This window comes from Vicugna pacos, chromosome 1 (genome assembly GCF_048564905.1).
Source record: "Vicugna pacos chromosome 1, VicPac4, whole genome shotgun sequence".
NCBI classification, from domain to species: domain Eukaryota; kingdom Metazoa; phylum Chordata; class Mammalia; order Artiodactyla; family Camelidae; genus Vicugna; species Vicugna pacos.
This window is the reverse complement of record NC_132987.1, coordinates 40,119,805-40,408,162: the sequence shown is the minus strand read 5'-3', so window position 1 is coordinate 40,408,162 and position 288,358 is coordinate 40,119,805. Positions and strand designations below refer to the sequence as shown.

The 288,358-nt window shown below is 38.6% G+C and overlaps 2 protein-coding genes, 3 long non-coding RNA genes and 1 other non-coding gene across 16 annotated transcripts; 4 read left to right on the top strand and 2 right to left on the bottom strand.

Moving 5' to 3' along the window:
* Positions 1-64,441: 64,441 nt before the first annotated feature.
* GOLIM4 (golgi integral membrane protein 4) lies at positions 64,442-135,122 on the top strand. Of its 4 annotated transcripts, none has more exons than XM_072960508.1 (16): positions 64,442-64,628; positions 103,763-103,837; positions 105,135-105,184; positions 106,760-106,813; positions 108,048-108,198; positions 111,954-112,036; positions 112,577-112,660; positions 115,844-116,002; positions 118,177-118,506; positions 120,388-120,683; positions 121,105-121,184; positions 123,004-123,113; positions 125,818-125,985; positions 126,306-126,374; positions 133,015-133,095; positions 133,417-135,122. In XM_072960508.1, exons 1-16 carry the CDS (start codon positions 64,442-64,444, stop codon positions 133,567-133,569), a joined length of 2,130 nt encoding a protein of 709 aa, XP_072816609.1. In that variant the 3' UTR covers positions 133,570-135,122. The 4 variants fall into 4 exon arrangements, with proteins under 4 accessions (XP_072816609.1, XP_072816602.1, XP_072816630.1 ...); XM_072960501.1 differs by having other exon boundaries at positions 121,105-121,187; XM_072960529.1 differs by lacking the exon at positions 112,577-112,660.
* LOC140696436 (uncharacterized) lies at positions 72,138-76,584 on the bottom strand. The gene is made up of 3 exons (XR_012072777.1): positions 76,470-76,584; positions 74,305-74,391; positions 72,138-72,381 (listed from the first exon to the last, which is right to left on the bottom strand). It is a non-coding gene; the product is annotated as an uncharacterized lncRNA (long non-coding RNA).
* Positions 116,617-118,130, top strand: LOC140696211 (uncharacterized). The gene is made up of 2 exons (XR_012072383.1): positions 116,617-116,707; positions 117,996-118,130. It is a non-coding gene; the product is annotated as an uncharacterized lncRNA (long non-coding RNA).
* Positions 135,123-144,833: 9,711 nt separating the features above from the next.
* LOC140696407 (uncharacterized) lies at positions 144,834-276,189 on the top strand. Of its 5 annotated transcripts, none has more exons than XR_012072756.1 (8): positions 234,426-234,603; positions 243,811-243,978; positions 247,077-247,265; positions 259,169-259,331; positions 260,721-260,859; positions 264,457-264,622; positions 266,171-266,307; positions 275,994-276,189. It is a non-coding gene; the product is annotated as an uncharacterized lncRNA (long non-coding RNA). The 5 variants fall into 5 exon arrangements; XR_012072704.1 differs by having other exon boundaries at positions 260,669-260,859; XR_012072741.1 differs by lacking the exons at positions 234,426-234,603; positions 243,811-243,978; positions 247,077-247,265 and adding exons at positions 144,834-145,257; positions 189,909-189,949 and having other exon boundaries at positions 260,669-260,859.
* Positions 169,714-169,789, top strand: LOC116281563 (small nucleolar RNA SNORD61). Its single transcript, XR_004191035.1, has one exon. It is a non-coding gene; the product is annotated as a small nucleolar RNA SNORD61 (small nucleolar RNA).
* On the bottom strand, positions 205,592-228,121 carry LOC102525008 (uncharacterized). Of its 4 annotated transcripts, none has more exons than XR_012072366.1 (8): positions 227,837-228,121; positions 221,578-221,722; positions 219,406-219,499; positions 214,200-214,318; positions 211,678-211,820; positions 208,810-209,007; positions 206,821-206,958; positions 205,592-205,774 (listed from the first exon to the last, which is right to left on the bottom strand). XR_012072366.1 is itself a non-coding variant. In XM_072960491.1 (8 exons), the coding sequence occupies exons 1-7, from the start codon at positions 227,845-227,847 to the stop codon at positions 206,913-206,915; spliced, it is 756 nt and encodes a 251-aa protein (XP_072816592.1). In that variant the 5' UTR covers positions 227,848-228,121; the 3' UTR covers positions 205,719-205,774; positions 206,886-206,912. The 4 variants fall into 4 exon arrangements, 3 of the variants coding, with proteins under 3 accessions (XP_072816581.1, XP_072816571.1, XP_072816592.1); XM_072960491.1 differs by having other exon boundaries at positions 205,719-205,774; positions 206,886-206,958; XM_072960480.1 differs by lacking the exon at positions 206,821-206,958 and having other exon boundaries at positions 211,678-211,799.
* Positions 276,190-288,358: the final 12,169 nt, after the last annotated feature.

Below are 288,358 nucleotides of genomic sequence, written 5' to 3'. Positions count from 1 at the left end.
ATAAACAGAAAATGATATTTCTCCAATATCCAGGAAGAAGATGAATAATGCAGAGAACCAGAAAACGTCAGTCCCACCTTGAAGACTTTGAGTTTTAGTGAGAAAGAGAGATGGTAAAAGTCAGCTGCCATAGCACAAGGCAGATACAGTTACCATGGCCGACACAGATACTCGTATCTACCACAGTGCTGTTTTGCTATTTGCTTGATAAATTTACACCTTATGAACTGAGGATTTTATCTATAGTAACACAGTCAATTCCCAGTTAAAAGCTATGTTTAATCTAATTCAGTTATATCAATCTAATTTCAAAAATGAATTCATGTGATGGTTTGAGATACTAACTATAGAACAGAATATCTTAAAGGCGGCTGAGAACACTGGCATAAAGGAAAAGATGACACGAACAGACCGTCGTGCAGCCTGCAGGCGGCACGGTCCATGCTGGAAGCAGACTGCAAAGTTGGGTCTGAGCTCCTAAAAGCCCAAACAAATACAACTGCATAAGTAGCTAAAACAGGGGTGGAAAACTATGGCCCTTGGGCCAAATCCCATCTGCCACCTGGTTTTGTAAATAAAACTTCACTGGAACACAGCCGTGCTCATTTGTTTCTATACTGTCTGTAGCTGTCGGTTGGTTACGATGGCAGAACCGAGGAGCTGAAACAGAGACAGTATGGCCTGCAAAGCTGAAAATATTTGCTGTCTGGTCTTTAAGAAAAAGCTTGCCAACTCTCAAATTACAACATTATAATATCTAAAAGACATCTTAAAATTCCCTGGCTCAGTGAATTCTTTTTTTAAAAAACCCAAATGGTTTTAAGTTATTAAAAGCCACTGATATTGGTTAAAATGTTTTTCAAAATTGATATATTATTGCCATGAAGTTTATATTCACTTTTCTATACTCATGGATTAGCAGTTAAGTTACATTGTAAATCTCAGTTACCCAAAGCTCATCTCTTGTATTAAAAAATACTGTGTATTCACTAGCTCTCTAAAACAGTCTAAAAAGGAACTGGGTCTGCAGACCCAGATCGAAAGCAGCTCCATTATCCAACAGTCACCCTTTGCACAGGGTTTTTAAATATAGTCCTCTACCCTTTAAGGTGCATCACATTAATCATCAATTTCAGAGGAAAGGCAATCTCTCAATAAAGGACGTTTCCTTCTGCTCAGTCTTAAGGACAGATCAACAGCAACCGTCATATAATGGATTTAGGCCAATACTCTGAAAGAAAAGGAAGTAAATGTCAATAAACTTCTAACATCTTTCTATCTGGACTTCAGAGAAGACAGAAAAAAGAAAGTGAAGGGAGGCTGTTCTAGTGGGAGTACATGAAGCGTCCATTCTTGGTTTTGACTTCTAGGAACCTAAGTTTGAGGCCCACTTCACTACCTGGCCATACATGCTTGACCCAGGAGTGGACCTGCTCCAGACTGGATGGTCAGATTCTCTCTCCCGAGAACTGGGAAGAGACTGGGATGCTGGCGCTGAGACACATCCCTGGCGGCGTCCAGAAAAAGGAGATTCAAGCTCTGTTACCGAGTGAAACACTGAAACTGCCCTGACTCTTGCCTCACTGATGCCTAACTGTTCAGGTTGTCCTTAGGTCCTGTGAAATTCTCCAGCTTTCCCTAACTTCTAGTACTTGTGCCCAAATGAACTTTATTTAATTTGCCCAGACCTTACATTTTGAAATACCTAAGGATGTGTATCCTATCCCTCTAAACTTCTCTTCTCCACATAAAACATAATAAATCCTTTCTTCAAAATTATTTTACTAGGGGAGAAAAATCCCAGCAATTTAAGCAAATACATTAAAAAGAAAATAGATGTTAATCCTAAACCCAGACCCCAGCCTCTTTAAAATCTTGTGTGGAGAACTGAACACACTGCTCGAGGCACAGTGTGATTAGCACAGAGTAGGACAAGACTATCACCTCCCTGATTCTAAACACTTTACATCTACTAATGCAGCCATAGGTCATATTGACTTTTTTTTTTGATAGACACATCATACTACTGCTGTTGCATTTAACTAAATCAATCATATTTTTATCATTAAAGCTGATACTCAATAATGTTGTCATTTTTGGATTCAGGTACATATATTTATATTTCTCCCTAGCATATTTGATCCTACTAATTAGACTCATTTTTCCAGTTTGCCAAGATGTCTTTGGATCAGTAATAATTAATTATATAGTTACTGTGTGATAGGAAGCATGTTAAGCATTTTATATATTTTATATTTTTCATTTTTCACAACAATGCTACAAGAAATGTCTTTATTTATTCCCAGTTTCCTCCACTCTCTAGTCCCTCACCTCTGGGAGGGAAAACATAAATCTTCTGATTGAAATTAACTGTCTTAGTGAAGGTGAATAGCAATCTCACCATGATCGAATTATACAAATAACTGTGCACTTAATTAATTAATTAATAATTAAAAATGCTTCATGAAAAATGTGTCCACACTCTGTAAGTAGGTAAGAACAAGAACAGGTAGGAGGGTCATAACTAAAAGGATAATGAGACACCAAAGGAAGAAGAAATAATTGATAAGTTGGACTTCATTAAAACTGCTAAAGACAGTGTCAAGAGAATTATAGACAATCCACAAACTGGGAGAAAATATTTGCAAAAGACACATCTGATAAAGGACTGTTTTCCAAAACATACAAAGAACTCTTAGAACTCAACCATAAGAAAACAAAAAACCTGATTTTAAAAATGGGCCAAAGACCATAACAGACACCTCCCCAAAGCTATACACGTGGAAAACAGGCACATAAAAAGATGCTCCACAACATATATCATCAGGGAAATGAAAATTAAAAAACAAGATACCACTGCACACCTATTAGAATGGCCAAAACTTGGAACAATGACACCACCAAATGCTGGTTATGATGTAGAGCAACAGGAACTCTCATTACATGCTGGTGGGAATGCAAAATGGTACAGCCACTTTGGAAGATAGTTTGTTGTTTTCTTACAAAACTAAACATACTCTTATCATAAGATCCAGCAACTGTGATCCTTGGTATTTACTTAAAGGAGCTGAAAACTTAAGTCCACACAAAAATCTGCACACGAATATTGACAGTAGCTTTATTCATAATTGCCTAAATGTGGAAGCAAGCAAGATGTCCACCAGCAGGTGAATGGATAAATTGTAGTATATCCATGCAATGGAATATTATTGAGCACTGAAAAGAAATAAGCTATCAAACCATGAAAAGTCATGGAGGGAACTTAAATTTATATTACTAAGTGAAAGAAGCCAATCTGAAAAGGCTATGTACTGTATGAGTCCAAGTATATGACGTTTTGAAAAAGGTAAAACTATGGAGACAGTGAAAAGATCAGTAGTTGCTAGGCGTTGGTAAGAGGGAGGGGTGAATAGGCAGAATACATGTCATTAGACATTTGTCCAAACTCATAGAATGTACAACACCAAGCGTGAACGTACAACACAGGGCAAACTGTAGGCTTTGGGTGATTATGATGAGTCAATGCAGGTACATCAGCTGTGAGAATGTTTGACTCTAGTGGGGAATGTTGGTAACGGGGAGGCTGTGCATGTGTGGGGACTGGGAGTAAATGAAAAATTATTATACCTTCCTCTCAATGTTGCCGTGACCTTAAAAATGCTCCAAAAATGAGGTCCTTTTTATTTAAAAAAAAAAAAAAGGATAACTAGCTTGAGAGGGGTTAGGTAACTTGACCAAAGTTACAAAGCCCACAAGTGGTGAAGCTGATTTAAAATCCAATTGGATTCCAAATCCCACGTAACTAACTACTATATTCTGGTGCCCCAAAGTTTAACCAAACAACTGCTTCCTAAATGCCAATTTTCTTGATCGTTAGGTTTTCTAAGCAGCTTTTCTACATAATCATTTACATCACTGATTTTAAAAGAAATACTGTATAGAAGAGAGCCCAGTGGCAAGTTACTAGAAACTCTTTCTAAAGCTGGTATCTTTATTTTAGTCAGCACCCATGGGTACATTAAATCCATTTTATTGAACTATTATCTACTCTGCATTTCTCAAACTTTTCCATAAGGATGAAATAAGTCTTTTCCAAATTCTTGTTTATGTCCAGTTACGTTACACCTACTATCTTCTCCCCACAGAGCAGTCAAGTCAGTCTGTCAAAGAGAAGCTGTGTAGCCTCTCTGGAAACCAAGTTTAAAAGTACACACCAAGGCCCACAGAAACGCTCTGATTCAACCATCTCACAAAATCTCCCTTCAGGAGTGTATACCAAGGAAGTAGTTCAACTTTTTGTACATAAATCTTTTCCTGGGTTTTGGATTCTTTTATTATTCTTCTATTTCTGGGGGGAGGGTACAGCTCAAGTGGCAGAACACGTGCTCAGCACCTAGGAGGTCCTGGGTTCAATCCCCAGCACGTCCTCCAAGTAGAAACCAGTGAAGAAGCCTAATTACCTCCCCCTCAGAAAACAGACAATATAATTCTTCTATTTCTGTGTCCTGTGTTATTTATAAAGATTTTAAAAGGCAAACATAGTAAAAACAAAATTACAAATTACATCACAGCACAAAATGAGCTACTACACAGACTTTTAAGTGATGATTTTGGAACATACAGATTGACATGGGCAGAATGCTCATGACAAGACAAATGAAAAGTAAGGATGCAAATGCATATAGTATGATCTAATTTTATAACCATATTTAACATGTATAAATAATGTATTATATGCATATATAATAAATAACTAGACTTTCCTACGCTTCAATAATTATATATATATGTTTTCCCAGTAAGTATTACATATCGCCCAGCCCCTTGCAAAACTGTCCCAAGTGTTTCTGGCAGTAATCTGGAAGCACGCGTGAAGATACTCACTTTAACCCCCACCACGCACCCCCTCAGCCCGTTCCCTTGGGAATGCCCTACTGAGCACTGCAGTCATCTGCCAGGAATTGCCACCATTACCTTTTATCAGACACTAGTCCCAAATGACTCAGTAATGCTCAGAAAAAGAAAAGCTACAAACTCTCAACAGCCCCACAGGATAATAAGTTCTGCCTTCCCTAAAATGTCCTAGATGCCTGTTTTCATTCATGTATTATATTCATGATGGTTTGTTGACTGTCTGGAACCTACAGTTCAGACTATCAAAAGGCTCAGCAAACCACTGAATCCCCAAAACTTTCTGAACTCTCAGATATTTGTTGCAGGGCATGCCAGCAAGATTATGACCTGTATTTTCTTAGGATTTATGCTTAGCACCTGTTTGGACACTGAACATCTCACATATTTCATGACATCAGTCAAGGAACAATATTGAGATTATATCACCAAGACATTTGTTCATATGCCTGCAAGATATTTCTAATGTAATTATATCATCTATTTAAGCTTGTTCGTCCCAATAATTCACATCACTAATCATTTTCTCCATGAACCACTGGAAAGTCACAGGAGTCATAAGATTCCTTAGAATTTTTAAAATTTTGGTAGGGCCCCAGAGGGGTGGTGAATACCATCTTGACCCCTTCTTTCTTAGCCATAAGGATATGAAATATTATTCCATTGTGTATATCTGTACAGTTTGTATACTGCTTGACAGAAGACAGCCCACTACCTAAAGGAGTGTCGTTTACATCTTAGTCACTATAGTTTTGCACAAAATGTTTCATTATAAATCATTACATGATGCAAGTTATTACACATTGTTTTAAGAAGTACGGTATCTCATGCATGAGAGTGACTTTGTTTAATTTGCAAAAAGGCATTGTGCGGACCTTTAACAGCCCTAGGACTGACTGCAGTCACTTTTAAGTCCAACTTTGAATGGCCCTAGCTAATGGTTAGGTAACTAAGAGAAACTGAGTTGATGTTCAGTGGAGTGGATGACTCCACGGAGACAGAGAAGGAAAGGCAGGGAAGGATAAACTATACTTCAGCACTGGAAACAAGAGACTGGAACTCAAGAGAAAAGTAAGGGGTACAAGTCTAGAGAGCTGAATTTGTGAGAGTGAATGAGACTGCTCCAATAGATGATGTCTATATTGGGCAAGAATATGCTTAGGGATAAAAAAAAAATCAATAACCTAGCCCTGAAGAGTCAGGGGAAAAGGTAGAAACACAAATAGAAAATGGTCAGAGTATTAAGAGGACGAGAAGAAAAAGTATCCTAGAAACAAAGAGAAATAGGCAACCAATACTATCAAGAGTAAAGATCAATCAAGGAGAATAAGGATTGAAAAGAGGTGGTCAGCTACAATAAATGTGACATCCTTGGTGCCTTCAGCAAGACTAGATTTTAGGAAGGAAATGGTGTGGAAATTAGATTGCAGTGAGTGAGCAGGGAATGAAAACCGAGGAACAAGTGGCAATAAATGTAGACTAGATTCTTAAGAAATCTGGTTTTGAATAAAGAGAGATTAGTATTTCAAATGCAATTTTTCATGAAAAAAAATGCTACATTAGAGGTTAATTTCCTCGGTCAGTCTACCACACTTATTTAGTCCATAATGAAATGCAGAAACTGCAGATTTATGATTGAAACTAGAGGAGAGAAATGCTATGGAACATTTGTAATAAAACAAAACCAGATTAATATATCTTAATAATAAATTGTTTTTATATGTCTTGAATGTTGGTAGCTGGGGAAGATAGGTTTATTTAAAGAATCATGACTTAGCAGATATTTTTTATGTAAGGATTCTGGTATGAGCTCCAAGAACATTTTAAGGTCTTAAATTTTTTGTGTGTATCTAGTTTCGCTTCTAAACAAATGATTGTGCTTTATTTTGATTCTTCTCTGTCACTGGCATTAGTCCCTGAGTTTCTAGCTCTATTTGGAGTTGTTTAGGTGTTTATAAATATAAGAGGGGAAGGTAAGAAAGAAGTGGTAGTGAAAAAGTATACTAAAAAGCCAGTCTCAAGGTTAGAGTGGAGAAAAGAAGTCTCTGATTCAAAGGCATTTTCTAAGTACATTCATATTCAAGGTGATCAGATCTTGAAATCATAATGTTTGCTTGGATAGATGGAAAAATCTTCAACAAAATATTAACAAATGGAATCCAGTAATATATAAAAAAGATTAATATAATATAGCTTGACAACTGGGGTCTTTCCCAGAAATATACAATATTGACAAATTAAAAAAGAAAAATTATATGATCATCTTAATAGATAAGAAAAAGCATTTTACAAAACTTAAGCCTATTTCCGATTTAAAATTCCTACGAAACTAAGAATCAAACAGAAGTTTTTTAATCTAACATAATATTCAATGGTAAGAGATTGAATATTTTTCCCTAAGGTTGAGAACAAGACAAGTATATTCACTTTCACCGCTATATTCAACATTGTACTCAAAGTCCTATGCCAAAAAAAAAAAAGAACTAAATGGCCTATAAATTGGATAACAAGAAGTAAAATTTTTATTATTCACAGGTACTATGATTGTCTATGTAGAAAATCTTAAGTCATTTACAAAAATGCTGCTAGAACTAATGGATGAATTTGGCAAGGTTGCAGGACACAAAGTCAATAAAGAAATCAGTTATAATCTACATACTATAAAAGAGCAACTGAAAATTTAAATTAAAAAATTTTCAATAGCATCAAAAACATGAAATACTTAGAGGTAAATTTATCAATAATGTGTAAAACACTTACACTGAAAATGACAAAACATTGCTAATAGAAATTAAAGAATCCTTAAGTAAATGGGAAGATACCAATTTTGTTAAGGTGTCAGTTTCTCTTAAATTGATCTGTAGATTCAACACAATCTTAAATAAAATTCTAGCAGGCTTTTGTTGTTGAAATTGACAAACTGATTTTATAACTAATATCTAAATACAATGAAAAGAAACTTTCACTGGCTTAAACATAGAACTACAGATCAAAGGAACAGATAAAATCCATAAATGGATCCACACACACATGGACAATTGACTTTTGACAAATATTTGAAGGCAACACAAAAGGTAAAGGATAAAATTTTCAACAAATGGTACTGGAACAACTAGGTAGCCATAAGCAAAAAATGAACTTTGACTGTTATTTCATAGCATATACAAAAATTATAATGAAATGTATCATAACCTAAACATAAGATCTAAAACTAGCAAACATTTAAAAGAAAACATAAGAGATAAATTTTATGGCACTGGTTCAGGCAAAGATTTCCTGATACTCAAGACTTAAAAAATCACAAAAGCCAAAATAATTTGATAATTTAAACTTCATCAAAGTTTTTAAACTGTTGCTTTTTATATTATTTTTATCCATTTTGAGATACAATTGACATACAGCACTGTATAAGTTTAATGTGTACAGCATAATGACTTTACTTACATACATCATGAATTGATCACCATGATATGTTTAGCAAATATCCATTATTTCCTATAGATACAAAATAAAATAGAAAGAAAAAATATTTTCCCTTGTGATGAGAGCTCTTAGGATTTACTCTGTTAACAACTTCTGTATATAACATATTGCAGTGTTAATTAAATTAATCACATTGTACACTACATCCCTAGTATTTATTTATCTTATAATTGAAGTTTGTACCTTATTGACTATATTTCCCACACTGTACATTTCATCCCCATAACTCATGTACTTTGTAACTGGAAGTTTGTTCCTCTTAATTTCCCTCACCTATTTTACTCATCCCCCTTCCTCCCCTCTGGTGACCAACTCTCTTTTTGCAGAATTAACATGATCGTCTAGAGCTAATAAATGAGTTTTTCAAGGTCATAGGATACAAAATAAACACACAACAAATCAATTACACATCTAACAAATAACATGCAAAAAACAAAATTAAAAACACAATACAATTTGTAACTTCTCCAAGGAAAATGAAATACGTAAGTATACACTTAAAACAAAAAAGATACTAATTATATTATAGAAAAATGAAATTGGAGTTCATGGACATCTAGGTCTGTGGACTTAAATGCAAATCATTAGCAAAAAATGCTTATAACTTATTAATGTGCCCAGAGCTTAGATAATCCTCAGTGAATGTTTACTGAAAGAGCGAATAAAACTCAAAATAATTGCTTTACGCCATATCCAAGTTCTGAAATCCTGTTGTGGTCTGTTTTCCCTGAATCCTCCAGTTTCCCACTAGGTGGCGCCCATTATCTGGAGTTCTTTACTCCCTGGGCTGCTGCAGGAGTTTTCTCCCCAGTGACCTATGGTTCCTTCCTTCCTTCCTTCCTTCCTTCCTTCCTTCCTTCCTTCCTTCCTTCCTTCCTTCCTTCCTTCCTTCCTTCCTTCCTTCCTTCCTTCCTTCCTTCCTTCCTTCCATCTTTCTCTCTCTCTCTCTCTCTCTTTCCTTTTCTTTTTTTTTTTTTAACTGAAGTATAGTCCGTTTACAATGCTGTGTCAATTTCTGGTGTATAGCACAATGTTTCAGTCATACATGAACATACATATATTTGTTTCATATTTTTTTTCACTGTAAGCTACTACAAGATACCAAATCCAGTTCCCTGTGCTGTACAGTATAAACTTGTTTATCTATTTTATATATACCAGTCAAAAGAGAAAGAAAAATACCATATGATATCACTCATATGTGGAATCTAAAAAAAAAAAGGCCTATGGTTTCTGGTTTGCAATTGGCAGAGGTCTTCTTTGACTACTTCACTTAGACTCTCTACACATTTTTTTGTATGAAAAACTGCTGGAGTTTTTCCCTCTAATCTTTCCTGGGCTGGCTCTGTGACTGCTGACGCAAAAGATAAGAACTGAGCTTCAGCTCATTTAAATGGCGAAACAGCTGCGGTAAACACATTTCACTTTCTTGAAAGTGTTCTTTGGACGTAGATTTTGTCGTGTTTTCCTCCCTTCTGCATAGATTTCTCAGGCCTGTCTCACTTTTATGTGCCTCATCCCTATTTCTCCATCAGAAGTTAATACTCTAACTTACGTTTTTAAAAATTTTCTATTTAGAATTGCTTGAATTTTAGACAAGAACATAAGAAAATAGCTATGAGAAATTCCAAAGAAGCTAGACAAACTTAATTGGAAAACCAGCTTCTCAAAATGTAATTTAAAATTTTTGAATATTATCATAGTTTTACCCTGAAAAAAAACAAAACTGAGAAAAAAAAATCTCAGTTACTTATCCAGTGAGGGACTAGAAAGATCAACGAAAAATCTTGGAAAGGGTAGAGTTAAAAAAAATAAAGCTTAAATATGTTTAATTCTTCCTGCCTGGACCCGGGTAGGACACACAGGTGACATCAATGAATCGTCAATGGGCTTTGTGGCATCTCATAGTTTTGAGGGCTCTTGTCCTCACTCTAACCGACACACTGTGCGGAAGCATCATCTCAGGCAGTTTTTGCCACCCACCGATTATAACACCAGAAGGCCATTCCCTGCTGACCCCCCGGCCATCTCTCCAGCCCAGAACTTACTCCCCAGGTACGGACAACCCATTGGGCATCTCCACCTGGATGTCTTCCGTGGAACTAAAACTCAGCAGGTGCAAAGCTTGACTCACCACCACCATCGCCCCAGGAGTCCTGTCTGGACGGTGACATCCTCATCCACTCAAGACAGAAACGGGGATTCCCCTCAAATCTTCCTTTTCCCCACCTCACACCTAATCAGTCACCCAGTCCTGTCACATGTACCTACCCTACATCTCTTCTTTCCACCCTTTCCACCCTGTTCCTAATCTCTCTCTCGGCTTCACATTCATCAACTCTCACTGGGAGTAACGCAGCAAGCTCTTAAATTTCTCTGCCTCATCACCCTTCAATTCTTTATCCGCTGTCCCCAGATTGGTCTTTCCAAAACAAAGTGTGATGAAAGCCCAAACTCTGCTGGAAGGCCCTGGGTCAGCCCTTGCCTCCTATAAGATCGTCTCCCCCTGCTCCTGACCCGAACCCTGCATTCCAGCCTTCAGAACCACTTACAGTCACAAAGGGGCCCTGCGCTTTCACGTCCTGTACTTTTATTCATGCTCGTTGTCCTTTCCCTGGAATGTCTGGTCTCCCGCTCTCCCGTGTGCATCCAGAAGACTCCTGGTCATTCTTCAAGACCCAGATCATCCCCTGAATTTATCATTTCTCCCTCTGTCCTATCCTGGCATCTGGTATATAAATCTACTTCAGTGTCAGTATATTATAATGCCAATACTGTGAACCCCCTGATAGCAGGGACGGCTCCTTATTTTTGTGTTCTTCAGTGACAAGTACTGTGCCTGGTCCTCCTCAGTACTCAGGACATCTCAAATAAAGACAGACTAAGGAGGCAGGATATTAATTATCAAAATTTACTGACTGCTTAACGAGGCAAACACTGTGCTAAAACTTTATAAACATTATCTCATTTAATTCAACAACCCAATGAGGTTAAAGTTCTGTAATTATTCTCTTTTGCAGATAATAAGTTTCAGGAAGTTAAGAAATATATGCAAAAATCAGTATATGCAAATGAAGAAATCAGAGTCTTTGCTTCATTTCCTGACCAGAGCTCAATCTCTTAACCTCTGCTTCCCCAGAGACTGAACACAAGGAAATACTATTTCGACTTTCAAAAAAGTTTTTTTAAAAGGAAGATCATGGATTCTGCAAGCTAGCCACTTGCGAGTTTGATACAGATTCCAGGAAAAAAAGCAAGAGTGACTCTGAAGCATGGCTTGTGAACACCTTGTGAGGGGAGTCTCACCGACGCCCTTGGGCACTACCAGGAAGCCAGGTGGTTTCTTAAGAACAAGGAATCCCATACCAACTTCCTTCCTTTCTAGGAGATAGGCTTACCTACCAGGAAAACCAGGGACTAGAGTAGGTGTGCAGGGGGTGGGGCTCCCCAGCATCCTCCCCAGCCCTGCCCCATTGCGTAGCAGCCATGCCATTCTGGGCGTTGACTCAAGCTTCAGGGGTGAGTACTATTAGGTCTAAATCAGTGTTTCTCTGAGCACCGGTGTGTAGGACCACCATGTTCAGTGCATAATCAAAATTCATTTCCCATTTCCATGCCTAGGGCTTCTGAATCAGTAGGTTTGGTGCCCAGGAATCTGCTTCCCCCACACCGGCCCCCATGGAATCTGATACAGGTCGGCCAAAGCCAATTTCAGAAACGCGTACGAACCTACCATGAGTGCCCATCCCTGTGCCAATGGGTTAAGCCAAGCAGAATCAGGTTTTATCCTCATGATGGTCACTAGTCTAGGTGTAGGCTCCAGATGGCCAACTGTCCTTGCCTGCCCAGGACTTTCCTGGTTTTAGCTCTGAAAGTCCTATATCCCAGGACACTTCTCACTTTCAAGCCCATTAGGACCGTTGGTCACTCTAAAGGTGACCTAGGAGTTTGTCCTAGTCAAACTGAAAGAACAGTCTTCTATGCACACTTTCTCCCCTTCCCACCCCGGCCTGGACACAAACCAGGAAGCACGCTATCTGCACCGCCGCTGGCGGCCAGCCTACAACCACAAGGGAAACTGGCCTGAGGACAACACCCAGGAGAAGGCAGAGCAAACCCCAAACAGCAAAACAGTCACTGCCCTGGCTGTGCTGTGCCTGGAGCCCTCCCTCCCTCTGTGCACTAATAAATGTCTTTATTGTTTATTCCAGGTTGATTCAGTTTCATTCCTGCAGCAAAAACATCCTAACCAATGCAGTCTGGCAAATCATGATGTTAGGAAGAAATACGACCAAGTCCCTTTTAGACAAAATGAAGATGTGGACTGAAAAGCAGGACATAGGGTAAATGTGCCACTTCCGAATGTGCAGAAGGAATTCCTCTGGGTTCTGTCTCACTGAAAGTGATGGGGGAAATGTGTGAAAATCTGAATCGATAGGAAAAATATTCTTGGAAAGTTGGCACAATGGCCTAAATCTAACAAGATGAAATTGAATAGCCATAAATGTAAAGCCCTACTTTTAGACCCAAAACAGTAATTAATTTCACAAGTGCAACATGGTGGAAACCCGGCTTAGGAACAGCACGTGTGAAAGATTTAGGGATTTTGGTTGATTGTAAGCTCAAAGGGGTGATGTGGTTGCCAAAAATGCTAATGCGATTGTAGGCGGCCTTACTAGGAGTGTAACAAAGATTTCCCCCAGGCCGCACCAGCCGCAGTAACCTTTTACAGAACAGGAGTTTTCTGCGCCTACAACCACCCGTGTTCTCCGGATCAGTGCTGGGAATTCCAGGCGCCCGCCCGCACCAGGCCTTGCTGGGCATCTTTTAGAGTCTTACTGCAAACTTGTCCTCTACTTTCTTTTCGGACATTATTTCAAGCCTGGATGAAGCTGGCTGTCGGCTTTTTACCTTCTCATGTTCAAGCTATTAAACACTAATGGAAATCAGGTGAGTGGTAGGGCCACAATCCCACATCACCGCCCAGCCAGGCCCTCCGCACTCTCCAGCCGTCTTTCATCAGCCCGAGGCAGAGCTGTGTCCTCTCCCCCGTTAACTTTCACTCCTCCCCTCAAGTCCCACAACTCATGTCTCCCTCAGGACGACCCAGCATTTCTCTTCACGAAAATGTACCTTGCACTAGCATAGCCCTTGCCTTCGTGTGCTCCCTTTGTCTGCTCCTTCGTCTGGTCCCTCAGGACCGCAGCCCCGTGATTTTCTGGACATCTCCATGGAGAGCCCACCCCAAACTGAGAGATACGGAGACCCGCCCCAGCCAATAAACATCTCAAACCCGGCGTCTTCTGAGCACCTCCCTGTGTTCCACGAATCCCTTTGGTCCCAAGGCCTCTGTCACGGTGGGGCCAGGAACCAAAGTGCAGGGTCATCCAAGTGCCGAGTGAGACTGTGTTCCAGCTCACAGGGTCACCTGGTGCCAGCCGGTGCCTCCGTGTCTCGAAAAAACAGCTGCTTCCGCTTAGGGCTGAAATACGGAGGAGCTGGCAGTCAATGTCTCTTCCCTTTTCCCCATTCCCACCTTCACTGCCGCCACCCCACGGCCACCCACAGCTTCTCCTCCATCGTTCCACCAGAGAAAAAGCTCTCCTGGAAACTGACTCATGTAACTGACTGCTCCGGGGGCTGTTCCCCAGCTCTCCCATCGGGCCTAGGCACTCTCGGCCATGCCAGGGACACAACCCAGGCCCCAGATGCGCCTCCTGCCCTGCACAGCTAGAGGCCAGGGCCTGCCTCTGCAGCCCTGAGCCCCTCCTGCCGGCCCTCCCGCCCCAGCGGGCGGCTCTCCCCATCTTCACCACTGCTCTGTGTCTGACACCTCTCACCTCTTCAGAGCTTGTTTCTCTCCAGAATCTTCCTCTTCTCTGTTTAGGTTTTTTCTTTGTTTATATCTAGACATCCTCATGTTTTTCCAACCCCTCCAGAAATAATAAAACAAGAAATTAAAAAAAAAATCTCTTGACCCAGTGGCATCAACTAATAAAAATGTGCCCCGGAGTTGAATCTAGTGTGAATGCTTCTCCATAAATGAGCTCACATCTTTCTTTCTGCTTCAAGTACTGCAAGTGGGGTGGGCTGAGCAAGGACAGTGTCTGGGGAGGTGGGGTGGGAAGGACAGTGACGTGAACAGAGAGAGAGGCCCGGAGTGTACTTCCTCCCTCTCCTGCTTCTGCAGTGTCGGAGCTGGGTTACAAAAGAGGAGAAGGTGGGCTCAGTGTCCTGAGGCCACGAGCTCCAGGACCGCAGCCTGGTGGGCGCCGTGCCAGCCGAGGTCGGCCAGCCCCTTCTGTCTGTCCCTGTGGTGGCTCAGCACTGACACACCTTTGTCCCCTTTAGTTCCAACTCCTGGGCTTCCACAGAAGGCCACCCTCACCCCAGCAAAACCCCTGATTCTCAGCCTCTCTGCCGTCTGCTAGTTTTGTCCAGTGTCACCATGTCGTCACCCTCACTAGCTCTTGTCTATCTTCCCAATGCCCCCATCCCTTCTCTCTGCAATTTCATGTTCCACGGCCTGCCCTGATCTATGGAAGCCTCTCACTGAGGTCCCCAGTGGCCACCTTGTGGCTAAATTCAATTAACATTCTCCAGGCCCTTTACGACTTGAATTCTCTACAATATTCAATGCTGGCTTTATTTTTTTCTTGAAACCTCTCTTCCTTGGCTCCCATGAAATCACTTGCTTTAGTCCCTCTTTCTACCCCCCAGGCTGTTTAATCTCAGTCTCCTTAGTTGCCATCTCTTATTTCCTTAAGTATTAGTGTTTCCCAGGATTCTGGTCTTTTCCCTCCACCCCACCGCTTCCCTCGCAACCTGCATCCCCAAGTGGCCGCACCCACCCCTGCAGTCTCAACTATCGCCTACAGAGCATCAAAGCTACATCTTTTATTGATCTCTCTTCTGAGTTCCTAATCCATTCCCTCTTAAATATAAATTGGATTTCCAGTAAGAGATTTCAAATTCAACATGCTCAAAATTGAATCTCAATTCATGCTCCCTCCACCCCAGCCCAAGGGCTTCTCCTCCCGTGACCTGTACCCGTGTCACTGATACTGTGTTCACAGCCCTGGGCGCCCTCTGGACGCCTCCCTCTGTGCCACCCACCCATGTGGCTTCTGTGGGCTCAGGCGTGCCATCTTCTCCCAGGTGTGGCTTCTGCTGACTGAGCTTAGGCCTTTATCACCATCCGGACAATGGCAGCACCTTCCTCAACAGTCTCGGTGCCTCTGTTCATGCCTCCCCCGCACCTGGCTGTTCCCCACTCTCACCAGGGGATTCTTTGTCTAATGATAAGCTCATCTCATTTCCTTGCTTCAAGTTCTTTAGCTGCAGCTTCTCAGACTTCAAGACAGAGGCCAAGTCCCTCATCATGAACCCTAAGGCCATTCTCACCTGCTCTTGCTTCCAGCCTGTTTATCAGCACTCAGTCCTCCTGCTATAGAACAGGGAGTTACAGTGCTCAGGACCATGAGAGTATCCTAGTGCCATGGAAGAATGAATATATCAATGGATAGGGGAGGACAAAGCCTTCTTTCCCTTAAAAAAGACCATCAGCTAAAGCCCAAACATCGCTGTTGACCACATACCTGTATGTTTCTCCCAACATTAGACTGTATGCTCCCTAAAGGCAGTCGCAGATTTTTTTTTTCATATTTTTATCTCTAATCTCTATCTTTAGCATGGTGCCTGACCTATTGTATTGTTTGATAAATGGATGGAAGCAAAAAGAAAAAAAAAGAAGAGAGAAAAGGAAAAATGAGAGAGAGGAAAGGAAAAGGTACAGTGCAAGGAAAGAAAGAAGAGAGAGTAAAGAGAGACTGAAAGAAGGAAAGAAAGAAAAGGGAGGGAAGGAGGGAGAGAGGAAAGAGAAGGAAGGAAGGATGGACAGAAGGACAGGCTGTCCTTAATGACACTGTTTTACAATTGCTTTCAAACCACATTCTGCTCTTGGCCTATCTCTGTCTTACAGACACACAAAACCCCTAAAGCTTACCACACAATTTTTTAAGTCAAGCAACCTAATAAAACAATTTTCATTTGAGAGGCAGAAAGAATAATTTGCCCTTAAGTATCTAAGAATCCTGTTGGAAAGCAAGCATCTAGGCATCTGCAGATGGCTGGGGATTTTTTTTTTGAAGAAAAGGAAAAAAGGAATTGAGCAGAATTATTAGCTTTGTGTCTCATTAATATTTAAACCAGGTATGTCTTGAGCAAACAGGAGAGAGAATATTAAAGTTGCCGTGTCTTCTAATGGAATATTCTAAGTACCTTAGACTCCCAATCCAGGCAGAATCAGAAGCCTGGAGTAATGACTGCTGCAAGATTCCTTTCTTCCAGGTTCCTTATCTACGACTCACTCCATGTGACTGCCCTCTCCCTTTGTCCCAGGTGCTTCAGCTTCCCTCCAGCTGATATGTGGGGCATCGGACATGCTGGATAATGGGGAAGGGATCTGAGTCCAGGAAAAGCTCCTATTGTCAAAAGGACTGTCATAAGATGCCATCAGCTCATATAATGATCAGAGGGACTTCCCAGGAGGGATTCCATGGACTAAGGTGAAAGTCCTTGGGATCAAGATGATGTGTTCTCTCTCCCACTAGCAGTCGTGTAATTTGGGTGCATATGAGCTGATGTTGGGAGGGAAAATACTACATTTTTTCCTTTAAAAGCCTTGGCCAGAATGTGTACTTTCAGGTTTGATTTGTTGCACTGCTTAGCTCTTGTTTATGAGGAAGGAACAGGGATGAAAGTTCACAAATGGCTCAGTGAACTACAATCGATGTGGTGAAACACAGCTGCAAAGTGCATATAAGAGGGTGAGTGACTCAAGTCAAGGAGGGGAATGGCTGGCAGGAGCCAGGGTGTCTTCACTGGCACCAGGAGGACTTTGGACTTGACTCTGTAGGCAATGAGAAACCATTCATTGTAAGATTTTAAGCTCAAACTAAAACAGATCTAATTTTAGAAAGAGGACTGTAGCAGCAGGTAGAAGGAAAAAAAAAAAAGGAAGGCCAGGAGATCAGTTAGGAGGTTTGGCAGTAATCCACAGTAGGTAGAACAGAGTCCAAATTTAGGCAGCAAAAATGAAGAGTAGTGGTGAACGGATGAATGAGAGAAAAGGAGACACTAAGCCAGAGAAACAGCAGTGGTAGCAGGAGACCTTCCCCCTAGTTCACCTGACTCCATCAAGCTGTCTGATTTCACAGCTGCTCCCCAACCTGACGAGCACACGGGGCAGCACTGCCTTTGCACATCTGAGCATTTAAAGCAGAACTTCTCACCAGCATCACCCATGAGCAGTGCCTTCGGAGCCCTTTAACATTAACGATTCCTGGGCACCTTGCCACTATCTCTCCTTGTTGCCAATTCTGTTGGGTGCTCTTGGTCAACAAAAGTCACTGCTTTAACATGAAATCACATCAACAAATCTGTGCTGCAGACATTAAAAAGACAGTCCTTCCTTAGCTCTTCAGTGACCTCACTACACCCTGCATTTTTAAATTATCCTGGTACAAAAATAAGCAACATATTTGCCTGTTCAAATATTTGAAATGCACTTCCTGTTTTACTGTTATTTATAGTGTTCTGTTAACTGCATATGACACATTTTCTTTCAGATATAATAAATTAAAATAAGAATCAGTGAAGCATAATGAAAAACAGATGTTCCAGATTACAAAAATTATTTCAGATAAAATAACACCCTTGTTCAATCATTCTCCCACCTGATGCCCATCAGAATTACATCTGGTGAGTGTTAAGACGTTAACCTTCTGAGGTCTGTCTCTAGAGATTCTTATTCAATAGGATTAGAGAAGGAGCCAGGAACTAAATTGTATTTAGCTTCCCCAGGTAATTCGGATGTGGGCAATGCTTTGGGAAATAGGCAATCTCTGCTTTGTACTTGGTTCATAGTGTCTCAGTAAAATGTGTCCACTTTTGCCTCATCTACAAAGATTTTCGACTCCTCTCTCACTGAATCCAGGTATTACAGTAAGTTTGGAAATCAGGCCATCAAAACTATAAAGAAACTGATGTCTGTCAGCGTCACGTGGAATGAAAAACTCCTTTTGTTTCTCCCCTTCAATCTACAATCAGTAGAAGATGCAGAACTCAACAGAGGTCCCTCTGCCCAGCACACCAGGATACCAGAGAAATCCACACATCTGCCTATGTGCAGGCAGGTGGACAGGAATGTACGCAGGAGGCAGAACCAGGGGGCCAGTGGAGGCAGTGCCCACGGTCGCAGCCCCCTGACCACAGTGGCTGAGCCTGCAGCCTCAGAGAACCTAGTAGCAGCTGGGAAGGATGCACACACTACTCCAGCCTCCAGGATGCATCCAAACCTGTGAGCACAGGGAGCTGGGCAGTGGAAACAGGAGGGCCCACGACCCAGTCCCTCCAGCTGCAGCAGCACTCACGACTCTGGTCGCCTCGCCACCTCCAGGAGCACCCCTGAGCCCAACAACTCCAGCCGTGGTGGAGATACCTGTGACTCTGACTCTTCCTCCCACCTCCTCCTCCCCTCATCATGGCTTCAGTGCCCATGACCTAGGTGACCCTGGATGTAGCAGAGGCACCTACCATCCCAGTTCCCCCAGTGGCAATGCCAGGGACAGCAGCAACAGCAATGACACTGGCAGCAGCAAGGCACCAGTGACACCAGAGGCACAGGCAGTGAGGACGAGGGCACCAGTGACACTTCTGGCAGGGAAAAGGGAAGGTGGAAAAGGCCAATTCTCTAATATAGCTGGAGGCAGCTCAGGCAAGAGAAACCAAAAACTTGTGCTTTATGCCACCCGTTCAAAAACAAATGAAAGGTCTTTAACTACCAATCTGTTGCGTTGTTAGAATCAAAGTTTAAAAAGCTTTACCTAAATAAAAAAGGTGTTCGCTGCTCCAAATGCACCAGCAGAGGGACAAGTCACCAAGCACTTTGAAAAAACCGTGGTAACATGGTATCACAAAAGGAAAATGACAATTCTCCAAAAATCAAACTTAAAGTCAGGTAACACTGTGATGTAACTGAAAGAAAATTCAAAATAGCTGTCATGAAGAAACTCAGTGAACTACAGGAAAACTAACAAAGGCAATTCAGTGAGCTCAGGAATAAAATTAATTAACAGAAAGAACATTTTACCAGAGTGAACTCTTAAAAAATAAGCAGAATTTCTGGAACTGACGAACCCAATAAATGAGATGAAGAATGCATCAGAAAGCATTGGAAATAGAGCAATCATATGGAAGAGAATTAGTGAGCTTGAAGATAGAAATACAGAAATGACTCATGTAGAAGAGAAGAGAGAACTAAGATTTTTTAAAAATGAAATTCTATGAGAACTATCTGACTCCATTAGGAAAGGCAGCTTAAAGATAACGGGAATCCCAGAAGGGGAAGAGAAGGGGAAAGGAGCAGAGTTTATTTAAAGAAATAACAGTTACCAACTTCCCAAACCTGGGGGATGAACCACATAGACAAGTCCATGAAGCTAAGAGACCACCTAATTTTCTGAATGCAAAAATACCTTCTCCAAGACATATTCTATTTAAGCTGTCAAAAGTCATTGATACAGACTTTCCAGCCGGGGGAGAAAAGGCACTAAGCTACAAAAGGAACCTGCATTAGGCTATTAGCATGTTTCTCAGCAGAAAGTCTACATGCCAGAAAAGAGTGGAACGACATATTCAAATATTAGAAGATAAAAACTATCAGCCAAGAATACTCTATTCCAGCAAAGTTGTCCTTCAGATATAAAGGAGAAATGAAGCCTTTCTCAGACAAACGAAAGCTAAGGGAGCTCATCACCACTAGACCTGCCTTACAAGAAAGGTTGAAAGGAGCTCTTCTACCTGAAATGAAAAGGCAAGAAGTACACAAAACGATGAGTAAGGTGATAAATAGATAGAATCAGGAAATTGTAACTTTATATCAGAAAAGATCATTAAACACATAATGATAGCATAAAAGTTAAAAGGAGAGAGGCAGTAAAAATAACATAGCTACTTTAATTTGGTAATGAACTTGCAATATAAAAAGGGATCATTTGAGACAACAAAAGCTGAAAAGGGGGAAAGTTAAAAGAGCCTATTTGCCAAATGACAATAAGATGTTACCTGCAGAAAAAGGACTATTTTATCTATGAAATGTTTTATACAAACCTTATGGTAACCACAAAACATGAATCTAGAGCAGAGGCACAAAATATAAAAAGAGTAAAGTGAGACAAAGATCATAGAAAAACACCAAACTAAAAATGGCAGAAACACAAGGAAAAAGAGACAACGGACATGTAGAATAACCAGAAAACAAAAGATAAAATGACACTAAGTCCTCATTTATCAATAATCACCCTACATGTAAATGGATTGAATTCACCATCAAAAGACACAGAGTGACTGGATGGATTAAACACGAGACCCAGTATATGTTGGCTCCAGGAGATGCATCTCAGCTTTAAACACAAACATAGCCTAAGATGTGAGGACGATACTCCAAGCAAACGGCAGCCAAAAGAAAGCACGTATAGTCATACTCACCACCAGACAAACTAAATGTCAAGCCAAAACAGGTAACAAGAGACAAATATGGACATTATTTTTTTTAATATCTTTATTTATTTATTTATTTATTTTAACATTTTTTATTGATTTATAATCATTTTACAGTGTTGTGTCAAATTCCAGTGTTCAGCACAATTTTTCAGTCATTCATGGACATATACACACTCATTGTCACATTTTTTTCTCTGTGATTTATCATAACATTTTGTGTATATTTCCCTGTACTATACAGTGTAATCTTGTTTATCTATTCTACTATTTTGAAATCCCAGTCTATCCCTTCCCACCCTCTACCCCCCTGGTAACCACAAGTCTGTATTCTCTGTCCATGAGTCTATTTCTGTCCTGTATTTATGCTTTGTTTTTGTTTGTTTGTTTTTGTTTTTTAGATTCCACATATGAGCGATCTCATATGGTATTTTTCTTTCTCTTTCTGGCTTACTTCACTTAGAATGACATTCTCCAGGAGCATCCATGTTGCTGCAAATGGCATTATGTTGTCGGTTTTTATGGCTGAGTAGTATTCCATTGTATAAATATACCACCTCTTCTTTATCCAGTCACCTGTTGATGGACATTTAGGCTGTTTCCATGTCTTGGCTATTGTAAATAGTGCTGCTATGAACATTGGAGGGCAGGTGTCATCCTGAAGTAGATTTCCTTCTGGGTACAAGCCCAGGAGTGGGATTCCTGGGTCATATGGTAAGTCTATTCCTAGTCTTTTGAGGAATCTCCACACTGTTTTCCATAGTGGCTGCACCAAACTGCATTCCCACCAGCAGTGTAGGAGGGTTCCCCTTTGTCCACAGCCTCTCCAGCATTTGTCATTTTTGGATTTTTGAATGACGGCCATTCTGACTGGTGTGAGGTGATACCTCATTGTAGTTTTGATTTGCATTTCTCTGATAATTAGTGATATTGAACATTTTTTCATGTGCTTTTTGATCATTTGTATGTCTTCCTTGGAGAATTGCTTGTTTAGATCTTCTGCCCATTTTTGGATTGGGTTGTTTATTTTTTTCTTATTGAGTCGTATGAGCTGCTTATATATTTTGGAGATCAAGCTTTGTCGGTTTCACTTGCAAAAATTTTCTCCCATTCCATAGGTTTTCTTCTTGTTTTATCTCTGGTTTCCTTTGCTCTGCAGAAGCTTGTAAGTTTCATTAGGTCCCATTTGTTTATTCTTGCTTTTATTTCTTGTAGGAGAAAATTTTTGAAATGTATGTCAGATAATGTTTTGCCTATGTTTTCCTCTAGGAGGTTTATTGTATCTTGTCTTATGTTTAAGTCTTTAATCCATTTTGAGTTGATTTTTGTATATGGTGTGAGGGAGTGTTCTAGCTTCATTGTTTTACATGCTGCTGTCCAGTTTTCCCAAAACCATTTGCTGAAGAGACCGTCTTTATTCCATTGTATATTCTTGCCTCCTTTGTCGAAGATGAGTTGACCAAAAGTTTGTGGGTTCATTTCTGGGCTCTCTATTCTGTTCCATTGGTCTATATGTCTGTTTTGGTACCAATACCATGCTGTCTTGATGACTGTAGCTCTATAGTATTGTCTGAAGTCTGGGAGAGTTATTCCTCCAGCCTCTTTTTTTCTCTTCAGTAATGCTTTAGCAATTCTAGGTCTTTGATGGTTCCATATAAATTTTATTATGATTTGTTCTAGTTCTGTGAAATATGTCCTGGGTAATTGGATAGAGATTGCATTAAATCTGTAGATTGCCTTGGGCAGTGTGACCATTTTAACAATATTGATTCTTCCAATCCAGGAGCATGGAATATCTTTCCATTTTTTAAAGTCTTCCTTAATTTCCTTCATCAATGGTTTATAGTTTTCTGTGTATAATTCTTTCACCTCCTTGGTTAGATTTATTCCCAGATATTTTATTACTTTGGGTGCTATTTTAAAGGGGATTGTTTCTTTACTTTCTTTTTCTGTTGATTTATCGTTAGTGTAAAGAAATGCAACTGATTTTTGAACGTTAATCTTATAACCTGCTACCTTGCTGAATTCTTCAATCAGCTCTAGTAGCTTTTGTGTGGACCTTTTAGGGTTTTCTATATATAGTAACATGTCATCAGCATATAATGACACTTTTACCTCTTCTTTTCCAATTTGCATCCCTTTTATTTCTTTCTCTTGCCTGACTGCTGTGGCTAGGACTTCCAGGACTATGTTGAATAGGAGGGGTGATAGTGGGCATCCTTGTCTTGTCCCAGATTTTAGTGGGAAGCTTTTGAGTTTTTCACCATTGAGTACTATGCTGGCTGTAGGTTTGTCATATATAGCTTTTATTATGTTGAGATATGTTCCCTCTATACCCACTTTGGCGAGAGTTTTTATCATAAATGGATGTTGAATTTTATCAAATGCTTTTTCTGCATCGATTGAGATGATCATGTGGTTTTTGTCCTTTCTCTTGTTGATGTGATGTATTGATTTGCATATGTTGAGCCAGCCTTGTGTCCCTGGGATGAACCCCACTTGGTCATGATGTATAATCTTTTTTATGTGTTGTTGGATTCTATTTGCTAAAATTTTGGTGAGGATTTTGGCGTCTATGTTCATCAGTGATATTGGCCTATAATTCTCTTTTTTTGTAGTGTCTTTTTCTGGTTTTGGTATCAGGGTGATGGTGGCTTCATAGAATGAGTTTGGGAGTATTCCCTCCTTTTCAATCGTCTGGAAGAGTTTGAGAAGGACTGGTATGAGTTCTTCTTTGTATGTTTGGTAGAATTCCCCGGTGAAGCCGTCCGGTCCTGGACTTTTATTTGTAGGGAGGTTTTTAATTGCTATTTCTATTTCCTTTCTAGTGATCGGATTGTTCAAGTGTTCAGTTTCTTCTTGATTCAGTTTTGCTGGACAGTATGTTTCCAGAAACTTGTCCATCTCCTTTAGGTTATCCAGTTTGGCTCCACATAGTTTTTCATAATATTCTCGTATGATATGCTGTATTTCTATTTTGTTTGTTGTAATTTCTCCATTTTCCTTTCTTATTTTGCTAATTTGTGCTCTCTCTTTTTTCTTCTTTGTGAGTTTGGCCAGAGGTTATTCGATTTTATTTACTTTTTCAAAAAACCAGCTTTTGGTTTGGTTGATTTTTTCTATGGTCTTGTTAATCTCTATTGTATTTAATTCCTCTCTGATCTTTATTATTTCCTTCCTTCTGCTGCTTTTTGGGGCTTTTTGTTCTTCTTTTTCTAATTGATTCAGGTGGTGGGTTAACTTGTTTATTTGAGATTGTTCTTCTTTTTTGAGGAAGGCCTGTATCGCTATAAACTTCCCTCTTAGCACTGCCTTTGCTGTGTCCCATAGGTTTTGAGTGGTTGTGCTTTCATTATCATTTGTCTCAAGGTATTTTTTAATTTCAGGTTTGATTTCCTCATTGATCCATTGTTTTTTCAATAACATATTGTTTAATCTCCATGCTTTCCTTTTTTTCTCCTTTGTTTCTCTGTTGTTGATTTCCAGTTTCATGGCATTGTGGTCAGTAAAGATACTTGAGATAATTTCTATCTTCTTAAATTTGTTGAGGTTTCTTTTGTGTCCAAGTACATGATCGATCCTGGAAAATGTTCCATGTGCACTTGAAAAGAATGTATATTCTATTTTTGGGGGGTGTAATGCTCTGAAAATATTCACCAAGTCCAGTTTTTCTATTGTAGTATTTAATTTCTCTGTTGCCTTGTTTATTTTCTGTCTGGAAGATCTGTGTAGTGATGTTAATGCAGTGTTAAAATCTCCAACTATGATTGTATTCCCATCAATATCCCCCTTTATCTCTGTTAGTAATTCTTGTATGTACTTAGGTGCTCCTATATTGGGTGCATATATATTAACAAGTGTAATATCTTCATCTTGTATCACTCCTTTAATCATTATAAAATGTCCTTCTTTATCTTTCTTTATGGCCTTTGTTTTAAAGTCTATTTTGTCTGAAATCAGTACTGCAACACCTGCTTTTTTGGCTTTTCCATTTGCATGGAATATCCTTTTCCATCCTTTCACTCTCAATCTATATGTGTCCTTCTCCCTAAAGTGGGTCTCTTGTATGCAGCATATTGAAGGTTCTTGCTTTGTTATCCAGTCTGCCACTCAATGTCTTTTGACTGGAGCATTTAGTCCATTAACATTTACAGTAGTTAATGATAGATGTGTGTTTATTGCCATTTTGAACTTATATTTGCAGTTGAATTGGTATATCCTCTTTGTTCCTTTCTTCTTCCTTTTGTGGTTTGGTAATTTTCCTTTGTATTATCATGGATTTTATTTAATTTTTGTGACTCCCTTGTAAATTTTTGACTTGTGGTTACCCTTTTTTGTAAATCTATTAACCTATACCCGTTTTTATTAAACTGATAATAACATGATCTCAAACCCATCCTATTGTTAAAAAAATTTAAAAAAGAAAGAAAAAAAATTCTATATTTCCCTGCCTCCCTCTCCCACTCTCAGTGACTTGTATGTCTTCTTTTATAATTTCATGTTTTCTTTATTTGTAATTCATGAGTTATCACCTTTCCAGTTGTAAGTTTCTCATTTCTGTAGCATCCTGCTGCTTTTCTATTTAGAATAGCCCTTTCAATATTTCTTTTAGCATGGGTTTAGTGTTGCTAAACTCCTGCAGCTTTTTTTTTTTTTGTCTGTGAAACTCTTTATTTCTCCTTCTATCCTAAAGGATAGCCTTGCTGGATAAAGTATCCTAGGCTGCATCTTTTTTTCATTCAGGGCTTTGAATGTATCTTGCCACTCCCTTCTGGCCTGTAGTGTTTGTGTAGAGAAATCAGCTGAGAGCCTTATGGGGGTTCCCTTGTAATTCACTCTTTGCTTTTCTCTTGCTGCCTTTAGAATCATTTCTTTATCCTTGACTCTGGCCATCTTGATTATGATATGTCTTGGTGTGGGTCTATTTGGGTTCTTCCTGTTTGGGACCCTCTGAGCTTCCTGTACTTGTATATCTGATTCCTTCTTTAAGTTTGGGGAGTTTTCAGTCATGATTTCTTCAAAAACCTTTTCAATCCCCTTTGATCCTTCTTCCCCTTCTGGGACCCCTATTATGCAAAGATTGGGATGCTTTATATTATCCCATAGGTCCCTTATGCTATTATCATTATTTTTTATTTGCTTATCTTGTAGTTCTTCTGAATGGGTGCTTTCTGTTGCCCTGTCTTCTAGATCACTAATTTGTTCCTCTGCATTAACTAGTCGGGTTTGCACAGCTGTTAGATCATTCCTCATCTCTGTCAATGAGTTTACCCATTCTGCTTGGCTCTTCTTTATAGCTTCAATTTCATTTTTGACATATTTTATTTCTCTAAGCACTATCTCTTTTAATTCCTTCAGCAATTTGATCACTCCTTTTTTGAAATCTTGATCTAGTAGGCTATCGATGTCTATTTCATTGATCTTTCTTTCAGGGGATTCCTCTTGTTCTTTTAATTGGGAAAGGTTTCTCTGCTTCTTCATCTTGCTCATACCTCTCTGGCACTGTGGTTTATGGAGTATCAGTTGTCTATTTTGGATCTTAAGGATTTTATCTATCTAATGCCTACTTATGAATAGAACTTAGGAAAAAAAGAAAAATAATGAGAGAGAGAGAAAGATTTTTAAAAGAAGGGAGAAAGAGGGTTTGAAAACAGTGTATAATGAATAATAGAAGAGCGGGTTGAAGCAGAGTATTAATTGGGTGGAGACGTCCTTTTAAAACCTTTAAAAAAAAGAAAAAAAAAGAAAGGAAAAAAAAAAGGGAGTGGGGAGATGAATATATGTGTTTGAAGCCTGTGTCTAATCAATAACCGGACATCAAAACTCAAGAGAAATAGAAATGAATTAAGAAGTAAAAATTGAGAGAGTAATTGAAAAATAGAACAGGTAAAAACAGATTTAAAAAAAAAAAAAAGGGGTTGTCGGTGTTCTCCTGGAGTCTGTGTGCTTTTAATGTGAAGTCCTTCTGTCTTCGTCCTGTTTTGGAAGCTAAGCTTGTTTTCATAGGCCCTCTGTTGGCGCCCTCTTCTGTGCTGCTCCCAGCACCTGTCGGCAAGCAAATCGCGCCTCCTCCTAACACGGGGTCAGATGCAGCTCTCCTCTGCTGCGGGCGGGCGGGTCACTGCCCCTCCGGATGCCGCAGTCAGATGTTGCAGACTGGCCAGGCAGGAGGGCGGGTCGTGCCCCCTCCCAGCACCTCGGTTAGGGGCTGTGTTCCTGCCCGACAGGTGGGGGGGCCGCTCTCCCTCTGCCTGCGCCGCCGGTAGCTCCGCTGCTCTGTGCCGCTGTGTGCTCCGCCCTGGTCTGCGCTCTGCCCTGATCGCGCTCCGCGGGTGGGCTCGGGGAAGACCAAGGGTCAGCCTCGTCCCTGCTCGGAGCCAAGACCCAGCTCCTTGTTTGTCTTTGTGGAGCAAGTTCTCTGAGGGACTAGGATGGAAGGATCCTATCTGTCCTGGGCTTTAGGCCCGTCTCAGTCTGGCCCTTGAGGCTGCTGAGCCCTTCAGTGCGGATGCAGGTTTCGCCCCCGCCCCCGCCTGGGTGCTCAGCGCCGGAGAATATGGCGGCTGTGCCTGAGCCCGGCCTCTCTTCCCCTGAAAAGTTTCCGCGGGTTTTCAGAGATGGGGGTATGCATCCTTCCCCCGAGAGCACATCAACCTTGCTGTTTTATGGAGGGCCCAGGTTGTTCTGTCCTGTACACCCACAGCCACGGCGCCCAGCCCCTTGCAGTCCCCCGGGGCTGCCTCTGTGCAGCCGCCCCCGTGCTCTGCCCAGCTTATGCTGCCTGGCCCTGCCCGCCGCTGCCGGCCCGCGTCTCAGGCTGGGTGTCGGGGGGACCCTCTGTGCCTGTTTAACTTAGTTCTGTCAGACAAGGGCTGCTCTGTACAGATCCGAGCCTTGGAGGCTCCCCCTCCGTCCCGCTGGCCTCTCAGCTGGAGAGAGGAGACCCAGCGAGCGAGCGCCAGTCCTCCTTTGCCGCTCCCTCCCCGCGGGACCCGTCCCGCGCTGCTTTGCCTTTTGTTCTTTCTTTTTTCCTTTTCTCCTACCAGATTTTTGGCGTCTTTATCTTTTGAAGAGGGCGATGATCTGTTGGAGTTCCGCAGGTGCTCTGGTTGGCTGAGTGGGTCTGTAGATGTGGGTCTTGGTGTATTTGTGGGAGAGGGTGACTTACGAGCGTCCTTCTACTCCACCATCTTGCCTCTTCTCCCCAAATATGGACATTATACAATGACAGAGGGGACAATCTGCCAAGAAAACATTAAATTTATTAATACATATATCCCTAACATGAGAGCACCAAAAATATATAAAGCGATTATTAACAGATAAACGGAGAAATTGACAGCAACACAGTAATAACAGAGGACTTTAACTCCTCACCTACATCAATGGATAGATCATCCAGACAGAAAGTCAACAAGAAAACAGTAGCCTTAAGTGAAACTTTATACCAGATGGCCTTAATAGATTTATACAGAATATCCCATCCAGATGCAGCAAAATACGCATACCTCTCATGGAACTTTCTCAAGAATAAACCATATGTTGGGACACAAAACAAGTCTGAAATTAAATGAGATTGAAATCATATCAAGCATTGTTTCCGATCTCAATGGTGTGAAACTAGAAATCAACTACAAGAAGAAAGCTGGAAAATACGTGGAGACTAAACAACATGCTACTGAACAGTTAGTGGGTCAATGAAGAAATCAAAAGAGAAATAAAGAAAAAATACCTGAAGACAAATGAAAATGAAAACACAATATACCAAAATCTATGGGATGCAGCAGAAGTTGTACTAACAGGTAAGTTTATATCAACAGGCCAAACTCAAGAAACAAGAAAAATCTCACATAAATAATCTAACCTTACAACTAGAGGAACCAGAAAAAGAACAACAAATGAAGCTCAGTGCCAGTAGAAGAAAGGAAATAATAAAAATCAGAATGGAAATAAATGAAATAGAGTATAAAAAGACAATAGAAAACAACAATGAAACTCAAAGCTGGTTCTCTGAAAAAAAAATTGTCAAAGCTTTAGCTAGACTCACTAAGTAAAAAAAGAGGCAAAGCTTAGGCAAATAAAATCAGAGTGGAAAAGGAAAAATTACAAAAGATTCCACAGAAACACAAAAGGCTATAAGAGAAATTCTATGAACAGCTATACGCCAACAAACTGGACAACCTAGAAGAAATGGATGAATTCTTACAATCAACCAACCTCTGAAGACTGACTCATGAAGAAACAGAAAATCTGAATAGTTCGATAATTAGTAAGGAGATTGAAAGAGTAATCTAAAAGGAGCCCTCATACACTGTTGGTGGGAATGTAAATTGGTCTAGCCACTATGGAAAATAGTGTGGAGATTTCTCAGAAAATTAAGAATACAACTTCCATATGATCCAGTTAGTCCACTTTGGGGTATTTATTCAAAGAATATGAAAACACTAGTTTGAAAAGATGTATGCATCTCTATGTTCATTGCAGCATTGTTTACAATGGCCAAGATATGGAAACAACAAAAGTGCCTATCAATGGTCGAATGGATAAAGAAGATGTGTGTGTGTGTGTGTGTGTGTGTGTGTATACACATGCACAATGGAATGCTACTCAGCCATTAAAAAAGATAAAATCTTGCCATTTGCAGCAACATGGTTGGACCTTGAGGGTATTATATTAAATGAAGTAAGTCAGATGGAGAAAGACAAATACAGAATGATTTCATTCATTTGTGGAATATAAAAATAAATAAATGAACAAGCAAAACAAAACAAAAAGCAAACACATAGATATGGAGAACAGACAGTGGTTACCAGAGGGGAAGGAGCATGGTAGGGGAGGGTGAAATGGGTAAAGGGATCTACTATATTGTGACAGATGGAAACAAAGCTTTTGGTGGTAAGCACAATGTAGTGCATACAGAAGTCTAAACATAATGTTGGAGGAGGGTACAGCTCAGTGGTAGAGCACATGTTTAGCATGCACGAGGTCCTGGGTTCAATCCTCAGTACCTCCTTTAAAAATAAATAAATGAACCTAATTACCTCCCCAAAATTAAAATAAAAATAATGTTGTACACATGAAACTTATGTAATGTTTAAACCAATGCTACCTCAATTTAAAAATCTGTAAAAGAAAATCCTTTGACATTTTATTTACTTTGAGGGAGAAAATGATGACCTCTTATCCTTGGGTAGGGCTATAGACTAGCTAGAGATCGAGAGGCTTTTCTCTCAAGCAGCTCTAATGCTAACTTCTCTAACTGTAAGCTGGCTCTGGCCCCAAAATGTAGGGATTTACGGACAGAGCACTCCATACTCACGGGGATTACATGAATAGGGCATTTACTGCCAGATTTAGTTTAGGATCCAAGAAGTATAAGCTGTGATTCCTCACAAGAATGGGTCTGAAGTCCAGGGCAGAAAGCTGGGTCAGGGACCAGATGAAGTGGTCAGAAGATACAAACAGTAAAGAGGAAAACCAGGCACAGAAGAGATGTAATAGCCTTGCGTGGACGCTGGAACCACTGGCAGAACACAAACAAACAAACAGAAATACTAACGTCCAGATTTCCTCTCAGATGAACCAAATCAGCTCTTGCTTTAGTGCTTATAGTGCAATTGTTATTCCAGTAAAACTATTTAAGATTAAAAACAAAACTCTGGAGGTGGACGCCAAATAGGCACTCTAAAATTCTCCAGGTGATTCCATGGGAAGTCAACTTTGAGATCCACTCCTCTGAATATCTCCTTTCTCGGAATAATTTGTGTCCCTGACTGATGACATTCATTGACCCAGCTGCAAATAAAAAGGCTCAAATTCCAGTACCTTTGGTCAATACTATTGATCTTTCAGCTTCAATACTATGTCTGTGATAATGTCTTTCCTGATTCCCATCCCAGTCTCTTTTTTCCCTCTGTGCTCTATCATACACAGTATATTTTTGGCTGTATCATGGCACCTATAAATTCTGTGCACTTGTCTGTCTCCTCCATTGGGCTCCCAGAGAGCATGCTTTATGTGTCTTTGCATTGCCATCCCACTTTGCAGAGTCTGGCAGGTGACAGACTCAATAAATATTTGTTGAATTCTTAAGAATTTATTTATTATTAAATACATATTTAACCACCATGTAACTCATTTTCAACATTTATAAAAGGAAGAGATCGAAATGCATTGTACTTAAATCTTAATCGCTTTGAGATCTAAAATCCTGATTTTTTTTTCTTAGAAACATTAGAGAGAAAATATTTTCCCTTAAATTCGGTTGAGAAAGCAAACAAATCCACACATTAAGAAAAGATCAGAAGAGAGAAGAAAACTTACCTTGTCAATTTCCAATACCATCATTCTCTACCGTATTACCTCACCACAGCCCCATTGCAACACTGAAAACATTGCAACATTTTACCATTTCAGAAAAGGTAAAATGCAGGGATTAAGATCCATGATAAAAAGAAACTCTGGCCAGAATATATGAATTGATGCTTAGTACAGCATAAATATCAGCACACACACACACAAACACTTTTCTTTTAATAATAAAATGAAAGCTCATTTCCTGATACTAAAATATAATTTAATAGCAAGCAAAGGGCTCAGTTTCAGAGAATGAGGAAAAAAAGAATCAAAGAGATGAAATTAAACAGCACCAAAGCAGAAAATCTGATATTAGTAGCCTTGTGCTACCTTAAGAAGAAGAAAGAAAAGGAAAATAGAGATTCAGAACAACCATTATTGAGTCCCTACTATGTGCCAAGTGCTTCAAGTACATTTGGGTTTTAAACATCCAGTAGCATTCTGCAGGGAAGGTGTTATGAATCTCACTTTACAGATGAGAAACATGGAATGGGACGGTTGCACTTGCCACACGTAGACTTGGCAGATCTGGGATCTGAACCTACCTCTAGTGAACGGCTATGACTCTAGGTACTCTCATCTCCTGAAACAAACTTTGAAAGGATCTCCAGATCTGAGCTTTCTCAAGTCTAGGGTCATATAATACATCACAAACAAGGACAAAATAAAAGTAGGAAGGAATACATAAAACAGCTGACATTGTGCCAAAGATACATTCCACCTTTTAATAGTTTTTTTTCACTGAAAGAGTAAATCCTGGGACCCAAACAAGTTAGTCAGGCTTGTTACCAGTCCTGTCAGCTTGGCTGGCATCTCCCCTGGATTCCAGCCAGGTGCAATATGGTATGTGACGTCCCTTCTTTTGTTTTAAGGTATATTTGGAGAAGGTCTGCCCTGCTGGGCGGCGCAAAGTGGTAACTCACTGGTAACTTGAAGTCCGCCCCTGACTTCTTCCTGTATTGAAACAGGCTGGTTTTATTTATTTTCAATTTTTTTATTTTTTGAGGGGGTAGGTTGCCAGCGCTGTTTTGATTAGTGTAAATTCCATTGGGCCTCTGAGCCCTGATTAAGTGAAGGAGGTTAACCCCGTGGGAAAAATGAATTCAGGGGCTTGAAAGTGGTTGATTTAACACCCAGAGTTTAGTTAACCTACAGTTGAACCTATTTACTTACTAATTTCTAAGCAAAACAGAATAGAGCACCTGGTCTATTGGTTTAATCTCTCTCTCATTATGGGACAAGATCCTTCTCATATTCTGATTTATATACATTCACTGATCACATTACTTACTGTTAATGCTGGACCTTACATGTTCCTCTTGCTTTTAACTATATGGAAAAACAAAATACCCTCAGCCCTAGTCAAGATTTTCAGAGAGTCTATTTTTCACACGTAGAAAAGTCCAATTATTTCTTATTCAATTATAAACTCCTATGGTAGAAGAAAGAAGGTTCCTAATAATGATACTCTTAAGGAAATCAAATAACTTGACAGTGTTTCACCATTTTGGGTTTTGAATAGAAAACTATTCAAACCTCTTCACTTTATGTTTTCCACAGGATATATGAATAAAAGGAAAATAAGTTAGTCACATTTTGTAACAATTAGTATGTCAGGAATTTCAACATGCTCTAAAGAAGTACTTAAAATGGAAAATGACTGCAATTCCAAGGGTTTTTTTTTCAACATAATCTAGGAATTAGATATTCTAATAAATAGAGGATTATTGTCTATATTATACATACAGTAAATATTTTCAAAGAATTAAAATTTTCTGAATACTGAAGCAACTTGGAAAATATAATTTAATCTTTCTTTGATAAGTCAGGGGTATTTTAAAATCTTATATATTTTCAGGGTCACAATAATAAACATCATTTAATAAAATTTAACTTGTTACTGCCAAAACACAAATGCCATTATTAAAAGAAATGCCAGGTTCACAGAGTGACTAATAAACCATACTTTACTGTAACACATAGTATTTTGGCAGGTATGCCCACTCTGTATTTCCATTTATAGTATTAAGAAATAACTATTTGTGGTCATGAACCTCCACACTCTAGAGCTAATCAAATATAACTGCATATGACTTCTTGCCCCTGCATGTTGTCATTACAGAAGTGGGATTTGGCATGACAACTCTATTCCTTACTAAAATCCCAGGTACATTAAGAGCCACGTTTCAAATACACAAAAGCAAATCTAACAGATTTAATGTTTTCTCAGAAATCAATTCTCAACCTAAGTAGAGGAAACTTCCCATTCAACTTACAAGTTATAAGGAATCAACCAATTTTTCTATATAAACTGGAAACAAAAAACAGATATACTTTTAAAATTATTTGAAGTCATTATGACTCTTGAGAGAAATGTTCTTTTGCAATGTTAAAAAGGGGACCTCAACTTTCTCATTTGGAGGATTTGGAGGATTTATCTGTTAACTAATATTGATACATTTATTATAATGTGCAGCAATTCTGTAAATGGACTACATTAACGCAGTCAGTGGCATCCACTGAATGCATTAAGCATCCACCAAATTTTAAAACAGAAATATTGACTAGAACATGCACAGCCATCATGTTCATACTGAAAACAGACATAGTCTTAACATTTCAATCATGGAGAGATTTCTCGAATGTTACATTTTTTTGTAATAAAAAAATAATTGGGTGGGAAGCTGTTTTGAGGGTGGAGAATATTAAGAACATTCTGCACATCAAATGGATCAAAGGGAAAAACTCTTGAAAAACCACACCTTCTTAACTGTGGAACAATGATGACAGAAACCCAGAATTGCCACAGAATCTTGGAAGAACTTCATGAAGCCAGTCATCTGGGAAGTAGTTATATAATTGTGCGCTCAGCAAGGTCTTCACGACTTACACAAATGTGGATGAGCTATGGTTCCATCATCCCCACTGTCATATAAGCTACTAATTTTTATTTTGATTTCTTGAAACCAATCTTCAAAATATGTATTTTAAAAAGTAGATTTATAATTTCAAAAAAATCTTCTAAGAACAGCGTTTACATAACCAACTGGAAAAGATGTATCAGTTAATCAAAAGTTAAAAATAAACCATACTAATATTACCATTTTTTTCCTTGTTCTTAATTTCATTTTTGAATAGGCAATTCATTCACATAGTACTAGATTGAGAAGTTAATAATATTTTACCAATTTCTTTATATTGTTGAGAGACATGACTGTGCCCCAAGCAAGTGCTAAAAATAGTAAACTTCCGTTAATATCATGTCTTGCTTCTCTTCCACATCCTGTTACAACATTTCAGCCCTCTAGTTTTAACTCTGTATCTTCAGTATTTTCAGGTACTGCTAAAACCAATATGAAGAATTTCCTTATGACATGCTTTATAAACTGTGTAGCATTTAAATTTATTTTTCTAGACTTTATGCTATTTCTTTATTCTAATGTGTCACCCCTTCTGGGCACTAAAATGATTATCAAAATAAGCTGCTTCTCCACCTCGTATGAAGAACAGAGATAAAGAGTGTAATACACATAGTTAGCTAGTGGTTTATTGAGAATGCTCTGATAATATTGAGAAACATGACCAATTTAAAAATTCTTCTAACAGAGAATGTTTGCCTTTAAAATTTTATAATCAAAAACTAAACTATGAAGAGACAAATTAAAGACAAATTTAGAAAATGCTAAATACAGCACATAGCTCAAACTCACCCTGTTATAAATGAGGAGATTTAGGCCCAGAGAAATTAAGCAGCTTACCCAAGATCACAGAGCTAATTAATGACAAATCTGAGACGAGAACCTAGTCTCCAGAGCTCCGATCCTGATCTCATTTGGTTGTCAAACTTATTTCCTTTAATGCATATTGTCTTCGAATGTCCTGCAAAGATGGTATATATTCAAGTCATGGAGAGGGGGTTCCCTCAGATCTTTGTGGGAAGAAATAATTAAGTCGGTCTATGAAGGAATTGGATAAATTCATGGATGTATTTACAATAATTTGAGAAAGAGAATTAGAGATGTCTGCAGGCTACCATTAAAATTTTCTGCCAGATATGCCCTCTGCACTCAATTGAAACTGAACTCCCCACAATGATGGGCACACGTCAGTGGCCATCTCAGGGCTGATTGTCCTTCAAGTCTGACCAGCTCCAGCCTCTGCTTTCTGTGGCACTGCCTTGTCTTGGCCATCTTTTTTTTTTTTTAATTGAAGTATAGTCGATTTACAATGTTGTGTTAGTCTCTGGTGTACAGCACTGTGATTCAGTTATACACACAACACACACACATCTATTTATATATAGATTCTTTTTCATTATAGGTTACTACAAGGTACTGAATATAGTTCCCTGCATTATGCAGTAGGGCCCTGTTGTCTCTCTGTTTTATATATAGCATGTGCATCTGCCAATCCCTTTTTTGAGTCCCTTCTTGGCCTCTCTCACTCTCTGCTTCCATAATTATAGCTTCTTCCTTCTTCTTCCTTCAGGCCCTCTGCTACTTCTCTTTCACTGTGATCCACCCATTCGCACTGTATTTTTCTGTGTCGATGCTTTCCAAATGTTCAGCTCCTGCTCTTCACCCTGGGCTATATTTCCAACTGTCCATGGCGTATCTCCACTTGAATGTCCTCCAAGTACCTCAAAATCAACTTGTTTAATAATGCTTTTCCATTTAAAAAATCTCCTGACTTCCATGTTTCTGTTGTTCTTCTAATAAATCAGGTGCAAGACCTTGGAACCTTCTTTGGGTCTTTAGTTCTGTTTCCAACACATATCCTCTCCCTACCCTTTGTAACCTTCTCTGTAATTGACCTCATAGTCCTCCTCTCTCCTACCCCAATTGCCCTGCTTGACTATTACATAAAACTTTGAAATCTTTGTTTTGTCTCCCACCCTCCAGCCCCTCCTTGATAGATCCATTCACGTTACCTCCAGATGAGTCTTTGTGAAAGGTTCTTTACATCACTTGACATTCTTCCAGCCAAACCCTTCAAATTCCCTCGTGTTATATCCAAAGCATGTAGTCTAGCATTGAAGGCCATACACAGTCCACTACTGTCACATATTCCATGCAACCTTTGAGCTTTAAGGTCTGGTCCACGCCACACATCTAATGCCAAATAGAAGGGAAGCTACAAGACACTGAGTCCTGAGCCACTTTCTCTGACCCACCTAAGTAGAGTCACTCTGACCAACTTGTGGTCCTTGCAGCATTTGCCCTTGCAATTCAACTTCTCTAGTCTTGCTACTCTTTGTCATTCCTCTGTCTTTCAATGCTTCAGTCACCTCTCTTTAAGCCTCTCACCTTGACTGCTACTTGTAGCCACTCAACATAAACATTCTTCTTTATTCTGGAACATTAAACCATGCCACAAGTCTTTCACATTCTTCCTTTCCTACGTACTCTAGGGTTTGCTGGGTTTACTCAAAAACTTTACAGAAAGCTACTTCTGGCTGAGAGCCCTCACTCCTGGACATATAGGCGATGCAATGTCTCCTATGAAGGCTCAAGCACTTATGACTTTGGATCTAGCCTTCCCCAACTCTTTCCATTGATCGCATTTTCCTCACTTTGAGCTCATCAGAATTACTGAGCATTACCGAGGAAGAATACTTCTCTGAAATTCTACAGCAGTTGTCAAATAGAAATATAGTGTATGCCACCAGTGTGAGACACATATCAAATTTTAAAACTTCAGAAGCCGTATTATAAAAGAAAAAAGAGTGTAGCTCTAGTGCTTGGCATGCACAAGGTCCTGGGTTCGATCCCAGTGCTTTGGTTAAGGGGGAAAAAAAACCATAAAAAGAGATAGATGAAATGGGTTTTAGATCTTATTTTATTGAATATAACCAAAATATTATTTAAACATTAAATTAATATTAGAATTATTAATGAGATGTTTTGCATTCTTTTTTTTTCATTTGAAGTCTTCAAAATCCAGGGTGTATTTCATAGTTACAGCACATCTCAAGGCAGAATAGCCACATTTCAGATGCTTGACAGCAGCACGTGGCTAGAGGCCACCAGAATGGACAGTACCGATCTGTCACACTGGCTGATTTGTTTGGCATTTGGCATGTGATGGCTTGAAAAGTTAACTACTTTTCATGAATAGATGACTAGAGTCTAGACTGTCAGCCCCTGGGGTATTGGAGTAGCCAATCCCAGGAGGGCTGGAGCAGGAGAACAAGTATTCAGGACTGGGACACTGGCAGTCTGACAGAAGCCAGCACCATGTACAGAGGTTATTACAATGCATCGTTATAAGAGTTAAAACAGAAAATGGAGCCCAACGCTGGGGTAGCTGCACAGCTCTTCATTCCTCTCCTGTATCCTCTCAGACCTCCTCCTATTTAGTTGCACCCAAGGAAGAATATAAGGTACTAGTCAAATAATTTAGAAATTATTAACAATTATAAATATGATAAGTAAGCTAGAAGTGTATTTGGGAGCTCATAACTGGGAAAAACTCACCTAGTATGCAGAGGAATTTAAAATGAAACCTGAAGGGAATGTAGACAAAAGGAAGTAGGGGAGAGAAGAATGTTCTAGGCAAAAAGAACAGCCTGTGCAAAGGTCCTCAGGCAGGAAGACATGAAGAAAGGGGCCTGAGAAGCTGTGTAGGAGCCTAAGCCCTGGCGTGTCCCCAGCACAATCCACAGGGCTTCCTGTAGAATCTGAAGGAAGTGAAACACAGTGAAAATGTACCATGTGTCTATCAGGGAATCTGGCCCAGAGTTAGGGGCTGAGATTGGACAAAGCTTCTGGGTCTGATCTTAACCAGTTTGGGGAGGGTGTTATACTCTTTCCAATCCCATAATTCTTGGGAGATGTGACGAAGCCAAAAGCACCCTCATTCTCTCCCTAGAAATAGGATTTCCTGAGCTGACATCTGAGGGAGAGTGAGGTCAGTCTCACTGGATTCATGTCTCAGAAGTCACAGGTGCTATCGCATCATGTTTAATAACGAGTGGTTCCTCGATTAATTGTCTTGATAGGAGTTCGAGATTTGCAGATATCAACTACTACATATAAAACAGATAAACAACAAGTTTCTACTGTATAGCCCAGGGAACTTTATTCAACATCTTGTAGTAACCTATAATGGAAAAGAATATGAAAATGAACATATGTACGTACATGTATGACTGAAACATTAGGCTGTAACCAGAAATTGACAAAACATTGTAACCCAGCTCAATTAAAAAAAGAATGGAAAAAAAAGAACTACCTTCTAAATAGGAACAGAAAGCCTAAGAATAGAATGAAAGACAAATAAAGCAGCTATATCGAGGTCCTAAGTTTCACAAACTTCCAATTAATTAAATTGACAGAGAAAGTCACGGCAATGCTGCTACAGTTATTTATCTTTAATCTGCGTGTCCTACACTCCCAAAATCAATGGGAAAATCTCTAACGACAGCAAGGGTGATCACAGCAGAAAGCATTTTCTATTTTTGAGTTCCTCCTTCCTATTATTCAGACAACACTTCGGGATTTTTTCTCCACAATTTAAATCTTGGTTGCTGGCCTGTTACTTAGCCAACAATGCAGGATTTTAATTGAGGATAGCTGTCTCTCAGAGGGAAACAGCACCAACTTGGTAAAGCAAACATCAGACCAGCATGGCCCAAGGATTGCTAGCTGTTTTCTGGCTGATATAAAATTCCTACATATGTTGGAAACTGAACCATGATGGAATCAAAGTCCCCATTAAAATGCTCTGTTTATTATGTTGGATCAATAGGATGCAGTAAGTTAATACTGGTTTCCCAATGCAGTGAATCAATGGGATATTTTGGGGTTATATATTTAATTCCTTGTTCAGTTGTATTGTGAGTTTATCCAATGATTGCATAAGCACTCAATTAGCCTACTATTCTGGGTCCAGAATTCCTGGGACACTCTCCAACACATTTTTTCCCTCATCAAGATAGTTTATTACTAGTTGGTTATATAACCTAACAGCTTAAGTAATTACTGAAACAAATGTCTTATTTATGGAATTTAAAATAGAAAAATATTTAAATTAAAGAAAAACTTTTTTTCTATAAATATGTCAGAAATAGCCACAACTCTACTACAGTTAACAATAACAATAGTGACAAAAAAAACCTATTGCACAGGATTTAAGACTCTGATACTCAAAAGCCTTTCTCTCATTCTTCTTTGCCAATGGGATCCCATTTTTGGCTTGACAATGAGCCTAAAAGAACACCTTCTTAGACACCCTTGCATTGAGGGGACTGTGTGACCTACTTCTGGACAACAAAATATAGGCTGAAATTCTTGGTGTGGTTTCTAGGAAAGCTATTATTTTCTTAAATGTTAAAAGGAGGGGGCTGTAAGAGGAGGTGGTGGAGGGAGAAAGTGGGGAAGGAGGGAAATAGAGCAAGAGCAAGAAGGAAGGAAGAGAGTAAGAAAGAATGGACTTTTCCCTTCCTGCCTGGAGCCCAGAAGTGATGGCTGGCTGTGAAGCAGCCATTCTGCAACACTGAGATGAAACCCTCCTATTACAGAAGTTGCAAACAAGATGATCTGTGTCCTCAATGATTTATTCTGAGCAGCTGTGCGTGGTTCTGGACTGCCCCCTCTCAAATTTCTTACTATCTAAGAAAAGGTAACCTCTTTACGGTCAAGGAAGAGAGGGCAGATTTGTGACATGGCTGAAAAAAATCTCAACTTATAATATACATATCCAGTGTGGTTGCGTTGCATGAGTCCAGGAAGCATCATTTGTTTGCATCCTGTACAACCACAGGGCTCCGTCGCTGCCAGATGCTAAGCGTGCTCTGAGGATTCAAAAATTAGTGAAATCTGGATTCTGCCTTTCAGAAGCTTACAATCTACTGAGACAAATTTGTAAGCAGATAGCTGCAATATGTTAACTGTGCAGGTAGGGTTTCATAAAGGGTGTTCCCTGGGACAGCACTCAAGTTAAAAAAATGATCTGTCATTGTATCAGTTTGGGAAACATACTCCATCTTTGTGATGCACACTGGTATATTAATGGCTCTGAGAAGTTCCCTAGCAAGAAGGCTACTTAACTTTCTTTGACCTACTGTTTCTTAAAACTATGTAATAATAAAACCCCTTTTCCCTCGAAGCAGTACCTCTTAATATCCTGCAGACAAGTGTTATAAAACACACTTGAGGAAATGCTGTACTGAGTGATTTAATAAAGTTACAACCTTAGTCCTATGGCAAGTGTTACTGTGGAAATAATTCAACTACATTTAAATTATTCACACCGTAGTCCCTTAAAGAAAAATCTTCTTTTGTGGTTTGAACTGTGTTCCCCCAGAAGGTATGCTGAAGTCCTAACCTCTGGTACCTGTATATGTGATCCAACTTGGAAATAGGGTCTTTGGAGATGTAATTAAGGTATGAGTTAAGATGAGGTCATACTGGATTAGAGTGGGCTCTAAATCCAACCACCTTTGCCCTTATGAAGAACAAAGGATACACAGACTCACAGAGTAGAAAGCCATGGAAAGACAGAGGCAGAGACTGGGGTGGGAGTGGGGGTACAGCCGCAAGCCAGGGGAATGCCTAGGGTTGCTGACAACCACCAGAATCCAGAAGAGAGCCAGACTGCAGATTCTCCCTCTGAGCCCCCAAGAAAGAACCAACCCTACTGACACCCTGATGTGGACTCATGACTTCCAGAACGGTGAGAGAGAATACATTTTGATTGTTTTAAGCCACCTAGTTTGTGGTATTTCATTTCCTCAGCCCTAGGAAACTAAAACACAATCACGCTTCCTATTTGGCTTCTACCAATTCTATTTGTTTGAGAAATTTGTCTCGGTGCTTTCTCTGCAGTCTAGCAGCTGGGTTGGAAAAAGGAAGGGCTTGAAGTCCAGAAGAGTATGAGCCCTGACTCAGCCTATTTATTAACTCTGAATTTAGGCAAGAGACTCAGATGTTCTGAGTCTCAAGTTTTCTCAGCTGTGAAACAGGGACAGAAATGTTCATTCATTCATCAAGTCATCCATTCCTTTGAACACTAACTGTATGCCAAGTACTGCGCAAGGCATATAGATCAATATTAAACAGGCTGACTATATATAAAAATAGATTTTAAAAAAGTTTCTTCTGTATAGCACAGGGAACTGTGTTCAGTATCTTGTAATAACCTTTAATGAAAAAGAATATGAAAACTAATATATGTATGTGTATGCATGACTGGAACATTGTGCTGTACACCAGAGACTGACACATTGTAACTGACTGTACTTTAATAAAATTAAAAAAAAATTAAACAGGCTATTAGAAAATCCTGCAAAGGTAAAGCAGGTGCTAAGGGAGGGCATGACCTGACCATATAAGCTACCCTTGGACGTGGTCGTGATGATTCAATGAGAAGTATGTGAATGTGCTTTATAACATGGACCTCAAAATATAAACAAAGATATTACTATAAACAGGATCAGATGGATTAAAGAGAATGGGTGTCCCTGTTTCTTATGGTCAAACTGGTAAATATTAGCTAAAAAAAAAATGTGTTGGTGGGGTTTCAGAAGACTGGCAGGAGAAACTGTTAGAGATCCTAAGAGGGGCTAGAAGCATATGAGGGATTTGTGAATTTATTAATCAGAAATTCAACAAAACAGACCTGGTCATGCTCTTCACAGAGTTTAGCCAGAGCCCGCCTATCACATATTGTAATTAGCTGAGATGCTGGATAATTGTTCCTCTTTACTTCCAAAAGGAGATAAAATGGACGTTCGTGTTGACACATGAAGTGGTACCTACAGGAAATATCAGCACATCAGTAACAGGAAGGTAAAGTGGCTATTGGTGTTACACTGGCCAAGTGTGTGCTAGAACAGAAGAGAATCTGTTGCCTTGTATCAAACATCTCTGAAGTCACGCAGCTGAATATTTTAAAGTTGAAGTCACTGGTACCTACACGACGAAGGTACAAAAAAAATCACCACAACAAACATGTCAGGGGTCATCAACTGATTTCTTTTGGAACCAGCCAGCCACTAGAAAGATTCCTTCCTTTCACATAGGGCCTCACCCTAATGATCGCATTTAACCTCGTCGCAGACCCTGTGTCCAAACATAGTCATAACAGGGGTTAGGGCTGCAATATATAAATTCAGGGGGGATGTATTCAGAACATAACATTCAGTTCTTGGTATGTAATCAAGGGGAGGAGAGGTGAAATTGCTTATTTAAGTGTGCAAGCCAAAACCCGAGGAGCCCGTGGTTAGGATGGGAGCCTGGCTGTGGGTGAGCCTAGAAAAGAGGGGCCTGACCTGGAAAGATCATGCTCCTGGAGAAAACCCTCCCCCTCCCTCTCCTTTCTTCCCTTCCTTGGTCCAGGTGCTCGTCTAAAACTACATCACTGGCCACTTGGTTTTATTCCATGGTGCTCTGACCAACAGTCCAAGGGTACATGTTGGTTTTTTTACTGGAAACCAGCACGTCAACTAATAGGAAATCTCAGCAACTCTTTACTCACCTGTGTATGTCTAACAATTATGAAGACATTCCCTTTATTTATTTGATTTTATGACGAAAATCCAGAGGTTTTTCATTTACTTGTTTTCCCCTCTCATGCATTAAAATTCTGCACACTTCAAGGGGCAATGCAACTGAAAATGTCTATGAGCAAACTAAAGTTTTGATTTAAGTGCCACCACTGAGGGTTTTTTTCTATCCACTATCCATAGCTGTTTTTTATGAAGTAATTTTTGAACTCAGTATCATCAATATAATAAAATAAAGGCATAGGGCTCATGTGTTCTGTGGCCCCTCAGCCTGAAAGGTGTCTTGTCTTATGTTTCCTCCTGAGGCTCAGGCTTTGAAGAGAACAAAGTCGTCCTGGAGTTTCTCTTCCTCCCCTAGAGTCATTATTATCTGAAGCACAAAGAAAACAAAGGAGAGTGTTGCTTCACCGGCGCACTTGTCACTCTTTCATGCTTGTCTCATCCTGTGGTAGTGGTGGCGCTGTTCCAGGCTATGGGGAAAATCGGCCCTTACATGAAGTGTTTAAGCAAAGAGTAATTTATTAATATTAACACAGGTGAGTGCATAGGAGCCAGAAGAAATAAACAAAAGGCAGAAGCCCCCTAGGCACGCTCACAACGGTAAAGCCACTATTCCCTCAAGGGCCACGGTAAGAAACAGCCGTCTCTCTCAGGCCCAGGTCTCTAAAATTTCACACCTTCTACTGCTTTTTCTCAGTGCCCCACTTTATTCCTAGGTGATCTTGCCCTTCTCTGTCTGGCCAGTCACAACAGCAGATCAGAATCAGAAGCGTATAAGATAGGTTATCTCCTGAACTCAAAGCAGACATAGTTGCTCCCTGAAGATGGTCAAACACGAACCTGGTTTAGCTTTTCAGCTTGCAATACAAATTCAACACAGAAATGCCTACCTGGGGATTTGTATTGGGTCGGTCACCAAGGAGAGAAAACCAGCCCAGCTATCTTTTCTCAGATATCAGACAACGACCTTTCCACACAAAATTTTCTATTTCAACACATTTCAAGTGGAAATCTTTCTAAAATGCTTAAGAAGTTTTTGTGACTCTACCAATAGGGTAACCACAACATAATTTGCTACTAATCTCGAGATTATCAGAGTGGGTCCTGGTCTTTCAGATTAAGGCGCTGCTTTGTCAAAGAGCAGTATGGCCTCTCCTAAGCAACCTGTGGCGAGCTAGGCAGCTGCCAGGTAGAAAGGACTCCTGTGAGTCTGGGCCAGTGGTCATCCGACACTTGGCATCAGGACCTTCCACGGACACAACTATTCTCGGAAGTTCTGGGAAAGAGTCCGATTTAGCTCCCCTAGAGCAAAGACTTGGCATGAGACCATAGCTACACCCAGAATTACAGATGGGGCCGTCTCGTGATTCTGTGGGAAGTTCGTGTCTTTACTTGGCTTGTGCTACACAGTATGTCATTTTCTGCCCACAATTTGGTGAAAGTGAACTTTTCTAAGCTCCTCTCTGAGCGTGTGCGTGCAATGCAAAAGCACGGCTTCTGAGTTCCAAGTATAGCCGAACAAAGGACAAAAGAATAAGATTATCTATTCTCTAAAAATACCTTGCATAACACAACCCAGAGAATGCACTCTACTTTCAAGCCTATGGCTAGTTCAAGTAAATGTAATCATCGTCAGCCTTGAATTGAATGGATAATTAAAGGTTTAAACATGCTGTAAAAATGCCAAAAAATAATTCAAACTCAGTCATACTAATGATTTTTCTGTGATTTGGGCAAAGGGTTAATCTCTGAAGAATACAGATAGTGTAAATGATTAACATATCTGTAAGATACCAATTCAAATCCCTTCACATACTTGAATACACTTTGCTAGAAATGTTTTGTTGACAGATGTTAATAGAGATATTTAAGAAAATATTATGAAAAGAAAGAGATTTACAAAAATTATAATTCAAGTGTAATTCCTACACTTCCCTTCCCAAGCTCCCGCGTTACAGACTAGCTTCAATGTTCTTTTTGTTAATAGTAGGTGTATTTCACAATCCTTTGATCCCCTTCAAAATCCTGGCATGGCTCCCTTTTTTCTAATGAAGCCCATATTTTAGCATTCTTAAGTTTATCCACTCTTTGGCCTCAATTTGTCTTTCCAATTTAGTTTCTAACCCTCACTATTCAAAACCTATACTCCCGTATTATTAGATATTTTATCATTCCTTGAGAAAGCCCTGCACTATCCTTGGACCATTTCTAATGCTGCCTTCTCCATGAAGCCTCTGTGATCCCTTTAAACAAAAGAGATGAGTCCTTTATCTGACTTCTGTAGTCCTTTGTGTTTCTAATGTGGCACCTATCATTGTACTGTGATGTATTATTATCTGTATACCTTTTTTCTCTTACTAGATTGTAAAGCGACTAAAGGACAGAATGAGTTAGCTGCCCAAGTGGATATCACTAACAAAACCTAACACAGTGCCTTGCATATACAAAATGCAAGATAGTAGAATGGTATTACATATGTATGAGTCAGTTGCAATACAACAGAAACCCAATTCAAAGCGCCTGAGTTCCTAAAAGGGGGCATTTATTGACTCATATAAATGGCCAATCCAGGGATGCAGCTGACCTCAAGTATAAAAGGATCCAGGCACTCACAGAAGGTCCTTACAGTTCCCCTTTATCTCTCTGCTCTTTCCACATTTCTTTGTCTTCATTTTTTAAGGAGATATTTTCCACCGGGTGGTCAAGAAAGACACCAGTGGTCTCGAGTCACATACTCCAGGGAAGACAATTATTGGCTCGCTTGAGTTTCATCAAGTCACACCAGATATAGAATAAATGCATAGTTTCCTAATGGAACTCAAAGACTAAAGAAGCTTCTGGACAGTAAAAAACAAAAAACAGACAAACCCCCCCCCCAAAACTCTGCAAAATTACACTACAAATTACAAATTAACTTTTTAAGAATGCTACAGACTGATATAAGAGTTTTATCTTTTTAAAATTTTAGTGAAAATATCAAATCAACAAGTATATACTATATGTATTATGCTCAAGGGATACAAATGTCATAAAAGCCAAAGTTTCAACCACTGAAAAATCATGGTCTGACTGATCGCTGACAAAATTAGATGCATGACAAATGAGCATAAGATGTGATATTAACCAAGTGTTAAATATTGCAGCACAGATTATAACCTCAATACTAAGTCAGGAAAGAAAGGATGATTGTGGGGCAGAATAAGCACTGGAGGATTTATGGAGATGGTGAAAACTGTCTAATTTAATGAAGGATGGATTGTTTTTGAATTGTTGGAAGAGGGTGGGAAGGAGTGAGGGTGAAAGGAAAGAGAATGAAATTGCTCAATGGTGGGCATTCAATCTAGAGAAATGATTATAGACAACAGCTCACTCATAATAGAGCATTCATGCTGAGGATAAAGTGAGATGCTCACAGGGAAGTTAGCTTAAGGAAGATTTTGAATACTGGGCTTATGAGTTTGAATTTGATCTAGTTACAATTTCTCTATATGTAGGTTTGAAGAAGAATTATGACAGGGAAATTCAGCTGGATCTGGAAATCCAGATCATGATGTAACTGAAGTTCAGAAGTTGGAGCAGTATTTTTGCTGTGAAACAGGGGCCGCCCCTACCATTTCTTCAGGTTGTATGCTGTACAATGCCAGGGGGCACCAGCCACAACGCAGTGTGAACAGTGCCTCTGAAAGCTGTGAAAGGCACAAGCTGTATAAAAAGATATGGTCCATCTAGATGACTTCAAGAAGCAAAACATATCAACTTGATGGGAGTGGAATGTAAGTAGGTATTAGACAGAAGTTAGTGAGAAGGCTGCAGAGAAAATTGGAGACCAGATTAGGGAGTGCCTTGAATCCCAGGGTAAGAAATGTGGACTTTTATTCTGTGTTTAATGCAGAGGAGAAGTTGGAGAAGCCATTGAAAGATTTTGACTAGAATAGTGAAGTTGCAATCAGTGTTCGAGAAAAATTAAATTTAGGCTTAGGATAGATTCATGGGGCAGAAATGAGCCAAATAGAGAACTCTGAAAAGATCATTAGAGCAGGGCAGAAAAACACTGGTCTATAAGATAGGAAGCAGAGGAGATATTTGGAAGGTATTTTGAAGAGAGAGAGAGAGAGAGAGAGAAAAAAGAAAGGCAAGAAACTAGGATTTTGTGAACCTCTTACAAAAGAAACACGTGCCCTGGGACAAATTATTATTACTTAGGTAGAGAATAAAGGACAGAAATTACATTTCTCTCAAATTGCTCCCAGTGACTTTACTCCTGGCAGTTATATAGTTCTTCAGAGTTTACACAGTAATTTCAAATATATTATTCCACTTGGACCTAAATGCTTTTTGAAATCATGAAATTAAGCAATTTCCTCAGCACATATACAAAGGTAACATCTAAAACATAAAAATGTTTATTTATCACCTATGATAGAATGCAATTTAATACTGAAGAATGGGCAGTAATACCAGCATGTCTAAAATCAAACTTTTCATATGCTCTGGGCCTAATTTTTTTCTGGAGCCCATTTTTCTCCACAGGGAGCTTGTTCCCTATCGATCCTCTTCCCACCCCTGATCTTCCCTTCAGCATTTTGGGAAAAAAAATTCTTAACCTGTTTGCATCCTGGGTCATCTCTTCACTTCCCATCAATCGAAGCTGCTGTCAGGGTAAGTGTATGTTTCATGTCTCTGTGTCCTTTGCAGGGTCACTTTTCAATCCATCCCACGTCTGCAGGCTTTTCTCCCTGAGACAGCACAGACCTCCTATTTGCTATTTCTGTTGGACCCTCTTCAGTATCTACCAGACTGGACCTCAGCAGTGGATGGTGCTCTTCCTTTCCTTTACTCCTGAAGCCCCTGCCTTGGGTTCCTGGCCTCATTCTGTTATCTTGCCTCTGAGCCCTTGGCTTTCTCCTGTCCTTTCATGTTTGTAATTTTCCAGGGTTCCATCCTTCACCCTGGACTCTTTCTTTCAATCCACACTTTCTCTGGCAAATTTCATCCACGCGTTCTAAAGCTTATATACTAGTAGTTGTCGACATTTTACCTCCAATCCAAATGCAAAGCCATATATTTACAACTGGATGTGCCACAGATGCTCCACATGTTCAGCACTGAATTTCTTACCAGTACCTCAAGTCTGTTCATCTTTCCATATTCTCTTCAGCAAGTATGGACCCATTGTTCAGGCAAGGATCTAAAGTAGAAAACAGAATTGTCTTTGAGTCCTTTCTTGTTCATCCTCCATGTGATGATTAATTTTATGCGTCAACACAATTGGACAACAGCAGGCACAGACATTTGATTAAACATTATTTCTGGCTGTGTTTGTGAGGATGTTTATGGATGAGATTAGCATTTAAATTTATAGACTGAATACAGCAGATTTCCCTCCCCAATGTGGTGGGCCTCATCCAATCCCTGGAAGGCCTGAATACAATAAACCTGCTCTCCTGCTCTCCCGGTTCTCAGGCCTTTGGGTGCAGACTAGAACTTGACCGTCTCCTCTTCTGGGTCTCCAGCTAGCCAACTGCACATCCTGGACTTCTCAGCCTCCTTAATTGTATGAGAAATTCCTTTCTTTCTATAGAAAAAAATATTTGTATATGTTCTATTGGTTTTGTTTCTCTGGAGAACACTGGCTAATACAGATTTTGGTGCTAAGAGTGGTTCTAGAGGAACAGAATTTTAAGGATGCTTTCTGAACTGGTTCTGTTTTTTTTTTAATTGGTTCTCTAATCAGATTAAATTGAAAGATGTTAATGACTCTATTCCTAGTAGTAACAAGAGCACTGACAGCCTATGGCATGATCTGGCAATACAGATATGCAGAATATCTTCATTATACTTCAAAGCAACCAACCACTTATAAGAAGCAAGGAGCTTAGTGACTGCATATACAATGCTGTCAAACATTTTGGGAAATCTAATGAATATAGTGAGGTTGGCTGGTTTCCCCTAACGTGGCTGGACAAAGTGGTGAAAGAAAAGGATGAGTTCAGGGATACTAATTCCCAGTTCAAGCATCACATAAATGAGCCAAACACTTATATGTGTGTCCTGAAGGTGATCTTTATCTCCTGTAGCTGCAGGGCTGAGATTGGTGAAAATCAAACACTAAATTTCATCCTGCAGTTGACTGAACTACAAGTTGAACTCCCAGCTTCACAGGGTGTCTACTATTAAAAGTGAGGGCACTGACTGGGAAAGGGAATCTTTTAACTGGAATGAGGAGTGTGTGGGAAGACCTTGAGGAAGCTGGGGAATCTGAGCCCCTAAATTCTGATGAGTCTTCTTTCTCAGTGGAAGCAGCCTCCCTATGCCCAGGGTACCAGCCTCTCCACCTCTCCCCACCCCTCCATCAGAGAAGATAAACTCTGCACTGCCTGAGGAAACTGACACTCTCCTGTACAGGATTGCCGTGCAACACAAAGCTGATTCTTTTCAGCACCTGTCTCCACTACCCCTCTTTGCTTGTAGACCTCTAAACTAGACTCAGGTCCCAGCAGGCTCCTAAGGTACAAAGGTACAAAGTATGACTGTGAGGAGATTAGAACTACGTGAGTTTTCTAATTTACACAGACAGAAATCTAGGGGACATGCATGGGAATGGACACTGAGAGTGTGGGATAATGGTGGAAGAAACAAAGATAGATCAGGCTGAAATTATCAATATGGGCTTACTAAGCAGAGACTCTGGATTTTATGTTACAGCTTGGGGAGTTGGCTAGAGTTCTAATTGTCTGCTTGGCTGATTGGATGAAACATGGACCAAAGGGTAGCCCACTGTGAGCAAACTAGAAATGCCAGACCTGCCTTGCTTTAATGTAGAGGAAAGGATTCAAAGACTTAAGGAGTTTGGAATGTAGATTTGTTAAATTAGTGGATTTGTCATTTAAGACCTACTCACTCACAACTGAGAGTCCAGGTGACATACCAGGAGACATACCAGGGAGTCCAGAAGACATACTTTTCACCACTCTGAGAAATAAATTTGTGCACAAAGCCCTAGCATCCTTGAAGAGCTCTGTGATCACTGCTCTCTATAGGCCAGACCTTGTAGTGAGGACTACAGTCATTGACTTGAGAAACCTAAATGCGATGGGAGTAATTGGATCCTGGGATGGCAAAGGCCAAGTGGTGGCACTCAACCAACAAAAGCAAGATGGGCATGGTTGCCATGATGGATGGCAGAGTCAAGCAGCAGTCTGAATAGCCTGACTCCACAGGCCTGTGGCACTGGTTGGTTGCTCCAAGAAGTGAGGCAGACAGGAAGCTTACTACATCTTACTTGATCTGTAGCAGCAGCAAATTCTAGGGCAAGTGGACAAAAGTCTAACCTGAATCATAAAAGAGTCATAACCTCTCAACTAATTCCCAGACTTGAATTAGTTTTCAGACCCAGAGCCCTCTGAATACAGACGAGGCTGGGTCCCCTTCAGGAAGGACCCTGGTATACTGCCAAAAATTTATACTGTTAGTCTTTCTCCAAGCTTTTGCCAAAAGGACCTTTAGCGTTTTACCAGGGTAACTGTACTTTGGGGAAAAGGAAATAATTAGACCTCTTGGAAACTACTAGACACTGGCTCTGAACTGACACTAATTCCAGGAGACCTGAAACATCACTGTGGTCCACCAGTCAGAGGAGGGGCTTACAGAGGGCAGGTGGTCTAAGAATTTTAGCTCAGATCCCTCTCACAGTGGGCCCAGTGGGTCCTTGAACCCATCCTGTGGTTACTTCCCCAGTTCTGGAATGCATAATTGGAATAGATCTAATCAGAAGCTGGCAGAACCCCAACATTGGCTCCTTGTCCAGGAGTGAGGGCTATTATGGTGGGAAAGGTCAAGTGGAAGCCATTGGAACTGCCTCTAACTAGGAAAATAGTAGCCAAAACATCCCCATTCAACTTGCTTATTTGGTCTGTGCAGAAGAGAGATGAACCTTAAAGAATGACAGTGGATTATTGGAAGCTTAACCAAGGAGTGATTCTAATTGCAGCTACTGTACCAGATACGGTTTCACTGCTTGAGAAAATTAACACATCTGCTATCTGTTATGCAGCTGTTGATCTGGCAAATGCTTTTTCTTGATACCTGTTAGTAAAGACCACCAGAAGGAGTTTGCTTTCAGCTGGCAAGGCCAGCAATCCACCTTCACTGTTCTACCTCAGGGATGCATCAACTCTCCAGCCCTAAGTCACAATTTAGTTCATAGGGATCTTGATCACTTTCCCTTCCACAGGATATCTCACTGGTCCATTACATTGATGACATTATGCTGATTGGAGCAAAAAGTACCAACTACTCTAGATCTATTGGCAAGACACTTGCATGTCAGAGGGTGGGAAATAAATCTGAGAAAAATGCAGAAGCCTTCTACCTCAGTGAAATTTCTAAAGGTTCAGCTGTGCAGGGCATGGAAAGATAACCCTTCTAAGGTGAAGGATAAGTTGTTGCATCTGGCCCCTTGTACAAACAGAAAAGAGGCACAATGCCAAGTGAGTCCATGAATTTGGGAGCAATTTAGTCCTCATTTGAGGGTGTTACTCTGGCCCATTAACTGAGTGTCCCTAAAACTTCTAGTTTTGATTGGGACCCCAAACAAGAAGGCTCTGCAACAGGTCAAGGCTGCCCCTTGGGCCCCATGACCCAGCAGATCCAATGGTACCCGAATCATCAGAGGCAGAGAGGGATGCTGATTGGAGCCTTCAGCAGTCCCTAGAGGTGGATCACAGTGCAGATCCTTAGGATTTTGGAGCAAAACCCCATCATCTTCTGTAAATAACTACTCTACTTTTGAGGAACAGCTCTTGGCCTGTTACTAGGCCTTAGAGACTGAATGCTTAACCATGGATGACCAAGTTACCATGAGACCTGAGCATGTTATCTGACCCACCAGGCCACAAAGGCATGCACAGCAGAACTCCACCATTGAACAGAAGTGGTGTTTACATGGTATGGCCTAAATTTAGTAAGACACTTACTCAGAACATGGTCCATCTTGGTAAATAGCTCATGTGCACTTAAAAAAACAAACAACATGATTCTGTTGTTGTTTGGGTGGAATGTTCTATAAACGTCAATTAGGTCATGTTGGTTGATAGTGTTCCTCGGGTCTTTTACATCCTTACAGATTTTCTAGCTATTTATTGTACCCAGTACTGAGAAAAGACTGTTGAAGGCTCTGACTAGAATTGCAGATTTGTCTATTTCTCCTTGTTCTATTAGTTTTTGCTTCATGTATTTAAAAGACCTGCTACTAGGTGCATAAATATTTGGGATTATGAAGTCCTCTTGACCCCTTTATCGTCATGAAATGACCACACCACCTTTATTCTTGATAATATTCTTTTCTCTAAAATCTACTATGACAACATAGCCACTCTGTCTTCCTTTTGATTAGTGTTGTCATGGTGTATTTTTCTCTTTTTTTTTTTTTTTTGATTTTTAAACCTTTCTATTTTGAAGTAATTCTAGATTCAGAGAAAAGTTGCAAAAATCGTTCTTGTATACCCTTCACCCAGCTTTCCCTAATGCAAAATACCTCTGCAGTCTCCCGGTTTTGTCTCCTGTTAGGGAGATGGCCACGCACCACCTGACTCCTCCTGCTCCAACCTGCTGCCTTCTCTCCAGGCAGTAGTTACAGCAATGATTAGGTTCAACTCTTTCGTTTTCTCACTCTGCGGTATTACTTCTGCCTGATGTCTTACCCCTAAACCATTGTTTCATATATTTTGTACAGGTTTCTAGTTATTTCAGCCTGTAGTATAAATCTGACCCCTTATAAAGTATTTTGAAACTAACTTTAAGTAGTTTTTTTTTTTCACTTAGACTCCATCATATCATGGAATGTTCTTTTCTATTGTTGTTGTTTAATCAAAGTAGAATTGATTTACAATATTGTGTTAGTTTCAGGTGTATAGCAAAGTGATTCAGTTACACATATACTTTTCAGATAATTTTTCATTATAGGTTATTATCAGATATTGAATATAGTTCCCTGCAAGATACAGTAAATCCTCGTTGCTTGTCTATTTTACGTATAGTAGCTTGTATCTGCTAATGCCATACTCCTAATTTATTCCTACATTTTCCCCAGCCACATGTTTGTTTTCCACATCTGTGAGTCTGTTTGTTTTGTATATAGATTCATTTGTATTATGTTTTAGATTCCACATAAAAGTGATATATTTGTCTTTCCCTGTATGTATACTTCACTTAGTATGATAATCCCTAGGTCCATCCACGTTGTTGCAAATGGCATTATTTAATTCTTACGGCTGAGTAACATTCCTTTGTATATATATACCGCATCTTCTTTATCCGTTCATCTGTTGATGGGCACTTAGGTTGTTTCCATGTCTTGGCCATTGCAAGTAGTGCTGCTATGAACAGTGGGGTGTGTGCATCTCTTCAAATTAGAGTTTTCATCTTTTCTGGATATATGCCCAGGAGCAGGATTGCTGGATTATATGAATGCTCTATTTTTGGTTTTCTAGGGAACTTCCATACTGTTTCCCATAGTGGCTACATCAACCTGCCTTCCCACCAACAGTGTAGGAGGCTTTCCTTTTCTCATGGAGTATACTTTGAAAACACCCGTAAAGCAGATCCATCAGTGCTCCATTCATATTTGCTTGGAGACCTTTACCACGTCCTGCACAGTGGCTTCCAGTGTGCTTTCATGCCCACAGCCAGCGCCTGTAACTCAGACTGTGGAGGCCACTTTGATGTCTGCACACAAAGGGCAGGGAAATTCCTGGGAATTTACTCCCCTCCACCTCACCCTTAATTAATAACCCCATGGAGCAGAAATATAAATATGCCAGCTCCCAGACTCCTGATGGGAACAACTCTGGGGTATGAGCTATACTTCCTCCAGAGCTCTTCTGAGAGACTGAGCAGAAGTTACTTTCTACGGGACTGCTTGTTGCCATCCTTTCTGCTACTGTATTGATTTTTCAGAGAAATGCTTCCTAATGGTTATTTCACATAATTTCTTTTTCCAGGGACCCTTTCTGAGGATTCCAAGGTAGAAAAACCAGTTTTAATGGCTGGTTAATATTTTAATATACCATTTATACCATAATTTATTTAACTATTTCCCAATAGTTCAGCATTTAGATTGTTCCTGTTTTTCTCTATAACTAGCTTCGAAATGATTATCTTTGCATGCAAAAATGTTTTCTCGTGTTCTAGATTACTTTCCATGGATAGGTTCCTGGAAGGGAAGTTACTAAATCAAAAGGCATGAATATTTTACAGCGCTTGATCTGTATCGTCAGTTTGCTTTCCAGAAAATGTGTAACAATTCCGAGTTATCCCTGCAGCATATCTTTTAAAAATATTTTTACCACATTAAGCTAATCTCAATATAAACTTTCTTTAAAGACTTGCTAATTTTATTAGTTATGAGATTGTTAGTGTTGTTTTCATTTGTTTTCCTTTGTGATTTCTTCTAAAGCTTCCCTGCCTAGAAAGTTGTAGCACATTTAAAATCAAATGAATTTGACTTAACATTTTCTCCGAGAACTTTTTTCACTCTTTTCTGTGCCTCTCTTTAACATTTCTCTTGTGAACCCCTCTGTTATTTACTTTGACATATGGTGGATACCAAAAATAGACTCCATCTTGTGTGCCAAGTTTACTCACTCATTCAATAAAGATATATTCAGTGTTTACTAGGTACCAGGCACAGTGCTAGACGTGATTGTTAGAGGCAAATGTTGAGAGGGATACTAGAGTCCCAAATGAAGTTATTCAGTGGGCGTGTGCACTTAACTGCCAATGGTGGGAGAGAGGAGGGAGGGGAAATGCATGGACTAGCAGCCTAGGGCTGGGGACTTGGCCCTCTTTTTGTATAGTGTGCTATCCACTCGATCCTTAGAGAAAAGCAAATCTTAAGATCAGGGTATATGCTCAATAATGTTAAAAGTTGTGAATGAGTAGAAAGCATCATTATCCTAAAGAGAATAAATAGATTTTCACGAGCAATCAAAAATATCTGCAAAAAAAAAATCTGCCTTTTTCCCTCTTCATTTAATTACTTAAAAGTAGTAAGTAGCATTCTTTTCTACTAGCTCCTTTTCAAAATGTTTAAGTGTATGCTAATCCAAAAACAGACTCCAAAACCAAACTTTTCCTCAACTTAGTTTCTTCCTCGAAATCCCCCCAATCTAATCTTCCTTCTCAGACAAACATACTGAAAGCGGAGCCCGCCCTTACTACTCCTTTTCCCTTACTTGTCTGCTACTCATTTACTCCCCAACTTATGGCAAGCTTCCACCCCAGTCGGTTAACTTTATGGCCTTGTTTAGGTTTTATCTTAACTTGTCCTCTCTGTAACTCTATTACACCCCCGTCTCTCTTCCTAAGACTTTTGCTTTCACTGTTCCTTCTCTCATATACCTTTGGTTGAATCACCAATTCCTCCTTTTATCTCACTAGCATTTGAGACGACAGTAGGAGCCCTTAACTCCAGGAAACGAACTCACTGGATTATGGGAGGCTCTCCCTCTCCCTGCAAATCAGTTCCGCCCCCACCACTCTTCAGGGCTGAAGACCCCCAGCACAACAACTAACCTCCAGCTGGCCTGTGCACGCCAACTGGGCTGGATGCTCAGTAGAGGCAAATAGTTTGTTCTAAAAAACCGTTTATGCAATCACACTTGCTACTTTTATTATGTAATTTAACCAAATATTATGTAAACTAATGAGATACGAGAGTGAAAAAAAAAGTTGTTTCTATGAAAATGAATATATGTGGTTTGGAAAAGCTCCATAATGGCTGGTAGCTTACAGAAAAATTGTAGTCAAATTAGGTGAAACACAAGGCCAAGAAAAAAGTGTTTTTCAGCTCTAGACATATGTTACATTGAGTGGCTTTACCATGCATGTGTCTTTAAGTTCCTGCACCACTCAGTGAAGCTGAAACTGGAATCTGAAAGATGCTCTGAGGCTTAAAAGATGAAGCTGAGCTCCAACCAACAGCAGATCCACACACAAAGCAAAGACCTTGGCCCCATATCAAGAGAGGATTAAAGGAAAGTAGATATTTATGTTTTAGGATGTTTATGCATCGTTCATGTTTCCCAGCTGTAAGTGACTTTACTGATTAACCTGTTCCAACTGCCTTGTCTAAAAGGCCTTCTTTAGAAATAGCCTGATTATATCATGAGGCCTCTCCTTTCCTTGCTCTGCTGTCCCCTTGAGAAATTTAATTTCCAACCAGAACTTCAGTTTAGCCTTTAAACAAATAAGCACCACATCTGCAGGCTCTTCACAGAGGGGTCCATGGTTCATTGATCAACAGATCCCCACCTTCTGCTGCCCTCCCAGCATTGTGCCTTGTGCACAGTAACTGCTTCAAAACTTGCTGAGATTTAAAGCGTAATAAAAATGCAAGTCCATATATCATAAGCTGAGAATTAGAAATCTGGCTGAAATAGGGGTGCTACAAGAAATTTCCTTTGTTTTGAATTCATAATTTTACCCCTTCTTGACAATTAAAGAAAAGAAGCTCCATGGATAATTATCATTGGAAAATTATCATTTTTAACTGGCAGCTGAAGCTAACTTTTTTAACAAATCAACTGCAGTTTCCCATAAATGCACCAACAAATTTAGGTGGACAATGACGAGTACCACTACAGCTTTCAATTTTATCTAAATGAAGTCTGAAGGTTTGCAAACCTCTTGAATCATGTGGGCTTATTCTTTCTGAAGCAACTTCCTCTGAACCAGGCGGGACAGATATGATTCTCTCTTCCACTTTACAGATGAGAGAATTAATGGTGCTGGACTTACTCTTGACCTTATAGTTTGTGACTTAAATGGGATTTGGACCCAGGCACTAGGCATCTTGAGTCACCCTTTATACGTTCCCAAGCCCCTTTACACCTGGGCAGGAGAATCAGGAACTAAATAGTAAAAAGTCAAACTATTTCGTCCACAGTTATCACGCCTCCTCTCATCAGGCTGTCTAGGATTCTGCCATTAGAGTTCAGCCCTTTAATTTAACACATCTTCCCACAAAATTCTTGGGAGGAATAATAAGTTAATAATTCATTCTTTAATATCCTTCTATTAATTAATAGACCCAATTTGCTTTCCTTTGATTAAGTAATTACTTGAGGAAAAGGAAAAGATAGTAATGGGCATTTTGAGAAAGAATTCTTTTTTTTTTTTGCATTTTAAAGCATAAATACAGGACAGAAATAGACTCATGGACAGAGAATACAGACTTGTGGTTACCGGAGGGGGGGGGTAGAGGGTGGGAAGGGATAGACTGGGATTTCGAAATTGTAGAATAGATAAACAAGATTACACTGTATAGCACAGGGAAATATACACAAAATGTTATGATAAATCACAGAGAAAAAAATGTGACAATGAGTGTGTATATGTCCATGAATGACTGAAAAATTGTGAACACTGGAATTTGACACAACACTGTAAAATGATTATGAATCAATAAAAAATGTAAACAAAGAAACAAAAAAACTGAAGTTTAATTAGGCTGAGCCCCACTGCTCTGTCTTCCAGGTTGCTGTCCCGTTCTTTGCTTCGTCTAGTCTGCTGTTGAAACCCTGCAGTGTATTTTTCAGTTGACTTACTGTGTTCTTCAGTTCTGTGACTTCTGTTTGGTACTTTCTTACATTTTCTATCTGTTTGTTGAAGTTCTCACTGTGTTTATCCATTCTTCCTTCCAGTTTGGTGAGCATTTTTATGACCAATACTTCGAACTCTTTATCTGGCAGGTTACTTATCTTCATTTCAGTCTTTTTTCTGAAGTTTTGTCTTGTTCTTTCAATTGGAACATAGTCCTCTGTTTCCTCATTTTGCTTGACTATCTGTGCTTATTTTTACATTGTGTTGCATTAGGTGCAACAACTCCCTCTCCCAGTCTTAAGGGCAGGCCTCGTGTAGGCGATGAACCTTATAGTTCAACCTTGTCCTACCTCTTGGCAATCTCTCAAATATTTTTTTGATTGTCTGAGCAGCCTGATTTATTCTTAATAGATCCCATTTGTTGATGGTGTGCGAAGACCTGTCAGTGTTCCAAAGGGAGGAACTTCAGTCAGGCTGATTGGAAGCCAGACCCTCAGGCAGAATTTTTTGAAGTACAGCAGATATATATGGTCCTATGGGACTTCATTCATAAACTCTGCTGGCCTTTAGACCAGTTGATCTGGAAGTCTCCCATGGGTGACAGGTGCAAAAACTGGGACTTCATGCAAGTGTATAAGCTCCTCTCTGGGAAGTACCAGTGAACTGTAGTGAGGCCAAGGAAGAACGCAAAGATGGTTCCTCCAGATTACATGCCCGAGAGCACCTCTGTAGCCTCTAGATGTGTGGCAAACCCACGTCTGCCCAGAGGCTGATGCTTTAGGATAAGTAAATAGGCCTTTTTACAGGCAGACTGGGGGGGTGTGTTTCAGTCTAACGTCTGTGCAGTGCCCTGGGGGTGGCAGCCAGCCAAGAACTGCCTCTCCAGTTGTTTTAGTCCTATGGGGCCAGAAATGCAAGCCCCAGCGCCCAGAGCCAGGCAATCACGGAACGTTTCCTGTGTGGATCACGTTTGCCTGCAGCTTTCGCAAGGCAGCAGGAGAGTGCAGGGTCGGGGCATGCCCCAGCTTTATCAAGGCCGGGAGAGAGCTCAGGGCTGGGGAGCACTCACTGCTTTTTGTAAGGGAGTGGAAGAGCACAGGCATGGGGCATGCCTCAGGCTTCAGTGGGGAAGCAGGGAGGGCTGTGACTGCATGAGCCTGAGGTACTAGCAAAGCAGAGGGAGAGTAATGCAAAAATGGTGCCCACCAGTGCCTCTGTCCTCACGGAGAGTCCCAGTAGGCCCCCGGCCCTCCAGCAGATGCTTTGAGATTAACAAATGAACCTTCTTCACAAACAGGCTAGGCACTTTTCAGTCTCCTTTTATGCTGGGTCCTGTGGAAAGTGAATCTGCACACAAGCCCACTAAGGGCAGAATCTCAGTTCTCCACAGCCCTGTGGTCCCCCGGGTGTAAGCCCCATTGGTTTTTCAAAGCCAGGAGTTCTGGGGGCTCTTCTCTCCAGTGCAGGTCCCAGGGGTTAGGGTGTCTGATGTGGTGCATGAACCCTTTACTCCTCAGGGAAAAACTCCGTATTTGTGACATCCCTCCTGATTGTGGGTCACCGTGTAGAGGGTGGGTTTTTGGTGAGATTGTATCTCTGCCTCTCCTACCTGTCTGTATGTGGCTCTTTTTTCCTTTGTTGTGGAGGAGCTGTTCAACTAGCTTTTCAGGTCTTTTTCAGAAGGAACTGTTCCATATGTGTATCTACGAGAAGAAGTGAACTCAGGTCATCTTGAACTCCCTCTCGAGACTGTGGAAGGATTATTTTAGGTCAGTATACTTAGTCTTCAAGCCGGAAAGTCCAATGTATACGTGTGGGTGGGTGGTGGGGAGTGTCACTGGCACAGGGCACAGTCACTGGCGAGGATTCTGGGAAGCCAAAGGTAGTTATGAGGATGCTGGATGCCAGGAGTTGAAGAGCTGAACTAGAGAATAGACTAGAAGGAGCAGAGCAACCCAAGACAAATGGTTCTATTTCACAGTCTTAATTTGAGCAGAACTTTATCCTGAGGTAACCCGATTTCTCTTTATATTTATTTGAAAGTTTGTTCTACTTTATTTCTAAGTGAAAACACTGGCATTCCCTTTGTTTTGACTCAAAATTTTCCCGGAAACTAAAGCATAAAGCATGTTTACGAAGCTGATTATGATTTCCTTTAGGAATAGTTCTGAAACTGAATGTTGAATATTTGACCCAGGGCTCAGCACTGGATACATCATAAGTATGACCAGCCATGTCTCATGACAATTAAGAAATTACTATAAATACCTATCATACAGCCTATTAAAATTATAATACCAACTGTATAAAATGTCATGGATAAACCAAGCACCTCCTTTATACTAAAGAATCCAACTGTTCATTTAGAGGGGAACATTAAAAATGGATGTTTCATTGGCCACTGATCCGTTCCATGGCCCACCTGCTTATCTGAAATCTCTGCATTATTGAAGGCAGCGAGCTAGTGAAAAGGTGCCTGAACCAGGTGACAGAAGATTTGGGAAGTTCACTTTACTTCTGAGTCCCACATATCGTCCCTTTTCCATTCATTCTAACATTCTGTACAACTAAACTATTTTCTAAAATTAATATGCTAGCTATAATAAACATAAAGCAGCAAATTCAAAATAATTTCTTGTGCCACCTTAGAACTTGGAGGTTTAGGGTATGCTGGGTGGGCCTACTTTAGAAGGTTAAAGACGTTAATTTCTCTTTCTTTAGCCTAGCTACACATCTTGCTGCAAAAGGGCCTTCTAAATCATTTCCTCCATTATCAAAGTAGTCTGTTCACAGAGAATTTACTGGCGGTGTTGATGGTGTGGTTTCTCTTATTGAAAAGCATTTTAGTTTTCACGTAATCATCTACTTTTCCCTTTACTCTCCTCTAACTCCTTAAACAGTTCAAAGTGACCAAGATGGCGGCTTAGAGACAGATCTAAGCAAGGCACCACCAACACACTGAGGGGGGTTTCGATTGCTTTGTTACACACTTAGCCACAGACTTAGCTTGTTGATCTGCTAACAATGACCACTAGGTCATTAGTAAAATCTAATAAAAAGGAGTTATGAAACATCTCTCACAGAATCCTCAAAAAGACAATACCTTGAATGTAGCTTCCTTTACCCCTCAACAGGTCAGGTATAGGTGGCATGCAGGAGGCCTGTGTGCTAAGTAGGTGAGAGCCAAAAGGGAAAGATAAATAGTGATGTTTCCTACAGATAAAAAAAATAGTTGATTTCAGCAATTTTCACATGAGAAAGTTAAAACTGGTTTATTGACACTGAAATGTCATTTAAAATTTTATTTACTCATTTTTCATTGAGATATAATTGACACATAGCATTATATTAGTTTCAGATGCACTACATAATGATTTGATATCTTTTTATTGTGAAATGATCACTACAATAAGTCTAATTAACATCCATCACCACACTTAGATACATATTTTTAAAATATTATTTAACATTCATCACCTTTTTTTTTAGTGTTGATTTCACTTGCAAATTAAAAAAATATTGAATTCAATTGAACGTAAAGAGATTTAAATTAAAAATTTACTCTAGGATCCTGAACATTATTAATTTAAATTCATTTATTTTTATAAATTAGCTCAACTATATTTTTCTTGCCTTCCCCTATTATGAAAATGAACAAATTTTATTAAAATGACAAATTTACTAAAACTGGAGAGAATCATAAGGTTCCCAAGTGTTACCTTAGCCCTTCTCAAATGTTAGGTCTTCAATCTCTCCAATTTCTTCCTGCCTGAGAAATAAAATATTAAATTGGTGAAATTTCTCAAGATGTACAATTTTTAAATTATACGTATTGTTAAATATATGGCAATAGAAATATAATTATATAATACTATTTTTTTAAATGCTAAAGAAACGAAAGTGAAATAGAACTAACAACAAACTTAGCAAGACCAGTACCAACAGCTCATCTATCACATGCTCTACCCAAAGGCAATGTTATGTAAATTCAGCTTATAGGCCTTGGAGAGCTCCTGCAATGTCGGCCTCTGAAAAGCTCTATACTGGTATTTTCAAGAAACTAGCAGCATACTTCACCTTGGAAAAGTAATACTATGAAGACACTGCCATTAGCGATTTTATGTACTTCTACATACCCTTCTTGAATCTGAAATAATGGATAAGTTCAGGTAATAATTTTTGTTCTCTTTCAAATTTTATGACTAAAATATTGAGTTGTGTTTTATGACCTACATTTATTATATTCTGTAGCGCCAGCCAGCAGCTTTAGGCAAAGAATACCTTTGGAGTCTGAAATCAGTAGGGAAAGAATCAGAGGTTTAAAATGAGTAATCATGTATGCCAGAAGCAGAGGAATTTTCCAAAGATTCTGAAAAACAACAAAATGCCGCATACTGTGTAATACATGAGCAATAATTTTCCAACCTTCTATACAATTTCTTTTTCTTTTGTGGCTAGGATAGTTATCTATTCACGTAGGGGCCAGGATTTTTGCTATAAAACTTAATTCCTTCCAGAGCAGTTTTTGGTAGTGTTTTCTGGAGGAAGAGTTTGTTTTGCGAATTGTATACAGACAACAGTAAGGAATTTTTAGTTATGAGGAATTCTGACGAGGTTGCAGGAATTATCCAGTCTCAATTTTTAAGAGTCACACCTTTTTCAAAGAGTGAAATTTAAAAAGTGGTAGATTCAATAATGAGTAAGGCTATATATGACAGAACAAAACACGGAAACTTTAGATCTTTTTCTTTTTAAATTAGGTTCTCATTCTTATGGATAAGATGTAATCTGTTAAAATAACTTTAAAAAGAATGAGACTCTGGCTTCAACAGCAGATAGAGATGGAAAGAGCAGGATTCTGTCCTGGATAATAATCCTGTTGAGCTCCTTTCTTTCTAGAAGGTCCTAGAGCTATCCCAATAACTTGATAAACTTCGCTTTCTTTATTAACCAGTGTATGAGCCTAATACTTAACCTGGCTGTGGTAAGTGAGTATATTTGTAAATGAAAGCATTTAAAACCATATAATACAAATTATCATTTATTAGGGAAAAGCACATGCCAGGCACACTTAAGTTTTCACGGTAGCATAAATGTCACAGGCTAGTGAGGCGATAAATTCGATTTATTTTATGGCTTTTAGTATCCTCTAACTTCAGAGTCCACCTAAAAAATTTCTATACCAAGGTCTGCCTTCCTGTAGTATTTGGGGCTAAACAAAGATCTTACCTTCATTTTGAGAAATCACTGGCCATTATTGATAGTGATGACTAAAATCTGGTTAGAATACCATAAAATTATGCAGTATATGATAAATTCTATGACACTACTGAGGCATTTGAGAAATGATTTACTTTTTTAGAATTAGGTCACGAGCAGAAACAAAATTATCGTTTATGCATAATCTCAATTTTTTTCCCCTCAAGTACATAAAAAGAACTAGTGCATTATGGATTTTCTTTGAAGAGGTTTGTAGTTGTTATGTTTGCTTTACTTGTTTTTACACAGGGAACTTTTGTTGGCCTTTAAAGTGTAATTTAGCAACGTAACTGATGTATTTTTGCCACCAGTAAAACAAATACATATGACAAAATAAATGCATACTCATTTCACTGTAAGATTTGTTTTTAAATTATTCTCTGTTCAGTCAGGGGGAAAATACGAGATCTTTCGTTTTCCTCTCTGCCAAAGGCAAGCTGATTTCCCCAACCCACGTGGAGAGTTGGGCGGTAAGTCTAGCGTGCTCGAGTCTCCCGGCTCGTGTGCTGCCATCTGTGGGCACACACGCATCCGCGCGAGTACACCGGCTGCGGCGAGACCCAGCAGGCGCGGCATCTCGGGCTCACTACGAAGATTGTGCTGACGAGGTAGCTATCCCGCGTGCCTGCCGCATCTGCCCAGCCGGTAGGGAAAGGAAGAATGAGTGCTCGGTAGAGTGTACAGTTGTTCCCACTCACTCTCTCCCACTTCATACACTATTCCTCTCCTCACGTGCGTGCCAAGGGCTGCATCACAAACGCACACACTCCCAAGTACACACGCACGTGCGCACCGTATGTCGCCCAGCCGCAAGTCCGGCCTCGTCCGGGGCGCACTCCGACCTCCCTGCCGCCGGTTCCGCCGCCTCTCGCCACCGCTCGCACTTCACGTGGGTGCACCCCCGCGCCGGGCGGCCGCGCCGCCCACGGAGCCCCTCGCCGGCCCCCGCGCTGGAGGGAAGGCGCGGCCCTGGGGTCGGACGGACAAAGCCGGCGTCCAATCGAGCCCGGCACTGCCTCCCCGTAGGGAGGGAGCGGCGGCTCTGACGGGCCCAATGAGCGGGGAGCCCGAGTGGGACTTCCTCCCGGAATCCCGTTGGCCAGAATAGCGGGGCCGTGGGTGACACGTAAGTTGGGTGGGAGGCGGCGGCGGCCGAGGCTCCGCAGCCCCATCAGTGACACCGGCCCGCCGGCCCCCAAACCCTGCCGGGGCAGCTGGTCCCCGTCCCTCTCCTCACCCCCACGGGCCGAGCGCGGAGTCGCCGCCCGGAGCCTGGCTCCCTTTGTTGGGCGTGCCCCCCCTCCTTTTGGTGGCAGCGAAGTCGCGCAGTGGGAGCCGCCGCGAGGGGGCGGGGAGCTGCCGGGGCAGGACTGTGAGCGCCGCTGGAGGCAGCCGGGCCGAAAAGTGGGGAGGAGGGAAGAGGGCAGGCGGCGTCTCGAGACCGGCGCGGGGACAGCCCGCTCAGAAGTATGCGGAGGGCCCCCTCCCGGGCCCGGGCACTCGCGCAGAACCAGCGTCGCAAAAGTTTGGCGGCGGCGGCGGCGGCGGCTGTCCCGGCGGCGTCGATGGCTGCGCGCCCCGCGGCGCGCGGGGGCTGAGCGGGCGCCACTTCCCCTCCGGCCCCGCTTTTGTGTCTCGCGTCTCCTCCTCATGCAGCGTCTGACCACCTCCTGCGGCGGCCGCTGCTGAGGCGCTCGTTCGGGCCGCGGGGACGAAAGGACGGCGGCAGCGGGGACGGCCGCGGCGCGGGGTCCCGGCAGGACTATGGGAAACGGGATGTGCTCCCGAAAGCAGAAGCGGATCTTCCAGACTCTGCTGCTGCTGACCGTGGTGTTCGGCTTTCTCTATGGAGCGATGCTTTACTACGAGCTGCAAACGCAGCTGCGGAAAGCCGAGGCGGTGGCGCTCAAGTACCAGCAGCACCAGGAGTCCCTTTCCGCCCAGTTACAAGGTACGGTTAACGGGACTCGCGCGGCCAGTGGCCAACTTTGCCCCGCGCCTTCCTCCCGGGCTGGAAAAGTGGCTTTGGTGAGCCGTTGGCACTGTGGGTACCACCTCTGACCTTCAGGGACATCAGAGGCGAGCCCAGTCAGGCCGCCGGATCCCGGAGTGTCAGAGGAGATGACACATCCCCATCCTCCGGCCTCCTCCGGCAGTTACATTTGAAATCGCCAGCACCATCCCGGTCCCACTGGGCGTTGGATGGGCGGGTGCACACAGTCTTTTACCCCAACACTTGTCAAAAGTCCAGCTGCAATCCGGGCAGTCAAACCAGGAGCCCTCCCTCCGCTCCTGCCAGCCCATCCTGGTGTGGCATAGTTTCCTGGTTTCTAGGTATTTGCTTTCCAGTTGACTTTGTCAGTAGCCTAAGAAATGGGGAGTCTGGCAGAGATTCCTCAAACTGGGCTGTTTAGTTTCAAAGGAAATTAAGCCATGACCTGGCAGCCCAAACTAATGGCCCAGTTGAATCCAGCCTAGACCTGCTAGTTTCTTATTTCTGTTAACTCATTAATGTGACTTTGGAGATGTTGGATATGTTGGAAAAGTCCACATTACTACTCCTGTCCTGCAGTTATATTTGGGGGGGGGTGTTATTTGTCTTCTTGAGGACCTTTTAGTTTGTCCCAGAGAGCTAGGAGTGTGTGTGTGTGTGTGTGTGTGTGTGTGTGTGTGTGTGTGTGTGTTAGCCTTGAGAAGTACAAGAGGAGGAACATGACCAGACACACAGCAAACACAACGTGAGCAAGACCTGCAGAAAGACTATCCTTCTACTTTAGAATCGCATTTAATGTAAATTTCAGGAACATAAATGATGCATGACTGCAAAGTAAGTGCCATGTGGTCTTCTTAAAAGCAGAGTCATCCTATACATATTTTTGAAAGCTTTTTCTTGTCCTTGTGGTTAGTTTTCAACATTTATGCAGCCCTCTCCCCAACCAAAAATAATAATAATAATAAAGGACTGTGAGTAGTGAGATGTTGACAGTCTTTGCTAATAATGCAAATATAGCTTACTTCATACTACTAGGAAGATACAAGCTGGATGGATGTTTCTGTCAGTGTATGTTTGTACAAATATGAAACAGATTCCATTTCTGTTTTAGATATTTTGAATGTTTTGTAGTAAAAAAAAAATTAACATGAGAGAAAATGGTACACAGCTGATTCTTGGTCTTGTTTGCTCTTCCCAGTAAGGGAAGTATTTTTAGCTTACTGAAGCTGTTTAGCCCCAGGCAGTGAAAATATGTAAACTGGGGTTGGTTTAAACGGAAAACCGGTTTTTATTCAGTCTTAGGTTAAAAAAATTTTTCTTGAAAACTTGTTGAAGTTTACCCGTGTGTTACTGTTGATATGCAAAGTGTGGATATTTATTTACTTATTTATTTAGAAGCCACTGGCAGCTTCCCTGTGAAGTTCAATGCAGTTAGACCAAGGGAAAAATTTGTCATCTGGTAGTACAATGGCAGGACTGGATTTTCACACATGTGGCTGGAAGGGCGTGTATGGTGGATTATAGAAGGTTGGTGCCTTGTTCACTTAGCTTAGGAGACTTATGGGAGCAGGTCCTGTCAAATTCACCAATACATCCCAGCACTGCACAGTGCCTGACACTCATGATGGGATCAATATATATATTTATTCAATCAACAAAATATAACTGTGTTGAGAAAATGAATCCTAAGCACTTTTGTCTGCTTTCTCAGGCTTCACTTCCCTGTCTCTGCTTTTTGAAAAAAACAAAAATAAGGTTGCAACAACAGAATGTTTTACCTAAGCAGCACATTTGCTTCAACTCCGAGCGCTAGAACTGAGGCCCTGATTTCTGGGTCATGGTCTATATTTGCAATATTCCATTTAGAAAATCAATCTCAGCATCTTCTCCTCTCATGTGCCTTTTGGTGATAGTAGTGAGGGAGAGGGGTGGTAAGTGGTAATACCAGACTATTAAAATACAAAACATTTGCTTTGCTGCAGGAGATGGAAAAACACTGCGGCTAGTTTCAATGAGTGGCCTTGCAGTCCATTTCTTAATTTACCCTTTTGCCATTTCCTCTTGAATTGTGGTGCTGCAACAATTACAGTATGATTATGCATGAAGAATTATTTCCTGAGCAGGCTACAGTTTCTTCTTTTTCTAATGCATTCACAACTGACTTCTACTCTATAGCATTTACTTTGGATTTCACATCTGCAGGCCATTTAATGAAGGTTTTCTGATGATATGCAGCTTTTGCTTCCCTTTTCCAATGATAAATGACGTTTTGTTTGGCGGCGCTATGTACCACTTGAATAGATTTTTTTTAGGACATTAGACTCTCCCTTCTTGAGACTTGTTTAGTTACTTGAGATCTCTTGACCTCGCTTGGATTAAAATCAGAGTTAATTATGAGTAGCTTCTGTAAAAAATAAAAATAAAAAAACCTCTTGAAAAACCGTAAGTCGTTTGACCCCGTAATCTGAAGGTATACATTTGTTAAATGAGCATCTTTAGGTCATCTTCTGTTTAAGAAAGGGTTGTATACCAGAGACTATTTTGAGAGTAGGTTATGTCTAACTCCAAGTGCCTTTTGAAATAGAACAGTTCCATAAATATATGGTGGGGGTAACATGGGGATAGTTCAAGACTAGGCAGCCCTCTTTCCGTGAAAAACTAATATCTATGTCTGCCAGCCTATCTATCTATCTTCCTCCCATATTCTGCTTTAATTATACTAAGGAGTGGGGCAGAAGTAGTTACCTCTGGTAACAGAGGCTGGAATAACAACCTTTGACCAGCTCAGTGTTTAACTAACTTAAAATTAAAAAAAAAAAAAAAAACCCTGCTTTTGGGGCCATGCAGTACTCTATGTCTATAAACAGTGGTTCTAGCTTTGGCTACTCTTTGGGATCACCTGGGCGGCTCCCAGACCAATTAAGTCACAGTCTGTGGGGGCGGAACCCACCTGGCAGTCTCCCCAGGTGATTGCAGTGTGCAGCCAAAGTTGAGAACCACCGCTCTGGGATCTTAAGACTGAGCCAATTCACACATTTACTTTACTTGCTTGGCTGCAAGGACTTCTGAGGGTTTTTCCTTTTACCCCAAGCATGTAATTCAAATTCGAGCTCTGCAACTTTTTGTGTGATCTTAGGCCTCATTTTTCTTATTTATATAATGGAGATTAGAATGACCTATTTCATAAAATACTGTGAGGATAAAATAATGAACACCAATAAAGCTCCTAGCATATAGTAGGTACCACTCACGGAAGATTAGCTGTTGTTATCATCATGGTCCCTATCTGAGATAAGATATTTGATCTTTCTCTTCCCGGGTTTGCCAAGGATAAAATTTTGAAATTGGCAGAATTTGTTTTTATAATTAGCTCCTTTATTTTTTTTTAATTGTAGCTAAATGAATATCAAAAATAGACTGGCATAAATCCAAGTATTATACTCTGGAGAAGGAACCCTCCCTGACAATTTAAATTTAGAATTAAGAGTCTGGTTACTAATTAACTCTCTATACATCATGTCAGGTTAGGAGTGGGTGTGATTGCCAGAGGTAGGCAATGACCTTGTGCAATAAGACCTTGGAGAGGGATGTAACTATTTAATTTGTTTTAAAAGTGGGGCAAACAGTCCCTCATTCCTAAAACATGTGTTACATAATTGCAGTGGCTTGGTCTTCCCTGTGATGACCAGAAATCATCAAGGAAAGTTTCATGTAGTATTTTGAATGTGCCTATTCCAGATAAGTGTATTACAGTTATTAATAAGTAAGTTTGGTGCTTCTAAGGGTGGCATTGTTGTTTAAGTTAGTTGTCCTTTGCATCATGTCCCCCTAACAGATAGGATAACACATCATATTGTATCTGGTTATTTCTTTGTTTTCAACCTCTGTGAATCTTCTGTAAAAAATAGTCTCCTCCATCTCAGAACCAGGCTTTTTTTAATTCTTTCATCTCCAGTGACAGGTGCCTGGCATGTTGTAGGTGCTCAATAAACTGTGGGTCTGTAGTTATGTGATGTTTTATTTCTGCCTATGAATGTACTTATATATGGTGGGCAGTGAAATGTAGTGGATGTGGGCCAAGGAGCCGGAGCACTTAAATTTGAGGTCTTGTCTTTGTTTTACCAGCTGGGTGATCTTGAGTTATTTCACACCTCTGTGACTTGCTTTCATTACGTGTAATAATCAGGATCATGGTGCTTATAATAGGTTGTCATGAGGATCAACAGCGTTAGCCAGGTGTACAGCACTTAGAAGGGTGGAGCTTGCATTTTGGGCTATTGAGGACCTCATGTACAACAGAATGGTTCGCAGACCTCGGTAATTTAGCCCCACAAGTATAGGCAATGCACGGTAGGGATACCAGTTTTCAAGTGCAAAGTTAGGACTTATAAACATCAATTAGATATTGTCTATTCAGTGGATATTTTCGCTGATGTACCTACACCTTGCAGTTAATAGGAAAAATTTATCAAGCTGTTTTTATTTAAAGTAAGAACTATTTAAGTTCAGTCAGTTTTATTTGTATGTAAAACCCTGCCTTAAAATTCATTCCCTAAATAAAAGATAAAAGCTTCTAGATACCTTTTGAAAATATGACTCAATTAAGCATTCTGTTAAATATATATGACTTTCAGAACTATGTATAATTCTGCACGTTGTGCCTGTCTTAGTCATCCTGTAAATTGGAGCTCACTGAGATTGGTTGACCATGGAAGAGAACTGCTCACTGTCTGTGAGCCTTTAGGTTAAGTCCCCGGTAGATTGGAAGCCATACCTTGGCTTTTTAAAGTTCTCTCCTGCCTTACCAAGGGCTGGGGCACAAGACCAGGTTTTAGAGACTAAAGGAATGAGTGAATTGGAGTTGGGGTATGAAGACTGAAGTTGGGTAGACCAAAATGCAAAGGATTTGGGAGAAACTAGAAGACAGAAGAGACAAAAAAGGGGACTGATAACAGTTTATAACATTTCAAAGCATAAAGAGAGATTCTTGCTCATACTTTCATGTCCTGAAAAAAAAAAAAAGACACAAGGAATAGTGAAGCGGGAGTGGGTTTGACATCAGGTACTGTTTGAATGCAACTCTGGTGTTTACCAGTGGTGTAACCTCTCTGAACTTGGATTCTTCATACTTTGCTGGGAATAACGATGTCTATCCTGCACACTTGCATGAACTAGAAACAGTACATTTAATGAGACTGGCACGAATCCCAGAGAGCATCGCTGCGACGTTTACCGGGTACCCAGGACTGCTACTGCAGGGTTAGTGTTGGGCTGCTTTTTGTTTTCCCCACTGCTTATTACATCTAGCAGGTAACAGAGTGGTTAGTTGTGGCCTAAATGTGGCTCATTTCGGAGCCATGTGCCCAACTTGGCTGAAACTTTTGTTTGATTTGAGACACTCTTACTCGGTCTTTTCTGCCGTATTGACCCCTTTTTGGTAAGGAAGGACCTGAGAACACTTCGCATGGTAGCAGCTAAGAGTTGCAGTTTTTCATTTTGACAACTAAGTATTCTTATTTTATCACTGAGGACAAAATATTTTTGCTGCTCTTACCAGTCAGTGGTTTGTGGGTTTGTAGCTTTGTTTGGAAGTTAAAGTTATGTATAACTTTACTATAAAAGAAAAATAGTCAACTGTATTTTTTCTTTCAAACCACTGTTATTTGAAGCGAATTCATTTTGATAAAATTTTGAAAATGTCCTTGAAGAAATTAAATTATTTTAAAAACGTACCATTTATTAAATGTCTACCACATTTAGGCGCTGTGCTGAGCACATTACGTGCATTTTCTCACTTAACAATGACACGAGCTCTTTATTGTGAAGGAACAATCTGAGGCTGAGAGAGGTTAATTAACCTTCCAGTGTCAAGGTCAAATCTAATGAAGCTGAACTTGGAACACTAATGTGACTTTCTAGCCTGCGTTCTTCCACAGTACTCCATTGCCCTCAAAATTATTTTAGTGTCTCTCATGACAATATTAACGGTTTTGAGAAAGTGGGTTAGGCGGGCTGTCTGAGGATTCAAGATAAAATTTAGAATCAGAAGTAATAGGTGTGATTGTATGATGCAGCATTTCCAGAGTGTAGGACATTTGGTTGTTATGAAAGGTGATTTTAGTGGATACTGGGGGTAATTTTAGGTGGTATGCAGATGCATAAAATAACATTGATCGCATAGGAAACTTATGCCCTTTTGAATTCTCTTTCAGTGTTTTCTTGACAAGTCAAGGAGAAACTCTCAGTTTGATACTAGAACCTCTTCCTAGATATGGTTGCTCATTTGTTTTTCTCAGAGAGCAGAGCTCAGGCAGCCAACAGCCTGATAGCTGGAATTTAATAATTGTTTTGTTGTTTTATGGCATTTAAATTTTATGGTTACCACCCATTAATGCCACATAAGTCAGGTTTTTCATTTACAAAGTGGTAGTGTAAAGTTTCCTTTTTAGAAGTTTATTTTAGGGGAAACAGTGAACATTTGGCAACCCGCAGTACCTGTATAGGGTTTGCGAGCACAAAGTAAGAACTCACGTTAGGAGTGCCTGCATGTCTGAGGTTTAGAAACACGTTATGTGATCAGGTCACTTAATGATCCAGACTCTGAATTTTACAGTTAAGAAAACAGTCCTGAAGTGGATGAATCACTTAGCATGTGTCTCGAGCTAAGCAGGAGCCCACGTATCCTGACTTGCAGGACAACATCGCATTCCTCACCCCACTCTGCCTCTGGAGACCAGCAGCACCCTCTTCTCAGTTCCAGCAGAAATGGGTGTTGCTATTTTTAAACAATGCTGTGTATTTCTGAATGGCCCACTTGTGTTCTTTGTTTTTATTGGCCTGTGGGTGCTTTTCCAGAGGACATGCCAGCCATCGCCCTGCACTAACAAGCCTCACTGAATAGGCTCACAGCCTGGAGGAACATGGGCATGAAATAAACTGCTCGTTACAATAGTATGACATTAAAAAAATATTGCTTTAACTATTTTTCATACATAAAATGTCACAATATGATAGGTAGTGAATAGAAAAATAAAAGATGTGCTGTCACTCTGAAGGATGAGCATTCAGAACATTTGAATGACACCTTTTCTTTCCTTGGAGAGTAAGTGAGTTTAAGAACAATATATAATCATTTTAGGAGAGTCAAACATTCCATTTCTCATTTCACATCTCATTGAAACCCCTTCTTTAAGTGGAATTTTTGTTTAAAAAAAAACAAAGAAATCTACAAATCAAAGTATTTAAGAGAGCTTTGATATTGCTTGTATGTTCTCGACAAAAGCAATGATACTATAAAATAAATATTCTAAACAGATTAAAATTGAGCAGCTGATAAATTGCTTGATTAGTTTAGTAAGTGTAGACTAGTTTATCAAGTTTTACATTAGTGAGATTTATTATTATAAATCTATTCTTTGTGTTGCATCAGTCTTTCAACCTATTAACAAACATTTAGGGGGAATTTTTAAAAGGACTTCATAACCTTTTTAAAGGTTTGATGCTGTAAAACATGTTATATGGTACTGATGTGAAATATCACTTTTATTAGAGGATGAAAAATAAATCCTCTTTACCACGTAGGTGAGTATCAACTCAAAGTCCAGAAGTTGTCTCAGTTTGCTCCGGGCATGAGGGAGGCTCCGTGGCTGCAGTTCCTAAGGCACAGCTTCTCAAGAGCAGCCAGCCCCTCTTCATTCATAGATCTGTGAAACTAGAGAGTCCAGATATCAGACCTCAGCACAACCACCCTATGGCAGTGCGCCAGGCCTAAGATACCTACATACTCGTGTTCAAAAACGTGGAAAATAACGAGGTGTATAGGAGTCACCGGTCCATGGAAATTCTGAAATCCAGTTAGACAGAAGTTTCTCAGCAAGGCCCAAGCCTGGGGATAATTCTCCGTGGTTCTTGATTCCTCCCTTTGGACTACTGGTTCTACTGCCTGAGTCATCCTTCCTTTTTCATGCGAGGCAGCACGTGTGTGCAGGTGAGGTTTCTCAGCCTGCCTCCTGCCAGTGGAATATTGGAGATCTATGGATGTTTTTCACTTGGGACCATCTCCGTCCCTTTCAGTCCAAACTGGAATGTTTCTGCGTATAAAATCCTCTCATAACTTTTGTGTTTCTCCTCTGAAATTTGTCGAGGTCTACTTTATTAGACAAAAAACACACCCACATGTTTCTTAGAGATAATTTCTTCTCCACTTTGAGCTTCTAAGGAGACAATGCCCTTTAATTTACCAACAGCCTGCTGGGAGGATCTGTGAGTCACACCTTTAAACTTGTAGGAGACTCTGTGGTCTGATTGAATAATATTTGAGATGTCACATTTCCCAGGGCTTAACAAAAGGATTTCAGAAGCTATACCCTTGGTCTCATCTTAAGACCGTGTGTTTTCAAACAGTTCCCTGGAAATGATCTTTGCTTGGAAACTGCTTCTTAATTTTAGCATTGTTTGCCATCTGGAAAGGCTGACAATTTTCAAAACCTTTAAGTCCTGCCTCCTTTTTATTTAGTAGTCCCTCCCTCAATTTATCTTCTTTCAGTTTGCTGTAAACAGCAAGGAGAAACCAGGTGCTTCAGTACTTTGCTGGGAAATCTTTAGCTGAATCACCCAGTTCATCGAGCACTTTTTTTTTTTTCCGACTTCTCATACAACTGCAAAAGGGACTGCAGTTCAGGTAACTACACAGAGATGGGTATTATGAAACCTTCTGCCACTCCATAATTTCTGGTTTCCAGTATAATTTTCCTCACTTTGATTCATGCCCTTATTAAAAATCTCTTCAAAGTCCAAAATTCTGAACAGTGTGTTCAAGGCACTCTACCCTTTCACTGCCGCTCTTGGTAGGCCCACTGCATGGTTCCAAAGCCACTGCCACCTTTTAGCTTTTCACTATGGCAGTACCCCAGTTCCAAAATCTGGGTTAGTCATCTAGTTGCATAGCAAATATCCCCAAGGTGAACTGGCTTAGTTAGTGAAATATCGCGTCACGGTTTCTGCAGGAAGCGAATCTGGGCTTAGCTGGGTGATTCTCTCAATGATGTTGCAGCCAAGCTGCTGATCAGGGTCACCCTCATCTCAAAATTCGGCTGGGACTGAAGGATCTGCTTCAGAATTCACTAATGTGGTTGTTGGCAGGCCTCAGAAGATCCGCTTCCAATCTCACTCCTCTGGGCCTTCCCACAGGAATTTCCACAGTTCCCACCTGCAGCTTAGCACATGCTAACTGGCCTCCCTCAGGGCAGGAGAGCCCTGAGAGACGTAGAGTGGGAAAACCCAAGATGAAAGGCAAAGTATTTTGATAACTGAATCTTGAAGGTGATAACTCATCACTTCTGCCATGGTCTGCTCATTAGAATCGAATCATTAAGGTCAGCGCATGCCCCAGGGAAGGGGTTTGTGAGGGCTTGAATAATAAGAGAGTGGAGCTCGTCAGAGGCCATCATAGCAGCTGCCTGCCACAGGTGAGAGGGTCATTGTCATTGCTGGCAGTATCATTACCAAAGTCATCATAAACTAACATTCTTTGAGTACTTGCTAAGTACCAGGTCCTGTTCTAAATGATATTCTTGGAAAATCCAACATAATGCTTCCATAAAAATGTTTCACTACATATTAAAATGTGACTTACCTTTTAATTTGACGTATTAGCAAGAAGTGGCATTTGCAACCATGGCAATCTTCAGAGGGAGATTATCTGGTGTTTAAACCATCTGACCTGAAAGAATTAAAATTAACAGAGATTTTCAGGTAACTCTCTGAAGTACAAACCTAACTGTTAGGGGAAGTCCCAAAGTGGAAGCCATCCTGTCCCCGGGTAGTTTCAAAATCCATTGACAATATGTGAAAATTTCCCATTTCTACACTGACTGTATTTCTTTGGCAAGCGGACAGGAATGCAGCGCAGTGCGTGTCTATGCAGTATTTTCATTTGCTTCTGAATGTGCCTTCTTACTGTATGTAGACTGCAGTCCTTGGTGAAGACCTCATTATTTGATAGTCAGGAGATTGATTTTTTAATGGAGTTTAACTGGTCTTGGAAAGATAAATATCTTTGATTTAAAGAAAGAGCATTAATTGCATGACTGGTAATTTCAACTTACTCATTCATCCCTCTTTTGAAGGTCAAGTTTTAAATATTGCAACATTACATATCTTTTGTAATACTGATAAAATAAAAAAAATAGAGCATAAGAGCATGTTATGAAAAAGTCATCAATGTGTTCTGAACAGTTGTGATTTTAGATTCATAGTATGGCCTCTGTCTTCTAAACAGACTTCTAAATGTGAGATCAGTATTTCTATTTTCCATTTGACTTCCATTGTACTGTCCTAGACATCTTTCTATAAGAGATCGGATCAGGAGGTGACAAAGAATATTTTGTCAAAATGTTTGAGGCCCTATTCCATTCAGAAATCAAGGAGAGTTCTGTTCTTGTCAGTGCAGAGTTGCTGTTCAATTTCTAGGGAGTCACTGGCCGCCTTCCTGGCCCCTGCTGTCTGTGTGGCCCCAGCTTGCCGCTGTGACCCTCACGGTTAGGTTCGGTTGCTGTGGACTTCCTCTCTTGGTGATACATGGATTGTAAGCACCTTGTGACATGTGGTCTCTGTTCTCTGTTCCAACAACCAAAATGGGAAAATTCTCTACATGTTCTACAGCGTGGTGCTAACATGTGCAGTGCGGTTCTTAGGGAGACTTACAGGCTGCACGTTTTTGTCTCAGTTATTCTTTGCTCCCTGGGTTGGTTAGGGGCCAGGTGGGTTAAGCTTGAAGATGCTCTCTCATGTTCACACTGTCCACGGAGGCAGAAGCTGCTACCCCAGTTGGCTAGAAGATGGTTTCTGTGAGTGCATGCAAGTTGCCTTATTTAGCCCCCAAGAAGTCTTCATCTGGGAGTTCCATGGTAGCAGTACTTTGAGCACAGTCTAAGCCTTTAAAGAAAGCCTGCTTTGTTTTTATTGTAGGCCTCCAGCTGTTCTCAAAACTGCCTCCTGCCCAGTGACCACTCAGTCCTCAGACCACATTGTGTTGTGTCTGTGACCCTCTCTTCCTTAAGGGTAGTATTTTCAATTTGTAATCTGTGGGGATCTATGAACTTTCTGATGTATGTATGTCAGTTTTGTGTGTCTTTTTCCAAGACAGAAGCCATAGCCTTTATCAGATCCTTAAAGCATCAGTGACCTGAAAAAAGGTTAAGAACCACTGCTTTAGGGCAAATTCCTCCTTCTGAGGTTTTTTCCTAAGACCATCTTGGAATTTGACCTCCCTTCGTTTCACCCCATGAACCCTCCAGAAAGTGGCCAAGTTTGTAATGAGGTGGTCAGTGCTCACTGCTATTCATCTAAAGCCCTAAGACACTCCATCCCTCTCAAATGTAAGAATCTTGATTAGAAAGTTAAGTGACATTTAATAAATTGCTTTGCGACAATCCATTAGTAATTGCCTAGTAAATAATAAAAAAAAATTGTCTTCCTATCACGTGAGAAATTTCTACTTTTCAAATTGCTTTATATTCATGGTATCATTTGGTCCTGAAGACCCTATGATGTTGAGTAAAGCCATATTCTATATTACCATTTTTAAATTGGGGAAACAGAAGTTACAAAGCGAGACAGTGACACACTTGGGATTAATACTCTAATTGCTTGAATCCTAACTCAGGACTCTTACTAATCAGTCAGTTTCCAAGGCTCCTTCACCCTGGAACTAACATGAAGTTTTGACAGTATGTATTCACAAAGCAGACTTTCTGACTTTGCCTCCCTGGAGTGGAGAATATTCCCAGAGTGACTCACCTGGACTTGAGAACTGGTCTCCTTGGAGTCCTCCTGCCACCTCGCGCCTCCTCCCATCTCCGTGTCCATGGAAGGTGCTGATGGCTGCTCATGCTGCCACTTCCTGCTTCACCTCTGTAGCTTTCCACTGTCAGCCTCCTGTTTACCTTGTTCCTTTCTGGATCTCATATGCCCTGGAGGGTGGAGGCAGCTCCATGGGATTGAGCCCCAGGCTATTGAGAGTGATGATCACTGTGGGGAACTTGGCTTCACCACCCTTTCCATCTCTCTCTGGCACATTGTCCTTGGTCCAAAATTAGGGGCATGGGCTGTCCTTTACCTTAGGGTAATTTTTTTCTCAGACCCCTCTGCCTCCCAAGGTGTAGACAGAGCTTAAGCACACACCGGGGTCCTGCTAACTTTCACCACAGGTTCTGTAACTTCACCTTGACTTCACAGGGGGGCTTTGAAGCTCACCTCTCAACTGATTTTCCAGCTGTGTTTTTTAGCTTCCAGATGTAGCAGCCAAATCACTCCTAAATAAATCACAGATTGGTAAAGCAGGAAGGAATGTTTGTAGAACCCAGGTTGCAAAGAGCAGCATATGGATATGTTTTGGTTTGGCCCACACAGTGCTTGGAAAAATTTCACGGTAGTTGTCTACATGGAAAAAGAAAGACATTTTATGTAAACATCCGGATTTCTGACTTTGTTTGAAAAGTCGTAGGATCCCTCGACACAGGGCTGCATTCCTGTGTGCTGAATGGCTTGCGTTTTGAATGGAGCTTTTAGGCTTCAGTTAGCAAAAATTTCCACTAGGAATTCTTCCTCTCCAAGAACTTCTTCATTTATCAGTGAAGAAAGTGAGCCTCAGGGAGACAGACTGACTTGACAGCTATGCTTCCCAATGTGGTGGCTACTGGTCCTGTGAGGCAGAAGCACTTAAAGTGCAGCGAGTGTGTGACTAGGAACAGAATTTCAAATTTTAGCTAATTTAAATTTAAAATTGTGAAATATTTTTCTGTTAAACAGAACTTTACTGTTTTGGTGGCACTACATTTTGATTAACTCTTGGGTGGCGTTAGATATCAGTGTATTGCAATGCACATATGCTTTCTACTTTTTTTGATGCAGCTCCTAGAAATTTTAAAACTACAAATGTGATTCACGATGTACTTCTACTGAACAGGGCTGACCAGACAGTGTGACGAACAGAGCTCACACAGTTTGGTGGTGTGAAGTCTGAAATTTGTCAGCCAGTATCCACAGTTCTAACCGTATTTTTCCTCCATTACTAACGTGTTGCCCAACTTTACTGTTAATTCTCAGAACCTTTTCTTTGTAACATATAATCTCACAAACCCCTGTAGGAATTTATTTTTCCTCATTTTTTGCTTGGCGTATGATACAGAAGAGATAGTAGGTAAATGGAAATTTAGTTCTGTGTATTGTCAGTGATTATATAATTTTAAAGGTAATTTTTCAGATAATATTAATATTATGATATATAAAGACTAAAATTATTTTTCTCATTTTGACACTGACCATTTAATTGTCTCTGAATTATTTGTGTAAGAAGACAATTTTTAACACATTCAAATTAATATTGTATTAGATTTCAACACAGATGTAATTAAAATGTAGTCCAAAATTAGTTACATATTGTAGCTCTAAAACTAGACAAAATTACTTTTAGACTTAATATATTGAGTTCCTTTATTTGACTCAATAAGAAGGAAATCAAACACTTCACAAATAGAACATTGGGTATGTGAATAGCCCAATCAGATCTAACGTTTTACCCTTTTGGGGGACATTTTAGTTATTGAATTATGAATGGTAACACACACACATAAAAGTGTACAAATTGTAAGCAAGACAGTGTGATGAATTTTCTCAAACATATTTGTATAACCAGCAGCCCGATCAAAACACATAACAATGTCTGCATCCCAGGAGTTTCCTTTTAGTCACTCCTTTTAGTCACTAACTGTCCCCCACCCACCAAGGATAATTGCCATGGGTTGATTTTGTCTGGTTTTGTACTTTACATAAGCAAGATCAAACAACATAGACTTTTGTTTCTGACTACTTTTGCTTAGCATCGCTTGTGAGATTCCTCCAAGCTGTTACATGCAGTTATAGATTGTTCGTTTCTTTTAGTGTGCCGTCCTGTCAGTCTATCACAGTTTATCCATTCTACTTTTGATGGACGTTTGGGTAATAGGTCCTGCTGCTATGAGCACTCTAGTTCTTCTGACTTTTTTTTTCAGAGGGTTGGCTGCTTCTTGATGTGCTTGATGACTATTTTGAGTAAGACAGTGCTACTTAAGGACTATTCTGAGTGCATTTGCAAAATCATTATCTCATTATTTCTCCTCTACTAGTGCTAATTTGTATCCTCATGCATCCTGTCTGTATGCACCGGACTATCATCAGTCCATATTTTGTAATATGACCAAAAATAAAAACAACGAAAACTTAACGTTCAAAATGCAAGTATTGATGTCGTTCAGCAGAGGATAAGCTGCCCAAGGATCTGCCCAGATGTGAACTGGCTTATCTGTTCTCTGTTCACCGTCATTCCCGCTCCTTTGATACATTCTTTTTCCATCTGTATTGTGTAAAAGGGTCATTTTTAAAGTAATCAATTAATTTATTTTAAAAGTGGAAATTACAACAGGCCAGATTACTGCCTTTTACTGAGTTAATTTCCTGAAACATGTTCACAATCCCCCTGATTTGGGAACACTGCCCCTCACCAGAGGAGTCCAGAGGATGACTAAGCATTTGGGAGCAATGTTGTGGAGTTCACTCAGATGTCTGGTAGGTGGCTGAACTAGCCTTAAGATTCTTTCTGAGCTAAAATTTTGTCATTTTAAAATTCTGAGATGCTAGCTTACAGTGAACAATAATGAAAATAAGAATTACAGGTAGTGACTCATTCTCAGCAATTTATTAATACACAGTTTTCACCGTATAGTTTTGCTTTATTATATACAAATGGCTAAAGAGGCAGTGATTTTCCTGGGACTGATTCATGAACTTCTCGATTAAGATTACATGTATTACAACACTGCTTAGTTTACACCTGTGAGTTTTTGAAGGGAAGCTATTCAGGAACTGCTCAAAAAACCAAATAAGTGGTTCTGGAGTACATCAGACAGCTGGGGACATGTCTTACTTTCAGTTCACTTAGACAACTGCTTGGTAAATTGTAGAAACATCTGAGGTTACAAAATTATAATTTGGATTTCTTCAAATATATTTTATTCAATATAATATAGTTTATTTCTAAAAATTAGACTTCACAGAATGAATGTCTTTCTGTGACAGTTTTTTCTTTAAATATTCCTTTATTGGAAGGATTTCTTATTCTGTTTTCTGAAATAGAAGATAGCCAAAGAAAATCACTAGTATTGATTTAGGATAGGTAAATCAGAGAAGCGTGGTTTGATGCAGCTAATGTTACATGAGTAGCGATATAAAGATGCTGAGCATCAGCACAGTAGTTTTTGTTTTGTATCAATTTCAGAATCTCAGCAACTTATAAGAACAAGCATATTCATGATCATGGGTCTGTAATTTGCCTGTGGTTTGACCATTGTAGACTGGGCTTGGCTGGGCCTGACCTGCCGGGACCTAGGTGCAGACAAGCTTGGAGCTGGCTTATTGCCATTTTTGTCGTCCTGTTGGACAAACAAGACACATGGTCCCATTGTGGGTTGGGGCATGGAATAATACTCTTCCCACAGTGGTAGGCACTACTGTGTGGATGGCAGGGTGTGGGTGTATAATTACAGTAGTGAGGGGTGAAGAATTCAGAACGATGATCCCATCTACCATAGTCAGTTTCAAAACTGGTAGAGTGGGAGATAAGAAAGCATTCATTCACAGAATCACTTTACAGTGATGTGACATAGACTTTTTAAAAAGAATAACATTAAATAATGTAATTTTAGTCATATTTGGGTTTTCTCTAGAAAAGAATGAGTTCATAGTGGAAAGGCACATAGCATAAATTATAAACAAAAGATAATACGTAAATGTGTTCTTTTATTCAACAAATTTTTTCTGAAGCACCTGCTGTCCACAGGCTTTCTTGTGGGATATAATAATTTTACAGGTGTTGGCATTGAAAGATAGAATGTAAATGAAGTATCCTTTAAAGCTAAAGGGTTTTCTATTGGATTTTATGACCACTCTTTCAGTGACATAGAATAAGTGAAATTTCTTTACCAGAGTACTTCAACATTTAATATTCTGCTTTTAGCAGCAAAAGCTGATGGGATAAAATATAGGATTACTATTATACACTAATTTATGTGGGTTAAAAAAACTAGAACAATTTAGAACATGGATCCGTGGATAGGCTTTTATATTTAAAATTTTTTGTAGACTTCTCGTAGGTGTATGTAATGTTTGGCTTTTTAGAAAAACATTATATATTCACTGGGATTCTTTTCTTTAAAAAATTAAACGAAAAAATTATGCCATTAGTAATTACTTGAAGGTCCTTTGGCAGCTATATATTTTTATACACAAGGCCTTAGGAAAAAATTAAGGAAAATTTATGGAGACAGATGCCCTGTCTATCTGTTTGTTGGTCTTTCTGTCTTTTTAAGGACTTGTGTAATTTTAAGCATTTCTTTAAAACACTTTTATTTTTTAAGTTGCTTATTTATTAATTCCTTTCATATAATATGAGATTGTATGTGTATGATTGTATATATGTGTGTGTGTGTGTGACTGGTCAGTTAATAATTGTGCTGGTCGTCTTTAGAGGGTAATCCTGATAGCAGTTTCTACTTTTCAAAGCTTGATTCTTCATGTCTCAGCTTGAGAATATCAGGATTTTTTACTGAAAAAGGGAAGCTGAAGGCTGTTTCCTAGATACACAAATATGACCTTGATTTGGAAATGGGTTTTTCCTGTGAGTTGTCCTGCCATGCTTTTTGTGCATACAATAGGAAGAAGCAGTAAGAAGACAGAGGTTTTTTCAACAAGTTCATTTCTGTGCTATTTGTGAACAATGTCTGCTCAGAAAAATTTTAGAGTAGGAACATGTAGATTCTTGTTAAGCCCTGTGAGTGAAACTCTGACACTCTATGAAACCAGGAAATAATTGGCCAGTTACCATGTATTTGTTCTTTAACTTAAAGAAATACTCCTTGTCATTGACTTTGTTCCTTTGGAAATATGTTGATGTGGAAAGAAAATCTGGCAGTATTTTTGGTTTTCTTCATCTCTGTTTTATTAACTTTTTTTTTTTTAACTTCACTAGTTGATTGCTTACTTTTTTTTTTCCAATCAGTCTGGTTGGCACCAATTGGAACAGACACCAAAAAGAACATTTCTACTGACTGCTTAATTATCTTGTAAAGGGAAGAGTCATTCAATCATATCTCATTTCTCCTCTTTGTAGGTCTGTTCTGGTGTTATCCCAGTCACTCAAAAACCTACTGGCATGGTGTAGACTAAAGGATGCTTTTCATGTAGTTGTGCTGACTCTACTTTCAAAATACATATCCTGAATCTTACCAATCTGTGATATTTCTATTTCTAACATCCTTGTCTGACTCACTGTCATCTCTTGACTGGGCTGATTTGCAGCAGGCTTCTACCTGGTTTCCTGCTTCCACCCTTACCTCCCACATAGTAGCTCAGTAGTTTATAAAGATTATTCTTTGTAAAACATAAGTTAGGTGATGCTATTTCCCATCTTTCTTTAGAGGAAAATTTCACTTTTTTCTAACCACTTGGTTGTGCTTTACCAACAGGATTCCAACCACGTGGGCCTTTTAGCTGTTGCAGTGACACCCCAAGACCCTTCTTAGAGTCTTTATACTTGATATCCTCTCTGCCTGGAACCTTCTTCCCTGAGGTCTCTTCATCATTGACAGATTCTTTTTTTATTGTAGCCTCGGCTCAGATGTCAACTGCAAAGGCAGCTGTACTAGCTAACTATTGCTGCATAACAAATTACCCCCCAACTTAGCACCTTTAAGCAACAGACATATGCAAACATTAACTATTTCACGCGGTTTCCCAAGGGTCAGGAATCCAGGAGCAGCTTAGCTGAATAGAGCTGGTGCAGGGTCTCTCCTGAGGCACGCCGTTGACTGGGCTGCAGTCGTCCCAGGATGCGCTGGGGGAGGATCCACTTCCCAGCTCGTTCACGTGGTTGCTGGCAGGCGTCAGTTCTCACTGTTGGTCACTGCGGAACGCCCCTCCATAGGCTGCCTGAGTGTCCTCATGACATGGCAGCTGGCTTCCCACGGAGTGACGACCTGACAGGAAGAGCCCAACACAGAAACCGGTCTTTGGGATGTTGAATGTGAGGAAGTGAGATAACAGCGCTTGTGCTGGGTGCTGTCTGTCACAGAGACCAACGCTGGTCCAGTGTAGAAGAGCAGGGCACAGCATATGAGTACCGGGAGGTGTGGGGATCACAGGGAGCCACCTGGAAGGCTGGCTCCTACAGCAGGCCACGGGAATTTCCCTGGTTGCTTTTGAGAAGCCTGCATCTTTCGTGTTTTTTAGCCTCTGAGCAATCTTTAGAAGTGATAGCTACATCTCTTCCTTTATAGAAGGAAATAAGCTGAAAATGATGATAGCCCAAGTACCCTCTCTCCTATTATCCTAAATTATTGCCTTATTTGCACTGATGACTCTCTGCAATCTCATATTGTATCTCCTTGTTCATTATATCTTGTTTGTCTTCCCCTGTGAGATTATAAGACCTTAAATTCAGAAAACTGGTATTTCATGTCCACCATGAAATAATCCTTGGGCCTACAACAATGCCTGAAATATAGGAGATAGTTATTTGACAAATGAACACATAGGTTTGCCTTTTCAAAAAGCCCTAGAATTTTATTTTAACGATGTCATATGGAAGCTGTTTCTACGTGCATCCCTGTATTCTAAAATTGAGTATACTGAACATAAATTTCATTAGTTTAAGTAATGAAGTAGTTTACCTTATGTAGAAGGCACTGTGCTAGATACTCTGAAGTTACAAATGTAAGTAAGACATAGTCCTCACCCCCGAGGAGTTCTTTTAGCAAGGATGGGCAGACTATGGTGTGAGCCATATGAGAGCAAGTAAAACAAAGAAGAGGGGAAAATTACAGGGCGAGAGGCAGGGTGAAGGCCTTCTGATACCTTAGGGTCAGTGCAGTTATTTTGTGCTGTAATATTGTGTTTCTTTTAGCATGCTCAGAATGTAAGAAGGAAAGAAACCATATTTTCAAAACAACAAAAAAGTCAGGAAGCCTGGTTTACAGAAGTAGAGATGGTAAATTATTTAGTTACATATTTTTAAAGATCACCTTGCTGAAATGACTAAAAATATAGGAAATTGTGTTTCATTTATTTGGTTGTCATCATGTATAGAGCAGTTGCCCGTCCTTTAAATAGTCTTCAGTCTGTATCTATGGACTTAGTGCCCTGAGTAACAATTATCTCCATAATATTGGCTGTTATCTGCTTCTTGGTGTAGTCATTCTGTCTCCCTCGCCTTAAAGCTGCTTCATCTAATTTTGCTGTGGACTTGAAACCCCAGTAAGCAAACTTGATAGATTTGTTTATAATAAGAATAAATGAGACTCTGAAAAAAGTTTTCAAATAATGAAGTTTTGGGGGCGGTTTTATTTTCAGTTTAGCTCTTCCTGGTTCACTTTTTTGTCTTTCTGGCACTCACCTGTATTTTAACCACTTGTCTTCATGGGGAAGATGTTACTTTACTTAGGTTTTCTACTGAACTTTTTGTCCCTGTTCCATATATCATACATAGTTGGCTTTGAAGTCCAACTGACTCATAGGTTTGCCCAATTTTAGTTTTACATCCTCAAACAAGGTTTTGAATCTTTCTGAGCCCAATTTAAAAAAAATAAAATCGTATCTTGCCGGGTTGGTGTAAAGAGTATAAATACGTTAAAGGCCTCGAATGTTACCTGGCATCAGTTTCCTTCCGTCCCATCCTCCTTCCCCAGTCATCCCCCGGGTTGGACGGGCTTCACACTCTGCCACTTGGTGACAGACACCTTGGTAAGCAGCACCCACAGTGCATGCCACGCTGACACGATGTCCAGGCTTATCCTAAGCAGTGTCAGGCTGGACTGGAAAGACCCGTCCTGCAGACACCTATCTTTCCTGAGACACTCAGCACAACTCAGAAACAGTCCAGGGCTGAGTTACCCTGCATATCGGTACAGTAACTTGGCCCTGGGGAAAACCCAGAGTCCCAGACTGGTCATAAAATGAAACTCACTCTCTACGTATCCTTTAGAGTTGTGATCCCCTAAAACATGTTTGACTGCTACGTGGTGTTTCACTCCCTGCCCGGGGTTTACAACAGTGGAACTCAGTCAGTGGCATCTCAGCCCTCGAGAAGAATAAGGCCGTGGGGGCTTGTTTTCTGGGGCGGGGGGACATATCAGTCCCTGTGCATACTCAAAGTTAGCAAAACACTCAGAGCAAGGAATTTTTTAACTTAAAGTAAGTTCTACAGCATCTGTGTAATTACTTACATTTTTCCACTCCCTCACATATTTTCTCAGTCTGTCCACCCGTGTGACTCATTCAATAGCAAATTGAGTGAAATCAGCATTCTCTTGTAGTCATCAAGGAAAACGGGCCATCTCCCTGGCCTGCTGGATTGTCTGGTGTGCCCCAGAGAATCTCACAGCTGGGGCCTCTTCCTGCTGCTGCGTTTCCTTGTCTTTCTCTTGGGCTGGTTTCCACCCACCGTCGGGGGAACCGTCTCACCATGGCCAGTGACGGTCATCACTCCAGGTGGCTCTCTCCTGAATGTGGCATTTCTTGTATTTATTCATTGTTCATGCCTTGAGAGTCCTGAACAAGATCCTGCCTTTTTCTTGTTTTAAATTCAGCTGAAATTCATTGAGTACCTATTTTGTGCCGTACAGGGGAATTTTAGGCCCTAGTATTTACATTATGGATTAGAAGAAGGAGGTTCAGAAAGGTCGTATGTTCAGAATGACAGAAGTAGTTAATGAGAGAAGGAACTGGAATGAAAATCTGCCGACTCTCAATTCAGTTTCCTTTCCAATTTAGCATCCCTCCCCTTTCCTCTGGGTGTGCCAGGACATTCAGAAACTCTGACGATGTAAGCTGGAAAGCTTCATTAGGCCATGCTTGTCTGTGCCACTGGCCATCATCAGCCACTGGAGACTGCTGTAAGCAGTGTGCGGCAGGTGTGCGCCAGGTATCACTCTCTGAGTACCACTCTTTGAGTCTGTAGTGCCAGCTCCTGGCCTGTAGGATGGAAAGAAAGCTGCTGTTTTCACTATCAATTTTTTTTTTTAAGGACTGGTCATAAAAGTAGATTTAACAATTTAATGTAGAAAACCTCCACTCACAAAGAAGAGTGAACTTATTAAATGTAAAGAAGTTGGGGGGAACTCCCTGACTTCAGTTTTTTTCAGACTGTGGATTTAACCTTTAATCAGAAAGGTGTTACCTTGAATGAATAAGCTTTCCCTTTCAAGTTACAAATCCATATGCCTCTGTTTAGGCAGGCCTCAGAAATTGTTTTTTCTTTTTTTCATTACTTCTGTAATAACCCTAATAAAAACAAAGGTGGTGTCCATGAGTTGAAAAGCAGGCAATTATTGATCAATTATATCATTGGAAGAGAACATTAAAAATAATTCATTTGGGATTTTATAACCTGTTTGAATCTGTATTTGATGAAGTAGATTACATTAGAGACTTTAATGTCTCACAGTGTGAACACCCAACTCAGGAAGATAAACTATGCACTTTCCCAAAATTTGGATTGAATGTAGACCTGAGTTCAAATTTGGACTCCGTAATTAAATACGGGGGTGATGTTTGACAGGTTGCCTAGCCACTGCGCCCGTTTCATTGCCTATTCAAATAAGGGTTATGCTTGCTTTCTGCAGTTACGACTCTGGTGAAAACATCTATTCTGTGCCTGGTACATGATAAACATTTTGAAAAAGGCAGCCAACCTCACCCCTGTTTTAATTAGTTGATAAAGTACAACTTCCAGAAAAGCAAACTATTTGTCTTACTACTTGTGAGTTAGTAACTTCACCTTCCTATATGAAGGCTTCATAGTTGAAAACAAGGTACATTACATCAGAGTTTGTATATAACACTAACTTAGAAAATAAAAATAGGACATAAAGCTCTAATGGCATCCTTTTAAGATCTCCATTGGGGAAAGTAATTTTAACACATTAAAAGACTTGCTGTTTTTAACAGGCATTTTTATTTATCTCGTGAATTGTATTTTGGAATGATCTTTGACAGGCTGCTGTTTCAATTGTTAATTCATTTTACTCGGAGACTATGAATATCAAAGTAGTAAAATTCGATTAAGTGGAATACAGGAAATGGAATATTCTGCTGAATTTAGTTGTCAATGTTAAATAGAAAACTTACTTCCTTCTCCACCCATATGGTTTCTGGTCTCTGTATTTAAATCATTCTGTTGAATCTGAAGTTGTATTGAAAGCTCTGTGCCGAGTTGGTTGTTGTTGGTTCTGTTTTTCTGGTAAAAAGAAGAGACATCATTAAAGAAAAATAACGTTTTGCTTTGAGTTATTTTATTGAAAAGCATTCCAAACTGTATTAATTGCTTTACTTCACTGTTAGAATGGTCATCGGTGGAAACAACAATTTTCTTCTAGTACTGGAAACATACATCAGTTATGAAGACGATTCAACTAAACGTATGCTGTCCCTTGGACATGACAATGAGCTCATCAATAGATTTTGATCTTTCCCTTTCTTTTAGAGCATGTGTAGAATAAAAACAAAAAGTTCCCCTGAGTTAAATTATGGTAAAATGAGTATCAGCATAATAAATTACTATGACAAACTTGAGTAGGTTATGTTTGTGTAGAAATTTGAAAAGTGCAGAAAAATTTTGTAACAAAAGAAGAAAAGGCATCCGTAATTCTCAACAACCACAGCAATCCCTGTAATATTTTAGTGTTTATTTACAGAATCAAAGCCAAGTGGATGTGCAGTTCTTCAGTTTAACCTGGTTAAGTTTTTTTAAACTTAAGTTGATGTTTTGCTTCATGTATACGTGTTTCCATTTTAAGTTTTAGAGAAATCATAAGAAAAAATGGATGAAAGAAAAGAAATGAAGCTTCCCTTTATGACTTAAAAAATATCTGTCCTTTATTTGATCAACATTGCAGCATCTTATTGGGGAAACAGAAAAAAGTAACAGTTTTTTTTTTTTTTTCTGCAAGAAGTGGATATGTAAAGTGGTAATCACGTTTCTGGTTTCAGAATTCAGGAAAAAAGTTTCTCTGAAAAACAGAACCATTCAGAAGCCAAGTTTAAAGAGATTTTTTTCCCACTTTATATTCTTACTTGGAGTATTGAAAGAAAATTTGTAACCACAGTAATTTTTTTTTTTGTTTGTTTGCTTTCAGGTTTTTCCATTGCAATAAGGAATGTAAGCCTACCAGAAAAAAACACCTGTGAATTATCAATATTTGCTTTATCTTATTATGTAGGTTAATTTCTGATCATCGACTTTATAAGGAAAATCTTGTGAAAGTTATTTCAATTCGATAATGCAATATTGTTAGATATATATTTTCATCAGATATATATCACATATAATGATATTTTATAAACTTATTTAAATTTAGAATGAGAAATTAAGCTCATAACATCTTTTACTTCTTCTTTATGGAATTACAAAAGTATTTTTGTGTATTTCTAGTGAAACAGCAGGCCAGAAAATATTAATATGCTCTTGGTAGGTTTCATCTATGTTCTTTTCAAATTCATGAAACTGAAAGACAAGGTGATGGAAATACTTTCTGCACCTCAGATAAATATGTATATTTTGCATATTGATAATGTAGAATTGTCGTTTCTGCCTTACGAGAAATTTTTTTTTTTAATAAGTCCTGGCTTATTTTTTCCCTCTGAAATGGCTGTATCGTTTACTCTGATGTATTTAGTATGGGGATGATTTACTGAGTTCTGTCAGTACGTGGGCAATCGTGTTTGGATTAGAGGGGGGTTTTTTTGTTGGTTTTTGGTTTTATATATTGTGTGTGTGTGTTTGTGTGTATGTGTTTGGTAGCCTCAGAAAAAAAGCTGTAATAACTATTTAGTGCTATTTTTTTTTTGTTTGCCTACATATACTGCTAATTATGTATTTATTTAAGTAACTGCCTAATGTGTGTTTCTAGGTTTATTGTTTTGGATCCAGGGTTACAATTCCTGATTCATAAATTTATGGTGTTCAAGGGATAGGCTACTTATAAGTACTGTACTTTTTACTGAGTCACTGAGTAAGTAACAAAGTAGCACAAAATTATCTTCATTAAAACTAAAACTCAAAAATGAGTTCTTTAAAATGTTAAAAAAAAAACTTACCTAGTGAGTTCTCAAAATTCTAAAGCAAAGATGAACAAACCAAGCATGAATATTAACTAAAAATTGTCCCAAGTCTCCTATGATAATTCATATTTAGCAGTAAGTACAAAAAAATCCTTTCTTTTATCTAAATACTTAGGTTTGCACAGCTTTATAATGGGGTGGCAGGTATGCCGTATCAACGATTTAAAGGTAAATTTAAAGATGATAATTTCCTTTACTTCTCACAGTCTCTTGAATGTCAGTCACAAAGTTACCATAATAGATGGATTCCTTTTCTTACGAAGTAGCTCCTCAGAAATTTGGAATAATGGATTGAGACACACACTAAATCACCAAAAATTTTCATGCTTCTTAAGTAAATGCAGTTTTCAATACTGTACATGTAAGGTAAGCTAATGGCTAAAGAAAGGTCACTAGATCTTCTAATGAGTAGATAGGAGTAATTTCCAAACAGCACCTTGTTCTCCTATAAATTACATGTGAATTGGGTGTAAAAGCTCTTTGTATATAAATTGTAAAGAACTATAAAAGCAGAGTTTATGATGGTTGCTACCAAAGTGAGTTTTGAAGGACATTTTTTCCCTGAATATATGAACACTTATCTGCAAATGTATTTAACCTCTTGGTGGTAGGTTTATCTACAAAGTGGTAAAGAATAGAACCGAGATCTTTAGTGGAATAACTGTTTGCTCTCCCTGAGAAATTCTGATTTACACTTTGTCAATGGAGAAATAACATAACATCAGAGATGAAGTGTCTAGTATGCTAATGAGTCTTGTTTTGAGCTATAGTTATAGTTAGTTTTACTCTATAATGCTTGAAAGTCAAAATGTAGACTAATAATAAACATCAGATACCCATGTCCAAATTACTATAAATACTGAATTGGTTGAATCTGGAACCAGTGAGGTTATTGTGTGCCTGCACTTCCTGTTTTACCCACCTCCCAATTACTTGCAGCTGTCAAAATAATTTTAATCATTTTCAGATACTTTGCAGAAGCAAAGGGACTTAAGCCCTTTAGCCAAATAAAGATGTTGCCCCACCTCTTGTCTTTTATAGCCCCGCTGGGTCCCCCTATTTCAGTCAGGCCAGCATTCTTTCTGAACATCACTATTATGCTGCAAGATCCAGGTCATTCCACAGTTCTGATTCTGTATCCTTGCCTGTTAAACCACATCAGAGAGTCAGAGAATTTTAGAGCTGGAAGAAGCCTTAGAAACCAGTTGCTAAGCCCCTTTATTTTACCAGTAAGGAAAGTAGGACATAAAATAAATATAAATAAAATGTATATAAAATAAAATGAGTACTTTTTATTTAAAATAAAAATAAATAAATATTTTTCAGATTAAAAATTAAATCCAAATCTCTGGACTTCTAGCATCTGGCCTGTTCTACCATTAAATGTTGCCTGCAGATATGTACGAGTGGACACGTGCAGAAATCTCCGAAGAACACCTGGCCTTTGCATTCTCCCACCTCTGTGTTCAGGCTGTTCACCAGATATGCTTGGTTATTTCTCAGGATGTGGAAGAGTCAATTATGGGGAGAGCAAATTGAAATATATCAGGCAGGGAGAAAAAGGAGCAAACATGCTCCTTAGACTTGTTTGCAATTAGAGTAGCGATTGGATTTGTATGCACTTTACTGCTTTTTTAATTCATTCAGCATCAAAGAAGGATAATGTGTTTGCATTTTTTAGAGTCATACCTGTAGAAAAAGAGAGCCCTACTCTAGGACCCCTTATGTGTGACACACGGTCTTAGTTTATATGTAATAGTTTTCAACTTACTGAAAATCATAGGTGACAAATAAATCCAAAATAGCATTCTTTTATCAACAACTTTACTGAAAAAATCAGAGCCTTTCTGCAAAACTGAGTCTTTCCTATCTTATTCAGATTTATTTCACTAAGAATATGCAAAACCGATTGGGAATGATTAGTGTATTGCTGATGCCACTCTTCTTCTTTGCTTTAAATATGCATATTTAAACCTTTAATGAAAAAGAATATGAAAACAAATAAATGTATATATATATGTATGGATGGGACATTGTGCTATGCATCAGAAATTGACATTGTAGCTGACTGTACTTCATTTAAATAAACAAACAAATATGCATATTTAGAATTTTAGCATTGGGAGAACCTTGGTGACTCAAACATCCAACTGCTTCATTTTATTGCTGAGGAAATAGAATTCAAAAGGTAAAGTTTCTTAAATGTGAGCCCAGAACTGGTTAGTGTTTGGTTTGCAAGGAGCTCAGGAATCTTGGCTCAGGCCAGTGTTATTTCCCTAAATTACTTGAAAAATTCTCATTAAATTATCTCTTGGCTCCATCTGTTTCTACTTCTCTGTCAGTCTGTCTCTTTTTTCTTTCCCTCTCTTTTTTTCTTCTTCTAGGCTAATCCATCTCAGTCCTACTTAAGTTATTTTCAATGGATTTAACATGAATACTGAGTATGGAATGGGTTGAAAAGAAAACTTGGAAGTCTGAACTCTAATTAGAATGCTGATGGCATCAAAGATTTTGTTTCCTTTCTTTTAACGTCCCATCATGCACCTTTCTAAAGATCTGGGCTGTCTGTTGCATTTACTGTGCTTCCAGAAATCCCCATGCACTTTGTTAATTTAAACATAGATATTAGATATGTTGTCTCTGCCTTTTATGAAGAAACTTTTAGAGGTTGCCAGTGAATGCCTATGCTTATGTTGGTGTAAGTCAGCTGTTTCAAATTTAAAGTTTCTTAAAGCTGGTCTCAGAAATCTATCTTGGTGTGTAACCCCTTACACATTTTGTATGTAAATTTTATGAAATCATTGATATGAAGAGTACATTGTTAACATTATGTGCTGACTGTCTTGGTTTAGTCATTCAGTAAACAATCAGAGGGTCCCCAGCTTGCACCAGACTCAAGGCTCAGTGACAATATGCACAAATTGTAAAAACACTGACTCTCTCATAAGTAACTCCACAAAGGAGTAGGAGTGACAAATCTATACGTGAAGTATTTTAATCAGACTGTGGATAGAGATTTGCTTAGGGCCCCATGGGAGAACAGATGTGGGTTGTCCAGACTGCCTGGGAACTCCTCCAGGGACCACGGTGAAGGCAGACCCTTATCTCACTGTTGTGTGTCACATCGTGGGTGACCGTGTTTGCATGATAGAGGCCAGTATGATGGAAGTATCTCAGGGCCCACTCACCAGAATAAGCTTTCACAAAACTTTCTGTAGCCTCCTCACATCACATCATCATGAGAAGTCTCCCACTATCCCTATAAAATCCATACATCCTTTCTTAAGGATGAAGAAAGAATAATGTTTTTATTTGAACTTTAGGGTCTCACCCATTGATCTCTGCCTTCTGCTTTTAAGGGCTCTTACATGCTGTGCAGTGAGTAGTGATTAAAAAATATAACCCCCACCCTGTTCGCCTCACCAAGTCAGGCAGTGCCTGGTACATCAGTGCAGGAGATACTCTTATTTAGGACCACATGTGATCTTCTTAACCAACCACAGGAAAATACTCATTTTTTTCTGTAGCAAAAATAAGAAAAGAAAAGAAATTGTAATTAATTATGCTCCTATTTCAAAGGAGAGCTTAAAATGTTCAAAAACGGAAAGAGAATGCAGGATATCACTTAAGAATTCCAATCAAACTGGTGAAGCAGGTTTTAGACATTTGGTGTTGACTTTGTCCCTACAGTCTCTTTTTAAGTTCCTTCAGTGGTAACCTGTATACGTGGTTAAACAGTTTGGTTGTGGGACCAAAAAAAAAAAAAGCCAGGAAGAGTAAGAGGTGGCTGTGGAGGAGAAGCTGGGGTTTACCTCACAGGGGTCCTTGTGTTGGGTCTTCTTAGACTTGTAAGTGATGGTGAAATAGACCTTCCCAGCAGTGACCTTCAGCTACCAGCAACTCAAGTGTCTCTTCCATTACTCTGCGTATCTCCCTGTACTGTCTTGGTATCCCTGTCAAACATGAAACATGTCCAACGTGGGATGCGTGACTCCTCTCCCCTCAGACCCCCACCGCCCTCCTTGGTCCTGGATCTCCTTTCACACGGTAGTAGCACAAACCAGAAATGTCGACACCATCCTTGGATCCACTTTCATAGTGCACTCTGAGCCAGTCACTCAGGCATTTTGCACTTATTTCTGAAATATATTTTACTTCCACGCGTTCCTCTCCCTCTGTCAGTGATTACTGCATATGCTTGACTATTCTAAGGCAAGATTCCTTCACCCTGCAAAATTGCTGCTCAGAAAAGAGGGGGTCTCGTTGTACCGGAGTGAGTACAAAGCCTCTGCTATTTCTGGGCGCTTTCCCAACTGCTTTATTTTAAACAGCAGAGCACTGTGTGAGGAAGACGCATTGGCCCAAAATGACCTTGTTTAATGCGGTTAGATATTTATGGAGGGCACCTGACAAAATCTTGATTTTTGGTGCGGCAGCATTTAAGATAGTGTGGGTATTCATTCCCAGGAATGTGTCCTCACAATTGCAAATGCAAAATATCTTTATAAATAAGCCTTTTCACCACCCCTCTCCCCGCAAAAACAGAACAAAGCAAAAACCACCCCCAATACATTCAGGAGCTAGGGCTACAGAAAGCACGAATCTGCACCTGCGAGACAAGTGGAGATGTCCTGTCCTACTTTTTACAAAATATTTGTGACTTAGGACATTTCCCATGATAGCATCAGACAGATTGCACCAGTGCTGTAGTGGCAGTGAAGATGAGTATGCTTCAGAGAACTACCAGAGGACAAAAAAAACTGACCCGAGGTGATGCAGACACACATGTCGGACATGCCTGTGGAGAGTCTGAATCAAATTGTTTGGGGGAGATGCAGACGGAGAAAAAAGAGACCTATCTAAATGTTTTGTATTTCACTAGTAATTGCACTTAAGTAACTGAAAATAACAAGGCTCCAGATCTTATATAGACACCTATACATTCAGAAAAGTACATGAATCATAAGTATACAGCTTAGAGGACAGTGGCGTTACATTATGATTTTAATTTGATTTCCCTGATAACTAATTTAGTTGGCCACTTTTTCAATATTTAGTTGCCATTAGGATATCCTTAAGTGCCTGTTCATTTTCTTTTTCACTCACCACTCATTTTTACTTCTCTAAAATTTTGTATATTCCAGTTGGAAAAAAAAATCAACTCTTTTTTAATGAGATTGTCTTATTGGCAAAACTGGAGATCATCTTGTATTTGGGCAATATGGAAGTTTATTTTAGGTTATTGAAATTATCTCTTAACTAATCCGTCAACCTCTACTCTCTCTTGGATCACTATGTCTTCTACACTACTCATGAAGTTATTTTTTATATGCAGATTTGATTAAGTCCATTGTAGCCCTATCCCATTCATTCTCTCCCCATCCGGATTACCCACTTTTATGTCAAACCTATGCTAAACATTCTGTTTCCAGGACTCCCCTATGAAAGTTCGTGGGGAGTAGGAGTTGGGCTGAGGGGAGGGGTGGGGAGTGGGGAGTCGGGGCACACTTGTTAAATATTCAGATTATCAAGCCTCTTCCCTGAAAGTTCTGACTCAGTAGATTCAGGTTGAGCCCAAGGAATCTATGCAATGAACAAGCACTCCAGGTGGTTCTTACTTTCAGGGAAGTTTGAGGCATATGACAAATACGTTGTTTTTGTTTTTTTGCCCCAGTGCTCTTACACATTCTCTGTCCACTTTCTGGATTGTTCTCTCTCCTGCCTCCATTGGAAGAAAACATCCCTACAAATGTTGCCTTTGGGACTCTAGATTGACTCCTGCAGGCTGAGTAAATTACTGTGCAGTCAGTAAAGGCTTACTCCTGACCTTCCTCACAGACCTGGTCCGTGGTGGCCTTCCCCATCTCAGCTGGTTACACGCACTGGGCTTACCTGAAGTTTAAACACAGAATTGGCTGCAACTTGCACTTGGTCCTATTCTGTTGTTATACTCGGGCCTGGATGACTGCAGATGCCTGCTACTAACTAGCTTTCCTGCTTGCATCCTGCACCCACGTGGTCAGACTGATCATTATTTTAAACTCAAAGTCAGTATCCCATGTTACTGCTCAGAATGCACCAGTGACTCCCCATTTCTCTCAGAATAAAAGCCAAGTCTTCATGAGGTCCTACAAGGCCTGTCGCTATCTGCCCTGTCCCCACCTTCACCCTTGACCTTCTAGGCTCTCTCCGCCTCGACTCTTCCGGTCACCCTGCTTTTCTTAGAACATCCCAGGTATGCTTGCACAGTAGAACGGGCCTTTGCATTGCCCGTTCCTTCTGTCTGGAACACTTAACCTGAGGTGTCTGGAGTAACTCCTTCACTTTTTTCAAGTCTTGGCTCCAATGTCTCCTTCTCAGTGAATCCTGTCTTGACCACCCTGTTTAAAAGTGAAACCTGACCCATCTTTCCCACACCTCCAGTCTCTTTCACGCTTTTCTTTTTATCACCCATGACATTTACTAACTTCTAATATGCTATTAGTTATGTTTATCATTTGTATCTCTCTGCAGAATATGAGCTCCCCAAAGGCAGACATTTTTTATGTGCTCACGATGTATTCCCAAGTATCAGAACAATGCCTGGCATATACTAAATGCTCAGTAAATACTTGTTTGACTTGTTAAATGAAATATTCAGGATGCAACAGATAAGCGACTTTATATAGCATCTCTTTATAAGCCAGATTTTTATGAAACCTTTTCCAAGATATGTTGCATATTTTCACATTTTGGAGTGAAAACTTGACACAGAGAGTTTGGATGAAGATGGGGTTGCTCGTGTACTGCTGTGATGATTTGAAGGAAAAGCCAGTTCAGCCCAGCTCATCCTGCCTGTGTTGTGGGTATTCTCTGAGATACAGGTTTATACAATATAAAAACTTTTTAGGAGTTGATACTTGAGTACTGGATTTTAGGTTTTTTCCTCTTTGCTGGCATTACTTGAAGTGTCCATAGAGGTGAATTCCCAAGAAAAAATCAGATAACTTAAGAAGATTAAATGTCTTCTATGTTTGGTTCAAGCACATCGATTTTGAAAAGTTTATACAGAAATTTTTAGTCCCGTTATAAAACCAGTGTGCTTTTGCATATTCTAGCCCATCTGAAGAGCACTTGCATCAATTTTGGATGACCAGAAACCTAACCGTCTTTTTCTTCCCTCATGCATTATTTCCTGAAATATTGTGATGCTGTCCAGCTGAAATCTGATTGCTAGCTAAGAATATTACTCTAGAGGGTCTATTTCTATACATCCAATTTTAGAATAATGTTTACTTCTATTACTGTGAGCACATAAGTTTCCCATATGTTCCCATATGTGCTTATTCATTCCTTTGAGAAGTGTAACTTTTACTTTATAGAGTCCCGCATTTTCATGGGACGGGGGGTACATTTCCTCTTGGTTTGCAGAGAGACTGTGTGTGAAAATCTGCGGGCTCAGCAGGGCGCCCCGTCAGCCTGGCTCCCCTCACCTTGGTGATCTCCCGTTGTCTTCTTACCGCTTTGTCCTAACCTTCTCTCTCAACCCAAATGTATTGATCAGAACCTTTTATGAGAGTAAATCCTACCCTGAAGGGTCTCCCAAGGTGCCTGGAATGCTGCTGGGCTCGAAACAGCTAAGAGAAAAGTGATTGAGTAGATTTCATCCAATAAGAAGAATGATTATTAGCAGCCCACCACTTGAAAAAATGCCAAAAAGAGACTTGTGTGAAGACATGCATCTTATGTCAGCTAATGTAATACTTGTTTGAAAAAGCCAGATCTCAGTTAGATAGTGTCATGAGGGAAAGCCTGGGTATAGTTTTATCCAAAATAGGAAAGGTAGTTAAGCACCAATTCAAACCATGGTTAAAATTTCCATTTAAATGACTTCGTAAGCTGTATGCATTCTCAAACTTAAAATAGACACTTGCATGAACTATTGTAGGAACTTTATTGTACAAAAAAAAAACCCCAAAAAACTGCAATTGCCATGCAGTAGAAAAATGCCTAGTCAGACTGTCCTTTTTTTCTCTCAGTATTCTGAAAGCTTCTATATTTCAGGGCTATGGTTTAACTAATGCTAATCGTATGAGCCTATATACATCAACAGAAAAATTTATGTTTCATCTCTGTTCTGTTGTCTGTCTCTTCTCTGGGAATATGAGTACTAATGAGCCAACAGATACAGAAATTCAGTTAAAAAATGCTGCGACTTGAAGGATGGCAGGCAAATGAAGGAGAGAATGAAGTATCTCCTAAATGCATTCATTCATTACACAAGTATTACTGAATACTAGATATTAGGAACTGGGGGATTGGAACTGAAGTAGTGGTACTTATAGAAGAGAAGGAAAGAAAAGGTAGCCATTCGCTACCTTCCTGGCATGTATAGTTCGTTCATTCGTTCATTATCTACGGAATGCCTACTACTCAGTATACCAGGGATACAGCAGTGAAATAAGTCAAGCCAGAAATTCTTGCCCTGATTGAGCTTATATTCTAGTTGGATAGAAAGGCAATAAATAAAGCAAAGAAAAAAAAATCTAGTAAAGAAAGTTAAGTGCTAAGGAGAAAAATAAAGTGGGGAAGGAGACTGGAAGTGGTGTGGGTGGGAAGCAGGCTGTAATCTTAGATCGACTGTCCAGGAAAGGACTTGAGGAGACGGTATCTTCTTAGTAAAGATCAGAGGGAAATGAGGGGGCTCGTCAGGCAGGAACCTGGAGAAGGAGCAGCGGAGGTGCCGAGGTGAAAGCTGGCCTGGCGTGTTCAGGAGATCACGTGCAGGCTGCTGTGGCTGGAGCAGGGTGGGCAGTGGGGCAGGGCGTCTCAAGGGCTTGGGGTTTCACTCAGGGTGTGGCGGGAAGCCTTTGGAAGGTTTTGCCCCCAGGCCAGGGACGTGAATCTATAATTTAGCAGAGGGAACCAACCACAGGACAGGCTTAATTAATAATGAAACACAGCCATAAGTTGTCGAGAGGACTGGCAAGGTTGACTTGAACTGGAAGGTGCAAAACTGGGATGAGGTGAGAAGCCAAAGCTGGACCTGAGGTTTCTGAGTTACCTGTGAGAGGTCCCACTGGAGTCAGGAGGATACGATGCTCGGAGCTCGAGGGGAGACCTCGTGGAAAGAGGCGGCTGAGACACTGAAGAAGAGCCTGAGGGGGGGCCCTTGCTCACTCCCAGGACCGAGGGAGGATCCAGTGTGATCCTCAAAACGGTCATCACTGTCCCCCTTCTTCTGTCTTTTTACTTGTTTTATGTGGGTTGTTTTCTAAGATCTTTGCTATTCTTTCTCAGGCTTCTTAGGAGGTGAAATTATGAAAGAAGGAGGGAAGGATAATTGGGAAACTGTACCTGTGATGGTATCTTGGTGTTAATTTCTGACTCTTTGTTGAGTGGAGGTGAGGGTGGTGGGCCTCCACCCCTCTTCTGGCCAGTTAGAACCACAACCCAAATCTGCTCTTAAACAGGTAATAAATGTCTACGATTTTAGGCCTAAAAACAAAAATAAAACAAAACTTCTGAAGTATTGTGTTCTGAGAACTATATTGATTTCAGTTTGTTTTCCTTTTTTGTCATCTGTTGCTATCCTACATAAAATCTTCAGCCACAGTGATCAAAGGTACAGATTTGTTCATCTTAATTTTTATCACCTGTAAAATGATAAAGGTCCTCAAAAATCAATGTTTTCATAAGTTGAATTGGGTGACTTTCATACCAAGACTCAGTTGTTTGTTTTTGTTTTTAAGTAAAGATAAAAATGTTATTGTCAGGACTGAAAGCAAAATGTCACAGGCTGCCAAAGAAATGCTGTCCTCTATTGGCTTAGGGTGTTTAAACATTTTACAGTGTTTTCTGTCTAAATTTAGAGTGTTGCTTTCTTTCTGGATTGGAAGAGTCTGCCCTGAAATGTGATAGATGTGTATTTTACTCCTAAGTGGATGTATACAGCTAATTTCTTTCAGATAGAGGGATGGAAGTAAGAGTTAAAATGGAAAATTGCTGGGAGAAGCTGGCATGTTTTTAAACTCTCAAGTGCTTTAAGGGGGAAATAAAAACTCTTTCCAGTCTTGACTGAATGGAAAATATTAAGCTCTTTGTCAGTAAGCAGGGGAGATGTTGCGTGTTATGGATTTTCATCTTTGTCTCACGAGTTCTTGTGATTCACATCCTGTCCCTGCTGCAGTGTTGGTCTGCATTAACGATCTTGAAGGCCAGATTGAACCATCATTTTTATACTTTTTTTCCCTTGAACCTGCTTGGTGCTTTGAAAATATTCATTATATACCTTTTTTGTTGCAGAGGTTCTAGCAGTGTTAGTTTTTATTTGACTGATGCCCTTGACTTCAGAATAGAAATAGAAAAATAGAGATAGGTGACAAGGATTGAGTAGCAATCCTCCTTTTCAGCAACACAGCAAACGTCTCTAGATAAATCACCAGTCCAAAAACCTGGAGAATGCATGTTAAAAAATTAAGGGTAGTGTAGGTCTGTGTGTGTGCTCATCGATAGGGAAGTTTTCTAGAAGAGACAGTAAGAACACAAAAATTCTATCTGGTCTGTTTTACTGTCCTTGAACTTTTATTAAAAAATAGGCTTATAGGTTTTACTAAGCTGTTAGAGTGATTATTCACAACCTCCTTCTTTTTAGGGGAATTATTTTAAGTAAAAGGAAACTGAGACCAATATTTCATTGCAGTTTCAAGTGTCTCTCGAGATCTGTGTGTGTGTATAATTACTTTGTTATTATTAGATTTTAACTGCAGGGTTGAAGGGGTTCGGGGAACCACCTGATTCCTTGTCTGGCACTTTTAAGCCATCACAGATAGTTGAAAAAATATTTTAGTATGCCCTGCAGTGTTTGAAGCACTTGGTGTATATTAACCCATTTAGCCCTGACATCCACCCAAAGAGATGGGCATTAGTGTTATTCCCATGCACCATGTAAGGGAACTGAAGTACAAAGAAGTTCAGCCACTCGCCCCGTAAGGAATGATCTGGGACGTCTGTACCCTCAACCAGGACATTATCGCCAGCCTCTTTCCTTCTCCCTTTCTTTCTAAGGGTTAATTTTCACTCTCACTTCCCTTCACTGAATGTGGTTTCCTCAGCCTATAGTTTAAGACTCCTTTTCGGCTTGTTTCCCTGTTTCCAAGCCTGACGAAGAACAGCTCTTCTCCAACTTGCCATGGGTCCCTGCTGCTCCGCTCCCTCACCTCCCTCCTTGGTGACGGTCTCCAACCCTCACAGCATTTCTGAATTCTAAAGTTATACGTCAGGACTGGAAGCTGTTACTCTAATAATGACTTGACCAGTTCTGAGTAAGATCATATTAATAGTACAGTTACCTCATGGTTTCTACATATATCCTCTATTTCTGTTTACCACATCTTTTTTTCTGCTGCATTTGCAAAAACCATATTATTCTTGCCTTAGGTCATGCTATTAGTGATACCATTTTATGTGTTGGTGAATACGTCTCAGATTTCCCAGGGCCGTTGAATGTGGATTGTAATCGATAAACCTGATCGCCTCTTTGTGGACATAGAATAGCATCTCTTCAGGTGTCTTATTAAAGTTTCTAACCTCATATTCTAGGATCTTCGGGCTCCTGAGACACACTGCTATTAATATGTTGAACGTATAAATAACTATTGTGTGGAAAACTGTCAAAGACAGTTGTGTGATTCAGTTTGGTCAGTGGGTACTTTGGACCAGCTGTTGGCACATTCTCTTCCTAACTGAATCTCAGGGAAGAGAATAAAGCTCGTGCACCAGCTCCCCCCCCACCGTCCCCCAGCCCCACACTCCCTCTCGGCCTGGTGTAGGTGGTGGAGGCCCCACCCTTTTCCAAGATGAAGTTGTGCTGACGAGTTCTCTGCTTCCTAAACCAAAGATAATCACCCGATGACCGAGTACCACATAATGTTCAGTTTACGACCCTGAGTTTACAATGATTGCTGCTGTATTTTAATAAGTCAAGAAGAATTTCACAGGGTTGTAATTTGTAAATGCAGTGTTTTCTCTCCATCCTTACCCTTCCACAATATTAGTTTTATTTGGGGTCAGAGGTGGCTGGGGATGGGTGATGAGCAGCCCCTCACACACGTTTTCTAGGCTGTGCTGCTGTTTTTGTTGTTGTTGTTTCGTTTTGTTTTTATCTCGGGTGTTGTTGGACTGGAGCTGTTTCCCCCTCATGGTCCTGACCTCTACCCAGGAGCACCCTCGACTTGGGACCTCTGCTGCCACTTTGGTTCCATTAGAGCAAGATCTTGACTACTTTACCTGTTTTCCTTTCTTTGAAAGTGAGGCATGTGCTTGCTGAAATTGTCCATAAGATGTCCAATTAGTGCAGCCAGATTTCCTATTAACCAGCACGTTGATGTTCCTGGGACCCTCTACCCAGACCGTGGGAACTTTGGCCAGTGGTCTGGAGATGAGGGAATGTTTCTCCTTCCACCTGGGGAGCTTAGGTGTTCCCATGGCATCCTGTTCTTGCCTTTATGTATCATAATAACACTGTAATTCATCTATTTCCCTGCAAGTTTTCCCCACCTGCCTGAAATTCTGAAAGACTATGAGCACACAGTTCAGGGCTTTGCTTAGTGAGGTTCTGTAGCATAATCTTTATTTTGCCTCCCCCCTTCCTAATGTCATTTAAGATGGTAGTATTAGTACCAATCCAAGGAGCCTCTTGATTTCAATAGGCTTTTACAAATTGGCCGAGAGACATATACTGTGCACATATATGTTTGGAAAAAAAATCTCATTTCTCAATAATGGATTTGAACCAGGCTTTTTGGAACAAAACCACCTTCACTCCAATTTCAGTACCTCTTTGCCTCTGTCCCTGTGATGTCTTCCAGGAGTGCCTTTCTCCTCAGTGCTCCCATCTACCAGATTGCTCTTCACTCTCAAAGCCAGCTAAGAGAGTGCCACCCTGAGAATCTTCCCTCACTCCTCCTCCACACAGAGGTCACCCCTCTCTCTCCCTGGGTTTAAATATACTTCTATTATGCCAAATGCATTTAGTTCTAACTACTTAAAATTACCTATCTCCTGTGTTAGACTAGAGCGTCTTGGGGCCAAGACCCGTGTCTCTTCGCTTTGCATTTCTACTCATACTGCAAAGCCGGGTACTTAACAGGAGCGCAGTTAATTCCTTTATAGCAACAGCACGGGGGTGGCGGGAGGGATCATCTGGTGAACAGAATAGGAACCCAAATGGAGAAAGGGAATGGGGCAGGGGTTATTTCTGTGACTAAAGGGAAGCTGAGATGAGGGGAAAGATGAGTTGGGGCAGAATAGCCATCAGGGGACGACGCCATACCAGTCTGGGTGGTGGCTGGCGTTCCAGGGGTTGTGGGCGAGATGTTAGCAGAGGTGTGAGTAGAGGCGGGCACTGCGGTAGACCTAGACGCGGACCTGGGAATGGAGGGTTTGTGTGGGAAGGCCAGAGGAGAGATGCAGTGCTGGGAAGAAGGGGAGTTACCCTGGAGACATGGCCGTGTTGGAGGGAGGACAGCAATGGCTGGTAACTGGCAGGGGTGGCAGTGGGGAAGGGGTGGAGGAGGGACAGGGGAGTCCTTCAGCAGCAAGCAGACGTCAGGGAGGGGAGTTGCTGCAACCATGGCAACTCTGGGCGGCCAGCAGTGTTGGACAGTTGTCTGTACCGTACAAGGTCAGTCAGTGATTGACGAGTAAATTGTATCGTAGGTGGTCATGGGGAGCAAGGGATGGTAAGAGAACCAAATAACCGGCTTGGCTTATCCTGCCAGGGAGTGAGATCATATGTGACCATAATGCTGAACAAACAGGATTAAAGGGCATGTTAGAAACTTACTTTATTCTCTCCTCCTCTTCCCTTTCAAACCACTCTCCAGGGCTAGTTTTTCTGTCCTTGCATGACATCCAAGACAGACTTCACTGCTTTTTAGCTTCTCTCAGATTAAAAAAAAAAAATCTTTCAATAACGTGTATCCAAAAGCACAGTCTTGGTTTAGTAAGTATCGTGTCTGGTTGAGTCCTGTGTACTGATACGTATTTTGTTCAGTTACAAGTAAAGCTTCCCCCTCTCTTGCAGCTCCTGTTTGCTGCAGACGTGACGCCTGCAGTGGGGGAGGGGGTAGTTGGGATGGATAGGCTTCTCCTTGTTTTCCCCAGAACACATCTGCCCTCCCTCCCCCGCTCGCCGGGCAGCTCTGTCTCCTTCAGTACCCTGGGTAGGTAGGGTTGATGAAGTTCAGGAAGGTCCTACAACTTGACATCAGTTTGCCTTTGGTTTCTTGCCATGACCGATGTAAGCCTAACTTGTTCTTTTGTGGGCGCTGTTATAGGTTCTTTCATGGGGACGGTCCCTTCTGCCTTTGTTTCTGTGGCCTCTTTCAGCCAACATCAGTGTGCTGCCCGCGTTCCCTCACTGACTCAAGCAGCTTTAATTCAGACTCCGCTCATGTTGGCTCAGTAGTACGTATGGAATATCTGGGTGGAAATGTTCTCCTCTTGCCTAGGAGAGAGGTGGGAACTAGACATACAGATGTGGGGGTAAATGCTGTGCTGATGGGGACCGAAGTCATGAGACTGGACATGCTTGTCTAGCAGAGACACGGAACCTCAGAGACTCACCTTCCAGAAGCAAGAGGACAAGGAGCTGCCAAGAAGGTGGAAGCCTCTTCCACAGTATTGGTTCTATAAAGAGGCGCAGACTGCACAGGAGTCAGCCCAGAATTATGTCTATTAGTCTGTCTATTTTTTACTTGGAAGTGGAATTTAAGTAATGCCTGCATTTTAATTTTAACTGTGAAAGGACTCTAAACTGACTTCTTCCTGTTTTGAAAATTGATGTTAATTTTACTTTAGAATTTCTAGTTCTTTGAAGATAAGTTTTAACTTTTTTTTTCCAGTTGTGTATGAACACAGATCAAGATTAGAGAAATCCTTGCAGAAGGAAAGACTTGAACATAAAAAAGCAAAGGAAGGTAAATAAATAATATAACTGGTGTTCTAAGGTTTTTTTTTTATCATACTCTTCTTTGAAGCAATATGTACTAGCTTTACTATTTTTTGTCTAACACATTTTTCAACTCACCCAAAGTCTGTTTCATATGTGGACAGAGAAGGAGATATCAAGCAATATGCTATACATTGTGCAACAAAATAATTCCTGCTCAGGATTGGATTTAGAATCTTTCATTCAGTTTGTGCTGCTTTGAGGTTGTTCATATATTGGTTATATGTATTACTTCAAAAATAACACACACCTTTCCATTTGAATATTATATACATTGCTAACACCTAGAACTTCTGTCCACAGATACCCAGGAAAGTAACAGCATGCACTGTCCAGAATATGACAAATTTTATATATATGTATACATATGACTGCATTTATACATAATGAATCAACCTCATATGATGATGTCTTTTAGGTTGTGCACCTGTTTTTCTGTCTTGTGATAAAAGCTTTATTGGCACCAACCAGTTGGTTTGGTTTGAAAAATTAACATTTAGCACAAGTATTAGGCAATGCTATTGATTTTTATTAGAAGTTTTCAATAAAGCATGGACTTCATATCGCTTGTGATTTGAAGTTACCTGCATTCTTATTTTTCTTTCTTCATGTTTTGTGGTAAGTCTCGACGTTTAAGTGAGGTGTTCCGTCTGACTACCTCAGTGCGGGTAGGAGGGAGAACAGGGGAGGGCAGTATGGGCTAGATGTTTTGCTGACCCTTGGATTAAGCCTGTGTGAAGAAGAGAAGTTTAAGATCATTGAAATGCTTTGATAGGATTTGGATTTTCCCTTGTCTTCAATCGCAGAGTGATTTTATAGAGCCATCTAGTGGATAATAAAGCTTTAAGCGCATTAAGGATGGTTTCCACAGAGTGAAACTTTTCAGGTTCTGGGTGATTTCCGTGTGCCACCTAGCGGCCAGCAGTAAGTTATCTCTGTCCTTAGATGCACTTCATGTTTTTCCCTCCTTGATCTCAAGGAGAGTTCATCACAGTGTACACATTCTAAATGCACTTTCAGTCGGTTATGATGTGGGTTTAGCTGATACAAGATTCACAGCTTTAAGGTAAAGAGGAAGACTGTATAGTAGTTCTTTTCAATTCTTTCTAAAGCCCTAAAAGTTAAGTGTATAAGTCACCAAGTAGATCGTCTTAAACCTAAAACATTTTTAAAAGTCTGAATAAAATTTGCCTTGATTCTTTTCGATGTCTAAAAATTCCACAAGGAATAACTTATGCTCTTTTTCTCCATTTTGTATTTCCTAGATTTCCTGGTTTATAAATTAGAAGCACAAGAAACACTAAATAAGGGAAGGGTGAGTTTTCTTTCTTAATTTTTTCTTTCATGAAACTTGAAAGAGAGGGAAATTCAGTCACAAAATCCTCTACTCTGTTGATGATTAGGATTACAGGGCTGAAATACAGTTCTTCTTTCCGCCAAAAAATTCCGAAAGGAAAGCCCTTAAAAACTGTGTTTTTAAAACCTACCTTTCTTTGCTTATCATACTGTTGGTGATAGTGGTAAACCGGAAATAGCCCTAATGTTCAACAGTAAAGAGAAGGTGGTTTTTACTTATTTATTCACTTGTGGTCTGTCTTTGCTCTAGAATGGGATACCGATTTTGATTTGCCTTTGCATGACACTGCTGTCACTCGCACAGGCATTACTGTGTAAAGTCCAGCACGGTTACCAGGCCTAGAGTTCACATGTTCAGATGTTCAAAAACAGTTCTGGAATGAATAAGTGAATAAATGACATTGGCATTTCAAAAATGTTCAAGTCCAGATTCACTGAAGAAAAACAAGTTTTTCTCTTACTCTAAGAAAAATAGGTAAGCATATAAACCACTGGCGCTTTGACGTATTAAAACTGAGAAGTCCGCTCTTTGAATAGGTAGGAGGCTGTCAGCTTTCAGCTCTTACTTGCTTTTAAAAGCCCTAACCAAAACTGTGTGCATTCTGTTGTGCATTTTATAACGTAACTTGTCACAAATTAAAGTAAAACAGTGAAGCAATAAAATAAAGTGATAAAGCAAAAATGCAGTTCACTTTAGAAGTTGCAAGAACATGAAAGAAAGCAATAGTCGAGGCTGCACTTGTGCTGGCAATGGGGTGAAGCAAGGCCTGGGGCACTGAGAACACAGCAGCATGGGGAGAGAACACCTTCCGGTGTTGTTTGTATATTGACTGGTTACGGCTGCCCAGGACTGGACTGGACACCGGTGAAGTCCAGACGTGAGGATGCTGTACCGGCACACGGAGACGTGCTGGCGGGGCACGGAGTTCAGCCGCAGGCATGGGCTCAAGTTTCGGTCCTGGCTCCACTACTAAAGGAAGTGTCTGCCCTCGGCCTGTTGCTTACTCTTTCTGTCTCTCACTCTGAGCTGGAGTCCAACTGGGGTAAAGTAACGTACATAGAATTTCTTACCCACTGAATCTCAAGGGAGGAAAGCGCCTGTTCTCTCCCTTCCCTGGAGCCACACCCAGCTTGTGAGGCCTGGCCGTTGTTGGGTTGTCTCCCCCTCCCCTTGGGCCACCCCGCGCTGTGTGTTAGCCACACGTGGTGCTGCGTCTGTGCATCTGGGCCTGTTTTTCTTCTGAGTATGAGAGGGAGTAAATCACCTCTAAGGGCCCTGTCAAGCTACTGTTTCATAGTTCCATGTCCAGCTTTTTCATTACTAAAGTCGAGCAGACTTACAGGAATGTTGAAACTTCATTTCTGCTGTTAAGTAAGGAGATGGTCTTAGAAATATTCTGGTTCAAGCTTAGAATTCATGTTAGCTTACACAAGTGAAATGAGTGAAATTCTTCTATTAAGAGCTTTAAGTTCTGTTTAGCAAAAGAGCCAGATATGTTATCTTTGTGTTAACTATTTGCTTTTCAATTTACAGCAAGATTCCAATAGTAGATACAGCGCATTGAATGTCCAACATCAGATGTTGAAAGTGAGTAATTTAAAGTTGTTCTTCATGAAGGAAGGAAAGGATTAACTCAGTAAGGAAGGTTAACAGAAAGTTGATTTGTATTGTAATATGGTATTTTCTTATAAATCAGGGCTCTCTGATCACCTAATGTTTAATTTTGTTCTTTATCTTTTAAGGATTTTTGTTTGTTTTTTTGTCTCATTTCTCAGAGTGGTTTTCCTTAGATACCATCTTTTATCTTAGACACACTGGAGGCAGTAGAAGGATTAAAATGCTTCCATCGTGTTACTAATGTTTAAAATCGGTGTCCTTTTACCTACCAGAGGAACACAGTTTATATTTTAAGATTCTCCTTCCTTGGTTCTTGGATAAAACTCATTATTCTATGTCAGGAAGACTGAAAAAAAGAGAGAGCCACAGAGAGGGAGGTGGAGGGGAGAGAGAGAGAGATTGATTCATTATCTCTGTCCAGCCAGAAGAGATGAGCAGCAGCCTTGTGCACCCCACACAACGGGAAAACTACACACCCTCTCCACCGCTCACCTCCCGGCCCCCAGCTTTTTGTTCGATGTTGTCTTTCCTGCTGTAGGGCATGTGCTTTTTATTGAAAACAGAGTCTTTCCTATTATCAAGAGAGCAATACACGAATCAAAGGAGACCACCCTTTCACATTAAGCATTTGGAGGCTGTAGACTTTATCTATATCTATATATACAGCTTAGTATTATAATCAGGAGTAATTAAAGTAAGAATTATTCTATAAACAGTCGATTTATTATTTCCCCCAAAGGGAAAAAAAGTCTTTTTTCCCCTGTTCTTTAAACTGGTTTATCAGGAAGGCTGAAAATCAAAGAAGGGAAATAAAAAATGTTGCTGGGAAAATATCAGATTGAAAGAGGCAGTCTAGCGTGCCCGTGGAGGGGGAGTTTTTCCATCGGCTTTATCTGGTTTCCACAGTAACTTGAGTCCCTGGGACTTTCTCCAGGGCCAACCCTTTTCCATCTCTCTTGCGAACTTCCAACTTCTTGTTGTTCACATTAATGTTAAAAATTAAGGAGAAAATTATCCTTGGCCACGATCCCAGACTATTTGTTGGAAATGGAAGGGAGCTGCACAAATTCGAAGCAACCCGAGGAAAATGAAGCCTGCTTCTTCATTTGCACATCCTTTCTTGCAAGAGAAAGGCTACTATCTAGAGATAGATTCTGTGTCATTGAGAGCATGTACGTCTCTGCTCAAGTTTTCATCTTTGCAGAGTCAACACGAGGAGCTGAAGAAGCAGCACAGCGACTTGGAGGAGGAACACCGCAAACAAGGAGAGGACTTCAGCAGGACATTTAATGACCACAAGCAGAGATACCTGCAGCTGCAGCAGGAGAAAGAACAAGAGCTTTCTAAGCTAAAAGGTGTTTGGAAATCTAATTAGCCCGTCTGTATGGAAATGAATACGCCTATTAATGTTTGAGTAGAACAGTAGACTTTTGGGTTTTTTGTTGTCGTTGCTGCTTGGTGATTGATTTATATTATCATGTGGTCCTTTACCAGCTACTTCTTACTTCTTTATGACATTTCACATTTATACTTATCTCTTCGGGTTTGTTTGGGGAAACAGAATAGAATACTTAGTGTTTCTCAGCGGAGCACATTGGCCATGCAGGGCAAGGCAGTTCTCCTTGTACGTGTGTTACGAGACATTTAGCATCTCTGATGCCACCCACAAAATGCCATCGGCGCTCCCCTCACAGCGATGCGTCTGCAGGTCACCACGCGGCCCAAAGACTCCCTGTGGGTCACTCGTAGTAGCTTCAAAGAGCTCAGGCTCTGGAATCCGCCTGCCCTGGTCGGACTTGGCCTCTTCAGTGGCTACTTACGTGACCCTGGGCAGGTTGTGTAAATCACCACAGGCTTCATTGTCCTCATCTGTGACAGTGGGATAAAAAGCATCAGCCTCGTAGAGAACAGTTACTGATACACGGTAGACCTTCAGTACACGGTAACCAGCAGCGGCAGCAGGTATTTCCACAGTCACGTGGAACAAAATACATCACCTCTGAGTACATGTGAGTTCTAGAAAAGGGAAGTAGCACCTTCTATAATCACTTATTCGGATTCTAAATAAGTTTGAAGTGTGAGATTTGGTTTAAAAAGTTACACAGTGCTTGCAAAAACAAGGGTGAGATGCAAGTAAGGTCTTCTGGAATCGAGTTGCTTGTACTGTGCCAAGTGATTTCCTGGTTTTATATAAAATGTCATCATAGGAAGAAGCTGTGTGGGTCCTTTGGACCTTTCTGTACTTTTTTTTTTGCAGTGTTTTATCTATAAGTATCCCCCCCCCCAAAATAGGTTACAACAAAAAGGCGCATGGGCGTTAAGTAGCCGTTGAGTTAGTTTACAGAGGGCTCAGGCGGTCTTGATGGAGTTGAGCCCGATGTCAGATGGTCCCCAAGAGACGTAGACACGTCGGGGCCTTGGCTTGTTGGTGGTGTGGCAGGTGGTGAGGAGTCAAGATAATGAAAGAGAGAAAAGGAGAAAGACTGGACACCGAGAGTCCTCGCAAAGGTAGGAGAAGGGAAGAGAGAGCCACGTCCAGAGTGCAGGCAGCACTTGCTACCCTGGGGCAGCGACACCTGTGTGGCGAGGGCGGTGACGTTTGGCTTATTGGACATACTGTTTATAAGCTTGAGCTAAGCTGAGTAAATACATTTAATTATACCGATATTAAGTAGATATATTAAGGAGTGAGCAATAAAATTTTCTAGGTACCTGACCTATGTTTGGTATATTTTACATAATTTAATTTAATTTAATTTTAGTGGTAGTTTAATTTAATTTTAGCAGTCGCCCTAAAGGGCATGTTTTCTTATGTCCACTGTATATTTATTCCTTTCTTTGAAACCAAGTTATGTGTATAGTGAAATTTTAACAAGAAATCAGAACCATGGAAAACAGGAGAACACTTGTATGTGAGTCCTGCATGCTCAGGTAACTCCAGCCTGGTGGCCTGGTCTGAGCTTCCTGGGACCAGGATGAAGGGGACATACAGTAAGTTAGAGGGCTCTTGTCATTGGAAGAGAGAATCTCCCAATACCTGGGAGGGTGAGGGAGAGACAGACAGAGATGGAATCAGAGAGAGAGTAAGAGAAGGAGCGAGACAGAGAACAGTATTTCTGGTACCAATTACTTTTTGGAAGAAGTTTCTCAGAGAGAGACTTTGGACAAGTTAACTTGACACCGCCTTTGATGACACTTTGATAAGTAAGCAGTTTTCACATCAGCACTTTTGTTTGATTACGATCCCTGAGAAAAGCTTAAGATAGTGAGGTAAAGCACACTGTGACAGACACGGGTCTGTAGCAGTCAGCCATGCAGCATTTAGTCCGAATAGCCGTTGGTAGATGAATGTGATACAGGAGGCAATTGAGAACTTAGGACACGCGTAGCTCTGAGCTGACAGCACATAAGCTTAGATGGTGAGTCTTCTCAATCCTGTTACAATGACAGCTGACACAGCAGACGTTTTCCATGTGCCAGTACCAGGTGCAACTCTTCAACCAGTTATCTTACTTAATTCTCATAACAGCCTATAAGGTAGGCATTATATTGAGTCTGATTTAACAAATGAAGAAACTGAGGCCTCCTAAAGTTAAGTAACTTGCTCGAGGTAACACAGCAAAGGCACGGGAGCTACTGCCATTAAGGTTATAAACTGAATTCCTTTAAAAGTCAGCCAGGTTTGGGTGTTTGAAGCGCATGTGTGTGTGTGTGGAGACTGGGGTACCATCCAGTCAGCGGCACACAGTGGTCCTGTTGGATCACCACTGGTGTCCTGCTTTGACTTTTGAGAAAATCCACAAATACGAGGAGGTTGGCAGCCCAACCGCCGGCCACACTTCCCACCTTGTTCTTGATCTTTCCCCAAACCCAACCACAAATCCACTGCCCAGGCGCCAAGCAGGAACTATGATGGAGTGAAAGCAGACAGAAAATGTGAGGAGAGATGGCGACTGGCACTTTCCTTCAGTGCCAAGGGCCTCCGTGGAGACTCAAAATCCTGTCTGCAGTGAGTGGCTGCCACTTTGGGGGTGGTTTGTCCAGCACAGTCTGGGCTCATTCCTGCTACTGTCCCCGCTCAATTCTCAACAGCATCCCCTTTCACTCTCGAAAGGATCTCCCACTGGAAAATGAATTCTGTGGTCATCCAGCCACCATTTAACTTCTGCTGAGTGCTGTCACGTGAGAATTGTCTGAGTGTTGCCAGATCTTACTAGACCCAAATTCTTGATTTTTAAATGGTGCCAGCTATTCAAATGCAAAAGACACTGTATATAGGCCAACACTGCAGGGGCCAAAAAAAAAAAAAGTTTGTGAATTTATATTTGGCCCAAAGGCTGCCAGTTTATAAGATCTGATGTCCAATTACAGAACATGTGAGAAAATTACCAGGAAGGTAAGAGAAGTGGGTCTAGAATCTTTAGTCGCTGAGGCTGTTCCCAGAACAGTAGGGCTTGAGGCTGGGGAGATTTTAGGACTTCACTCTGATGGCTACAGTCTCACAGCGTAGCCCTGGAGAGAGCTGTCCTATAGCATTTGGAGGGAGAATTTGGACCCATGAAGAACTCAGTGGTAGGAGAAAGAAAATATATTGACAGTTTTTCAGCAGATGGGGTGTTGCTCTGTGTCTTATTTCTTGAGTTGCCTTTGTAACTGAAATACCTCTTGGGGACTGTGGAAATTATTCATGCTCTGATAAATACGGTTTGTGCTTTTCATAACTCTGTTTTTAATTTGTGAAGAGACTAAAATTCTTAGATGAACCCTACCCATTACATTTTATTCCTGCAGGCTTGCTTATTAACATAAGTACTTCACTTTTAACTCCTGAGTAATTAAAAAATCCTTAACTACTTCTACAATGTGTAGCTTATTTAAAAGTATTTAAACTACTGAACCAGACTGCAGTGGGTTGTCCAGCTGAATCCATGCCACAATCCCCAAACGTTACAGTTTTTGTTGATTTGGAACAAAATTTCCAAATATTGCACAGTCAAACTTTAAAGCAAATCCTAGAAAAAGTGATGTGAGGATTTGGATATGAAAAGAATAGAATCAAGAGCCTGAACGTCCCAGGGCTTTACGCATGATTTTCCTTTTTCTAAAATAGAAACCGTGTACAATCTGAGAGAAGAGAACAGACAGCTGAGGAGAGCACACCAGGACATGCACACACAGCTTCAGGACGTCAAGGTAAAGGAAAACCCAGCACCTGACAGTTTAATAGTGTTTGCCTGCTTTACACCACGGAGCTTCCACCTCCACTGATAGAGTGACTCTAAAAGTCGCTCCCACTTGACCTGCTTGACAGTCCACACAGTGATTTTGGGCTTTGCATAAACCGTGCCCAATACTTTTACCACTTCTGCATCGTAAACTAAATGATAATCTGGAAATCCCAACATGTCCATTAGTACTGGAATGACTCTTGCTGGATGGTTGCATTTTAGTAAGCTTTTTATTTTTGCAAAGGTTTATTAATAATGAACACTATTTTCCTTTTTGTTTTGATTTCACTGTACGTGATTATGATTATTTGGGTAGCACATTTCAGATTGTGGAATATTACGTTCATCATAGTCTTCCCTCTATAAAGATTTTTGAACTTAACAAATGCTGCTGCAGCTACAAACAAAGAAGCAACCAATGTTTGGGTGGCCGTACCACTGTCTGCCCAGGAGGAGTTTGTCCCGGAATGTTAAAACTCAACATGTAAAATTCTTTCTTGTGTAGCAACAGCATAAGAATTTACTCTCGGAGCATGAACAACTTGTAGTGACTTTGGAAGACCACAAGAGTGCGCTAGCTGCTGCACAGGTTAGAAGGGTAGCAGCCTCTGTGGGTTCTTTATTTTAAGTCGGCTTAACATTTCTGAATTCCTCTCTGCATGGAGTCTCTTACAAGCCAATCTTCACTGAGTTCCTTAAGACAGAGCTTTCCTGAAGATCATGCATGCTTTCAAAACTCAATCAAGAAACATGAAATAAACCTTCGATTTTTTTTTTTTTGGCACTGGCAGTGTGGTGCATATGACTGTTTCTACCCTCCACCAGCTCCTACAGGCAGTAGTTTAATATTTGCTTAAATCACAGGGATTCTCCCACATACATGGTCTTTTGCCACTGCCTGACCGGCGATGACTCTTGCTATGTGATCTGCAGGATTTTACGATGCTAGCTACCTAAATAAATTGTTGTCAGGCTTTCTCTTCTGCCCCTCCCTCCCTTGCTCCCAGCCTGTACACAGTGCTTTTGGGAACAGGCTTATATGCTGTTGGTCAAATTACAGGAAATCAGAGGAGAGCTCATGTCAATAGAGAAGGAAAGACGAAAGTCGTAAGCTTCATTTGTTCAAAGCCTAGAACAGTCCTTGGCACAAGGCTGGCCCTCAGTAGATATTTTCTGAGTGAACAAACAAACAAATACAAGTGTTGGAGAGCTTATTAATGGAACGTCACACCGAATGCTTTACAGCTTTCTAGTCGAAGCAAAGAAATAGGAATGGCTGGCACCTTAGTCACCATGATGTCTTAATCACTGGTCTTCACTTTTCTTCTCTTGGAAGAATTAAAAGGAAAGAGCAAAGAAAAACCAACTATCTTGCTTACCAGGAGACCGTGTGTTATTTTTTGTCTTTATAAAATTATTAAAAGTGTAATATGCTGGGCGCTGATCCGTCTCAGAGGCTGCAGTGTCTGTGTCTGTGGGACCCCTTTTCAGAGCTGTCATTGATTGGGTGTCTCCTTACAGAACTGTAGCTGTGTGGTGATTCTTCACACGTGTGTAAGTTGAACTGACTTTAGAGGATGTTATTACATTCATAACCTTCTTTATAAAGTTTTTGCCAAGTATATTATTTTACATGAAACTACTTTTGACACTGGAAAATGTGACCAACCAATTTAAATACTTTATGTACTGTAATGGCCATAAATGTTACACTAAGCAACAATTTGAAAATTCAGAAAAATGTAAGTAAAATAGTTCATTTGATGGCCCAAAACAAACTCTGTTGTAAGCACACTGAGAGTACAACTGACAAGGTTTTGTAATAGAAAAAAACCATATTTAACTTACATATATACAGATAACTTACGAATTTTCTATTTCTCTTTTTGGCTCCTTTTGTTGGGGCCTCCAAGTTCCTCCTGCTCTTTTACCCCCATTTGAAAACTTTCACCAAATCTCCTTAGACAACAAATGCTGTTTCAGGCATCTTCATTTTTCACATAAATCATCTTATGGGATTCTGTCCTGATAACCTGATTTTTAAATGTAATTGACGGAGAAAGCAGGAACAGAGTAGAATTTGAGACTTAACAGTTTGTCAGGGATTATCATCATAATTTTATATACAGAATTTTGCTTAATATTTACAACCTCTTGAGTTAAATAATATTGTATCATTTTTGTAAGTAAATAAAGTGAGATCAAAAGGAGTATGTACCTGGCCCGAGATCAGTGCCCAGAACCAAGCTTGGAGCTTAGGTCCCCCTGACATCAAAGTCACACTTAACTCTTAAGCCGGGATTTGTGGACACTGCCCTGTATCACAGTTACTTGGGCCTTGCCCCAGACCTATTGACTTATAATTTCTAGGGCGGGAGTCCAGGAGCCTGCATTTTTAATATGCTTCTTCCATGATTTAACATGATTCCTAATGCATGCTAATATTTGAGAACCACAGCATGGCTGCCTTCAAAGATGCTGTATCTGAGAGGAGGAAAGAGAAGATGGGGTAGAATGTGTGTCTTATTTTTTAATCACAATGTGGATGCCATTTTTTTCTTTGACCTCTAAAGTTGGTTTGCAAATGCTTTGATAGGTCTGTGGGCTAAGGGCCGCTGTTAGCCATATGGCACACCTTCGTATAAATTATAAAGCAACAGTCCCCTGAGACAGTTTAGCAAGCAGACCTCTTCGCCTCTGTGTGAACTAGAAAAAGACAGAAAGGCACGTCTTCCTGGAGGGGGAGAGTGCCATGCAGGTGCACAGCCGGGCAGCGGGAGCACGACTGGGTTCCAGCCCCATTCTCGCTCTGCTGTGCACACCGAGGGAGGCGGCCCTGTCCGGGGAGCTCGTTCGGAAGCGATTTCTGTGTGCTTGGTATATGTTTATGTAAGTGGGTGTTTACACACACACAGCATTTCTGTTTTAGGATAATGATGTTGGTGCATATGATGAGCGAGGTATAAACAGTCTAGTGATATTCTTATAGTACTTGATTTTTCCTGTCTTTCTAGCTTCTTGTATCAAAAATATTACAGACACACACACACACATACACACCCTACCACATATATACAAAGATACGCATATATAGTATATTCTAGTCCTATGCTTACATTAGTGCCTTTATCGCGTTAGAAGAAAAGGGTATTCAGAATTAAAAAATAAAAATCCAGCTTCATTTCATGCCTATGTCCCTGCTTTCCAAAACTGCAGAGCACAAAATCGTCTAAGTGTTCTGGAGAGGAAGGGACCCTTTTTGAGCACAAATTGACTGGGAGAAGTAGGTGGCCTGAGTGATTATACACATATATATTCAATTACTTATTTTAAACTTATACATCTTTTCCACTGAAAAGACTCAGACCATGTTGGTAAAGATATCTGCACTTATATTTATATAACTGTGGAATTTTAAAATAGATTTTAATGTCATAAAACCGATTGCGTATCTGTCTTACTTTTAATGATATTTATACTAGAAAGTTATAAAAATTCTGGCTTAGTTTAATGTAGCGTAGGAAACTAACATCTGTCTTAGAGATTTTTTTTTCCGTTCCCTTTAACTCTAATTCTAATTTGCATGTGCTGAAAAGTGATTAAGCATGTGGAAGTAAGTATAGCTAATGCATGGGAACAATCTGCATATTTTTCCTACTTTGCATTTAGGTGTCATATTTTTGTCTAGTCTTGCAGCGAACCATCTATGAATGATATCCTTTTCCCTCCTCAAATTGTGCAATTTGCATCCAATTGTGCAATTTGTATGCAGACTCAAGTTGCAGAATATAAACAACTGAAAGATACCCTGAATAGGATTCCAAGCTTTCGAAAACCAGAGCAAGCAGAGCAGCAAAATTTTACCCAGGTGGCGCGTTCTCCACAAGGTGATAGCACAGCAAGGGGCCAGTCACCTGGAGAGGCACGGGAGGTAAGAGGCACGAATTGGTATCTGTGGTTGGGTCGCTTTCACTGTCAAGCTGTCCTCGGGTGAACTGTTCTAAAAATTGCCAACTCTTCCTGCAGAACACTGGTTCTCAAATTTTAGCTTACATCAGAGTCCCCAGCAGGGCTGTTAAAACAGCCGGGCCCCAGCCCACAGTTGGTAGTTCAGTTAATTTGGGTGAGGCCTGAGAACCTGCATTTCTAACTGAGTCAGCTTGTCTGGGGAGGTGCACTTTGAGGACTGCTGTTCTGTTTTCTGGGAAAGACTGTACTGGGTTTGTCTTTCTTCACGTGGGTATATTTGTTTGAAGACAGCTGTCATGTCTGAGTTTTTTAAGGTTTTGTTTTTCTTTTTTTTTCCCCCGGGGCAGGAGGTAGAGTAAGAAGTTTAAGTGATCATGAGGATGTTATGTGATAATCGGCTCACTCAAGTATTAAAGTTGCTAATGTATTTGAACTTGATGCAGTACTTGGTCCATAAAGAATTATGTCAGAGTTTATATTAAAAGCCCTTCGTAAAACTGCCAAGAGTACGTGCACTAGTCTGAATCTGCTTTTTTGTATTCCTGTTCTTTGTAGAAATTAAGCCTTGTTGCTTAATAATGTCTCAGAAGTGGATCATCAAAAGTAGTGTCACCTTTGTCATTAATTCTTACGAGGTTGTTTTGCAATCACACGTGTGATAAAAATGGCAAGTATGGTTATCTTTCCCCCACAACACAGTTGTTTTTAACAATGAATGTTTGAGAAGACTTGCTCCAAGTCTCCTTCTTATCATCTTACGGGAAAAATTAAGTTGATGTGAGTGGACTTCATGTGAATCTTCAGTCCATGAAGAGCATTCCTCCCCGGACAGCTTCTGTCCCATCGTGGGTGTTCTTTGTCTGCGTCGGTGTGTCGCTCCTAACTTAAGAAAACAGCCAGCTCCCCAGCCTGGGAACCGGTTCTGTTCTCTGTCCCCGTTTCACTAGCAGTTAACTGGATTAATCTTTTAATGACTCAGACTTTGAGTTTTTCTGTCTGTGAGGCGGAGATAATAGTTATCTGCTCTAACCTTTCTCACAAGGATGTCCTGGAGATCAATGGCAGGTGTGTGAAAGCACTTAGGGCTCTTTGGAGAGAGATTTCCTATAAAGCCAGGGCAGTGTCAGTTCAAACTTGCTAGGCTGGTAAAATTACACCTCTAAATGTTGTCCTCGGATGTCTGAGAAGGGACTTTTTTTTCCTTGATTAATTGATTTATACAATCCAGTTTCTCATTTATGTTTCTGCTAATTTGAGAAGCAGGCTTTACATTTATTTCAATTATGGGAGAGCAATCTGACCAAAGAAGGTATTCTTTCTGATAAAGAAGGTTGGGGGCGGGGGCAGTGACACATTTGTCTATTGATTTTATATCCTCTCTCTTTTGCCCCTCTTTTCTAAGTAATGAAGACCATATAGAAATTTCTGAAACTTGAAAGGAAAATGATTTAAATCAACCACTTTTAGAAGAATTCTCTGTAAACAGATATGTATTTTTTGTTGTTGTTCAGAGTTTTCTGTTTTGTATTAACAATACAAAATATTTACAAAAGAAATGCAACTGGTTTACAAAGAAATACTATTTTAATACATTAAAAATGTTAAATTGTATCTGGTTTAATGGGCACTGGTTTAGCTAACATGGATGTCCATTAGTAATGCATTCTTTTTTTTTAATACTAACTAACAAAAACAAACCTAACATCTTCAATTTGATCTTATCCTTCTCTTTCCAAATAATTATTGAAAGCAAACTTTATACTGAAGAAAATTATGTAAATATTTGATGATTTGAAGTGTGAGGGTTTTCCCCTATTTATTCTAAGGGAGAACAGCAGTTAGACTGCTTTTGAGGGCAGGGTCTACTGAGTTGTGGTCACTTACAGGCTTTCCTTTTAGGTTATTTATGGTATTCCTTCCACGATGAAATTTTGTTTGTTATCTCTATTTTGTAGGTGAGATTACACAGTGAGAAGAGTTAAGTGACTCCATGGCAGCCATGCTTTTCAGTCAGGACTCTCTTTCTAGACTCCAGGATTTTGCTTATGTTGTAACCCCGTAGACGTGGTAATAAAGAAATTCTATCACTACTTTCGAAGTAGAAGAGTGTCATTTCCAGTGATGTGCTTGGCCTAGGTGTCTCGGAATAGCAAAGTGTGGCGGAACCATGAAGCGGTCCCTGGAAGAGCAGAAGAAACGAAACCTTACCCTCCCACCCAGAAGGAGGCAGAACCCCGAGCTCCCGCAGAGCTGAGCCGGCAAGAAGCCGGGCCCCGGGAGCCCGAGGCAAGGCAGGTGGAAGAGGAGCACAGGAAGGCCCTGGAAGAGGAGGCCATGGAGCAGGTCGGGCAGGCCCAGCATCTCGAGGAGGAGCACGATCCATCCCCGGAGGAGCAGGACCGGGAGTGGAAGGAACAGCACGAACACAAAGAAGCCAACCTTCTGGAAGGGCCCGCTCGGGCGGAGGTATGAGGTCATGCCACCAGTCAGCCAGGATGCAGGCGTGGCTTTGTTTTTACGTACAGCTGACCCTAGAACCGAGCAGGCTTGAACCGAGCAGGTACGCTTACACACGGTTTTTCTCCGTGGTGAATATTCCAGGCTCCTTGGTTGGTTGGATCTGCAGAGGGAGCACTGCGCACACAGGGGAGCCCCAATGGGGAGGCAGTGGGGGAGCCCTGTATACAGGGGCCAACTGAAAGTGCTGGGAAGATTCTCCACTGCACAGAGGGTCAGCTCCTCCAGCCCCACATTGGTCAAGGGTCAGCTGTATTAAGGAAAATGCCCTCCCATGTATGACAATCTCTATAGTAAAGTTTGGGTGATTTCACTAAGTGGTGTATGCACATATTTAAATATTCCATTGTGGTGCTGGTAGCATAGCTACCTGGGCTCAGAAAGATGATAGGGGAACAGAGAAGGAGCAGACGGTGGCTGTATGTATCCATGTGTGTACGTATCATCTTTGTCAATAGCTGCAGAGTAAGGGAGACCCGGGCCTCACCCCTTTAACCGAGCAGGAGACTAGACACGCACCTGCTCGGGCACCTTCCCAGTCTGTGCTCAAGTCCCATGGGCATCTTGAGGCTGAGAAGTGACTCCTTGTCTGTGTTCAAAGGTTCTTTCCTCCCTGTTCACTTACTGTCAAATCATATGTTGGCTTTTGCACACTCACCTTCCAGGTGGTTATTAAGTCATCAAAAAGCTGAACTTACCACTTAAGGATAGGCCACTGGGTGAGTGTGTTTTACCAGTCTCTGCTCAGGCTCTGCCTACTGAGCACTCTCCGCTCACATCAGTACGATTTATGAAAAGCATCTATTATTATTATAAATGATACCTTAAAAGAACTGAAAGCAACACTGAATGCGGTGAGGTACCTTTCTTACATAACCTCTAAGGTGATGCATGACAATAGACTACCTGGCCTTTACATGGATGCTGGGCACCTTTTATTTATAGCCCTGAAGCTTTGTTTGGCTTCACACTTTCCACAACTTCAGGCTGCTGGAGGCTTTGGCTGAGCTGGTGTGGAGGCCTCTGTAGGTGCACTCTTGTACTATTGCAAACTTAGCACGGAGAAGCCTCTCCCAGTCTTGGGTCCTTCATAGCTTTCATGAATGATCATTCCCCACTGGCTTTAATTGCCCTCAGCCATGCACCCTCTTTCCTTTGGTGAGAATTGTACGTGCTCATGTTACTTTGGCAGGGGTAGGTGAGAGAATGCAGATTGCTTAATGGAAGCAGAGTTTAAGAATTTCTATATCAGGTTTTCCTTTAATCAGAAGGCCCTGTCTTCTCAACCATTTTTTGGTTTCTTTGAAGAGAATTTGGTTCTCTGCTCTTCCAGCCTAATCTAAAATTTGCCCCCTTTTTGGCTGTGCTTAGCCTGAGCACATTGCTAGAGTTAGTCAGCCTTCCTAGGTCTTCAGCTCTTTGTGGAAAGGCCTTCACCTCAGCTTCAGCTCATAAATTGCCCCAGTTAGTCTTGAGGTTAGTAAGTGCCCACTTATGGCAGAGCCTTTTGAATATAAATTTAATTAAGGTTGGAAACTGATTTCTTCTGCTGTGCCCTCTTCCATTTGAGAAGGGAGCACACTGAAAATCTGCCTTAATGCCAGCAAATGGGGAGGATCAGTTGCTAAAAGAAGCCAAGGGAGATCAGAGAGTTGCGAAGTAGAAGGTCCAGCACTGGGTGGCGGTGGACCTGCTGTGTGATGACAGTTCACCCTACATTCAGGCAGTGATAAACCAGCCCCGCCTTTTGCGTGTGTGTCCTGAGAAGCAGTGAAGGAAGGCCCGGGGGGCCTCACTGCTCTTGCTCAGCGCCGGCTCACTGTCCCCCAGGTGTATCCTTCTGCCAAGCCGGCTACCAGGTTCCAGTCACCGTATGAGGAGCAGCTGGAACAGCAGAGACTGGCAGCGCGGCGGGCAGAGGAGGCGCGGCGGCTGCGGGAGCACCAGGCGGCTCTGCACCAGCAGAGGCTACAGGGGCACGTGCTGCGGCAGCAGCAGCAGCTCCAGCAGCAGCAGCAGCAGCAGCAGCAGCAGCAGCAGCAGCAGCTGCTCCTCGCCGGAGAGACGGCCCGGCAGAGGCAGGCCGGGCCCGGGCAGGGCCGGCCGCAGCGCCCGGAGCAGCCACGGTAGCCTTCCCCTGGGCCTGGGCGGCCCCTCCTCCGGTTCTTATAAGCAGATTAAAAACAGCTTCGTGTATTTGTTGCCCGTGAACTTGAGCAGCTCCTGTCGCTGGGGCAGAACTACCACCTGAACGTTAAATTCAAATATTTAATTTTCAAAGTAATCAACGTTTTCTTTCGGCTTACAAAATGACAGCTTATGTCTCAAAATAACCTAGCAGGTTGTGTGCTCACTTTATCGTTTGAAAGGTATTTTATCGTTTTTAAGGTGTCTTTCAAAAGTGTATCGGGAATCTTTAATATTTTATGGCTTTTAAAAAATTATTGAAAAACTTGTCGATAACTGTTTTCAAAGATAAATGACTTACTGTCAAACTGTGCTATTTAAGTTGTGTTGCTGAGTGCATGACGTTTGTTTCCCTTGCAGGCAGCAAGCTCGTTATGATCCTGTGGATAATGATATTGTTCAGGGAGCAGAGGACCAGGGCGTCCAGGAAGAGGAAGGAGGTGGTGAGGCTTCTTAGATGATTAATGTTTAAATAAAACTGCTTGGCAATATATAATATCAACTCAGAGCTATATGCACGTCTACATACAGGTTTCCTCTGCTACCTGAAAGTAAAACACTCCTGTGAAACCTTTCTTAAGCGGGAATGGTGTAAAGCGAAGAAGTAATTACCTTAGCAAGCGTCTTGCTAACAGATATGCAGAATAAATCAAGATACAGCCCGGATGCTCATAGGCACAGTTCAAAGCTCTGGGGGCGCGAAGCTGAGATGCTGAGTGTGGCTCCCAGGGAAGGAGCGGGGGGTTCCACTCTTGCTGCTCTGCTCTGGGTGTGCGCTGCCTCTGTAAAGGCTTTCGCTCTGCAGAACGAACTCTGAACGCTATTTTTGCTTTTCACTTTTTTTTCATAGAATCACAAATCCTCTTCTGATTTCTTTTGGTTCACCAAAACAAGTACTAGTGTAAGTCTTTCATAAAAGCAGAGTGGCATAAAACGAACTTTCAGAAAGTGGGGGATACCTGTACATACAAAGATTTGAGTACCATGTGTCTTTTGTTGTTGTTACGTTTTTCTTAATCCTCCCAAACAGCACGTTGGTAGCCCAAATCACACAAGATAACCTGTTTCCTCTCTAACGTTTTAGAGTAGAGAGGAAATAGTAGATTAAGCTTTTTGAACACTAAACACTTATTTCTGACCCATTGTCATAGGACTGTTATGCTTTGGGAAATTTCTACTTCTTCTTACCTTGGAGGTGTTTAGATTATTGCCTTGAAAGTTTTTCAAATTAAATCAACAGTAGCTTTCGTTTATGGTGCACATCTAGTATGTCATTTATCAAATACTGCTTGCTGTGATAATAGAACTAAACAGTAACCGTCTCTCTGGCAGCGCTGACACTTAGACATGTATCCTTTCCTAAAGCAGCTGAAGGAAGGTGATTACCCAAACTCCCTCTGTAGCCGTTCTGGTATTTTACAGCCCTTGTAGTCAGAAATTGTTTTCCTTATGTCCCCCCATGCAGCACTTAAAGCTTTTGGTTCCATTATCAGTAAGACTAGAGAACGATTTGTTCTCTCTTTTATTTAATGGATCCCTTGGGGCACTTGAAACCTGATGGTAAGTTACCTGCATCTTTATTTTCCACAGACTAAATACTCTCCATATATTTAAACTTTTCTCTTATATCTGACTGGAAAAGTTATTTGTTCTTCTTTTTGTGTGCTCTTATCTAAGTTCTCTTTATTGAAATATTTTTTCAAAAACTAGCAAGTAAACGTGTGTGTGAGTATAGATGTGCGACGCTCGTGGTGTCATCATCACCGCCACCGCAGAGAAGTCGAGATGGGCTGAATTTGTGTTTGAGCTCCACAGATGGGGTTGTTCTCTCTGTCATTTCCTGAAGCATCAGTTTCTTCTTTTGGTGCCTTGCCATTTTCTCTGACATTACTAAAGAATTAGTTGATCATTTTAGTGATGTCCAGTTGACTGGGCTTTATTTTATTGAGAAAGTTTTGATTGTTGTTTTTTGCATAATGGGGGAAAAATTGCAGCTTCTGTTATAAACAGAAGTTTATAAACAGAAGTTAGAGAGTTAGAATGGTGTCACTTACTCACACGATTTCTGTAGACACGCAGCCTGGAAAAAGGACGTGACTTTTCCAAAAAAGCTAAAGCCTTACATTGAGCTAACTGAGCTAGAGAGGTGAGTGGATGAACTGCTCTGTAGGAGAGCCTACTGGTGGCTCTCCTTAGCTTTGAAAGAGAAGAATCCCGCCTGGTTCATTTGGGCTGATATGAGCTCCTTTGATTTGCTAGCCTATGAGAGAGACAACCAGCACCAAGACGAGGCAGAAGAAGACCCAGAGAATGGACATGAGCTTCAAGAACAAGGGCCCCCCGAAGCTGACCCAGAATCCGAGGCAGATGTAAGTATCCTCTCTTCCGTTCATGACACTTGGGAACTCACAAGGTGGAAAGGGAACGTGAAAGTTTGCCTGACACCGTACGCCAGGCTCCAGGTCTGTCTGTTATTTCATCAGCACAGAAGGAAGGTGACTTGCAGAGCTCTATGATAGGAGCAATGTAGTTAACTGTAAACTTTGGAGTGGGGTGGACTGTGATGAAAATAGGTTAAAGGTTACTCTGGGAAAACATCCAAGGAGTTTCCCTCTGGGGACTTCTGGATTAATAAAATTAAAACGGAGAAGCAAAAAGAGGCATTGAAATATGTAGCAATTCTGAAAGATGGAAGGAAAAAAAAAAAGCAAGTGTGAGATTTGGAGCAAGAACCAGAGAAAGGAGTTAACCGTTATGCAGCATGGTGAGCGGTCTGTAAGTGGGTGTCATGTGATTCTCTGTAATCTCCCAGCAGTCCAGTGACTATTTTAATAAATACATGGATAAGAATGTATGGTTTGAGAAATGAAGAAGAATGATGCTGTGGAAAAATTAGAATATTAGTGGGTAGAGATATAACAACCCAAAATGTTCTTTGTTTTTATCCAAAAAAGACCAGGCCTCGCAGTTCGGTTGGGTGACCTGGGGCCTAGGCCTCCCCACCAGTGAGTGTGTCCTTGTGCTTATTATAGACGATTTTTGCAGCTTAGTAGCTTGCTTGTCATCTTGTGCTAGTAAATCAACCATCACGTTGATAAAATTCAGTCTGTGCTATCCTGCGGGCCAGGTTTATGTTGATCCAGTGGACCGGTAGGAGGATCTGTATTGTTCCTTGATAAGCATTGAGACAGTCTTCCTGAGAGCTGCTTGAAGCCACCTGGATGGAAACAGCTGTTCGACGGAACTTGCATGGAGAGGTGGCAGACACATTTGTCTACCAGCCCAAGTCAGCGTTTCTGAAAGTGTGCTCCAGGGAACCCTAGCCCTGAAATATTTTCAAGAAGGAGAAAGAGCTTTAGATAACAGGGGAGTGCAAGAGAGCCAGAGGATGTAAAGACAAGAAGGAGGGGGTTCGTAAGAGAGCAAGACAGCCAGTGTGTAAAAGCCTGAGAGTGTCCTGAGAGCAATGGAGGGGATAGGGACAGGGAGAATGGTCCAGTCACTGATGTGTGGGACATGCTATGTGCTTCGACTGGCCACCTGACTCTATGATCCTTTATTCTCCTCTCTTCAGCCAACTTGTTCAAGATAACACATTGGGAAACGTTGGCCTTTCTACTGAAATTACTAGCCTGCTTGTCCCTATTTTTTGTCTCACCTATTTATTAATTTTTAAATTAAAAAAGTTTTTTGTCCAGCCTTACTGAGATTTTATTGATTATCTATTTTATTTGAATGTAACCACTGTGCTTGTTAAGACTTTTTTTTTTAAAAAACTTGGTTAGAGTTGGAGCCAGTGTGTACATTTTTACAAACTTTTGCCAAAGACATTTGGTACTTTTTTCCCTCAAGAAAATGTAACACATTTTTTTTCTATATTTCCACACAATGTATTGACAATGCACAAAAAGAAATCCATGTGACAAGAGATTGTGGAGTAATTGGAGTTTAGTGTGAAGATGATGATTAGTCACTCGCAATATTCCCAAGAAAAGTGTCATTTTGCTCTTGGATGGAGTACGTAGCCAGGGGCGTGCGGATGACACGTCAGCTGCGACTGCAGTGAGCTCTGGCACACGTTCAGGGCTCTGAAGTGAACTGAAGTAGAATCTGGCTGTCTGGAGAACACCGACAGACTGCACGTTACTCTGAGGCCCCACCAGCTCTGGGAAGCTTTGCTGCCTCAGTTGAGTGTCCTGTTGATGAGCCAGCAAAGCTCCTGCAAGCGTCACCGCTCCTGTCCAGCTCGGGCTCTAAAATCTAAGTCTTTGTGAGGACATGTTATTATTTTGAAAGGTGCTTTGGGAGCATAAGTGGCAAAATCAAGATAATTCGAGAGTTGGTATTATGAAGGGCATTCATTGAACACAATAGCTGAGAACTACTTGGTGGGGTGGGACGGGCCAGGGGAGGGATTTTTCAAAATAGATTGCCAAAGGTTGGGTTAGCTCAGTCCCTTTTCTCCCGTCTCTTGTCAGTGCAACATCTCTCAGCCTCACAGTGGTTATAAAGATACGTACTCCACACTAGAACATGATCATCCCCTTTTAAATTAGCTCTCCTCTTGTCTCCTCGCAGGCCCTCTTCTTGGGGCCTTCCTGGTGTGGGCTTCCTCTCTCAAATGCTTTTCACCCACTTACATTGACAGCTGACTCACAAAGGATAACTAGTCTGTAAAAATCAACATGCCAGGGAGAGAAGTCAGTTTGCCTATCTAAATCTCTTGTTTTAATGACTTCCCCTACTTGGTCCTTTGGCTTTTCTTAACTGTTTTTCTTGTTGTCCACTTACACTCATATTACTTGTGATATTAGAGTTCTGAGAACTGTTTGGAATTGCTTGCAGGAAAGAAGTGCTGTTTGAACTTCATTCTGATTCATCAGCCTCTGACAAATGCAGCCAGGGTTTTATCTTTCGACAGTGGGATGGGTACTTGTGAGTCTTGGCAAGGATAGATCTGAACACTCTAGTGAAGGACAGTTTCATTTTCTGCCAGTCTGTGGCCTTTCAAATGAAATTAAACGTGATCCTGGATTTTCAAGTGGTGGTTTGCTTTTCATTACAATTTTACAGAGGGCAGCTGTAGAGGATATAAACCCAGCAGACGACCCTAATAACCAAGGCGAGGATGAATTCGAGGAAGCCGGGCAAGTGAGGGAAGAAAATTTGCCGGATGAAAATGAAGAACAAAAGCAGAGTCATCAAAAGCAAGAGAATGCAGAGGTGGAGGAGCATTTGGTGGTAAGCGATGCCACAAAGGAGGAGGATTCTAACCCAGATATTTCAATAAATGCCTGGTTTACATAAACAGTCAGTCATAACCTGTGTGGACAGGAGGTCTGCTACTGGTTGGTTTTGAGGCCATTGTGTGAAAGGACATGCCCTCACTCAGAGAGGGAAATGGGATCCTGGGCTTTGTGTTGTGGGAATGATCATTCATCTCCCAGCCACTGATGCCTTGAAAGTGTGCTTGTCATAGGCCTGCCTGTCCTTTGTTCCAGATGACGGGAAAAGGCATCTCCAACGTCCAGTAACCTGAGCCTCCCCTTTTGTTTCAACAGATGGCAGGAAATCCAGACCAGCAGGAGGACAACGTGGACGAGCAGTACCAGGAAGAGGGGGAAGAGGAGGTAGGAAGGTGGGGTGCAGGAGCCTCACACTCGCAGGAAACAAACTTTGGCAGCGTAGGCTTTGAGAGGCTTTGTGTAAAAATGTTCAGAAAGCCCTGGGCTGGATAAGAAATGGTGGTTTCCAGGGGAAATGGACCATGGCAATGAAAAGATAACAAAACGGGGGGATAGAATCCCCCTCTCTGGTTTTCCCTAGAAATGTTTAATTAAGAAGACATTTGGCTTCCTGCAATGGCAGACTTGGGCTTGTGTGATCTTTGCAGGAATATTTTCTCCTCCCTTCCCCTCGTAAGAAAAGAAGAACAGAGGAGACACAACACCCTCGAGACACTTAAAAAAGTTTACTGCCTCTACTTTTAGCCTCTTCCCTCCTAAGAATTTAGTATCTTAATTAAATATAACAAAAAAAAGAAAAGGAAAAATACACAAGGAGCACAGCTGAAGAAAATGCATTTGGGTGGAATCTTCCGTTTCATCTTAGTTTGCTTTCTGTTGTAATCTCCTGGCATGTTACTGTTACCTAGGTTAACAGGGCATCTGCCATGGTGCCACATTCGTGTAACTGATGGATGGAGGCTGCTGCCATGGCTGGTCAGTCACAGCACTCTGCCGCGTGGACCGCTGAAGCTCAGTTCTCAGGAATGTGATATGGGTGACGCCAAGGCCCCACGTACGGTCTCTCGACCAGTCGGTGGTCGAGCAAATTATTAAAGCGCTGGTCTAGAGGCGCCTCTTAGCCAGAAGGCACGTGCCTCTGCGCTCACAGGCGCAGTTCCCTGGGCTAGGTCTGCTGTCTCATTTGTATTGCATTCGCCAGCTTTGCAGAGCTAATGCTGAAATTAGTGCTTATATCAGGAGAACAGAAAAGGATGTCTTCTTTACAGCCACTGGCAACACACACCTCTAGTGACATGCCCTCTACCTGGCCTGATCTTTTTCTCTCTCTTTTCTCATCCTGCTGTTCATCCCTATCAAGACCCAGAGCCCCGTCATCAGAAGAGACTGTTAGAGAAACCAGCAGCCTTGAGTATTAAGATGTTTGGCAAGAAAAAGATATTTATCTGGACTTCTCCTGTTAACAGGATGTCTAGACTAATACTGCTTTGTTTCATTATGTTAGATACCAGGAATCTTTGAGGGATGAAAAGAGAAGGGGTTCACCTTGGTTTCTTTTTAAAAATTCAGAAGGGTCAACATAAAATTTTAATCAGTATTTACTGATTACTTTTTTACATCTATATTCCGTCAGTTAAAGTGGAGAGAGCAATCCTGTGATCCAAGAGGATCAAGGACAGAAAGAAAATAAGGCAGAGAGGAGGAGGAGAGAAGGGGGATGGTGAAAGGCAGAGGCTGGTGCCAAGCCTGCTGGGCAGCCGCTCCCCGGGCCACTGCCGCTCCTCCCTCCGGTGGGCTGACTGACCAGAGCCATCTCCTCTCCCTGCGCCTGGCCCCTCGTGCCCAGAGCTCCCGGCTCTGGCACCTCTGTCCCACTTTCTAACCCTGTCACAGAGGCTCCAGGTCACTGCACCCTCTCATGAGCTCCCAGCGGAAGCTCGTGTCTTCCTCCCTGGGCGACTTTCCCCTCGGCCCCCCGAGGGTCCCTGGTTCCCTGTGTTTTATTTTTCTGGTAGTTTCTAAGATGATCAGTTACTGGATTTCCCACCTCTTTCCATGGTTCTCGGTTCTTCTTTTGAGGAGGGAGAAGAGTTTCCAAATACCAGTCAAGGACTAGAAATAGAGATGCAGTTCTCAGCAGACTTCCACAAAATGAGAGAAGGAAGGAGGGGTGCAGTGTGTGAGAATACATAGTGTGCTGTTCGTAAGTGCTGTGTGTGTGAGACAGCATCTATGGGGCGCTCTGAAAACCCTAAAGTGCTGTGTGATGTGCATCGATCTTATCTCCCTGCAGCCTGAGTCTCTCAGGTGCCTCAGCCGACCGCAGCGGGGTAAGGCTCATTGCTGCCTTCCATAGATTCCCCTCCCTTCCAGCCCACGGTCAACCTGACTTCTGTCACATTTCCTCCCAGGGAGAAACTGCATCTTGCCAGGGTTCTGCCTGTTCGGAGGTACAGCCCATCAGACTCGTGACTTGAACTCTGAGAGTAGAGGACCCAGAGCAAGTGTGATTTTAGGAAATTTGCACTACCCCTGTCTTCTCTTAGTGCAACAGCCCTATCCTTCTAAGACCTAAAAATGATGGCTGTTAACAAGCATCCATTGTTGATTATTTGGGATTTTTAGAATGAAAGACATTCACATATTGAATCCTCATGTTGCTTCCTTTCCAGATTTATCTCTTTATGAGCAAACCAGACAAATTATGACCAAAAAGTGCTATGTGTGCTTTCAAATTATTTAAATATTTTAAAATATACAGAGATTAAACAACTGCTTGAAAAACCCAAATGCTCAGCTTCCCCAGTGTAACTGAAAACAGAGTGATCTGAAACTTAGGAAAGAGCAGGTACGAGGTTATCTGGCTACCGTCAGTGGTAGGCCAGCCTGTGAACCACCACATCAGGAAGCTGTCCATATGACAGAAGCTCTCCCGCTGAACATTACCCGGCAAGCAGGGATGTCCATCACAATAGTGGGCATTGCTGAAGGCCTTTCTTTGTCTCATCCCATCCACCTCTTTGGATCTCAGCATTCCTGACTACGTAAGGTGCAACCTTCTGAGAAAGGCACGCATACATACAGGGACTGGGTAGCTAGCCAAAGCCCATTTCAGACTCAGGAGACCTGTTTTATTGTTTTGTTTAGACTATTTATTAAACTTTGCCACATCACATAGGGAACTATTTCTAAAATGCCTAAAACATTAGGTTTCAGTAGTGAGTAATGAGGAGTGGTGCTGGGAAATCTTTAACAAACTGTCTGCGTCAGTTTTAGCAGGACACTAAAGAGGGTCAAGTGTAGGAGACATAACTGGCGTGCCTACATTATAAAAGAGTAACATCTGGCTTCTGGTTCTTAGTCTAAGCATATTTTAAAATGGGAAACTCCATATCATTTTGTTCTATTTCAGTAATGCCTTTAAGATGAGTTTGAATTACTTTTGCTCCAAACATGAATATATTACTAGAGTAGTAAAAGTATATCTATAAATTTGAAAAATCACAAAATTTTCATTTGTACAATCCCTAAACTAAGAAGTAACTTAAATTAGTGGTGCCACCAGATTATATTGACAACTGGTAAACAACCTAAATTTTCTACAGTTGATCCCAAGAGAAGAGGAAAAAAGAACTCATGAAAGGGTGCTTGTGCTTATCTCTCTAGCCACATTCTTAACCCAGCATTCATGGTCATTCAAGCTAGTGGCTCTCAGGATTTGCTGTGGCTAAGAATTACCTTGGGAAGTGTGTAAAAAAGTGCAGATTCCTGAATCAGACCTCACCCTTGGAGATTTCCATCTTCCATGTGATGGGGCCCAGAGTCACAGTTCTCTCCAAGCCCCTTAGCTGATGCTGATGCTCCAGGGACATGCTGTTTAGAGAAGCAGTCCTGCGAGAGGCCTGCAGGTGGACTTCGAGGAGTCTGAAACTTCTCTGCAGACTGATGTGTATCTGTGCCCATTTGCTAAAGGCTTTCTCACCAAAGTCTTAAAAGGGTCCATGATTCCCCCTACCACACAAACATACACAGAAAATTAAAAATCACTGATCTTTATCTAAACTTTTTATTTCACAGGTAAGAAATTTGAGCTTCAGAGAGGTTAGCTAAATTTTCAAAGGTCACACAGCTTGTTATTGTTAGAACCATGTTAGACCACACCCAGGTCTAATTTTAAAAGCCATCATGATTCCATATACCTGGCACTGTAAGTAAATAGTTGATACGGGCAAGTTTTTCTTTATAGAAGTTTGTGAATATAGAAGGAATGAGGGAATTTGAAGGTCACCACTTGATTTAGGAGCAGTCATCAGTGGATGATATTACCAGACGAATGCAGGTCAGGGAATTTTACCATGGAGAGAGCAGGCTGTAATATCGGAGCTCACTGACCAACCTTAGCCTCACTAAAACTGGGACAGACATTATATGCCTCCTGATGTGATGAAAATATGAAATCTACATCACCTCTGAAAAACCCTTGCTTTGCGAATTGAATCTGAATTCACTCATACATGTAAGCTAACTTCCTTTTATAAGAAATGTGGAGGCTACAGAAATGAGTTAAGAAGCAAATAAATCCAGAACGTAGGAAATGTTACTGGACAACAAGTCAATATAGCATTAAGGAAAAAAAAGAGGGGAGTGGAACTGATGTTAAATTTGGTCTTTGTCTGGATCATGATTAGAAGAAACCAACTACAAGTAGATGTTTTTTAGAAGAAACCAACTACAAGTGGATGTTTTTAAGACAATTAGGAAAGTAGATGATACCATGGAATTATTTATCAGACATGATAATGAAATTATGGTTATATAAGAAAACCCCACTGTTTGAGAGATATTTACTGAGATGAGTAGGGGGGAAATTACATGACATGTAGACTTCTTAAGAATAATTCATCAAAAACTAAAGAAAAGTGATAGGTGAGGCAAGTGTGGCAACATCGAGATAACTTTGGAACCCTAGTGATGGCGATAAGAAGTTTATTGAGTATTGTCTTTGTATGTCCTTGAAAATTGTCATAGTAAACATAAATGACCTTGTTGTGTGTACATCTTGGACAGTTGTGGGGCCAGGGCTGTAATCCAGGTCTGTCTGACTCCATCGTTTCTGTTAGGGGCTGGCAGACTACAAGTCCAGGCCTGTTTTGTACGTGAAGCCTTACTGGAGCCCAAGCCATGCCTTTTTGTAAACATTGTCTGAGGCCGCCTCTGCACTGCAACGGTGGAGTTGGGTAGTTGCTCCAGAGACCTTACAGCCAAGAAACCCTGGGTATTTACTACCTGGCCCTTTACCAAAAAAGTTTTTCACCCCTGATTGATATATTCTTTTCACCATGCCGCAGTTTCAAGGCAGTTCCCTCCCAACCCCAACTAAACCATGTTTAGTGTTCACTAGTATATTTTCATCATTAAGGCTATGGAAGACATGTTCACTCAAATGGTCCGGGACACTTTTTTAATTACTGAGACCTCAGTATAGTCTGAAATAAGTGCTTCACTGTTGTCATCGCAACGCACTCGGGAATGTTGTGATGAGATTCTGTGACTAAGGGCAGAAGAGATGTCATGGGCCACTGATGTCTCACCACAGAGCCTGCCAGTGAGACAGGGGTGTCTTCTTTTTAGCTCGCCCTACCAGGACAGTGAGTGCAAAATATACTCTATACCTGTCCCCCAGATGTATTTATTTGGTGCCAGTGTGTGGTGTAGGGACCACGAGTCCAGCCAACAATGGGTGGGTTAGAAGAGGTTCATGAAGGCTGGGCTCTGTTAGAGCATCTTAGAAGGGTCATCTTTGTAGGCTCTTAACAGGCCAGGGTCCCTCCAAGGCGTTTCTGGTGGGTTGCGGTTCATCCTGTTGCACCTGGGCTGGACACCTGGAGGCAGCCCTTACTAATTTGTTGTTCCTTAATTATAACACCTGCATGATTTCCTTCCCTTGCCCATTTCTGGGGTATTTAATACCTCCTTCCCCCCAAATTAGGTAATTTTGTGTGTTATTCAAGAAGATTTACTCTTGTACCACTGTCCTTGGAGAGATCGGGTTTCTTTTTGGTACCAGGACTCTGCGTTATGCTGAATTGGTAGTCAGGGATTTTTTATAATGTATTCAAATAACTTAAACCTTTTGGCATATGTATGGTTTTCAAAATAGTTAAGATAGAAAATATTTTACCCTCTATTTTTGTGGAAAATTGAGATTACGTAGCAAAAATATTTGGATGCTTTCTTTGGTTTGCATTTTGAAAAAAATAGTCAAGATCAATGACATAATAGTAGTAACATACACGAATGAAAACTACTTAAAAGAGAAATGTGTTGGAACACTAAGGAGATGTATGGATTCAAGGTGGTTTAATAACTATTTTATGAAGAAATTGAAATGATTGTGTTCTAGATATTGTAGCCAGGGAAGTTTATTCTTAATTATAGAAATGAATATACACAGTTTTTCCTCAGTTTTCTACTATGTTGTGTATAGGCAGAGGTGCCCCTTTTCTGTGCCTTTATAGAGCAGCTATTTTTGCATTCATTCATTTATTCATTCATTGACTCATTCGGTCAACATTATTTATTAAGCAATTACAGGGCACCAAGTATGCATCTAGGTATTGAAGGCACTTAGCTAAGACAGATGGTTCCTGTCTTTACAAGAACTTACATTCTATCAAAGCCTTCAGACTTCCACAGTTCTCCCACTTGGAAAAGGGGAGTTTTTAAATTTTATCAGCTGATTTCTTCAGGGGTTATGGTTGGAGTGTTAACTCTTATTCAGACAAATCATAGACTTGAAACACAAAAGTCCTAGATTCAGAATCACATTAATTTTTTGTAGTAGGCATATTACACATTTCTTCATGGCCAACAGACAGGTCAGAACTCTGGCTTTCTTTACAAATTTATTCTTAGTTTTAATTTTGTCCTTGCTGCTTTGAATGAGCTTTTTGGAAATCAAAATAATGTTGTTGCAAGTGTTGAAACGGTAAAAGTGTCCTCTGGTATCTCTGGTTTGTTTCAGGTTCAGGAAGATTTGACCGAAGAGAAAAAAAGGGAATTGGAGCATAATGCTGAAGAGACCTATGGTGAAAATGATGAAAATGTATGTATGGGATATATATTTCTGTCATGTGTGTGTGCGTGTGTACGTGTGCGTGTGTGTGTGTGTGTGTAGCAGATACATACAAATAGTTGGGTACATCGAAGATTCCACAGAGTTTTAATAGGCCAGCTGAGAATTAGAAGACTTTGTGACAGTGTGAAGATTAGAAAAGACCATTGCATCGTTGCCTATTGGAACATTTTTCTTCACTTGTTTCCTTTCTCCGAAAATGAATAACTGCACACTTTTTAAACAGGGAATCATTTATATCACTAACTCTATGCCCCATCTCTTAGTTTTCTTTTCTCTTTTAACTTTAAGGCCAATGAGAAAAACAATGATGGAGAAGAGCAAGAGGTTCAAGAGGACAACCGCCCCCAAGGCCGGGAGGAGCACTACGAGGAGGAGGAGGAAGAAGAGGAGGAGGACGGGGCTCCGGCTGCTGAGAAGTCACAGCGCAGAGCGGAAATGTAGCCGTGCGGTGCCTCGGGCGGTGCTCAGCCCACACGGCCTTTTCAAGCTGCTCAGACATAACTCTGCCTACTGAACTCTAGGATATTTAATTACAAAAATTAAGAATTTAGACTTTTTTTAACTTTTGTATTAGAAATACTCATACATTTATATGAATATATTTTGATAACCTAGTTTAGAGCTTCTTTTTATATTCAAGCAAAACATGAACGAGTAAGAAAAACAATAAAGCAGACAGGCTCTGAATCTCATTTTTCATAGATTACGGGATGTTGAAAAGGACACTGATTTTTTGTATATGTTTCAACTTGCTACTTTTCTGTCTTCCAGTTTCCAAGTGTTCTGTTGTTTACCTTTGATAAAATGCAGGATTTCAAAGTAGGGAATACTAAAGAATGCTGTGCAAAACCTTAAGAAGAATGGCCAGTTGACTAACTGTTGTCTTTCCAAGGTTCTTGTGTGTAGTTCTGATAGAATTTTCACCAGTCTGTGTATCTCTGGGATAAGATCCATGGACAGAGTGACATACAGTTGGAAAGACATTTTTGTTATAAAGATGTTGTTTTTCAAGCTTTTCAAATCAGTTAGGAAAAATGTTTGGCTTTACTTAAAATCACAGCTCTTATTAAATTTAAAAGTGAGATAGCACTAAAACTCACTTGACAAGTTTTCTGGACTTGGATATTTCAGTAGTCAAACAAGGTATGACACATCAGTGTTTAATTAACCTTTCTGAAGGACTGACACCTTGTTTAGTAATTAATTTAGTGTGTCTGGGTGGTGTTTTCCATGTGAGCACCCCTTCTTTTCTTCCTGAAGTCACCCAATATCCATTAGTATCTAGTTCTCTACAGTAGTATATACTTCCCCTGTCAGCTCTGTGCCTCAGTATATAATCACAGATGACAAGCATGAATATGGAGACATACCAAATTGTACAACTGAATAGGATCTTTTTTGAAAACTATGGTGAAATACACATGGGATGTGGTTGACTCTCATGACCTTTCTATCTGAGGGGACTGGGTCTGCATTATGCCCAAAAATAGAGACTTTCATGATTATGAATTATAAAAATCCCTTACAGTCAAGAAATTAAAAATCAAAAATTTCCCTTGGGATAGAGATGAATTTCAGCCTCAAGCATAAAGATTTTTAAATATATGGAATTAGGTTATATCATTCATATATGTGTGGTTTTATAATAATACTATCAAATTAATAAAAGCATTTCAATTTCTACCATTGTTGTAAGAATGTAATTTTTTTTAGTAACCACACTCATATATGATTTTGATTATCCCAGCTGAGATTGTGTATGTATGCATAAAAATTTATTCAAATGTATTTTGGATTTTCAGTAGTCATAAATCAAATCTTACCTTTATGTATAAAAACCCTTTATGTAATGTAAAATGTATAATATTGTATATAATATTCAGAATACAATTATTTTGGTAAATTAGTTTGTATTTTTAATGTCCCAGTTGCAGTATTTAATTATTTGAAACATATTGAAACTTGGTAATAATCAATAAAGCTATAAAAAGCAAGTGGTAAATCTTTTAAAGTATGTGATTTCTTATTAGTTTCTGATCTTATACCATTTTCAGTTCTTTTTCAAAAAAGGAAAAATTTCAAGAGGCACCAGTGTGTATTAATGAAATTATAAAATGCTGTTCCCAGTCTGTTGTTATTTTCCTTATCTCTTTCTCTACTTGGATTGGCACGCGAGTTTCTTTCCCCTTTTCTAAAGAAAGAGCTAAGACTTTTTATTTTGTTTGAGCTAGTACTGGGGGAAGGAAAAAGAGAGGTAAGAGTGTCATGTGTGCACACATACAAAATAAACAAAACACTATTAAATCTTCCCCAGAAAGCGAATACAACAGTCACAAACCATCCTACAAGTTGTAGGGCCATTTCAGCTAATGTTTGGAGAACTGATCAGCCACAGCTGATCTACATTGATGAGATGAGCAGAAATAAAATGCCACTTGTATTCATCTTGCCAATTAATCTGTGACTTTTGGTGTAACCCGTAAGTCAAAGGATTTGGTACCAGTGACATCATCAGAAGGGGGAAAGGGGGGCACGTTTATTAGGGACAAGTAGAGTGGAGCACAAAAAAGCTCTATTAGTACACATGTAATGATTGGATATTGTAAGAGGAACTGAAAAAGATCTAGGAGTAAGAGTATAATCTGAGCCACGTGGAAGTCACAGTGATGCACTGGGCTAAAGGAAAATGACTGACACTGACTGAAGGGCTTCACAGTGTGTGGAGTGTGTGAAAAGGACCCACCCGTTAAGGGTGATGGAATTCCCTTCTTACAACAGAACAATTTTGTTCTCCTGGAGCATCTGATGTAGTTTAACTGCTTTGAGTTCTTTGTTTTCTTTCTGGTTCTCATTACATTGTGGTACATGATACAATGGCACGTTGAACAGCCATTAAAAAAAAATAAGGTCTATTTCTACTCTTGATTTACCTTGGCTTCTCTTGTACTATCTGTTCCTAGTTTCCTTCTTATCATCCTGGTTACTCTTTCCCAACCTCTTTTTGCAGGTTTTTTTTCCCTATGTCTACCTCCAGAATGCTAGTGTTCTTCAACTTCTGTCTGGGAGCCTTTTCTCTCGAGTCCTCTTCTCTCTCACAACTTAGACTGCTCTCCCAATCCATCCCCTCGACCTAGCTTTCTATGAGCCATCCTACCTCAAAGTTATAATTTTCAAAGCCAAATTTGCCTTCTTTGCTTCCTAAAGCCTACTCGTCTCTCTACGTTATGAGTCTCAATTCACTAAGTTTCCCAAAACAGAAACAAAGTTTGTCCTTGACTCTTTCTTCTCTCCCTATAGATGCTCCCAAAATCTCTTTATATTTGCCCATTTCTTTCCAACCCTGCTGTCCTGGTTCAGGCCCTTGTTATCTTTTACCTGGACTATTGTAATAGTACCCTCTCCTACCAATTCCTAAAACCTTTCTAAAGATGACACTAACACTACCCCCATTATAGTATTATTTAATAAATCACTACTGCACATCAGAAAAATTCCAAACTCTTCAACATGACCTACATCATTCTTTATAACCCATCTTAACTTTTCAGCCTTACAATTTTACACTCTAATGCTGAATCATAATAAGCGCGACTCATCTTTGTCAAGCACTAATGTCTCAGTAACCGACCTTGACTCCTGTCCTTGGGTGGGAAGTTGATCTGACCAGAGCCAATAATACTACCCCATATCTCAAGACAAAGTGCTTGTCCCAAGACAGGCACATGACTCAAGACACACCAACTCAATTCCTTCCCTGGGTTTTTTTGTTGGAGGGCAATTCTCCATGTTGTTTCTACACATCTTGTGACAGCTTTTATCCTAGACTATCTTGTCAAGGATATTTGCCTCTCAAACAGCTAGATGCTAGAGACAGTATCTCCTTCTGGGTCAGAGGGCATGTTTGTTCCCTGACTAGAACAATGAAGATACTGTGGGTGGAATCTGGGCAGGTTTGCTAGCAGTTCCTTTATAAGAAGAAAAGTTTCCTCGGATCAGAGATCCTTAGCTGGGACACCAGCCCACTACGTGTGCAACATCCATTTGGGATGCTCCACATCGTCCCCAAGATACTAGGGGACCGAAGGGGGACTGATGCAGCTCACCTTGCCTGCTGTGCCATGAGGAATATTTGTCTTTGAGCCAGCAGTCTGGAGTCTTCTACCAGCATCCATATAACTGGCAGGCTAACTTCTTAGCCTGTAAGGTGGATGAAATTCCAGCCCCTGCACAATTATTGACATTTTTACATGCTGGAGCCAATGGAAGATAGCACCTCTTTCTTTCCTTTCCAATAGCAAAGCTACTGTGTTGTAATTTCAGGACAGCTGGTGACTGTTTTCTCAGTTGTGTGGAGAAAATAGTCTTCAGAAGTAGAGAACAAACCTAACCCATGAAGACAAGCAAAAGGCAGAGGTAGAGATGAAGAGAGCTGTGGCATTTTTTTCTAGCCCCTATATCTTGCCATCCCTGATGCCAGTCAAGTCTACCCACAGGCTGATTAATGAGCCAATAAATTCTACTTTTCCAATTGAGCTAGTTGGAAATGGATTTCTGTCACTTGACACCTGAAGATTCCTGACTAAGACTGGACTAACATTCAGTTCCTTTAAATCATCATACTCGCTTGCATCACAATAAATTTTCTACCTACTCTCCCTCAAAACACAGTTCAATCCCTATTCACTCTCCTCTCCTTTACCCGGCTCATTGCTCTTGGTCTCACCTTAATATCAATTCTTCTGGGAGGGTCCACCTCTTACTCACCCTCCTCCCCAGTCTAGGGTGTATGTCTCTTCTATGTCCCCCTGTCGAATCCTGTACATCACTTCACAGTGCTTCCCACCGTGGATGGCAACAGCCTGTAAACTTGTCTAGACTCTCCTTCACATTCATGTCCTGGGAGGGTGGAGAGCTTATTTCTCTTGTTCATTGCTGAATCCCAAGCACTGATACCTTCAATAAATATTTACTAAATAAAATCTTATTGTCCTCATCTGTAAAACACAAATATTGATGATTTCAAAGTCATGCAACAAATAAGTGGCAGAGCTAGAATTTCTTCCCTGGTGAATCTGATTCCAACGTTAACTACAAATACAGCCAGGGTTGTATGGATCATTATCTAGTGTCACATTTTGAGTTTCATATATAAAGAAGGAGTGTTTTAAATTTTGCAAAAACAAACATAGGAATAAAAAAATAAATAAATAAGTGAAGTCTCAGCCATAGGGTTTTGAGGAGGAAACAACTGAAGTTATTTGACCTAAAAATAGACAGAGTCAAAGGAAGACATAACATTGTATGTCTGTCTTCTAAGAAGCATCAATTGCAGCATGAAGAATAAAGAATTTATTGAAAAACAGGTGAATAGAGTCGTGAAACTGAGAGAGGTTTTCAAATCAGAATATATTAAATAATTACGATTTACAAGAGCCAAGCCTAAGCCAGTGAGTATATGCAATATCCTCTTGGGATTTCCTTGGGTCCTGTGACCAGCTCTTGTGGGAGGGCCAGCTGGTATGATGGAGTAGGCTACGTGTTCATCCCTGGTTGTCCTTTTGCCTGCACACCGTTTCCTCTCCTGCTCTTCATCTGTAGAAAGGCCTAACCCTGCAACCACTGGAGTGGGCCCCCAACCAGTCAGGGTACTTGATCTTCTGGGATTTCTATAGTGAGGCTAGATAAAAGAAATGCTCTCTGACTGCTCTGGTGATGACAGGAATCCATATACTTGGAGCTTCTAGGAGTCATACTCCTCACGACATGGAGAAAACTCAGTTGCAGCAGAAGAAATGAAGCCAACACAGAAAGAGGGACAAGATTGGAGTGTGGGTAGGGGAGCAGAGGGAAGGCAGGAAAGGGAAAGAGACAGAGTCATAAAGCGAATGGTGTTCAAATTCCCAGGTTGTGACTTCCTTTGATTTTATTTGCCAATAAATTTCCCTCCCCTTCCCCCCTCAAGCTAGTTTAAGGTTCTTTTCTGTCACTTACAACCTGAAGAATCCTGACTTACTCCGACATCATGTTTTTATTTGTGGGATGGAACAGCATTAGGGTGAGAGGAAGTACTCTTCATTAACTTCTAATCATCGTCCCCTAAATGTAGCCAGTTTTAATAAATAATGGCATGCTTTTTGCCAATCTCTCGATCATCATTGTTTCTCCTGGATCTGTCTTTAGGCTCAGAGAATATGTCCTAAAAGCTTTGGGAGTATTGTCATGAAGTTAAGAATACTTCCATATCCCCATTTTCAGTCTATACCAAAGATCGGCAAACATCTCCCCTAAAGGGCAAAATAGGAAATCTTCTGGTCCCTGTGGGCCATAGAGCCTCACTTGAAACTATTCAACTCTGCTGTTGTTCTGTGAAAACAGCCAGGGACAAAGTGCAAAGGAGTGAGCCTGGCTGTGTTCTGATAAAACTTCATTTACATAAATAGACAGCAGGGTGATGCAGCCTACACACTGTAGACACCTGGTTTGTATGATCCAAATGCTTGCTGTGAAGACAATTATTTCAACAGAAGACAGAGCATCTTGAGATCTTCAGGTACCAAGGCTCTCTAGTTCTTTCTTCCAATTTCTTCTCTGTTAAGTTGGTGGGCACTCAACATCTTCTTAGCTGCTGCATTTGTACACTATTTTAAGTAACTGGAAATGAAATACTTTTGTCCTTTACCATCTTGGCTGATCTTGTGCTCCCCATTTCCTGTATGTTTCCAGTGGAGCTTGAAATTAAATGTCATTTCTGTTTCTCTGTTAACACATGCACGGCATTCCCTATAAAGCACATCTCTTGTAAAGAACTGATTCATTGGAAAACTGGTTTGAGTAAGATGACATGCCTTCTTTTGGTCTGACGTGTTCTTTCTCCTTTTGAAGACTTCAGGAATGGGAATCAATTGCCACAGCTGTCCATTAGTACATTCACAATCAGATTTGCAATCTCAACTCTAACAGTCTTTTGCATTCACTAAGTATCTGATTACTGTTAAGCTGATGCATCCCAGTGGAATTAGACAATTTTTTTTAATATACAGGCAATGCAAGCACTTTTTATATTCTTTTAGCCCTATCCAATTATCTTCCGTGGTGGTTTTAAGATTTAGCCACAAAATCTTTGATAGTCTTCCCTTCAAGAGGTAGAGTTCAGTTTCTCTTTCCTTAAGCATGGGCTAGACTTAATAACTGGCCTCTAACAAATAAAATTAGGAGAGGGTGATGTGTGACTCAGAAATTAGGTCAAAAAGACAATGCAGCCTCCTCCACACTGTCTCTTGGAAACCAGCTACCATGTCAAAAGGATATTCAAACAGCATTATGTCAAGACCTACACCCATGTGGCAAGAAATTGAGGCCTCTGGGCAACAGCCAGTGAAGAACCAAGGCCTCCTGCCAACAGCCACATATGTGAGTTTGGAGTAGATCCTCCGGCCCCTGTCAAGCCTTCAAACTACAACTTGATAACAAGCTCATTAGAAACCCTGAGCCAAAATTACCCAGATGAGTCATTCCCAGATTCCAAGCCCAAACAACTGAGATAATACATGCTTATTATTTTAGGTTTTGGAGTGACTGGTTACACAACAGTAGATAATAAACACATCTTCTAAGGGTGTTTATGACTGAGTGGAGAGGCCAGGGGTGAAGATGTGCAGCTGTATGGTGGACCTGAGCATCTAACCAGTAGCTCTGCTGGAAGCCAGGCCCACATGTGCTAGGGAGGCAGGAGGGAGTTCAACCTAATGAGCTGGATAAATTTAAGCCAACTTATTTCCTCAAAGTAAGTAGATTATTTTTGCCAGATATTAGCAGCCTCTACATCGTGGTTCTCAGACTAGACTACACACCAGGAGAATTTCTAAAGTAATAATACTGGGGTCTCACTTTCAGAGACTCTGAATTAACTTTCCCAGGCTGTAGTCTGGGCATCGGGATTTAAAAATTTCCCCAGGTGTTTCTCATGTACAACAAAGACTGAGAACGACTGCATTGTGAGTTAGAAGGTGGAAAGAGTAATGTTTTCCTCCAACACCTCTTTACCAGATGGTAAACTACAATGAAAGCAAGACTCAGACCAAATTTGCGAACAAATACGTACAGGCAAGCAGAAACAGACATCAGACTTTTCTGAGGTCTCAGTGAAGTCCCAGGTACCTAACCTTTTAGGTACTTGAGACAAGCATGAGGCATAAAGGATTTGCTTGTGCAGATCCTGTAACATTCTAGGAACAGGATTCAGTTCACCATCTGGTCAGATCCTGTGCCTTACGGTCTTCCCGCACGAGGCCCATGACCTGCCATGGGTGCTGTGTTCACCGGCTGCCCAGGCCTCTTTGTAGGAGGGGAAGGTACCTGTGCAAAACTTTCAGCTCACCTGCATATTTTGAACACTGTTCATTTCTACAATAATAAAAAGAAAGGTCTTTAATATCCATCCTATTTAACAAAACATATGGTGCTGATGTGAGCTGAAGCGAGTAGAAGCTCTTGTGAGAGCAGCCTCCAGACTGTGGGCCCTGATGAGAGAGCACTCATTTCTCAGCCCTGGAAGCAGACGAGAGCCACTAAAGAAACTTTTCAAAGAGAACCCCAACCCCAACTCCAGTCTAATCAGATCAGAAACTCTAAGGGCAGAACCTAGGCATTCGTATTCTTTCAAAACAGCTCAACAAATCAAGATTGACTGGGAGACACAATCCTAAACGGATGTAATACACACAAGGGAGTTTTTTGGGTGGTGAAACTCTTCTGTGTTCTGACTGTGAGAGCTGTATACAAATCTGTACCTGTATTAGCACTCATAGAACTGCACAATAGCAACAAAAGAAAAGGCCCATCTTATTGTATGGTAATTTTAAAAGTAAAATATAACTATAAAATTATTTTTAAAAGCCTCAGATGAGTCTAATGAACAACCAGGGCTGGAAGTCACTGGATTAGATTCTTTCAAGGGCTGATCCACCATCTCTGGGACATGCGTTCATAGCTAGGGCACCACCAGCGTTAACGTCCTAAGTTACCAAGCGTCCTCACCACACACGTGCACACATCCACATGTATAAGCTCACCACATTGCCTCTGCTGCAGTATTTTAAAGTAAATTATAAATACTCTAATAGTAAGCTATAGCTATCTTTCACAGATTCACATGGGGGAATTTCGAATATTCCAGTGGAGAATTGCATGAGTCAACAGTTCTATTAATCTCTACTCTTGGAGGAAAAAAACTCAAAATGCAAATTCTTTGCCTCAAAACAATGTTTCCCCAACCCATAAACCGATTTTTATAGAATAACAAAGAATCCCAAAAGGAGACTAGCTTGGCAGTTTAATTAGTTTCATTTCTGACTAGGATCACAGGAAGAAATAAATACATTTTATAAAACAAAACAGTGTGCATGAAAATGTATGATTACATTACATAAAGGAAACAAAAGTTTCAAAGAACAACTCATGCTTCTCCTATTTTATTCTGTTTTGTGGTGGTGTTGGTCATGACTCGGTATCTTGCTATCATGATGCACTAATGGTGAGAAAATCACAGTTACCACACTCTGGAAGAATATAACCAGGTGCCTATGTTTCTTCCTGCCATGAGGCAAGAAGACTGATATGAATTTGACCCCTGCCTGCTCCATTCTCTAGCTTTCTGAAGTCAAGACACGTTTCTTGATCTTTGTGTGCCTCCATTTGCCCACTGATAAAATGGGAACAATGGCAGCAACCTTCATGTTGTGGCTGGGATCACTAAACCTTCCTCTGACCATCTGATGAGCCCGACTCTTTAAGTTTCTCTCTCGATATGCTTTAGACTCACTGAGAAAGAGACAGGACACGGAAGCCCTGGACTCTTTCTGAGTTTGGAGGCCAGAAGACTAAACCTGAATTTATTCTCTTCTTCCTTTGGATGCTGTTAGGTGATAGCAAGGTCTTATCAGAGATTTCAATATATGAAATATCCACAAATCTAAAATAAACAGTATGAATTCATTCGTCTCCAGTGATTTGAGACAGTCCGGTTGGAGGAAGAAGAATAAATTAAGCAGTTGTTCTGGCCAAAGAGGACTGAGTCATAATCCAAGTTGAATGTCCCATCCACATCCTTCCTTTAAAATAATCAGGACTGTTTCACTTTTATGAATTTGCCTTATGGAAAATCAACAGTATATGAGGGAAAATGAGATGATTACTTTAGCTAAGGAAAAATTTATGCAAACAGTCTCAGTGGAAGGGCATGGCCACACAAACAGGTCTGGCTGAATCTTTCACCATTCACTCACTTCCAAGGCATCCCAGGGCATCTGGAGACCTAGGATAAAGATGCTAAATGTGGTATGATTCTGACTGAGAGCTGTATTCACCGGTTGGCTCCATATTATAAGACCAAATGACTTTTCCCCACAATGGGAAATACGAGCCATCCACAGCCTCTGCCATGGTTGCATAAATGTGCCTGTATACTCAAGCAATAAAATCGTTCTTCAACTAGAAAAAAAAAATCTTATTGCCTCCTATCCCATCACAAAAGTGATGTTTCCTTGGTTTGTTTTCTGTTTTTTTTTTTAAGTAAGCAGAAACGTAAGTTTTTATTAGAGTTCTGAAAAGAAGAAAGTAAAATGTACAAGTTTAATAAAAAAGGCCTTTCCTTTTAAACTTAAAAAAAAAAAACCTAGCCAACTAAGCAGAGTTTATTCAGATACTCACTAAGGTACTTCCTAAAGCTTTATAGACATGGGAAAATATGCTGTATGTACAGAACTATTAATCGGGCAAAATGCAAATGAAGGAAATCACAGAGCAACACAACTACTTCGTTCAGCCTCTCACTTCTGTTATTTTGGGCATGGGCTGGGTGGGTAGGAGGTGGTGGTTGATTCAGGTGGCCAGTCCTGCTCTTTATTCACACCGTGGACAACAGATCTAATTAACTAACATGCGCTATTCAGCCTAGTCTATTAAAGCCAAGACTAGAAACTTTTCCAAGACCTGGCGGAAAACATAGTGACCCTGATGCAAACTTTGTGCTTAAGTGAGGGTAGTTCAATAAATTTAAATCTCCAAACTGGCAAAAGCTATGGGAAAGATTGCTAATCCTGAGAGAAAAGTAGGTGTTGGTTTCCAGTTTTGGGAATGTCCCCAGAGTGAAGTCTGAAGCTGGCCCCTGGACACAGAGGGCAGGGAAAGAGGGAAGAAAGAGGCGGGGGGTGGAAGGTGGTATAGCTCAGTGGTACCGTGCGTGCTTAGCACGCGCGAGGTCCTGGGTTCCATTAAATAAACAAACAATAAACAAACAAACCTAATTACCTGACCCCCGCAAAAAAAGAAAAAAAAAAAAAGAAAGAAAGAAAGAAAAAGAAAGAGGCAAGCCACTCCAGGTTGGTAAGTGGCAGTTTTCATAAGCAAGGAAACTTACATACAAGCTCGGGCTGCCGCAAGATGTGTAGAATTTCGCACCCGCCGCCAGAATCTTAAAAGTTTATATACAGAGGCCTGAACTGGATTCAGTCCCGGATACCGTCCAGATGTTGGTCTCAACACCACACTGCTCTCTAGGCTCCCCGGTTGCTGCGCCCTCGCAACAGCACCCGCTGTGGCAATGCTGGGCGAATGTATACGCCGAGGACGCACACGAGGGTGAGAAGGAGCCTCCGGCGGCTGCGCGCGGCGCGGCTTCCGGGTCAAAGGGCGATGGCATCGGCGCCACGGCCTCCTCCAACAGCAGGAGCGCGACGTAATCTGAGGTGCGACTAAGTTACTAAGGGCTGAAGAGCGCAAAACACGTTTAAGAAGAATGAAACTGGACTGGGAGGAAAATTAGCTATAACATACATTAAGGGAGGGGAGAACCGTCAATGCTCAACCTGAAACTGACAGGTTTAATCTGCCTGGGACCACGCAGGAGGAGACTGCAAGACGACTTCTTGGCTCCTCACTTTGAAGATGCACTTGAATGTAATGTGTGCGTACACATTTGATTTTTGCATACTGCGAGCTGGCTACACAACAGGACAGCCCAGGTCAGGAGCATCCCTGTCTGAAAGCCCCGGGAACCTTCTCCTGGCCATCTCCGAGTCTTTCTGGTCCAAGGTCTGACAGGGTTGCTGTAACTTCCGTGAACTCTCCCAGGTACTCCTTTCTTGTTCTTTTTCTTTCTTCTTCTTGTTTTCTTCATTTTTTTTTTCTGACTAATATTTGAAATGTCCTTAACTGAACACAAGGACTAGAAGGCTTCAAGTCCTCAATGAGGAATGAATGATTTGGTACAGAGTTCTGTCTGAATGAAGTAGGTTATCCACCTCCACAGAATCTCAGGTGGCTAAATGCATGTCACTGAATCCTGGTGACATGGGGTTGGGCTGCTTCTGGGTGAAGAGCCAGAGGATGCTGGCTGCCTCGGGGGTGGAGAAAGAGAAGGAGAGGGCAGACAGATTTGCCTAAAGCCTGATTGCCTTGTTTGTCTTTAGTTGTGAGTGAAGTAAAAAATATACTTATTTTGCATTGAAGTTCAATGATTCTGACCTTTGCAAAGTCTAGGAATAGTACTTTTTCCCCAATAGGTTGCTGACCCTGATTTCTTAATTGGGTTAGGACTTTTGTCCTGCACCCCTACTTTGAAGTGGGTTTTAACAGCCCCTGGGAGCCTCTTCTACTCTGCCTCTTCATCACGTCTTGGCTTCCATTGCCTCAGAGCTGTAGGAAAGCACTTGGGCACAGTCAAGGCTAATGGACCGGAGACCACGATTCCAATTTTTACTCCTTTGGCTCCACAGCTATAAATATTCCTGGTTTTGAGGACAGATATCTAAATTAATAAATACCTGTGCATATACATACAGCACAGAAGGAGAATATGCAGGCTTTAATCTTTTTTGGCGTTTCCTATTCTCAGCTCTTGAATTGAGCTGTGCTTCCTGTTCATAGACAAGCTTGGCCATGGCCCCTTCCTCTCCACCCCACCATCCATTCTTACACTAATAGCCTGGTCAAGATTCTGTGAGTCAGGATTCAGTGTGAAGGTCCAGCTAGCCCCTGGACAATATCCCAAGGTTTCTTGACCTTTTTATTATTCTTAAAAATTTGATATCATGAGAGTAACAAATAAGACAAAATTTACATTAAGCTAGTAACTGGCTTCTGGAAAGAATATTAATGCTATACTTTTTGTTTTTAGACAGCTTAGAAAAGCAAACATTCAAAGATTGGAGATCAGTTCTACTTTTTATATAATGTCTATTTCTAGAGAGCATCCTCATTTAATATAACTCTCAATAGCCATTTAAGATGGCCATAGACATTAGTAAATATATTCCATAAAAACTTCACAGCATAGCATTCATTTTGTGTATATTTGACAGCCTGATATAAGCAAGCATATAGTCTGTTTTAATGAAGAGGTAACTCGGCAGCCTCGTCCATATATATAACTGATGAATTAAGAGGAACTACAACATTTACTTGTATATATTCCCCAGCCCACAATTTGAGGACAAACCATCCAATTATTGTACCACTAGTCTAATACTTCCTTTACGTATAAAAAATTAATGAACTGTCATGTATATTTTGATGTCTAGAATAAAGAACTAGTTGTCACTTTCATATCACACTGTTATCTCATAACTTTCTGTGTTATTTCCCCAAGGATACAGTGCCAGTATATCTTTAAGTCTATAGGTGATGCCAACAGCAAGTAAGCTTTTCTAGTGATTCAAACACACTGAAGTCACAAATGTAAAATTTGAAAAAAAATTCCAACTGTAAATACTACTTTTATACTGGTTGAAAAGTCATGTATTTCTCCCTGTTGCTTGGAAATGCACTTAGCCTCTTAAGTGGTATTTCTTAGAAAGCCAAGAAATTGCTAAATTAAGAAAAAAATTATCAGTTCTTGGTTTCAATTAACATTGTCATTATTTTTAAGTATATTTAGGTTATATTTTCAGAATTTAATGCAGTTGCCAAGTGGTATCAGAGGTAAAAATCTAAGTATGAATAATTTTTCCTTGTCCTTATTTGAAACTGAAAATATTCCTGAGGATTTGTGTGAGTAAATAAAACAAATGGCTAAAGTGTTTTGTATAATTATAAATGACTTCATACAGTCAGAACTGACTTGAGCAATTTTTGGTCAATTTAGCAAAATAATTGGCAACTTCATGATTCAGTAATTTAATATCCAATTAATACATGGATTAAATGTAGCTCTTAAAATTATTTCCGAAGCTCATATGTTATCTTTGTAAGCAATCAAGAGGGAAGATCATCATTTTGAAGAGACACTGGTATAGGTCTGACTTGCCTTTGACTCAAGATTCTGTCAAGTGAGTTGTACAATATGAGAAGCCCAAAGCTTTCTCTGATAGGCAGGAATGAAGCAATCTATTGCTAATATTAATGGAGGAAATATAGGACTAGTTCACATCACTACATAGCAACACATAATTAACTGGCAGAGATTAAGCTTATTCAGAAACTTAAATAAGATATTTAAATACTGCTTTGAAAAGTGATCATTTTAGATAAATTAAAACAATGAATGTTTACAACAGAAATAAAAACAGTAATATTTGTAAAATAGTTTTTCTTGCTAATGCCTCAACAATTGAAGCAGAGGCAAATTTCTATCTAATAATGAACAAACACTAAAATTTGACTTTAGTGTCTATGTTAGTTCCCTAGGGCTACCATAACAAATTAACACAAACTGGGTGGTTTGAAATGATAGAAATGTATTTTCTCATAGTTCTGGAGGCTAGAAGTCTGTAATCGAGGTCTATGTACGTTGGTTCCTTCTGGAGGGTCTGTGGGAGAATTTGCTCCATCCCTCCCTCCTGGCTTCTAGCAATCCTGGGCATTTTTTGGCTTGTAGGTACATCACTACAAAATCTACCCCTGTCTTTACATGGTGCTTTCCCTGTATTGTCTCTGTCTCCGTGTAGGCACATCACCTTCTTATAAGAACAAATCTAATCTGGCATGACTTCATCTTAATTAATTACATTTCCAAAGGACATTTCCAAATATGATCATATTCTGAGGGTCTGGGTAAACATGAATTTTAGGGGGATAGTCTTCAATTATTCAACCCAGCGCAACGTCTTATCCATTGCAAAGAAAAAATCAACAGTTTAAAAAAGGGGCTTAGAATGTGTTTTTTGTTTGTTTGTTTATTTTTTCAGAATGTACTTTTGACACTCATGTGCTTGAAGTGGCAGTTAATCTATTTGGGAAGTATGTTGTTTAGTTTTTATTGAATTTATTAGACTAAAGAATTAGGAAGTAACTTAATAATACTTATTCTCCTTAGGAAATGTTGGCATAATCTCCATACATTTTATTAGGAAGAAGCAAGAAAGTTTATTGAACTTTTACGATGCTCATAGCACATTTTTGTGGAATATTGGCTTTCATTTATCTAAAACGTGATTACTATTAATGAAAATATTTGCCATATCTCTTCTTGATTGCTTGCAGTACATAAGGAAGAGCATGAAATATTGGGAAAAGGAAGATGAAAAAGATATAGTACTTTTCTTCAAAAGCTCTTAAATAAAGATATACTGTATTATAAAGAGAGAGGGGCAGTTTGGTGAGGGCATTACAGCCTGCTACTATGTCGACTGAAATAAATGCACAGCCTAAAAGTTAAAAGAGTTATGTTTTATTTGGCGGGAGGACTCGAGCCGGGATGGCAGCCTCTCAGATTGCTCTGAGGGACTGCCCCAAAGAGGTAGGGGAGGAGCTAGGACATACAGGAGCTTTACAACAAAGACCAGGTAGTTGGAACAATAAAAGATTGCTTATTATCTAAGAAAAACAGGCATCTCAAGTTAAAGAATTTAGTGCTTTTCTGTGTATGGGAGGAAAAAAACATTTGGGCTCACTGAATTCATTCCTTTGACAAGCACCTAGCTACCTAGGGCCAGTATCCTGTCCTTTCTTATTCTGAGTCTGCTCAGAGTGCACCATTGTGAGTGGCTGCAGAGGCCGAGCTGCAGGCCTGTCCTCACTGAGGGGTGGCGGCAGCTGCTGATGACTTGGTTTCAACATTCTTTGTTTACTGATATGGTTGCAGTATTTTCATTCTCATTGCAGTATTTTGGTTCACAGCTACTAGCCAGGTTGGTAAGCTTCTCTGCATCTCTGTTTCCTCATCTGTAAATGAAGGCAGTAGTATTTGTATCCACCTCAGATCATTAGGAGGAACACATACCAGACTACGGCAGCTGAATTACCCTGATTTTAATGTTTTCTTCCCCTAATCCAGTCAAGGCTAGTAGGGAAGCTGAAATGAAGGCTGGGTGACCACAATTTTATACGAGTGCAACTCCACCACTGGCTTTCGGACGGTGCTTTTTGTTTGTTTGTTTCTTTGGCTTGACCGGCAATATTTAGGAAATAATAGGTGTTAAACAGTGGGAGGCAGTGAACTGAGGTGGTTAAGGCATGCAAAGCCTGCTGCTATAGTTGTAATCCTCTGTGTATTTGTTACCGTGCAACTGAGTTGGATACCCATGATAAATCTGTTTGTACCACTCACTGGAGGATGGTGGACCAGCTGTTCCACAGCTACAAGTTAACAGTGGCCTCAACCTGAAAAAGGTAGGCTTCACGCTGCATCCTTCTCCTGAATGCTTAACTGTGCCTTCATATTCTTCTACTACACCTATTTCCTGTAAGTGTTTTTTATAGTTGCTATGAAGGTAAGGACAGGACTAAATTGTTCCTTATTGTCCCCGGCAAACACGGATGTATGGTCACCCAACTCATGCCATATTAGATCCTTTAGGGTGATAATAAATATTTACTTAGGAAGGAAATAGTATATAACATTTCCAAAAAAGTATGTTTAAAACATGTTGAAGGGCTAGGTGGACGGTGTTTGTGAAATATTTAAGAAACAAACCATATGTCTGTGAAATGGTTTTAAATGTGTACTGAGGAACAATGGATTCTGCATCCCCATCCTCATTCAAATTTAAAAAGAAACTACATAAAAACCAAAGGAGGGAATGGTCATTTCTATTTAAATGCAAACACCTATGGATAATGTTCATTTCTTTAATGAGGACCAGAATTGTGTAATACATATCCATGGGATTAGAGGTTTCTAACGACAATTGATATCCCATTAACTTTTTAATAATGTTATAATACCCCAGGAGGAAATCAAATCTGTCCCTAAAGATCGTTATGACAGTCTACCTATTTTGCCTACATTTTTGTCATGGTGACTTTTGATTCTAAGATTCGTCTACTGTTGTTTCAGGAAAATGGTTTATTGTTAGTCCCATTCATTTATGGACAGAAGATCATTTCAGTGCAGATTTCCCTGTTGCTGGAAGTATCCCTTTTATAATTTTAGCAAATGTTCCCAATTTTATAAAATGATAATGAGAATATAATGGCTCCCTTCACCCTTGAGGAAAAATGATTTCTAGCACATTAGCAATCTAAGTTGCTTTCTCTGGAAAGACGAAAACCAAAATTGACCCCATTCTCAAACTTTAATCCTCCGGTGGTTAATTGGATATTATTCTTAGCATGTTTCAGTCTCTTTTCAAGGGGCCCCAAATTCACTGAGTAAAAACTAACAAGGGGAAGGAAAGAGGAGAGAATCATAACTTAAAGCATGAAGAGAGTAGGATGCTGTAATAACAGGAAATTAACAGTCATCCAAACAATAGAATCCTATGAATAGACTTGTGCTGTTTGCTATCCCTAGAGCACCAGCTTGAGCCAGGGCAGGCAAAGGAAGGTCATGAAGGTGGTGAGAGGCAAGAGGCTGGGAAAAGGTACAGGTTGCTGGAGCAGAAAAAAGTTACAGGGGGAGCTCAGCTACCTTAGAGTAACAGGTGGGACATTGTAGGCACCCAACAAACAGGACAGTATTCAGTGAGTATTTGTTGCATGAATGAATGGCTCACAGTAATCAGATCTTCCCTTAGTGTTTCACTAAGGCTAACACATTAAGAAATGCTGTTTGAAGAATATGAAAACAAATATATGTATGTATATGTATGACTGAAACAGTATGCTGTACACCAGAAATTGACACTTTGTAAACTGATATACTTCAATTTAAAAGAAAAAAAGAAATGCTGTTTGAATACAGAGAGACAAATGATAATTGAGAGCAATGTTTCTGATTTTTTTGAGATCATAAAACAGAAAAGAAAAAAATGTGCACATCCTTCCTTTTCATTTGAATAAATCATTGAGATTCAGATTCTTTCTAACTTTAGAAATGATAATATTTGTGCACCCTTTCCCACCTGACTGCAGATCAAATGAGAGAGTTGATAGAATGTATTGGATTATTACTCTAAAGGAATATCTGTGATTTCCTTTAGAAGGCTTTTTTTTTTTTCATTCAGCAAGTGATCAGATCTCTACCTATGGAGATGAAGATGCTACACGGAGGTACATGGCAGCTGCATGTGTCCATGTTACTACTGGGGCAGCATGGATCATGCTGAACTTCTCAGTGTGCATTAGATTCACCTGGACGACTTTTACAACATGCTTGTGTCTGTATCTTGCTTCAGAACATTCTGATTTAATTAGTTTGGATATGTCTCAGGCTTTTGTGTGTTTCTAAAGCTCCCCAGATGATTCTGTATGTAGGTAGAATTGAGAACTACTATTGTAGACCGCATCTGGGGGTGGGGAATGATAGAAGAGGGAGGGATATAGTGTCTACAGTTTTTTTCCTATATTAATTCAGCAAATATTTATTGAATATTTCCTATGTGCCAAACACTGTTCTAGGTGCTTGGCACATACTGATCATTAACAAGGACAAAACTTCTGTTTTCCTCTTGAATCTATTCTAGGTGGGAAAGGCAGACAATAAATAAATACATATTTCATTGATTTTAAAGCATATGTATTTTCTGTAATTTAATATCTCTCAAATCATTAAGCAGTTTACAGCATATGTGATTAGAAAGCATTGTAACATAGTTATTTTTCATTTTTTTCTTAATGGTAAATAGAATAATAATACATTTTATAATCTTTGAGATCTTAAAGTCAATGGCGTATATTCATATAATATAATTTCAAATAAGAATCAAGGAAAACAACCTCTCCATAATCAATAAAATGTCATCACATAATTCAAAAGTTAAAAATCTCAACTAACAAAGCAATCATTAATGAATTACTGATCTAGATAAACACTGTGATCCTTTCACTGATGTGTAACTTCCCTGGATCAACACTGTAATCCCTCAGGAGATCATACATATTTTACTGAACAAATACAGTGCACTTTTCTAAAGTCTATTATCAGTTTTGGGACACAATTCTCCATGAGTCTCTCATGTTTCTCCACATCTTGGGAAGTGAGGCACCAACTGCCCTTTGTTTTGGTTGTCTTTTTAAGAATGTTGGCATAGCAAACAGCTTTGGAAGATAGAGATACTTTTCCCTTCCAGAGCAAAGGGTAGGCTTGCTTTCTGCCCAGTCTAATAAAGTTAACATCTCCCTCTGAAACAAAGGGCAGGCATGTTACTGACCACTGTAAAAGATTCAGATTCCCTAAACTCAAGAGTTCCTGTCTTATAAAACATCTAACCCCCTTTGCATTGCCCTTTGGGCTTAAGGAACCAACACAAAAGATGACGCTACTCTGGCTGCTACTGTTATTGTTGTGAGTAATAAACTGTCCTAATGTCTCTGACCCAGAAGTCTTGTGTGTTCTATAGGCCAACTTTGGGTTGGCCAACTTGTTAGCTTGCAAGTAAGGTTAAATCTCAGACCTTTCATAGTTCTTGCAAATTCGTGTTAATTTGAAATAGCTTGTTTTGAATTTTGCTAATTTAGGAATACAGGGAGCTATGGAGATGATTAATAGAATACAGTAGCTTAAGGGGCAAGATAGATATTTCTAAATATACAAAAAAAAAATCAAAGATACTTGGTCAGGAAATGGAAGGAAGTTGAACCAATAAAAAATAATAATCCCTTGCCCAGCTTCCAGAAAAGAGCTAGTTTTCAAACTTAGAAACCACTTAATGAAATAGAGGTTGAGTTCCTAGGAGAAAGATGCATGGTAATGTTCCCCAGTCCTTCCAGGAAGGGATCTATAAAGTAGCAATTCCCCTGTTACAGTGAGAGTGGGTGGAGTCAGATAATAAATGGAATCTTGACCCAGGTCTTTCTCATAGTGGTCACAGAACCACCAGTGGGCACTTCCCACTTTTTAAATAAATAATTGTAATAGACATACTCAGGAGTTGGCAGATCCTCCATATTGATTCCTTGGTCTGTGGACCAAGACCAAGTGGAAGCCTTTAAAACTGCTCCCCTATCCCCTACAAAAATAGGAAATCATAACAGTTTTAAGTCCCACAGGGAATGGTAGAGATTATCACTGCCTTTACATTAAAGGACGCAGAATTGGTGATCCCTATCATATTCTATTAAACCAGACAAATCCTGAAGGACAAGAGTAAACTGTGCCAGATGTCATATCCTGGCCAGAGCAGAATACCTGACCTAAGGTATATAGAACACAGCCATTGACCTGGTGAATTCATTCTTTTCCAGCTGTCAGGAAGAGAGTCAGAAATAGCTTTCCTCTTCTGTCGTCATAAAGTCCAAAGGACCTGGACTATTGAAATGAAGTACAGAGCGTCACTTTGGTCCATTCTACCAATGATATGTTAATTAAACCGATAAGCAAGAATTGGCAAATAAATTAAAGGCCAGAAAGGGAGGAAATACACCTATGAAGGCTCAGGGTCTTGTCCTCATCAGTGTGAGTTATAAGACTCCTGTGGTCTGGGGCATGTTGGGATATCCTTTCAGAAAGAAGGAACAAATTGCTGTATGTCACACCTCCCACCCCTTAGGAGGGATCGTGATGCTTGGTGGCCACTGTAGCATCTGGAGGCAGTATATTCCAGGGTTGGAAATTGATTCTGACTCATTTACCAAGTGACACAAAAGTCTGCGAGCGTGGAGTGAAATGTCATGTGGTAAAGTTGTCTGCAGCAGAGCCAGGCGGTGGTTTTGGAGGTCTGCTGCTAGAGCTGTGTGACCCAGGGCTGCTTCGATATTAGAGGGGTCGTCTGTGGGAAAAGACAATAGGGTTTCTGGGAATCTTCTCCAAGGAAACACTTCTTTAAAAAAAAAAAAGAATGAGTTGAAGGAGAAAGAAAGGGAGGAGGAAGAACAACAGGAGGAAGAAAAGAATCCTATACTTAGATGTTTCTCACTATATATATATATATATATATATATATATATATATATATATTTTATATTTTTTTACATATATATTTTTTAATCTAAGTATGCAAGCATGTGACTCCTCCCCATGGCTTTGCCAAAGCTATCCTTTTACGAACTAAAATTTGCAGTATCAAATTTGGACACATGACAACACTGCCAGAGAGGTGAGCTGCTTGGCCCTCAGAGACAAATAGTGCATCAATTTAAATATAGGTGAGAGTAGGAAAGAAGAATTATAGTAGTTTTATTATGTAGCTTTTCATAGGCTACATCACAAAAGTCAGTTAATCTACTGTGTTTCTCACAATACTATTTTCATTATAAAAAATTTAAAACAGCTTTATGCCAAGGATAGGAGAATAGTTAAGCAAATTGCTGTGCCTACAAACTTTGGGATACTATGTAGTAATCAACAATAATGTTTAGAAAAAATGCTCATGCTATAAAATATATATGTATCTTTACTACATATATCTATATACATATATCACACTATATATACAGTAGGTACGTAATAAATTATCATTATCATCATCATCAACATGTTCATGATAGCAAAAAAACCCCAAAATATCAACCGTTTACCCATTCTACAAAAGTTTATTGAGAACACAGTGCCTAGGCACTCTTGTCAATATAATATCAAGAGAGCAAAAATTTTTCTTCTTTATTTCCATATTCTCAAAACCTAGAATAGTGCCTGGCGCATTGTTAGGAGCTCAGTAAGTATTTGAATGACTTCATTCAATCTTTATGACAGTATATAAGAGAGTTTTTAATTGTCCATAAATTTCTTTAAAGTACTTTATCCTAGATAGTGGGCTATAAATGTGTGTATGTTAGTTTTTATTTCTAATGTAAAGACATTTGGTCAACAATTCAATATTCAGATCAGAAATATACATTCCATAGGTGATTGGTAATATTTGAAAGACTTTGATCAGGAATCTATACCCCAGGGGTATCTATACCATGTTTTGGATATCACTATGTGATTTTTTATTAGAGAGTTCATTAGTTAACATAAGGAATGTTAGTGGTTATTTCTCGTGGGTGAAATGAATGATGTTCCAACTATGTTGATCAGTTAGAAATACTTTATAGACACCTGTAAATTCGCCTAAATGGTGGATTAAATTTGGAAAGTCCAGCAGCCTAACATCTCTGGAGTAGCGTTTTAGATGTCATCATCTATTCCAACTAGATGGGTAGTTGATCCTTATCTTTAAATGGGCTCACATGTTTGCCTTGGAGTGTAACTTCTAAGAAAACTACTGAAAGGTAACCTAAAGACACAGAGAACTGGTGTTCCTGAGTGTCATGAAATGTCCCTATGTTTGAAAGAAATTAGTCTGAGCTTTGCTCTCATTGCTGCAGGTCCTCTGACAGCCAGGTGATTGCAGAGGAGTCCTGATTATGGCAGATCACCAGTAGTCACCAAAAAGAATGTAATAATTGTGAGGACATATATTCAGTTAGGTCAGATCACAAAGACAAATGCCAGTATTACTCGCATTTTATAGATGAGAACCTAAGGCTTTGAGAAATAAGTGATCTGTCAAGGTGACAAAAGTAAATCAGAGACAGAAGTGAGATGGGAGTTTGAATATCATTCTGATGTCCCTTTCCTTGCACTTCAGCTAGTGAAAAAAAGAGATACCAAATTGTATTATTCTAACCAGGGGAGAAAAATAACACCAAACTCAAAATTATGCATTAAAAACCCAAAAGGAATTAAACCAAAAATATTACTAATAGTAGTTCTATGGGCAATTATGTTTCTTTCTACTCTTCTATATTATACAAAATTTCTGTGGCTAGAATTTTTACATTTATAAAGAGAATAAAACCCCTAAACTTTATTTGATTAAAAAAAATTTCTGGCTGAAGCAAACTGTTCTATCAGTGTTCCTCAAGATAGAACATGTAGAGAGAAAAATACATTCATAGGCCAAATAAAAGTCTTATGTCATTGTTCCAAAATATATTTATGCTGTTGACAGAATTTTTGAAACTCACACAGAATCCCAGCCAGTATATTATTTTTCTATTGTTAAAGTATGTTTAAATTTTCTAAAATTCATTTCTTAAAAACAGAATATTGGTTTTATTGACTAAAACATAATGGTACTCATTATTTCAAAGCCTCATCGTAAGACAGTGTTGAAAAGGAATACAAATAGATCAAACCTCTGTGTTCTACTTTAAATTTTCTTTTGCATAGTTTATGTGACTATAATTATAAAACACATTGCAAATTTTTCTAAGGACACCCTGGGTGAAAGAAGGGGTTATATTTATGTTTTCTGTCGTCGTTAATAATACACAAGCTCTAGTACGTTTCACTTAAATGCTGTTTGAATTTTTTAAGCTGATGAATTGGAACATTATAAATATGTCTGTGACTGATACTACAAATGAATAACACCAGTGTAGTGACAATCATTATCCAAAATTGTTTTCAGTAGAGCAGTTGTTCACTGAGTTTTGTATTAAGTAACTTTGCAATGTACAAGATATTTCAAAACGTAGGCTTTTGGTTATGCTAAGGAAAAAAAGGTAAACCAACATGATAGTAGGATTTTGTTTGTAAAGTAAGGGGTGGGTTGAATGACAACCCCTCTTTTTTCTGATTCTTCTTTCTTTACATATATGTATGTATAATCATTTCTGTTTACATATGTGTGCTTGAGCCACAGTTTTGTATTGTTTTGATTTATTTCGCTAAGCATACTGTCTCATGTTTGAGACATGCTTTGATCTTGGTAACAAGAAACAACAAAAGTATTATAATACCAATTGCTAGAAATGTACTGTGTTACCTAGACAGTGTCATTTTGACTATTTCTATTTCTTCAAAACAAAAGTAGATGAATCCATTGAGTATGTTATTAATTTAATATGTCAACAGGTGGAGGAAGACCTATTTTTTTGTGTGCAATGGTGGTAGTTATAAAATATGGAAGACCTCATTTGAGACAGACAAAGAAACAAATAAAATTGTTGTTAGCATTGCCAGGGAAGGAACTATAGCCTCAGTGGGGGTTCAACTGATAGATGAGGAGCAGACGTCTGGTTCAACTGATAGATGAGGAGCAGACGTCTGGCCAAGATGGATCACTGAAGTCTGTACAAATGCTTAAATCCCAAAGCTGCCTGTTCTAGAATGTGAGAATATAAGCCAGGGGTAAAATAAGCCAGTCTAGGCCTGTTAGCGTGAAAAATGTCTCCTGAGATGCTAAATACCTTCTCACATTGCACTGTACTGCCCCACTTCGAAGCTCTTCCATATAAAGCAAACATTATCTTATGATTATTGTCACAGAGCACTTGGAGTCCATTAAAATGCTACTTAATACCTACTCAACCTAAAAAAATAAATGAAATAAATTTTATACCATAAATGCAAGTTATACTAATTTTTTGCATAAATAGCTGTAGGATAAAGGCACTTTATCTTTTAGATATAAAGTTATCGAATTAGTTTTTGAACTAATAATGGCAATGGACTTGTTTTCTGTTTTCCTAAAGTTGGAAGAACTTTAAAATTATAACTATTTTGTATCTTGGATTCTTTTTTAGTAGAACTAGTAACTAATTTTTAAATGTTTATAAGTTTATTTAGCTTGATTTTAAGATAGCTTTTGTGTGTGTATTGCATTATTTGTTTTGAAAGAATTTATCTCCAGTGCCCAAACATGCCTTAGACTGTATTGTGTCATAATTAGTTTTTGCACATTTCTTTCCCCATAGATTGTAAATTCCTTGAGGGGAGAGAGGGGGTTTCTGAGTTTTTAAATCTTTATAATACCAATAATAGAGTCCACTACCTAGCTGGACTTCAATAAATACTTGCTAAATTTAATTAAATGTACCGATTTAAAAAGAAAGAAAGGAAGAAGGAGAGAGAGAGAAAAGGCAGGAGGGAGGAGGGACAGGAAGGAGGGAGATTGAGAAGGGGGTTGAGAGGAAGAGAGAAAAGTTGGAGAGAGGCAGAGAAAAGCAACCAAGATATTAATATGTGGAAAATACCCTTTTAGAAAAAGTCAGAGGAACTGGGATTCTTGTTAAAGAAATAACCTCCTTATAGGTTTCACATGTGAAAAATTAAGATGGGTTTTCTGGGGTAGCAGGCAAAATTGACCTGAGATGATGATGAGTTTTTTGACTGGAAAAATTGTTAAAATTATAGCACAAAATAAATGAAATATCAGTGCTCTCTGTGCTTTTGACATCCATTTAGAGAAAAAAATGGAACTGAATGCAAGAAAGACTGCTTCTAATATGGGGAGAGAACAGAATGGGGAAGATTCACAGGGGGGAAGACAATTCAAATGGGACTTGAAGAATATTACAGATTTGGGCCCTCAAAATAGAAAGGGAAGGACAAGGCGGTGAAGGCAGAAGGCTCAGCAAGAGCAGAGGCGCAGGACTGTGGTGGTGGTGGAGGTGGAGCGGTGTTGAGGAGGTACTATGATACACCAGAGAGCCTGGAGAACCCAGGTCCCAGTGGTAATTCTCTTCTGTAACTTCAAATCTTGCTCTTAAATGCTCAGAATGTATTTTTCTGGAATCTTGTAGTGCCAGAATGTGAAGTTAATAGAGACTCGTTTGTGTAGAATTTCTAAACTGAGAGAAGGCACGAGTAGGAAAGCTGGGTGGCAGAACCTCCTGGGTTCTTTGTAGAGACCTTGTGGTTTTCCTTTCTCCTTTCAAAACCACACATGAAAGCTCAGAGAGGTTAGACAACTTGGACAAAACAGTGCCAGATCCCAGTGCTCTGCTGTGGGCTCCAGGCATCCTTCTTTAAGGAGGGCACAGTTGCGTCACGGGAAGAGCCCAGGTTGTAGAAGGCAGACAGGCTGGTTTCAAACTCTGTCTCCATTTCTCATTACACTGTGAACTAGGGAATTTCACTGAAAGATGGGCATAAAATTATTGCCTCATGGTTTGGTTTGGTGATGAAACACTGTATTATAGTGGTTAAGAATGTGATCAAGATCTTTAACATTCTGTGCCTTGATACCTGCTAGGGATTGAATTTGCTATAGACTGAATGTTTATGCCCCACCACACCCACCATGTAAGGACACAATGAAAAGACCAAAAGCAGCAGGCTCTCACTAGACACTGAATCTGCCTGAATCTTGCTCTTGGATTTCCCAGCCTCTAGAATGCTGAGAAATAACTGTCTGTTGTTTAAGCCACTCGGTCTATGGTATTGTTACAGCAGCCAGAACTAAGACAGATACCCTCATGTCTAATAGAAGGATAACAATGCTTACTCATAGAATTGGTGTAAGGTTTAAGTTGCCTAATACCTCAAAAGTTCGTTGATCCGTGGAAAAGTTTAGGACAGTGCCTGATGCATCGTTTACTGCTCAATAGGTATTAGTATAATCATCACCATCATTGGAGCAGGATCTAGGGATTAAATTGATTGAATCCTCCTTCCATCACTTCTTATTTATGTGCTCTTGGTAAACATCTCTGTGCCTCAGTTTCTCATCTGTAAAAAGATACTAACAGTACCTACTTAATAGGGTTATAGTGATGGCTGAGCAAACAGATACAGCAAAGAGCCTAGAGCATGCGTGGTATATGCTAGCTCTCTATAAAACTGCTGGCTGCTGTTGACTGAGAACCACCAACAGATTGCCTTGCAGGTGTCATTTTATATCCAGGTGATGTAATTTTATGTAATCTACAAAAATGGCAGAGTAAGAGGTTTAGAATGAGTTTTAATGAAAATATTGAGAGGAACTGAGGAGAAATACTTAACACACAAAAGTCTGAGTAAAGAATGGTGCAAATCCCAACTGTTGAGTGTATGTAGAGAGATGGCACTTTTTTAAAAAAAACACTAACCTGGTACCGGTAAGTGATTATTCTGAGGAACTCATAATCACTTCTCTTTGCCCTGAGGCTCTTCTTGCATTAAAACTGGAACAATTATAGCTTCAGGGCAGGGTAGATATTCTAAAATAATTGCTCATCTTGGGGCAGTCTTTTATATAATTATATAATTTTATGCACACTTTTTTAAGGAAAAAGATACAAGTATATTTTTTAATTAAATAAATATTTTGAAGATAAAAATGTATTTATAGGTATTTATAGATTTTAAAGTCACATAATTCAAAATTCAAGAGATATAAAAAATATCTGGTGAATGTTTCCCCTCCTTCTGAATATTATTCCCCCCCTTTTGTGTCTGCCTGGTCAATCAATATTATTGGTTTTGGTGTAACCCTCCAGATACAGCTCGGAGATTTCACAAATCAGCACATAAAAAGCCACTTCATTATTTTTCATGCCTTCATTATATTCAATTGCATAAATTTACCATAATTTTTATTTAACCAGTCATATTCATAGTTGTTTACATTGTTTCTGATCTTTCACTATTACAAACAATCTCATAATGAATAACTTAATGAAAAAGTCGTGAAAAGTGAAAAAAGTCGTGAAAAAGTCTCATGAAAAACCATGAGAGCATGGTTTTATCTGGAGTGTTTTAATCTAAAGGCAGCATTGCTGTCCAAGGCCGTGTGTATTAAACTTTATTAAATGCCACCCAGTTATCCTCCATAGCGGCAGTACTGATTTACATGCCAACTGAAAATGTATGAGGATTCTTCAAGCTAGACTTCTGACAGTCTACATCAGACATCAGTTTTTGGCTTCCCCAACTTGATTTGAAATTCTAGAAAGGGAAGAGGAGGGGACAATGGAATCATCATTCAAACAGAATGTCCAGGCTGGTGCTCACTTGCTCGGCCATTACCTGGGGATGTGACGAGCCTCCAGGGAGTTCCCAGTTCTCATGCTCAGGATTGCACATGGCATGCTGGAGGTAGCTGAACAGAGGTTCCAGGGCTCTGGGTCTGAGAGCTGCTTTGAAGGGTCCCCTTCATACCTGTGAGGCATGAAAGAAGCCCCTGAGAGTTTCTGGGACCCACACAAGACTCTGAAATGCTGAGAGGGGCAGGGAAAGGAAAGAGGAGTGGATCTGGACCAGGTAGCTGTGGAGGGCAGAGCTCATGCACTCAGTGACGGCCAGCTCTGCTGTTACTGGTCACCAGTCAGGAAGGGCACCTGACAGAGAGCCTTTTAGGAGGTCTTCTTCTGGACTGAGCAAGAGCGTGGAGGGCAAAGAGGATGAGATAGCCAGAGAAGCACATAAATCTTTGCTGTTGATTTTTACTTATGCATCAGGCTTTAGATATAAACATATATACACATATCCAGGCCTACCTCTGAGATATTGCGGGCTCAGTTCCAGGCCACTGAAGTAAAGCCAATATCTTAATAAAGCAAGTCACATGAATATTTTGGTTTCCCAAATGCATATGAAAGTTACGTTTATATATACTGTACTCTGTTAAGTGTGTAATAGCATTATGTTTAAAAAAACAATGTACATACCCTAATTAAAAATACTTTATTGCTAAAAAATGCTAACCATTATCTGAGCCTTCAGCAAGCCTTAGTAGTAACATCAGTGATCACTGATCATCGTAAAAAATATGATAATAATGAAAAAGTTCAGAGTAGTGCAAGAATTAGCAAAATATGACGCAGACACTAAGTGGGCAAATGATGCTGGAGAAATGGTGCCAGTAGACTTGCTCAGTGTAAAGTTGGTACAACCTTCAATTTGCAAAAAAACCAGTAGAGTGAGGCATGGTAAGATGAGGTATTCCTGATACGTATGTAACAACCAACAGCAAAGATTTATTCTCACTCATGTTACACATCCCATATAGGGCGGTAGAGGCCTCTGCTCTGACTTCATCATTCAGGGACCCAGGCTTTGGAATTGGTTTTGGGAGGGAGACAACTGGAGGGCCATCTATGCTTCAGCCTATAAATGATACAGGGATTGTTCGCAGCTCGCTGGCCGGATCTGGCCCACGGCTCCACCTTAGTGCAAGAGGGCTGGGACGTGGAGAGGAGAGCTCACAGATCATTTACGGCTCAGATGATGTCAGAGGGGAGAGTGGGAGTTAATATTCCTGTCCATGCCTTTCAGCCCCATTCTCCTCATTTCACAAACCTGCACAAGTATAATAGCAGAGACCATAGAGTATCAGATCTAGACAGTGCCCCGCATCTCCCCAATTTACAGATCAGGGAACTGAAGCCGAGAGAGGCTGGGGGATTGGCTCAGGTTCCGCAGGTGGCCCCCTACTCAGTTGCCTCCCCTGATGCTTTCCAGGGTAGCAGTGACCCTCCAGCAGGGTTCCCCTTGATCTCTCCTGATTTGTTCACTGGCTTCTTCTCCTTTGTGATTTTTATTTCGTTATTCTCTTCCCCTCATTCTGCCTCACTACATGTTTTAACAGTGACCTTGAAGAGTTTCATTTACACGTACGCGACCCGGAGTCATATGTGCATTTTGCAACTCCTTGTTTCTGAACTATTTTTGGTGGCTCGAAATTAATTTTTATAAATACATTTTTAATACATGGAAGGCCAGAAGTGAACACATGCTGCAGTAAAAGGAATGATCTTATGAGATACATGTGTAAAGGGGACCTTTGCCCTGAGGGCTGGACCATAGGTTGCTAGGGTCAGTGTGCCAAAAAGCATGATCATTAGAACCAACAGGGAGGGTTTCGTTTAAGCATGGATGCAAATGCCTTCACCTGCATGTATTAGAATATATGTACTGTTAGTTTACATTAGCTGATGCTGTGAGTATCGTCGTCTCCTTTTTCGTTGTAGTAGATAACCACAGACTGCCAAAGCACCTGATGTGGTGGGATCCGTGGCTTAGGGAACACGATCTGAAGGCTGCTAGTGGTTGTGAAATTTTGACTTTTCTCTCTTTGCATTTCACCTTATTTCTTCTAAAGAAAATATCCTGTGTTTTTTCTTTGGTTACCTGCCTGTAGCTTTTGAAAAGTTTATTCTAACAACTCCACTAGCATTTTGCCTGTGTGTTGCCTTCAAGTTAAATAATACTTTATGAAATGCAGTCTTGCTCGCTCGCTCTCTCTTAATTTTCTTGGCTAACATCTCGACTTTAGTCTTGAGTGTTTAGTAAACTTTGTGAAGAATTATTTAAGGCCTCAGGTGTTAGGAATAGTGCATTAATTATTTCATTTTCAAGAAACAAGTCTTTTATAAGAATGGAACATGAGTGGTTTCCACTTCTCATTATTTTTTAAAGCTTCTTTAGAAAATGAACTTTTCTCCCTACACATAGAAGCTTGTTTAAAGCTACAAGGGTGAGTGATTTTATTTTCACTGCGGGATTGCTCCTGCAAAAGCCAGATATCGATTCTTTTGTTAGAAGTACAGTAAAGTCATTTAAAAAAACTTGTTCCTTCTTTTTCTTTTAAGATGAGCATTTTAAATGTTCCTGCTCTTTCTGATAAATCACTGCCTAACTTAAGTTCTGTACATCATTTTGTGCTTTGTGTGTGTGTGTGGCAATAACGAGATAGAAAAGGAACGTGGAGAAGTGAATACAAAAAAGATTTCTCTTCTGTCAGATCTTATAACTTACTTTTCCTAAGGGTTTGAGTGAAGCCTTTTTTGCACAAAGTGAGAAGAAAGAAGTTGCAGAAGAGAGTTTTAGTCAAAGAAGGCTTTTCATTTAACAAAACAATAGCATCCTGTATCAATCTGGTAATTATTGCAGAATAATAGAAAACAGTATTTCTCTCTAACATGGAACAGCACCTTTATGTGACTGTATAATAGGATGGTTATGCATTTTAATTATAAATGTTTACTTCAGACACCACTGAGGGGAGTGCAAGTTGGAATATTTGTGGAAGAGGATTTGGCAGTCTCTATCAAAATTTAAAATACACATGCCTTTGGGTGCAATATGTTGGATTAAATAAAAATCATGGTACACTCATGGAATGGATTACCCTGCTGGCATGAAAAAAAAGAGTGGAAACACTGTATGCACCCCTACAATATGATTCCAATGTATTTTGTTAAGTGAAAAATCAAGGGGCAGAATAGCATATATGAAATGTTACTATGTGCGTTACAAAGGGAGAAATAAGTAAATGTACATATTTATTACATGTAATCTATTGCTGGTATGCCCCAAATATGTTTGGGAAGTCATCCAAATAATCCCAAGTAATGGTAGTTGTAAGTGGGGAGCAAAATTAGATGGCTGGGTGGAAAATTGAGGAGGGAGGAGATCTTTTACCTTGGTGTTCTGGTGAATGTTCAACAACTTGGTGGAGTTGGGGGATTTGATTTGTAGTATTTGCCAGTTTCTGTAGTATAAATACCCCCACCACATCCACTCGGTATATCAAGGTGATGTCCATGATGTCCATGATCTCCATGATGTACATGGAGAGCTGGGAAGAGATACTTACAACAGCAGCCCTCTGTGCCAGTGTGAACCATCTCCAGGACAACCCTGCCTTTCACTCTTTACCATGTTGCACCTTCTGAATTTTAAACTATGTGAATTTATTATCTACTCAAAAAAAAAATAAGTAAAATGTAAAATTCTAGGTGTTCATGCTGAACTATTTGTTATCTGGTAACCAGATATTTTGAACATCAAAACCAAGGCTTTGTAATAGCAAGAACAAGAGTAATGAACTTTAAAAAATTGGATATTTTTCCACCAAACTTCAAATATTATTATTAGTGCTGGAAAAAAAAAAAGATGAGTCTGAGCAGAATTTTCAAAAGGTTCTGGGATTTCTGGTTTTAAAATATTTAACATCATGTCATCTTTACTGAATTATGTAAGTTTTCATCAGTGTCCATTTGACATGTAAACAATCCCTACTGAAATGGAGAGAATTATTTTAGTGTGTCAGTCACAAAGGAGCCCCTTCCTGTGCATTTCCTAGTCCATTTCTAGGCCTGAAGAGTGACACTTCCTGTTACTTGATTACTGTTTCCCCTTCTCAAAGTTATTAATTTTTACCCCACATGGAGAGGAGAAAAAGAAATTCAGAGGGCATCTCCTGCACCCTTCCTCATAACCAACCCCTCTCCAACCCATACTTCTCTACTTAGAGAAGAGTAAGCATTCTTCCCTAGCTTAAGGGTACAAGTATGGTCATGTATTTTTTTTTAATGAAATCATCTGAACCCCTCATATAATAGATTTTCAAAAAGTTTATTATCCCTTTTTGTTTCCTAAAGGAACCATGAACCCCAAGAGCTTACTCAATCTAAGGAAGACAGCCTTGATTCCAAATGTCTCAAGAGACAACCACAGAAACTGACCATCCAGTTAACCCCAGTTTGGGGAAGCCACCTCTTCTGTTGTTGCCATACTGTGTTAAAATGAGTTACAACTAGCTCTGCACAATATAAAGAAGGAAATCCCACCATTTGTGACAACATGGATGAAGTGTGAGGGCACTATGCTAAATAAAATAAGTCAGACAGAGAAATATAAATACTGCATGGTATCACTTATATATGAATCTAAAAAACTGAACTCATAGAAATGAAGAACAGATTGGTGGTTGTAAGGGGCTGAGGGTGGGCAAAATGGGTGAAGGTCAAAGGACACAAACTTCCAGTTGTAAGATGATTAAGTTCTGGGGTTGTAATATATATAGCATTGTGACCATAGTTAACAATACTGTATTGAAAGTTGCTCAGAAAGTAGATTTTAAAAATTCTTACAGACACACATCAAATTGGAACTATGTGAGATGATGGATGTGTTGATTAGCCTTACTGTGGTAGTCATTTTGCAGTAAGTACATACATAAAATCATTATGTTGTACATCTTAAACTTCTACACTGTTACATGTCATCTGTATCTCAATAAAGCCAGGGCAAATTGGCATAGGCCTATTTCAGTCTAGCAAATGACCCAGCTGCTATGTAAAGAACGAACTGGGGTAAGAAGAAATAAAAGCCTAAACCAGGGAAGTTGCAATGACAATAGAGGATGAATGAAGAGATAGATTGCTGAGACTTGAGATCCTTTGGTTGTTGGGAACAAGAAAGAAGGAAAATTTTGAGCCTGAGTTGGGAGCAGTGTGAGAGGAGAGTTGGTGAGGACACCTGGGGCCCAGGATGCTTGTGGGGCTTGTGGCATATCTCTGCAGTGTGGAATGTGTGACTTCAATTCAGAAGAGAGGATAAAGGAGGAGATAGACGTTTGGGAGCCATCCGGTGATAGCAATAAAGTGGGAGGAGTTCTCCCAGAGAGAATGAAGATTGAGAAAAAAGTGAAAAGCTTCCTAGTTTTCCTTCCAAACAGATTCCTAGAGATCTTTAATATGCAATTATAACTTTGAGTTTCTGTGCCTTATTTCTAATATGAGTGGCTGATAAAGCCTGAATATTTATTTTCCAACTTCCCAATGTAAGCAGAACGGAAAAATAATTAAAGTACTTGCAGCTTGCAACATGATTAGAAATTTAATAGCATATTTATGAGATGTGGGTGTTTTGCTTTGAGAAATGCAGAAAGCAGGTCAGATAGAATAAATATGATAAATAAACACATACATTAGGCAATCCCAAAACATCGTGATTTTGGATATCAAACCATCAAGCGTCTAATACTTTTGGCAAGAAGAGAGGAAGCTAAGGCCAATGAGAATTGGAAACAACAGATGGCTGTCCTCAGGTGATAAATATTTAACATGAGCCATAGCAGGCATTGCTCAGTAGGTTGAAAAGATCTTAATGACCTTAAATTTATTTTATCTGCTTCAATGAAAGGGAATACCCACCTCCTCAGGCAGTTTATTGTGACAGATAAGCCTTTGAAGATAAAATACTGACCTGAGCTGTATTTGGCAAGGTGGAACAGGGCTGCAGGGCAGAGGCTACCAAACTTCCTCTGTTCATGGGACCCTTTGTGTCTCAGCATATTTTTCCCCACAGCATCCTTAGGCCCAAAGAAATACCGGACAGGTCAGTGTTTAAGTAATTAGATCTAAACAACTTCATAACTATTTCTGTGCTAGCAACTTAGTAGTCATTTGAAAAAACTAATTCACATAAATTGAAAGAAAAAATATATCATTCTTGAATAACCACAGTTACCTCCTAATGGGACGTGTGCATCTGTTGTGCACTGCACAACTTCTCAAACCTTGGAGTCAAACTGGATCCCACTATCCTTACTTCCTGTTCCTCATTGCTTTCTGTGTAGTACTTGTGGCAGAAAACCCAGCTTCTAAAAGATGGTGTTACCCAAAGGAATGTTTTGTGGTCTGAAAATTACCTCAAGCTTGTAATTCATGGGCTGACAGATGCTAAATATCACCGTGTTTCCTTTAAAAATGTTAAAGTTCCACAGCTCCCCTGTGAGTTTCCTGCATCACCATGAGATGGCATACAGTCGGGGAACTGCAACTTTAGAGAATTAGGAGGTAGTCAAAAATCAGAATGGGACTAGGAAACAGAACGTTTAGAAGATCATCTCTTTGATAATCAAGTGGTTTCCTCAACTGTGAGAAACTAAGATACATTGAGTTCACAAGAAGCCTCATAATTTGCTCCCAGTTATGCATCAACATGAGTTTTCATGACTCCCTTTCTAAACAATATAATTAGTCTTCAAGATAAAGCAAATAATCTCTTATCCTAAGATTCCCTGAGAATTCTTAAGTAAAATAAGATCAGATCATGTCAGTGCTTTGGTGGGCAGAATCCAGGAATTGTATAGGTCTGACAAGGTGTGATTTGTTTTCCTCATGGAGTATATTGAGCTGTTCCTCTGGCAGTTTGTTAAAGGACACAGTGTCAGAGCTATTATCTATTACAGAGGCCAGGAAATGACTCGGCATCTAATCACTACCAAGCCTGGAGATATTATAGATGAATGAAATATTAGTCTCCTGCATCACCTTAATTGTGTTCCAAATTGGATCCCAAAATTAAATCCTTGTTTCCCGCCTTTAATTGCTTAACTTGCTTTTTTTTTTTTACTGCTATGACAGCAAATTCATTGTAAGCTATAATTTATCAACTATCTAATGTCATGATTAGATAGAACCACAAGATTACCTCTAGCTTCTAGGATACTTATAAAGAAAACTTATTTCCCTTTTCCCTGGAATCAGCCTGATTCTAGAATGTGTCATCTGTGCAAGGAAGAAAAAGGAACAATTACTTATTTTTTTTCAAGTGTCTGCCTATTCTGTACTATGCAGTTTTACTGCCTCAATAAATTTAGAATTCACAAGAATACTTGAAGTACATAGAACAGTCTGTTTTTTGCTGCTGAGGAAAATCCTCCTCAGAAGTAGTAAGTGCGTGAGTAGGAATTCTAATGCCAACATCCATGTTCTTTTTACTATATACTGTCTCTTTCTCTCCTGGGACACCTGGGCAATGGCACCAAATAATGCAAAACCCATGTCTGATCTGTGCCTCTCCATTCGAGTATTACAAGCCCAGGATAGAACCTAGTTAGGGTTTGGATTAGGGCTACAGATTGGGAACATCGCAACAGCCTATGTCCAGAGGTTGTTTCTGTTGTATTCTCTCAGATTCCTGAGTTGAATTATGAGTCACACATTCCCAGTTGAGGTCAAACAAGGCCACGCCCTGCTTTCTTGTTTCAATTCTCATACTGTAAACAAGTGTCTTTCCACACTCAATCTAGTGCCACAATTTCCACATTTTTGTGCTTTTTGTTGGTAATTTTGCTGCTTAAATGGTCCCCTAGTGTTGTGCTGAAGTGCTGTTTACAATTCCCATGTGTAATAAAACTGTGATGTGCCTTCTGGAGAAAATAAATGTGTTAGATAAGCTTCATCCAGGTGTGAGTTATAGTGCTGTTGGCTGTGAGTTCAATACTAATGAATCAACAGTACAATATAACCAGAAAAAGGGAGAAGAAATTCACTTATCTGTATGTAAGGCTGCTCTAGATAATGTGAAAGTATCATCTACAGTTCATGATGAAGCTGTGGAAAAGATAGAAAGGCAGCTACATTTGTGGATGCATAAGATGTTGACTGATTTAAAAAAAGCATAGTAGACAGCATTGTTCTGAGGCTGAAGCCCGAGGGAATTTATGGTCACTTTACCCATCGTCAGGATAATGTTCTCAGCTACTGCCTTATTATAAAGCGGTTCTGCATATGATTAAACAAAGTTTTATATTTATCAGTTGAAGAGCATGTTGTGACCAAAGCTTGCAGGAACCTAATCCTAAGTTTCCCCTAGGAACAATGGCTCACTAGTCATTTATTCAGTGTTCACAGTGACTTTATAACTGTGAACTGTGATTTCCTTTCATTTTAATTTACTTATCTTGTACTATACCTGAAATTGGCCTTTTTGTGTTTAATAATCATAAATATTTCTTCTTTGTCAAGAGACAGTATATTGTAGCAATTACGAATGCATACAAAGCTATGATGAATTTGATTGCACTGATTGTATGACATGATAATGTACTTTGTCCTCTAAGAAAGATATTGGCAGCTTCCTTCCTTGGATGTCTGAGTGAGAGAAAAAAAAAGAATGTAAAAAATGTCCAAAATGATATCCTGGCTCCACTTTAACTTGATACCAAGAAATCTGGGTTCTGAAATATTTTCTTCCATACATATGTGATTGCTGTTACTTTCTGAGCTTTTCTTTTCACTTATATAAAATGAAGGTATGAATTTTTCCAGTTGTTTTTATAGTCTGTAAAATAAGGGTGTTATATTCCAGATCGACTCTAAATTTACTTCTGCACTGTGCATTTGGGAATCAATGACTGTTACAATCTTTCTAGAGGCAGAGCATAATTACTGGGATAATATCTACATTTATGATTCTATCTTGAAGGACTGATTATATCTGAAGAATTTTAGAATGATACTTTTCTTGGGAGTTGTTTTCTATATAAAATTTAGGATTGCTGGGATAGTCTTATATCTTGGCATTTGTTGACTCAAATTAGTAAATAAAACCTGAATTCTTATTTCATCAAATAAAAATTCCAATTTTTATACTATATTATTATAATATTATTATATTATATGTATTGTTATCTATGTTGTCACTGTCTCTAACTGTGCAGATTACCCTGGAGACAAATCTATGTGTTTACTTTTAAATATAGTTGACTATCACACAGTAAGTGAAGTAATTTATGATAATTTTAGCTAAAGAAGAATACAGTCACCAAAATTTAAGTTGCTCAACTTCCAACTAAAGTAAAAATAGCCTTTAGTGTGTGGTATGTAGGAGCAAAAACAGTAGAAAGCCATTCTTATGACAGAATTTGTAACTAGTCCCCAAGATACTGAGTTTTTTATCTGATCTTCTACACCTTTCTGTATAACCAGATGTTTCTTATTCTTACTCAGCTGCCTGTTCAAATTTGTTTATGATAATCAGGCCCAGAATCGATACTCATATCCTTTGTATAGTTTGTACTCAGATAATCTAGCCTGCCAGGATACATAATAAGTTCCCAGAAGTTACCAATCCAGGATAATAACATTTTCTTAGAACTTTTTTCAAAATTATCAATGATGCTTATATTAAAATGGCCAGATATTAATGAAGAAAAGCATACATTCAATGAAAGGAATTGACTTATCTAGCTGTAGCAAACATTGCCATTTGTTGGCTGCTGTCTGGTTTCTTTTGAATGCCTTATTTATGTTTTGATAATTTCCCACACTTTGAAGCTTTGCTTCTCTGATGGAGAATCCAGAAAACTCACTTCTCTAGACTCTTTTGCCCCAGGCTAGGGGCATAGAATCTAGATTCTGTCATTTACACTCTGGAAGACATTCAAAAGTAAGCAACCTGAGTATGTAAAATCCATTTTTTTTTTTTCTGGAATGGTAACTGGGATATGCAGCTTTTCACAGTAGAAGTCTCTTTATTGGCCAAATCTCTGTGTTCCTGTATGCTTGACCTCTACCCTGTTTCACTAACTTGTTTAATGAACCTATGCATTCCCTAATATCCTTTAACAAATTATTTCTCTACTTAGATTAGGCAGAATGTATTATGATATTTGAAAGATAATTAAAAATATTTAAAGATTTTTTATCAAAATACTATAACACATTTTTTAAAAACAAAAAGATTATAATAAACATGAGCCATCTCTCCATCTTTCTTCCTTTTCAGCCCCCTTACCCAGAGACATTCACTTTCTACAACTTAGTTGATTGATCTGGTATTTTCCCCTTCTCCATATATAAATTATATGTGTATATAACTTTTTATTTATCACATTTAGATATTACCTATTGACTATGGTTTTGTCTTTTTTATATTCACCTTTCTTCCCTTCCTATATCTTCTCTATTTTTATAAAATATTTGTTTCAATTATTGGTCAGTGTTTACTCTGTAGATGCTATGTATTAATAAGCCAAGTAGTATACTATTACTATATTTTACTTCTTTTAGCCTTTTTGCTTTTCCTGCAATTAATAATTACCTTGCTCTCCCCTTGTTTTGTTTGATTTTTGACCTATCTTTTAAAATTCTCTGTCAGATCATTCAAACACCCATTACTACTATTTTTTTCAAATGTTCAAATAAATCTGATAATTTGGAGACCTGATCGCTCTTCACTGCCTTAGTCTGTACTGGTTGCTTTCTAGCCTAAGGCACGCGTCCCGGTAGGACTCCATTTTGTAGCTTTCTTGTGTTGGATCCTTTGTTTTCTAGGCTCTAATCTACCTCTTTATTGTTTTACAGTCACATTTTGCTAAAGCACATCTTACAGAATCTTCCTGATAACGGATATTTGGGATTTTGAGTCCATGCACTCTTGCAAATTCTCTGTTCACTCCTCACACTTGATCCTTTGGATATTAAATTGAGTATTTTTTCCCATTGCATTTTTCTATGAGCAGCACTTCTCTTTTTAATAAAAAAGAATTGTTTTTTAATTGTCATTTTATGCAAATTAATTTGTAACTCATAGTCACTACTAAAGTGAGTATAATGGGTGTCTGCACCCATTAGGTGGGCATTTTCTTATCTGAATATACTTTGCCACCTTTAAAAGGAGCTAAATATTTCACAGTGTCAAGTTTGTGAACTATTTTGGGTATCATCAAAATAATGTGAACAATGTTGATTCTCTTCTTCAGGGCCCAAGGAAATCTAGTGAACTGTAAGAATTGGACTTATGACTTAGTATATATTACCAGCTAGGAGGATTAGAACCCTGTTTTGGATATTATCATTTCTAACAAAATCTGCCAGATAAATACTGAGAGTCATTGGTGTTATGATGACTTTTTTGTGCTTAAAAAAGTTTACTGCCAGAAATCCTGGCTTCTCCCGTTAATTCAAAGACTTTTTGAAATGAAAAGTCCCAAAAGGTAAATTTTAAGATTTAAATATTAAGATAAATAAAAAAGTGATTTAAAAATTGTTAAATAAAATATAACAGGTAGTTTCTATGAAAGTAAGCTTTGATCCTGTAGAAAATTCTGGGTCAAGCTATAAAAGTACTTCTATGAAAATAGCAATCCTTAAGTTTCTAATATTTTATTTTTACATACTACATCTCTCTATTCTGACATATCCATATGCAGTATTGTACACACATGAGGCACTCAGTAAATAATGGTATGAAGCACAAATAAATGAGATATGAATTATATGTTTAAATAAGAAACTTCGCAGAGTTCTTTTTTGCAGTGGAACTCATAATTATGTAAATTCTGTACTAACTGTAAATTAGGAACTTCCAGTATCTAAAGATTGCCTTCTCTCCTCCTCCTCCTTTTTTTACTCAATATCTCACTCAAGGCACTGAATCATATGTCTTGTCACCATCTCTGCCACTTGATTGTGAATGTTAGGAGAATTAGGTCTATGATTAATTCATCTTTGTGTTTACCCCAGCAGCTACCATTTTACTCTGCACACAGAAGGTGTTCAATCATTGTCTGCAGAGTTTAGTCATTAGTGAATCTTTGGTTGACTATCCACCAGGTTCGGCAATGTGATAGTACCTTTCCAATAAAGGAATGAGAAATGGAAGTTGCATGGAAAAAGATATTAAGGTAAATGGTGGGACAACAATGTACAGAGAGCATGGTTAAATATAAGGGCACATCTTTTAAGAATTCATCTAAAAATTTCGCAGTAGCTTAATACCTTTGAGATCTTTGGTAGACTCCTTTAAATAACACAAGGAGGATATTGATTTTAACCAGCAAGGGACTTGATTAGTGCCCTGACTTTGTTAGGATGAAAACAATACTGTTCAGAGAATGTTCTTTCACAAAAGCCTTTTTAAAGAAACATATAGGCCTTTTGAAGTCTATCCATGCAAGTACCTGAGGTTAAGTATTTTTAGAAAGTTGAAAAGGTAACTTTTTCTTCATGAAAATATGAAAAAATGAATGATAGAATTTTTTTTTATTTATTTGGGGTAGGGGGTAATAAGGGTTTTATTTATTTTTAATGGTGGTGCTGGGGATTGAACTCAGGACCTTGTACATGCTGGGCATGCACTCTACCACTGAGCTGTACCCTTCCCCCTTCTGAATGATACAGTCTAAACTGTGTAAATATGTTAATTTGAGGAGAAATCTAAAAACCAGAATGCTAAAGGATGACCTAGGACTTGGATCCCTATGTCAGGGAATTTAATTTGTCTGGGAAACCTATTTGAGACCTGCCAACTCTTTCATCATCTCATTGTGTTTGCCCTAACAAGAGTACTGGTTCATCATAATTTCTAAAATAACACTGATTTGAAGCATCAAAAAAGTCATCTCTACGTATACTGCCTACTCAAATTGCCATCTTTTCTTGCTTACCTCTTTCTCTCAGTCTCCGTGGCTGCTAGGCAAAATGCAGATTCCTTTTAGGCAGGGCTTGCTTACTGTTTTTTGTTCTTTTTTTCTTTTAAGGAGGTGCTAGAGATTGAACCCAGGACCTCCCACATGCTAAGCATGTGCTCTACTACTGAGCTATACTCCACCACCCAGGACTTGCTTACTTTATATAAGCCTAAAATCATGCCAAGCACACAAGGCGTTTAGAAGATTCTTTGATGTTGATAAACGTGGGATCTTTTTCTATTCCTGTTCTATTTGATTACTTATAAGCTGCTATTATATAAGTCAGAAAGAAGTTCAGTGGTTATAAAATTTTGTTATCTTCTGAATTACTTAGGAGACACAGAACTTTGTCCCTGATCAGTGAGTTCAGTTAGAGGACAGAAGCAATGACAAAGGATCCAGTCCCATTAGTTATTGATTTGTCTTCCCTTCATACAGGGTATTTTTCTACCCTGACATAAGCTGCACTCTATTTCCAAGTAGGTGGGATGCAAATGTATGTGAGTGGTTCAGAGCAGTTTATCTTCAAGTCTGAATAAGCAGCTCCAGTTTAATGACTCTGGGTTAACAGTGTCATTTTTGTAGAAGAACAAGGTTTTACAAAAGCTATTGTCATATTTACTGAGCAATAGGGTAAAGTTTAAAGCTGAATAAAAAATTACCACCTCCTCTAGTCTACTGGCTGCTTACAAATGTTCCAGATCTGGAAACAAATATATTTTGTGTACTCTTAAAATTTTAATATGATTCTTTTCTTCCTGAACTTTTAGTAAAAGCATTAAATGAGATGCAAATATTTATTAATAACTTATCATTAATCAAAAATTACTTATTGTAAAAAACATTTCATGCTACTCTGTGCAAATTGTAAAACAACATCAACTTTGAAAAATTCATTAAACCTTTCTATCTAATTTCTCTACTTCAGTAAGCATATTATAAGATACCTATTTGGTAGTAGATTATTGACAGATATTGAAATAACAATTTTTAAAAATTAAATACTGGAATAATTTAAGTGAATGAAAAGAAGAGTATTGTAGTCCAAATAGTATCTGTCATTTTCAAGTATTAGACTGTTAAATTATTTTTCTAGGATGATCAAGAAAATAAAAGCTAATTTTCTCTTTAATCATGCTTTCTTTTGATTAAGAAAATAACTACTGGGTATAAAAAATTTAAAAAGCAGAAAATTATGAAGAATAAAACTAAATGGCCTACTTTTGTCTTGTGATAAGAATGTAACAATTTAACATTTTTAGAGAGCAATTTGGAAATATCTGTTTTTCAAAGCATATAATCTGTATAACCTAGCAATCACCTTCTGGGAATTTAAGAAATAAGTGTCTCAGGAAGGGAAGAAATATTTGTAAAGACAGCCTTGGAGCATTTCTCTTGATAGCAAAGAGTATGAACAAAAAAAGTTCATTAATAAGAGTCGAGCAAAACAATTTATGGATTTATATTATTTAGAACTTGAGTCATTCAACAAATATTTATTGAGAACCTACCATATGTTAAGATTGTCCTAAGCATTTGAATATAGCAGTAAACAAATAAATTCTTACCCAGTGAAGCTTATGTTTTAGGGAAGAAATAGACAATAAATATAATAAATTAGTAAATTATATAGCGTGGTAGGAAGAGAGCAGTGTTATGCAACCAATGAAAAGAATGAGGTAGATACATATGTATAGACCTGAAGATATGTTCACAGAGTATTTGCAATTAAAAAATAAACATAAGTTTTATACATGTGTATCCAGACCCCTTTAGAAAAAAAAATATATGTGTGCAGACATGTGTGTAAATATTCAGAAATATGTCTGTGTAAATTTAGGAAAACATGGGACAAACACATGCCCCAAACTGTTCATATAACTTAACAGCTCCAGTGTGAGATGTAAGGGGTGAGAGAGTACACGTGAATGTTTATGCAACGTTGCGGTACATTTATAAGTGATTTCTTTTTCTTTTCTTTTCTTTTTTTTGTATTTGTCAAATCAAGTAAAAATAAAACTATGTTTTTATCAGTACTCAGATAAAATAATTTTTAACCCTTTACCCTTTACTGGATTTCTTTTCAATATTTAAATCTCAGATGACAATGAAATAATCTCATGGTTCTTATAATTTTGGGAATTCAACAATATTGAGTTTTGATGTAAAGCAAGAAGCCTACACACACTAAAAGGGAACCATAGGGATTAATTGATTGTCTGAAGCACATTTGGTTTAGAAATACTGCTATGAAGTAGCGAGACTAATTTTCTTTTTAAAAGCAGATAAACAAATCCCCAAACTTTTCTATTTATATTATAGTAGGGCCATTTAAAGTGATATTTAATAATAAAATATGTAGGTCAAATTTATATTTATTATTCTATATCTGAAGAATATACTCTCAAATATCTATCCATGTCTAACAAGTTTACTAAATCTTGGCTAAGTCATTCGGAGTCTTTTAATGTGGAAAATCACACCCCCTGCTCTTTTGGTATATGGAAATGCACCCTATATCATTCAGATATCAGGATTTAGTCTGGATTTGATTTATTGATATGCCATTCTGTCCAACTAGGAATTTATGTTGAATGTTACATGCATATAAATTTCAAGATGCAAGTTACATACAAGTAATCTTATAAGTCAGCATTCCTTTTGATGATAAGCTAAGATATTTTGTAAAAATAATGAATAAACCTTCATTCCAAAAATTAGTTATGTCTGAAGAATGATTAAAGTAAGAATGTTGTTAAGATTCCAAATACAGAAGGCAATATGAAATGACTCCAGTGCATTAGAACAGATTTATGTCGAAGATGAGAAGAGTTGAATAAGGCTTTAAATAAATTTTAAAATTAATTTCTTAGCTAGAAATGTCAGTTATCAAAAGTTGTTTATCACAGGCAGGTATTTAATGCCTCTTGATTAATGATTTTCTCAAAATTATGTCTCAATCTCATAAACAGTTACACAGTTTAATGACAGCCTTACTTTGATGAGAAGATAGGTACCAACTTCATTACTCTAGTGTTTTTATTTTTTGTAGAACTTTATTGCAGATCTGTGGATCTTTTTTGTGAGCTATGCCATTCTCTATTGATCTGATTATTCAGTGCTGCACCTCTGTTAATTTTGAGATCTTAAAATACTGATACAGTTTTAAATTTGATAGGAAGTGAGGATCAAGGAGTGGACGCAGCCCTTACTCAGTAATAAGGAGGATTAATCCATGGCAATCTTGGTAATATTATGAAACATAAATGGAAATTATGGAATGTTTGAGGTAAGGTTAGCCTACCCTAATATTTATATGGGTTAGCAGTAGTAGCTCTGCTTCATTGCTAAAGACAAATGCCACTGGGAGTAAGTACTATTTGTCTTCACACATGCACAAGTGCACATTTACAATCAGTTGATTTTAGAATATGGGTATCAGCCACACTGAGTGTTAGCCCATAGCTGGGATTAGGTGACACAAAACTGTTCAGTCCATTTTACAAGTGTGACTTTACCTGGGTAGTTTGGCTTGTGCGTTTCATGGATACCACCTTTGGGCTGTTAGTTGGAAGAAGTATTTCAGTTTTACAGTTAACATATAAAATTTTAAATGTCATATTCAGGGGACACTTATAAGTGTTCTCTGCTGTCTCCATCATTTCCCACCCATCATCCAAACATCAGAGGTAGCGTTGGAATGAAAACTTTAAAGGACTCAGAAATTTCTCTTTCACTGAGAAATGCCATCATTGGGATAAATCAGATTTTGAATAAAAGCCACAGCTTTAATTATGGATGATATTAGAAATACTATTCATATCCTGGGGATGCCAAAGTATCTTGGTTGGCACATTAATGAATAAATAAAGCTTATTACACATTTACTAAAGAAGATTCCAATTTCTTCTTGAGATTTACCTGATCTCAGTAATGAAAGTAATAGTAATGCTAATGCTAATGAGAGCTAACCTAAATTAAGCATGTACTGTAGGAAAGTCTGTGAAATGTTTTATATGATCATTTCATTTGACAAAAGTACACCATGTTATGAGGTAGATAGTGCTATTATTTTCATTTAATATGTGAGGAAAATGGATACTCTGTGTATTAGTTTTATATTGCCTCATAACATAGCATCACGAATTTAGCAAGTTAAAACAACACGCATTTATTAGCTCACAGTACTGGGTTCTCTGCTCCAGATCTCACAATGCTAATAACACCAAGGTGTCTGCTGGATTGCTTTCTCATCTTGAGCCTCTGGGGAAGAATCCACCTCCAATCTCATTCAGCCTGTTGGCAGATTCCAATTCATTGAGAATGTACAACTGATATCCCAGTTTCCTTGCTGGCTGTCATTTGGGGTACCTCTCAGCTCCCAGAGGCTGACCCCATCTTGTCGTGCTGCCCCTCCATCTTTAAAGCTGGCAGCAGGAATATCTCCTGTTACACCTTAGACTTTTTTCTGTCTGACTTCAAGACCCATATTTAAAAGTCTCTGATGTACTCAGCCACAAAAAACGAATAAAATAATGCCATTTGTAGCAACATTGTTGGACCTGGAGATCATCCTAAGTGAAGTAAGCCAGAAAGAAAAAGAAAAATACCATATGGTATCACTTATATGGGGAATCTAAAACAAACAAATAAACAAAAAGACACAAATGAACTTATTTACAAAACAGAAACATAGAAAACAAACTTACGGTTACCAGGGGAAAAGGTAGTGAGAAGTGATAAATTGGGAGTTCAGAATTTGTAGATACTAACTATTGTATATGAAACAGATTAAAAAAACAAGGCACAGGGAACTATATTCAATACCTTGTAATGGCCTATAATGAAAAAGAATATGAAAAGGAATATACATAAATGTATAAATGAATCACTATGCTATACACTGGAAATCATCATATCAATAGACTATATACTTCAATAAATAAAAAGGTAGGTAAAACTCTTGGGTGGTCAGTTTAGGTCTATCCTTTCTTAAAATTAACTTTCTTAAAGCTCACTATGCCATATGACATAAACCAGTCATAGGAGTGGCTATCCTGGCATAATCACAGTTCACGTCCACAGTCAGGGAGGAGGGCCTTATACAAGGGCTGAGTCATTGCAGTATTGTAGTAGGTGCCTACTGTACCTGATAGCATAAATAACTTTCCTAGGTAACCAGCTAAAAATTGGTGATACGAGGATTTGAACACACATCTGTCCAACTCTAGAGTTTTGCCCATTTTGCCATATAAGACCTGATTATTGAATTTGAAGCTACAGATTAGTGGAGAATGTCTGGCCATTATCATGCTAATGATTGGTGCCCCTTGGAGTCCTGGAGTGGTCCTAACTAGACCATATTATCCCTTACCTCATTCTAAACTTGTATCTGTTTTATAATTTTTAAATTTCATCACCACGATACATGCATTTAGTTTAAAAAGTGAGAGAACACCATAAAGTTTATTTTTATTTTTTACTTTAAAATAAATATAATTTACAGAAAAGCTGCAAAATTTAAAAATTTCATATGCCTGTCACTAAGGTTCCCTAACTGTTAACATTTTACCACATTTACCGTGTAGTTCTGTCTCTGTACGTGCATATTATTTCTTAATAGCTTTATTGAGATGCAAGACATAAAGTTCTCCTGGTATAAGTCTACAATTCAGTAACTTTTTGTCTATTTATAGAGTAGTGTAATTTTAGAATACTTCTGTTACCCCGCAAAGAAACCTTACATCCATTACCATTCACCTCCTTTTCCCACTCAGCTCCAGCCAACCAGTAATCTACTTTCTGTCTCTACAGAGTTGCTGATTCTGGCCATTTCATACAGAAGAATGTGCTACTGCTGACTAATTTATCATAGCATTGGTTCAATTATACCAAAAGTGGTCTAAGTCCCAGTTTAACAAAGAATGTAATATTAAAATATTTTATAAAGATTTATTTCTTAATCCTTTGATATATTAATTCCTGGAAGTTGTTTTCTAGGGTTGACATATTAAGAATTTACCTATTTCCCTGACTTCAATAAATAGTTAAATGTTTTCAAAGTTTTAATAAATTTATATATATATATATATATATATATTTTTTTTAAATTTACTTGGCTTTCCTCAAGATTCAGTAGCCTTTATTTTTCTTAGATGTAGCATGAATTGATGACAATTTTCTTTTCTATTTATTTTCTCTTTAAATATATGCCATGTAACAATTCTTTATTATAAATATTTAATCAAAATACAAGCTCAAAAAATGTAGTGGCAGGCTTTTTTCATTTGGCATACTGTTTTTGAGGTTCATCCAAGTTGTAAGACCTATCTAAACTTAATTCCTTTTTATGGCCAAATAATATTCTATTTTATAGATACACTACATTTTGTTTGTTCATTCCTTAGTTGATGGACAGTTGGATTGTTTCTACTTTTGGTTATTATGAATAATGATGCTATGAACATTTGTATACAAGTTTTTTTGTGGACATATGTTTTCATTTTGGAGGGTAGATGCCTAGCAGTAGGATTTCAAGGTCATCTGGTAACTCTATGTAACATTTTGAAGAGCTGACAATCAGGTTTTCAAAGCAGCTGTACTGTTTTACATTTCCACCAAGCCACACATGAGGGTTCCAGTTTCTCCACATTCTGGTCAACACTTGTTATTGTCTGTCTCTAATTATAGTCTCCCTAGAGTGTGTGAAGTGGTATTTCACTGTGGTTTGATTTGCATTTCCTTAATAACCGATGATATTGAGTATCTTTTCATATTCTTATTGAAAATTTGTATATCTTTGTAGAATGGGCTATTCAAATATTTCCCATTTTAAAAGCATACTGTCTTTGAACTGTAAGTTTTTTATACATGCAAAAGTTATTTATGTAACAATAGTGTCCTTTGAAGTACAACATTTTAAAATTTTGATCAAGTCCAGTTTATCTATTTTCTTTTTTTAGTGGCTTGTGTCATATCCAGGAAAACATCACCTAATTCAAAGTCATAAAGATTTACATCTTCAAAGAGTGTTATGGTTTAGTTCTTAGATTTAAGGCTCTGATATTTACCATGTGAGGTAAAAGTCTAACTTCATTCTTTTGCATGCAGTATTTAGTTGTCCAGAACTGTATATTGAAAAACATTGCTCTTTCCCCAATAAATTGGCAGGTATTCTTGCTTAAAATCAATTGCTCATAAATGTTAGGATTTATTTCTAGACCCTAAATTCTATTCCACTGATCTATATGGCTCTCTTTATGTCATTACCACACTTTCTTGATTACTGTAGTTTTGTAGTAAGTTTTCAAATTGGGGCATGTGAATCCTCCAACTTTCTTCTTTTTCAAGATTGTGTTGACTAGTCTGAATCCCTTGTATTTTACATGAGCTTGTCAAGTTCCACAAAAAAGCTGCCAGCTGGGATTTTGAAAGGGATTACATTAAACCGTTGGTAGATCATTGGAGAGTTTTGCCATCTTAACATAAAGTCTTTCAGTTCATGAACACGGATGTCTTTCCATTTATTTAGGTGCTCTTTGATTCTTTTCAACAATGTTTTGTAGCTTTCAATGTATAAGTCTTACTTTTTTTGGTTATCTTTATTCATAAGTATTTTATACTTTTTGATGCAATTATTCTCTTAATTTTCAGATTGTTTACCACTAGTGTATAGAAATGCAATTGATTTTTGTATATTGATCTTGTATACTGTAACCTTGCTGGATTCACGTATTAGCTCTAGTAGGTTGCGGTAGATTTCTTAGGATTTTCTACATAAAAGGTGATTTCATATGCAAATAAAGATAGTTTTACTTCTTAGTTTCCATCTAGAAAAGCCTAATTTACCTGGCTAGAAACTCCCAATAACGCTTTTATATTAAGCATTTTTTTCCTTTCTGGTCCAAGATTCAGTTTAGGATTATGTGCTGTGTTTACCTGTAACAGTTCATTAGATCACCTCCAATCAGGTGATTTTTCCTAAATGTTTTATTTTCTTTTGTTGCCCTGATATTTTTGAAGAGTACAGGCAAGTCATTAAGTAGAATGTTCCTCAATATGGACCTGTCTGATGTTTTCTCATGATCGGATCCAAGTAATGATTTTTGGTAGGAAATCTGCAGAAATGGTTTTTTGTTCTCAGTGAGGCATGGGATGTTGCTTTGCCCCATTTCTCAGGATGTTAACTTTGAAAATTTTGGTAGAGTGATATCTACCCAATTTCTCTGCTATAAAGTTACTAAGTATGTACATACTGTTACCCAGCAAACTTTCATCTGGTTGGTTTAGAATTTATTGATGATTCATTCCTGAATCAATTATTACAATCACAGTTACTAAACAGTGCCCATTATAGGACTTGGAACTTCTCAGCCTCCATATTCACATGAGCCAGTTCCTTGTGGCAACATATATATATATTATAATCTCCTATTCTTTATATTTCTCTGGCAAGCCTTGACTGACACAGATTTAATTTCTAAAGCTCTTTTATTATTCCCTTAATATCTCTTTTAAATAACTTCTTGCTCTTATTTCATAAATACTATGTCTTATTTTATATCTCTGGGGGATCAATTCCTTTTTGTTTTTTGGGGTTTTTTTTTTACATTTTCTTATGTTCCCTGATTTGTCTCTCTTTCCTAGAGTTTCATTGTTTGTTTATTTTGGCTTCTTTATTTTTTATCTGAGGCCCAAATACCTGATAATTCTTTGATATCTGTTCATATTTAAGAAAAAATTCTCTAGAATCCTCATTCTCCATGCACAGGTGGGGCTCATCTACTGGTGAGCCTCTTGTAAGGTACTCTTTAGAGGTTCTCCAAATGTGAGTATCCACAGCTATTTTCCTTTTGACTTCTCAGTTTCCCCAGAAGAGAATCTACCTTGCTTTCCCTCAAGGATAAAGTCTGCTGCCAGTATTTTGAGAGACAAGCTGTAAAACGTGTTAGAGGGAATTCATGTTGAAGCACCGATCCTCAATATGACCGTACTTGGTGATAAAGCCTTTATGGAGATAATTAAGGTTATACAAGGCTGTAATATGGAGTCCTGATCTAATAGGATTCGTGTTTTTATAAAAACACAACACGAGAGCTCTTTCTCTCTCTCATTGCCGTGAGAAGACAGCTGTCTACGAGCCAGGAAGAGAACTCTCACAGAGACTGGCCCTGCCAGACTGTGACCTTGGACTTCTACCTGTGAGGTAATAAATCTCTGCTGCCCAAGCTACCCAGTCCGTAGTGTTTTGTTCTGGCTGCCCATGCAGACTAGTATAGAGTGTCTCTTTCTGTTAAAACTTGTTTTTAATATGATGCCTTTGTACCTCTTCTGTTACCTTAGGCTAAATCTAATGCTCTTGAATTCATTTTCTTTTCTCTGCAAAACTGAATCTTGAGTTTTCTGCCAAGGAAAGGAAGGAGTATGTGCCTGGCAATGCAGGGTGTGGAGTTGGATGTGGAGGGTTAAGCATCGCATCTAAATATTTCAACAGGTCCTCCTGTTTTCAGTCCTCCCCTGCACCCTTCCCATCTGAGTAACATCTCCAATTGGTGCTTGTCTGGGGTTTTGCAGCTTAAATTATCTTGTTTCTGGGAAAAAAAAAATCATGCTATCTTTTTTCTACTGCTGTTTCCTGTCTTGCTCCCTTTTCCTTGTCAATATGTGTCTTTTAAAATTTTGTAATCATTTTCTCATTGTCATTTTCTAACAATCATGTTAGGGACTGGGCACCGAAAGATCATGGGCTTGATCAATTCTACCAGCTCCCCTGTCCTAGAGAGTCATTTATTGGGACCCCAGCAGCAAGAGGTTGCAGGATAAAAAGTTCGCAGGAACTGAGGAAGAGGTCAAACCCAGGCCAGAACTTCTACACCAAGGAAGAGAGGGAGGAAACCTGCATCCCAGGATAAAGCCAATATTTAGACACCGGCATCTTGTGGAAATTAGTTGGCCAGACAGAGTTAAGAAACAGTGATAAAGAACAAAAGAGGGCTGCCATCTGGCTCTGAGATATGTGTATACCCTCCCTTAACTCTGTTCCTCCCCAACACCAGCGGAAAAAGAGAAAGTGGAGGGGGAAATGTGGGAAGAGTAGATTAAACCTCTTCTTTAAGCTGCATGAGAAATAGGCAACCTGCAAAGGGGGAAAGGAAAATGGCATTAAATTAGTTAATGAGGCTGAATTTTAAGAATAATTGGTACTGACTCTTTAAATGCTAAAATGAGACTATTTAAATAATAAAAAGGGACTAAAAGATTATGGACTCCAGACAAAATATATTCAAGAGAGCCAGTGTTCTCCAGGAAAGGGATGTCCCTCATGGCTCCATTGGGGGCCGTTATTTTTTAAATATTATATTTATACAGAAATGAGAGTAATTAATAAACAGGTTATATGATGAAATATAGCTACTCAGGAGTTTATGTGTATTCAGATCAACAAAAGAGAATAGATTTTCAAAGTACTCTAAATTCCAATTTCAAATACTTGTGGCAGAAGAGTTGGGTCAGGAATAGACTGCTTAGGCCAGGTATCTACCCAAAACCCAGCTAGATGGGGTGGGAGGATGAGGCGAGAGAGCACGTGCGGGGTCACGTAGTGGGATTATTTCCCTGGGACCATTCTTATACATGGTTCTTAGAGTAGGTAAAACAGGGGCTGACGAGACATCCTCAAAAGTAGTGCTACAGCCAAAGACCCATCAGCTTGGTGGCAATGATGGCCTCAGAGTTAAATAAGCAGGTCCACCAGAAACCAACATACTTTCTTTCCCTGTGCAAAGTAATTGTGTGATCAGGCAAAATTAACTTAGCCATTTGCTCCAGGAAGTTACTGTTACTGCAAGCTAAAATGGTGAAACAACCGAAACGACTAACTTACCAGGACTGCTGGTTTACTCACCGGCACTTTCAGGCCTCATCTCACTGTGCCTTCCACTCCAAGGCTGGCACGTCCTAAACTTTGCACAAACTCAGTCAGTCCTCTTCCTTGGCAATATCCACCTAAAATCTCCCAGCCTAAGTCACAAAACCCTTCAAATATTTTCCCCCGGCTTCCCTCTTCTTAGGAAACTGTTAACTTTCTGGCAAGATGGTATTCTCACTCATTGCAGCAAATCTGATAAAATAAGCTTTGCTTTAGTATTTGATTCTTCTGGGGGGTCGACAGCTGACACTGAGAGCTATGATTTCTGATATTTTTCCTGTTTTGAATTAATTTCCCCATTTTTATGACCACTTTCTTCCCTGAAGAGTTATATGTGGTTGATATTTGCAAAGCAAAAAAATTTTTTTTACAGAAAAACTTATTGAAAAGATTAACTGGTGACAAGTTGTATGCAGAAGAGAGATAAGACACTCTGAAATAAATGTGTCTAAAACCACATCAGAGTCAAGTTTACTCAAAATATTAATCATCCTTTTAGTTGAAATACAGGTTGAATATTCAGAAAGATAACAATTTCTCACCCCTGAGAAATTTTACAGCAGTAATATCAATAATTTACAACCCATAGTAATCCAACTGTAGTAATACTGCCAATTTTGTCTAATTTCCCAGTTAAATAATTTTTTAGTACATTTTCCTGTTTGTTTGTTTTTTTTCCTGTCCTCCTAATCATTGACTTCCCACCTGGTAAATAGTAGTAAAGGGTAAAGTCTTTGCAATTTAAAAACTTTGAACATGCCCCCTTTTGGTTTTGTTTTTGTTTTTTTACATATTCTAATATTGCTACAGCAACACCAAGTATATTGTTCAGTATTGTGCCACTGCTTCCACTATAACATCATCTTTATTTTTACTAAACATGAAAGCATATTCGTGACCATGTTTAAAATCTGATGCCAAATGAGAACAAATAGGGTTGGCTTCAGTTGGAGTTAATATGGGGCAAAATTCCATTTGCAAGTTGTTCTTGTGCATTTCTAATGGAAGAGAGCTAAGAGCATTGTTTCTCCCTCATGTAGGCCATTATCAGTGAGAAGAACACAGGAAACTGTGTGGAGGTTGGTTTTCAAAACATCTTTCCTAAGCATTAACTCAACCACAAAATTTCACTCTGTCTTTCTAACCATAGCTGTGTTGTAACGGCATCATGCGTTATTGCATTAAGTATCACTGACACACAGGGAACCTAGCTATTTAGCAAAACCTTTTTAAACCTCAGTTTACAGTGTCTGGTTGGGTGACCTTGGGCAAGTAAGTAAAGTTATGTTTTCAGCCACTGTTACCTCAGTTGCTGTATGTGAAGAATAATATCTGGTTGTTATAAAAATTGGAGACAATGTCTTACAACTATGCCTAGCTCTCAATAAATGGTAGTTGTTGATAATCTAATCAATACCAAAACGAAGCAAAATAAAATTCATTATACAGGTACACAAAGACTACAAGGGATCAATTCATTTGCCAGTGAAGAATTTGAGAAATGTGTTCTAAACCTGGAAGAGCTGAGTTAACTTATCACAAATGGAACACCTGTAATGAAAAGACAAAAGGCAATATTTTAGCAGCTTGCCCAGGCCAGCGTGGAGGCTGGCCTGTCACGCCTCTTTTATATCATTAATTAGGAGAGTCTGTGCTGGGAACTGGGAAAGTCGGATTTTGTATTGTGTAACAGAAAAGGAGATACCAAGTTTGAAACTTTGTCTTGGCCTTCAAATGTTACCATATAAATATTTGAAGGGCTCATTGGAAGGAGATAGAGCAAATTCTAGAAATATAATTTTTAAATTTTAGTCACATAGGATACACAGCAGGAACTTTTTGCAGAGGAACTTTTTTAAAATCAAGAACTTTGGGGATTAAAGGCCTCAAATAGAACCAACTTGTCAGATCCCTCATGACTCACAAGATTGAATTTTTTTACTGAGATGGCAAGACATCAAACACACTTGTCTTACAGCCTCAGGGAGGGCAAACAAGTTTGTTATTGATTTGTTCAAGGAGGTGGTAGTTCAGATTCAAACTGATTGTGTGAGTAGTGGGGGTGTCAGTTTGACCTGCAGCTGTGTGCACTACTGGGGCTAAAACATGACCAGGCATGTCTGGAGGACAAGTGGCGGTGGTTCACCAGAAATCTGTTTGTATCAGGAGTGAAGCACCTCTTAGGAGATAAATCATCCTAAGGGAAAGAGGCATCAGATGCATGGGGCTGATCCAAAGGCAAAGACTCATCAGCCGACAGGCAGTTTGTGTACAGCATGGCTTGTGTTACTTAGGTTCTCAGCCTCCTCCCGAACCTTCCTCCAATTTCCTGGGATTTGTTAGCAGATAGGGGAGCCCCCTAAAAGGGAGAGGACCCCAAAGAGTGGGTTGTTGCCTTCCAGCTGTGAAAGAATTCACAGTGGAGACAAAGGGGCAGAGTGAAAGCTGCTTTATTGCTCAAAAAAAAGAAAAGAGGAAAAGACGCTAGTGTGAGAAAGACACTCGAGTCCAGGAGCTGTAAGCCCAGGTGGCTTGATTTACGAACTCTGGCTTTTGGGGTCCTGGCTAGGTCCTTTTATCTGTCTTCTTTGTGGCTTCATGTCTCCGCCTCGTTGCTTGCTCTTTTCCTCCTTGCTTTCCAGTTTGTTCTGCTCTGTGGAACAAACACTCTGCAAAAACAAGATCAGGTTAACTATAGACCCTCAAACAATGTAGTCAGGCTCAACTGAGCAAACAAGTCAAGCCAGTGGGCTTCTTAAACAATATGGATATATTAATCAGGTCACGTCAGGGCTCTGTTTCCACAGGTAGCTTTTTCCATCACCCAAGTATTTTCTGGGGCTAGCTATAGGTTAACTTTAAACTTTAAAGAAGTCTCTGCGATGGGTCCCAGTTTCGGTTCCCTAGCTCACTGCCTCCTTCAGATTCAAATAAGTGTAAGTGACTATAAATCTTTTTTTTTTCAGTCACAAATGTGTTTGTTTTAGCCACTCTTTAAGTGATTTGAGTACAAACAGCCCTTTTTGTTCACCCACGAGTCATAGTGTAACATCAGAGAGCGAGAATAATGGGGCCCTCAAGTCCATCCACCCCCACTACTTCTGCATGGAACCTAGCCCGTTCCCACTGAGCTGAGGGCTCTAAGGAACCAAGATCCCTTTGGCGTCTTCAGAGTCCTAGGCAGTGATGGCATACCTGGGAGGGTGACAGTGGTGACCATCAAGAGCTGAGTCAGCTGTGACCCATGGATGTCAGATGTCAGGCACCTGCACCTGATGACTCAGATACAGCACAGGCCCCGGAAGTGAGAGATGAAGGAAATGGCTGACAGTCATTCATTTAACAAGTAGTTGCTGACTAACTGATTGAATTTCTAGAATATTTGGACAGTGTAGGGTGGGATAACTTTGCAAAAGCCTGGAGGCCCTTCAATAGACAGTTGAAAGCCACTACCTATGAACTATGGAATATACTTCTTAATGCCGACTCCATGAGGCAGAGGTCTTGTCTATTTTAATTACTACTGTTTTTCCAGAGCCTGCACTGGAAACAAATACATAATAAGAATTAACAAATATTTGTTGCATGATTGTGATCTCATTTGCTATCGTGGGCAGATTGTTTGATAAGACATGGTATAATTGTTAATGTTATGTGTCAGCTTGACTGAGCCACTGGAGTACCCAGATATTTGATTAAACATTTTTCTAGGTGTGTCCCTTTATCTAGATAAGAGTACCACTGGAATCAGTTGACTGAGTAAAGTGGATTGCTCTCCCAGTATGGATGGGCCTTGTCCAATTTGTTGGATCCCTGATTAGAATAAAAAAGCTTAGCAGGAGAGAATTTACTCTCTCTGCCTGATGGTCTTCAAGCTAGGATAGTGGTTTTCTCTTGCCTTTGGATGTGAACTGGAACTAAAACTATGCCATAAGCTCTCCTGGGACTCCAGCCTGCCAATTGCAGGTAGTGGAATTCTCACCTCAGTAATTACATGAGCTGATTCCTTATAACAAATCTCTTTATCTGTACAGAGATTGGTTCAGTTTCTCTGGAGAAACCAGACTAATAGGCATGGGTTATATGTAGATTATAGAAATAGCCACTGTAGAGGAACCTCATTTCTGTTCTAGGTATTTTCATGGTAAGAATCTTCACTGCAAGCAATTTCCAGCAAATAGTTTCTCTGCACAACTAATTGGCCATAACAATTTTGCCATGAAAGATAAAATAACGAAAATGAAAGAGGGACATTAAAAAGGACATAATGAAACGTTAAAAAAAACCCAAAAATTTTATTGTGAAAAATATTTTAATTAATTTAATATGTGTGTAGAGTCCTGATTACAATTGTATTCGAGTATATCTGGAGAAAACAATACTACTTCCTTTTTCAAAGTCAATCATTAAGAATTCAGGATCTAAGTTAGAGATAAGTCCTTTGTAATATAAAAGTCTATAAGATTCTTGAGATTTACATGTAAATCTGAGGTAACACAAACAGATCAAGAAGTTGCTGTTTGTCATCAATATATGTAATGTATATAACTGATAGTACGTATCTGGACTACATTTAAAGGTTCCATCACATGCCCTGTTCTTATATTTCACCAAATCATCTAAGCCAGAATCTGTGCCAAACTTCTGTCTATATCAGAATCAAGATAGAGCTTGATTCTTCTTTTGCCTAAACTTGTAACATTATGTGATAAATTTGGGAAAGATTGCATTAGAGAACAAGCTGTTGTTGAATGTTGTAGCTAAAGGATGGATAATTAATGCTCTCAAGGACTATTGTGAATTACTAATGGCATCTTTTATATTTGCATAGCTTAGTAAACTTTTGGTTTTTACAGGTGAGAGGGATGACTGTGCTCACTGAAGGATTTGCAAACTGGTAAGTTATTTTCTAGTATAATATGTAACCTGGTTTTACGTTCTCTCATTTCACACTTCCAGTAAGTTTACTTATCACTGTATTTTTTTATCAAATCCATATACATAGTTGTTATCACCCACTATTTTAAAACCACCATGTCTATGCACAGCCATATAGATCATTATGATGCCTATAATTTATATAATATAAAAATGGGAGTACTGCATCAATGGAGAAATGAAACCAGACTATCAACCATTTGGAACCAAACTGTCAAACCAAACTGTCACCTAGTTACTTATCTTTAATGGAAATTAATTGCCTTTGGGCCAATTCGTTGTGCAGCAAAACTGCTTGTGGCAAAGATGTTTACTGCAAAAATACTGGACATGTCTCATTTCCTATTATAGAATTCCTTGAAGTCAAAGGAAACAGAATCCAAAAAATTGTAGAGCAATTTCAGGGAAATAAACAATTTCAGAAGAGATGGGCAGATTTTGATGACTGTGAACTACTCTTTGAGATACTGTAGCTATTCTAGCGTACAAGTTGTAGTGTGTCACTCTGTTTCAAGAAGTAATTACTGAGTGGACAGAAATTATATCCACCCAGATGATACATTCATATCGCTGAAACTTGGAAGCCACTTCCCTCTGTGGAAGTGTGTTTTCTTTCATGACACTGATGAGATCAAAAGGAGGGGCATTTATGTCTTAATTAGTGATGTGGTCCGTGGGTCAAAATTGAGATGTACCCTGACTGAGCAATCTTCACATTGAGTAGACTGTTTTTTCCTCTTCTATTTTCAGAAAGAGCTTGTGAAGGATTAGCATTATCTTCCTTAAATGTTTGATAGAGGTCACCAGTGAAGTCATTTGGGCCTGGGATTTTCTTTGTGAGAAAAACTTTAAATTACTGTTTTAATTTCTTACTTGTTATAGGTCTATTCTGATACTCTATTTCTTCTTGAATATGTTTTGGTAACTTGTATCTCTTTGAGGAATTTACCCATTTCATCAAAATTGTTTAATCGAGTTCATAAAGTTGTTCATAATATTACCTTCTACTATTTTTAATTTTTGCAGGTCTGCAGTAGTATATTTTCTTTCATTCCTGATTTTATTTTAATTGAAGTACAGTCAATTACAAGGTGTCAATCTCTGGTGTACAGCACAATGTCCCAGTCATGCATATACATATATATATGTTCATTTCATTCCTGACTTTGATAATTTATGTCTTCTCACTTTTATTCTTGGTGAATCTAGCTAAAAGTTTCTCGATTTTGTTGAACATTTCAAAGAACCAACTTTTTGGTTTCTTTGTTTCTCTTTATTGTTTTTCTATATTCTGTATCATTGATTTCTGCTCTAATCTTGGCTATTCTCTTTGTTCTATCTGCCTTATGTTTAATTTACATTTTCCTAGCTTTTTGGGAGGCTTAGATTATTGACTTTAGAGCTTTCTTCCTTTTTATTAAACACACATAAAGCAATGAATTTCCCTTTAGCGCTCCTTTAGCTGCCTCCTACAGAATCCAAAAAATTGTAGAAACTTTATTGAGAAATACAGTTAATGAATTTGGGAAAACTTTATTGAGAAATACAGTTAATGAAATTAAATACCTACATTTGTGACTCTACCAAAAGAGAGAAAAAAAGGGAAAGAAAAACACCATATTTATTTGAATAATTTACTCTTTTTAGTTAGTAACTTTACTGTTCAAATAAGAGGGGAGGAATTAGTGAGCAGTACTGTTGTGCATCAGTGGGTACTGATAACACTGCAACCTAGAAGTACATTTCCTTCCAAGGCATTGCTGCAGTTGTCGTTGTCCCACAGCAGCAGTTCTTTCACAGCCAAGCCCTGAAAAACCAGTTAAGGAGGATAAATATAGTTGCTTTTTAGGAAACCTTTCATTGCTCACTCCTGCCAACAATACAGATTATGGCTTTTGTGTCTACTAATAATGGCAGTACTGGTGGATCAGATAGGAAGAAGAAAGAATGTAATACAATACAAAGGAACAGGAATTCAATAGTGAAACTTCCTTTTACATGTGACTACTTCATCTTGAATACTAATCCATGCAGCTGGATTTTGCTGGAAAAAATGCTTTTTGCAGTCACCAGAATGACCCTTTAAAATCTATGTCAAATCATGTCACTCCCTCATACAGATTCCTCCAGCCACTCCTATCTCACTAAGTGAAACCCAGAATCCTTACGTTGGCTTACAAGGCCCTGCATGATCTGGACTAACATTGCCTATTGGGTTTTATCTTCCATTTCTCATGCCTTATTCATTCTGTTCCCATCACTGTGGCCTCCACATTTCCTCCAGCATGGCAGGCATTTCCTCAAATATGAAATTTATCGGTGCTGTTCCCTGTGCCTGGATTACTTTCCCTCCACATGTCAATACTGGTCACCTCCTTACCTCCTTCATGGCTTTGTTCAAATGTCTCCTTCTAAGAGACTCCTTCCCTGATTACTCTACTTAAAATTGAAAACTGTACTCCACACTCTGTGTTCCTTTTGGTGCTTTATTTTTCTCCTTAGGATTTATTACTGTCTAACATACTATAGGTCATGCTTTCATAACTTATTGCCTAAATGACTAAAAAGAAGTTCCACAGGGCACAGCAACTGTTGTCTCTTTTGTTCCCAGCTATACCCATGACATCTAGAACAGTTCCTAATACATAGAAGAAATTCAATAATAAACAAATAATTGTATGAATACTATGAAGATCTGTCTAGGAGGTAAATGTGTTGAGATTGCTTGTTATAAACCCAATAGCATTAAAAAGCTTTTATAAATCTCCTGAATGTGAAATTGGTTTGCTAGCTGTTATTCTATAGAATGTGTGGTGGGTATTAATTTGCAAATTCTATAGCTCTTCTTTTCTCTAAGTCATGTTTCTGCTCTGAGTCCCTATCTGGCCGGAACAGTACGAAACTCAGTATCATTTATCTCTGAGTTTCCCTCTCCTTTGCCAGGATGTGTAAGGGCCCTGGGAATCTAATGAGGTCCAGAAAATTTGGCAAGGGCTCTCTGGTTTCTTCTCCTGGAGTGATCCCTGGTAGACTTGCATGCTGCTTTGGAGGCAATCTGCGGGGCTGCATCTCTGCCAAGCTCTGCCAGCAGACACTTTGCCAAGTTTAAAGCCTTGGTGTCTTGGATCTAGACTCCCTAGGTTCATTGATGCATCATGCCTCTTGCAGTTTTGCTCCCTTCCACAGTTGCTGCAGGAGTGTGAGGCTGGAGCCAGTTCTCACTAAACCCCCCAAATACCTTCCCCTTTGAAATTCAGGGGACTCAATTTTCCCAAAGGGCTGCTACCACCTTTTCCTCTCCCCTCTGGAAGAGTCCTGTGTGATCTTTTTAAAAGCCTTTAAGAAGGTACTGTTACTCTATCTCATGTTGGGTGAGAAAAGATGCTGCAACAGTCAGATTTTGTATTTAAAAAAATGTTTTATAATAAGCAAGTTCCTTAGTTTTAATAAAGAAAAAATTTGAGGTGAGGTTAGAGGCTTTGCCAAGGATTACCTGAAAATTATACCAGTATATACTTCCTGAAATAAAAGGGAGAATATTAGGGTTTGAATAATGGAGATGGCTAAAAATTTAAAATCTGATTCATACAGAGTTTTTTGAGAAAACATAATGAGAGGTGACATTTAAAATACAGATGACATTTAAAATAAATCTTTCAAACTTTCTTTCTCTATAGATAGGTGGATAATAGATAGATAGATAATTAAGTGTCAAAAGTGGGTTCTGAATTCAGTGCCAGATGTGCAAACTGTTGATAACTGACTTATAACAATGTAATATACAACAAAGTAGAGAAAATGGAAGTAAGTATGTAGAAATCAATATTGTGATGAAAAGCTGACAAGTGTGTGTTCACTATTTCACATATAAACATTATGTTTCACATGCAAACATTTGTGCTTTGTGGGTTACTAATAATGTAGCACTACATACAATTGCTGAGGCTTAGGCAGAATAATACATAAAGATTTTTGTTTGGAAATTTTGGGTGACTCTGCCACAAAGAAGGTAGCTAAAGTACTTTCCAGTGACACCACAGCCTATTCAGGAATGGGCGAATGATATAGAAAGCCAAGTCAGAACAAATAAAGCTAGAAAAGTTATTTTTCACTATAAGTTGATAAATGAACAGATATTGCCAACCTGGCAATTCAGTTACATATATGATTTGAACATAATGGTGATTATTCTGTCAGCAAATGTGGTTCAGAGTTTAATGTTAGTTTGGGAATAAATTCTGATACCATAGCTGTAATGACAGGAAGATAATCTGGAGCAGTTGCTCAGATTAAGAAATTTGTGCCAGAATGTAAATCAACTCACTGCTTCCAACATTAATAAAGTCTTACCTCAAGGGGAAAAAAAGTCAGCTGAACTAAATAACAAGCTAATTAGTAAAAAAAAAAAAAAGGTGACTAACGTAAAGGTGACTATGTTAAATTCCAGACTACTCCCTTTATTATATGATAATAAGGAAGCTGATTGTAAACAACTATTCATGCTCCATGGTTATCGGGGGGAGAATTCTACCAACAATGCTTGAGTTATAGAACAAACTCTTAATGTTTCTACAATGTAAAAAACAGTTCTGTCTCATTTTTTCACGGACCTTCAGCAAGATGCCAGGCTGGTTTCTTTGGCTGATAGCTGAGATATTTTTAATGATATTTAATGTTTCCATGCAAGGAATGAATGCAACATGTTTTCCAATGGAAGATGAGATCAAAGCCCAAAATAGAAACTAGAAGTATAGAACAATAGAGTTTTTATAGATTATTGTGACATGTCCTGTCATTGAACAATTTTCTGTGAAGCAGGTGAGGACTTTGATGAAGCACATCGGCTGAGTGAAATTTCCATAGGTTATTTCCAGAGGTGAGAAATGAGGGCTGGGGCATGGTTGTTTTAGGATATGGATAATACATCTATCACTGTACATCTAAACATCTATCAATTACTCTTCTATTCACCTTGGCCTTTGTTCTGTCCTACTTGGCTCACCTTTGTTTAATTTCTAGAAAGATTAAAATAGCATAAATAAAGAAACATGTCATTTAGTATTGATTACTTTGCTAAAAGCATTCCCTCTTTGGTGTTCTTTTTTTTTTTTTTGTAAATCTGATTTTCTTCCCCCTTGCCATGTGTGTCTAGATAGTCCTTGATGATGATGGGGGTGGTAGTGGTGATGGTGATGTTGATAATATTGCTGTAGATGATTATAATTTTAAAAATCTAAAATATGTGTCTCTTTTGTTTTCTTCCTGGAATAGCGAGTTTTACATTCAAGTTCACCATTCGGCGCTCTGTCACCAAAAGTGATGTATTTAGTCTTTTGAGATGTCTTGATAAAATACCGCAAAAGCTTTAAAAATGACATTTTAGTGGAGGATGATGTTCTATGAAGAACTATAGTTATGTACAAATTATTACCCCTTTTTACTTTTTTTTTGTTCTCCAACCGTAAATGTCTCTACAATTAAAAAAAAGTCTGATTCATTTATTCATTTAACAAACCCTTAAAACTTATCAAGGTTTATTCTGGCAACAGACGTGGTAGTTCTCTCTAATCCTTACTCTCTTGAAAAAAGAACAGTCACTCCGTCCTGATGATTAGTGCAGGTATATGGTGCAAGATCCTAGCTTAATGATCCATATTGGGGCAGAAATACTGACATTTAGAGATTCTGAAACAAATCATAGTTCTAATTTTTTATTCAGGTCTGTAAATTAGAGAATAACAATATCTGTTCCCCCACATTTAATCTTGAGTCATGCCAGCCCCACACAGGCACCCTCCTCTCCTGCCTGCCTCTAGTCACCCTAACATGAAATGTCTCTCTCCAGATACCGCACTTCTGTAGGTTTGAAAGACTTCTGCTATTGAGATGATATCCCAGTAGGGAATGGCGGTGTCTGAGCTTTACATATATTAGGATGAGGAGGATGAATTTTAGGTCTAAACTCCAGGTGAAAGTAATCTTGCCTTCCAGGCAGCATGTGACCAGTTTTTTTACTAGCCTTTTGTGAGGTCCATTGTGATTGATGAAAACACAAGTTGGGTTGGAGAATGTCTGTAAAATGAGGCCTGGTAGATCTATACTGAAAGGAGTGAAGACTGGAGGCGATGTAGGAAGACCATTGGTTTGGTAGTCATAAGACCTGGGATTGAGCCAGCAATAATACTTAACTAGCTGAGTGATGTTAAAGAAGTCACTCTAATCTCTCTGAGTCTCAGTTTCCTGAGCCATAAGGTGGGAATAACATTACCTCATGGACAAGTTATGAAGATTACATACAATAATACAAGAAGAAATGTTTTGCAGTATACACAGATATATTGCTTCACTGTAATAGGTCGTCTAAATTTAACCCATGAGTTTATTTTGCTGTTTCCTCTAAGGTTGCTGCATTAATCAGTAGCTTTCAATGAGAAATGACCTTCCTTGAGCTTTGTACAATTTTCTAGACTTTTCTCTTTTTTTGGGTTCCTCCAAAAGACTCATTTCAAATTCAGCTGGAATGTTTTCCAGTGCATCTGCCTTTCCTCTGCCCAGGAACCTGCTCTTGCTGTGAACTTGTTGCTTATGCCCACGGCTCCTGGCTGCCCAGCTCAGGCTTTACTCAGGCCTCTCATCATGATCCTCATCCCTGCTTGACTGCTGGTGCCCTGGATATTCTGCTCTCTCCTCCATTTCTCCAGCTTTTCCCAAATATATATTTTTCAATAATTTCATCTTTATCTTTGCATATCAGTGAAGTGAATTCTTCCTTACTGGAATAAAAGAACTTTAAAAGGAAGCTTTCTATCTATTTAAACAGAAATCCACCTGTCATCTTAAAGTAAAAATAAAACATATATTAAATATTAGCTAAATATTGTTCCTGCATGAAACTGAGCCTGAAATTTACCATCTCTCTCTTAAAATATATTAGTAAGTATTAGCAATGTCATAAAGATATCCCAGCACTAAACTAAGATTTTTTTACTTGAATAACCAAGAGAAATAAAACAATTAAAAAGAGAAAGCTTCTACCATACAATTCAGTGTTACTTAATGCGCACAAAATTCCTTGTACACAGTTCACAGTTTCAAACTTTACTAGTGAGAGTAGAATAATTTATTTACTTTTTTTTTTTGAGACACATACTTCAACATAGAAGATATTTGAGGCTTATCTCATTGGACTTAGCTAAGCAATGGAGGATGTAGAGCAGCATAAGGCAGTGCTTCTAAATTGATGTTGGTACCTAAACAATCCAACAGTCTACAGCAGGGGAAGACCATTGTATTGAAAGGAGCACTGAGTTCTTTTAGATTTTATATGTTACTTCAAAGCAAAGTAGAAACCTTATTTGTGTAGCTATACTAACTCTTTTAGTGATACTATAATTGCTCACGGAACAAGGTCACCCTTTCAGTTCTCACTGTGATGGGTTTATAGAATGTTAGTGTTGGGAAGTTCATGGAGGTCCTTGAACTCAACTCCACAATTTTCATATGAGCAAACTGAACCCAGACAGGTGCAGTTCATCCCTCCAGGTCTCAGAACTAGTTTGTGGCAAAGCAAGCACTGGAGCCCAGTCCCATGATCTTTTCTTTGACACCAGCAGTTCCCATCCCTGGGTACACATTAAAAATTACTCAAAGAGCTTAGCAAAAAAATAGCACCTGAGCCTCACCTAGACCCAGTCAGAATCTCTGGGGGTGGAGCTAGGGCATTGATAGTTTTGAAGCTCCCTGGGTGATTCCAAAGTAAAGCCAGGGCCAAGAATCACATTTCATGCCCCTCTTTTGCAGAGTGAAAATATTTACAAATATAAGCCCATGAATTAATTTTTTTTCATGACTCATTTTGCCTTTGCATCCTAGGCATAGATGTTGGAACGTCCATTGCTTTAGGATGGTCAGATAAAACACAAGGACAAAATAAAATCAGTGTCCAGCTTTGATTTTCAAGATAAAACTTCAAATAGTATATAACAAAAAGAATAGTTTTAAAAACTAGACTTTCAGTGGCAAGGACTAGACACTTGAGAGAGAAAAGAGTTTTCTGTATTCCAAAATCTTCAAGTATCAAAAGTCAGAGGCTGATGGATTCAGGTGTGGTGTTTAAGTGTACCACAGGAGAGGCAGGATTAAGGATATATTGAGTCATTTCCGACCACACAGAAATTAGAGTCAAAGCAGCACTGATGGACCACTCTCCAGGGTTGAGGGGTAGGCGGCTCAGAGAGAGCTGGAAGCAAACAAGAGATACACAGGCTGGTTACTTGGTGTATTAGTCGGGGTTCTTCAGAGAAACAGAACCAATAGGATGTGTGTGTGTGTGTGTGTGTGTTTATTTATTTATTACGTTTTTATGTATGTATTTAATTATAATTAAGGAATTGGCTCACACAATTATGGAGGCTGGCAAGTTCAAAATCTGCAGGGTGAACTGGCAGGCTGGAGACCCAGGGAAGAGCCAAAGTTGCAGTTCCAGTCTGAAGCCTGTCTGCTGGCAGAATTTTTGGAGGTGGGTGGTTAGGGTGGGGGTGAATGGCAGAGAGTAGAGGAGTTGGTGTTTTGTTCCATTCAGGCCTTCAACTGATTGGGTGGGGCTCACCTACATTATAGCCTGCATTCTGCTTTACAAAAGTCCACTGATTTAAATGTTAATTTCATCCAGACAGAAAAAAAGCCCTCACAGGAACATCTGAAATAATGTTTGGCCAACAATTTTGAGCACCATGACCCAGTCAAGTTGACACATAAAATTAACCATCATCACACCTGAGATATGTCTGCTGTGCTTATACCACACCTGCCTCCTTCTCTCTCCTTTCCACTCAGCCCTGATGAAGACTCAGGGAAGAAAAATACCTGCTCCTAGGTGGATTTAAAGTCTCAGATGATTAAAAAAAAAAAATCCTGGGAGACAATTTGTAGACTGAAGGGCCAGTATGAGATTCTCAAATCCTCAAACCTATGTACTGCTGGAATTACATTTTAAACAAAGGATGGGGCAGAAGTTACACATGTGATAGCACGGGATCTAAAAATGCTGGCACAGAGTCTTGCATATTGTGGCTTCTAAGTAAATGTTAGCTGCCCTCCTAATATTACAAAATACCAGATTTTTATCCAGTGAAGTGTCCACTGTTACAGCTTTTAAATCAGAGCTAGATCACATACGCTCTTTTGTGTAGGTCCAGAGCTGTGGAGAGTTAAGTATGGGAGATGCAAGGACAGGGATGTGCATAAACCTTCCCCCCAGATTTGGAGAATTAAGGCAACAATGCATGATAAAATTCATTTGCTTTTCATACATTTATTTCCTCTCACCAGTAGGCCATTTTCTATGTTTATCCATGATAATTTACTGAGAGAAAAAGACACACAGCTTTTTAAAAATGTGTTGTAGACAGATAATGGTTTTAAAAGCAGGGAAAATATATCTAGTCATTGAACAGGTGTGCACTGGCAAAAGGAAAATAAATGAACCTTTTAAAACACAATTTTTCATCAAAATGGGTTTTACTTATAAAAAATGATGGCAGTATACCCTGTGGATAGTTAATATAAATTCATTTGAAAGGCATCCTAGATCTTTTTACCCAGTGATCAATTACTTTGTCTTTATTTTTATTTTAGAAAGCCAAAGAGAGAAACCATAATTCTTCTGAATAATACAGAGCAATATTCAGCTGTCTGCTTGAATTTCACAGCTGTGTGAAATAAATATACGTGCATATTGGTTCCTTATTTTAATCATTAATTCGCACAACAAAGCTTTGCTGTGTTATTAGCTTACTGTGTTGTGCAATGGGCGGAGAGAAGGACATTAACTAACTCTGACCATATTGGCAATAGAGTGAGAATCTGTTAAGAGTGGAATCTGTAGAATTTAGTCAAGATATTGTGATTCCTTGTTTATAAATTTTTACTTAAGTAAAATTCATCTTAATGTTTCATATGAAATCTATCGGCATATATGCAAACATGTACTCTAATACTGAGAGTAGGGTCAGATTGGCATGCTATTAAAATGGTACTTTGGCCATGGGACTCAAGAATAGCAGAATCCTCCCCCAGAAAAATACCTCCCACCATTTTCTGGAAGGTGATAAATGAAGAGACCAGTATCTAGTTAAATAAAATAACATTTTATTATAAATTTAGTCTCTGCCCCAAAACCATTTTCAAAGTCTAGTAAATTGCACTGAGATTTAGTAGGACTTACACCTCAGTTCGACATGTAAGTGGGTGCTATCTTACTGAGCCCAGATTTGATATTAGGAAATGACCATTCCTATAAAACAAAAAGCTACACCTGCCAGCTCAGGAAAATGTGGAGACAAGAAGCAGAAAAGAGCGTTTGCTTCATTAACCCAGATGAGTAGACCTAGACCAGGGGAAGGGCATACCGCCCAGACCCTCTTCTGCTGACAGGGTGCATAAGAGAGGCAAAATGTGTGTGTGTGTGTGTGTGTGTGTGTGTGTGTGTTTGTGTGACAGAGAGGGAGAGAAAGGGGGAGGGGAGAAGAAGGGAAGGGAGAGGAGGTGGGGAGGGAAAGGCGGGAAGGAGAGGAGAGAATGCTGGTGCCCTTTACCACTTTCCAAGTGTGGAAGGAAGAGAATTAGGAAAAGGAAAATCAAAGCCCCCTTGAAAGCCCCACCCATAAAAAACTCAGTGGAGTCAGTTACCAGTGTCCAAGTAATCCAGCCCTCTTTCCTTGTGCTGGAGGAAGAGGGAGGGCAGAAAGGCTGACTTGAGGGCTGCTTGGTCAGGGAAACAGTTAGGAGATGGGCAGGAAAGAAGCCTGGAGCAATCCCAAGGCTAACCTTGGTCCCACTGAGGAGTTCTTGTCTCCATGAGATTTTTGGTATTCACACAATATTTTTACAGCTCTATAGTGTTGGTTTTTTTAGATATAATTTTTAAAGGTTTTTTCCAGCCCTAGAGATTTAACTTCAAGGAGGATATATTCAAATTTCACACTCGTCCACTTAATACTCATTGAGAACAAAGTTATGTTTTGAGGGGTCTAACGAGAAACTAAGATGAATCCTGCTCTTGAAGGAACTCGCATTTTAGACATTGCCAAAAAGAACTAGAAGATAAACTATAAAATGAAAAGTGGTTTAAAATATTTACAGCTCAAAGACACAGAGTTTGGAGAAAAAAAATTTTTTTAATTAGCAATAGTAGATTTCACTATGACATTCATAATGCGTTGTAATGTTTTGGAGTAATCTTTTAGAAATTCTGAACAGAACTCATAGACTGTTTCTTTTGAAGAGAAAAAAACCCAGATAAGCAAATATACACCTGCATGATTCAAATTTTGATGCATCTGCTCCAAAGCTCTAAAACTAATTAGAAATTTTGTTTCATGACTGCAATTAGCTTTTAAAAAGATGGGCATCCATTAACACAGCTTGGTAGTATGATGACAACCAATTAGTTATAATTGTTCTAGTCTAGAAAGAAATAACAATTGGAAGCAGATGACTTCTAAAGGAATTGAAAAATAAGCTTGATAACTTAGTTTTTAGAATTTGGCACAGAGAATTCATTTTGGTAAGCTTCCTCTTTGGGTGTATATGGGACTTCAAGAAGACAAAATTCTTTCCTTGCTTTCGGGCTCTCTAGTTAACTTTTTTCTACCCTTCCTTCACCTCATCACTCCACAAAATCCTAGTTTAATCAGTTACATTTCCATTGTAATGTAGGAAAAAATACCAAGTTACTTTCAATAACTAGGAAGCTGAGAAAAATTCCCTACAAGATGGAATTAATTATATTTATTTGAAAGATTTAAACAATTAGTTGGAGATTGCAGAAGGCAGATATCAGATCAATAGAAGGAGGAACCTCCTAAAGATTAGAATGGATTCAAAATAGTTTTCTCAAGTGTTTCTAATCCCTCAGTCTGTTCAAACATGAACTGGAAAATCCTTTATTGGATGATGTAGAGGTGATCCAAGCATTCACTGGATGCTGGTGAGGAGCTGGAGTAGCTGATATGTAAGGTTTCTTCATGAGCTTCTGTCCCTGAAATTATTTTCTAACCAAGGAGTTACTTGCACTTTGCCCTGTCTCAGAAAGTTGTGGTAGTTACGCAATTCCTGCTACAGTGAGGGGAGGGTATAGCTCAGTGGTAGAGTGCATAAATAAATACCTAATTATCTCCCCATACAAGAATTTAAAGAATAATAAAAATAAAAATGTGAAATTGTAAAAAAAAAAATGGTTATAAAATTAAATTTAAAAAATTCCTGCCACTGTTTTGAACTAACTCAGCTAGATAATCATGAACCTACACATAGGTGCCATTCAGAAGGAAAATGAAATTGGGACACAAACTTAGATGTGAAATATTAAGTGGCATTAGGAAATCCTTTTATGTTGATCACCTCCAGTGTATTGGAGAGACACTGAATATTTCACAGGGATGGATGTACCTAAAATTTTTAGAATGGATGTTTGGTATGGTTCCGTTGAATTAAATAGAATATGGACAGAGGTTAGCCATCTTTGGCACCTATGCACAACATTGCCACAAACATGTCTCTATTGCTGATAAAAAAAAAAATCTCTGCATATTTCCGAACACAGTATGCCTGCAAATATGGTTGGGCCATGGGAGAGAGTGGCTCAGATCTTTGGAAATTATAAAGAATGCAAAGAAGTATTACACAGGTCAAGTGAGCAGATTTATTTGAAATAATAGTAATACCACTATTGGACATGGCATCACTGATAGCTATTAGAGCTGCTGCCACCACAATGAGTAGACAGACTCAATTTGGGGTGTAACTTCTGTTCAGTCCTTTGGCTTCTGTCCAGTCAGGTTTCCTCTGGCAGAGGTAAGCATCGCCAACTTATGTTAACCCTTTCTGGCCACACTTTCCATAGAACCTGTGATCAGAACATCAGATTGCTGCTCAGCACAGATTATCTTAAGATCAGAACATCAGATTGCAGCTCAGCACAGATTATCTCTAAGAAATAGTGTGATATATATCTTGAGACCCTTAATTACAGTGCGTTTAACCATTCTTCCCCATAGCTATCCAGTACTCAGGACCTCTTTTCCTCCATATAAGAAACCCATGATTTTCCTTGCAGTTAGAATGTTTTTGCCTGCAGGTAATAGACAACTCAACTCAAGCTAGTTTAAATAATACAATATGTTGGCTGTCATAACTTCCCAGGTTTTCATGCCCTCATAAATTGTGTCTATTTCTAACACTGTTGCTCATTTCACCTACACTATTGTAATTATACCCTGCCTAGTACTTCTACCACCCCATCCATGGTTTCCTATACTGGGCATTTATCCATTCAGTCAACATTTTTCATGTGTACTATGCTATTTTGGGAGGAAAAGACATCACTGAATAAGTTAAATTGCAGTCCCTGATTTTAAGGAGCTGTATTAGTTGGGGAAACCTAGGCCATGGTACAGCAGCAAACGGAATCTTAGAGACTGATGGCAAGGTCTAGTATACACTTCTTCCAGGGAGGGCAATGAATATTGATAAAGAGTAAAGCCATCAACCGTATGACTTTAAAATATGAAACGGGTCGGCAAACTCTAGCCTGCCACAGACTTTTGTAGACTAAAGTTTTGTTGGGGCATAGTCACACCCATTCATTTACATGTGGCCTCTGGCTGCTTTTACACTAAAAATGGCAAAGTTGAGTGGTTGGGTGGAGACCATATGGCCTACAAAGTCTAAAATATTTACTCTCTGGTCCTTTACAGAAAATGTTTTTGCACTCTGATTTAAAGAGGCAGAATACATTTGTAAACGTTTAAAATGAAGTGTGTCCCTCTTTCTTATTTATTGCATGATTAAAGCCCCCCTTTTTTGGAAGCAGGCAAAGTCTAAAAAATTTTTTTAAATGAAGTTGAGCCATTATTAAGAAAACATGCCATAAGACCAATATTTTTTTAAAAAGTACAATGGAAATGCAGAGGAAACTGATCTGATCGAAGAGGAAAGATTTTTGGACGAAATACTATCCAAAGTGAGCATTGAAAGGAAAAATAAAATTTTCTCAGGAGTACCTTCAAGGGAAAAGTATTTCAGAAAGAAGGAAAAACTTGAATAAGGAAATTTTCAGGTATGTTCAAGGAACAGTGAATATTTGATTGTGATTAAATGCTAGGATTTATGATGAATGATGGAAGATGAAGATGTCCCTGGAAATACAAAAATACCATCTTGAATTTATAATTGGAATCAAATTATTAGAGGAGGCAGGAAGAGTGTTGAAAAGTGTTCAGGGTCTAATCTTGGCTCTGCCACATGACAGTTGTGTGACCTATCTTGTGTCACACCTCTTTGAGCCTCAGATATTCCAGTGGATGAAATAAGAATCATTGGAACCTCATAGTTTTTTGAGGATTTAAATAATAGATTTATAGGATCTGTTCTGTGCCTGATACATAGTAGATATTCAAAAATTACACCTATTTTTACTAATACTACTCTTTTTAAACCATTAGCAATATACTTCTGACTTCTACAGCCAGGTCCATTCTTAACTTACAGCTTCTGGTCTTTGTGCCTCTCTTCATGTTGTGTCACGTGACTGCAAGAGCCTGCTACCACCAGCTACCTGTGGAAGTCTTCTGTTCTCCAGTGTCCATCTCAGATGGTTTCCCACAATTTAAAATTAAATCTCTGTATTCGATTTACTGATAAAGTACATGTTCATAATGTATTTCATTGTATTTTAGGTGTTATGTGTGTGCTGTCTTCAGTTATTCGTAAGACTCTTGAGGGAAGGGAGTATGTCTTAGTCTTAGTAGAATCTTTGTTATATAATTTCACAAATAGCGTTTATTCTTGGCAAAATAATCCAGATATTTCACTTATTTCATGCTAGGATCTCCAGTTAATTGATAAACCATCTTGGGAAAATTTGAGTTCTGCCACTAAGTTGATCTTAAAAGTAATGAAAAAATATAAGGTCATAAGTTGATCTAGATGTTGACCTTTCTCTAAAGTTTGAAAGCAATTAAATTGACTGTGTTCTTACTCATTTACATAGAGGGAAGGCAGTTTTTAAATCACTTTCTATGAAATTCTGTGAATAAAAAGCAGCTTTATCATTATTGTGTATTTTCTAAGCATTTAAGGAATAGCAATGGCTTAGAAACTCTCCAGATTTCTATTGTGTGAATGTCACTAACAGATGACAGAAAGTTTAAAATGAAAAATCTAATGCATAGAGCTTAAAATCATACAAGTTACTTCTGATTGTCCCTTTTCCTTTAGCTAGATTTAAAGCAGTACTCTCCTAGAAAGGGGCTCATAGCCCGAAAGTTGGATCAAATAAGCCCCTGGAGCATGGGAAAAACCTTAGAGCCCTTATTCATGCTATATTTTATACCTTAATTTAAAGATCTCTACTATTCTATGTTTTTAGATATACACTACATGTTTACCTAGTATTTTATGTATACAATTTCTAAATAAAAATTAATAATTTTATGTGTGTGCTCAAAATTTATTTACTGATAAGGTATAAAATTTTAAAAACTGAAGATCACTGGTTTAAAGGAAAGCAATATACATAAATATATAACAAGTAGCAATATTTAGTTGTGCATTTCCTGTTTATTAACTTTTAAAGACAATGGTGATTGTTTTCTTTCTATATAGCTCTCGTTAGGACACAACACACATTTTTGAAAAAATATTGGTTTCCGGTGGTGAAGAGTCTTCTGGTAGCTTCTGGATCCCATCCAGCATTTTTAAGTTTGGCAAACAGGAGAACACTCTAAAGCAAAAGTTAAAGAAAAAAAAGGAACTATATTGAACAAAAAAGCATTGTATTTCACTTACTCTCTATAAATGAGCAGACTTTGCCTATTGTTACAAGAAAGATAAGTAGCTATCACTTTATTCTGTTTTCCTTATCTTTGCAATGAGGTTACAGTAAAATACTATTCATTGTCCTGATGACCCTGCTGCAGACTGCCCTCATAGGGAGTGATTAGACAGTCAGCAGATTCTAAGTATTGAGCAAAGAAGTGGGGCTGCATACAGTCTGTTTTTATAAGAGAATTTCATTCCAAGTTTTACAATGCCCTGTAAAGAAAAAAAAAATCGATGCGTGGATTGAGCCATCTAACCATGAAAGAAAGAATGAGATTGTGATATATGTACATATAACAAAGTTAAATTTGAAAAAAAAAGTAAAAGTGAAACAATTCCTTGTTGTTTAGTGATAGTTAAGGAAGAATTCTAGCTGAGAGATATAAGAAAGGGGGTGGAAAATAATTTTGTGCTGAGTTGTTTTCTCTTGAAAGCATATTTGAAGTTCATATTTCAAATTTAGACAGTCACTTCCACATTCAGAAAGTGGTCTTTCATGTCAACCCAGTTAAACAGTAGTCGTATACCTAGCAGTGTTATAAAGCAGCATTTTCTTTCCAAGGGACAGCTTTTCTAGCTCAGAGGATTTTGGGGGCTTAGGCCAGAGACATGTGCCCACCAGCATTTGCCCAAGATGAAAGACACTGAAACCTCTCAGGAGACGAGGCAGGTCAGCTAATGCTGGCGCTGACCTCCTCAAATGCTCCCACTGGCTGCATGAGTTCCTTAGCTTTCTGGCATGGTATCTCATCCTCACAACAATTCTGTCAGGTTGGGTTTTGTCACCCATTTTAAGCAACTTATTCAAGATTATAAAGCCTGTAGGTGACAGAGCAAAGATTAAAATCTCAGTCTTCTGGCTCCAACGTTCAGGCTTAGCTGGCAGGAACTCTTAGTCACTACTTCTTTTTAAAAAGTCAAACGAAGGTGAACTAAGGTGACACTGACTTCTGAAGAATGGTAGAAGAGTTTGCCTGTGGGTATCCCAGGAAGTGGGGCTGCCCTCTACCTACTGGGACTTAACACTATTAGTTCTGCCATTAAGTCCTTTCTGTTTTGAACTGTGCTGTCTTCTTATTGGAGGATCTGAAACAAAGGAGGAAGGGAAAGACTGTCACGATTGTAGGTGCCAATGATCAAGAAAAGCTTATACTTAAGTAATTCTGATCATGATGTAAAGGGTCATTGAAGGTCTTGCCCCTACATCCTCGACACAGAGATACCCAGTGACAAAATGAATGCTGTTATAATCCTCGTGTGGATTTTTGGCTAGAAAACTAAACCCAAATTTGGATGAACTTGAGCTTTCAGCTTAGTTCCTCAGCAGGAGGAACTCATACTTTAAAATGACCACATCTTTCTGTGTAAAGGAGCCCTGCACTACCTCAGTCAAAACAATACAAGCTTTTTTTATAGCCTGAGTGTCAGTGTATATCCACCTCAAATAGAGTGAATACTCTAAAAATAGAAGAACCTCATTAAATCCCCCATTCCCACATAATTCTATATCACGTCATGAATTTTGAAGACAGGTTTATAGTGAGACCCCAGGGCATATCAGATTCCAGACAATTAATCTAACACTATTGTTATAAGCCATTCTTTGAAGGAAGGTAAGTGACTGAGTTGGGACCAAAGTGTTCTCTAAAATCCCACATATAAATTAACCAAACTGAAATACAACACTAATAAATTATCTTTATAACTAGAAATGTGCTTTTAAATGAGTGATGTTGAAATGTCCAGCTAAACCTCTGACTGTAGGAAACAGAATTTTAAGCTGCAGAACATTACAGTGGTTAAATATTACTTTAATATTAAAGCAACTGTGCTGCTGGGGTTTGCTTATGTAAAAGCAATTTGAGAATTTATTATCACAGAACATGAAATTTTGCTTTCAGACTACAAAGGGAAGATAATCACAGTAATGAGATTTATATAGTACCCACAGAGATTAGAATTTTTATTTTGACAGTTTTCGTTGTACATCACGAGTTGAAGAGTCTAACATTATAGAAGCCTTCTGGAATATAGCTGCTGTCATGGGAAAGTGGAAGTGTGAGAAAGGAAGGTATGAGAACTGTCTTTTGTTGAAATTGGATGCAGAGAAAGAACTATAATCATAGAACAGGAACAGAGCCTAGAGATGATGTACTCCTTTGTATGACAGATTGAAACTGAGAGATAAAATGACTTGTGGTCATCTAGGGGCAAATACAAATAAAATTCAGTTGCTTTTAGTTACCCTTTTAATTCCCTTAAGTACACTAATAGTGGTGCTGGGAATTAGCTGGAGATAAATAGATGGGTGTATTACTTGGTGCACACTCTAAGGTTGTTTAGATTCCATTATTGTCATTAAGAATGTCCCCAATAGTGACAAAGAAATAAAAATGGTTTATTCTTGGCAGGTGGCAGGTGCTCCAGCTCTTTCAGCCACTAGAGTAGATCAAATCAATTACTTTTTTATACTCAATTAATGGTGCCCTTGTGACCCAAAGGGATGAAAATAAAGCCAGAGGATAAACAATTTATAAGATAGTCACATGGACCTTGATAAGATTCTATATTAAAACATTTTTTAAAAGACACAATATCTATTAAATATTATAAGAGAAAATACATAGGATTTGAAAGTCTAAAGTAAAGCATCTTAGTCTATGTAAAGTCAAATTTCAAAAGGAGCCTAAAATTTATAGAGCAATCATAAATTAACCAAGAGAAAAGTGTATTAAAGATTCAACATGCACACACACACACACACACACACACAGATCAATTCAAAGTTCTTTAGGTGAATTTAGAAGCATGAAATGTTCAACACATAGTAGATAAGATAAATATTTGCCAATCAGATTTAAGCAAGAGGGGAATAACTGTTGAAAGTATAATATTCAGTGAAATACAAAAGGTGACTGAAGGCATTAGGGGCTTTACCGTTTCCGGTAGTTTTGGTGAAATTCACAAGGGTTCCTCTTGAGTGTAAGGGATTCCAGTGGAGTGCACCGTAAACTGGAGAGGCAAGTCAGAGTCTCGATGTGGTTTTCCGCCAAGGATAAATGCTGTATCTGAGGTATCTTTGGCAATTGTTTGAAAGATGTGAGAAGGTTTTTGTTCATATTTAAAACTCTGCAGCTGGATAGAAAATATAAATATCTTGTCATTTGTCTCCTAAAGAGGATGGTTAACTACCAAATCATGCATAGGACTAATAGTCTCACCTAGACCATAACCCCTCAAAGATGTGACAGTGATATTTCCTACCAACTTGGTTGGGAAGGAAAGAGAAATATTTATATTACAATATTAAGAGAAAACAAGCAGGACATATAAGATTTTAAGCTTGCGTAGGGTAGGGATCTGTTTCCTTTTCCAGTGTATGCTCTCTGTACCTGGTGTAGTATTTGGTCCATGGTGGATTCTCAGTAAGTCCTGAATGAAGGACTGAATGGCTGCATATAATCCCAGTAGTACAAAAGTTCACTTGAAGAAACATAGTAACTTGTGAAGAGTGTTGCCCCTAAGTAGTGAAATTATAGTTATTTTCCTTTCTTTCTACTTTTCTGTACATCAATGCTATATTGAGAAAATAGCATTTTAAATTAGGAAAAAAAGAGACTTTTTGTATAAAAGAAAACTAAAAGCTGTCCTTGGGAAAAGAAATGTGTGTTAGGCATTTAGGTTGAATACACTTTCCTGACAGATAATGCTTCTTAATATTTTTGCCTTAAAACCGTTAAGTGTATAAAACTGTGCAAATAGAGAAAATAATTCCAAATCTATCACTTGCCCTAAGGAAAAATTTCTTTATGCATAAGCTGGGATTTAATACCCTGAGAGAAACACAGAGTACTTATTTATGAACCTCAGACCCCACAAAGACACTTGGTAAATAATTGTTGATAGCGGTGAAGATGGTGCTAAACAGAGAAAGGGTGGCCACAAGCAGCATGAAAAACACAAATTTTACTTTGAAAAATTATAATTTTTCACATCTATTATTTTCATCTTCCCTGTTTTCTTCCATTCCCTCTCCATATGGATGTTTTGTAGTCAGTCATATCTTTGATAACTTTCGGTTTCCATCCTTTCCCAGGTTACACATAATTTTTAGATGCAATAGCAGTGCTATTGCAATTTTTAACTGAAAACCCAGCCCAAGCACTTCCTGTCTCTCTGCCCTTCTCTGTCCTCCTCTGAAATCTGTTCTTTTCTCACCTGCTAGTCATTCTCTCATTTTCAGTGTATATCCTGCTGCTCTCTCAGCCTCCCAGATTCACCCTACCACAGATCATCAGTCAGTCAGATATGTCAGGGGAGACAAGTGGTTTTTCCCTGGGGCAGAAGGGAAGGAGGCCGTGAATATACATGCATCAATTTTCTTCTCTCTTGATACATTGATTTGGCTGTTGTAAAGTTTGCATTGCAATTATAGAATTTTACATTATACATCCTATTTCTAAAGAAAGAAAGGCCAAAAGAGTGTATCTGGAGAACACTGAAATCGGGTCAAGTCTTTTCTTTAATGATGGGGGCTTCTCTCTCTCTTCTTTTTTATATAAGATAGCAAAGATTTGGAAGTTCATTGATCTAGAACAAGTCAAGTTCAGATACTCCAAATTAATGGTCTTCTAGTTCAGTGTTTCTAAAGTATGCCATGTGACTATTCAAATCCTTTGTCGTTTTATGTTTATTTAAATGTGTATTAGAAAAATATAACTATGCATCAGTATTGTTCTCCTAGAAGAGAGTCTGGGGAAAAAAAAAAACTGAACAAATCAACATCAAGTAACTGAATAAATTAATGTGGTAGTAATGTTAAATTTCCACTGAAGTTTTTTATTTAAGTATTTTTAAATGTGTCATTTAAAAAGAACATAAGTAAAATCAAATGCTATGCAAGTCTACCTAAAGTTGGGAAGGGGCTTTGAAAATGACAAAAGATACCCAGAGCACACTGTGTGTTCTGTCTGCCACTTCCTCTGTCTGCCTGAGTGTTTCCCTCTTCTGTGCAGCTGTGATGATCTCTTTTGTTGCCCTGCCTCAGTCCAAGCTCAGAGATGTATTTTAACCTGTTCTAAGATTTACCCTTTCTTCTTGTGGCTGCTTGATTTCCTTCATCTCTTAATTCTCTTCTGAGAGCCTCTGTCTTCCCCTCTGATGGCTACCAAAGCTCACTCCAGATACCCATCTGCCTGGGGAAGCAAAGGGCAGCTCTGCACAAAGAGTTCTCAAGCAGTCCCTAGCAAAGAGGCAGATTATCTGTAATGTCGGGAGCTTGGGATCCTTGGGAGATCAAGGAGTCCATAAATTTTAAATTGTTTTAGTTTGTTTCTTTCACTGTTCAGATTGGCAACCCCCACCCCTCCATTAGAATGCAACCCTGAAGCCAAGACTATTGTCAGCTACCTGTAGAGTCTTTCCCCACAAGTGTGCAATAAATATGACTAAAAATCACTATCTTACAATGATAATGTATGTATAATGTAATTGTATTTTCAGTTTACAACCCTAGGAACATGGCAAGCTTTTCTGCCAACCTGTTCTATGATTACAAATTACTCCCCTAAAAATTGATGATAACAATATTAATTTGAAAAAGAATAGATTTTTCCTTCTACAGTGTGACATTTTGATTTATAAATTTCCCGTTTTGCCTTGCAAAAAGGAGCTCGTTAAGCACTCTCATTCTCAAGACCTGACCACATGAGCCAAGCCACAGAGTGTACAGACAATGGTCACATGTACCCAAATAGCAACAACTTGACTTTAACTTAGTAACTGGACATGCTAGGGAGCAGGTACCTTGGCAGTCTTATGGCACTTAAATCCACCAGTGAATTATCCACTAACCAGAGGGTTTCAACTCGAATTAGTCTTCTAAGAATCCTGTTAAAATTTGCCACTTGATAAGGGTCCCCCAAATCCTGAAATGAAAGGTTCAAATTCTGAAAGGAAAAAACAAACAGAAAGAGCAAGTACTTTGTCAACTATTAAAAATAGTTATTAATTTCAAATGTGTTGTATATGTTATTTAAACCAGCAGTTTTCAGCTTTTTGTCCCCTAAAGTACTCACATATTCAGACACTCACGTTACTGCAGAGATTCTCAAGGTAGAGAGGGAGAGTGAAGGTCTTGACTGGATCCTGATTAGAATCACATACAAGGTGGTTGGGGGGCAGGGCAGGGAGAAAGGGAAAGACCCTCAAATAGATTCTGAAATTCTCTAGTGGGGCAGAGAGTGGAAGGAATAAAGCTTTGTTTGGGAATGACTGGTTTGAATGATTAGTTATCTTTAGCTTCCTTGGAAATACTTAGAAATCACATTTATAGAAATTTCAGAGTAAGACACCATCATTCAAAAGATGAAAACTATGATTTTGTTTAAAAATAACTAGGGATACATGCATAAAAATGACTTGGCATGTTTCAGAGATACTTCATATTTTAACGTTAGTCAACTTTGATGTCAAGGAATTCAAAACCACTCTCAGTAGTAGCATTGTTCTTCTAAACTCTATTCCTAAGAGTCAACTTAACTTTTTTGTCTCCAAAATTTTACCATTAATTTCTGCCAGTAGAAATTATTGAATAAAATGATAATCCTTTTTTTAATTTGAAGCAAAATAATTTACTATTTTTAAAGAAATACAGATATTTCTAGCTTTGAAAAGATATGGTCTTGATATATTTAGATATTAAATATAAAATTTGATGCTTTAAGTTTCATTTTCCCATAGTATAAAAGGTCTTAATTTAAGATAAAACCAAAGAAATTATAAGAGATCATATCTATCATTTCTACATTAAATGTCACCTTCTCAGAGAGGATTTTTTTTTCCATTTCTTTTTTTTTTAATTTTATTTTTTAATTGAAGTGTAGTTGATTTACAATGTTAGTTTCAGGTGTATAGCAAAGTGATTCAGTTATACATATACATACATGTATATATATGCATATATTTTCAGATTCTTTTCCATGACAAGAGTTTATTTCAGAGAGGATTTTTTTGACCACTACTTCCCAATGAGGTTTTCTGTGATAGTTAAGAGTTTGTTTAGCTGTTCTCTTACAGTATCTACCTAAAGGCCAAGTAAGTTTTCTATGATAATTTATTAGCAAGGCTCCATTGGCCTTTACAGTATATCCATGTTTTAAATGGCAGCTATAAACAACAAATGCATATACACACTGAAATGATTACCTCTAAAGAGAATTCTGGGTTTGAAGGTCAAAATTTTAGCTGTATTGTTTAAATTTTTCAAATAAATAAATGCACTGTTTAAATTTTTAAAGAGTAGAATGTATCATTATATATAAATAATTAAAATTAATTAAAAAAAAAGAGCACTATCCTGGGAGACCATCTTCTATTTTCCTATCTTCCGCTAATAGGTTATAACCTTGGGCATATTATTTCTCTTTCTGGACTTCCCTTTCCTTTTTGAAAGGTTGGAGTTTGGACCAGACCCTCCCTAAAGCTCCTTCCCATCCCTAATTCTATCATTCTGTGACATAGAAGATCAATCTGTGGAACAAAAGAGGCATCAGGAGATCCCAACAAACAGGTTTTAAACTCAGCCTCATTTTTGGAATATTGTCTGAAATCGCATACAATTTGATCACTTCAAAAACAAAAATATCGGCATCTTACTCTGTTATAAAACAGCTGATTTATTCTTTTAGTGCTCCCAATGCTTATCCTTCGTAGTTAAACCTTCAGTCCTCTGCCTAAACACGACTTGTTCCAGTTGGAATCAGAAGCTAGAGTAATGGCAGCCCCATACATTGGTAGTGATCAGGTTAATTGCAGGAACTGTTTCAATGCAGTGGCTCAGTCAGCTGAGTCATTTTCAGAACCAAGAAGTCACAGTTCATGTCCTTCACTGGTGAAAGTTTTTTTCCAAGATAGCTCTGTTCAGACCCAACTTGCTGCCCCAGGTCATCAAAACTTTTGGCTTACTGCATTGTTCAAAGTATTCTAGATTGCATCATAAACTTGTTGATAAGGATTGTGGCTCAACATTTGATTTAAAAACAAAAAACAAAAAAAACCCAGTTTCATTCTCAACTATTTTAAACTTTTTCCAAAGTTCAGCAATATCAGGATAAAATAAAGGTTAGAAAATAAGTAAGATGTCATGATGAAGAGAAAGGGTGGGGAAAGAGATGGAGAGCCCAAATACCACTATTTTCAGAGAAACTTCTAAAGATGTGCTTAAAGTTCTGTTTATACTGGCAACTGCCCTTAAAAAAATTTTTTTAAGTGCCAAAATTTAATCAATGAAGGAAATAAGCTTTTTTTTCTGATTTTTAAGCTCTCACCGTGCAGTCCTCCCAGTTTTCTTGCAACCATGTTTCCCATTTGTTTTTTTCAAGGACTCTTTTCTGTGGGAGCAAGGAACACTCCTCCTGTCTGAAGAGCAACTCTTCTGCAGAGGGTCCTGGGCAGAAATCACAGAGTAAGATCTTGGAAGTAGGTTTAGGACAGGACTGATATCCTCACTGGATACTTGGCCAGTTGTTTTAAACTTCCACTCAGTATCAGGATTGAAGGAGGCAGGCTTGGGCTCTTATGCCCAAACAGTGTGAGCAGAAACAAAATATGACTTACATGATTTAACACACTCCTGCCCACCTAACCGGGTTTGGGGAGAGATGTGGACTGAAAATGATCCAGGACCTGACCACTTTGTACACTTACTAATTGTTGAAAATCATTGTTCCTGAAATTTGCTGAATTTCCTCTCATGTCTTCCAAACAAAATAAAGCTGAACATTTGCTTTATTTGGTGCAGGTATGACAATAATAAATTAATCAAAAGATGATTATTAAATATTTAAACCACTCAGTTCCTTTGTTTCTCTTCCTGCTTCAGGAAGCCTTGTGGCCATCTCTGATGGGCTTACTTCCTAGGCTTTCTCATCACCAGATGAGTTATACAAGAGAGGAAATAGCAAACAAATCAGCAACTTTATTTCTTTTTGATCTGTCTTTTTTTTAATTTACAGTAAAGTGAATATAGTTAGAAAAAATTAAGTTTGCAGATTATTTTAACTTAAATTGTTCACAGTTTTGCAGCCTGTGGTCTAGGTCTCTACAGGTGACCAAAAGTCAACTTTAGCTTAAATTCTCACCTACAGATTTCTTTTTAAATGCAGTTTAGCACTTTACTAGGAAAAATGAGATAGTTACAATATGTAATACCTGTAATTTTTTTTATTAGCCTCTCTTGAATTCTGGGCAGATATTTTGAGGTTCAGAGATAATTTGATAATTTTCTAGAGTGATTAAAAGGGAGGACTGACCTCTATTAACTGTGAGAAAAAGTCAACATGTAGAGTTAACCTTTAATCCTGCATCAGTTACTTCTAGCCCAGGCAAATGAGAAAAATCATCAGTAAAGTGACTTTAATCTTTATGTAATTTTCTCTTTAGGGATCATGAAGTCACTCCTGATTTCCTTTCTCTTTTGTCTCTCAATTCAATTAGCCCCCTAGACCTTTCAGTTTCCCCCTTGAGAATCTGTGCCTTCCTTTTCAGTGTCCAGACCTTCATATCTTCTTACCTGAACTGGAACTACTTTCTCTTGGATCTCCTGGTTTGTAATCTTCTCTTCTTCAACGTGAACGACACAAATTGCCATCCAGCTCTCCCAAAACACAGCTTTTACCATAGGACTCACATATTCAAAACATTTCAGAAATCTCTTATTGCTTATTACTAAGTAAAGGGGGAAAAGCCTTGTTTGTCAAGCAACGTTTTCTATGATCTTATCCCAATCTCCATTTCCAAACTCATTTCCCATTATTTTCCAACTCTGTTGTCCTCCAGATCAGGTTTGTACAAAACTTCCAGGGCTAGGGAAAAAAACATCTTGTTTCCAGTCTGGAGTTTAGTAATAGGCAGTTGTGTGACTCTAGATGATTAATTTTAATTTTCTGACCTTCAGTGTTCCACATCTGCAAAAATATGGGGAAGACTAGAATCAAGGGCCCATCAGGGGCTGAATTTGGTGAGAAGATAATGCTTTATAAAAATACTGATTTCTGATACTTTTAGACCAACATATGCTTTCTGATTGCCACAGACCCCTACACTTACCATGCTACCTCAGGCAATCTTCACTCTGTTCTGACGCCAGCCAAGCCCCTGACAACAATCCCAGACTAAATGATTTCAGTTTTCTCCCTACTCCAACATAATTGCATTTCTGGGAGTCATACCTGGCACCATTTGTACACACTCCCCTCCAGCTCTATTTTTCTAGAATTCATGATTCCCGTCATTTCAAGGGTGAAAAGTTTGAAAGTAACAAACTTAGCTTCCGTAGAAAGTTTGTCTGAACTGTGATGGGACATAATGAGTCCAGTTGTGAAGTATTTGTGGACGGCTATAAGAGAAGGAGTCCAATATTTCATTATTTTGACAAAAACATCCGTTCTTTCTTCAGGTGCAGGTGGGAGCTAAGGCTCTAACCTGCCCATTCAGGCGTTTCTCTCATAACAAACTGTAGTGTTGTCACCCAAGAAATCACTTACCCCTGAAGGTGGTGGTATCCCAACCACTTTACAAATAAAATATCCTTGTGCTGGGAAATTATCTTCTTCATTGATTAGGGTGATGGAAGTTAAAACTTACAGAACTGGAAAAACTGGAACTAATCATCTGATTGACTGGGGAGACCTTGGGCTCTGTTGTCTTTAAACCCCGTTAAAGTTGGTAGCTTTTTTGTGCAATAGATACCCCAGTTATTAAACTCTGCCCTGTATTGTTGGTTTGAGTTCCATCGATCTTTTGCTCTTTCAATTATTTCTTTTTAAAGCAGCTTTCAAAGATTTCTTTGAAGTTGAAACCCAAAGGTCACTTCCACTGTGAGGGGTTGTATTAAATTGGATTCTAAAAAAAAAAAAAAAAAAAACAAAAAACAAAAAACAACTCAGCCTTGGTTGGTAATTGAAGATATCTCTGAGCGGCTGAGAACCAAGGTCTGTAATACCTGACAGCCAGGCACATGGGCTTTCGCTGGCCCTCTCTCAGCGTGTCATTTGTCCCCTCACTAGATTTGTAACTCCTAACAGCCATGACTGAATTAACTTGCTGGGGGATTTTCAGACAGAAAGAATCTGTTCTTTAAAAAATTCTGCCAACAGTTTGCTCTTTCACTTCATTTAATTGGGAGGAGTTAAGTCTGTCTTGATCTGGCAATCAAAGCCTTGGGAAATTGCTGTTTATCACATACCAGCTAACCTTTCTTTTCTTAGGAACTTGTCCTAGGTATACAGTTGGGGCAATTGAGATCAACTGAAGTAGTTTTGATGGGTGTTTCAGGATCTAATCTTTGAAGGAGGGTCATTCTTATCAGAATGCTTTTGAAATGCACTTGTTCTCCATCTCACAAAAGCATTTAAAGGAAATGTAGGGCAAGAGCAAGGGACATCTGTTTTCCTCGTGGTTTGAGATGATGGGATTTTCCGCTGCTTCTCATCCCCTAGATCATGCTCCATTCCTTCTACAACTAGTCACTTGCGAGGGGTTGAGTGTGTTAATAATGATCTATGGAAGCAAAATGTGCCTTATCTCTGCAGAGCAATGGTAGCTCTGCATGAATGGCCGCTGTGGTCATCATGAGGGATCAGTTTCACCAAGTGACAACTCAGCACATGACTTGGCTGCTGAAATCAGGGAAGGAGAGAGGCCACTGGACTTTTTTTTACATCTGCTTACTCTCAGTTTACTGCTACATTTTATTCTCCTGTCACCTCCTTCAGTGTCTTGAGTTCTGCAGTTCTCTCTGAACCTCAACTTTCTACCTGTGCTCCAAATACAATTCTTTTTGCCTTGCTGTGGCTGCCACAGTTATCAACCACTCCCTTCACACACACACACACACACACACACACACACATAAATGCCAACACCCTTCGTTTCTCAATTTTTTCACTTCATATCCAAATTTGTCCCTTCCCTGGGTCTCCCCAAGTCCCCTAAATCTTTATTTCTCATAGGATGGCCCTCAGATCATCTGCAACAGAATTTATTGTGATAATTTTAACAAACGTAGATTCCTGGGCCCCACTCCATGCTAACTACATCAGGGTCTTTGGGCATGTGGCCTGGGAATCTGTATTTTCCACACACTTCCAGGTAATTTGTTCACAAACTGAAGTTTAAGAGCCAACTAAACTCTACCTTCTGTAGTCCCTGATGTAGCCCTCTCTTTCTTTTGCTGGTGAACTTTGTACAGGTGACACACATGGCTGTTTCTTCCTCTGGTCTCCTTCCTTCCTAATTCCTCAGAATTTCTTGCTCTTTGAAAAATATTCTCTCTAAAATCCCCAAAGGGAAGTTCTAATTTACCTCTAGTAGTACTATTTAATAATATTTTAAAAATAGGAGCCAGTGTTCAGCTGTAAATAAATCTAACAGAGTTAAAACATAACACATTTAACTCAGAGCTTTAGAAAATGATGTTACTTTAATCACTTCGTCAACTGAGTTTCAGTGAAATAAGAAAGGTATTGCATAGGTAACGGAATGCAATTAAGAGGGAGAAATGGGTAGATGAATGTATCTGAAGCAACTTTTCTTAAATCAATATTACAGTTGTACGCTAGACAATGTAACTGCACCTCGGATGTAAGGTAGCCAAGACAGCTGATGTGTTATAAAGACTAAATATCCACTGCAGCAGGAATTCTGTCTAAGATTATTTCACCAGCTTATGGAGGTTGCAAAGGAGAAATGCACATTCTCTGTTCTTACAGAATTTATAATCTACTGAAGCTACTTACAGAAATCAAGCATTAGGTGTATCGGGCCTACAGATAAAAATTCCTCAGACTGTCACACTAGTACACTTGTAAATCTGATAGGATAAAAAAGGATTGGTAAAACATTGGTTATTCTACCAAATTTAAAATGCTTAGTGAAAATATAAAATGAGACTACCTGGTTTATTTAGATTCTCTTTTTATGCTTTCTGAAAAACCAGTGTAGGATTAATCAGCTTAAAGTCATCCATTGAAGTGATAGGGTTATTCATGATCACAAAGATCATTGGTTAAATAAATTTAATAATACCCTCATGATGGAAAGATATGCAACTTTTAAAAAACTTGTTTTGGGTAATGTTTAACAACATGGAGGGAAGAAAGGCTCACAATATCAAGATAAGTGAAAAAACTCAAAACAAAATTGTTCACAAGATTTTGTACAGAATTATGTGCTTTTCAAAAAAAAAGACTAAATGGAAATAAAAATCACAGTGACTATCTCTGGATAATTGAATTATAGGTTCTTCTTTCTGTCTCAATTTTCCAGTATTTAATTCTGAACATTTATTATTTATATAATCAGCTAAAAGAATATAGTGGTTTCACTATATTAACAAGTCTATGGTCTTGAGGAAGGAAGTATTTCTACTTCCAAGTTGTATCATTTCCACCCCCCCCCCAGGTAATGTCTTTTAATCCACAAGAAATCTACTCAGAACATGTACACAGAGACCACACACGATTGTTCCTTTACCTTCTCTTACTCTCGGGCAACGCAGTTGACTTCCTTGAATGTCATTTTGTTCTACTTTGTGCCAAGTGAGGTACTTAAAAGAATCTGATGGAAGCTTTAAAATGAGAGATAAGAGAAATATCATCTAACAATATACAGTTCATTTACTTTTATGTGTACAAGTAATGCAAACCCATACCAAACATTCAGCCGGACTGAACTCCAAGTACCTAAAAGTGTGCTCATAGAAGTCATCTCAGTCCAATCTAAATTACATATTCTTACTCAGCTTTGCATCTCCAACACCTGCAACTGATGATCTACATTTGATGATAAATGACAGCAGAAATAACGTATCCATTCACAAATCCACTTTACACCACCTCTGATAAACTGTCCTTTGTGTTTACAGAATATCTCCTGAGGAATCTCATTCCATCTTAAAATAGTTATAGTTGTTAAAGGGTCTTCGTTATGTGGACCCCGAATAATCCCCTCTAACTTGTTCCAATTGTACAAATTCTGCCTTTGAGGCTACACAGAAGGATCCCTCCACATGTGGCTATTTTAAGTGTTTGATAACAGTTGTCATCCTCTTTGTCACTTAATTATTACTCACAGATCGTGATTTGTAAATTATTAAATATCCAGGAAAAACGTGGTTCTCCTTGGGAAGAGTTCCAGTTTATTGATACTGCTCTCAAAATATGTAGCCAGCAAAAAACAACCAACCAACCAAATAAACAAATGTAGCCAGTATTGAATAAAATATTTCAGGTCTGGTCATCTTCCTTGTTCTGGGCAGTATATTACTGACCAGAATATGTGCTAAGATCGCATCTGGGCAGTTTATGTTGTTTGCTATTACTGAAGTTGCAGTCAGTCCGAATTCTCAGTATCTTACATAGCTTGTGATAGTTTCAAGGTTAACACAAACAAAAAGGTATATTAATTAACACTTAAGCAGCTCTTTGGCATAATCTGGAGATTTGCTAACGTACTTTCAAGGAGTTCTTCAGAAGCGTTTTTTAAAAAAACAAGAAGCACAGTACATTTTAGATTATTGAAAAATATAGTCCCTGGCCTGTTCTTGGTTATTCAGTTTACATGTTTATGGAAGCTTCTTTCCCAACTTGTTATGTGCTTTTGGAATTTTTTTGCTTGCTTCTATCATAGAATAAAAATTTCTTAGAAGTTAAATTCGCTGGAGTTGCCACACCCCGTTGCCTTTTTGTGCTATTTAATGAGGCTCTTGCTAGGGAAAAGAGAATCTAAGCTAAAGCTGCATTTGAGAACAGTTTCCATCTTTCAACTGACATCTAATTTTGTACAAAATCTGCCTTTCTTTTTTTTTAAGGAGTTATGTAGTTGATTTGAGAGTTTCTGACACTGTAGGAAAATGAACCATTGCATTTCTTTGTTTCTGTCCATGTAAGGCTGTCAGTGTGTTGCTGTTGTGACTGTTTTTCCTTCTTAAAGGAATAGTGAGTATTTGTATCTTACCCTGTTCTTTCTTCCTCTTTAATTCCGATGGACCAATTGATTAATCCGTTGGTTCAATAAATATTTTTGAAGCCAGTGTGCTTCATCTCAGTTCATTCATTTGTTCAAAAATATATATTGTACCCCTGCTATGTGTCAGGCATCCTGTCAGACACTGAGGATATGAGGTTAAGTAAAATATGGCATTTGTGTGTGAAAAATTCATTTTCTGTAATTTGGGAGGCAGACATATAAGTAACTCATCTTGATTCAGGAGGATAAGTGGAAAATTTTTGAATGAAAGAAAAGAGGGAAAAGCATATATGATTCCACTTAGATGGGTTAGAGAAAAGTCTTGGAAGTAGTGAGTTTTGGAGGAGAAAGTTTTATCTTGTGGACAAAGGGCATCCCAGAAAGGAAGAAGATAAATCTTAGACTGGAGACATCAGTGGGGTAAAGGAAGGGGCGCCATTTTTGTTTCTCTGGTCATTATCTTTTCTACTCATTTCATCGCCTTCATGTTCCTTCCTCCACTTCAGCTTCTTTCTGTTTTCTCTCTGAGTGGGACTGAGAGAATCAACCTTTCATTTTCCCCTCAATTACAAAGATAGGTTTTAAAAGTTTACACACTTATTAAAAAATGTTAAAATGTGAAGTAAAATATATTTTTTAAACTTATCATTATGTAAAGTGCTAATTAAAAATATTTACCAGGGATGATATTCCAGAATCTGAACGTGAGTACAATGTTCTGTTCCTTGAGAGAGCCGACCTAGTGTTTGACTCACTCAGATCGGAGCCGTAGGATGAATTAGATGGACAGATCTCCTGACTGCTTGTGTTTTGACCTGAGGAGCTGAGTGAAAGAAAATACTTAAAGTCTTGTAAATTCCTTTGTATAAAACAAAAATAACAAATTATATGCAGTGACTTTTCCAGTTAGAGGAGAGATAAACGATACCCTAGGAATTCTGTCGTAGTCCTAAGCACATTTACATGGCTAATAGTCATTTAGACAAATTTCCCCCACATAGTAAGGGTGTCTGCATTGACTGTATGGCTAAGAAAAGTAAATCTAATGGTGCACACAAATACACGCTTATAGGGTTGAATAAGGAAGTCAGCCCTAATAATAGAATATCACTCCTAATAGAGGTACTACTGCAGATCTGCCACAAACAAGCATCCTTAAACTCCCTACTGATCTCCCCATTAATCTAGACATTAAATTTTCCCTGAAATTTCCCCCAGACCTCTTATGTATCCTCAAATTGGTGGCAAACAAAAAGTCAGGTTCATTAATCAATTTTACTTCTCTGAAATACTACAGAAACATTTCACTTAACAACGGTTCAGGTCTCTATTGCTGTTGTTATGCCACTGAGATATAAAATGTCACTTTTGCTCCCCTGGACTAATTCTCCAGTTTATTATTCATTGGGATCCTTGCACTTTTCCCTTTCTCCAGCAATAGTTATGTTTCTCTTTCTTTAATTGGTTCTATACATTGTTTTAAGCCAATTTGAAAATAACGCCTAAAGATGTTTTTCATGTAAAGTATAAGAAATCATGTCTATTTCTGGCCTCCTTTTCCTCTTGATAGATCATTTTTCAGGCTCCAAGAATCTTGAGACAGCAATCTGTATTTTATGGCACAGTTATTATGTAGCTCTATAGCAATTTTGCTTACAAGAAACTGACACATCTCTTGTATATTGAGATTTCCTTCATGAAGTGCAATAGAAATGTCTTTCATTTTTCATTTATTAACTGATGTGCTACAGTAGAAGAGCATGGCCATTATATCATATTCTAAAAATAGCACCACTTTACCATTGAGAAAATAAAACAACTAGGCCCTATTATTAAGGAGAAAATTATTTCTCCACCTGCCACTAAATAACAAATCCAGAATTTGGTCTCAGTTATGTGGAAAAGTCAGAAGAATGTATCCCACTCTGATCTTTTCCACTTGAGCAGCTCTTAATAGGTTGGATATTGTCTCTTGAACTTACCAAAGAATATCTTGCCATCAAAACAAATTAACAGACATCAGAAGAACAACATTACATTGTGCAAAATTTATTATTCCCAGAGCAGATAAATTCTGCCTTCTATAGCAAGAGTTTTGGCCAAAAATCAGGGATAAAAAAATGGGCAAAATGGAATAGTATTTCAGGAGATGAACAAAGGTTGAAAGTTTAACTGACTTTTTTGGGTTTATTTGTCTCTATTAAAATATGCTAGCTATTTTCTGCCAAAATGAAGTCAGGAAAATAAGGATAATGAACATGACTAAATCTTTCTTCAGTGATTGATTTTGTGATCCTAAACTCCAGTGATGTGTACACAATGAGAGGCTGACTCAATAGAAAAACCTGGAAGTCTCCCTGTCTCACTCGTTTTTTAACCTGAAGTGTGAGAACTGGTCTTATTTTGCTTATAGAATCTCATCAGAGCATGGCACGGGGAAAAAGTGAGTTCACGTAACCAAAAGATCTGATAAGGAAGATCCCATTGACTGGGTTTTCACTATATCTTTCTTGTGAATTGCTGGAAGACTAAGTGCAACAGCTTCAAGGTCAAGTTTACAAGTAGCTGAAAATTATCTCATCATCTTAGTTTATATTGGATGATTTGGGGTTTAAACTAGAAGAACTATTTGTGCCATTATCCTGACTACTACTAGACATTTATTAGTAACAGATGGTAATTAAAACTTGGGTAGCACAAGTAAGTAAGCAACTAACATCCCCACCATTTCTCTCTCTTCTTCCCCCTTCACACCCCCCGAATGGAATGAACTGAATTTGGTCTAGAGTTTCAACTAAGATCTCAGAAGATTCTAACCAGTAGATGATTATCCTAACTCTCTTTCTGTGTGAATCTTTTTGTGGTCCCCAGAGTCTGGGTTCCCCCCTTCACATTCTTATATTCCTCCTGAGCACCACACCAGAGGGCAGTGCTGAAAGGCTGTGTGCTGGGATCTTTTAGTAAAACCTTTGGGGCTTTCTCAAAATCTTCTTTGTTCCATTACTTCTGTCATAATGCCATATGCAGTTTTTCTTCAGTCTGCTTCTTTGGGAGAAAGATCAACAAAGTAAGATCATTTCTGATCCTTTAGTTCAAAAAAGACAAGAAAAAAATAGGGCATCTTCCAGGTTATATAACTAACTCAAACTTTTACTCCATCTGCCTTAATGTGCATATCACTGAAGTCAAAATTGTGAGCCCTAGGAATCTACAACAGCTACTGCTGTGACCTCAGGCAAGTTACTTAGCACCTCGGGTGGTTCCTTATCTTTAACATTCAGAAGATAATGTGGACTCTGCCTGAGTGAAAAGGTTTTCTGTTCTGTTTTGTAACATTATTGCTATGATGGTTACTATTACCAATATAATAATTGTATAATAACATTTATTGAATACTTGCTGTGTGCTAGGCATTGTACTAACAACTTTATATAGATTAACTCATGTAATCATTACAATCACCAAACAGTGAGTAACAAGTATCATTTTGATTTTATAGATGAGGAAACTGAGGCACAGAGTGGTGGCATAACTTGTCAAAGTCACACGAGTAAATGACCAAGTGTTCTTAATTTCTAGGATTCAAATAAGATTCAGATAAGCTTCTGTGACTCTTTAAATAACTGCAAATCTGTATCATTTACTAGGGGGCAGTTGTTATTAAGGAAAATCATTAATATTGATTTTTCTTATTCTGATTGCTCTATTAACTACTGGTTAATAGAATGTGTAAATCTAAGCAGTGACTATTTACTGAAAACAAAAGGTAAGCCTTTACTAGTAGAACCTACGAGAACACCATTCCCAGTAACATCAAACTGTTTTTAAAACCATCTATCTCCCCTCCCCAAAAGAAAATGAAACGAAACATGCAGTTTAGTTGGTATATTGGTTTACTCATTTTTAATCTTTCTGCCTGCAGTAAACAGTTATCATAAATTACACATCTAAACCCTTATGAAGGAGAGATTAATTTTATTAATACTGTAATATAAAACTGCCACAGAGGAGGTGCCATGGCTAAAACTACAGTATTTGTCAGGAGTGATTTATGGTGTCCTTAAAATCGGTGGCATTATCTGAATCGGCCATCTATCCTTGGTTTAAAAAAGTGTTGAATGGCCAACAGGAAGGAATCAGGTGAGTTGAGACTGCAGGATAAAAACAACAGTAATGTAACTTGTCCATTCATGCGCCCCTTTTGTCAGAAGATTATAATGTCCTTTACAATCACGAATCTACAAGACTTATAAATTGTCGGCTGCAACGGGTGCTGTTTAATTAAAATGTCAAGTTAGTGATTACGTGGCTTTGTAACGAGAGTGAAGGAGGAAGTGGTGGATGGCCTAGTTTCCGAGGTGAAGCAGAGCTCTGGAAGTGAGGGAGGCTGGGTTGGACACACGTCATCCAGGGGGCCAGAGGGCTCCTTTCACCCACCCACGTTGTCAGAGTGGCACGGCTCCATTTCTGGATGTTCTGTTTATATTCAGTGCTGCATCATGAGAGTTTTGTATTTAGAAGAAAGGAAAAGCTCAGTCGTATTCTTCAGTAAGCAAAGGACACACCCTAAATCCTCAAATCCTTCTTTTCCCCCCAGATCTTGAGCTAGGTTCTCAAGTCTAGTAGAATTTTGTTCAAATCAGGCACTTCTGAGGGTACTGATGAGACGAAAATTACCATGGACTCTAGAGCATTAAATTTGAATGAAAGGAGATATGGGTCCAGCCTCTCTGATTTCTTTGGCCATTCTTTTTATCTTTTAAAATCCAAAATTCCTGTCCCGTCTGTGCCTGTATTTTATCCTCTTGTAAAACAGGTGTTGATTGTGCTGTCTACATGCTAGAGATGGTGATGAGATAATAGAAAGTACTAGATAAGATAGAAATAGAAGGATAATAGAAAGGTGATTTCATGAAATCAAGAAGCTGTTCTATACTATATTATGTATGTTTCTGAAATGGCAAATTTGGTATACCAAGTTATTACGTTCAAATTTCTGATGGCTCTAAATTAAGAACTAAACCCATAAATTGAGTAAATAGTAATATAGCAATGAACTGTTCTAAAAAAACTGTATGTTTTACAGATATCCCCCAAATTTTAGTACCCAAAGCCTAGAATTTTAACAGATGTATCTGAGATCATTTTGATTATTGATGCTAAAAACATAGAACAACAAATTGTAATTTTGTGAAATATATGATTAAAATTGTCATTTCTCTACTTCTACCTGAATAGGTCAGATTTTAATTTTATGTGACCCTGTATTCTTATAAATTTTGCTTGTCCCTGTTGCTTCAGCCCCATGTGCTTTCTTATAAACACAAATACTCCCCCAAATTAAGGTACAACAAAAGTAAAAGAACAAACATGTATCAGACTTCTCTAGAGGGAAAACTTGGAAACTTCAGTACCTACTAGTGGGCTCACTAACATTTATGTGAAACAAAAGGTATATTCAAATACCAGAAACAATGAAGATAGCCAGAGATACCTTTATGTTCCCTTTACAAAATTATATTTAGAAAATTTAGAACTTTATTGTAACCACATATATAGCTTGTATTTAGAAGGTTCTCAATACTTGAGGAATGTCTTACTATCCCTTATGGAAATGAAGAATATAGACGCTAAAGGATAACATATGATTAGGCAGATCTTATAAACAGAGATAAAACTGTGAAACTCCAAAATGAAATTGCCCATAAGGAAGGTAGCATGACAAAGACTCTTGTTTCATGTTGTACAGAAATGTGATTGAACAAATACTGGCACTAAGAAAACTTCTTTTTCTTTCTTCCATACCTCTCCTTTTTTGCCTCCTTCCTTCCTTCCTTCCTTCATCCTTCAAAGTTTGAAGATTAAAATTTAAGTCGTAGCCTGGGCATCCTCTTTTACATTGTCTCTAAAATCGTTTTATAAAAATGCACTAGTTTAAGAATAATAATACTGATCATAAAGATCGTCTTTTCACAGAGCTGACAAATAGACTTCCTCTTGGTACAGTGTTTTAAAGAGTGCCAGCAAGTAGGAAAAAATAAAGCTTATAATTATTCACAGAACTTCCACCCATTTAAAAACTATTGTTTCACATTCCCACTTCCGATTATGACATAGTTTTTAACATAAAAATCAATGTAACACCCAGACACTGCTTGAGATGTACACATTTTGCTAACAAAAATAAAACTTCTGTTACAGAACTGCTTCAGTGTCTAAACCCCTAAGGAAGATTCCAATCTTTAACTATAGTCAGTAAATTTAGGAAGCTATAAATAAGTTTCACATACTCATGAAACTACAATGTATTTCATCCTGAAAACTGAAGGTGAAAATCTCACTTTTTTAAAGATGAGAGCCAACTAAAACACCAATATAAGGACAAAAAATTCAAAAAACCTACAACTCCCCTAATTGTATATTGTCTACATGCTCTGAGAAACATTTATGAAACAGCTGTAAAATTTAGGAGTTAGGAAACAAGGATTGGGTTTTGGCCTCTTATTTAATCTGCTTTGTGGCTTTATTGAGCTAGTGAAAGTCCTGTTTTGTGGTAGTAATTTCATTTAAATGTAACTAATAGATACAAACTAATATTAACTCATAACTAATGGCTATTAACTAACAGACATTTCCTTTTGGCTGTTTTATCTATTTTCCCCTGAAATTCACACATGCTCTCTGAAAGAGCCGGTGTAGTTATAAAACTTACTGCTGCTAGATAGTAAGTCCGGTTCTCTGTTACAGCAATGATCACCTGAATTGCCTTGCCTGGTATCGGGAGGAAAGTGGCTTCTTTCTCCAGGCAATCATCATCAGTAACACAGGTTGCATGATTTCACATTTTCAAATGAAATTTAATCCAGGAACACTACCTATGTTTGTTTGTTTTTCTTAAGAAATGACTAAGGCTACCTTTAACATTTCACTTGCTTACCTTTCGGACATATCTTGCTGGTGTGTAAAGTTCCCCTGGCCTTCACAAAGCTATTTTTCTGAAGACATTTTTCATCCTGCTCCCAGGAGGGGCAATGAGAGCTGTCCACCAACAATCTGCAGCCTCTTTTGGGGGTCTTCCATGTATTCACTGTGACCAAGGAAGCAAGCTGTTACCTAGCAACCTGGCCCTTTAGGAGGTATTGTTACCAATCTCTTAGCACTCATCAAAGGAATTCCTGTGCTCCTAGAGCAGTGTAACGGTGATCATTGTTTCCAGGGAGTTGCCTAAACTATAGCAGAATTGAACCTTGACTACATAAACCATAAATTATAGCAGAGGGAACAGACGGCCCTAGCATCCCTGAAAAGTTTCCTGTCTTCAGCTCCATTATTTCTTGAATTGTTTGCATGTGGCTTGGGTTTAGTTGAAGTGGTACTCCTGCAATATATCCCTCAGTATTTGGTTTCTTGCTTCTCTTCTGTAGTTTCAGAGCAAGCAGATGGAGCAAAAGAGAAGTTATTTTATTCCAGTTTGAACCTTGTGCAAATAAAACACTTTGAAGATCAGGAATTCTGCCTTGTTCAGCACAAGAAAAGAAATAGTAGATTTTCATTTCAAAGCAAATTTTTACAACCTGTCACAGAAAAGGGAGAGAATATTATATTGTATTGTATACTCACTTATTGGTCCAACAAGTCTGCTCAGAATGCCTACTATGTGTATAGATAGGGTTGTGAATTTTTAACTTCATAAGCTGGTAAAACAAAAGTTCTCTAAACCTACTGCTTGCATGCATACTTCCCCCAAATGGAAAAATGTTAGCTGTGCTTTTGAGGACTGAGAATTTGTCGTTTGCCAAAAGCACAGTAAACACTTTCATAGTTTTTACTGCTTCAGAGAACAAGACATTTGGGAAACCATTTTATTCAAAACAAGATATCTGGCATGTCTTGGAAAAGGCATTATGTTTTTTTTTTCATTCCTTTTTCCGTGTAGTGGTAATCCATCCATAAACTAAAAATTGTCGGTAACCTTATAGATGTATCTCATATCAAAAGAATGAAAACATATTCTCCTTCACATTAAGTTCCTCTTAGAACTTTAATTTTCCATTCAAAATGCTTGAGGCTGAAACTTAGCATAAAAACCTTCTATGCTAAAAAAAATATAATTTGACATATTTGATAAGAATCCACAAATTGATTAGTTTCTTTTCAGATTAGCATAAGTTTAAAAAAACTATTAAATATCTAAAATATTACACCTCAAATTTTCTGACTATTTCTCCCATGATAGGCTTAGAGATGCCAAATGTCAGACATTTTTTTCCCGCTGCCTTTTCTAAGCATCCTCAGGATTTCCCAAGTCCAAAAATTATAGACCAATATTATCCTAAACTGAATCAGATAAGATAAATAAGTCACATCTGGTCTTAATATATCTTTTTAGTTTTCTAGCCCAAAACAACTGTATCCCATACCTCCACTTCCTTGGGCAAAAGCTGTTCGTACTCCAGTGTCTCAAGTCTGACTTTGCTGGAATCCTCAGATGCAGTGTCCCAGATGATTCTCACACCTTCTCCTCTCTTTTTTGACTTCCAAGATCTCTGCTCCCATCCTCACTCTCACTTAGCAATCAGAGAAGAAATTCCACAGGGCACCATCATCCGTTTATTCACCTACTGTCATCTACCTGCCTATTTGCTCTGCTTTCTCCTCATTAACAGGGGTGACATCAGTGCTTCTATCTTTATTTGTGAACTAGATCCTATCCCTTTATCTCTATTCAAGACCATTGATCCACAAATTCCTCTGTATCATCAGTTTCTCCTCTCTACTGAATCATTCCCACAGAGATACAAACATGTTGTAATATTCCTCATTTAAAGCAGAAAGAAAACCAAAAACACCCTTTGGTCCACTTCTCCATCCAGCTTCATGACATTGCTTTATACCCATTACAACATGTGGGAAAAGCTTTGCAAGTGTTGTGTATGCTTGCTGCAGCCAGTTCTCTTCCCAGTCTCTCTTGAACTCAAGTAATGTTTTCACTCCACTGCTTTACTGAAACTACATTTGACAGGCCACTAATGACTTTCAGGTCACTAAATTCAATGGTCATTTCCTTGATCTATCCACCGCATTAGAAACATCGAGTTACTCTCTCCTCCCTGAAGCACCCTCTTCATTTGGCTTCTAGGATCTCACACTCCACTAGTTTTCTTTCTACTTTATGATCTCCTTTGCTATTCTCTACTCATCTCCCCAATCTCTTAATACCACAGCTCAGTCTTCAGACTTCCTTCTCTCTCAACTCACTACATTAATGATCTTACCCAGTCTCATGGCTTTAAAAACAATTTATATGCTAATGATTCCAGTATTTATAACTCCATCCTAGACCCCTCTCTCTCAGATCCCAGATCTATATATTTACCTGCCTACTTGAAATTCCTCTGGATGTTTTATAGTCACCTCAGTCTTAATATTCCAAAAATAAATTCCTATCCAGATTACCCTTTCATACTCTCCATCTATTCAAACCAAAAATCATGGAATCATTCTTAACATCTTTCAAACATCACATCCAATCTCAGGTGAAATCCTGTAAGCTCTGTCTTCAAAATATATTTAGAATCTGACCATCCACCCACTCCATAGCTACTATGAGACCCCATATTTTCTTTTAATGGTATCATTACAACAGATACTTCAGTGGTCTTCTGTTTCAGGCCATACCTCCCACATTTTATCCCCAAACACAGCACCCAGAGTGATTCTGTTCATATAAAAAATCATTCTTCTGATCAAACATTTCAGTGGTTACCTGTCTCACAAACAAAGGATCAGCACCTTTATAAGGAACTACAAGGCACTGATGTATCTAATGTTAGAAAAAAAGAAGTAATATCTCAAAATTAAAAGTACTTTTGAAATGTCCCCAAAACAGTCAAGATTCAAACTGGCTAAGGTTTTTTGACAACTTCCAAGTTGGCTAATATCAGCTAAGAACAACTAAACAGTTGGTACATGCTGTCAAAGAATTCACTTTAAAAAAAAAAATCCTTCTATTTTTTCTTAAGCTTCAGGACCAGTTAAAAGAAAAGGTATCCCAAATTTGGAACATGAGCTAGTAAAAAAAGACTACCATTTACAAGTACTTCTCTGTCTGATGAAGTATTTTCTCAATATTGTGAAATCAAAACAAAAGGTAGAATTTGTGGGTAACTTAATATGATGGCAACAGAGTAGTTACCAGATCCCTAATACTTCCTCCAAAAATGATACAAAATGGGAAGTATATCTACACAAAAACCATGTATTCAGCAGAACTTGAGAACAGAGAGTATTAAAATTTCAAAATAGCTATGAATAAAAAAAATAGCTGAGTGTGTCTTTCATGTGCCAGCCCCAGCCTAATTATACAGAGACATTTTAGGGCAAGCAAAGGCAGACTGAGAAAAATTGTGGAAAGGACAGAAAAGGGACGGAGTCCAAAGTAGATCTAAAATTGTCACCAAAAAGATTAAGTCCAGTCTAAATAGAAAATATTGTAAAAGTATCCAGGTACATCAGAGCAAGGACTACAGGAAAAAGACTTCAAAGATGCAAGATAAAGAGACACAGGCATGTTGTAAAAGGGAATCTTTGAAACACATAACTTCTGGGAGAGAAAAAAGGCAAAATGTAAGTGAGAACTTCCCTTGGGAAATTGGGAGATGGAGAGAAAAAGAAGAGAAAGGGAAATCTTAAGGTCTTATAAAACAAAGCAGAATCATTAAATGGAAGGATTCACAATCCTTCCTGTGTTACATCGAATAATATGTCCCTCAAAGATGTCCACCTCCTAATACCTGGAACATGGGGCTGTGTTACCTCACATGGAAAAAGGGAAGTAGTTAGCAGATGGAACTGAGGATGCGAATCAGCCGACTTCAAGACAACGAGTTTTTTCTGGATTATCCAGGTGGACCCAATGTAATCACAAGTGTCTTTAAATACAAGAGGGAGGAAAGAGAATCAGTATCAGAGAACGACTTAGCCAGCCATTGCTGGCTTTGTAGATGGAAAGAGGCCACACACCAAGGAATGCTAGCAAAAAGTGTTATCCATAAAAGAAAAAAACTGATAAACTAGACGTCATCAAAGTTAAGAACTTATGTTCTTTGAAAGACCCTTGTAAGAGAACGAAAAGACAAAAACTACTTGAAGAAAATACTTGCAGATAACGCATATAATATATCCAGAATTTCTTTTTTAAAACTCTGAGTAGTAATAAAGGATAGAGAGGAACAGAAAAAAAATGGACAAAATATTTGAACAGAAATTCGACCAAAGTACATATGGTGAATAAGCACATGAAAAGGTGCTCAACTTCATCAGTCATTAAGGGAATGCAAACTGAAACCACAACAAGGCACCACTGCACACCCATTGGAATGGTTAAAATTAAAATACCAATTGTAGAGAAATTGGAACTCTCTTATACTTCAGGTGGGAATGTAAAATGATACAACTTGGAAAGCAGGTTGACAGTTTCTTTAAAAGTTAAACATATGTCTAACCTTAGACTCATTCATTCCACTCCTAACTATTTACCCAGGAGAAATAAAAGCATATGCCATACAAATATCTATACGTTGATGTCCAATTAGCTTTGCTTACAATAGTCAATAACTGGAAACAAACCAAATGTCTAAACAGAAGAAGTGAATGGATTAAAAGTTATGGAATATTACCCAGCATAAAAAGGAATTAACTAATGATGAAAATGTAATCTATAGTGACAGAAAGCAGATTGGTGTTTCTTTGGGAATAAGGCAGGGAATAGGGGAAGGGCAAGAATGGGATTATGAAGGTGTACAAGAGAACATTTCTGGATGATGGACATGTATATTATTTTGATTGTGATGATGGTTTCACAGGTGTATACCTATGTCACAACTTGCCAAATTATATACCTCAAATGTGTGCAATTTATTATATGTCAATCATACACAGACACAGAGAAAAAGAGTGTGTGAGAGAAAGAGAGTCACAGAGAAAAAGAAAGAAAAAAAGGAGGAAGAGCAGGAGGATAAGGAGAAAGGAAGCAGAAAGAGAAGAGAAATAAAATGATGCAGAAGTAGAATAAAACTACAGCAGCCATTTATAAGTCTCAGTCTCAAATTCCTGTGCTCATGGAGATGGCCCTGCTTTTCTCACTGATTGTCTTTAAAAGTAATGTGTATTTGAGCTTTAAAATGAACTTAAATGAATGGGCTACTGCTTTAATCTGTTTTATACATGGGAGTTCCATATATGTTATTTCTTTACAGGGATGCATTATTTAGAATTATTGAAAAACCACTGGGTATTTGATACTCAGCAAACCCTTCTAAAAGGAACCTGTGTATTTGTTAGAGGTCCTCCTAATGCATTTTGACTTATCAGACTTTATCATGAAATTCATGGTGATTTGCAGCCCTTGATAGGCAAAGTGATCCCCCCGAGCTCCCTCACCCTTCAACATTTCAGGCAGAGTTGTGCTTTTATCTATTTTATAAATAGATTTCTGCATAAGACTTGGATTGATAGAAGCTTCTTAGGTATTGGCAGTTTCCATGGAAATGGGAACCAGGGCCTGGTGGGGAAAATGAACTCGGGATATGGTACCAGGAAAGGGCAGACCGATTTCCAAAACCAGAGCGGGAGGAGCAGAAGCACCGGGGAAGTGAAGCATGAGATGAAGAGGGTAGATTTGAAGACGAAGCCTAATAAGGAGTACCCACCAAACAAGATTACTTGGGGACAACCTTAAATACCTCTACCAAAATTTTAAAAACATGTACAAACGACCAGCTAACTAGCCTTCCTCTATTTTTTCCTGCATGTTGATCTTTGCAGTAAGTTCCCTGTCTATATCATTCACTCCTTGTTATCTCTTGTGCCAAACACAGTGACTAGAATATCATGGGCATGAAGTAAGTATTGGTTAAATGAATGAGCAACAGTACAAGGGTGTAAAGTCATCCTACTGATACGGAAGATGGAGACAGTCCACGGCTGGGAGGCGGTCATTAAGCTGGAGAATACTTCATAGTGTCACCATTGGGAAATGCCTATGTATTTCCACAGGCATCTTACGGAAAACATTTCAAGAGCCTTCTTTGAGTAAGAATTCGCTTTCGTTCCCCGCTGATTGACCTGTAATCTTCAGAAAAAGAAATGTATATTTTCCTATAATTGTGTAATGAATAACTGATCGGGAATCAAGGAAAAAGCTGAGAAAAATTCCATGGTGTGTTTCTAAGACAGACGTATGAATCCTGCCTCACATTCTTTTCTCCTGGGGAGAAAATAATCATGGAAAAAGCATCCATTTCCTTGTAAGATCAAACTGGAGACAAATTAAAGTTTTGCCCTTTCTTTTTCCTGTGGTGTGAAGCTTAGTGTAACAGAATTTTGAGGACCTGGCCAGGGTCTGGCACACAATAGGTACTCAGTGGTGCTAGGAAAACAGTGAATTGGAAGTTCTTTGAGAGATGACTTTTCTAGTTAGGAGAGAATAAGATCTTACCTCCAAAGAGAAATAGGCAGACGGAGGACTTGAGCAGCACCCATTGTAAAACAGACTAGGAGAGTTCCAAACTCAAACTGGAAGAAATTGTTATTAGACAATAATGAGTAATAGAAAGTACGAGATGAGTTAGGTTTCTGTCATCTTAGATCTTTTTAAGTGATCTTTGCTTGATGAAGAATCTTCTGCCGTAATTATATAAATATGTATGTATATTTGCATGTGCATGTTTATATATATAAAATACAAATTTTTGATCTAAAAATTAACTTACTTTAAAGTAGTTCATGTTGCCAAGTCATATTGTAAAACAGCAGTTTCCAAATTGAGTATTTTATAATGTGAAAAAAAATTTTAATTAATGAATTGGCATTGAATTGATCATTTTTCCCCAAATACGGTAACTGAAAACAACAAAAATACTATATACTTTCATCATCATTTCTAAAATTAAGAGATCTATTAAGTAACCCAAAGAGGAAAAACACTATCTTAAAGAATATTCCTTTAAATTAACAAAATGTCTCAAAAAAAATTCTCTCCATGAAACTCTACTATATTTTCCCAGTTTACCCTTGGCTTTGCTGACACTAACTTTAACCCATGTTTGGGTCTTTGGGAGTCACTGTTCTGGAGTCCATTCTAAGAAGGAAACAGTCTGCTGCAGTGTGTGTAATGGAGTAGGAACATTCTATTTATTTAGCAGATTTATCATCCTGAAACTCACAGAAGGCCATAGGGCATGTCATACCAATATAACTCATGTGTTACGGTGTGATAACATCACGTGTAAACGAGGGATTTATGTGAAATATGAAGAAAGGCTTTCTTGCTTTCAGATAAATAATGGGGTATGTTAGCAGCTCAGTTCTGGAGACCTAAAATATGAGTACAGGATGGTTCTGAGAAAAGGTGTGAGAGAATGAACTAAATAATACTTGGGGTTGCCCCAAATCTGATGTTATGGCACTGCTGATTCTTGGAATATTAGAATCTTTCTCATACATACATCATCTTTTTCAGCCTAACACATGCTAATTGATAAGTTCTAAAGATTATACTCTCTACAGCAGAAATGGTGGCCAGCCAAATGTCAATGAAACCCACTTTTAAAATTTTTCATTTGCAAAAAATATGATACGATGTGTGCTAAGGATTCTTCTTTGTTTTACTGATGTCTGTTAAAATTACTGATGTTTCCCAGTCATAATGAGTTGCTTCTTCAGGGGAAAGGATATTAACAAATGTTCAACATTTAATGAAGCCACTGTATATACTCTATACTGTTATGGCACTCTGGTTTTTAATTTCCAAATTTTGGTTAATATACTGATGTTGGCATATGTCACATATACTTGTAAAAAACAGCTTATTCCTGAAAACTCATCATGTTTTTGTTACTTCCCTTTTGAATTCAATTCACCTCTCTTTATAAGTAAAATCACTATTAAGTGCTTATTGACAATCCCTTACAATAAGACTCCATTTCTGGTTTTATTGTGTTGAATGCCTTGCTTTCAAGTTTCATTTTTCTTGTTTTAATGTGAGATATCTGGTAGAAATGTCTAAAGGCATCAAGTAATTTCACTGAATTTGAAATCATTTTAATTAACTGAAATCACTATGTAGCCTGACAGCTCTGAGAGAAGTAATTAAAAAGAATTACAGTACATACCAAACAAAAATCAAATTATATTTATTCTCATTTTCTTCAATAAATAGGATTCATTGTTCATTCCATATTCCAATGGCAAAATTTGACAGCAATAAATACGGTGACTAAGGCCACAATGCTGAATGGTCATCGATTATTAAATCGTAGATAAATCAATTGTTATAAACAGCTTTCATCTAAACTTAAACTATTTTTCAGATGATCAAAAATTCTATCATGTTCATTAATAAAATGCATTTAGCTTCTACTGTGTATACTGGGCACTGTGCTAAGTGACAGAAATACAATAGTAAACAAGTTAGATTTTTTTAAAGAAGAAACTTACATTGCAAAGGTGAAAAAGGTAACAGGAGATTATTAATTAGCATGGAAAGTGCTATAACAAAAGTAACCATAGAACAGTATGGAATCACTTAGAAGGGACACAATGCATTGGGATGGTGGAGAGTTAGAGACGACTTTCTGAAAGACCTGGCCTGTAGGCCAACACTGGGAGTTAAGCAGGGGTCAGGTAGACAAAGAAAAGGACAGGAGTGTTTCCAGAGAAGAGACAGCAAAGGCAAAAGACTGGAGGCGAGAAAACATTGTTATTTGGGCATCTTTGGTAATTTAGTGTGGTTAAAAAATAAAACCAAAAGCTGTTTCTTTGAAAAGATTATTAAAATTAATAAACCTTTATCCAGACTAACTAAGAAAAAAAGAGAGGACACAAATTACTGATGTCTGAAGTTAAAGAAGGGACATCACCATAGATCTCATGGACGTTAAAAGGATAATAAAAGGATATGAACAATTATATGCTCACAGACTTGATAACCTATATAAAATGGATCAATTCCTTGAAAGACATAATCTGCCAAAAGTCACACAAAGAAGAAAATAAACCATCTGAATAGGCCTAAATCTATTAAAGGTATTTAATCAATAATTAATAACCTTCTGAAACAGAAAGTACCAGGGGCCAGATAGTTCACTGGTGAATTCTACCAAACATTTAAGGAAAAAATGATACTAAATCTGGACAATCTCTTTCAGAAGACAGAAGCAGAGAGAGTACTTCCTAACTCATTCTATGAAGCCAGCATGAACCTTAATGCCAAAACCAGACAAAGACACTACAAGGAGAAAAACCACACACCAGTATCTGTCATAAACATAGATGCAACATAGATGCAAAATTTCACAAAATATTAGCAAATTGAATCCAACAATAAAGAAGAAAAATCACATGGTCAAATCAATAGATGCAGAAGAAACATTTGACAAAATCCAACACCATTTATGATTAAGAAAAATAACTCTCAGTAAACTAGGGAAAAGACAGTGGAGTATTTCTTTTGGCTATAACTTAAATCTTTACATCAGTTTAAATTGTATTATATTTTTGTGGTAAATTGTATATTTAGATACCACTTTCCAACTTAAAAAGTTAAATTTTCATATTTTTCAGGAAAGTAAATATATAGACAGTGATTGATTTTTAGTCAGGTTATTGAGGTATAGTTTCTGTATAATAACTTCACATATTTTGACTATTATATGAATTTTGAAAACACATACAATCATGTAACCACTAGCACAGTCAAGAGGAAAGCAGTTCTATTATTCCCAAAATTTCCTTTGTGTACCATTCTAGACAATCTCTTCCCCCCACCTCCATTTGCTAGTGAATATTGATCTGTTTTCCGTACCTACAGTTTTCCATGTTCCAGAATGTCACTAAAATATAACCATACCATATGTAACTTTTGAACCTGGATTCTTTCCCTTATTACAATGCATTTGAGGTTGACTGATATTGTTGTCTGTACTGGCCATTGTTCCCTTTTATTTCTGAATAATAGTCCATAAGTATATGGGCATTTAAGTCATTACATAGACCCAGGGGTGGGATTACTCACTTCCCAAGTCAAAGTGGGTCTTAAGTTCCATTTTACTTCATTGTCAAGATTTTTGAAAATTGTCTCAATAATCTTTGCTCTCCCAAAGTTGAAATTTGTAAGTTTGTGCATATATACAAAAGAAAAGACCATCTTAAATCAAAGGTTAGAAGGAGATGGTTTTTCAAACAAGTAATTTGGATTGAGGAGGGGCATGTGGAGGAGTGACCAGGTATTAGTCAGGGAGGAAGGTGTCAGGGAATGGATAGAGCTGTAAAAGGTCAGATTCAAGGTAGCTGGTGAAATCCACTCCCACTACTGAGGCCTCTAGTGGAAGCCTGGGAGGTGTTGTGGGAAATAAGGGTTATGCCGGTGTTCAAAGGGTAACTAAAAAAAAATTAAAATCATGTTTCTCATTCAGATTTTAAAATGAACATGTGTTTAAATTTTTTTAACACATTAATGATGAAACTGGTAAGATGTTATAGTCAATTCAAAGGGAAATCTAAAGAACAGATATATTTCTAAATCAGGATTATTAAAATGAACATGCAAATAGAAGCAAAACTAGCTTCTTCTACAGTGAGTGAGGGAAGTCAGTTGGACCTCTATGGAACAAAACTTTTGTGTCATGTCTACAGACAAAAGTTATCCTACACTGTATCAGTTATTTACAATGCATGGATTTGCAAAATACCTCCCATCAAATTAGAATCAAATAACACAGAAAGGTGTGTGCACTAGACAGCAGCCAGGCAAACCCCTGACCACTGGCTAAATTTGGCCCACAGTTACTTTTTGTAGGGCCTGTAGCTAATAATGTTTTTTTATGTTCAAAGGGTTGTAAAGTCAAAACAAAAAACCAAACAGCAACGAAGAATAAGCTACAGAGTCAACTGTGGCCCTTATAGAAGTTTAGGGAACCCCCCCTTGTTGACCTTTGCTCTAATGCAGAAGTCAGCAAAATATGCCAGTGGGCCAATCCAGATGGCTGCCTGAGATTTATAAGTAAGGTTTTATTGAAATATAGCCACGTGCATTTTTTTTTTTAATTTACTGCCTTTGGCTGCTTTTGTGCTACAATGATAGAATTTAGTAGTTTCGGCAGAGCAGAGGTATATCAGGGCCTCCCAGGTCCTTGATAAGAAAAGTTTGATAGGGCTTCTTAGACAATACATAGTTCTCCCATGAAACACAAATTTATTTCTCCTGGGAAGACTTTTTATTTTTCTTGTCTCCATTTTTTTCCTTCTGTTTCTTTTGCTTGATTTAGCCCATTTTTTTCCTTCCTGCCATACATAATTCTTTCTCATATTTTCCCCACTTTAACTCTTTCTTTCTCCATTAAATAGCCATAATGTGGAACCAAAATGTAATATTTTAAAAATAATTTATTGAATGAATTTTTAGAGTCCTTCTTAAATCTAAAGTAAAAATAGATTTTCTTTATACTCACCACCTCCAATATCCTAAGGGTCTAAATTTGGAAGTTACTTTTCACTATGCTGTAAACATATGTCTGTGGGTCAATGACCCTTAGAGAAAAGGGCCTCTTACCTGAGAAATGAGAGCCAGGGGACCAGTTAGTTGCCTTCCCTACTCCAGGCAAAACAAGGAACATTTGTTCACATTTCAGTAAGTGAGAATAGAGAAAGTGACTTAGTGTGATCTTCTTTGAACAGCTCTTTACTCCTGCTAGTATGTACATAAAGCAGTGTGAAGTTGAGATTAACTAAAAGCATAATGTCAGCATTTTGAACTATAAATGTATAAATATAATATGGTATAGATTATATCATATCATAAATATAAAGAGTAATATCAGCATTTTTAAAGCCACAATATTCCCAAGCAGTGAGGAGATTTACAGGGAAACATTTCCTGTCCCTCTCTCTGCTGATTTTCTTGTCTCCCTAATCCTTTTTTTTTTAATTGAAGTACAGTCAGTTACAATGTGTCAACTTCTGATGTACTGCATAATGTCCCAGTCATGCATATACACACATATATTCATTTTCATGTTCTTTTTCATTAGTTATTACAAGATACTGAATATAGTTCCCTGTGCTATACAGAAGAAATTTGCCTTTAATCTATTTTTATATATAGTGGTTAACATTTGCAAATCTCAAACCCCCAAATTTATCCCTTCCCACCCTCTTTCCTCTGGTAACCATAAGATTGTTCACTATGTCTGCGAGTCTGTTTCTGTTTTGTAGATGAGTTCATTAATTAGTGTCCTCTTTTTTCTTTTTCTTTTTTAGATACCACATATGAGTGATATCCCTAATCCCCTTCTAGCCTTTATTTTATCTTTTTACCCCTATGCATGTCTTAAATGTCATTTTCCCCAAAATACCATCCTTGATCCTCTTCTCTTCTGTTTCTGCATTCTACATCCGGGCACTCTCTACTCCTCTCATTTTAACTACCAGCTAATGATTCCCAGTCCGTATCTTTAACTGACAAATATAGCTAGAGTTATAGATGTTACATGTATATATGCATAACGCATATATTAAATTGCCATCGCTAGTTCAGTGTTACTGAGTTGAACTCAACACAGCATCTCCCAGTTCTCCCCATAACCTTTTATTTCTACGTTCTTCCTCATCAAGCATAAACTTAAGAAAACAACCCACACTCCTTTACCTCTATTTTAAATCAACGTTAAATTGTTTCTATTGCAGGCGAGTATACTGATACCTGCAATTTACCTTGAAATACATAAAAAGATGGATAGATGAGTGGATTGAGAAATGAGTAAATCAAATATAATAGAATGTCGATTGTAGAATTAGGTGGTGGGTATATGGGTTCTCACTGTAAAAGACTTTAAACATTTTTGTGTGTTTCAAAATGTTTTCATTAAATATGTTAGGAAAAAAATTCTTCCAGTTTGCCCTCAAAATATCTTTAGTGACTACCACTGGTTTAGCCTAGACACTCATTATCTCTCACCTATACTATCATCTTTGCCCCTGTGGGGTACTCTTAAAGGACAGTTGCCTAAAATGCTCACACTCGCCGTGTAGTCTGCAGACCAATAAGCAGCCCGCACACCACTTGGAAGCTTGTTGGAAATGCAGGTCCCACCAGATGTATTGAATAAGAATTCACAGTTAGGAAGATCCCTAAGTAATTTTTATAAACTTCTAAGTTTATGTGCTATGATAACCTTATCCTATGTCATCCCCTTGTCTCAAACCCTTCAGTGGCTCCATGTTGCTTATGGGGTGATGTCTAAGACCTTTAGCGTGGTGACCGATTACGAACATTTTGAAAATTTCCAGGCCACATGTGTCTTGTCTCATCCTGTTACCCCTTTCTGTAACATTCTCCCATACCTTAACTCTTAGCCTAACTCTGTCCGATCTGTCCTTCAAGATAATTTAGTCCAAGTTACTTTCTTGTTATTTTGGCAATATCTCCATTGTATCCCTATATTCTAATTTTTTGAAATAAGAAGGTGTCTGTTAGTTTTCCCACTAGGCTGTGAATCTCAGAAATGAGAAAATGTATCTTATTCATGATTATATTCCCAAGTAATAGCACAGTTCTTATTGCAGATACGAGCTATTTAATAAACGCCTATTGAACTTTAACCCCAAAGGAGGTGACTATTTCTGAAGATGTGTAATTCAGTGTGGAGTAGTGGTTCAGTAAGAGATTGCTGTTAGATAAGCAAACAAGTAAATACAAATTTTATTTTAGCTGTGCTCATTTAGCTGTACCTACCTACTTTAAGTTCTTATGTTTACTTTCCAGATCTCTGAATTTATTCACAATAAGATAGCTATTTCATTAAATGTGTATTCTGAATTACAAATGAAAAAGCCACGGAAATTCACTCACTTTATATTTACTGAGTGTCTGTTAGAACAGGGCTAGTCTTATTGAGATGTAATATTGCCTTTGTTGCACTTAAAGAGATCTTATAAGTGCTTGTTTTCCAAAAGTTATAGCAATTATATTTTACCAGTTTTCGTGCATGATAGATGAAAGCACCATGTCGTATTTATCAACAAAAGCAATGAAATGTCATTTAGCTATTCATTGGGCAATCAGTCATCTGTCAACAAAGCATAATTCAAATCTCATTTTGACTTTTGCCTGTGAGATTATTACAACTAAATAGAAAATTAAATACTTTTTCTGTGTACCTTTTTAGTAAAGTAGATCAGAGCTGAAAATAAAAGAACAAAAAGACTAACAATTCTTATCATGGACCATGAAAAAAAATTCTTCCAGTTTAAGCCCTAATCCCATTAATCCTCCAATAAAAAGCAGTTTTTAGCCATAGTAGTAAAATAATAAGATATGTATTTTTAATTTAAATATAAGTATGTTGGCAGGATTCATCTAACATTGAAATAATATTTTAGATGCCAATTACACAGTGCTAAGTGCTAAGTAAGCTAATTATGATTTTATATAGAACTAACAAACTAATAAAGTGAGAAATGGAGAGTCTTCCTTCCAAACACTTCCTTCCACAGTATTTATTATATTATTGTATGTAATATTTATTGAGCTGTTATATTGAGTGAAACATTGTGCTATGCTACGTTCCAGGAATACAAAGATTAAAACATCCCTTCCTTTATTCACTTTGCAAATATTCAGCACTTTCTACGTGTTTTAAGCCTTGGAGATACAGCAGTTAATGGCAAAGTGCCTGTGCTCTTGGAGTTTATATCTTCGTGAGTGAGACAGAGAAGCAGACAAATGAGTAAGGAGTACAGTTACAGTTAGATGCTCTGCAAAGGATAAGACAGGGAAATGGCAGAGTATATAAAATTAGGGAGCAGGGCAAGGATGCTATTTTAGGTAGAATAGCCAGGAAAATCCCTAGAAGGCAACATTTGAACAGAGAGCTGAAGTGGCTGGAAAAGTGAGCAATGTGAAGGTTAGGAGTGGAGAGAGGTATTCCAGGCAGAGAGCACAGCAGATGGAAAAGCTCTAAGATGAGACAGAGCTTGGAGTGCTTACAGCAAAGAAAAAGGCAAAGTGAACTGGAACACAAGGGACCAGGTACAGTGCAGGAGGACATAAGGTCAGCAAGGGACAGGATCTGAGTGTCGTATGATGAGTTTGGATTTTATTTAAAATATCCTGGGAAACCATTCAAGAAATTTAAGCATGAAAAGTTTGTGAAATGATTCCCTTCTTAGAAGATCACTCCTTCTATTGTGTGGAGAAGGATCTGCAGAGAAACAAATGGAAGCAAGGAGTTTGATTAAAAGGCCATGATGGCAGTTCTGGAAATAAATGGCGATGTCTCAGATTTCTCTCCATGTAGGCAGAGACAGGTGGGTAGATTGGAGAGAGATTGTAAAGGTAAAGCTGATAGGATTTGTGTTTGATTTAGATGTAAGGAAATTAGAATAATTAAAGAAGAGTCCTGTGTTTAGATGATGAAGTGAGTAGTGAATAGTGAGCTAAGATGACAGAGGAGGCAGAAGTTTGTGGGGAAATTGAGATGATATGTCATGCCCCTTACACATCAAAGTGGAAAGGCCGGGGACACTGTGATATGTACAAGTGGAGCTCAGAGGGCTATAAGAACAAATTCGAGAGTAATTTGCATATAGATAACGTTTGAAGCCTAGGGGCTAGATGGCATCGCCTGAGGAATAAATAAATAAAAGAAGAAGGCTGAGCGCTGACCCAAGTCACCATTCTAGAGCCAGTGAGGAAGATTGAGAAGGTGCAGCCAGTGATCTAGGGGAAAACCCAGGAAGCGGATCAGGTTCAGGGACATGTGACCTGTGCCTCCCACTCAGAAGGGCCCCATACTTGGTTGCTCAGCTGCCACCAATTCTTAATAATTTTATCTTTGAACCTGTGTTTTGTAGATGAAACTTGTTGGGACAATGGAGTGTGCAAGTGAGGGGAGAAGATACACACAGTATGTGTATCCACCAATCCTTGATACCCCATTCATATTCCTGATACTCAGTGAGCACAGAGTTCCAGGGGACCGGTGATGGTTGGGTGTGCAGTGAAACTCAAAGCAAGTACAGGTAAGCGTATTCCACCCACAACAGAACGAGGGGTGGTTTTGGTGCTGACAGCCTCAAGAGGCTGTGCTTTCTGTTCAAACCAGAATTTGCTTTCAGAGCAGACAGAAGGCAATGATAATCTAAAATATGAGCAACCAAAGAACCCTATCCTATCCTTTCTTACTTATTACTTCCCTGTATTAGCCACCCACTTACACTGAAAATGGTAACACAGAGGGAAAGGGAAAGACAGAGAATCCCATAAAGCCTTTTCCTTTCTCAGTCCTTTCTCATTCATTAGCCAAAGATAGAGAGTATTGATAGAATGCATGCATTTCAAGAAGGGAAATAAAAATAATTGAATTAGTCTTGTGCAGCATTTTCACTGTTCTGAGAAGAATCAAATATATATGCATGCATGGGCTATAAAATATGAATTGTGTAATTCATATGACTAAAATGCTCACATTTTCATTAAATCTGGCATTGCATAATATAAAGTTGAACGGTAAAATTCACGTTGATGATTTAAATTCTAAATTTTTCTTTATTTATGAACAACATTGAAAGCAAATAAAAAAAACAGTATGACAAGCTGAGGAAGAGACAGTGGAAGAAAGAAAAAAGCTTTGTGATTTACTACCTTAGGGCATTGTTTTCCTTGCATTTTGAACCAGGGAGCCCACATTTTCATCTTGCTCTGGGCCCACAAACTATGTAGCTGGCCCTGCTGGGGGAATATGGCATCCTGGAAGCCAAGTGAAGAAAGCGCTTCCAGGAGGAGGGAAGGGTCTGTCAACCATGTCAAATGTTGCTGAGAACTGAGAGAGATAGGGACAGAAAATCAATCACTACCTTTGGCATGGAGACTATCCAGTTAAAGTCAACTCTGTCAGTTTAGATGCTCAGGTATATTTATGTAATAGTTTAACAATAGTAAAAAATAAAGGCGGAGATTTATACACTCTTTTTTATGTGATGTTTTTATTTAAATATATTAGCTTTATTTATTCTAATTAGGTTTCAAGAGTAAATTAGCATCTGTTCAATGATAAAATGGAATTGCCCTAAAACTGAAACAATTTCAGACATGTAATTAAATTATATACTGTTTATAACTTCTGTTGGGGCAAGTTAAAAAAGACTATTTTATTTTTCTTTCTTCTTTTTCTTTTCATTCTGTTTTTATTTTTCTCCTTTACTTTGAAGATAGCTACACTAAAGGGAGTGTATTATTATTAGATCAAATTTGACCCTAAAAAATAGTTTGTTAAATAAAAATCTGTATGTTTCCTACTTTGCTAGCAACATAAAAAATGTAGATGAACTACAATGACCAAAATTTTGCCCTCCTCTGTATTATTATTTACATAAAAATAAAATTTTCTAGTTCATTATATAATAGCTTAAGTCAGCCACTAGATGGCAGATGTTACCGTAGTCAACAAAGCCTTTCATTAAAGGAAACTGGTTATAAAGTCATTTAAAATTTTGAGTTGTGGAAACATAAAATCCTATTGATTCATCTTCTTCGTCCTTCCTGCTCTTGAAGAACTCATTCTGAGGTCTTGATTTCTATGACTATTTTCCTTGCCTGGAGATGGAAGGATTAAAGCTTTCCCCGATATGTATACAAGACGGATGATTCAGAAGGCAATTCTGGAATCTTATCAACTCCATATAATATCAAATTAAATCACAAAACTGAGTAACAAAGTGCACTTAAATGGCTATGAAGATGAATGGCAATGTTGTACTGGAATGTTTTCAACCAAGGCCAAACGGATAACCACAGTGATCTTACATCTTATATCTTGCAAAGAAGGATGTGACTTAAAGATCACAAAGCAAAGCTAATAAATTTACTGCTATTTTAAATTTGTTATATCGAGTTAAAAAAACTTTGGTAAATTATTTGTTCATTTGATCACTATATTGGTTATTTATTCCTTATATGGCAGTTCCAATTGAAGAGTACAGTGAGGAGGAAGAAACCTGAGCTGTTAGAATAATGTAATACGGCAGTGTTTAATTTTGTCTCCCAAGTATAAAAATTGAATTTCAGAATCCTGAGATTATAATTCTAATTAACCAAATTCCTTTTGTGGAATTGCATATTGCTTATATTTTGAATGATAACTTGAAATACATTTAAGCAAATATGAACCTTTGTAAATTTATAATTTTCCTAAGATAATATACTAATCTTCAGTTACGATAAAGGGAATTTTTCTGTTTGCTAATTTTGTGAACATTTTTGAGCGTTAAGATAGCTGTAGATATTCTGCAATATTTCACACGAAGCATCTTTTTTGGGGGGAGGGTAAATACTGAAAAAATAGGAATTAATATATTGGGAAATTTCGGAATTTAAAAATAAAGAGTCAGAGTCAGAAAATAAACCATATTCCCTACTGGAACCCTCCATCACTCCTGACGCTCTTTCCTTTGTCATTCCATGATATGCACTCTTTCCTAGGTTTTCCTCCTGCCTCTCTGCCTGCCCCTTCTCAGTCTCTCCCCTGGGTTCCTCTTCTGCCTTCTTCTTTAATTCTTCTGCTCTCAGCATTTTTCTTATCTCTCTTCACTGTTGCGCTACCCACTCTTTAGCATTTAATTTATTCCCAGTGTTCCAACTACATTGAATAATTGGTTTTCTCCCAATCCCAGGAGTAACATTACACAGGGATTATATTTAAGTTCTGGCATTAGGCTGCCTGGACTCAAACACTAGTTTGACCACTTAATGGTTTGGTGATATTAATCAATTACTTAACCTCATTCTCTTAATTTTCTGTCCTGGAATTTGAGAATGATAATAATCCTTATATATAGTTAAGTTAGATTCATGTAATGTACTTAGCACAATGTCTAGCAAAAAGTAAGGACCTAATAAGGATTCCATCTAGGACTTTTTCTCAGAAAATAGAGCGATATCCACTGGAGGTCCTCACTCAGATGTCTTTAAAGAAACTTTAAAGTGATAGATCTAAATCTTACAAATCAATATATTACCACCCCTAAATCAGTTCTCTTTCTTAAATTCCCTGCTTAAGTTGTTAATAGCAATAATGTTATCTAACTTTATCTCTCTAATCTATTCTTTCACCTTTATTCAGTCTCTATATCCTGTTGCCTCTACCTGGTAAATATCACCTGGGGTGATTAATTCCCTCTGGTTAATGCATCCTCTTTAATTCACTGAGGAAATATATTGTCAGCTGTAATGGGATCTGCAGACACAGCAATGAAGAAGATGGATAGTATACAGTACTGGGGAAGGCTGACATGAAACAGAGAATTTACAGGTAACTCCTATCTTAGTTAACTCCTATCGCATCAGTGATTTCTTGCCTAGATTTCTCTCCACAATTTCTATCAAAATTTGCCAGAAGTTATCTTTAAAACACAAATCTGAGTCTTAAAATATTAACCAAAATAATCCAACAGCAGTTTTTAAAAAATGGGTATGACTAAATTGGTTTTATTTGAAGACTGTAAGAGTGATCCAATATTAGGAAATCCACTGTTATAACTCATTACACTAATGAACTAAGAAGAAAAATCATGTGATTATCTCCATAGATGCAGTAGATACACTAGACAAAAATGTAACACCCATTCAGATTAAAAATACTCAGTAAACTTCCTTAGTGTGTTACAATATACTTGCCTCATCCCAAAAGCTGGGAAAACTTTAATGTTTAATATTTAATGTTGTAGTATTTTTTCTCTAAAGTCAAGAACAAGGGTACCTACCATATTTATAATATTTAGCGTTATGTTGCAGATACTAACCAATGCAATTAGACATGAGGAAGCAATTACTGGAATATTAATAGGAAACAGAGATAAAACTATATTTATTAAGAGAAGATATGATTATATACCTGGAAAATTCAAAGAATCCATGTAAAAATACAGTAATCAATAAAGGAATTTGAATAATGTAAAAGGTTATAAAATAAGGATATAAAAATTAATAGCATATATGTATATATGTTTATAAACCCATACATAAACATATGTGTATAAACAAAACAATATATATTTAAAGAGAAAACCCCATTTGTGATAGAAAATAAGAAAAGAGAAAAAAGGCTTTAACATAAACTTAACAAGAAATGTCCAAAACTTATATGAGCAAAACTGGAAGTTACTTTTGAAAAAAACTAGACCTTAATGAATGAAAAGCCATATCAATCTGGGAAGGGAAGAGAGAGACCAGTATCATAAAGATGTCAGTTCTTCCTAACTTAAGGAATGGGAGAAATAATCATATCAGATTTGTTTACAGTACTATAAAACCTCTATATTTCAAATAATTTGATATTAGCCCATGAATAGGCAGACAAACCAAACGGAAAAATAGAAAATCCAGAAATAGATCCAATTGCATATGGAAATTCAGTATAGGTGGCATCACACATCACTGGGTAAAAGATGGACTTTTAAATAAATGTTGTTGTGATGCCTGGGTAGCCATATGGAGAAAAATTAAATTGGATCCATTTCTTATACCATAAGCCAGGATAAATTCCCAACAGATCATACATTTAAATCAAAGGTATAAAAAAGAACCATGCATATATTTGAAAAACCGCTTGTGAATTTCTTTATTATCAGGATATAGAAACATTCCTAAATATGACTCAAAATCTAGAAGCAATAAAAGAAAAGATTGACAAATTTTATTATGTTATATAAAATTAACATTTTTTCTGCAGAGTAAAAAATACAAGTGACAGCCTGAGGAAAAAAATATTTGCAATGTATATACCATGAAAGTAATGCTAATATATAATACAAAGGTATCCCTAATACATAAAGAGCCTCTAAAAATTGAGATGAAAAAGGCCAAGAACTGATCTGCAGAAAATTCATAGAAAAAGAAATGCAAATTGCTCTAAACTGTATGAAGCATTGCCCAACCTCACCCACGAGGTGATAATTGTTCACTGGGTGATGGAAACATGAGTGTTCATTACATATGTGTGTATCCAAATCTGATCATGTCATTCGTCTGATGAAGAAGTTCAGGTGACTTCTCCCAGCCTATAGGATAAAGTCCTAACTTCTTAGCATGGCATTTAAGACTTTTCAGAATCAGTTCTGCTGAATTGTTGCGCCAAATCCCTCACCATTACTCAACTCCGCAACATTATGTTGTGATCACATCAAAAGTTTTGTTCGTCCCCAAACATGGCATGTCTTTTTTCATATGTCCCTGCCCTTGCAACATGCTATTTCCTCTACCCACAGTGCCCTTTTCTCCATCCTCTGCTTGGCAAAATTCTGCCAGCTCTTCGAAATATACTCAGAGTTCAAGTATCTGAACTTGCTTGCTCCTCTGAGTTCCCATGACACTTTCCAGAGGCATCTATTAAAACCCTTCTTACACAAGCCGGTCGTGTCTGGCTCTCATGTGTGCCTTTGCCATGAATAAACGGCACTTCCTTGCCCCAGTTTCTTTTGTATTTCCAGCACTTAGCACGATGCCTGGCCCGAAGAGGCATGCGATACATTTGTTGAATCATATAATTTTTATGCACTTGCCAAAAAGACTCTAACATTTCTTATACAAACCTTTCAGGACAGATGTCAAGGGGAATAGAAGCTAGAAAATAGATGTCTTGCAGATTTTGTTTACTTAGCACCCTGAGTTTTGGCTATTAGTCAGGACTCTTAGGTAAAGAACAAAGATTCAGCTTAAACAAGCTCTACAGATAGGCAGTTTATTTGCTCTGAAAGACAAACCTTGAAAAGCAGATTTAGCCTCGGAGACAGTGGATCTCTCTTTCTCTCTCTCTCTCTCTCTCTCTCTCTCTCTCTCACACACACACACACACACACACCCTTCCCATTTCTGATTGCTGTCTTCATCATCTTAAGCCTGTGATCTCCATCTTAGGAACTGGTAGCAGATAGCTCTGGGCTTATATTATTACAGTCTAGTAACTAGCGAGGAACAAAGCTATTTCCTGCCAGCGTCAGTTAGAAAAATTCCATGAAAGTAGTCCAATTGACCTGAGTCCTACATCTGTCCCTCAGCTAATTTCCATGACTAGAAAGGTGAAGTATGAGATTGACCCCTGTCTGGCACCCATGCCCCATCCTTGGGGTGGGAAAATGTGATTGGCAGCCCCCATGAGGACCCTATTTTGGAATGAGAGAGGAGTAGCTCCCCAAGACAACAAAGATCTTGTCTGGATGTACAAAGGAATGACTCTTAAGCATACATGTGAAGAAAATAAGATCAAATGTTAGAAGAAATGTTACATAATTTTATGATTAAAACGTTCTTATTCCTGATAAATAAATATTGCAGCTCAAATATGTGATAAAAGCTATCAATCAAAAGAAACAGCTGATCAGGAATTTTATTTGGATACCTTCACCTTTTGCTTCTCCTTTCTAAGTATTTTTTTAAATAAGAATTTACCTAAAGAGTCAAATTCCCTAACCTGAACTTTCTAAGTTTGATATATTTTATTATTTTATTCTTTGTCAACCATATTCTCTTTGTTCTTTTGATCATTGAGTGTATTTCCCTCTAAACCAAGTACAGGATTCAAAAAGTAAAGAAAAAATGGACGAGAAAAAAAAATCTTACTTGTAAATAAGTTACTGCTCAAAGGTGTTTTGAGAGCAGAAAAAAATGGAGGCAGCACTTCCATTCACTCTTAACCAAATTTTCTGGAAGCTGTTACAGCATCGCAATGATCCGTATCCAGAATTACCACCTAACTCTGCGAACAACTCTGGGAACTACAGTTAGGAAATGTGATGTCACGCTGGTGTGGTAACCCCCAACAGGCAGCTTTCTCTTGGATTTATTTGGTCCACATACATTTGATTGCCCATATCAGCAAAGATCTGTTCTAGGCAGAGTGGATGGACAAGAGAAAATCCTCAAGATGTTAACCCTCCATAGGAAGAGAAGTGTGCAAACCTGCTGAGTAGAATTTTGAAATAAACAGCTTTTCTTAAGCAATTAAACCCTTAATGCAAAGATATATTTATTTTGCTTAATAGTGTTTTTTGTTTATTACAATGAACATATATTTCAAGGATTTTTCAAAATAAAATGAAGTTACTGTGAAATATTAAAATGTATGCTCACCATCAAATGTGCCATCAATTAGGTACAAATCCCATTTCTGCCAGTCACCAGCTGTGTGAATTTGAGCAAGTTAATTAGTCTCTCTAAGCTTTGGTTTCTTGTGCTATAAAATGGAGTTCATTCCACCTGCCCATTAAGGTTGTGAGTATTAAATAAGATAAAATGGAATAAAGTGGTTAATACTATGCCTAGAATGTGGAAGTTGTACAAAACAAATTATGTCCATTATTCCTGTTATCAATATGGAAGGAAATCTTATTTGAGTGTTGGACAAACATAAAATCTAGGAATAAGTGGTATCTAACCCAGTTTATTCTTTCCCAGTATTTGCTCAAATATGAATTCTCTAGACTCTTCTAACTTTATACTGAACCCTCTCAGAAGCCATTTAGAGGTCTCCAGGGCTTGGGCTACTGTTGCCACATGTTTTTATTTCTAGTAGCAGGAGCTGGCTAGAACTTTGAGGAGCCATAGAACTAAGCGAAACTTGCTGCTAAAAGAACCCAACCTGGCGTTATTACAGTCTGCATGCTTTCCTCTAATTGCATCTTAAGGGAGGAATAAACTGGTGACTTTCCTCTCTTCCTTGTTCCTACAACTTTATTTTCAAAGGTACTCAGGACAGAAGTGATGAATGGTGACAACCTCTTGTTTGTCTCTTCTTTGGTGTTCCCTCCATATCCCAGTCCAGTCCCTCAACTCTGGAGGACCCTTAGTGTTTCTTCCACACAATGAGAAAGTTAGTTGCTGACTCTCCTTCTACTCATCTGACCCCAACGTTTTCTCACTGCCAAACTGGGCTTTCTTTTGAAAGGAATCTCTTTATTTCTTTCTCTTGTCCAAAATCTATTTAAACAACAACAACCCAAAAGACCACATTCAGCTTTATCTTCCTTAGAGGTTCTTAGTTAGTTCAGTCAACCTCTTGACTTAAGTTTATTTTCCCTGGCTCACTAATTAAATAATTTTAAAAATGGAAGTTGTATGTTGAATACAGCAATACAACTGAAACAAAATAAAACATAATTCTAACAGAATTCTTGGAAAACAGAATTGGTGGCTCTCTAAATATGGTAGCTACTATTACTGGTACTTCTATTAATGAACATGTAATGAGCATTTACTACATGTCAGGCAGGACACAGGCATCATTTATTTAATCCTTTTTAACAGCCTAATAAATTGTTATGGTTTTCTTTCCCATTTTATGGTTGAGGAAACTGTGGCTTAGAATGGTTAAGTAATTGGACCAACGCCACCCAGCTGGTGAGTGGTGGGGAGTTTGGAACATACTAATTAAATTGTTAAGCTTAATGAATTTTATTATTTACTCATATCAGGCAAGAATATAACCATTGAGTTAAATATTTTAATGTGTTCAAAAGTCCATTCAAAAAGCATGAATTTGGCTAAAACTTGTTTGCATTAGATGAATAACAATAGCCACTTATCAATGAATTATAGTATGTTACTCTTTAAATTTAATCTCTGTCACCTACTGTTCCAGGCTTGAGGGCTTCTCAGACCACTGTAGCACTTCAGCACTGAAAAGGAATTTAGAATCTGTCTACCTCAGTGTTTGTCCAACAATGCTCCAAGGCTGTCCAGTCCCTTCAGGACTGTCTTGGAAGAAGGGGCAGGTTAATCTGGCACACCTGGTGTTGTCTGGCTGGAAGATTATTTGATCTTCTAGATAATAACAGTGTATAGATCATTTTAAACTATTGACTATTCTGTAACTGATTAATAAGTAACTGGTAGTTTATCAAATTTGGTAAAGCATCCACCAAACCAACTGCATGAATGTTTAAATTTTTCAGTCAGTTTTGGTGGTAGTGTGACACTGCTTGCATGACTTGACAAGGAAAGAAAATATGTCACTTTTTGTAAAATTTATGTCAAGGATGTGCAAACATCATGGATTTTCCCAGATACTTCCAAATTCAAATATTCAGTTTGGTATTTTAAATATTCCATGAAGTATCCCCAGATTCTAGTTTATAGAAAGTAATAACTGACTGAATTAAGTCAGGAAACATTACAAAATGAGCTAGTCGCAAAATATGATGCACCACCAAAGATGTGGGCTCACAAACCAGGGGCTATCTGGCTGCATTAAAAAAATTATGATTACTCATGAAAATGCCTGAATGTGTAGCATACATGAAGCACAACTCTTTATGAATACAGTACTTTTCCAGTCGTATAGTTTTATAAAACCATGATAATAAAAAAGCAGTGTAATTGAGGTTGCAAAAGAAAAAAAAAACAGATGCAGTACAAGGTGTGTGATGGGATAATCATTATGTCTATTATAGGCCATTACTTTGTCTATGGTCAGAAGAAGTTTGAATTATATTCAAAAAGATTTAGTTACAATTTAATGTATTATGCACCCAGGTAGAAATAAGCTTTCATTTATTCATGCAATGAATATATACACATATGAATAGATACATAATCAGCAGAGGTAGTAGCTGGAGTGTGAGTGGTAGGGACTGGCTACCTGAGTTCAAACTCTGATTCTGCTACTTACTAGCACCTAAGCTTGGGCAAACGACTTCACTTCTCTATTCTTTAATTTACTCCTCTCCAGATGGGGATAATAGACCCTAAATCATATAGTTGATGTGAGGATTAAAGAACTTAAAAGAGCACCTGGCACATGTTGTAGTACAAATACTCACTGCGTGCCTGCTCTGTGCCAGGCGTCGTTCTTGATTCTGGGGACATCAAGGTGAACGCGACAGAGAAGCCCTCTCTCCTGGTCTGCAGTGACATCCTAGTGCAGGAGGGAGACAACCAGGAAGCATACACCGTAAACAAATCAGATAATTGAAGACTGTGATTAAGTTCTAAGAAGACAACAAGTGCAGTTTTCTGACAATGACTGAACTCACAATATAGCTGAAGAATGACTTTTGTTTTAATACATGTGATATAAGCATGCACATGTACAAGAATGTAGATTGACAGTTAGTTTTCAGTGCCCCTTCCCTAAAGAACTAGTGAAAATGCATTGCTAGATTTGTGCAGTTAATATATTGACCTCTGTTCAGCCCAGACTGGCATCTGTGTTCCTTCTGCTCTCCAAGTTCGGTTGCACCTTGTCTGCTATGGGCACCGCGTTTATTTCCAGGGCTGTGACTTTCCTACCCCTTTGCCCTCACCTTGAGTGTCACGCACTGACTGCTGAGAGGACAGCCGAGCGCCTCTAGGGGAGCTTTGCTTCCCTCCCCATCTGTTCTGTACAAAATGCCAGGGTTAAGAGCTGTTATTAACAAGGCATGTCTTTTCTCTGTGTTTGCATGATGCTGCAGCTCTTACAGCCTCTCTCTGCTGGTAGTACTGCCTTCTCTTGCAGGCTTCCTCTGGGTCTTACCCATTGTCTTCTGTGCTGTCTTGATGGGTTATTTAGCCTAGTTGGTCTGGAAGAGGAGCTTTCTCATTGAAGTTTGAATTGAAAGCAGATTTCCGTCATTGAACAGAAATGAGAATGCCAGGACACTGCATATGTAACATCATTAGCCTCTCTCTCCTTGGCTGACCCGGCTCAGAAGGATTACTGTTTAACCCTTTCATGCCCAACATTCTATAAGAAACATCAACTTTTGAAAAAGCACAACCTAAAAGTTGTGAGTTAAGTTTTGTTTGGGGATTGTGCTGAGGACTTTAGCCCAGAAGACAGCCTCTTAGATAGCTCTGAGGAATTGCTCCAAAGAGGTAAGGGAGTAGCCAGGATGTACAGGAGTTTTTTGCTGGGGGGAAAAAAAAAATATATATATATAGTCAAACATCAGAATACTACTGCTAATAACAAAAAACAGACATCTCAAGTTAATGAATTTAGTGCTTTTTTATGTATGGAAAGATGCAACAATATGGGCTTGTTGAAGTTATTCCTTAGATGTGCATCTTAACTACCGAAGGCTAGTACCCAAACCACAGAATGCTTCCTGTTTTCTCCATCCTGAATTCCCCTCAGGGTACACACTCAGGAGGGTGGGGTGTGTGTGTGGTGACTGGTAGTTTGATCCTAATAAAACTGGAATGGCAGTCATTATTATTTGTTTACCAGAACAACAGGCAACATTCCCTGAACACAGGGCAATAAAATACAATGTAGTTACTATTGTAGAGTGGCGACAACAGATCAGACCATAATGTCTATTATTGGAAAAATAATTCTTTGTTAGGTCACTTATGCTGAATTATTGTATCAAAAATATTTGTTCATGGGGTAGAAGTCTCTGATACTGAAATACTGTTATGCAAGTAGCATGTGTAATAAGAATTGTCTGCTAAAATAATGTCTAAGTATTTTTAGAATCTATGACAAATTGTAAGACTGGGTCAATGAAAGTGGAAATAATTTTGCTAGCCATATTTTAATGTCAACAGTGTTAAGCATCAGACAAGTAGTGGGAACAGCCAGGAATTTGCTCTGTTTGGGCAATCCCTCCCAAAAGGACAGCTTATCACAGTTTCTTCTTCAATGTAAGCTGGCCTTTCAATGAAGAATATTTCTTAGAGTTTTTTTTTTTCCTTAATTTTTTCAACTTTAACACATTTTTATAAAGACGATTATCTGTAAGATTGCAGTACGGAACGGTATCTCAAAAAATGGTACTAAGTACCTAGTTGTTTATGCAGAATCTTCAAGTACTCAATCAAGGCTTATTTGACGTGAATAAAATATTTTTCAATTATTTTGATAAAGTAATACAAATACTACATTTAAATTATGATTTTAAAAAGTCAGCTAGTGTTTATTTTGCCATGCTCCGTTGTTAAAAAAACAAAACTCAGCTGAGTAAATCTGAAGGTCTAATTGGCTTTACTCAATGATTCACAAATCAGTAGCATCCCCTCCCGAAAGTAGAAAGGAGCTCCAAGGAGCTGGACAAAATTGAAGGCTTTTATAGGCAGAAGGGTGTGAAAAAAGGAAATTTCTTATGAAGAGTAGATTGTATCAGGCAGGGTCACCTTCCTTTAGGGAAAGGCAGGGTCTACCAAGCAGATCAGCTCACTCTTGCAGATCAGGTAATTCCAGATTGACTAGTTTTAATAAAGGTCACATTCCTGGGAATGGCTGAAACTGCAACTAGGTTAGATATTGAGTCTTGGTTTGCTGTCCTGGGGCAAGTGACTCCATTTTGAGTCTGTTCCTTTTTTTTTTTTTTTAAACACTTTAGCTGTACTATTTTATTCTCACAACTTCTGTGAACTAGGTGGGTCTCATCATATCAGTTCTTTTGATGATTTAACTGAGGCGTGAAAAGACTTCATCAACAAAATTCTTAATCATTATGTCCATCATCAGCATCACATGGGTTCCTCAAGGGGTAAAATTTAGGGGAAAAATGCAAATTGGATTAATAATTGCGTACATGAGGTTTTGTTGTGATTAGAAGTATCTTCAGTGTCAAGTAGTGCGAAGTTTAAATAGTGCCTCCTAGCTTTATAAAGACATGATTGAGTGGGAAAGGTATTTATTATTTGAATAAGAGAACACTGCAGCTGTTCCTGATGTTGTGAATGAATGGCTGTGATGAAAACATCTTTATTGACAACCACCGCAGTCTGCTCTAATATATTCTTTTTCTTTTTGGATCAGTTGTGTTAGTAAAGAATGTTTGTTCCACTTCAAAGGCAGATGATATATTAGCGATCCCTGCCCACACTGACAGGGAAGGGGCTTTTCAGCTCTGACTGGCAGGTGAGAAACCACCAAGGAGACTGAGACAAAAAACAAAGTTGGAACTTGAAAAAACATTTTTTTAATCCAACCTCAGTCATGTCTTTATTTTACATTAGGAATTCAACTCCAGTTTGAGTTCTTGCTTGTTTTCCCCGTGGCTTGTTGAATCCATCCTTCCTGAAATAAAGGCACAGGAAGGCAGGAATGCGTGTAAGGAAGGCAAAGAAGCTTGGGGACAGTCGTTGACTGCAGATTTTTCCAAAGAAAATAACAAAATGTAGGTTTAGGGAAAAAAAGATACTTGAAAAGTTTGCAAAAATCTTTTTGACCTAGACTAATTAGCAATTTTTTAAATTGCTTTTATTAAAAGGTTTTTTTGTTTTTGTTAATTCAACATTTCCTAAATTGTAAATTTTTAAAACTTTGCCATAATTGAATATCATAATCATAGACAGTTTACACTGACTATTTAAGAATAATTTAGGAAAGCAATATTCAAAGGATTTGTTGAACTGTAATATGGGTAGACACACTGACTGCAGAATTATTTATGCTCTCTGGTGACAAGGGAGCCTACATCAAATCTACTTGTCCCAGTCACTAAAATAACACTTTTGAATAATTCTATGCTATGCAGTCACCACAGAATACAACTCAAAACACAGCTTTGTCATTTACTATATATCTGCTTTTAGGAACAGAATGCAGGGTGAGAGTCTTACCACCTGAGGCTAGGTGACCTGCAAAACTCAATTCCTTGAAGCATCTTAATGATCAATATTTGTCTTGTGACCTCTGAGAAGAGGTGAGAGTTGTAAGACTCAGGCAAGAGTTGTGATGCTCTACATAGGGAGAAGAGACTTTCTGCTGTGAAGCAGGAAGGGGGAGAAGGACCTTATATTTATAAATTAGCAAACTTCAGAAGTGCTATTTGAAATGTATGCTGTGAGTATACATTTGAAAGAGGTTCCATTTTTGTTTTTTGTCCAGTGAAATATTAAGGACGTGTCATTTTATTGAGAGTCTAACAATTTTTCTCTAACCAGCAGGGTATATGAAGCATTTTTCCAGCTAACATTTGGTATCTTCTTAATCATTAACCTGTTCGTAAGCTTAAGAGTTCGTGTTTACTCAGTAAAGCTGAAAAAAAAATTTGTGTTTGTCACTAATATTTTAATTTATTAGTAATCTCAAAAATAAAACTATTACATACTGAATTAAATATTACAAGTTTAGTAGAAAGGAATATATGTGTAAAAAGAATAATTTACATGTGAATAAATGAGAAAAAAATGCAAAAAAATTTAGGAAAGTACCAGAAGTCTTACTATGATGTACCCTGTATATCTTACATATTGGTGTGCACCTGAATCAATCATATGTGTAGCTAAAAAGATGGAGATTGCATTTTATATGTTAAAAATATTTACAATTAGGGTGTGAAATAAAATTCATATTTTATGGCAAGATAAAAATATAAACAAAAAAATATCTTCTGTGCTGTTTGGCCTCCTCTCTCCGCACTGTGCATTGTGTATCTACATTGTGCGTGGGCCAGACCTTCCCCATTGGCAGAAATACCTGCTCAGCCGTAAAAAGCAACATTCTTTTAGCAGCATAAGACAACTCCTTAAAGATAACATTCCTTCTTGATCTCATAAGGGGTCACATGGCGCTTAGATCCAGACTGTGTGAACTGTCACCAATATATCATTTGATGTACAGCCCTCCATCTCAAAGAACTTCTATAACTGTGCCTTGATTTCTAATGAGCGGAACAGTTCTCAGAGCTGTCTGAGATGCTCTTCCCAGGTTATAATCCTCAAATTTGGCTTGAATAAAATTTTCCATTTCTTTCTTAGATGGACTGATTAATTTTTCATCGACAAGTGTAATGTTGTTTTCTGTTTCTGGGAGCTTCCCTCGTGTCTCCCTCTTTTGTCCCTTACTAGAGAGCGTTCAGTATTCCTACTAAATATTAGAGTACTGTGTCATAATTTGTCATCTATATCATTCTACTTTTTGAGGATTTTAGCAATGAAATTACTTAACCTTTTGACCACATTAATGTAAAATCTAGTCTTGATTGAAATGTGTTGGCTTAGAAAACTTACAGGATTTTTTTTTCATTACAAGAGCAATAAATAATTTTACCAGAAAATATTGCATAACAGTAGTGACAGCCAACATCCTTGGTTTGTTGCTACTTCAAAAGGGAATGAATTTAAAACTGTAGCATTCATAAAAGTCAGTGACTTTTTTCTTTCCTTCTCTTTTTCTATTTTAAACAAAAAAGTGCCAGTATCCACATTTTTATAAACTATAAAATGCCTTTCCCATCTTTTTTCATGTTTATCCTAATTTTAATCTCTTCTCTCTTTCATCAGAATATGAATGTCTTATTCATTTCAAATGAGTCAATAGCTCAACCTCAATAAAGGGGAGAAAATAAGAAAGAGGAAGAATACTGGCATTCATAAAGAAATACCCACAGCATAACAAATATGGTCAACTCATTCCCCATTCCAGAAAGTCAACACCACCAATAAGGTTAGTCCATGGCCTGTCAGATATTTTTCCATGTGTTCATAAATAGATATGTAGATATTCTCTAATTAGACATAGGCATAGTTCTCCATATATTTGTGCTTTTAAAAAAACATAATATGTTGTGGGTATTATTTAGTGTCAATATATAGAGATCTAAATGAACATTTTAAATTACAGAATATATGAATATACAATACATAGGCCCTTCTTAATAGATGTTTATAACATTTTTTCAAATTGTTTTCCATTGAGAACAGTGAGTGAATCTACTTTTACATACATTTTTGCCCAATTACCTAAATATTTCCTTAAGGTAGATTTTAATGACATTAAGTTTTGAAAAGTGTATGTATGCACTTAAAAAAAAATACAGGTGGTTCCCAACTTACAGTAGTCCAAGTTAATGATTTTTTGACTTTATGGTGGTATGAAGTTTATACATGTTTAGCAGAAACTGCACTTTGGGTTTTTGAATGTTGATCTTCTCCTGGGTCAGCCACATGCAGTGTAATACTCTCTTGTGGTGTCAGACAGCAGCAGTGAGCCACATCGAGTCAGCCACGTGAGCACGAGGGTAGACAACCTGTATACTTACAGCCATCCAGACCCATACCACCGTTCTGTTTTCCACCTTCAGTACAGTATTCAGTAACTTACATGAAATATTCCACACTCTATTATAATACAGGCTTTGTGTTATATGATTTTGCCCAACCATAGGCTAATGCAAGTGTTTTGAGCAAGTTTAAGGAAGGCTAGACTAAGCTATGATGTTCGATAAGTTTGGTGTATTAAATGCATTTCCGACTTAGAATATTTTCAACTTAAGATGGATTTATCAGGATATAACCCCATCGTAAGTTGAGAAAGATCTGTATATACACATTCAAAATGTTTTCCTGAAAATCTATACCAATTTACACCCTTACCATTAGTGAAATTACGTTCTTACCAAACAAGAGAATTTGTTTACAGGCCTTCAGCATCACTAAAATTTATCTATCTTTTTATTACTCCCAGCAAATCTCTTTACTGAAGTCTGGGAAAGTAGAAAGAGAAGAAAACTGCTGTGATCCTTCAGTCTACTTAGAACTGAACTCATGACTTATATCAATTTTCTGTTTATACATTTAATATATCCTGGGGGAGTTCTTCAACCTCTTCTACAAAATTTAACTTTATATTTGTCTGTATCCTTTCATATGTAATTTGGACAGACACAGACTACTGAATATAATGGAAGAAAATTTATCAGTGCTCCCCTTGAGCTATTTCATAGTTCCTGCTTTAATAGGCAGAAGATACTTATGAAATAATGATTCAGCTATTCCCTATAGATTTCACAATTCTGCATTTATACATTAATAAAGAAATGTGAATTCCTGGAAGGTACGATATTTATGAAGTATTTGATGTCAGCTCCCATGGAGGGCTTGGACACATCCACACCCTAAAGCTCATGAGACTCCATGTTGCAGAATCTGCTAGTTTGGTGACTTGCCAAGTGGGATTTGAGTGTCATCATCATGTGAGTTGCAGTTCCTTTCGTATCAGAATATTTTATAGTCAAGTTTAACTGTTGACTAAAATGGCAGCAATGGTTTTTTTTCAGTTTGGAAGAGTAATGAAGGGGAGCCTTGGTGGATAAAATCTCGCATATCTCATGATCTGGATTATGAATGTGAAAGGATATTACTAAAACCAAAAGCATAAAAAGCAATATGATGTTCCACCTCTAATTTGTTTACTTAATGAATCCTAGTGATGAATTTCCTAATGCTGAACCATGAGATGGATTTTAAAATACAGAGATAAAATTGATGGATAAAATGAGATGAGTTTTGAGTACTTATTCCTAAACAGGAGAAAATGCTGTCTCAGAACATTTCACCAGGATATGAAATATTAAAAATATGAAACCATTGCTGCAAAACCCAAGCATTGGCTGTTGGCAAGGGTGGGGATTCGCTCAGAATGGAGGGGCAGAGGCAGGTGGAAATGTCTCCTCTTAAAAGGGAGTAAGAGGGGAGAGGGGGCCAGGTGATGATGGGCAAATAAAATATTTTGTTTACAGTTACTTATTAATTTTATGTTAGTAAAGACACATATAATATTATTCTTAACACTAATAAGGTAATATTTAGAGGCATGGGAAATCAGAAAATAACATTAATTTAAAATTAATGAGTGAAAGGATAGAAGAGAAACTTAAGAGGACTAGCAAAAAGCTTAATATGATGACCAAGAACATAGGAGGGGTAAAAATAGAAACATTAATAAATAGTAAATATTAAATATGATCAGACTAAAAATGTTAATCTTCACAGTACATTCAGATGAACCAAATTCCCTATCGTGAAATAATGACTACCAAATTGAATTTACAAAGAGACACAAATATATGTCTTCTATCAGCACACACCCGAAATAACATGAAGACAAAAGTTGTAAAGGATGTGCAGAATCACAAAGGCAAATGCAAATGAAAATGCAAGAAGGATGACAATATCCATATAGCAGGTAAAGCAAGCTACACCACCAGTGCACTAAATGAGACAAAGGGGTTATTTCATCATGGGAAAAGCTGAAGTCCAAAGCAAAGTTTATATCTTTATTCACCAGGCACACAGCATCAAAACTACAGAAAACAGAACTCTTCAGAAGTGCAAAGGTAATTTAATCAAGATGCAATGCATTGAAAAGTGTCAGCAGACTCCCTTTCAGACATTTAAACACACACACACACGCATATATTTACAACATCTGTGTTTTACTGGCAGAGAATTACGTGTTATTTTCCTATATTTCAGAGCATATACAATTGTGAATCATATACTTCATCTCACAGGGAGCAACAGAGACCATATTCTTCAGTCAGTCTAATAAAACTAGGCACCAACAACAAAATCATGGATAAATAACTGAAAATACCCTTCTAAACAGCCACCAGATCAGAGTAGAAATCAGATGGCCATTAATGGCAAATTAATTAATTTTATAAACACTTCACTCCAAAATCTATAGATTTCTGGCCTTGAACATTTTTATATCAACAAAGGAAGCCTGACATTTAACAATTAAGAATTCAACTTGAGGAAGGAGAAGAAGACCAACTTCTATTATTCTGAGTTGAACTGTTTTAGGCTCCTGGTTTGCCTAGTATATTTAAGGGCTTACTGCACAGAATCCATGGTGAGGCAGGCCTGGCAAGGATTCCTGCCTATTTTTGACGATTTTTCTGGCGCAGGCAGCACGATGAGTCAGGCTGCTCTGGCCTTGCAGGGCCCAGGGCGGAGTCCCCACTAGGATGCAAAGTGGTGTCTCAGTACAGTGTGGGAGCTGTTAGGGCGTCACCCTACACGGACTGCTCCTGGATGACCAGCAGCCCTAGGCCCCTTCCCAGTTCTCCTCGGGGCCTCCTGCAAGCTTTGCAAGTAGTTAGGCAGGGTTCTGGATGAAGCAGCCTCACCCACAGGTGGAGCCCTACGTGAGCCAAGAAAGGCCAGATGTCGCCAGGATTTGGGGATGAGGTCACTTTGGAGGAGCTCCAAGCACTTTTGTCCCTAAACCATCATCTGCTCACTGGCAGCTGATCGTGTGCTCATGGAGGGAAGGCGCTGATGCAGCGGTGCAAGCTGTGCCTCGTGCAAGTGCCCGCCTGGGGCCAGCTGGACCTTCCACCCAGCCTGGCTCCACCCACCAAATTGTGCCTGGGTTTGCCCACATCTTCATTCCCACGTGAAGAGTCACCTTCTGATCTGCACAAAGGTGTCCTGAGCCAAAACGGCAGTGATGGTGGTCGTAGTCAAAGACTGCAGTACAGACAAGTCAGAGGCTACCACCTTTCTGGTCCTAGAGAGGAGTTTGGGAAGCCATGAAGGTGATGGGCTGGCTCCGTCTTGTGCAAAGAGATGGAGACAGAAGGAAGGGACACATTCTTCTGAAAAGTTGGAGTCTAGGAAGCCACAACCACAGGGGCTTAGCGTTCCCTCCTGCACTCCACCTTGCTTTTTCTAAAAGAGAACACAATGTTTTATGTCACTGTGCTGTGCCAGCAGGTGTGAGGTTGGTCTCTGCTGTCCGAGCTATGCTCCTAGCATCCCTCAGTCTCCAGCCCAGAGGGAGCACAGCTGGCCTCTCCTTCAGCATCACATGCATCAGATGTGGCTGAAATGTGCCAGGTACTGACCAACAGGACAGAGCCCAGGTTGGGCCTGGAGCCTCCTGTCACCTCAGGGGCTGCACACACCCGACCCAGTGCCACCTCTGCTGGTTTAAACAGCTGGCTCTGAAAAAAGGCAGAGCTTTTCCAATCCTTCGGAACCCAACAGATTCAGTGTACCATGCAGGGCTCTATGGTATTCCAGGCACTTGCTACTCACTCCTAAGTCATGGAGCATCAGTATCCCCTGGGAGACAGGACCCCCCAGGTGATCAGTGTGCATGTTCAGATTTGAGAAACGCTACCTACCAGACCATCTCCTTTCTGTTCAAGTTAGAATTAGGCCAAGAAAAAGTATGAAATTGTTTTAAAGCTAACATCTTTTGAGTGGTGTATGGTTGCCAGCTCTCTACTTTTTTCTCTGGTTTAAGTTCCTGAAAAAGTCTTTAACACCAAGTCCTTTGGATGACTGAGAATTGCTCTTAGTGTGCGTGGCTTGTGTCGTTCCTGCCTGGGGCCCCAGATCTGATTCTAATGTCTGGAGTTCTCAAGGTTCCCTGGGGCCCTGCTGTTTGAAGAATGTAATGTAAATGCCATTCAGTTGGACAGCGAAGGACTTATTCCTAATGAGTTTATCCTTTTCAGAGCCTGGAATCAGTTCTCATCATACAAAATGTCATGATACCATATTCTAAATTCATTAGGAAACACTGCTTCACACTCAGGACTTCTGTTTTCAACATGACAATGACCTGTCAGATATGTGACCTGTTCATTTCCCTTCTTCAAAGGTGACAATCTTTTATAAGCAAGCCAAGATTTAACAAAAATGCAGAAATTACTCAGAAAGAGGCAATTTTATTTATTTTCTTATGTTTCTAGGTTTGATTTAGACAGTCTATTATATTTCTATGGCTTGATTTCTACAATAACAGCATATGCTTTCACCATCATTTTGTTTAGAGTGAAGTAAAGATTGGTACGCTCATCGCAAGGAAGATTTCCAAATATCTACTATATACATGTGCTTGGTGAGGCCATTTTTTAAAAGGACCAGAAAGTATCTTTTAAAATGTTGCATTTTCAAATTCCCCAGGGCACCCAACTTTCTCACTGTGATACTGAAAAGGTGAGTAGGGTGTTCTATTTAATACCCTATAGTCTTATCTCTGTAGAGTTACAAAGAGGAAAAACAAGGCCGCTCTCAAAGAGTTTACAGTCTAGAGTCACATCCACAAAATTGAGAAAATTGCATATTATCTCATGATTGTGCTATGTTGCTTGAAGGTCAAAGAAGAGAAAACCCATCACTTGCTATAGGAATCTGCATCCCTAATGCGTGACTTGAACATTCCACATAAAGCTGGGCTTTTCAGTGAATGCAGGCATAGAAATAAAAAATTAGGTGTCAGCCAGCGTTTGTGTGCAGATAAACTAGCAAGTGCCTTTTCCAGCTCTTTCTGATTTCAAATATCCTCTTTCTCCCTGAGCTTAAAATTTTCATGAGGATGTCCTACTTATGACAAATACACTGCTTAGAGGCCAGGGTCCAAGTCATGGGGCTGGGGATAGAAAGAAACCCACAGGCCCTATCAGGATGCATATCACATGCACACAGACTGATAGAAGCTGGGCTTCAAGTTTTAATAATATAATAGATCCTCTGATTATCAATGGAGTACATACCCACTACAAAAAAAAAAAAAGAAAAGAAAATAGAGAAAAATAATAAGCTATTTGATTCTAATATATTAATCAGAGACAATTGCTATAAGCATTTAGGACTGGATTTTACCAGGATTTTGTGTGCATTTATACTCAAATATAAACACATGTGTTGGTATCCTGCTGTGAATTCCTGGGGCTGACTGTGGAAGAGAGAGAAGAGGAATAAGGAAGCTACAATTCAACCAGTCTTTTGGGGTTGAAGTTGCTTTGTCTTGCACCGATTTTCAATGCTATCATTTTGATGTATAGTATGGAAAGCTACCCTCTTTAGCACCATTCAGTATTCGCTTGTGTTGTCTACCCTGTTCTAGGTGAGATTTGACAAGTGTGCTCAAGGTACAAAATCAAAATGATTGCCTTAGAGTTGTTTCATGGCCTTTGGTTTAGTAAGCAAATGGAAATGGGGAATTGCTCAGTTATTTCTTTAAAGGTTTCAGATGTCTGCATCTGCTTCAATGTGAGAAAAATGTCCAGTCCTGCAAGATGTAGTTCTGATGTAGTTAATAAATAACTTTTTCACTGGGCTTGTACATCTCTTAATCCCAAATCACCTGTGTACTGCAGAATGGGACTGCTTGACTCAGAATGTATGTCTGAAAGACATTATTCTAGGCCTTGGGAAAGAGAGAAATTTATGCCAAGTATGGGCCTTGACTCATGGAACTCACTCTCCAGAAAGGGAGAGAAGGAGCATATGGGATGTGCTAATAATGAGCTTCATGATGGGTATAAATTCAGAAAAACGCAGGGGCGACTTGCCTCCGTGCCTCACTGAGGAATCCCAGTTGCTCTTTTTCATTCCCTTGGGCGTGATGCTCCCCAGGAAACCTTCTCTCTGAGTCCTAGTCAAGGCTAGAGACCCTTTCATGATACTTTCATTAGACTATGCATGTCTGTATCACTATACTTAACTCCATTTTTCTTTTCTTGTGTCTCTCTTCTTTTCTAGACTGGGAGTAAATTGAGAGCGAGGAGTAAAACATCTATTTCTGCATCCCTGGGAAACAGCATCTGGCACATAAAATTATTGAATAAATGCTAGTGGGATATATGAAATTGAGAGAAGTTCAGGAAAAGCACTTGAAGGTATCATTTTGATTTTGAGGTATCAGCAGCTTCTTCAAGAAGCCAAAATTTGAGAAAGCGGTTACAGTACAGAATGGAACTAAAGAGATGATCCAGGAGCTCAGAATGCGGTGGTGCTGAGGGTATCCATCCTCTCATCTCCAAGTGGGATGCTTGCCTTGCCTCAGTACACAGAAAAATTTGATTGATGGTTTTGGAGATAGTAGATTTACCTACTTTTCTTCAAGTTAAGATGCAAATTTCAAAGACAAGTTGATTTTAGAAACTAGCCTTTATTTAAGTAATTCAGTGAGGCTGGAGCTATAATATGTCTTTCAGAATTTTTTAAACAAATATTTTCCCCCCAAAAGTGATTTTTTTAAATAATTGAATGGTCTCCTGTCTTTTAGAGACTGTCTGTTCCAACTTCTTTTTTGCCTCCCACATTCCCTGCCCTCTTTACCACCTTTTGAGTCAACCCTTTAAAACACAAATATATTTGTAATAGGCATTCAAGAGTAGTGTGAAGCAGTTCAGCTGTGGGAGGTTTTCAGGTGGAGGGAGAAGGTCGTACTATTTGAGGAGGTCAAAGGCATTCATGAAATGCACCATATGACTTATAGGGAAACAATCAAATATTAAGTAGTGTGGGAAACACATTTCAGAACAATTCTGGAAGAGTAGGGGTTAATATATTTGAATACAAAGTGGAAAGGTTTCAGTTTACCATATAATTTCTGTCATCTTAATCATATTTATAAAGATATGATAATACTGCATTTTTATGGTCAAGTTTTTCATAAACTTGTAAAAACCCTTCAGGAACTGGTTGCTTTCTCAGTATTATCTTTAGCCTTATTATCTTCATTTTCAAATTGACACCCATATTTCTTGAGACTGTATGTGGAATACAATATTTTATTACAGAGCCAGAAAAAAAAAGTCTTCAAGTTGGAAGGGATCTTGAAATTTTCTTAACCTAATCCTGAACACATTGACTAGAAAGACAAGTGCTTGTCACAGTGCTGTAAAAAGAACATTAGTTTTATAATCAAATCATCTTGGCCATTGTCCTGCTATAATACCTACTTTTTGGATTTTCTATTAAGTAGAAATGAATTAAATCAATAAATACTTAAGTTAAATTAAAATAGTTGATTAAACATTTGAAATATTTTAACCAAGAGCCTATTGAGTTAAATATTCTAATAGATTGTAAACTTGCTTAAAGCAGGACCTGTTTTCCAGGTCTGGAAACAGTGCCTGGAACATAATAGGTGCTCTATAAAATATTTTATAATCACTGAGTTTAATAAGTTAATAGCTTTGAAGAAGTAAAACCCTTTTAGCATTAAAACCATAATGAATATCATTTAGTGTTGAATAATTTGAAGTCAATATTGTATTGACTTCTACATATCCTGATATTGTTAAAGTGCTTTGATTTTGAAGTGCCAGAAGGTCACTTGGGGGGTTCTGGTTTTATGGGTTGATGGAAATGGAGTTTACTGGGCTTTAACCTCTACTTTAAAATTTTCAGAGACAAGGAGCTTAGTCTGTATTTGTTCATACTTAGGCTTTTTATTAATGTAAGTGAGACTATTCTCCTTGTGATTCATGGGTGAAGACCAAGAAATATGATTTAATTATAGGTAGCAAAATTTTGGCAGCAAACTATCAAATAAATTCACTCATTAATCTGTCCAACCACCCATCTATTCGTAATGGTTCTGCACTGGAAGTTGGCACGACGGATGAACTAGGAAGTGTATGGTGCAGAGCGGTTCAATAAAGTCTTCCTGTTTAATATTTATTGGGCACCCTCAGTGTGCTAAGTAACCCACAGAATACAGATCAGATCACAGTTCTCACCTTCAAAAAGTTAAGACATAGCAGTTCGTAAAGTCTCTGTGGAATGAGGCAAACTGCCAAATCAAAAAAAAAAAAATCTAAAGAGTAATGACTTCAATTTTACTCTTCATTCCTGATTCTTTCTTGTTCAATCTGAAGAAATAAAGCTGAAACAGAGCAGATGGGGCATATCCAGCCTGTGTTCAGCTGAAGTAGACCCATCCACCTGCAAAGGGCTATATTGAACTGCCTTTATGGAAGAAAAACTTGATTTGTATTTTAAGAGATAATAAATTTCATCAATTTTTTAAAAGCTGGGATACAAAGTTCAAAGCAAAGTTATTCTAGACATTTGTCCCTATTTAATTAGGCAATAACCTGAGTTAGAAAAAAGTTTCATTTTTAAAGGATATTTTAAAACAACTTGAGTTTCTGAATAATTGATTAATAAATGAGGACATATTAAGAGAGTGAAATCTCCAAGCCTGTGGTGAGAGAAGGTGCCCTCCCCTTCACCCTTCAGGACAATTGTCTAAAACACAAATATATCTGTAATAGAAAGTTGGAATTAATTTATGAGCAATAAGAAACCATTGTTAACTTTCAGCACAAGATAATCTATAACAACATTGCCCAAAATGGCTCCCAGTTACTTGAAATGATTCTAGCCTACATTGAGATGTGCTGTAATTATAAAATACATGCTAGATTTTGAAGACAGAATGAAAAAAGAAATGAAAATTATCCAGCTGATCTTTTTTTATACTGATCACATGTTGAAATATATTTTGAATAAGTTGGGGTGAAGCATATGATAAAATTAATTCTTTTATTTTACCTTTTTAATGTGGCTACTAGAAAAATTGAGAATTGCATGTGTGGTTTACATTATATTTCTTTGGGGAACCAGTGTTGAATATTGAGTGAAACTTTCCCTGTTTCCCTAAAACTGATTTCTCAGACCTACAGGTAGGACAAGAAACGCTGGTCAGCCCCAGATTCCAAAGACAGCAGTCAGAAATTGGGCTAAATAACCCTCTAAATTAAGATGGGGAGGAACTATTTCTTCTACTGTCCCAGCTTCAACCAGACAGTGCACTCCCAAGGGCAATGTTTGTGGAAAGAGACTTTCCCCACTCCTTTCTGTGTGTATATTTCATCCACCTTCAAGTCAAGTGATGAGGCTTGGAGGCAGGAGTTGGGAGTAAGGACTTGAGTGAGTGTCACACCAAAGGGTGGAATTATGCATTTTGCTTCCATCCCTGGCTGAATGTGTAATGAGTTGTGGGATCTTGGGACCACACTGATAGGGCATCAGAGTGCAGTGGAGAACGAGGTGAGAGAACCATAGGGAAAGCTTGAATGTGGCTCTTGAACTGGAACATGGAGACTGATCTGTCCTTCTAGTCTAGAAATGCATGAAAACAGGAGGCTTGCTATAATAGCTTGCCTAGCAAAAGGGACTGTTCTGTAATTTTCCTATAAAGACAAGTCGAAGGGAGGTGGATCATCATTCCCAAGTCCTGTGGCCCTCTGAAAGAACAGAAGAGGACTGCTTTGATTCCCCTGGCTTCCTGTGAAGGGACACAGGGTTTGGAGGAGGGTGCAGAGGCTATTGGGTTGCCCAGGCATCCTGGCTAAGTGAGGAGATATTCCACCTCACCAAGAATGCTGTACTCCCTGTTTTCATTTTCCCCAGTGCTGCTTGTATGTGTGCGTGGGAAGGAGGGTGATGGTCAATGGAGGTCAAGGTAAAGCCTGTTGCCTGAATAATTGACTATTCTTTTTACAATATAAGCACTTAGCATTGATCCTCACCTATGAGCTCTGGTCCCAAGCCCTAGTCCCAACATCTTACTACTTCCTCACTTGTGTCACATCCCTACTCAAAGGCTATTAATGGTTTCCCATTTTCTGCAAGACAAAATTGTAATTCCTTAGAAGATAATAGTTATGACATTTGGTCTGTATCCAGCATTCTAGCCTCTCATCTGTTAGCTTCGATATTTCTGTGCTTTAACCAGATAGAACCACCAGCAACTACTTACTTTTGCTTGAAGTCATGCTTTCACTCATTCAGCAAATATATGTTATCTCTTGTGTATCAAGGCACTCTTCTAGGCATTAAGGATCTAGTGGATAAGTCAGACATTCTTCCTTTCAACACAGAGCTCACAGTCTAATTAATAAGTTTGTTTTTTTTTTTTTTGCCTTGGGGTAATTCTGTACCTGTTTCTTGAATATGTTTCTCTTCTACCATAGCTTAAATGTTACTTCCAATGCGAAGCTTTTCTTCGGATAGGATAAAAGCTATCTGGCTCTGTACTTCATATTTATGGTTTGATGGAACCTTCTATTACTCAGTTATCTCTCCACCTAGTCTAAGATCTCATTGACAGAACTGTGTTCAATCTATCTTTGGATCTACAACATCTGGCACATTATGAGTGCTTAAAAAACACATGCTAAAATGCCTCAACCTATTGTCTTTTATTTAAGTCTATCTATGTATCTTACTTTTGTATTTTCTCAGAGGTTATATAACAACCAGAGATTTGGCAAGCCAAGTTTAGTTCAGAACAGTTACACAATCAAAATATGCTTTAAAGAAGTCTATTCCAAGTGGCATTGGTTGAATGATTTAACATATTTCTTTCTGCATCTAAACAGTGAAGTCATTCCTGTCTTTTGAACAAAAAGTAGAGTACATAGCTCCCCAAATTATTCTCAAAATTAAGGATAAACAGCTGCTATGATTTTGAAAATATAAAACTATTTTGACCATCAGAGGCTCATTTCAATGCATACAAAAATAGAGCTATATATAGTTAACACAGACTTGCATGTTGCTAAGTTATAATCACTGAGTCACTGATTAAGGAGTGGCTTACATCTGGGGACTTTCTTGAAAACAAGATTTTTCACCATCAAAATGGTTATTTTCCTTTCTTCAATATTTGACAAAAACTAAAGTAATACAAGATTTCAAATGTTAACCTGTGACACTTTCAAACCTAGCGATTGAACTTTATTAATCTACTCTATTAGTGGAACTAAAATAAGTAATTATGTAGATGATTAGAGCCCTAGACAACCTCAGAATTTACAGGACACAAAAACATCAGAACGATCCCAAGCAACTGAAAGTGACATCAAAGGAGTGAGGGTCTCAGCTTCTCAAAGTGTCTGGCAGCCCAGCCTGGTATGGGGGTTGTAGAAAGAATGGGACCACAAGAAGGAAATCTTGTGAAAAGGTAGCAGCAATCTGTATATAAAATCTACCAAGTACCAACAGAATGATGGCCACATCAGGAGATGACAGCCTGGGTGGATTATGACATGAGACCACCTATCTACACATACCCCAAACCCTCTGCTCTGTACATGCCTCCTGGTTCTCAGATGCAACTCCAGAAGACTGTCAGGGAATGAATCCTGAAATGAACTAGATCTATCTTTATCCCCCGGTGCAATGGGCTTGATGTATGAATTGACTTAAAGGAAAAAAATTACATTTCTTGCCTACTTGAGTTTAAGAACTGCAGTGCAAATATATTGCACTATATTTCTCTGCATTTGTGTGTATGTCTGAAGAATATATTTCTAGAAGTAAAATACTAGGTCAAAAGATATGTATCTTTCACATTTTGGTAGGTGCAACCAAATCTCCCTCTAAAATTATATGTATTTTTATTTTTCTACTAACTATGTGTAAGAGTGCCCTTTGTTCGATGCCTTTGCCAATATTTATTAATAGCATCTAAAGATTCATTTACTTAAAATATCTCCTTTGGTGTATTTCCACTGAAATATCTCTTTTGGTTTGCTTCCAGAAAGTCCTTGCCCAAAGGTAATTGCATTTGCTCAATTTCACTCAAATCCAATGTCATTAATTCATTTTTATCATCTATTTCCTTTGCTTTGAGGACGTGTAAAATAGAGGTGGAGGGCAAGAGATTCACATTCACTAGGTGGTTACTTTGAATTGGGCACTTTATAAATAGCATTTCTCGTCCTAATAACATTATTCCAGCTGTTCTCAGTGTGGTCTCTAGACAAGCAGTGTCAGCGTCAACTGGGCCTTTTTAAAAATGCAGATTCTCAGGTCCCGCCCTAGACCTACAGCGTCGGAGTCTGTGGAGGGGCCCAGCACTCTTTTCTCTTTTTCAAGCCCTCCAGGTAATTCTAATTTACCCTAGAATTTGAGAGCCACTGCATGTGCCCATTTCATAGATGAGGAGCTGAACTGAAGGACTAAGTAGTTTGCTCAAGGTCATCAGCTGTAGACGGTTGGCCTGACTTCGGAGTCAGCACCGTGCTCCCTCCTTGTGTGGAGGTGAAGCTTAAGAGAATGAGGTATAAGACGTGCTGTTAGGGGAGGACAGTGTGGTAAAGTATGACGGAGTAGAACTCAGAGAAAACCGAGCAGCAGCAAAAGCTGGTGGATAACGATGCTGGTCAGACGATTACTGGCAGAGTAACCAGGGCTCCAAAACTAGGATGGAGGGACTGGCTTTGCCAACATATCAGTTGGGCCTGACATGGACCTTGGGCCTATGGTTCCTTTTATCCTCACAAATATGCCAGAAATGTGGAGAATAGATAGTAAGCAGGGCATATGCCCACGATTTGTGGGTTAGAATCATTGTAATCCTGAAAATATAGCTAAAGACAGAGGAAACATTGGAAGACAAATCTATCTTGTTCAAGAATTAGGGCATCTTTCAGAGATGATTATTAGCCGCTGAAATGTCTTTTTTTTTTTTTTTTAAGAAAGAGAAAATATTGCAGGTTTTGTGATAAGAAGTTTGGGTCACAGAAGTGTATGGAAACCAGAAAGTAAAGGGCTTTTCTTTTGGCAGAGGAGAAAGTTTAGTATGATTCATTTTTAAGTAAAAGAAAATAAGTTCTGTGAGATAGATTTTCCCTAACTCTCTTTGCCTGCTCACATAGACATATAACTCGAGTTATGTGCAGGGAGTAACTGGCCACTACTTATTTAATTCGGGAATGTAACTTTGGAAATGGAGTCCATTGAGTGGCTTCTTAATTTCAAGAGCCCTGTGAATCTGGAAGTAAGATAAGTACAACTTTGACTTCTTATGATGTACTTGAGTGCCCATACCAACATCTCCTAGGTTGATCTTTATGACAAGGCAGTGTTTTTCTTTTTCTGCCAAACCATAAAATAACCAGAAAAAATTTTGATCGACTTAGAGGAAAGTAATGTGGGTAGTATGGTGTTGTACAGTGGTTCTCAAACTTAAGTGTGCATCAGGATCACCTGGTAAAACATAGTTTGCTGGGCTGGACTCCCAGAGTTTCTGGTTCTTTAGGTCTGGAGTGAGGCCCAAGGATTTGATTTTCTAACAAGTTCTTTGGTGAGGCTGATACTGAGAACCACTGGTATAGGGAAAAGAGTTTGGATTTTGGAATAAGAATACCTGTGTCCCTCCCCAAGTCATAATATTTAATTTCCAAATTCCCTTGGACAAATCACTTAACTGTCCTGATTTGGCATTTCTCTTAAGTAAATTAGGCATAATGGTAACAATGCCAACTTAATAAGGTAGTCCAGAATTTTGGGGACAACTGAATGCAGTGATACAGGAAAATGTTTGTGAATATTGGTTAATAATTCTTGTGTGATGGTAACTTTATATGTCCACTTGACTGGACTAAGAGATGCCCAGATAGCTGGCAAAACACTACTTCTGGGTACATTCATGAAGGTCTTTCCAAAAGAGATTGGCATCTGAATCAGTAAGTGGAGTAAAGAAATCTGCCCCCACCAACGTGAATGCGCCCTAATGGAACAAAAAGGCAGAAGAAGATCAAAGTCTCTTGTTGAGCTGGGATATCCATCTTCTGTGCTGGGACAGCCCAGCTCCTGGTTCTCAGGCCTTCAGACTCAACCTGAATTATGTCATCAGTTTCCCTGGTTCTCCAGCTTGCAGATGGCAGATTGTGGGACTTCTCAGCCTCCATGACCATGTGAGCCAATTCCTATAATAAATCTCCTCTTATATATATTTATATATATCCTATCGGTTCTGTTTCTCTGGAGAACCCTGACAAACACAGTGTTATTTCTTCCTCTTTATTTTTATAGTTCAAAACAAAACAAGACTCCTTCATCCACAAATTTATCACCAGTTGGCTCTGCCTTGCTTTTCTCGAGGCTGATATAAGCCAAAGTAGGTGAGCAGTCTATCAGAATGATAAATTAGAAATTCTGGTAAAAAATACTGGTCTACCCAATAGCCATCTCTCCCTTTTTCTTATTAACAAAACATTAATTTTGTTCAAGGGTGAGATAGCTCAGTGCTCAAGGAAGAAGAGCCCCTCCCCTAGCCCAGGGATGTGAATCGTAATCGGTCTAGTCCATCTTAGTAACCTTGGCTTTTTCTCACATGAATAATGGTAAGAGGGCCCAGTTCATATATTCAACATACACTTATTGAGTGTTAAGCATTGTTTTTGGTGCCGGACTATAAAGATGAATGAGGGTGACTAATAGTTCCAAATGGGAGGCCTAAACTGAGCAAATAACAACACAAATAATTTTTACCATGAAATAAAAGCACTGTGTGCAGTAAGACTATATAATTGGAATTCTAAGCTGTTCTGGGGGAAGCGAGAGGAAAAGGGTATCCAGGATTCTGTAAGTAAGTGGCATGTTGAAAATTAAGGGTGGGGGAGGGTATAGCTCAAGCGGTAGAGCACATGCTTAGCATCCACAAGGTCCTGGGTTCAATCCCCAGTACCTCCTCTAAAAATAAATAAGTAAATAAATCTAATTACCTCCCTGTACCAAAAAAAAAAAAAATTAAGGATGAATAGGAGCAAAAATATTTCAGCCTTTTATAAAGGCTATGAAATGAAAAGAAGCTTGGCACATTACACAAATTCGAGATATTAAATGGGGTCAGAGCATAGAAGGTATTATAGGTTATGTTGGGAGTTTCAGGCTTCAGTCAAAGGAAAAAATGAGAAGTCACTGAAGGATTTTAGCTTTCATAACAGTATATTTGCATTGAGAAAAAAATTACTCTGAGTGCTCATGAAGAATGAACTGAAAGGGACCAGGTGGGCATGTGTGAAGCCCATTAATAGACACTGCAAAAGGAGATGGTCAGAGCTTGGACCAGAGCTGCTCAGTCCAGTATGGTAGACGTTAGCCACATGTGACTGCTGAGCACTTGAAAATGTGACTTGTCCAAATTACAATGTGCTGTAAATATAAATTACACACCAGATTCCAAAGACTTAGTAAGAAAAAAAATCTAAGTATTACATTAATAATATTTTATGTTGATGACATGTTGAAATGACAGTATTTTGGATATATTGAGTTAAATAATTATTTTATTAAATTTAACTTCACCTGTTGCTTTTTAGTTTTTTAACATGGCTACTTAAAAAGTAAAAATTACGTGTGTGACTTGCATGTGTGGATTACATTGTGTTTTATTGGACAGAGCTGACCATTGTATTGACAATGGAGATAGAAAGAAGTAGACATGTCTGAAAAATGTTTAGGAGACTAAATTGACTAATTTGATGATTAGTCAAAGAGATGGTTATCAAGATCATATCTCTATTTCTGGAATAAAAAATTGGGTGGAACTGTTAAGTAGGTATTTAAGTCAGGGCACCAGGCAGATAAGGTGGAGGAGAGGAAGGATGATCCAGAAGATGGCAGTATGCCTGCCTCCAGCATAAAGGGGCTTTACTTTTTCTTAACGAGTGCCAGCAAGAAACTGGTTAAAACCCAACAGCAGCAACTGCGCAGCAGCGACAAGGACCTAACTGTACATGACCCAACACTCATTGTAATGTAATTAACATTGCAGATTTTAGGCCCCACCATGGGTTTTTCTGTGTGCATCATGGGCAAAGACATGTGCAAAAGGGGACGAGCATGACTAAGCACTCCAGGGGCAAGAGCCATCAATCAATCAAGAGATCTCCTCTAAGTGAAGGTGTAAGACAGAGGACCAAACAAAGACCAGCATTGCTATCTGCCCTTGGATCAGCCTGCTTCCCATTTTTGAAGGTGTACTTTCCCTTTGCTAATAAATCCTTTAAAATCTTTCACTAAGCAATGCTTTGTCTCCCATCTGAATTCTTATCTTTCGGATATGACAAGAACTGGGGTCTTTTCTCTTCCCATTTTGGGGTAACAGATCCATCATTTCTTGAGATATAGAAGGAGCTGGATTAAGGAAAATCTGAAAGATAACAATGTTACATTCAGTCACATTGAGTTTGACGTTCCCCCCAAAAGATATCTGAGCCAAACAGACATGAATTTAGGAGTTGGTAAATGAAGCCATGGGGTGATTGAGTTCAAGGGGAAACTAATAGTTTAAAGAAAAGAGAAGACTGAGAAGGAGCCACCAGAAAAATAAGAGACAAACAAGGAAAGCATATTACCAGAAGTAAAGGAGGGAGGGTGGAGAGGGTATAGCTCAATGGTAGAGTGCATGCTCTAAATTTACTAAATTTGCTAAAATAAACTCCATATGGGTTGAATATCCAACTGCAAAATGAAACAGAAATGCTAAAGAATACATAAGTGATTATTACATAAGCAGAGAACATAAAGAAAAATATTGATAAATATAACTTTATAAAATTCAAGACATTAAAAACATTCTAAACCAAAATAAAAGGCAAAATACAACCCAGAGAAAATGCTCACAACCTATGAGAAAAGGTTAATGTATTTAATGTAAAACTCTTACAGAACTATAACAAAACAAATAAATGTCTAGTTAAAATATAGACAAAAGGCATGAAAAATTTTCCCAAATTAAAGAGTAAAATTCTATTTCATGTAACTATTAAAGATTTTTAAAAATAATAAATGCTACTCTGAGAGCATGGACTGTGTCATATTCTGTTGATATAACTCAATATAATCTTTTTTGGAAAGCAATTTCAAAACATGATTAAAACTAAAAAACTGTATATAGTTTTGACCTAGAAATTTCATTTATAAGACTGTATCTCAAGGATATTATCATAGCTATGTATAAAAAATACATGTACAAGAACATTCATTAAAGCATTATTTAAAATTATGAAAATTAAAACAGCCTACGTTTCCAGGAAATGAGAATTGATTAAACAAAGCATGTTACAGACATACAATAAAATGCCATTCAGGAAAGATGTGAGGATAAATATTTAATATTCTGAATATATGTGCATAAGATAAATGGGAACAAAAAGTATGGTGCCATTTCCCACCCATATGACTGTAGAATACACAACAAAATGTAGAAGTGGTTATTTCTAGATGGTAGACTTATGGTGGTAGAATAATGATAAATTCTTTTTTTCCTTCTGGCTTGTCATGTTTTTTCAAATGTTCTCTTCTTTCTGTCTTCAATAATTTGCTCTATAAAATTATGACATAGTTCAAACATGCAATAAAGAGTGTAACATAACAAAACTGAAAACTCAGAGTGTCAGGTCTTAACAATATTTCACTATGTCAAATTCAGAGGGTTTTTTCCCCTTCCCTCCTTCCCTCCCTCCACCCCTCTTCCTTCCTCCCTCCCTCCCTCCCTTTCTTTCTTTCTTTCCTTTTCTTTCCTTTCTCCTTCTTTCTTTCTTCCTTTCTTTCTCCTTTCTTTCTTTCTCTTTCTTGCTTGCTTGCTTGCTTGCTTTCTCTCTCTCTCTTTCTGTCTTCCTTTCTTTTTCTTTCTTTTCTTTCTTTCTGTTATTTTTCAGAATTAAATAATATTGGCACTTTAAACCAGAAGGAAATAAGAGGGTTAAACAACTTTAAAAATAAATTATAGGAAACAGCCACTTTCTGACATCAGACTAAAGACAGCATGGAGATGCTTGAGGAAAGGCAGATGAGCCCTAGAATCACCTAGATTTTTCTGCTAGGGGTCATTGCTGAACTGTAGTACAGATACATTTGATATGTTCCTCCCTTGGATACCCATTCTTGATCTCATTTCTAGTCTTCTCAATCCACACAGGTTTTTATATGTTTACTATATACATCCATTTAGTACTATAGGGTACTGTTTTGTGTGGCTTAAAATTTTACACAAATGGGTATGTTGTTCAAAACTAAGTTTTTGAGATTTTTTTTACATTAATCTCTGAAACTTTATTTTTAAAATGATACATAGTGTTCAGTTCTATGAATCTGTAATGATTTATTCATCCATTCCTGTTTTGATGGACATTTAGTTCATGTTTTACACAGTAGATATTACTTCTACAAAATCATGAAAGTTATTGAGATTATTGAACAGCTGTAAAAAATATTACATGATGGGATTGAAATAATATGTTAAATAATATCTTGCAGGGATTATCTCATTTTGCTACTAAAATGTAAATATTCATGGCTAAGTTTCCCTTATATATATATGAGGTAAATTCTGTTTAAACTCATAATAACTTAAAATTTTTTCATCTTTAATTTTAAAAAACCATTTACTCTCTGAAATACTAAGAAGAATGTAAATGAGAAAACAAAAACCTATTTTAGCTTCTTTGTAATGGAAGTTTCCTAGGCAATCACACATCTAGCAGAAAAAGACTGTTTCAGCCTTTTTTAAAGGTCAACTGAATTTTAATGTACAGTTCACCCATCAAGTTGACACAGTGCTACTTATTTTTCTGAACCAAAAGGTAATACAATGCTCACTCCTCTATCCTAGGGGCCCAGCATATAACAGATGGCCAGTAAATATTTGTTAAATAAATTGGTATTGAATATATTGATTTTTGGCTTTGAGAGAAGTCTGAGAGAGGGCACGTTGGTGTCAAAATGCAGACGTTTCAGAAACACTTGGGTGTTTTATAATAAGGAATGTGGGCAGAATATCTCCTTTAACGTGATATTTTCCTGGAAAATCATAGACGTGATTATGGTAGATTACAATAGATTCTTGTCTGCCTTGCTGTCCCTTTCACTCAGTACCTGCTAGATGATATTAAAGCTTCAGTGAAGAAGTATCAGATGGCAGTATTTTGGCATATAAATCAATTCTTATGTAGGGAAATATAAATATGTTTATATATACGTTATTATACTCTATATAGATCATTTTTATTAGAAATTTCAAAAAGTTGACATTAATTCCTTAAAATGTTATAGTTTTAGTATTATCATTGATTATTTCTTTGTTGTTTACATTTATTCTTATCTTCTTCAGTATACACTCATATATCTCAGCCATGTTCCCAGGTCACAACTTTTTACAGATAATACACATTTTCGCTATCTGAACTGCCTTATATTTTATTTTCCATTAACATAGTGATTGAAATGTAAAGGTAATTTCGAAAGGTAATTTTGAAACTGTTGTCTAACTATATGGATGGAGTCACTCTTTAAAATGTGTTGATGAAAGTTAGCTGCATACAAACTTGTGAAGACATAGCCCTATGCTCTGTGCATTTCATTTTCATTCATTCATTTGCCCAGCAATATCTTTGAGTGCCTAAAATGTGACAGGTTGTTTAATAACCATGCTGACTCTGCTTGGTAGTCTCGAGCTCTGGGTTCTAACTATGACTCCACAACCAACAAGCAGTTTGGTGCAGCGATTCAGAATGCTGGCTCTGAGGAAGGAACCCCCACAACTGAAATTTTAGCTGTGTGGTCCTGAGCACAGTGTACAACTGCTTCAGGCAATAAAAGGAAATGAGGAAAGCACTCAGGATTAAGAGGATGAAATGGTGCACCTTGTAAAGCACAGTTGCCAGCCCATAGAGAGTACACAGTTAGTGTCGACATGATGAAGTTGAAAAAAATGGTTACATTGGACAAGAGCTGCACTTCCTTAGGTCTCTGTTTCTTCAACTATAAAATGCAGCTTTGAACCAGGTTCTCTTTAAGTGCAGATAAGTGGTTATTTGGGGGCCAAGGGGAGCTTCTAGCTGAAAACTCTTGCACTTCCATTAGCTTAGAATAAATTAGGCATCCCAGGATGTCTTTAACGGCTAGTCAGAAGTGCAAAATACACAGAGGTAAATATTCCATTCTTGAGGTGTGCACAGGTTAAGTTTCCAAAATCTTTACATTGCCAAATCCTAACATTGGTCATACCTTCTTTAAAATAGTGAAATAAAAAGTGATCTTGGGGGAGGGTATAGCTCAGTGGTAGGGTGCGTGCTTAGCATGCATGAGGTCCTGGGTTCAATCCCCAGTACCTCCATTAAAAATAAATAAATAAAAATAAATAAATAAATAAATCTAATTACCACCCTCCGAAAATATTTTTTAAAAGTGATCTTGGTTAGAGTCAAAGCTGAATAGTCACCATTACAGGACCACTGATTCTGTGTTTTCCCACGTAGAGAGCTTTTAAGGTCTGCCTCTAGACATGCACAGTCATAATACCAGAGACATTACTGCTTGCTCTTTTACTCACAGTATTTACTGAATGTGTCAGCATTTTAACTCTAAAAAATAGAACTATCTATTTTTGGAAAGCAATTAAAAATGTATGTTTCAAAGATCATATTTGACTTGTTATTTTCCTGTAATTTTATTAAAAATTATTCTGTTTTTTTAATCATTGTCATTGTAGTATTTAGGCTCTTGCTTTTATTTGTTTTTCCTTGACATTTTGGGTTTTGGAGTTTTATCAGCTCTGTTTTGATTTTGAAACTTATTCTCAGAGCCAAGTTCTTACATTAATAGCTTAAACTCTGTCTCTTGGTGGAGAAATGCACACAAAACTGCTAAATTGCCTGTAAGTCTTTCCTCATCTGCTCTGTTATTATTTAGAACTTCCATTCCATGTTGTATTTTCAAAGTAACTTAGCACTGTTTTAATTTGTGTTATGCCTGTGAAATGAGAATTCCGTAAATACCCCCAAGTAGGTTAGTTTATAAAGGATCAGTAAACATCTTGATTTTCAAGAGAAAATAAAGACCCAAATTAAATATCAGAATAACAATTAAATATATTTAAATAAATGCAGTATGAAAATGAGTCTAAAAGAAGTGATTCTTGCAGCAGAGGAGGGGGAAGGCTAATAACAAATCCTATTTTTTAAAAAGCTTTAATAGGCCCCCTTTAAAACAATATTTTTAATTTAAAATTTTTTCCATTTATGGAAAAAATAAACTATCTTTTTAAATGTATTATATTGCATACAATAAAATGCACAAATCTTGTTTGCACAGCGTGATTAATTTGATATCCACCTGAGCTTTCCTCTGTCACACTGCGCAGGATCCTAACTGCCTTAGTACATGTCTGTCTCTCCCCCTACCTCTTTCTACAAGAGGGTAAGCTCTCTGAGGGTGGAGACTGAGCCAAGCTTTCTGGCTTCTCTGTGACCCCATAGAGCCCAGTAGGTGCTCAGTCAATAGTGAATAAATTAATCAATGAATAAACATTCATTAATAGGATATCTGATTATGCTGCCTGACAGCCTTTCTTGCTGGCTCAGACCTGGGAAGAAGTGATGGGGATAAGGGTTGTCAATACCTGTAGCAGCCTCAGCCTTGGGGGTGTTAAAGGGTGACTGTCTCAGTCAAGTCTCTTCTTAAGTGCACTTGAGTTTCTCAGAGAGAGACAATCAGGCAAAAGATGCAGTGTCCTGGGCCTGCCTGGTCCAGGAAACAAAGAGCTGTTTCAAATGTTTGGTTCTTGAAATCAGAGCAGAGAAGCGGTGACATTCCCACCAGTACCTGTTAGCTGACACCCTGAGCCTGTGCAAGAGGGCTGTACACGGCACCCACGCTTGAAAATTCTTCCTGAAAGTAACGTCCTGCCTCCTGGCCTCTGACAACCACCAATCTGTTCTCTGTTTCAATGTGTTTGTTTTTTTAAGATTCCACATCTAAGTAAGATCATACAGTATCTCACTTAGCATAATGCTGTAAAGGTCCATCCATGTGGTAGCAAATGGCAGGATTTCCTGCTTTTTTATGGCTGAATAACACTATTTCATTGTATATGTACATCACCTTTTCTTTATCCATTCATCCATCTATGAGTACTTAGGTTGTTTCTATTTTGGGCTGTGGTAGATAATGCTGTGATGAATATAAAGGTGCAGGTATCTCTTTGAGATAGTGATTTCATTTCCTTCTGATATATACCCAGAAGTGGAATTGCTGTATCATATGATGATTCTAGTTCTAATTTTTTGAGGAACCTCTGCACTGTTTCCCATGCGGGCTGCACCAGTTTACATTCCCACCAACAGTGCACAAGTGTTCCCTTTTCTCCACATCCTTGCCAATGCTTGTTATCACTTGTCCTTTTGAGGACAGCCATTCTGAAAGGTTTTGATTTGCATTTCCCTGATGATTAGTAATGTCAAGCGCTTTTTCACATAACTGTTGGACATCTGTTTGTCTTCTTTGGAAAAATGTCTATTTGGTTCCTCTGCCAATTTTACGATCGGATTATTTGGATTTTTTTTTTTTTTTGCTATTGAGGCTTTTTGTTCTAATAATTGGTTTTAAATTTTTAAAAAATTGAATTTACTGAAGAAAATATCTTCTGTTTGATAGTAGCTGAAATGTTTACTTCAGGAGGAAGCCATAGCAGGTGTTAGACCTAGACCAGACCAAAGAAGATGGCTGGGATTGCAGGGTGGGTACGGGAATGACTTGGGCCTAGTTTAGTGGCCAGTTTATTCCCCAAATAACAAAGAAGCCGTGCAAAAGAGACAAATGACAGCAGACGTGGGTGGGTGGGCACAGTGCTCCCTGCCTCCCTTATAGAGGCTGCCCAGGGACCAGTGGTCCTCGTGATGTTTTTGGAGGGAGCTCTCCCCAAGACTGGAAGACCGTGAGGACTGTGAACCTGGCTACTTCCAGGTCATTGCCCAGAAACAGCTTGTATGTCTGTCCATGGCTTTACACCCCCCAGTTAGGAACTCTGTCACCTTGTAATAACGTACAAGTTCTAGCCATCGAAATTCTTTCTGTGTCAGCACTGGAGTAATCTCTGTTACCTGGGCCTGAATGTCGGGGCCAAGGAGTCTGTCATGAATGCCCACCCTGGGGCTTCCCACAGGTAGGTCTACATCTGGCCTCTCACAGGCAAGAAGCCATTTTCCTAATGCCAGAGACTAGGTTTCAGGATCAAAAATATGCTCTACTCATAGGGAGAGGACTTCTAGCTGACAAGATAAACTCATAGGCTTTGCTCTATCTTTATTCTCCATTAAAGTGATTTTTTTCACCTTTTCCTTTTTCACAGACCGGGGATTCAATAGATAAGCACTTTTTTGCAGTAAGTTATGTGCAGAAGCAAACAAGTGTAGACTTCAAGATGACTATGCAGTTACATGAGTATTACCTGAGCGAGCATCTCTTTAGAAATGTTTTCTATCTTCAAGGAAGTAATTTCTTACATTTCTCTAACAATGAAGTGATTGATCTGATCAGTTAAGTAAATTTATCAAGCTGAAATGAAAACATGCCTTTTGGCAGGTGTTTTTCGGTAGAGAAGGAGATTAATCGGCCTATCAAGTGAGAAAACAATTATCTGAATGTTTTTGTTGCCTCCCGTTTGAGACTTATATGGACCAGACCTCTTTACTCTGCCTCCTGGGGTACTCACCATCTCGTCTGTGTCCCAGTTGCTTCCTTCAGCTGGATTTCAAGAGCCTTAAGAGCCTCTTGGCTCTGTGTCTAATTCATCTTTGTACCTGGTGCATGATAAATTAGTAATTAAGTGAATAAATATGAAAAAAACTTCAGTAAAAAGAAAAGTGTCCACCAAAGTTACTGTGGCAAAGGCTTAACTATACCTAATTATAAGGATTTGCTTTTTGAAATGTTTCAGTTGAGACAGTCTCTTTTAGGGACAACTTAAAATTGCCTCCAAATTCATGTATGTAAAAACAATTAGTCCCTTGTAACTACAACCTAAAAATTCTGAAAATAGTATTACTTTACGCATCCAAAGACTTAGAAGCACTTTCTTTAATAAATGACATGTTACTCTTTCAGCTGGTCATGGTAAAAATGATCTTGAAAGAACCAATGGAATGCACTTTTCCCCATGAGTTTGTCACTAAAGTTGAAACTGGTTCATAGATTCCTCTTTAATCTATGTACTTTGAGTATAGGATGTAAATCAGGAGACTTTCAACAGGGAAGTTAACAAGAATCGGTAGTTCACTTACGATTTTTTTCTCCAGTATCTGACCAAGAGAGAATTCTTTTACTTTTTTTTATGGCCCATGCTGTGTTTTTGTCAGTTTTATCTCCATCTTGGCTGACAATGGAATCTTCCCTAGACATCAAAGACATCATAGAATAGGTATAAAGAGCTTTTACTGGACTTTTAACTTGGAGGTTTTATTTCCAATGAGTCAAAAGTATTATTCCACTTCAAATCTGAATCAGAAATAGGCTAGATAGAATTGTGTCATAAAAATGATGATGATTTTATTTCAAAAGAGTGAAAGATTCTTATTCTATTCTATGGAAGTTGCCACTGAATGCCAGAGGCTCATTCCAGGGTGCACTTTTTATACTTATGTGCAGATTCCAAAAGATAGACTGTAACATTACCAACTGCTTTGTCCCTATTGTGAGGATTTTTTTCTCACCAAACTTCTTTAAATGTTGAAATAAAAGTGGTCACTACCCTCATCAGTTTATTAGGATTACAGTGACATCTTGTGGCATGTCATTTTCCCTTTTGAAACTTACCCAGGTGAAAAATCTAACACTAGTTCTTGCTAAAGAATTTTAACCTCGTTAATATAATAGATATTCATGAAAAAAACTCAGAAACTACAAGTAGAAGCCTAATGAACAAAATGCATTTACCATATTTGGGTCAAGTAAATATTTCTGAATAATTTCAATTAGAAAAAATTTTTTCTTTCAAAATCAACCCTTAGCATGTATTTTAAATTTTCTTCCATTGGCATCATTATGACATAGGAAATGCCCTAGATATTGGTTTCAATTTGATCTATGCAAAGACAATGGAATTAAAATTAGAAGTCTCTTGCTAAGGAAGTATTGTGTGATTATAGCTTCTGTGACTTGTTAAGACCAGGTAATTAAAACAGTCTTATTGCAGGAAAGATTTTTATTGAAAGAGAAAAATGTTTAGAGCAAAATTCAACCTCTGCCATTTAATCTGATAATTATCAGCCTCCTCATGGACTGCCTCTAATTAGCATGTACAGTATGTAAGGTGAGAATGTTATTAAGCTACATTAAGAGGTATAAGTTAAAAAAAAAAAAAACTAGATTCAGTATTCCCACCAACCCCCTCTGCCCTCATCACACACATCCCAGTCATTAGCATTCACTTCTACATGATTGGTGTCAGAAAAATTCTTCTTTCAGATGTTTCTTAATGACTGTACTTCAGGTACTGCAGAGTCATTTTGCTGAAAGTAGTTACCATCTGCAGGTAGCTTGTGAATATTTGCTTTTCTACTCCCTTTTCCTTTCCTCTCTCACACACTCCCTCCCTCCCCTCTTTTTGAATTTGAACTTCTGAATAACCTTTATGATAGCCAGTGAAAGCAATTTCATTTGGAAATTATCAGGTGACAACATTTCCACTTGCTGTGTACTGTAATAAATATGATTCCTTAACAAGTCTTGCTGTGAGTAATATGCTATTTCACCCAATTCAAGACATCAATTATAAGACACTCCTTTGTTTTATGTACTGTTTAGAAAGAAAAAATCACTTTCAGTTCAACTATGACACGTTAAATAGAATGTTTATTTCAAACTCATTTGAAACATGTCTTTTAGACTTATTTAAATACTTTTTATTATATATCATACTTAAGTATATCTTAAAATGAAAATATAAGCAAAATACAATGTTTCTAAAATACAGAGTCTATTCCAAGTGACTTTCTGTGCAGTGATTGATGTCCATGTTTGTCCATTGTCCTCTAAGCCACCAAGAGCACTGGTGACACAGTCTTGCCCAGGGCGCAACTTTTGTCTCTAAGACTTTTTCCTAGGGTATTGACACCTATTTCACAAGTTTTGAATCTGGCACTTTATCTTACAGAAAAATCAATGAGAGATTTTTAGACAATAATCGGGATTCACAATGCTTCCTCAGATAGTCATTATGATTCTTTCTCAAATGGTTTGTTGACTGAGAAGCCAAGAGATTACAGTTAAGCATCATGCAACAGGATTACTGCATGCACAGGCCATGCCATCTAAGTCATGACTGTTACCTTTACCAGCAGTTGTAAAACACCACTGATCACTCCATTTTCAAAAATGTTAAAATGTGAAGAATGATGTGCCTTAGAAGAGCTGAAATAAGGTAATGTTAAAGCTAATAGCTAGCCTTTCATGACTGACTGCTGTGTGTCATCCACAGTATATCATTTAATCCTCAAATAATCCTGTGATGTAGATGTTATTATCTGAATATACAGATAAAAATTAAACAACTTGTTCCAAGGACAGACATCTAGTAAGTGACAGATCTGGTGTTTAAACTTGGTTCTCTCACATTCCACAGCCCATGTTTTCCCATGAGTATCTGGTTATAAATATTTAAGTAGAAAATATTTGAAGATGAAGTCACTCAAAGGATAATCTCTCCATCAGCAATTTTTCTTGAATAACAGACAAAGAGCAATTATATGAACAAATGTCATATTTATGTGTTTGTGAATTATCACAAAACTTTCAGAAAAGGAGAGAGATGAAACAGTGTCTCCTATCTGAAAAAGAGAAAAAACTGCTGTATCAGCTAGTAGCTGTGATGACTGCCAAAGAAACATTTTTTGGAACATGCCATATGTCACAAAAAAACACTTTATTTTTCCCCAAATAGACAAAAAAAAGCACCCCAAAAACAAACCTCAGAAATTTCAAAAAAATGGGAGAACATATTTGCAAACCATACATATGACAAGGGGTTAATATTTAAAATATATATCCAAAGGAAAAGAAATCAATATCTTGAAAATATATCTGTACTCTCACATTTATTGCAGTATTATTCATAGTAGGCAAGACATGGAAACAACCTAAGTGTCCAGAGATGAATGCATGGATAAAGAAATGTAATATATATAATTCCTGTGTAATATATATATGCATATGTAAACACAAATGTATATGCACACAAAGGAATATTATTCAGCTGTAAAAAGATGGAAGTCCTGCCATTTGTGACAACATGGATGAATCTGAAAGACACTATGCTAATGAAATAAGCCAGACAGAGAAAGACAAATACTGTATGATCTCACTCATAATGTGGAATCTAAAAATCAAATAAAAAGTATAAAACATAGAAACAGAATAGAATGTTAGTTGCCAGGACTGAGGGATGGGAGAAATCGGAAGGTATTGGTAAAAGGATACAAAATTTTAGTTATAAAATGAGAAAGTTTGGGAAATTTAATGTACAGCATGGTGACTATAGTTAAGAATACTATATTGTGTGCTTGAAATTTGCTGAGAGTAAATCATAAGTATTCTCATGATACACACACAAAGATAACTATGTAAGGTGATAGATGTTTTCATCAACTTGATCATGGTAATCATTTCACAGTTTATATATATATATCAAATCATTGTGTTGTAAACTTTAAATATATATAATTCTCTTTGTCAGTTACACCTCACTGAAGCTGCAAAAAATGATTTAAAACAAAAGCAAAAAATGTATAATTGTTTTTTATTTCCTCCCCAAAATATGAGAAAAATAGAAAAGTTTTCATAAGCTGTCTGTGCACATTGCATGTGTGTACGTGTCTGTGTGTGTGGTAATTTATACATGTTAAAGGAAATAGAACTGAACTATACTTTTTAATTTTTTGCCTCAAAAAACTAAAAATATAAGTACCATATGATCCTGTAATTCCAGTCCTGGATATATATCCAAAGAAAATGAAAACACTAATTTGAAAAGATACATGCACCCCAATGTTCACAGCAGCATTATTTATAATAGCCAAGATACAGAAGCAAACTAAGTGTTCATCAACAGATAAATGTATATGAAGCTATATATATATTATACATATATATATATACACACATATATCTTTAAGTTATATAAATACATACGTGTGTGTGTGTGTGTGTATAAGTTATACATTGTATATATACATATACATGTATATTATAGGACTATTAGCCATAAAAAAATGAAATTTTGCCATTTGCTACAACATGGATAGGTGTAGAGGGTATTCTGCTAAGTGGAATAAGTGAAATAAGAGACAAATACTGTATGTTATC

Bases quoted from the DNA above. Each gene is read 5' to 3' on its own strand.
- GOLIM4 (XM_072960501.1), top strand. From the start codon at position 64,442: ATGGGAAACGGGATGTGCTCCCGAAAGCAGAAGCGGATCTTCCAGACT. The intron at 64,629-103,762 runs GTACGGTTAACG...TTTTTTTTCCAG, and splicing joins CCTTTCCGCCCAGTTACAAG to TTGTGTATGAACACAGATCA. The intron at 105,185-106,759 runs GTGAGTTTTCTT...TTCAATTTACAG, and splicing joins AAACACTAAATAAGGGAAGG to CAAGATTCCAATAGTAGATA.
- LOC102525008 (XM_072960470.1), bottom strand. The intron at 214,319-219,405 runs GTAAAGGAACAA...ATTTCTGCCCAG, and splicing joins TTGCCCGAGAGTAAGAGAAG to GACCCTCTGCAGAAGAGTTG. The intron at 205,775-208,809 runs GTAAAGCCCCTA...CTTTTGCTTTAG, and splicing joins CACCAAAACTACCGGAAACG to AGTGTTCTCCTGTTTGCCAA.